Below are 288,358 nucleotides of genomic sequence, written 5' to 3'. Positions count from 1 at the left end.
CATAAAGGCTCAGTCTGCTCTGCCATCCAGAACAGAATCCAATAAAAATAAACAGTCCAGTGAAACCCACTCTACCATGATGTCCCTCTTCTACTGACAGCGTCTTCTTTCTCCTAGCACACCACCCGGAGTCTTATGTGGTGAAAAGATTGTCTGTCTGTAAATACCTGAAAAGACCTGATGGAAATGTCACTGAGCTTTGGTCTGGAGTGATATGAGACCCTAGAGTGGCCACATTTTACTAAATTGAGTGCTCAAACTGGTATTGCATGCACACAGACAATTTGTTCATGCATTTTGATTAATTCATTCCCACTCTTTGATTAATTCATGTGCAGGAGCTACGTTTTTTTAGAGACACATCAAAATTTCACAGATCATGTTTTCAGGGGAGCTCATGCCTTATTAAGAGGTGCCAAGCTTCCCTAGGCTCACCTTAAGTTTGCACCCAACATATTTTCAACTCAACTGCATAAGCAGCACTAGTGCTTTTCATGCATATGGGAGAAATGTAATATTGTGGCTCGTTTTTATTAATGTTCAAAATTATTAGGATTCAGGTCTCAAACATTTCATAAATGGCGTACATTTTTAACATTCAAACATGGTAGAACATGGCAAACATCAGAATACAGAGTCAACAGTTTTTGATGCTGTCCAATCTGAGTTCCTGTTGTTCCATTTTTTATTTATTCTCACATATTGTTTGTTGCATCCTGCAGGATGTCACTTTCCAAAAAAGGAGTGGCAAATGCAGTGCGTTATAATGCTGCTCAGATCATGCACCCAGCATGGATGTTGATGGGGGTATACAGGCACATGCTGAGATTTTGAATATGAATCTGTATGTGATGTCTTGGCTTTCTCAGTCTGACATAGTGTTTCCAATTTTACGAAATGTCTTCTTTTTATTCTCTCTCTGTAGGCACTATTCTGAAGTGAGGTACGAGGAAGGTCAATTGTTGCTGATCCTGTGTTTAGTATGTTTAGGATTGAAATAATAAACAATCAAGAATCCATTTCTTATTATTTATTATTCTTATATTTCTAAATAAATAGGTGTATAATAAACAGGATACTGTGCAGCAACCTGATTAATATTGTCCCTCATTTAGGGGCTCAGGTGCTTTAGATAGAAGGTATATTCATGCTAGGTGATGCTATTTGTGTACCCCTTCCTGCACTGCTCAGCACATCTTGTATGTTTCACTGAAGATGTCTGCAAGATTGGCAAATTAAGCAAGCCACTTCCAATCTATCAAGACATCTGTTTGATCAGACATCTTGTCACATAAAATGAAATCCCTCTTCCGTAGATAAAGTGAACATGTCAGAATTTAGATAAAGGGACAACGTCACCTCAGTGTGCAGGGTCACTGAGCAGTGGTCAGTAGAGAACTGACTGGAAACAGCACAGAGCTTGAGATTCCCATTTTGATAAAGTTGATGATGTTGACATTATTCTCATATTTGTGATCTTCAAAGAATGCAGTACATGAAAAACACCACTGTAACAGCATTTTAGATGTGAACACTACTACTACTGATGGTTTTACATTTACTTTGGTCAATATTCTATTGCATGCAGAGGGACTGATTTAATAGGCTAGTGGTCTAAAAATGTATCTACCATGCTTACCACCCAGTTGCATCAGTTTTAGCCGGTCCTGCATACCCTCCTGTGGGTGTTTTTTTTTTTTTAAAAAAAAAAAAAAAAAAAAGCTTACAGAGCATGAGTTGCTGAATTCACAGGATTCAGGTTAGCACAGGTCATGTTTCTGAAGATGCTTGTAGACTTTACTCTCACATAATAATGTGTACCCGTCCTCCCACTTAATTACTTCAGTGCTGTATGGTTGGTATTTATATTTGTGTTTCCAATAACTATTTTTCCATTTAATGTCAGTTACCACATACAGTAATCCTCAGGGTGCAGGTATTGATATGTATAATTGGTCCTCTGATAATGATCTGCTGTGGAGAGATTACATTTAATTCCGTTTTACCTGCATTAATGAGTCAATTCTCTGCTCTGATGCTTGGTGTCAGAATTTGTTTATTCTCACGTTGTTTCAGGATCTTCCCTTCCTTCCTTCCCTGTTTCCTGTTATGCCTGGATCAGTTACACCTCTTCCACAACAACCCCCCTTCCTCTGTGTATTCCACACTCTGTGTGCCAGTTAGTCACTCTTCCTAGAGATAAGCTATCTAGCTTTTCTCTCAGTCTTTCTAAAACTTGCCATAAAATTTGGTTACTTCTTTTATGTACTCAGTGTTCGAAGTACAACAAAGAAAATGTAAAAAAACAACAACAAAAAACCTAATTAAACAATAAGTTTAAAGTGACACACCCAGTTTTGAACTACTGGCAGTAAAGTAAACAAATCAGGTATATTAGATGGCTACTAGGAGCTGTCTGTTTTCACTCCCAGAGTGAGAAGTTATATAGGGTCAGTCTAAAGCAGCACTCTCCCACTGTTATGTATCAAAAGTTCAGTAATGGAAAGGAGAGTTAAGAGCTGCATGCATTGCCAGGAATCTAAAGTTCTTGTTTCAGACTTGTAGAGTGGCAACTTTAAAGAGTCCAAATGTAATATTAAGATTAAATTGTTTTGAGTGTGTATAATAATTATGATGTCACAATTTATTTGATTTTTTTTTGTATCTTGTTGGTCTAGGGGTATGATTCTTGCTTAGAGGTCCCAGGTTCGATTCCTGGATGAGCCCTGACGTATTCAAACATTTCACTATGCTGTGTGCTATGTACAACTGTGTACAAGATTGGTGGCTAGTCCATTTTTGCATTGCTATAATGGTGACATACTTTCTGTGGTTAAAAAATTTTTTTTTCTGTTTTATCAAAGACCAACATTTGTCAAATAAAAAAAGTAGATATGGGAGGTTAGAAAATTCCAGATTGGTTCTAGGCTTATGGGGACAGAGTAATCAATTCAGTTATACTGGTTGCTTGGTAACTGAGGTCATGCTTGGACATTTTCATAGGTTATGATGTCCCTGAGCAGTACACTAGTTAAGCTACTTCACCAGTTAAATCTGTCTATCCTCCTGCACACATCAACACAAAGCATTTCAGTATTACTATCTCCCTACAGAGAATCAGGAGCTGCAAGTGGAACAGGTACGTGAGCCGCATGGCAGGCTCGTATTTTACCTTCAGGCGCTGGCTGTCAACATCTCAACCACAGAATTACAAATGACTGAGCAGTTCCTAGAATCACAACCAACACATTCTGCTGGCACAAAGGCAGCAGTCATGACATTATATGATACTTTGAGTCATAAACTTGAATGTAATTTTTTTGATAATTATTTTGTCACTCAACTACCAAGCACATCCTTGGTCCTTTTAAAAAGGCTGAAAATCAGGGAAATGTCTGAGTACATTGCATCTGTTAACAAACTCCATAAGATAGAAAAACATACTAAACTTTATATGGATCCCAGTGATTCTTTGTGAATGAACTTCCTGAACTTGGAAATGGAGGAAATATTAGACTGGCTCACAGTCAGCACATCCATTGTTCGCTAGCTTAGCGCTATCCTCTGCAGAGTTGGTACACTGGCAAACGGGCAAAGAAACACTGTCTGTAATGCAAGTTTGACAAGGAAGAAATACTGACCTGTTAAAAAAGAAGCATCTCAGGTTCAGCCATGTCAAACTTTGTAATATGCAAGAGATGGGAGAATACGCTGTTTACTCTTCGAAAACTTTGCTTTGACAGCAGGCACCCTGTAGCATAAAGTGTACAGTATTTTAAATTTACTCACTGCGCATCCGTCTCAAAACGTTGTTTAATTAACAGTCTGCTTTCATAGATTTTGAAAAATCTTTCAGATCGAGTAGACAAAAAAAGATCATAGACCATATGTCAGAAAATTGTAGATATCCAGGGCTCATTCCCTTGACACCGACTGCGTGGCTTGACCTTGGGGAATGTGTTTCAATGGTTGTGTAATTATAAGTTGTGAGAATGGAAATAAAAAGAGAAAATGTTGAGTTGAAATTAATTTGAAAAAAAAAAGTGGGCAGGCGTAGGCAGCTGAAATGTGCCATTCTGCAGCAAAAGGTTGAGGAGAGAAAGCTGGTTTCACAACACAAGAAGGACATCTGCACACAGGGATGAAAGCTTGCAATTATACAGTCTATTTAGAAACTGGGTGCTACATGACATAACAAGAAGGTCGCACAGAGGTTTAATAAAAGCACGTACAGGTATATGTTGACAATACCCATAACCAATCACTACAAGGAATTCAAGGTTAGTGACATGTGTTTGAGTTTGATAGGCAGAAAGGGAACCCTTGCCCTTCTGGGATGTCATTGTCAGATAAGCTGTACTAATAAAGAGCTTGATTACAGGTTGATTGAAATGTTGGAGCTGTGGCTTGATCAAGGCTAGTGACATACGTACATATCCTGCTGCCATTTTTTTAGGGCTAAGTGTTTCTTACCAATTAAAACTTCGCCCTCCTGCTGCAAAATTTCTGAAAATGTATTTATTTGTCCCACTTTTATCTTATTCACCAGTTCAAAGTTGTTTTAAAAGTTCTGGCTCTAACATAGTAACAGCCAAACTCTTTAGCTTGTTAGCTCAGTTCAGCTACTAACAAGAAAGAAGAGTAATAAATATTGCAATGTGTATTAGACACCCAAAACAATATCTGACATACTGTGGCCCCTCTCCACAGGATTACGGGTGCTTAAGCTTGTAGTTCTCTTATATTGCTTAGTTTCATTATTATTTTCCAGTGTTGCAAAAGATAATTCCATTTGAAGAGGTTCTAATAATTAAATCAGGTTATTGTGGTGCTGTCGCATGTTTAAATTCAAATGCTTATTGTGTTTTGCAAACTTGACTTTACCACAAGATGGCATTGTGAGGACAGCTGAGAGACCTCACTGTGCCTTCTGTTACTGTACCTACTGAGTACAATAACATTGATGCAGCTTCAGACCACACCAACATGACATTTTGTGACCATATTGGTGATTTTTAAAATGTTGAACACCACGGGTAGCACTGAGTAAGCAAACCCACACACACACAAAAAAAATCGTGCTTTCAGGCAGCTGTCGTGGATGTTCAGAGACAGGAAAACATGAACTAACATTTACTGTAAGAATCATTTAAATAAAGCAAATGCATTTGAAACTCACATTAAATTTATGTATGTACTCATGTCTTGACTGCATGTGATGGCATTTGTATCACTCTGGTATCAGAGTTATTTGATGCTGATTTTAATTTTTTTGTAATGATTCCCAGCATCTCTGCTTTATCTGGTTTTCTCATAGAGCAAGCCATGAGCTAAAGGCAGAAGTATTATTATATCCTATTACTTGGAACCCACTTTACTAAATCAGTCTAAGCATCAGAAGCAGGAAGGCTTGCCAAGCAGTTATTCTCTATGCTCAAAATTATGAATTAATAGTCATAACTTCCCCCCAAGGAGCAAATCAACCTATAATCATGTGCAGCCAGTTATTGCAACACGAGCTGTACCCCCTGCTTTTACTGTTTTTTTTCCTTGTGATTGTTTCCTGTAATTGTTGTGTCATTGTCAAAGACGATCACAATGACGCTTCACAGCATGAATAGAAGCTCCTTGAAAGCAGCAGATGGATTGTGGATATGGATGCCTTGTGCAGCTGCAGAAACAATATTTTGCACATACAGTACATGTGCCAAAGCACAACACAAAAGCAAGTCTTGCTTCTTCGTAAAGCTATCCTCCACTCTCTATACTGCAGCGAGAGACTGTAAAAGGCATTTTACTATGAGTTCATTGATACAAATCTACTTCTCTCTCTAAATCTCTCATGCAACTCCCTGGTGCACCACCTACATTTTTTGTTCCTGCCACTTCCTTGCTTTGCTTTCTTCTTCACACATATTGTGACAAATGTCTGGTTCAATTTTCAAAGAAATCATTGCATAATTTCATCACAGGCATAAATGTGTGAATTTTGAATGTTGGACACAGAGACTGTAAATGTTTTCTCTGTCTTATATATACTGTATTTGACATAGAAATGCAGGACTAACTGTACTGTTTCATCCTCATATTCACCAGATTCACAGATACATCAGTGGAACACCTGTCAAAGTCTTTGTGCCCCAGAGCCCATGCATCCACCTTCTTCAATTCCTTCACCACAACAAGAGCCCTTCAAAGTCCTCCACAGTGCAGGTCAGCAGTGGGACTGTCTTCAGGAAGCTCAAATCAAGAATCAAGGTGGGTTCTTCTCAATCAGAGTGACTTTTACTTCACCTTTTTGCTGCAAGTTCCAGTAGCCTGCCGTGCTCTGTGAAACCAAGAGACATCAGTGTCTTAAAGAAATTAGTAGAAACCTAACAGATTGTCCTTATAAGTCATTATAACCAATATAAAAATGGAAAACTGAATGCACAAATCTCATGTGTAACCATGACAAACCCCATTTCTTCCTCTATTTTTTAACGCTAACAACCATAATCTCCTAATGCATTTTGTGGGATGATTTTATAAATATTAAAACGACTGTTACTGTATGGCAGATGGTGGTTACTTAGTGTTTATGTAATGAAAATACACAAAAATAAAGTGTCTTTAATAATATGTTCTGCATTCTGCTTCTGCTTCACCCCTGCACACAAAGTGGGTGTTTGGTTTCCAATGGTTACCAGTGGTACCTAAAGAAGGTATGTGTAGGATGCAGTATAAGGTAAACATGCGCTGAGTAGGTCTGTCTCCTGGTTAATAGGTTGATTCAGTAAACACTTTGACTGTTTTTTCTGCGGCCTGTGTGGAGACAGCTGATATGTTTCTCTGTGCTGCCTTTAAGTGATGTAGTGTCACATCAGATGTGTTAATGGTAATGAGGTTATAAAACTAATGTGGTACTGGTATTGTTGGTATTGTTTGTGACATGACAGAGATCCATGTGAGTGTGTAATGTCTGTGCTATTATCGCTTTTAAAAATCTGCACCTGTTTTCATATCTGTTTTTTATGTAATAGGGTGAATATGTTTGAACTTGATATTAAAGGCTGCTCTCGCAGTTGTCCTGCCGAACCATATCTTCCAGGCATATTATTAAAAATATTTACTGTAGGTGCTTGGCTCTGGTGCTTATTTGTTGAAGTAAATTCCAGAGTGCTCTAAACGCTGTCAACACGGCCGAGCTGTGCAGGTATTTCACAACGCAAACTATGTAAGCCATGATGCACCACCGATGTGGGAATGCTGTGTGTGTGTGTGCTATTATGTATCCATAAAACTGTGTGCTGGAGGGGAGTTGTTTTGCAGCAGGGCACAACATGGTCATATTGTGTTAATGGCACTGACTGTTACTGTGGGAGTCCTCAGTAGAATCTTAAAAATTACCAGAGCTGTTGAGGGTGCCAAAGGAGCCAGACGGCCACTTTTACAGCTTGTTTTCTCTAGAGATGCTACAGTTTTTTTTTTTCATCCCCAGGGATCATAAAGTAAGCTCACAGAGGTCTGGCTTCTTTCTCTCTGTAGTGTCTTTACCTCATATTAAACAAACTGCATTGTATTTTACACACAGAGGGTGTGGATTTCACACCTTGCCAGAGATTGTGACATGTCCCCTGCAGGGGCACACCTGCTCACATTTAACCCGATATTTATTTTTTGAAGAATTATTAAATAAATTATTAAAAACTCGCTGCCTTCCAGTGAGTGTGAGACCAAGCCTGCTTTCCTACCTGTCACTCTCACTGGTTATTGCTAAACCTCAAAGGACATTGCCAAGTTATACAAAATATTCCCTTGCAGGTGTGTAAAACTGCTGGGAAACCTCATCAAGTACAATAAGATGCATGTAAAAGCATCGTCCAGGGGTTAGAAGAGAGGACATGTCACATGTGTTTTGGGCTTTATACTGTATGTGGAGAAAAAAAACTGGAGGGAAATTATTAATTTATTTATTGTCTTTGAAATGTGAATGGGAAAGAAAATCATACAAAACACAGCATGACCTAACTAAATACAAGTGATTTTTAAATAAATATAAAAAATAGTATTACATCAGTTACTGTTTGGCCACACAACATTTTTCAGCTCAGTTATTTTGTGTTGGAATGATTTCCTTTCACAGCTCTAGAGAAGCACTTCAATTTCCCTATCAACAAAATAAAAAGGTTTGTACTATCAGCTATTGTCAGGCAATATCAGCAACGTGCACATATCACATGTTAATATTACCTTGCAGCTTCTCCAGGAAATGTCACGCTTATCACAGGTGAGTGCTTCTCACTATGAGATTTAATGCCATTATAATGGCTGTGGCTGTAAGGATCTAATTGGAGAGCACATTAGGCAAGGCACGAGAAATTCATAGTCGATAGTAAACAGACATTAACTTGAGTTTTTCCATATATATTCTTGCCATTAAAATGTCCACTGATGCCAGGTTAACACAGGGATAGAAACACCATGGGTGATGTAAGAATAATCATCGGTACTTTTCTCAAACTCTGCTCTTTGCCTCAACAAATAGTGTCATGTGGGAATAGTTCAGATTTCTCTGTCCTCTTCTGTCATATGTTCATAATGAGGCTGTTATTGGATGTTGTTTTCCATAACATTATGTGATGCTAATCGTTAAAGCTGCATGAACAAGAGGATATATGTAGTCTGCAAAGGGCACACTACCTCCCAGCATATGATTTGGGGACCACAGAGACAAGAGACTGTACAGTGAAAAAATATGTCTGTTTAGACCTAAAAGGCTTGTAAATATTGGATTTATTTTTATTTCTAAATAGCCAGAAAAAAGGCTGTGTTTACAGCTTCTTCCAGTGGTAGTCAAAAAATAACACAATTAATCCTGCTTTTAAATGATCATAAACTGCAGTTATGTGGTAGTAATATGTTTCTGCCACAGGGGGAGGGTGTGGTGTGGTGGCTTCTTGAGGTAAAACATTTCCTACATTTGTCTTTTATTTGGCAGGTTGCTTTATTTCCCATACTATGGTGTGTCTCCACTGCGCTGACCGTTTGTTCAGAATAACATTTTACTGCAGCAAGCTGTTTTTTTTTTCGTATTTTTAATGTGTTATGTGCAAAACCTTCCCAGTTGTTTATGAGAACATGAGATTTGCCATCTTATTAACAAAAGGGAGTGTGTGCAGTGTTTATCATGTAATGTTACATGACCTGCAGCTGTACTGACACACATCAAAATCAGATTTTATAAAAAAAAAAACATCCTATCATTTCAGCATTTCTCCTGAAGTTTAATCCACAAATTCATCAAATTATCTTGGATATTACCGGATAGTGGATAACCAGGGAGGTATCCAGTAGCAACCTAGATATATGCAGCCTGTCTGATCCCCTGTGCATCTTTTGACTTTGGATAACCCTGCTCTTCTTGTGCCTCAGGTCTTCTCCCCGAGTAAGGTTGTCTCTTGCCTAACAAACTTCTTATCAGGCAGTCAACCATCTTGCTATTTCCTTTATTATACTCATCCTTCCCTCTCTACTCAGTCCCTCTTGGCTGCCAGCCTCCTTCCTGTGTTTGCCAACACCTTCATCCTCTCTCAGCTCTCCTCCCCTTCTGAGAAATTACAGTAAATTTATATGCACATAAGAAAAGAAGTTAGCGCTGTGTATCCAGCATTGTTGTCTGGAGTTTGTCTCCGTAGATAGTTGTGACTGTTTTAGAGTCTTTTGACCAGGGAATTAATGCCACTTCAACCCTTTGCCACTGAACACAAAGGCTAGGATGTGATTGGATGTTGCGAGTTTCAGGCAGTGTGAAAGGGCCTTTGTATCCAGCCATGCTACCTTGATGTGGTACAGCAGTATCCCAGCACACCTCTGTATTCTTCCTCATCATCTCGTCTTTATTTATGCACTCATTATAATTTGATGCAGTGGCCCCAGCTGTTAATCCTGCATACCATTTAGTTCAATAAAAATCTCACACTTAAAGGGATTGATGTAGCATGAGCACCTGCCAAAAAATGAAGTGCCCTGTCAGCAGCAAGCACAACTGTTATTGTGACTTGTTATTGTTTTGCCTTTCCACTTTATCTGACTTTTATATCTTTTCACTGCTAGATGTGTTTTGCACATGTGCTGAGATGCTGAGGTTAGATAACTGCAAGTATTTTTGTTGTTTTTGGAAGTATAAAAACATTCTGAGTGAGCATCCAGCAGCAATTTATCCACCGTGAGCCACGTTTGATCTCTTTAGGATACATAACATGAATCTAACGGTGATCAAGCAACAGACTATATCTAGTTTTAATACAATCCACAATGTTTTTGTCCATTGACTGAGACTAAAAGGTTCCACAGGGCACCCCATTAGACTTCTCATACCATTGAAAAGAAAAGTGGAATCCCTGAACTCGTGTTAATGAGAACAAGTTCACATCTTGTTTTTTTTTTACCTTCTATCGGTCAGTTTGAACAATTACATTATTTCTTCTTGTTGGTTTCATTGGTTGTCTCAGCCATATGACACAGCCAGGCCATAGTTCAGATTAAAATGACATTGTGGTCTGGATTATCCTTTCTTTGTTTCCATTCTGCATCACTTATATAGACAGTACATTTCAGTGTTTCACTTCGGTCATGTTTTGTGAAAGGGAGATTGATTGCATGTTTTAATGACTGTGCCTTAGTGCCAGAATGAGCAAGGAAATGTAGATGAGGAAGCACATTTGTAATGATGTCACACTGTAAGATTAACCTGCTATCCAAAGTTGACGCTGCATTCGAACAGAAGACATTGCAATTCTTCTGTACAGATAAGACATCTCCTTTAAGTCTTTGATAATTAAAGTGTTTTATCTTTGTGACATTTATAATGACCGTCTATTTCTTGGTAAAGGGCAGGAGAACTGATTAGTTCCTTTTAAATGTATAGCTTGTAATGCTGTTGGAATCATTCAAGACAGACTAGATATGGGAGAATGAAGACTGCAGCGAAATGATATTATTAGTAAGAGAGTAAAAATGTACACTTTCTCCAGACAAAGTATGATTTTGTAAATTCACATATGAAAAAAAAGTATGAAATATGTAGTGTAGCTGCTGTCTTAACTGATAAAAAAGAGCCCATCTGGGTGCCATCCTTTTTAAAAATAGTTTTACAGGTGTGACAGCATTGCTTATAAATGCAGCAGTGTTAGACATGTGCCATTTTAGATTAGCAGGAGTCATAAACATGCAAAGCCACAGAGACAGAGAGACACAGAGTCTTTTTTTTCCTTTTTTCACTTTGAACAACTAAAATTAAGTGCAGGGGGAAAAAAGATCTGCATGACGTATTCTGATAGGAGCTCATGTTAACACTAACAAGCGCAGTATAAGCACCAAACGAAACAAATCCAGTCACTTGTAAGTCTCAGCTGCAGTCACATGAGTGCTGCCCTGGTTAGCCTACACTTGCTTGTAGACATTTGAACAATGGAGAGTCAGACTAAGGTCGACTTCCCAGTTACCATTTGTTTTCGTTTTTTTGGAAGAAATTCATAATTCATGCGGTACAGGTATCATATGCTGGATTAAGCCATTTTAAAAAGTGGGGTATTGGGAGAAAAGGACACCGTATACACAACTGAATGTTTGAGTGTGTTCGAACTTTTCACTCATTTCACAGGAGCAATATACAAAAATTTACATTTGTAATTCAATACTCTCTGTGTTCTTGTTCTAACTGCTGTGGTGCACATGTGTAATATGATGCTGCCTCCACGTGTTCCAGCATTTGGATCCAATGGTCTTCTGAAAGCAGCTCTAGGAGTAGCTGTTGTGGTTTCCCAGCATGTCTTCCAGTCCATTAATGATGGGATGGAACTATTTCTATTTTTTTCTTCGTTACAAGTTTGTATTGGTGGTCTACAAAAATCTTAGTTTTTGTCCTGATTGTCAATGTGACTTGTGGAGAATTCTTCAGAATACACATAGCTAAGTTCCCTGCTCAGTCCTCATAGGCAGATATTTAATCAAGGACCTCATTTGCAGTGTTTTTTATCTGCTGCAGAAATAGTGTTATCTTGGTGTGTAAGCTAGAATCTTCACTCATCTGCTGATTGGAATCACCCACAGTCTCGTAAAAATGTTTCACTGCCAACCAAGTATGTATATCCTCCATCCTACTCTGTGGTCACAACTACAGCTGAGCAGAGTCACTGGCCTTGTTGGATGAAACCCCAGATTTTCCAAAGAGCAGCCTGTGTGTACAATTGCTGCTTCTGTTGCCCAGCAACTGCCCTTGTCTCATTCTGTAGATGTGGTGATTTTAAGAAGTTGCTGTGCTTCCAGAAGAGACTATAAGTGGGGGGTTAACTTATTTTTCTTGCTTAGAAAGTTGAAGAAAGTTCATTAAATGAGAAAACATTTCACAATTACTTAAGTCTCTTCTCTTTGTGAAGCTAAACGATGTTTCACTACAAACTAAAAATCCAATTCCCAAATGTTCCACCTTGTAGTAATAATGGCTCACAGCTGTGGTTTAATATTGTGTGTCCTATTTCAGTATTTCACTCTTCTCTCGTTAAAAGGGTTTGTCACACAATCATCAACATATTTCTACTGTATGGTTTGTTAATGAGTATTTATTTATTGGCAATGAGGTCTTTTTTCCCTGATAATTGGTGAATGACTGGCTGATACACTTCCAGCAGTGATGAGATGATAAAAAAAAAAAAAAAAAAAAAACGACGAAGGTTTTTTTTGTGCAGCTGTGATCTGGGTTTTCTCATAAAAAATGCCAGGCATAATGAAGAGTAAAAGATTCAAGACTACATTGCAGTAGACATAGCAACTTGATTGCATTGTGTCAATATTTCACCAGCTTTCAAACCAGGTCTGCATGGTCACTAGAATTGCTTTTTAGGCTGCTTTTTTTTTGTTAATGTAGCCATCTGTATTATAGAGACTGCTGACTGTTCAAAATGTTTTATGGCTCCATGCAAATCTGTTTTGTGCATCGAATGCATTCTCAGACTGTGGGGTACACAGTACTTTTAGAAGAGGAAGAGAACTGGAAAACAAGAAGAGATGCAAAAACAATAGAGTCCACATTTCTGTGATAGAGAGTGGAAGACATGTTTGGTCCACTTTTGTCAGGATTAAGGGGTCTGAATTAAACATACTGGCATCCCAGCTGAGAAAAGCACCTGGTAAGCTTTGAGGCAAACATCTCATAAGCCTGTGTGCTGCTGGGATAAACAGGTACAAGCCATTCAGCGACACGCTCTAAACATGGCATCAGAGCCACATCAGAAATAGACCAGTCCAGCTGAACAGGAGAGGATTCTGCTGCTAAGCCAAGTACTCTGTGGAGAATGGAGAGGTGGGGGGTATGAATAGCTTGGAAACTTCCCTAATCTCTCCCTCAGAATTCCAAGCTGAGCCTGTGAGAAGGAAGCATACTGCTCATTCCTGGTTAGGCGGATGTGAGACTATGATCTTTCAGCCATTGTTTAGTGCCGTCATGGGTACCTTACAGACAACCGATCTAAAAATAAACCAAGCATCATGTTGAATTTTTCCAAATTCATTGTTGCATTATGAAATCATGTTTCAAGGATATTTCATTGTAAAGTTCCCATGAATCTGCTGGTGGAGGCCTGTTTGTTTTACATGAATTGTGGAGTACAGCCTTCCTACTAAAAAGCCCTGGTCTTGTCTGATTGGTGGGCTCCATCTGAAAGAGAGAGAGACAGAGAGACATGCAGGGGGCAGGAAGGGACGTTTCAAAGAAAATTTAACAAGAAAAGTGTCAAAAATTCAAAAACAAAACCCTTTTGACAGTTTTTATCTGCAAGTATTTTCGAAATTCCTCTGTAATATCAAGGTATTTTCAACTATTGAAATGGGGACGCATGGCCCTGAATATAATTCTGCTTGATTTTTGAACTGACGGGTGTATCTGATTGGCCCCTCAAAGAACACGCAAGATAGACTGATGATCTGAATCACATAATGATAACCGACCTGGAGCATGAGATGTGGACTTCTCAGATTCTGAGTTCACTACAGGTTAAGTCAGTGCTATGGTTATTATGAGTGCTGACATTCAACACTTGGCTTTACTGATAGGGTACCTTTTTAATGACAAAGGTCACTTCTACATATAAGTGTATGAATGAAAGACAGAATTCTGATTCATTGAGACATATAACTGTTGTTAATGTATGCAAAGAGAATTCGATTTAATAAAAGAACATTGTATTAAATCTCAGTCATCCCTTTTAATACAAATATTTCAGATTTCTTCCTCTAAAATGTAATTTGCTTCAAATGCAATTTTTGGCCAGTGCTATTTTCAAATCTTGCAATATAAAAAGGAGAGCTTAGGATCACAAATCAACTCCCCTCATTTCATACACAGCACCTCTTTATCATGTTGTAAACTTATTGTGTTTTGATTAATTTCAAATTGCTTGCTGTGCTTCAGTAGAGTGTGAAATGCACTTTCCCTTTTGTAGTTCTTCAGTTTCTATCATTGTAAGCAGGGGGATGGGGGGGGTGTTAGAGTATGGTGTAGGCAAAGAGAATGAACACATGGATGTCTGGTGTAATTAAGAAACTGAAGTATTAGAACAGGCAGTGCCTTCACCAGCTATAATTCATCAAACATGGTCTTAATTAAATTGTTTACACAGATGTCTGCAAGCTGGTTTCTGCAACAGTCATTCCATTATAACAACGCAATATTATTGCTGGACTCATAAGAAAAGTTTTGTGTTCCTGTTCACTACACCAGGACAGCACAAACTAGAAATGAATTCCTATTTGAGATTAGCTAATTCAAACAAGTGCTTATTGGAAGTTACTTTGAACAAGGCACCATTCTTTGGAGTGGCAGCTGATAGGAAAGGGTAGGGGGCATTAAATGCCTCACTGTCAACACATAATTGAATCCTGTTGGCTGTTGGCTAGGTGTTTATAGTTCTTTTCAACATATTGATTCCAGTAGCAACATAGGAGTAATGATATACAGCTGACTCTCCAAATGACAAATAAAATTGCCCAGGTACATATGTGCAAGGATTCACTCCAGATGGAAGAAAGAAATTGGTGCTGCTGCTTCCCTTTTTAGCCAGTTAACTAAACACAGATCTTTAAAGTCTGAGTCACACCCTCCCATCACCATAGGAAGAATGTAACTGCTGTCTCTATCACTCTCTTTTATTAGCCTGGTCCAGACCAGTGGTCTGCCTGCCCTCATTCCCGCTGTTATCTCGGGGATTAAGAGCTTGCTGTCTATGACCACCCTCTCCACTGGTCACACAGACATAAACAAACACTCTGAAGACCTCCACAAAAACACAAGCACACACTCGCCCACACATGCATGTGGAGGGAAGGAGTAACTCAGTGGAGTTAGAACAGAACGGCTGTCTGTCGGGATTTGATGGCTATGGTTGGATACTTTTCTGGGAATAGTTTGTGAGAGAAGGGAGACTGAGGGAAGGATCACATTGTCTTTTAACATGTATTCATTGTTTGATTTAGATTATTTAAATATATTAATCTTAATCTCCCTGGGTGCTGCACTAACACAGAGAAATAGGCTAATAGGGCTTGGTGCGTAGTAATAATGGTTGCAGGTTCACCCATTAGTACTACCTTTGATGTTACACATGATGGTTTGTTTGACTGTAAATATAGAAAACTATTGACCAAATAACGGATTCATGTAGGAAGAGCTATTACCGGTTGCATTCTATGCTTGAGATTACAATGGAAACACCCCAAATCCATATAGATTTCCCTAACATCAAGCTATCAATACTCAGTGGACTTGACATTTTTAGCAGATAGGATGTCATCTTTGAGTGAGTCGTGTTGAAGAGAGACAGCCCAGTGAATGAGCACTTTCATATTGGGCTTATGAGATATACCCTGGTTTTAATCATATGCCCCTCTACATGAAGGTTTCAGATCAATATCTACTTTCTGCTCAAAAATCCCATTAGTTTGTGTCCTTAATATGAACTGAAAGAGGGAAATGAGGGCTAAGTCAATAGATCTACATGCATTTTTGACAGTGTTATGCTGCAAACTTAGTGTACACAAGGTTAAAGTTTCCAAAAAGACAGGAGGCCCCGCCTCTTTCACTTACTACATGGAGTGTTGACCTGTGTGCAATTAAAGCCTGCATAAACATACAATTTAATAAATAGTAGAAGTTTTATTGTTTTTTTCTTACTCCATGTGTTTATAGTCATTTAGGATCAGCTGCAGATCTTTTCTTTAACCCTGTCAATAAGGTTCTGGATGTGATCCAAATCATAGAAAAAAAAAATCATAATTAGAATTCAAAGTTAGTATTTTGCAATGTGATATAGGTTAAGTTAAAGCCCCTTTATAGCCTGTGTCTTTGAAGATCTGAGATAAAAACAGCTCTGTTCAAAATGTACAGACAGACTCTTTAAAGATCATAGGGACCAATGAAATTACCAGTCTTTTGACTTCAGATGCTGAAAGCCGTAATCGACTGGTTCAATCATTGCAATAGCAATGTACTGATTGAAGCCTTGTTTGAAAGAGGTTTGATGGGAAAAGGACCAATATCAAGTCTGTCCCTCCAACCTAGAAGACATGATGAAGTGTCTGCTTCAGAGCTTTGGTCAAATGATGCAAAGGTAATTCGGTTCCTTTTTGTGACCAAGGTTTGATGTCATAGCAATCACGTAAAGTCAATCTAATTTATTTAAGATGCCAACCAACAGCAGTCCTAACCTTGAAGTAAGGTAATAGGATAAGAGCTCTTAGCACAAGGGCTTATCATTAAAGCATGATTAATATGTATGTATATGGACTCATATGAACATTTCTCTGGGCACAATGACAGAAATCCTTTTGCGTGTATGTAACACGTAAAGTGAAGGGGATTGTGAATCAGTTAAAACACTGAACCATTTGATAATTTATTTTCTTAAATAATGGCCAAAGGTGAAGTACCTGGAGTCTTGCATATATGGTGTTTCAGTACAGATTCTCCATTTAGCCTCTCTTGCAGGTCTTGCACTTTGTTCCTGTCAGGCGTACCCACGTGTACACACACACACACACACACACACACACACACACACATACACACACACACACACACACCAAAAGACGACAAATTAGCTGTCAGTTTTACTAGCCATGTGACCTCAAAAGCAAAGACAAGGGAGATAATGATCTTAGGCTAAGGACACAGCTACACACACACACACACACACACACACACACACACAGGGATATGCACACAAAAAACTACACTGTCCAAGGACTTCAGGCTCTATTGACGGATCAAGGGGGGACTGGCATGAAGACAGAGAAGGGTAAATGTGATTATCGCATGACAGGCTGTAGCCTTCTTAAACCGAGTTGATAAGCTGTGAGGCATGCATACATTAAAGTTGTTATGATTAAAATTGTGTCACATAAAATGTACATCTTATATACACTCTCTCCCATAAATGAAATGAATATTTTGTTAGTTAATTTATCATTCAGTGAAAGGGATTACGAAACAGTCATCTACATAAAGCCAGGTGACATATTACATATTTATACACTAGACACATAATGGAATTGCCTTGGCTGCATTCACATTGTAACCCTGTAAGGTGTAGTATAGAGTTATATACTCCTATTTCCTATTATTTTTTGCTACAACACACATATTGTAAATTTTATTATATAAAAGACCAGAATATTGTTACGTTTTTTTATATATATAATTAACAATAATAGGTTAGGTTACAAAAAAAAAAACGGACTATTGTTTTAAATACGCTGCTCCTTAAAACTAAATGTATGTTCTTTAGGGGTAATTGCTGAAACAACCTGCCGTCTTGCACAACTGCTAGTGTGGCTTGAAAGAAGATGCTTGCATAAGCAACCTATAGGGTCATTTTTTATGGAGGGAATTAGGCACCTGCAGAACACTACATATACCCTTACAGCAGTTACTGGCGCTGAATGCGTCTTAAACATTTATGGGCTTAACTGGTTGCCCTTTTCTGCTACATCAGCCATTAATAAAACATTAATTAAAAGCGTGTTTAGGATCTGTAAAGCTTGGCAGGTTCCTAAATACAGAGGAAAACTCCAAGCGACCGAGTGACAGGGTGAAAGGAATCATTTATCTTGAAAATGAGAACTTGCTACGTTCCTTGAACGTATCATTGAGTGCTGATATTATCACAGCACATCTCACTTTTTTAAAAAGGTTTGACAGACAATCTGTCTCTTAAAGGCAATACGGTGATATAGCATAAAGATGTATTTCCCTGCACTCTGAAGATCTCATTGGATCAAAAGAGAAACAAAAGAGGTTCATACTCTGTCCTAAAACCTCTGACATAAAGAATTAACCATTTTCGAGTTAGCTTGTTTGAAAGCATTGTTCCAGAAAGCAGTGCTTCCTAGACTTCCAGCATTTAGCAAGCAAGCTATTTTAGTCTGACTCCCTCATGGGCTGATCACTGGCTGTGCTCTGATCCCTTTGTCCATCAGAGAGACAGAACATTTTCGGGCTAATGCAACTGGACCCTCTCTAATGACAGCAAATAACCCTGTCGGCTAGATGACAGCAGCTGAGAACAATACTTAATGTTGACATCACTTGCTGTGTGGATCTATTTTGGGTTTCTTCCTTTTATAGTAAGCTGGTTGAAATTGCTATCTGGCTCCTGAGACAAAGCACATATAAAAGCTTTGGAAGAGGTGTCCCTGTGTGCTTGGGAATCACTTTCAGTCCCTTCAGACTCTTGTTTGTTTCTCGGCAAGTACCGGCTCACCTCTCAATCCTTTTACAACATGGCACCAAAGAAGGTTGAACCAAAGAAACCTGAGCCCAAAAAGCCAGAGCCCAAGAAAGATGCACCTCCAGCCTCTAAACCAGCGCCAACTCCAGAACCGCAGCCTGAGCCACCCAAGGAGCCAGAGTTTGACCCCAAAAGCATCACTCTTGAGTACTCTGCCGATCAGATTGACGAGTTCAAAGAGGCCTTCACCTTGTTTGATCGCACACCAACTGGAGAAATGAAGATCACTTATGCCCAGTGTGGGGATGTGATGCGAGCTCTGGGTCAGAACCCCACCAATGCGGATGTGCTGAAAGTGCTTGGGAAACCACGGCCGGAGGACATGAGCACTAAAATGGTGGACTTTGAGACCTTCCTGCCAATGCTGCAGCACATCTCCCGTGCAAAAGATCAGGGTAACTTTGAGGATTTTGTGGAGGGGCTGAGAGTTTTTGACAAGGAAGGTAATGGCACCATCATGGGAGCAGAGCTGCGTCACGTGCTGGCAACACTGGGAGAAAGGATGACGGAAGACGAGGTGGACAGACTGATGGCCGGGCAGGAGGATGCAAATGGATGTATCAATTATGCCTCCTTTGTAAAGCACATTCTCTCTGGGTAAACAGGACGTTCAACCATAAAGACTGAATTCTACACCTGTTTTCTGTCTGGATCCTTGCTTAACATTTGCCTAATTAGAGGTGAGGTTGTCATTGAGTCTGGGACGTCATTTTTATGCTGTCAAAAGCAGGGAAAAAATGGAGGACCTATAATTAGTTCTTTTTCATAAACACTCTGAAATATAAAAGAAACCCCAGTGAGATAATATGGACGTCTAAAAGAAATAAAGGAAATATGATTACACAACTGCCTCACAAATGTCATTTCAATGCACCCAGCATTAAATTGATGAAAAAAGATGATTCATTCAGGATTGCTAATGGAAGTGTTCATTTTCTATGTGTGCAACTTTTCACATCAGCTGTGTTAATGTGATTTGGCCAAAGTATTGTTGGGACTGAAAACAAATAGGATTTGGCTGCAGATTTAATTCTATTCTCCTTTACACAAAGAGCATTTGAATGAGCACGCTTGTCATTGTGATTGAGGGGCAGCTGCCGTGAATCAAGATATACTTCTTCTTGTGTGGACACACACACACCATTCCCCTTGAGAACTGCATGACAGGTGACAGGACAGACAGTCTCATTGCTTTTGCAAGCACAGACCAAACAATTTGTGGTGGTTTTTGGAAGCAAAATAAATGACACTAGATTCAACATATTCAGCAAAAAAAATTGTCAATATTTTATTTAAGCTTAATATGAATTAATGTAGTAGAAAATGCAGCACTTTGTATATTTGCAACTGCAAGTCCTACTACACACAGTGGGGGGGACTACAGAATAAATCACAGCAACCATTGAAACCCACAAACCCACAAAAAATATAAATCGGTGCATAAACAATAATGACCTGAAACGAGCTGCAACATTTGTGTTCCTTACAAATACACATGATTTGGATAGGGGTAACTGAATGATGAGTTCTTGTCCTTTTAGTAGATTTTTATTGTTTTGGACATACAGTACAGACCTGAATCATTCCACTACCACACATTTTTAGCTTTTTTTTTTGCCTTGTTAAAACTTCTTGCACTCTCTTTGAAACCAGAGATCTGAACTGAAGGAATTAAGGAGATCAATCAAAGAAAGACTGGAGCCAGAAGGGATCTCACTTTCTGCCTGAGAGTTAGGAGTTCAGAAGACACACCTCTGTTGGTTAAAAGTTGCTGAGGAGGACAGGAGGCGGTTATGCACCTAATTTGTCACCGCTTTAAAGGCACACAGGAAGACATTAAAATGAAAAATCATCTCAGCTTATGTTTTCTGAGATTTACAACTGTACATGAACTCACAAGTCACACCATCTGTCACACTGCTCGTTACTTATCTAATTACTGTTTTTTCATCTTAATTAGGCTGACTGGGCCTTACACACCACACAGATTTCACTGTTTTTAGCACTACAAGCACACTTCAAATGAGCAGACTTTTTGGCATGACATTTTAAAGTTACATTCATCTAAAGCTGCATAAGCCATAATGAAATGTAGTAACTGAATCATAGTATTTATTTCTTGCCTCCTGTCTAGTTAACATTTGCATGTGCACTTAATGCATCCTGTGAGGATAACACCATAGTAAACGGCTCACTGACCCATCTTCCTTCGAATTAACCATTGATTCTGAACGTGTGATACACTTTAGATATGTTTAGAACCTATTTTAGAAGGAGTAGAAAGATGCAGCTAAATGGGCAGAAGTGGCACTTACTCTATGCAGCTGTCAAGTACATGCAAAGGAGGTTCTAAGTGCACTGGGCACCCAGCTCCATAACCGGTTGAGAGCCAGCCAGTAATTTAGACCCATCGTGATTAATCAGCAGCTGTTAGCTTTAAAGTCCTTTGTCAAATATGTGGGGCTCTTGGCTGAGAGGCTTCACCAGCTTGTGTATTTATGTTAGCTGTTCAGAGCATTCTCCTGAAAAAGGTGGAAACAACATGGTAAATATTAGTGTCAAAGAGGTAGAGGTGACGCTTCTGCTGTAATTTTTATAGCCAGGTTTTTTTTTTGTTTGTTTGTTTTTTTGTTTTTTGTTTTTTTTTTTGCCACTGTTGGAGTTTTACAATACATTATATAAAAATGTCAGATATACAGTAAAAACTGCCTTCTGCGTGGCTCTAGCAGCCCAGGTGGTGGCATAAAACACCACAGTGCAGACACAAGCACTCAAACGGAAACATCAAGCGGCAATATTTTGTCTCATTTAAAGTGGTAATTTGCAAGATCCTCCTATTTTGCCAGGGGCATCAGGCAGTGTTAGATGCCAAGCAGTTATAGCTGTAGCCATCTTGCATTGCATCTTATTTTTGGCAGTCAAATCATGATCTGACTGGTCTTGTCTTGTTTTTCTTCTGCCAAAGATGCATCACATCCCATTATAGAAGCAGATTTTAACTGGGGAAGATACCAGCAGAGAGTAAACATTTGGTGAAATGTAGATTGTCACTCCCCCTATATTATTCTAAGAACAACTTCAAAAAAAAATGTCCAGTTTAACACAGATCTGTTCAGTAGCTACAAATTACCATGAGAGTAATGACAGAGATAAATGGCAACCTTGATTATAAAACAACCAGGAGTCAAAGAAGGTGTGCCAAGGTCAAGATCAGCTAGCATCGTTCGTTGGCAGCAAATCATTTTTCATGCGGTGCAACCATTTCACCACTCTCTATTAAGAATAGATGAACTCATTTCATTTACTATGGAGTCTGACTGGATTTTGAATTATGAGTGGAGGCCTCATTTATGGAAAATAAGGTCTGATTTTGCATAAACAGAAAACCTTTGTAGCCTGTGTGGTGGAAAGCAGCACAAGTTGAAATCCTTTAACATTATTGCATGTGTGTGGAAATAGTCAGCTCAGAAAGAAATTATTTTACTGAAGCAATAATGACAGCTTAATGCAACCCTGTTTTTCTATAATTGAGAGAAGATTTCTGACTTTCATATGCTGTTTGCTTTTATTTGTGTCTGAGTTTGTCATCGCTTTGCTTAGGTTTGGTAAAAGATTTGGTTTTGGCTTTTACAAACTTCTCAGGGTCACAAGCCCAACCCAACAGTATATCCTTATTGTGAAACTGAACTATGTTTGGCCAATGTAGCTATTACATAGTTCTTTTTTTTCTGAGAGGCTGTATTAACCTCACAGCAACTGAAAATGAGAGTAAAACATGCGTGTTGCTTTGGGTATCAATAGCAGTCAACCTATTCTCTTATTTATGTGTTGATGTTACATGTCACATTCACGATTGTTTTTTTTTTGCAGGATCTGAACTCTAATATCTGTCTTCACTTACAAATGAAAGCATTTAGAAATCAAAAGTGCAGTTTGCACGTGCAGCATCAAGCAATTCTCTTGAGGGTTTCCTTCAGATAGCCTTCACAAACATTATCCCTACATGCACTAAAGTCGTGTTGCAGATTTACAAACTACCGTGTACCTTTAAGCATCAGCGCCAGCAGCTCCTTAACTGCTGATGGTGTCATTGTGATGCACACTAGCACAAAGCTAGTTATCACTAATGGCATTACCTCGCCTATGTCCTGTTGACTGATGACAGTTAAGTAATCACACTTCAAAGAAATTACACCTTATGTGTAATGAAAATGCCGCTTCCTTTGGTTAAGACTGATTTTGGTCTATAAATTATTGTGGTATCCTTTCCTGAAGCTTTTGTGCTTTTAAAACAGAACAATTAGGCAGATTAATCAAACATCTGGTATTCTCTGAGGGCAAGTGCATGGAAAATCAGCGTGTTAACTACATCAATTAAACATTTTATAATTATTTGTTGCAATTTTCCATTTTTAAATCACACCATGACAGTTATAAATGGAGTGCCAGCAGCTGAGGGAGGGTGAAATCTGGGTGAAAAAATGTGGCAAATTTTCTACAAGTGCTACAAAATGAATAGCTTTCATGTGAGTCAAATACTCATGACAGTCGCATGAGGACCACTGTTGAGAAATATTATGGATAAGCTCAAATCTGTTTTTGTTATGTTTTTAGTGACACATATCAGTTGGGTGATTACACAATAAGTACGTTTTCATACAAACTATTCAGTCACTGCAGTCTGTGGAGATTTGAAAGGACTGTGGTAGAATGCTTCTTATAAAACACTGGAGACAAAACCTCCATCCTCAAAGCTACTTTCTTTACCTTTCATTTAACACATACCGTGTCCAGCAATCAATACTTCTTCACCTTGCACAGCATAGCAGCCAGATTAGATGCAGCTCCAAGGGCAATAATGAGGAGTGTCTGAAGTTGCTTTTCACCAACATGTAGCGCACTGTAGAACTGAATGAGATGAATGAATTTTTATTCTTGAGCAAACATTGCACCTGTCTGAGTCATAATGTGACGTTAATGTAGAAGTGATTTATGTCTGAATGACAGAATCTTTTTGGTGCAGTTAGAAATGTCTTTTCAGTCTAACATCCATTCTCAGTGTGCAGAAATAGAAGTCTGGAAGTATCTTGGTGCCTATATTGAATGTAAACATATGGCACATACAGTTATTAAATAACATTAGATCACAGTTTCTTAAGACTTAACATACACAGCTCTATATAACTTTGATGCTGCTTTCTTCTGCAGTGTTTTTATGGATTGCACTCTGTTTTGGAATTCTACCAGATTCCTCCTGATGGTTTCCTAAAATATGTTATAATTACAGTGTCTTGCTGCATTATAGAACATTGAGAGGCAACAGAGAACATAATTATCAACCTCATTTGTCTTAGTAAAAAGTTAACTCTTAAGTGTCAGGGAGAAAGTTGAAGATAAGTTAAGTCTGGAACCATTTCTGAGGCCTTTTTACGGCTTCTTTTTCGCCATTATATCTTGAAGAATATATTAGAGTGCCTAATGAACCTGTGCGCCATATTGCTGGCACCAGCTCACTGCCATTTATTTTAATTCTATATTACACGTCATGAAACTGAAAACACATTTAAATGGTTTAAACGGTAATGATGGAGAGACCCACCAGGGGAAATTTCTTCTAATTTGACACTACAAGCAATGTGTGTCTCAGTAATGACTCAAAGTTAATTCAAGCCCTCAAACAGAGTTACCGTTAAGCTGTGTTTCACCTTATAAAAAAAATCCTTCATTTGACATTTATTATTCTGGCTGGCCTATAAATAAAAATAAATTCTTGGTGAGGACAAAGTTTTTGTGCCTGCCCATAGGGAAGGTGAGCCCTTGCCTAAGCCTCCAGAGATGTCTCCTTTGCCATCCTCAGCAGCAAGAGGCTATTATTTTCCTGTAGTCTGTGCTTCTCGACAAGGAGTCAAGCCGACTGTCACACTGCAACTTAAAACGTCAGAAAACCCCTATCAGAAAAAAATATGATACAGAACTACACGTCTGACAGGCAATTATAAATCCCTGTATCAAAGTATTGATTCTGAAATTGTTTAATCATCTGATTATTTTTAATTCTGTTTGGTGTCAGTTTCATTACTGCATGCTGTAAAGAACTATGGCCTCCAAATTAGAGCAAGGGAGAATTTCTTTCCTCTTTCTATTAGTTCTTTTTTTTTTGCAAGAAACAGTTGGAAAATAATTGGGCTTATTTGGTGTAAAGTTTTAACTGTTATGTTTATATTTAACAACCCTACACTAACATACAGCAATGTGAGTTGTCTGGTGAACGGAGCAGGTGTTCCAGTAAGCCTTCTAAACCGAATCTTCATTTTCTCCCGTCTCAAGAGTTTAGACCCCTGTAGTATTGTGACCCTCTTCTAAGTAGTTCACCTGCAACACTCCCACCGCAGCCCAGGAAACAGAAGCCATCAGCTTACAGATGCTAAGAGTTTCCACTGTCTTTCATCTCTGGTCATACATGGTGGACTCAAGTCTCAACCCACTGAAGAATTCTCCTGGGATCTGCTGTAAAAGGAACATATTGTCCTTTGTCATGTTGGACCACATCTGTTTGTCAAGGCATGAGGTGACACCTTAATCATTATGAGGTTTCTTGCGGGTAACTGGACATGAACCATCTCTGAGGAAATATACTTTGGTTTGATTCATTCATCCGTCCAGACCCTGTATTTGATCCTGTCAATCATTTCCTGAATGAGGATTGTGAGTGGCCTTGTTGTAACCCAGTCATCCTCCGTGCTCTCTGTCTGCCATGTTTGAATTCTGGTGCCCTCCCCCAGACCCCCTTGGGTGATAAGCCCTTGAGACTAAGGTCACTGTATTGTGGGTGAACTTTGTCTCTTGAGAGATCAATATAATGTATGTTTTAAAGATCCAAAGGTGTCAGGACAGACTTTCTGTCTTGTTTGAAAGCCCAATGACAAACCAAATTCTGATTAAAAATGATGATTTATTCAATTGAAGAATGCCACCAAACCAAAATATCTATGTGTGTGTGTGGGTGTGCATAAATCAAGAAAGAACCGTTTTCAGACTGCCATGTTGTATAACCCTTTTCTAAAAAAATTCTGAATATCTGTGCTGTGTTGGGTTGCAAAACAACACAGTGGCCTGCCAAAATAACAATTCAGCTGTCTACAAAGTAGCAATCAGAAGCATGATTGCACAGAAAATGTGTACATCACACAAACTGAGAATATGTTGAAGCCACGCGTCTTTAACATCGTTGTCAATCACAGGGAATTAACTCATTTAGCTGTATGTCATATTGATGTGTTGCATTTCTAGAGGGGAGCACTCCATGTAAATCTATGGCCCAAGGTCTAATCCTAATTGAGTGTTCTAGACAGTGTTTTCCTTATTTTTGCTGTAACTGAGAAACTATTGTAGGGATTACAGACACAGCCTCCGGCCAAAACATCTGAGTAGCACTAAGAGGAAACGGTTTCTTACATTTCTCATTAAATATTGTAAATTTATTTAGCTTCCAGTGTGCCTTGGACTCCTTGGTAAAGCTAAGTACATATTCATTTTTTTCATTCACTTCTTTGCTCACTTTGCCTCACAGGTGCAGATTATCAGCTTACAATTGTACTTCTGACCCCCAACAATTACCTACCAAACCTGTGTCAGACGCTATAAGAAAATGTTTTTTAATGCAGAAGAGAAAAAAAAATAACAAAGTAATCCTTTCAGGGAAGAAAATTAATTAATCTGCTGAAGTACCGAGGCTTCATTACAGCAAAGAGGGTACAGATTCCCCTCATATTTTCCATGTGGAATTAATTTCTTTTGATCAGTAAGCTGTTTTAAAAATACATGAAACTCTTACCGTCAGTCATAGCCACAAGGATTTCATAAACTTTCAAATGTTAAGTTATTTCTCCCAAACAGTGACATTTGTGATGGAGAGATTTAGCTGGGAACTAGCCTGTAAACATACAGTATTTGTTGTGGATTGCCTTGGACATGGTGGATTAAATGAGGAGTGAATGACAGCAGCTGAGACACAGTGGACAGATGATAGGATGTAGCACAAGCTGCACTGCTCAAAGCTACAGTACACAAAATTACACACAACATTCAAATGCACAGCTGTTACATTCAAGTCCATGCCAAGTAAGTTAACAAAATGCTGTTTAGACTTAACAACACCAGATAAATCTGATACAGGAAATGCACTGTGTATAGGGATGGTATGTATTCCTGCTATGGTGCAGTTGTAATGATGTGAAGCAACAAACAGCCAAGTCTGACTAGAACTATGGTGGATTATTTTGGTGTGAAGTCATGGGAAGTTTCTTGAAATGGCACACATATTTATACAGACATTCAATGGACACACAGTCATACTCAACCATGCATGGTCAACTAATGTCACATGTGTGGATAGTGGAGTCACCTATCCATCCACTCGGTGTGTGAAGAGCTCTAATGCACAGACCACATAATGGCATCCTTGTCTTTAATGGTTTAGTTGTGTCAGTGTGTCATTTTCTGATTACTAGAGGTGTATGTGTCTGGCTGCCAGTAAAGTTCTAGGATGGGCTTTCAGCACTTCACTGTGAAAAAGTCCTATAATAACTGGTCCATTGTCTGCTATACTGTGTCAGTTCAGATAAAGCAAGACTTGGAGATGAGCTCCAGCTGATCAACAGCAGACGAAGTGGTTCTTTTTATTTTCAAAGACGTGTTTAAAAATGGCTTCTCTGAAATGGGCCGATCAAACTGTATGAGGTTACAGAAAAAGGTTAGAAAATAGCACTGCCAGCTAATCAGAGCAAAGGGTCACTATTGCTTTGTGGAATTGAGAACCGCGGACTATTGTTCTCTGAGTGAAGGCTAAAAGTCATCTAATTTGTCAAAGGCGGCAAACAATAGGTCCACCCCATTCTACACCTGTCGACCACAAGTGATGCGGTGTGCCTTACTTTCCTCCAAAGCAATTTATTTAGCATTCAACTCAATGAAAGAAAAGGCATGTTTTAAATAGCAGCCAGCTTAATTAATGTTGACACTGGAGTAGCTCATCATTCCATTTATGTTAATGCATTGAATTAGCAACGCTATATATTGAGTTAAAAATCTTAATCATAGATTAGTAATGTAAGAGTGTATTCTAATGTGGCACACAGTTTTTCCTTTTATGCAGATGGAATTTCAGAATTGGACTGGTATTGGCCGCTGTGTGATGTAATAAGGTCTTACATTTTAGTTGATTAAATCTGGTGGAATGTACACCTCCAGGCTGCTGCAATATCACCATACAGCAAAATTCTAAGCTTTTATGTACATTAAACTAGTTGGGTGGCGTCTACCCTGTTCCAAGATTATAAGAAACCATCAAGAGTGTGCACTGTCTGTGTCCATTGTTGCAATATTGGCTAGGAGCATTCATAAGCAAACGGCAAAGGAATTTGTCTTCTCTGCTAGCAAAGAGTAATAGGTTTGTGACCTAAAGTAGAAGATGAGGAACAATTATCTGAGTGACTGTGCAGAAAGTTTTGTGGTATTTATGCAGTCTCAAGGGCTAAACAGCCACAAATGTCCATGAGGATAGTGGTAACACGAGGTTAGCACTGTGAAGAAGTGGTCGAGGGGGCCTGGAAGACGACCCCTGTTCTGGAAGACCAGTCACTGTCACCACACAGAAAAACATTGACAAGATCAATGATGTGGTCTTGATAGATCGATGAATAAGACAACACTACAGTTCCACAGAGCTGGGTATCTCCAAGGAACGTCCCCGTGGAGTTATACACAACAGACTCCTAGTGACCAGTCCTGAAACTCCTCGAATCTGATGAGAAGTGGATTTGGCACAAAATGTTACAATGTTAATTGTCTGCAACATTTTGTAAATGTGGGTGAGATTTGGAGATAAAAGAACATTTGAAACAGAGAAAACACCCAGTTTCTCCGAGCTCCCTTTGTCTGCAGGTAAAGTCATGGCCTCCATTGTCTGGGATACAAATGGATTGCTGTGTGACTGCTAGTGGCCTGCTACACAGATCTCTTAAGACAGCTCTGGGATAAAATCAAAAAGGTTCAGCCTTGGAAGCTGACAGGAGGAGTGCAGATTTGAACTTTTGCCACACTCACACTCTTTACTTGATTTGGAGAGTTCTCCTAAATTGACTTGTTTTGCAGGGTGCCACAAACTTCACTTCAGTCATCCCACACAAACACAGAAGCATTTCTACAATCTCATCATTTCATTTCACTTAGAAGTCACTGATTTTTATTCTTTCAGCCAATGAATATTAAACAGTGCAGTTTATTGTATCACAATAATTAAAGTAATGCATTTTATAGATAATTTAAAAAGTTCATAATACACATAGATCTGTGACTGGTAGAAAAAGTATGATGATATATATTTCTTTCAATCCCACATATTAGTTTGCTGCTCCTCCAGCAGCCTCCAGCGAAGAGCAAAATCTGCCCATTTCATACTCCCAGTGCTGCCTCCCATCAATCCTAAAATTAGGCCTTGTATGTACAAAACCTCATACGGCAGCACCCTCTGATGAACTCATTATCATTATAATCACAAATACTGTGGAACATGGTAGACTGACAAGCAGCAGGTGATCCTCACTGAGCTCTCTCCATCTGTGTAGAATCACTGCATGCTACCAAAAATCTCCAGGAGTTTCCCGGCCTCCTGGAGTTCTGAGCGCTCCCCCTGGGCTTTTTTTTTTAAGTATCCATATAGCATAGTACTATATAATATGCTGATTTGATGTAATTTAGGGTGCTACCAAAAAATGAAAAAAACACCTTGCAGCCATGTAATGTAAAATGAAATAGCAAAATAAATAATACAATACATTCATGTCAAAGTAGATTATAATATATCAAGTCACAGTATGAAACAAAGTCACTGTATGTTGGATGTATAAATGTTTCAGAGAGGGGGGTTTAATAATTCATGACGACATGAAACAGTAATTCATCCTCCATTGATCAGTTTCTCTCTTGGCCTGGAGATACGGAGTTTGACAACTGCCCATCTCCTGGATTCCATTAGTACAATTAGAAGTAAAATGTGTATACATCCACTTGTGCATGGCAGAAAGGAATGGCAGTTAATTCAGTCTGACCTTAGTAGGATCCAAATTTAACCTTCATTTTTTGGCACTGCCTGTCCATTGCAGAACCCAAGTGTGTCCCAATTAGCTACACTCTGGTTGTCACTGTCCTTCACAAGATGGCGGCGAGAGAGAAGAGCCATAATACATGGGTCTTATTTTTCTAGCCCTAGCCATCATTCCTTCAGGCTATGTTGATATTTCACTAACCAACTTGACAGGTGAGATCAGCCACAAAGACACAAATGGTCAGGCAATCAATTTGTAAACAAAGCTAAACCTTTAAATAGACACAGAAACAGATACGCACTCGTCCACCTGTATACACTGATTTGACAGTTCTGACAACCACCCTGGCATCTATTAGGGAAGGAAAAATGCTGCAATGCAGGTTTGCGAATGCATAAAAGAGAGATTGGCTCTACATTCCCACTGGTTTTACCTTCCACATCTCAGATCAATATTGTCTATCTAGCAAGAGCTTTTGATAAATGGGGAGTCAATGGCGCTTCCTTCCCCCCACTAACTGTGTTTTTTGCTCTTTTATCAAATCAAATGGGAATGTTTATCACAACAAACCTTTTCAAAAGAACTTTAAATGGAAATTGCAATCAAAATGAAGTAAAGATTCAGAGAACTCAACATGACATGTCGAATTTGACAAGAAAAATGGTACCTGCACTACACCGGGCTCCATGCAGGCAATGTGCTTATAACCCACGAGTAGGCTTTCAATTTTTTGGCATAGTGTTGAGTGCACAAACTAACATTTAAAAGTTGTATTTAACTTTTAATTTCCAGACAATTTCAAGGACACATGCTCCTCCTGACTTGAAATCTTTTGCTGTCAAGTTAGAAGAGCTGAATGAATGTGCTTATTCTGAGCATTTCAAAGTAAAAACTCTCCGGAGAATTTTGTACTTGAAGAAAATATTCATGATTGGAAGCATTGTGTGTGTGTGTGTGTGTGTGTGTGTGTGGTAAATGCATGATACTTAAGTCATGGTTGTTTCTTCTCATAAATATGAACACCATATGAACTTTGAAAGTCACAGAGAATATGAAGATGTTTATTTTTAAACATAGTCTCCTGGTTCAGTGGTGATTAAGGATCCCTTTATTGTAAAGACAGCGCTAACTTATGTGTGTGTGTGTGTGTGTGTGTGTGTGTGTGCGTGTACAATTTCACCTTCTAGCTGATGCACTTTACAACCACGCTTATCCAGAGTTGTTAAGACTTTTGCAAATAAATTTGGAATTATTAAGGATTTCTAATGTCATTAAGGACTATTTTTCAGGTTATATTGACGTCACAGTGTAATTGACCTTTGACCTGTTAGTAAAGTGTTTTTTTGACCAGGATATTGTGCAAGGTCAAGTTGACCTTTGACCACCAATGCCCTCAAAGTGTTCCTTGACTGTTAAGGAGTGTCCAAATACTTGTTATTTACCTATTAGAGGCCATAAAAGGGGAAAGAAGATTGCAGTCAGCAACAAACAGTGTAAGTGGGTGGGCTGAAAAGAGATGATGCTACTTCACTTCTCAACCTCTATTATTTTCAAGCTCCAAGATGGCGTCTTTTCATGTCAGTGACCTTAATTAAGGCAATATAGACTTGTTTTTTTTGTTGAATCAGCCTGAAGCTGTTCTAATTGAATGAGAGCTACATAAGAGTTTATGTGTTTGTGTTTGTGGATGATTATTGATTAAAGAGTCTCTCGACTTCTAGAGCAATAAAATATATAATATTGGGTGATGCTGGAGAGGCTTCACTAAGTATTGCACGATTTTCCGAATCAAGGGATTTATTCACACTGCTGACTGTAAAATGCAGGCATACCAATGTAACAAATATAAAAGACTTACAACAAATATTTGTAAATGACGTCACTTTGTTCTCGGAGCGCTGGCTCGCGTATGAGCATGTACTTGTCCCCCCTCTCTGAACATTATCGGCTTGTTATCGTCCCTCATTCAGGTAAATTCGGGAAAAAGAGCAAAATCGTGAAATCCCAAATTGTAGCCGCAAATCTTTCTCCTCCTCTGCTTCAAACATGTTCTAAACTGCTGTTTCCGGCCATTGTTCAGCAGCAAAACAGCTTCAAAACTTGTGCGTGTGTGCGCTGCAGTGGGAGGCCCGTATGAGGCGTTCTGCACACATGTTTCTTGTGAAGTATGATAAAATAAAATGAAAAATGAAAAGTCCCAGCCAAAATGAACTTTGTTTTTGTTCTTGCCACCTCGAGAAGACGGGAAAAAAAATTATCTGTTCTGGTGGAGTATGTAACAAGCTTAAACTGTGAAGAGGAACTTTGGGCTTGACACCTCTGCATACAGCACAGGTGTGGAGGTGGAGATCAGCTCTGAAAAACAGGAGCTAGACTTGGATGCTGCAAGGAATTTGATTCAACACCTTAACAGGCAGGAAAGGGGAAGCTGGCTGTAATGGTGTGTGTTTGTTACACACAGCAACAGAGTCATCGGTCGCTTTTCTTTCAAAATAAGGAATTGATTATAGAACGTTACAAAAAGGGATTTATTAGAGGATAGGATCTTCTTTGGTGTGGTTGTGAGCGCGTTCTTGATTGTTTGCTGGTATCAGCTGGGGATGCACTGCTTCAGGCTGTTCACTCACCTGCATCTTCTAACATGCATTAAAATTGTATAACATTTATCAACAATCCGTCAGGAACCATACTGAACAGAAGCCTGTGGAGACGTTGATGTTTTGTGTATCATACACCACAAACAGAATTCTCCTTTTTCTGGAAAACAATTTAAATGATTTTTAATCAGCTACAAGGACAGAAACAAACAAAACCATGTCTAGAACATAACTCACACAATGCAATGGGAACAATAGAAGTCTGTCTGAAATGTTTATTTACATTGCAAAGCAGCCGACAGGATGTCTCTTGTCATTGTTAGCACGTTGTCACAACAGAGAGAACACAATTGTTTTTGCTGCCATTTGTATGTGCAACTACACAACCAGACAGTGTCAGAAGAAACTCTAACACAGGTATCCATCCACACAAGGTTACTGCAGCACTCTGACAGTGTGTGGGTGTCAGTCACAGAGTACTGCTGTTGGCTGCTGACCGAGGACAAGTGCTTTTTGAACAAACTGTGGCTTTTGAGCCTGATGAAAAGTTCAGGCTTTACACTTATTGAAAGTAGTGAGTAAGTAGTGATTGAACACCTTTCAAATTTCATACACTGTAAAGTCATACAGGTGATAACATTTAAACAAAATACTTTTAAGTTTTAATAGAAAAACTGAACTAAACAAAAATAGAGAAATTCATTACAGTGATCCTTATTCGATCTATGTATGTTTATATATATATACAGTATTTGGACACACATATGGTTAATTAACCCTTTAAAGGACCAGAGTGAAGGATTTATGCCATCTGCTGGTGACCTTGTAGATTCAGAGGACTTCTATCACATTTTCCTAATATGGAAGTTTTGTGGTGATTATGCAGAAAGTTTTAAATTAATACTTTCCGTGGTATAAAATTTGCAAGGCAGCACTGTCTGAGAAAACATACATTAGCACGGTCATCAGCTACCTGGTTCCACAGGAACATGGTGGCAGCACTGTGGGAGAGTGTTCCTTCTTACAGCATGGTTAAGATTAACATTTGTAAAGCTTACATCAGTCTCATTTACATGTGAAAGCTGCCAGATGATCTGGGAACCAAGCAGGTCATCTGCCAAGCTGTGCTAAGCTACAAAAAAAAGAAAAGAAAAGAAAAAAAAGAAACCTGCCAGGAATCAATTTCTGGGTCATTTTTGTGCTGCTTACAAATTCCTGTGTGAAATTCTACGGCCATATAAAGTGCTACTCATTGCCCAAAATCCTACTTTTAATGCAATGCCAAAAGTGTGTATACCCTCCCTCTTCACCTATACACACCCTATAGACACCTTGTATGGAGCAACAATCACAACCCACTCCCTGGAATCTCAGCAAATAATTGTTGAATATAATATTGCTGCCATTGCTGCTGTTATTTAATTGGCCCTAATTGCTTATCTTTTCTTAGATTGCATTTTTACAGTCTGGTTTGGAGTTTTACACAGTTAACACCTTTTTACTTACGCATGTACTTACTTGCACATTTAATGGTGTTTCAGTGTGAGCTTTGGTTTGTAGTTTTATGACTGTTATCCCTTCAACTGAGTATCTAATGTCATTACAACATGCCCTGGAATTGCAATAAAAACATCTTATCTTACGCAGGACCCATTTTAAGCAAATGAAAACACAACTATTTGCAGTTTATTTGCAGTTACAGAAGATTATGCACTAATGAAAGCATAATTATGAATAACATATTCCGGGTCTGCTATTAAATCCTGTTTTATAGTCTTACGCGCTGGTCCTTTAATCCACTGTCTTGTGCTGTGAGCGTGGGTCTCTTTGCATGTGCACCTTATCTGTCTTTGGGAGACGTATCTAACTACCTCCCTATTACTCTCCCATTATAGGCTGCCACTCTGTGGCATTTTCACAAAACCTTTGCTGCAGTGAGAAAACACGATGGCCCCCAATTGAAAGCATGTTAAAAAGGTCACACATCCAAATAAATGCCAACAATGCCAAAGCACCCCCCTCCCCTCCCTCCCTTATATAAACACTCAAGCAAAACAGAGGCTTGCTGCACACACACAGAGAGACCCCCAGTTTAGTTGAAAGGACTTGATGTAATGTGAGCTTGGCCTTTAATTAAATATTGCAGGATTGATTTTTTTTGGCCACAGCTGAATGGAGCTGTAGAAAAAACTGAGCTTCATTATGATATGGCAAAGTGTTCAATATGATTAGATGGCTTTTAGAGGGTGATTAAAAGTACTTTTATAACCTCAAATTGCAAAGGTTTTGTTTAAAAAAAAAAAAAAAAAAGAAACTAGGAAAAAAAATTATTGTTTCCCTTCTAAGATTGTGCCAGATTCCAACACCAGAGTTTAATCCTGATTATTGTCAGTGAGGAGTACAGACTTGCATGAGAGATAAACAGCCGTTTTGCTTTTAGGAGTAAAAGGGTGCACAGTTTACTTCAACCTCTAGCTGACAGGGAAACTTACTGGGGATGTATTCAGTGTGACTTTTGCCAAGGTTATAGAGACATTTATCAGTGCTGAATTCTTGCTAAACACAATGGAAATGGAAGAAGAATGAGAGTACTTTTCTAGAGCACAGGCCACTGGCGGAGCTTTACATCTCATAAGTGAAAGAAGTGCTGTGTTCAAGGAAAGATAGTGGTATCACATGAAGAATTTCTTTTTCTTTTTTATCGGTTTCCCAAGTTCATTCAGCACAGTGCATCCTAAAGGTCTGCATTGACATATGCTGTATTTCCAGCTGACTTGTATTAAAGTTTATTTCATTTTATTCATTTTTTCCCACAATCTATCATGCATTTCTTCTGGGAAATTGTTGGAATCCCTGAAAATAAACCAAAGTAAATACTGTCAGTGCTGTGACTTGAACTTCACCGCCTCTCACTGGAAAGAAGAATGAGAATATCTTCAGGCACATAAAGTATCCAAATATGTGCTTCAGCTGACTCTTCAGTGCAATCACACTCCCGGTATGAGACACAGGCCAAGTCAATGATGCATGTTATGCAACATCTTCATAGTCAAAACTACAGTGCTGGTTAAAGCCAAGAATTAATTTGGATAAAGTCCTGTTGATGTTTCTTTGAAAATTTGAACATCCATAATGGTGGCATTTTGTCAACATAATGAAGAAGTAAATGGTGTGGGGTAATAAATGAATTTGTTAAATGAAATGGAAAATGAAAGGTTGGTGTATGAGTCCGTTTTTTTTTTTTTTTTTGCATTTTCATTGTATTCCATGCCACCATGCTTCAGCCACAAAGGCAAACACTCCCATCCTCAAAACGGGTGGCGTGGAACACAAATGTGTGGTTCTTCTTCCCCCTTAGCAGGTAATTCACCTTTCACTCACGTCCTTTCCTTTGTTTATTTGTCAGTACAGGTATAGCAACAAATATGTGCTCAGATTTTTTTCAATCGTCATTCTTTTCATTGTTCCCTATGCGCTGATAACCTGTCTGCCAATATGTACTACTAAAACAGAGAGAGGGGAAGGAGAGATTTATTTTGTGTGTGTATTCATTTAGTATTGCTTATATAACACAATGTGTCTGATACCCTGCTGATACACCTGTGTGCAAATCACAAGAGTCTGTTCAGCTTCCCGAGCTTCCACTTGTGATATCATGAGGCAAAAAGCTCTCTGGAGTCTCTGTTGAAAAACTACCCTCAAGCTCCAGTGGTACAATAAAATACAGAGATCTTCATCCCACACGCTATGCTGCAGCTTGACTTGACTGATGAATTGCTTTGCTGATCTCATTGGTCTCCTTGATATTAGAAGAAAGTAATAAATGCTTATGCCTCAAGGCCTTTTGAGAGCCATACAAGGCGAGACAGGACAAAATTGCTCACAAGGAAGAGAAACTTCCTCATACTGCAAAGATCAGTTTGCCTATTTACAATAGTGAGGGTACCAGTTCCCCTCAGAGGTGTGCCAGTATTGGTTATTTATTGTATAAGCACAGTTTGAGCTTGATAAATGACTAAAGTCTCTTGTTGATCCCTGATAGGATGATCCCAGCTCCATCCCGCTCATTCCAAAGAACGTAGATGGTTAGACACTGCAGGGAACACCTACAGTACATCAGTGTGCAATGTGTCTTAATGTAATACTGTATGGCACCAGTTGTGTCACATGTATTTATAGTAGAGAACAGTTGGTATGTATGTTTAAAGGGTCTGTAAAATGGCCCTCATCTTGTCATCTCTCCGTCCACTCTGTGAATCCTTGTTCCTTTTATTTTCTCTCCAGCAACTCCATTGCAAGTCTGTTCTCCCTCTCTGCTCTCCAACCCCTCTACCCCCTCTAATGCCTTCCTCTCATGCTCTTCTCGCTCCAGCGGTCTCCTTTCCCTCTACTCGTCTCTCCTCTTCATTTCCCGAAGCTACACCAGCCAGTCTGGCTCTGTGTGCTTCTAACTGGTGTGTCCTCCTCTTCACAAAACCACCCGTCTTTTTGCCCTGTGTTCGTGGCGGAGGAGAAACCGCTGCTGCGTCCTTGGGGGGGAGTCGCACTGGGCCGGAGGATTAATGTGATGTTTAGGTCTAAGCGTATCGTCCATCATCCTGTACCACTTCCAGGATGCAGCAGCAGTTTCTCTTCCCTCTGCTGCCCATCTCTGTAGGTGGGTCTTTTAGTCACTAGAATAAAATAAAAAAAAATAATAAAAAGCAGTTTATCCTACTCAGGCTGCCACTGGGCTGCAGCCTTTTATTCAACATACAGAGAGACACACTCTGGACCGGACACCAGTGCTGACATGTGTACACAGACAACACTTGTAGCAAAATTAGTCACAGAATGATTTAACTTGCTTGTCCTTGGACTGAGGAAGCATCCAAAGGAAAGCCAATGTTCGACAGAAAGGCCAGATATATTCAGATATATGATGTTTTTAGTGAACAAGCACAGAAGCAATTATAATTAATAAGATCTGAGATATTTGCATTTTCTAGCATATAGAAGCCAGTTATGCAAGCTAGATAAAAGTAAACAGATTGAAATAGATGTCTGTCTTTAGACACATCTTTCAAACCTTAATGGGGATTTTGTTCTTAGGTCTCCCAGGTGAAAATAAAAATCGAGTACAGTATGTACCCACACACTTATTTTTATGTTTGTTTGTGTATGTTAAACACACACACTTACAGAGGCAGATTAACTCAAAAAAGAAAAACTGTCTAATGTAAAATCAACCATGAACACCTCATCTGTCAGATACTCGCAGGTAATGAATACCAAGCAAATGAGGTTGACATAACACATAAAGAGAGCTATATTTACAGTGCTCTAACAAGTGCTATTTTTTGATTGTGGCAACCTAATAAACTGAAGCAGTCTTCCCATCTCTGTAAATTGCACGCTAATGCACTGTTATTTTTTTTAGTTTTTTTAGTTTTTTAGTGGTACTGATTTATTAGAATGACCCCACTATGACCCCTATAAGAGAAATAATTATGTATACAACAGACCATGCATAAAAATAGTTCTGATGCAAACCTACCACTTCGATACTGTCTAACATGCTATTTTTGTTGCAGCCTATTCAAGGTGAGTAGACAGGTTTTTAAAAATGCATGTTAGTCCATCTGTCTAGACCCAGCATACACCCCCACACACATTTGTATGGCTGTCTTTGTGGGGAGTGTGTGTGCAACCTAATTCACCACCCTAACACTAATTGTCTCAAAAAAAAGTTTGTAGGGAAAAGGTGAAGCAATACAGCCTCACTCAGAGCTGTGTGAAACTCTGACTGGTCCTCATAAAGATAGTTGCACATGTACTCAGACTCTCTCACACAACTTTATCCCACCCAGCTTTTGCATGAACACCTAGCTGTTCTTGCAGAAGCCCATCTGGCAGCTTAGAAACTGAGTGACCCTCCCAATATGGAACAGGTCAGTGCTTCGCTGATTACTGTCATTAGTTCTTGCATCACAAATTCAAAGACATTTTATCATCTGAAGCAAAAAATAAAGATCGAGAGGGACGGAAGCAAGACGAGTTTGAAAGATAATAAAATCAAAAATAGTACAGAAAGGTTAGGTAAGGAAGGGCTGTGAATAGAAACATAAATTAAAAGTTAGTGACACAAAGCTTGAAAACAGCTGCTTAAGTGATTAGGTGTGGTGTGTGACGTGCAGAAACATGCTCTGTGTGAATGTGCCGAGTGACAGAGCTAACTATAGCCATCGGGATGTTCTTGTGTTTAAAAGAAGACAAAGCCAACTTAAGGGAGAAAATATTCAGCAGGTGGAAACAGCTGTGTAACATCCCCGGAGGACAGCAGCACATTCGTTAGCATTAGTGACTACTTGTTATAGCAGAATGTTCGGTGTGTCCTTGTCACTCGTGAGGTTCACCACCTTTCATGGTTTTTTACCTTTCTCTCAAACTGCAACTGCAGATACACTCCTCACCTCGACCCCCACCCCCACCACATATGTTGTTATATGATGTCAGCTGTTCTTTTTGTGGCTGACACTACTTAAACACTACCAATGGGAACACGACAGCAATGAAAGATGATCAATCTGCCAGAGATAAAAAATGGCACTTTCCTCACTTTGTTCTCTTTTTTTAATATTTTGACATCTCCAGCTACTGCATCGGTAAAAAAGTTGGTAAACTTGGTAAAATGTTGGAAGGATTTGTTCAAAAGAGCTTAGTAAGATAAGTAGATATTTCATCTTGCTGTCTGAATTGTATTCAGCATTTCCTTTAAGGCCGGCAAAAACGTGGAAAGGCCTGTGTCGTGATTCCACAAGGAAAGAAAAAGAGAGAATAGGAATCTGAGTGACAGATTAAATTGTTTCTTCAATTGTTTATGTCAAAATGCAAACTCAGCTTGTTTCACCAGATCCATGAGTGGAACCCAGCAATAGTTTTCAGAACAAAACTGCAGACTTTGCTGCATTTCTGCCCCAACAGTCTTTTTATTGAGCAAGTATCAGTGTAAGTGCAAATTTAGATTTCGTTTTACCAAATGTCTTACTGGTAGTGGCTGAAAACGTTGACAAAAGGAAGATGAATGGAAGTAAGTAGCTGAAAAATGGCTTCATTTTCAAATGTATACAAATGAAATATGTTAAAAAGCTTCAGTGTATTCAACAGCTTGATAAACTTGAAATAACTAATGTCCTAAGTAGGGATGTCCAAACCATTTACGTTATCAGAAATTGGGCCCGATTACGTGGTTTCAGACTCGAAATCGGAATCGGATGTTACCTCCTGATCAGGACTCGGATATATATGTATTAGGGTTATCAATGACTCTGTGGTGTGTAGTCTAGGGGTATGATTGTTGCTTTGTGTGTGAGAGGTCTGGGGTCTTCCAGTCTTCCAGTTTGGGGATGGATGAATGCAATGTGTTTCGGGCAGTTTGAAGTCTCGTGGCCGTGGAAATGGGCAGGTGGTGCTGCGGCGAGCGTTCCTCTCAACACACACACAGTGCTTGTGCAAAACGCAAGCTGTAAAAGGCAATGGGTTTGAAGAGGGAAAAAAACTATGTGGTCATTGCCTGCCTTACTCTGGTTCTTAATTTTGATCATTTCTTCTGCAAGTTTTCTGTAAAAAATTTAGACATATTACCATGTCATTTGGTGCCTATAGGAAGATGTGCTAGACTATTCCTTGGTAGGACTGTGTGCCAGTTAATTACACTGTGAGGGGGGAAAAAAAAATTCCCCGCTTTAGGTCTCCACCCCCTATCAATTGATTTTTCTTTCGTCTCATTGCAGAGAGCAGAAATGCCCACTCTGTCTCAATTGTCAAAGGCAGCAGGATCCACTTATAGGTTCTTCTCAGGTAATTGCAATGCAAATGAGGTTCTCCAAAGACAAATTAGCCACCCTGAAAGAGAGGCCATGTCCTCAGTTGGCCGACCGTCTTTTGGCTTATCCAATAGAAGGTAAGGTAAGCCTTGCTGTGATTAATAAAACATGTCTGTGAAATCCTGGCGGTACATTCTAAATGATGTGTAGAAAAAGTTCTGTTGCAGAACAGCTTGTGGCATAATGCCATTCACTTATGTGTTTTGGATTTGATCATCAAGTCTGTTCCTTTGATTGATGGTGACACAGAAATCACATTTGATCTCTTCACATTTAGTTTAATATTTATTTTGTTATGCTAAACGTTTTATGCGTTTGTGTTGCATAATTAAATCGGGATATTCTTGTTTTTGGTTAAGTGTTGATTTAAAAAAAAAAAAAACTCAAACAACATTCAGTTTGTTTTTTTTCTGAGAGCAGAACTGGTTACATTGCACATCCACTCCACTCAGCCCCTGGAAACAAGTAGTCTTATTTAGTCTGTTAGCATTAGAGTCATGTAGAGACTCTGACTGGGATAACAGAGAGTGAAATCATTCATGTTAATTTGTGCATACACAAGGTGCAACGGTGTGAGTAGCCATGCATTTTAATAAGGCCGACACTAAACTCTTGGGTGGCTGTGTGTTCAAGTGAGGAAAATATGTTGGTTGGAACGTCTCTGGCACCAGAACCTCACTTGGCCCTGTGAAGAGGACACAAATTGTAGAGCATGCCTATAGAGAATTAATGTGTGCACTGTCTCATTGCAACTCAATTTAATACAGCCGTGATTAATGAAGTCCTAATTAGCCATAACCTGCCTCTATCTTTTGGATTTATGCTGGGCGTATATTCTATAAACAGACTGAAATTGATACTAATTATTCATTTTTCAGACATATGCTGGAATATTGTAATCCTGCAGACTTGGTAAAACAACATATGATACCGCCAGATTGCATATAGTTCCCTTTTATAATTATCAAAATAAAATGTAATCGGGCAGCATTGTTCAACAGATGTTCATTAACACAAGACTTAATGAACAACTTCTTAGAAGGGCGAGCAACAGAGCAGCCAGGGGAGTTTGAAACCTTTGACCTCGTATTTTATGAAAAGCTGATGTTGCTTTCTCAGATGTCTCGCACAGCGCAGCACAACACAGCAGTCCACAGGGTTGTTGTGCATTTCTGTAGCTCATTAACAAGAAACAGATGAAGTATAAGGTCATGCCTGTCGATTGCAAGAACTTCCCGTATAGTATGAGTGGCACCATGCCAAAAGCTTCAGAAAAGCTATGTGACAGAATCCCCCAGGATTTAATGATGACAACAGAGATTACATACAGTTAAGAAAACAAATGACGGTGGGGGTGTAACTGCAAAAGGCAGAGGAAGCCTGGAGTACAAGAAAAGAAATATGGTCCTTATATAAGCTGAGGATATTGTACAGTTTTTATTGTGAGAGGTGCAACATACAGAAGAGAAAAAATACACCATTCAATTCAGTGTGCAGAGAATAATACATTGAATTATGTGACTAATTCACATGATGGGATGGAATTAAGATTAATTAAGAAAACCTTTATTTGTCCCACAATGGGGAAATTGCTTTATTGCAACAGCACAGATACAAAGAGCAAAAAATAAGATAAGATAAAAAAATATATACATTATAATATGTGTTAATAACAAGAGCACAACATTAACATTTTAGGTGCAGGCGATTTTTTTTTTCTCAGGAAAAGCTTCCTAAAGCTTCCTTACTTTCTCTGAGTGCTTATATAATTTGAGCTGGAGTTCCAGGGCAGGACCACACTTAAAACTCTCCTCTTCCTGTCATACGTCTATAAATGCCTGCATGGCCCCGCACACCTGTTTGCTCTAATTTTCCATCAGCCACCCTCTCTCTCTCATTTCTCTCTTCTCTCACCCTCTACTCTATCCTCTGTCATCTCCTTTAGCATCCCCCCGGGGATCTGGAAGCCAGGATAGATCCATTCCACTGCCTTCCCCCCACACTGCAACTATCATTCTGCTTCACCCTTGCCATCTGCCAAATGCTACTGATACATTTCATTTTCAATAAGCTTTTTTTTATTATTTATTAGCATCTCATTTGACTGTGTGGTGCTCACCCATGAAACAACAACACGAGAAGTTTGCTGTCTGATGTCATATCATGCAATAAGATTTTTTGTCATCATTTAAAATTGATTGTCAGAGTTTTCCCCTCATCCTTTTTTATATGTAAATTAGGGTCATACTGGGAGGACGGAATTTGAAGTAAACAAGACAACAGACAAGTGGACGAAAGCTTATCAAGTTTAAAAGAAGAGAACTGTGATGTAAGCCATCAACATGATCTGCATTTCAAGATTCAAGAGATTCAAGGAGTTTATTGTCACATGCACAGCAAAGGTTACACTGAGTAATGAAACCAGATTTCTTCACATGGCTACAGTACACAACTACATTAATCTAAGATAAAAGAAATAAACTTCAAGCGTAGAAAGAAGAAATAAAATAAGTGTTATCACTGTTTAAGGTGCATTTATTATGCATTACTGTCAAAGAGGTAGGACATTCAGAATGTGCAAATATGTTTGTACAAACATGCAAAAACAACGATGTGGCAATGATGATATATAATAAATGTTCAGTCAGTGGTTTAGCAGCCTGAAGCACTGATGAGAAGACTCCAGTATATTCTTAGATAACTATCTATGGCTTGTTGACAGAGGTTCTGAGATGCTTTGCGAACAGGATCATTAATCAAGGTGGGCACTTCTTGCGTATTTTGCTTGCAGTGCTCTCTATGATGCCAGCTTGCTTTACCTCTGTGCTGGTCAGGAGGTCTTTGACTTTGACCTGTGATAATGGCCGACCACTTGGCCAGATAGTGTTGAGAAATGCTGAAGCATGTTAATTAGCTGCAACATGCCTCCAAGTTTTATCTACAAACAATAGACTGTGGAGCCAATCTATTCTCTTGCGCCCTAAATCGTTGAAGAGGACAATTATATTGCTGTGTTGTTGCTTTTTTACAGCTTATTTGAATGCACTAAAAAGTAGTGCTGCGGTAACATTTATGAAAACATGTTCAGCACCATTAATTATTTGCCTTTTAAGGCCCACCATGGAATAAATTTTACTGTGACATAATTGGATTATGCCACAAAAAAGGAATTCTGAAGTAATTTGAGGTTTCCGTATGAAACCACTTTTTTAAGAGAGCTTAGACAAACTTGCTTACATTTAATTATTTTAATTTCCAATACATGAGTGAATAGATAATTAATTTGAGTTTACTCTAAACTATTCCTTTGAGGCACAAGTATAACATTTCCATTCCCATCACTTCACTTCCTAAGTCATATTAAACATTAACCGGAGTTCCTTGCTCATAATAACAGTATCATCCTCTGTCCTTTAATTCACCCTGCAGGACTGTGTGTACTGCATGCAACAGCGACACGGCGCTTGTAACTAAAAAACATTTTCAATTTAAAAGACTTTTGCATTTCAGAGGAAAAGTTATACGCCTGCAAACACCGAATGATTCATTCAGTTCACAAGGTTCATTGTGGAGTACTTGCAGATGGCCGTAGAAAATAAATGAGATTTTCAAAGTATGTGTAGGTGGAATATTTTTTTGCGTAGATGCGCTCTGCCATAAACACAATTATATGTGTAACCCCTGACAGCAGGTTGAGAGACAGAGAAAGCAATAGTGTGTGTGCATATTTCATCTTCTACTCTGACTTCAAATATAGGTGTGTGTGTGTGTGTGTGTGTGTGTGTGTGTGTGTGTGTGTGAGACGTTAAACAAGCATGTATTTGGTTACACTAGTTCAAACCTGTGAACTGTTTAATATTTTTCATATGTGGACAAATGCATAGTTTGACACATATGATACTGTGGGAGACAGTTGTGGTTACACACAGAGTTTGTTTTGGCATTGATTGCTCCCCATTAAGCTCCAGGATGCACCAGCTCTGTTGAGGAACTAATTATGGTGGATAGTATCCAAGAAGGCAGAGTGGACTGAAACACTAGTGTTTGTGCAGTGATGTCTCTTGATAAAAGAAAATCTACAATCAAAGTACAGACCAACCACATTAAATGACATTTTTATTCTCTTGTTTTGACATTGCTGTCACAGGATTCATTACAGAAGTGGAATATTAATATCTAAAGTGTGTGCTCATTAATTAGTACTAGTGTTACTGATAGTATCATATTTGTGAAATGCAGAAGGCAGCATTTACCCTCGCTATACAGGCTTTAGCTTTAATTAGTCAAGGTGAATATCTTCCAAAAACTTTCCCTCTGAAGATGGCCTCAGAGACATTAGTTGAAAAGGTTCTAGATATTTAAAGTGAGCAACTTTCCCCCTTTTTAATTCTTTAAAAGGTGGCAAGTATCAGATTTGTACAATTCAGCAATAGCTCCCACAGGTAATGACTTTCATGCCTCATTGTCAGAGAACCTGGGGAAAATATGACCACTACACTTGACCGTCTGAGCTGATTAACCACCTGTGAGGGTGTGACTTTACAGAGAGAGGAAAACAGCCAGTCATGGACAGGTGGCTCTTGCTGTAGGCGGTTGTAGGAAGCCAGAAATAAGTGATTTTATCAGATGGACCACTGGGATGAGACCTTTTGTGCGGTACGGATTTGGGGAGGTTTTTTTCTAACAAGGCTACTCCAGCAGCTGAACATATAACATCCGCATGTTACAGTTATCACTTCAAATGTAAATTAATGTAGAAATGTTCGCTAAAACCACTTGCTCACACTTTTGGGCAGTTGTGTTTTGTTGATTGTTTTTGATCATGGTCGATACACATGCAAAGGTAAGGGGTAGGGTGAAGATAATCTTAGAACACACAAATCCATAACATTAAACACATTTTACATCAGCTACAACACAACTTCGACAGTCCTGAACTGGTTCTCATCATACCTCAGTGACAGAACTTTTGCAGTCTTTATCAGTAACGTCATGTCTGATGTGTCACCTTTCTTCTGTGGTGTTCCTCATGGCTCTGTCCTTGGTCCACTTTTATTTTTAATGACCATCAGCCCTCTTGGTCGAATCATAAGTACTTTTACATGTGTTTTATCACTTTTATGTTGACGATATCCAGCTGTATTGTTTTTTCAAAGATACAGAGCTCGACCGGTTACAAGAGCTGATAAATTGTATTTCTTGTACTAAAAACTGGCTAGCTGAAAACTGTCCACTACTTAACGCTGATAAAGCAGAAACTCTTGTGTTGGCTCCAGATGAGAAAATTCCCCCTCATCACTCACAACCGTGGTTCAGTCAAATCTCAGGAATCTGGAGTTGTGTTTGACAAATCTTTGTACCTTAATGGCCATTCTAAAGTTTACTTCACTATCACTGGCTGCCTCTACACTGCGCCTACTGTTCATATCCGTATCGCATCTTCCAGACACATAGTATTAATTATTGAGGACACACAACACTGATGCAGGGCTGGGCGATGCAGTGCAGTGTATGACTTCTACCACTATTAATGTGCATTGTATAACTCATTGATAGCAATAACTCAGCATTGTACGTTTGACATTTTAACTTTTAATTCTTTTGATTGTGTATTACAGTGGATGGTAGCATAACCATCTCACCCAAGTTTTTCAATTTACATCCCAAATGAAAGGTCGGAATTATTTAGAATTTATTCATTATGTTGGTTTGACCATGGCATATATGTGTGTGTGTATATGTGTGCTTGGTGCATAAGGTTAATGAGAAAACTAACCTGCAAAGATAGTTGTCTCTGATTCTCATTTGAATTTATTTAATTGCCTCTCTGGTTATTAAAAATGTGTTTTCAGACTGCATGATTTATAGTCAGATGGTGGGGCAGGAAATGGTAAATTCATTGCCGTGTGTTACACCAGCTAAGGCACCACCTGCTCAACAGCATGTCCAAGGGGAATCACTGTAATCTATTACAAGCTCTCTCTAGAGCACAGCTTGTTTTGTCGTTCCATGCCCAGTGGGTAATTTGGAAGCTAGCCCACTGTTTTCTAAAACATCCAGTATACTTACACAACGAAATATTTCAAATGCAGTTTTTCATTTTAATCCACTAATATGTTTTGCTTCACATAAAAAAAATGTATGGGGATTGGGGAGACGCAGCTAAGGTAAGGGCACCTAAGATAAGAGCAATCAGGGTGAGAGATCTGCTGAAAAGCACTAAAGGCAGTAAGAAAATACCTAAATACTACTGAAGAGTGCACTGTTTGTCAGGCAAGAAAAAGGGAGCAAACTTGTTTTAGCCGTGTCAGCAATATTCACACAGTAGCTCTACTTTTTCGAAAATGTGTCCATGGTAGCGTCTACGTTTAATACATGCATGTGATCAAGGCCTACAGGTCCAATCCTCTTCCACTGGCAGGATTATTAAATAGAGTTGCCTAAAATATATGTGTTACATTTTATGCCGAATACTGAATTTAATGCATAACTTAATTTTATCAACATTACAGTCATCAAATACACAATTAATTTTGAACTTAAAGGCAAGGTTGGAGCCACAGAACTTATCCACAATAACCATGCCCTTACTTGAAGTTGGCGGTGCCACCATTCAGTAAATAAGCACATTGCTGAAAGTGCTTGTGTAAACAAAATGCCAAAAAAAGGGAGCGAGCATTAATACAGAACTGGAAGCTCAGTATTAAAAAAGTGGCGCCTGAGATGAAAGTGGTGTTATTTGGAAAGTTTGTTGCTGTAGTGGTTATTTATTTTACTTATTTGCTAATTCATCTTTTACTATTATCTAATGGAATCAGAGGCAATCATTTTCAGCGCCCTTGGATGCTATTTTTCAACTGAAAACTGTAATTATTCTTCGTTTTTTTTACCCTTCCACCTCCTACATTTATGCAGATATAACAAGTTCAGTGGAAACAAGTTGCTAAGCAATCCACTTTATTGTTTAAAGGGAGAAAAAATGAGCTTTTATTTGCTGAGTGGAATAATGTAGTGAACAAAGCAGACCAGCAGGTGTTGATGTTACTTCATAAATGTCAGCTAGGAACATCCAGGTGTGCACAGAGAGCATCACTTCTCTCTCCCCCCTCTCTGTCCATCTGCATGCTGTGCCCACGTACAGGATGCACACGCCCGGTATGATGGATATGAACGTATATCTTTATGTTTGCTGTTATTTATCACTCCCCATGGTGCTTATCCTCATTATCTGGTGATTGGAGTGACCTTTGATTTATGATTTTGTGTTTGCGGATGACATCTATTATTCAGTTGCATTAGGCGGAGGGGTGTACTGGTCATTTGTGAGAGCAGCACCATAGACAGAGGTGATAAGGTGACTGTGATTAAGTATCTATGGGGAAGTCATACAACCACAATGTTTCCAGTCAGGACAGAGGCCAGGTGCTTTTGGGACACCTGCAAGAAAGTGCATCTAAGCCCGCAGAGGCACTGTTCTGCCAGTCACACCTGACTTTGTGTGGTGCATTATGCAGCAGCCAGCTCAGGAACCCCTGTGAGGGCTTGTGTGAATTTTTTTTCAAGACAATTACTTATCTCACTGGAGGACAAAACTTTCATTGGGCAATAGGTTGGTGCTGGGGGGTGGAGCTTTGATATGCTGACCCAGTGACAGCCACTAACAGCTCTGACTGACTTCTTTCATCTCAAAAAAGCTGCGTGGTGTTCGTCGGTCAGCAAAAGTGTCCACAATAATCCCTAGTCTAAAATTAGTGTTCAGCACCTTCATTCATCACATCATGGTTTGCACTGGTCTGTACTGATTCAACGACAGGAGGAGCTGAAGGTATTTGTCTGAGTATTCGCCTCACACTGCTTTCCACAGCCAAAGCAGCAACAACATCCAAATTCACATTTCAAAAAATTAAATAAATAAACTCTTTACTGTTATTGCATATCTAAATGTATTGCTGCTTTGTAGCATCAAGAGAAGGAAACCTCTGTGGTCATGGAAACGCAGTGACTGCAGAAGAAGCATCGGTTTAATGAGTATAAAAATAATGTGAATCAATCAGTCGTGACCTTTGCAGCCACCACTTTTCAGCCAAATTGAACAACGATAGAAGGATTTTATTAGGCAGCACAATGTCATCATCAAAACACTAAATAAGAGAAAGAAGTTTGGCAGTGGCGATGTTCGGATGAGCCACATTGATCTTGAATGAGGTGCTCGTATTTACCTCTATCACAGGATGAATTGTCATTTTTTTATGTATCGGGTATCAACTTTATCTGATAATTATGAACATAATGCTGCATATAAGTCACTTTGTACCAGTGTATAACCTTGGAGCTTATTAATGTTAATTGTAACTGGCAAGAAATGTTAAATCAAAGCTTTATTATAAAGTCTAGCAGTTTCTTCTTTCTTAAAGGAGATTCCTTGCTGCTTTAACACTGCTGAACCTTATAATAAAGCCTCCTGCTTTCCATGTCTCAACTCCTACACCACTTACCATGCACATAATTATATCATATTAATCATTTCATTAGTGTAAGTGCCATTTGTTTGAGCATTATTCACATGTAAGGACTCTTAGCCGTTGGCATGTCTACAGTGGTAAAGTTTCACACTCTACGTTGCATACATTTATTGAACTGAGCTGAATTTAAAACACCAGAAACTCTGGTCTCACACCAATAACTTGGTAGCATCCCTTACCATCATGTTGCATGCCCATGATACAAGATATTCCTCCCACCACTGCATGTAATGCTTAATTAACTTGCCTCCATTTCCTATTACCTTTTAACTACTATACCAACATATCTCCCCCCCTAGAAAGATTAGCTTATGAAGAAAGAGTGAAGCTATAAATGTCCCCAAGCTTGTCTTCAAAGAATGTGAGTTGTCATCCGGCACATGACTTCTTTTTTTTGGTATCAAGGTAGCTTACTTCCTTCATTCTTTTGATGTGTGTCATACTAGCTGTAATTGATTCCACTCACTTCTGTCATGCTTTTGCCTGCAATTTGCACTGCAATATGCCACCTTGAACTTTTTGAACCCATAGCATAATGGAAAAGCTGTGGGGCCTGTGAAGCGTGAATTATCACCTGGTCTTGCACATAATGCTGCTGGCACAAGAACACACAGACGTTGGGTGTGAAGGAGAATTACACACTGACGAGGTTCAGCACAGAAGCTATTGTTGCTTGACTATGTAAGCTGTAGATGCTTCAGGAAGCAACTCATTAGATGATTTCTGGTGTAGTCAGAAGGGGTTTTCTCCACTTCTCTGTTTTTACACCATGTAGATTTTAGGATGGAGTGTAATCAACGCTAATAAGTGGAGTTCTGCTTAACTTAAAGGTACAATTTGTAAAAAGAAGGGAGGAGGTATGACCAGAAGGCGCCACTGTTATATTTGTCTGAACCCTTTCCGGTGCTTCTTTTGCTTTTTAGCCTGACTTTCTGCCATTTTTATTGAGACATGGACATTGGAGTATTCATGTGTGTAGTAGCAGTTACTACGGTAACTTCAGCATTTGCTTTTCTTACTGATTCTTTCTTTTAATGTATGATCATATATATCAAAGAAAATACATCTACATTGACTAACCATACCATCTTCTGGTACAACGTGGCATTAAATGATGCTAGCATGTTAATAGTAGTATACACTTTGCAATACACAAAGTTTTTTTTACTCTAGCCCCAAGTATGGAACATAGCGTGCTTCCAATATGGCATTGGATCTTACCTTATTACTTCTGCAGACGTCTTAGACGTTCTCACATCTAAGACTGATTAATAGGTTTCCTTCTCTGCCTGTAAACTGTGGATTGCGAGTTAAGATGGAAGCAATAAGGTGTGCTTTCTTTCTACTAATTATGCCTGGTGCCATTTATCACCCATTAAAGCTTCAAGCGTTTTGTTTGTTTGTGCTGATGCTGCTTTTCACTGAGCCAAAACTTCTAGATGGGGAGAAAAAAAGCAGTTTGCTGCCATAGAAAGTCTTTGAAATAGAGCGGCTCTTATATAAATAAATTTCCTTGTGTTTATTCTGTCAGTCTCCTGATTACTTGAATTCAGTGATATTTTCAAGATGAAACAAGTCACAAATTTGGCTTGACAAGCAGAGAGGCATTATGTATGAGAAGAAAATGTGTTCACATTATGTTTTCTTTTCCTCTTTACATAAGTGAGGGTTCCCTCCCTGACAAGTATTTTGGAGGGAGGTGGGAGTTAGCAGGAGTGGTGTTTTTTTGCACACAATCCCCTACAGGGGATAAAAAAAACAGCCTTTCCTGTATGTGTCAGATATGACAGTGGATCTTTGAACTTTTATTACAAGTAACAAATTAGTAAGCTGCAGTGTTTTATGCAAAAATAGAGTATCTCATTCATGCAGACAAATGAAGCAAGTGCTAAGGTAGAGTGTGATCACAGGTTGCTAGGTCGATCCCTGTCTCCTCTACATGCTCTATGTCCTTGGGACAAGACAAGTAACCTCAAATATTAAGTTAATTTGGCATTCAAATTTAAGTCTTCTAAAAACAAAAAAAAAAAGTGCACATGACCTTAAAAAATATTTACCCTCCAAAATAATGCATGAACACAAGGAGTATGTGCACACACACACACACACACACACAGCTTAAACAACCTATGCAAATGGTAACCCAGAAACAAGTACAGCCTAGAGGAGGGAAGAGACGAAAGATAAAACAAAGTGACTGTGTTCTTTGCACTAACAGTATACACTGTAACCCAAAATGTTTTTCAAAGTCGGCTTTGGGCTATAAAGTCATTTGTTTAATGGTTTCTGCCCAGCAGGAAGCCAGCGGTCTATTTTTAAAAAAGTGATACTGATAGGAAGACCACACCTTTCAGAACACCCAGTACATTACACCATAGTGTATCCCCAAATGGCCTCTGCAAAAGTGCAGTTCAATGCACGCCTCTTCGATAAGGGCATTAAAATGGGATGACTTTCTAAAACACCGCATGGTGACTAGGTGGGGACAATGAAAGAGGCCAAGCTAGAGAAGTGTGAAAGAGAATGAAGTAGAGAGGGTAAAGACTAAAGAAAGTGGCTGAAAGCACCTTGGTCCACACTGTATACCTGCACGAATCAAAGGCCGCTGCACCCTTTTTCACTCCTTTCATCCCTTTGTCTATGTACTACTATTGCTGCTCTTTGTGGTCACAGAGCCTTTTCACAGTGACTACAGCATGGTGGAGTATAGAGCTCCCATCAGTGGAGATGGATCTGAGTAGACCTCTGCTACCACCTAGAGGTTTCAGCGATACTGGTGCCACATCACACAGAGAGACCAATCAAGTAATTGTATAGACTTAGTATCTTCAAGGGGTTGCAGGTCACCACCGCTGCACAAAGATGACTCTTTGAAATGTGCTTTTTTCATTACATTTGACTGCTTATCTCAGCATCTTCACTGTTTTGCACATTTGGAAAACATGTTTGTTGTGAGATATGTGTGCGCACATTTCTGCCCTGCTCATCAAAGCCACCTGGGTGAGACAGAAAATGTGGAGGCTCTAGACAGATAAGGTTTCAGTTTCAAAGCAGCCAGCCAAGTGAGAATTTCACACGCACACACACACAATCACACACACACACACACACACACACATTTAAGCCTCCAATACTTGGAAAAAAAACCACAGACTCTATTGCCCCCCTTTAAATTTGCATAACAGTCCCAGATAGGCAGGTATATGATATAACTACTTCACAGGGCTTATTTCTACCTGGGGAGACCAGGGTAGGGGGGTGGTGAGAATCAATTTCTTTGATTTTGCCTGTGCTTTAAAACCATCATGCTTCTCCTGCTCGAGGAGAAGCACATAGCACCGCAGGGTTCTGACTACTTTGAAAGGCTTCAGTTTGTCTGATAGCAAAGGAACGTTTTCAGCATGGTGCCGCGTAACATTGGGACAAGCCAGTAGGTCTGCGCTGCCACCGTGCATACCTCATCTCTGGGTCAGTACATTTCCACCTATCTTGTATTGACTCTTTCATTGTACAATACATCACTTGTGGTGAAGGTCTGAGGGAGAGCACAGAGGATTGTAAACTGAGTAAAAAAAAAAGTTGGTGTGCTGTGAGGCTAAAGTGTAGACACCCCAAAGGCAAGAAGCAAAGGGCAGAGGAGGGAACAAACTCAATTCCATCTTGGATATCAGCTCTCTCTCCCCCTCTGTAATAAGCTGATGCTGCTTTGAGCAACGTGAGCCTCACCTCGCCTCCTCGAAAGGTGCAAAATGGAGTGTTTTACTTACTCTTTTTGTGCTGACAGCCATCAGAGTGTACAGCACTTCCTACTAAAATTGTCCCAGCCTCAGCAATTTAGGATGCTGGCAAAGCAGGACACCTGGATTGTCGTGACTGAACTCCCAGAAACAAAAAGCAACCTTATAGGTCATTTGTAAAACTTATCACATCCCACAGCTGTGTTTCATTGTGATAGTGACTGTGCTATTTATGATAGGAGGAAGAGGAGCGACACTGGATACACCGTAGTACCCATTTGACCACAGTGTTTTTTTTGTGTGTGTGAAACCATGACAAGGGCTGCTTTCTTCCTGTTTCAGATTGAAAGTCAATAGGTGTTTCTCAATTCGGGTATCAAAGGACACGGATGCACCAAGTGGTTTTAAATGAGAGATATACTGCCTATAAAGGATTTTGTATTCACATCACCAGCTGTCAGGACCCATTGTTCTCCTTGCCTTATAATGATGACAGCTACATGTAAAAAGCCAGTTAGTTATAGTCGGGATTAATAAAGTATTTCAGATCAGAAATACTTAATTCTTCCACTGAGTGAGGTCTAGAAATGCAGCTTTTTTCCCCTAATCAGGAAGCATTCAACAGGTGGATCCATCTCAACATGCCTCATCTTTTAGATTCGTTTTATGCCAACTGCGTACCAGCCAGTTGTATCAAACTAGTATGAAGCTGTGGTGTCAGAAGTGCACTTTATGAGAGCTACTGATGCTAGATTTTCTATAATGCTAACCATCTTATTTATGGACAGAATTAAGATACTGCTATAGTGGTACTTATACAGTAAAATTAATTTATTCACCTCACCTCGAAGCCTTCAAAATGTTTAAAAGTGGAACAAAACATGAATGTACACAATGAGTTTCAGACTGTTTAATGAGGTCAAACACTCATTCATCTTGACGCTTAGGAGACAAATGTGTTTATGCTGTAAAGAAACTTCCTCTGAAATGTGTTGCTGTTTTCTCCTTGGAAAACTCCAGGGCTTGTGTTTAATTGAAGATGTCAACACAAATAAGGCTAGATAAACCTTTAAAATAATTACACAGGGCTTCAGAGCGTTTAAGCCTTTTAGATTCAGAGACAGGAAATCCGGACTGACCACTGGGATCAGGGATTTAGAGACCCTCAGTTCACAGGGCTGGCAATAAATGTAGCACAGAACAAAGCTTTGAACACATATAGAAATCTGTATGTAGGGCCATGCATCTGATTTATTTAAATGCACGGTCACACATGGTCCTACTCACGTTGCAGAACTGTACGTGTATGTGTGAGTGGGGGTGTGTGCAACTGTTGTAGGCAGATTTACCAGAGCAAACACACAAACACACACACACACACATTTTTTCCTGGCAGCTGGGAGACGTGGCTCCCATGGCTCAAATAATGTCACAGAATAGCGTATAATCTTTGGAACAGCTGTGGCTGGAGATAAAACCTTAATCAGGTGAAGGGAGCTCGGTAATATAATAACCTGAAGCTAGAGAGTCACCATAGACACAAAAGAACACTACTTGATAATCTCAGTTCAGGAGCTTACTTACCTGCACCACTATCATTGCCCACTCAGACCTGGATAGACATGATTGGAGGACTTGGATGAAAAAAACAAAACAACGGAAAAAAAAAACATCAGGTTTTGCCAAGTGCTAAAAGATAGTGGAGAAAGACAGGGCAGCGGTTAACCATGTTGCATGAATGAGGCACGATTTTAAATCATGAGCAATTGTGTTGGAAAGGATGTAAAATTAGTGCACAGCAGGGGGTGACGAAGCTGACATGTTTGCCAGCAGTCAGATCTACTGTTACGTTGAATTTTGCAGCAATAGGAATCATTGAAGCCATAATAACATGGTATACACATGTTAAAAACAGGCGTTTACAGTTACATAACATTATGATATAGTTCTTTTGTGTGCCCAGGCAGATGTGCATCAATTCCTGTGGGAGACATGATACATATTCACATCGAGTGCATGGATACACTCTCTAACACATGACAGAGGCATGTCAACAAAAAGCCAAATAAAGAATAGGCAGAAGTTTTATCTTACAAAATAACACCATGTTTGTTAGACCTCACATATTGCACTTTGAAGACTTTTTCTAAAACAGGAGCATTATTTGTGCACAAAGATCACTGCAGAACACCTTCCACCTTTATACACTGCAGTCTTCTTTTTCCTACAGTAGATTGTAGCCGTGTTGTCATCTTCGCTTAGGTCTGTGTTGGTGCATTGCCACATTTTTGATCACTTTGCCCCCAGAATGACTTCCATTTGATTTTTCCAGGGAGCTCAAACACACACACACACACACGCTGGAGGGATTATATATCCTACACGGGTACTTTATATTGACAGTAACTTCACCGACAAGTAACTTCACTTAAAATGGCCTAATCAGACTGAAAAATAAAAGAGGCTAATCCATCTTTTTGAGTCTTAATATTGTAAAGAGAGTGCTTGAGATATAATTGCTTTTCAAATCCCTCTGTGCTAACTGCAGGTTTTTAGATATATGCATTTTAGATTCACTTTGGATGCTGCAGTCCTCCAGTCAAGCAAGATGAATGAGCAGTTAAGGGTTCATTTTATCACTCAACTTAGTTCAGCTTCACACTTCAAAAAGACACATGCCCGTTGATGAAAAGATTCACTGATTGAACCTGACATGTCTTTATCACAAGATAGTCTCTCTGCATTTGGCCACTTTGACATACTGTATACAGTTTTTCTGTGTGTGTGTGTGATTTTTATGGCTAAAAAACAAAAAATACTGCCCCATGGTCCAAACCTGGCTATAAATAAATATCATTGTCCACCCTGAAGCAGAATTTACTTGTATTTTCCGTCATTGGAATGATAAAACATAATTCATTCAGTCTCTTCATTGCCATTAGAGATGCTTGTAATGCTTGTTGGGCGGCTGTGACTCAGATGGTGGAGTGGGTTGCCCACTAATCACAAGGCTGGTAGTTCAATCTGAGTCCCCTATATATATCAGAGGCAATGAAAATCCAAATCCATTTGTCTAATTATGATGCTATGAATGCTTTCTTGCTTTTATTGCAGTGTCCAATTTTAAGACCTTGTATAGCAATGGAGGAATGCATGATCTTTTGCCATTAATATCATTCGCATCTGTGTGTTTCTTGCCTTATAATCCATGTAATAACCATCATACCCAGCAGCCATGGGCATAGCTAGGAGCAAAATGTCCCTCATGGGCAACCATAGACAGTTTGTAGTGTTGCAGAGCCTCTCATTAACTTGTTTTGGACATTCATATGCTCCTTGAACGGTCTCATTTCCCAAGATGGCAAATCATTTTTGAAGCTGCGAAAGCTGTGAATAGTTTATTTATGATTATTATTTATTCATTTTGTTTTTTTTGTTTTCTTTTCTCTTGCATTTCAACATGTGTGCTCCATTGTCCTCAAAGGTTGTCTGGAATTAAGGAGCCTGCAGCCAACTGCCACACAGCTCACCCTTTAGCTCGGCATTTCTAGGCCTCTTGTTCCGCTCACCACCTGCTAACACTCAGAGAAGTGTTGGTTTTGGATTATTTGTTCTTGTGTTGTTGCCAGGATGAATTCAATAGTACAGATTGTTAGCTTTTTTTATTGGTTTTTGTTTGTTGTTTCTCCTTTTTTCCTATATCTAATGAACACTTTTTCTCTTTTAAATGAATCACATAAATAATGTAGAGGCATAAAAAAAACTACTGTACACAGAAGGTGTACTGTGAGAATAAGTCAGCAGCTCTAGTGTTCCCTCTGTGCCTATATGAGGCATTCGGGGATATATTACTGAGCTGTAGGTTATCCACATTATCCCTCTCTGAAGCTAAGAGCATATATAGCAGGGAAAGTACCTTAAAGATAAATATTCAGCAGAACTGAAAGCAATACTGTTCATATCCTGGCTCTTCTGTTTGATATCCTTCAAGCAAAAACCACCAGATAGGCATCTGGTGAAGCTAAAGACACAAACAGACACAAAGAATTATGCAGAAGAATATGTGTTGGAACAGATGTTGTTCCCCCATCCTGTGCTGGCCCTTTTTTTTGGATGAGCGTCAACATAACATGTTTTCAGCTTCACACTCATCTAAATCCTGATCATCCGAATAATGATTTGTCTTAAATCTTCATTTTAATATGACATTTTTGGTTTTTACATTTTTGTTATATCAGCAAATAACAAAAAACTACATATGCCTAACAATTGGATTATCGATCACACCAACCCCCTATTTCATAGTTTTTGTAATCTATATGATACTTTTTCCATTTAAACAAACAACATAGATCTATCTGTCCAAGCAGCCGTTACTTTCCACATGATTTGTTACTGTCTGAGCTGAACTGCATTAGAACTACTGAAGAATGTCCACACTGCAGCCCACTCTATACTGACAACACTCTTGCCTCATGTTTTGATGAGGGGGCATCCAGCAGATACAGTTCAGAGCAACAAAGCACAAAAGGAGTGCAGACATGCTGTAACAGATCAAGAAGAAGAAAAAAATAATACTCCTTTCTTTCTTCGGAGAAGGTTATTCCTGTCTTTGGTTCCTACACCATCTCTGACAGCTGGAAAGAGAAGCCAGACTGTTGACTTCTTCAACAAGTACCAGAGCACTGAACATACAGAACATGAGCTCTCTCCTTTGCACTCATGTTCACCTCGTCCTTTATGACAGCGTTCGCCTCTGTTTTGCAGCTTTCAGTTTTGTTGATGTGAATACCAACAGTGACTCCAAGATACTTATCCTTAAACTCAAATGAATGTATTCTGAATCACAATGAGAACATGAAAAGATGAATTCTTTCGAAAGCTAAAGTTTATTCACTGAACTCGGTTCAAGGTAAATAAAGCTAGACAAATATTTGTACCCAGAGTTCATTTGAATACCATCACAGCGCTGCGTGTGATGTTTATTTTTATCCCTTTCCGTCCGTGGAGAGGGATGCATATGTAAGATCTTTGAAAATGATACTCTTCAAAGTCTGTGACTGCAGACTGGTTGAAATAGGTGCTTTCGTTTATTTGCCAGTGACGACCATAATCATCAGTCTCTATAAGCTGAGACAGAGGTGGAATCCTTCGGGGTTCTGGCAACATGCTCTGAAGATATTAAGCCCAGCCTTTGCCAAGGATCAAACAGTGACCCACCAGTTCATCAAATACTCTGAGCTGGACATTCATAAAACATGCTTTCCCCAGCTAGCCCTTGGCATAAGCTCAGATGTAATAAATCACATACTGTATATTTTATAACCTAACTGGTCCAGGGTTGCATCAAGACAGTTGCATTAGATACTGAACATAGAATTTGCTACATGTTTAATTATGGATTCAATTCTACATTACTGGCTAGCATCATGCCACTCATATAATTTTAATTTTATATTTTACACAGGCTTTAAACCGAAATCAAATAATATGTAATTTCAAGCAATCTTGACTTGATTTTTTGCACATTTTCTAATCATTTTCTTATTAATTTAAATAATTACTTAAGTTCCACACCTGTGACCCTTTGTCTTTCAAATAGCTCAGGGTTTAACACACACACATACACACACGATTTGACTAAATGAGCAATTTTCCTTTTACAGCCTTCTTGTTATCGCCAGTAAACTGCCCACCTGTTATTGCCTCCATGTATTTCCAATTATTTTATATGTGAAAGAGGGCAAAGGGACAAATGGAGTGGAGACAAGAGAAAGAAAGAGTGTAGCAAGCCAAGACACTTTGTAATGCCATGGGCAGGTTATAAGGAAGATAAATAGCGTGACACCTTAATGGAGCAATATAGTTATCCTTTATGAATAAAGTGAGATTGCTTCATAAAAGGTGCAGTCCATGATTAATGATGGAACTGGACCGCATGCATCGATCCTGGATATAAAAGGGCTCTCGAGTATTTACAGCTGTTAATGTTATAACAAATGGCATTATAAAAGTTGGATGTATTGTAAGTAAGTCCAATAAAAAGCTACAGACTTGGGAATTGGACAGAGCCTCTGGTGGCCATTGCTATTACTTCTTTTAGTCTTAAGGTTTGGAGATGATGGTGGGAGTAGAGAAACACAAAGTGGAGGCAGACAGGGGAAATATTACTGGCGATGATGCTATCTGTGACATCAGTAGTTGATGGTATTGGTAATGTAATGCTGAGTATTACACTTTGCATCATGTAATAAAAGTGAATTCTTAAATTGCTCATAGGGTTTAAGTTGAGCTTAAGCTTAACTTCTTTCTGTTTGGAACTCAGAAGAAAAGATTTGAACTCAGTTTATTCTAAGGTTAGCCTCCCTGTATGTGTGCATTGTGATAATAAATGACTTAAGGAGATGCAATCATCCCCCTGCTTACAAACCTCCCTGGGAAGCCAGTAGCAATTTCCATGGTTTGAAGGCTGGATATAAAACCCTCAAAATCATGCCAGTTTGGATGCTCTGGCAGTAAGAACTGTGCAAAGAAATTACGTGGTTTTAAGGTAGTATAAAAACCTGTGAGGATAAAGCTCTGACTTAATTAAACAATGAGGGACAGCAATAAAAGTCCTCCACACCTGCTGTTAGAAATCAATAAGAGCAACGATTGATATACAGAGTAAACAGAGTACAACGTTTCTGAAGAAAGACAGGGCTTTTAGAAAGTCTGAGTTGTTTGTATCATCTGCGGCTGTTGTGAGAGTAGTAATGATCACATGACATTGCTGCAGCTCTGCGAAAGCTAATCCAGCTGTTGATGAGGATGAGGCAATGACGTCTTGAAGCAAGGCCTAAAGCAATGAGCCTGATGGGAAATCAAGAGGCTTCCTCTCACCTATTTCCAGTTTAAAGAAATTCCACATATGTACACTTCACCTAGATAGATTTTAGAGTTAAGCTATATTGATGTTTGTAACTTGCACACAGAACTCTGTTCACTGGCTCTCTGGCTGAGGATGCATTCATGTATTGGTATTGATTGGGTTCTCTTTTTCCACTGTCAGGTATGAAAATTAGCTAATCTTTTGGGTCATATTTATGCAGAAATATAGAAAGTTCTAAAGGGTTTACAAAATTTCAAGCAACACTATTATGCTTTCTTTTGGGCTTTCCAAAATGATGAGCCTACATCTGTTTCTCTGTGTTGCCATCCAGCAGCCCTTTGCTATAATCACAAAAAGATAACATGGAATGTGTGATAATGTTTGAGCCTGGATGTAATTTGCATAAAATCTGGGACAATATACAGTGTTTTCTTCATTTAGAATTTTTCACAGCGACCGTGTAATTTGAATGGACGACTTGTTACTAACCACATTACCAGTGGCGCTACTTTGTGTACGGTATCATCTGTGAAATCATGTTATAAAGCATGGATTCTACATTTATTTTTGCCTTGTTGTCATTGGCAGTCGCTGTTAATATATTGCAAAAAATTAAGTCAAAAAGTCGAGATAGTCTCTGCCATGGCAACCATCGGTCTGTGAACTTACAAGCCTTGAAAATAGTATGTTTATTTAAAAAGATGATGTGACTATGAAGTCAGCAAAGAAGACAAATTTCCTGTCAGAAGTAAAAGAAAGCTGCTCAAGCAGATCTTTTCTGAAGCAATACCAGCATATTACAACTCGCATTGTTCCGCTTTATGTCTGTGTAGATGTGGATTTTGGAAAAAGCCCAAAACAAGGAAATCTCACTTTAAATCACAGCATTAATCTCACAGTTTTTGCAAAATAAGTGAAAATAAGTGAATAAAAAACATCTTATAGATTAAATATGATACTAAACATCAGAGTGAGTCACTGGCTCTTGTGATGATGACCAATGAAAGGAGATGTGGCTGAGATCAATGGTCCTTTGGATGGCCTGTTGAACCTGGATCAATAGCCACTGGCTGAGTGAGGACTTGTTCTCTGATTTGGTGTTTCTCACTGTCAGACACTTGCTCATAAGCTGCAGTCACTCTCTCAGCTATCAGCCCACGCACACACACACACACACACACTTCCCTATCTATTTCTTGGTCTTTCTCAAGGCTAAATAGGCTGACAGTCCCTAGTGCAGTACAGTTAAGTCATCATATCTTTTGACAGAGATGCAAAGGGTTATTATCTGACGCTGCTCAGGATTCATGCTCTGTGAGACAAAGGTGCACCTGAATCAATACACATACGTGTTGTAGCTGAAACACTTAGCCTAGTCCTGTACGTACTGTACATCAAATTATATAGTATGGATCTGACTCGATATCAGCAGGTCGAAGATGCACACACAGCTTATGTGATCATTATATTATCTGGATTGGCCTTTAAAATGTACCTGAATCATTTTTAAGTTGTAAATTGAAAATAAGCAAATTGAATGTGATGTGTTGAGATTTTACCCTATTCCCTGAGCAAAACTCAGCCACAACACACTCTTACTGAAACAATGAAATTATCTATAATTGAAATGAAACGCTGACATTTTGTCCCTCACTTGCAAACAGCTCCAATAAAAAAAAAAGAGAGACTGCAAATTTAATTGACTAATAGAGTTGCCAGGGACAGACGAGGAAGTAAAGCAATAATTGCATTTGTATTGCAGATTCTTACTCCTAAATCCTAAGCTTCTGAGGCGAAGGAAGGAACAGACATCAGCATTCCACCCTGTAAACAGCAAGGACAGCAAGATGGCCGACTGCTGACAATAAACAGCTGACACTATAGGTTGCCATTCACTGATGTACCCCCGCTGCTATGTCTTGTGAGGTAAATCTCTTGCAGACATTCCTGCTTCTCTTAAAAAAAAAAGTCATGCATAATCCTCGCTTCCAAAAAAAAGTAATGGAGGTCAGACTTAACGACATCAGGCCTGTGGTGTCTGACTACCCGAGAGGACCTTTTAGATAGCTTGGGATTTGCATTTCAGCTGTAAAGATGACACTGTTTCTCTGCATGAGGTATGGGAACACCTGGAGAGAACTCTTTTTTATCGCTGTGCTTTTCACACAGTGTAACCTCATAAATCTGAATGTCAACACTCAATAAAATGGATTCTGACTGAAGTATCTAACCTAGCTAGTGTGTTACTTGTAGGGAACATGACTTTAGATCTCTGCAAACCTGCTCATCACAGTGCTGTGTTGTCAGCCTTCTTACACTTTTTATCTTGAGGTGTAAAACAAACCAGGAAATGAGATAGTGAACCTGCCACTGAAATGGCACTTGTCAGTTGTATTTTAGGCTGCGATGAAAGAAATCTAATTGTTCCGTTGAAATACTGCTGGTGCTTGCCTTCTCAGAAAGTTTGTACAAAATAGAACATTATAAGACTGCAAGACTGTTTGCACACGGATACTTTGATTAAACACTGATAATTGGCTTGTTGCAAAATTGCAGTCTGAGCTGTGCAACTGTGTGCAAAAACACGAGCCAGTTTGGCAGATATAGATCGGCTTTTCAGTGGTAGCTGCCATGTGAGATACTACCTCCATCTGTACATTGTGACAGTGAGTTTTCTATTGAGGATTTTTTATAAAGGTTTGTCAGTCTCATGTTGTTCTTCAATAATACATTCACCTGATACGACACATGCTAGCATGAAAAATGATTGTATTGCCCAATGATACATGGATCCATGTTAGGAGGTATGTTGTGGTTGGTGAGGGTGGAGGCAGCACAGTGAACGTTTATTCAGGATACATTGAATTACTCCCCATAGCGCACAGCATCCAGTCTAATCTCTCAGTTCAGGTTTATTGACATGGGCAAATCTTCAGAGTTGTGTAAAGATCTTGTATTAACGTTAAGAGCTCTCACTCCTTCGATCATTCACGCTATACACAAACGCAATGACGCACACTATCAGGAGAGAGTGAGACATCCCTCATACACTCCCTGTCCGTTCCATTTGGGAAACCCAGAGGTGAGCTGTCCCCTGCACCCCCCATTCTCTTCTCACACGCCTGCAGCTGCAGGGGGCGCCAATTTGCCAATTCTCCACACAGTGATATGATTGATAATATAATATTAAATAAAACCGCTTAGCTGCGCAGAGGATTTTTTTCGTGCCGCCCCCTCTGTGATGCTGCCCCGGGGCGACTAAAAACCGCCACTGGTCAGGATTCTGTGGTTTGTGTCCCCTCACACTATGAGTTGTTTTGTTTTCGCTCATTTAAGTGAGGGGTTAGGTAAAGATTAGGGTTTGTCTTGAAACAGAAATAAAAACATTAAACACATTTCAAAAGGAAAACTCCGCCCTTCTCTGGCCGCCATTTACCAGAGGAGGCTGGAGAAATGCTCAGAAAATATCAACTGAAATATCAACTTTTCATTTTCCTGAGGAGGGCAGGCTGCAGTAGGCTCACCAAAAACATGATATGATCCACATATAAATACAACACTGGTGCTGTTGTTTGTGTCTTGCACCTCTTTTTGCAGTAATTAAATGTGTGTGTGAGGAAAAGGCATCTTATGGATGTGCACTTATAGCCAAGCTTCAGTGAACTGTATATTTATACCAGATTAGTTCATGTTTGGTTACCGTTAGTTATGTGTTACACAATTAAGAAATGAATTCCTGAACAATTTTGTTAAATTTAATACTGAATACATGAAATTATATGTATTAATGTAATGTTATAATGTAATTATAGTGTATTGATTTTAAACTACATGTATAACTTCTTTTCTTTGTATAAGATGACCTGACCCAACGTAATGAAAAAAATCTCATTCATTGTCCTCATTTCAGACTCTTTACTCTTTTCTGCACATCACCAATTCCATCCACAATATCCACTTCACCGTGACCCATTGTGAACGTCTGTTTGGAGCTCATGCTGTTGCTTCTACCTGGCCTCAACCCCATGAACACACACTCTGAAACCTGAACCTCATATTCAGCCTTTTTGTATTCCGAGGACAACACTGTATGGACACAATCTCCAACTGAGAGTGCTATTGATTTGAACCGTACCATATCGATCTTTCACTTCTTTTGGCATGAAAAACTACTTTTCTATCCTTTGGTTCTCTCGTTCCATTCACAGAATTCCATTCCTATTGAGACCTTGTGTTTCACCCTGCCTCTGTCCTGTGTTAATTCATCTGTGAGTTTAATATGAGATGTCTGTTACCTGCTGAATTTTTCCCCCCAAGACAGTGAAAAGCTCCGCCAATGCTCTGCCACCCCTTGTGAATTGTGTATGGAAAACATAAACCACCATCATATCAATCACTTTTGTGACCCTGTCAGTCCCACTGATGCAGAAGATCCAGAGTTGGAGATATTCTGCAGATATTGTGACTCAAATGGTTGAAAAAAGGCCCAAACGTGTATATGTATAAATGTGTATTTACAGTACAATTTTCAGCTTAGGTAGAATACAGCTAGCTATTTTTCAAAGCTATTTTTCCAGATATGACACATGGCTACAGTTATGCTAACACAATATGACATTATGTTATGCTAATGGAACATATGATCAAATTGGCCATTGTCATCCAATCAGGGAACCGATAAAGCTGCAAAAGTCTATTTAAGGAGGCAGGTTGTGGATGGTGGGGGTACGTCAGATGTAGCAGAGGACCTCCTGTGATATTTTCCTGGTGAGGACAGGTTGGCCATTACACTTCTCTAAGATGCATGAACATAATTCTCTGAGAGGTTGCTTTTGAATACATTATCATTGTCATTAGACAATCTTCATGGGGCATGCAAGCTAGCAAGCCCCTTTTTCTGGCTGTGTAAAATCAGTAAAGGTAGCTGCTATTCTGCTGTCTTAAAAGATTAATTAAGGCAACAAAGAGAGAAGAAAATGTTTTTTTACATGGTGCCATTTTCATCTTCTTTACTTGTTTTTATTTATGATGCTGCAGAAAATCAAAGGTCAAAAAGACACAAATCCATGTTCATCATTAAAACTACAACCAACGTCTATATAACTGACGCTAACGCAGCATCAGTCACAGGCAATTAGGAATAAAAAGATGTTTTAATCATGCTGCTTAGAAGGCATTGATGTGCAAATTGCTGCTTATAGAGCCTTATATACGCAGAAGAAGTCCATTTTCCATTAAGTAAATAGATAAATACAAAACTGAGACCTTCCACAGCGGGGTTGGGACAAACATGCCATGGTCCAATATTCCCTTATTCTTTTCAAAAGAAATTCAGAACTGGCCAGGGAGATGCAACTTCAAAAGACAGTCACTCCCCACTGAACCCATCTCTTGACTCTTTTGATTGTTAGCTATTCTAGCCATGTATGAGGTATTGTAGAGGCTATAAAAAAATTATGACCTCATGTTTTATTCATAGCTTTTCCACTTTCATAAGATAAGGGGTGTCATTGTTGCACCAGCACAAAGTTAGCAGAGCTTTTGTGTCAATGTTTCACCTTCAGCATTTGTAAGCTGTAAACTCATTGTTCTAATCACAGTCAAATGTTGATCTTGGTGGAACAATATGTGGTAAGAGGAGGCTGCAAATGCAAACAAGATAAAGAGCCTCACAGGGATCCCTGATCAGACAGAACATCACCTTAAGTGTGTGCACTGCCTCTAATATGTTTATATATCCTATATGTTAAGCAAATTTAAGGATTTTAATTCATTCTCTGTTATCTCAAATATGCTTTTGTATAGCTGCAGCAACATATGCATGGCACACAGACACGTACATATTGTAGATAAGTATGCCTACATACTGCATGCATAGCAAAGAGAAACATGCTGCCTCCCTCTAGCAAACAGATTTGCAGTAGATGGATTTTTTTTTTACACTGTGTAGTGGAGTCACAGGAAAACACAGGAAGATGTTAGCAGTGCTGTACCTGTGCCTGATAGCTTGTGCTGATATATTTGGTCTGACATTTACGATGGCCTCACTGTATTCCCTAATTATTGAACAATTTTAGCATAAAATCCGATTTAGTGACTCAAATGAAGGTGCCTGAAGTCATTTGGCTCCGGCCTAGGCTTATCTCCTCTGGTGGGTTTATTCATTTGTTTTGCTATATTTTCTTCTTTTGTCAACCTTCCCACTGTACTCCTTAGATTTTTCAGCTTTGGAGTCTCTGAAGAACTAATCACTTCAGTGACAGAGCAACATTGCCCCCTGTTGGTCGCGTATGAGACAACCCTCCATTTACAATGATGCAGCCATGAAATGCATGCTGAAACCACACTACTGCACTACTGTATGCAGTATGTGTATATATATATATATATATATATATATATATATATATATATATATAGATAGATAGATAGATAGATAGATAGATAGATAGATAGATAGATAGATATAATATATAGTGACTGATCTTGTCTTCACACCTACACCCTTACACCTAAGGGAATTATACATCAGGAACACAGGTGGCACAGTGACTCTGGGGTTATGTATGTTAGGGTTATGTATTATGCACAATGCGCCTCAAATAGAGATTGCAATTTCCTGTACATGGATGCACAATGACTCCTAGAAGCTGACTTCCTCCTGTTGACTGCTCTCATTGAGTGCAACAGAAATAAATGGTTAAAATAGGCTACCTGAGCTGTATCCATAAGGCTCACTTTAACACATGATGAACAAATATAATTTTTTTTTGATGTGGAAGAAGTAAAATTTTATTATTATCAATAATTATGGTTTTCATTTTATCCGAATTATTTTCCTTTTTATTTTGACACTGTATACTGATCTGGGTAGAGTACACACAACCTGTTATTTCCACACATCACATCACATCTACTCACCAGCTGCTGTTTGCACGAACTATGTGTAAAGGTCCACAGTTTCCTACCCCTGTCTGCACCTCCTCGTCCAATTGAGTTGCTAAAAGCAATGTGCATGTGTGAGAGGAGAGAAAAGAAGACGTCCATATTCAAATGCAGATGTATATTTCACTATCTGTGCATTTGGATTGTTTAATACATGTGAGGATAATTCTTTAAATTATTATTTTTTTCTGTTGTTTTGGCCATCATTACACTCCAAGTAGCAGCAATCTGCTAAACACTTTATTGGAAAGTAAAGAAGGGGTTAAAGTAAAGATGCTTTTGCTTTACCTTTACTGTTTTCCTGCCCTCGTTGATGACATTTGGCATTTCCACAGAATATAAAATGGAAGGTAAAATTAAATTTGCAAATGCGCAGTGCTCAGAATAAATGTTGACTGCCTGTGCCAAGGATTTTTCCCACTGCCTACTTCCATTAACCAATATCGAAATAAACAGTGGCACATATACAGTGAGCCAGAATGTCTTTAGAGTAAGCATATTAAAACAGTTCTGTATATCTTTAAACCCTGTACCTACTGTCAGGTTGTTTGCCAGTTTGATTCCACTGCCAGTGTGGATACACAACATCCTGCCATGGTGTGCAGAGAAATTGGTAAAAGTTGTTGTGTATTTTGTTCACCACTAAAATACATTTTCCTTATCAGAGTACTGCTTGGAAATATTCCTATTTTTGTTGTCTCTCTTGTTAAACGTTGTGTACAGGCTCAGGTGATAATTGGAGCTGCACCACACGGTGGCCGGCAGCAAATCAAGTGTTTGATTTATAATCCATATGCTTCAGCTGCTGTTATATTGAGGAGATAATCCACGTAAGACATGTCCAAATAGGTGGTCGGTCTTTTTCTTGTTTGCAGATCCACGTGTCTCCCTAGTTACTGCACCTGCTGTACCCACTGCTTGCACAACACTGATTCATTATCCCGGTGTTGACTGTCCATGCACTACTGTCATCTTATCAATTAATTTAGCACCTGCTATTTACAGCCAGCTGATCCTAGTTTCATCTGGTTTTATCAAGGTTTTATAAAATGTACAAGATAAAATGTATGAATTTAAAGTTTACCTAATCTGACCTGGATAATACTTTTTCCTCTGCTGTGCTGTAATTATAGCATATTGTTGTTGGCAGAACTCCACCAACATTGGAAGTGATATATTGGGGTTTTTATGCTAATTGGAGAAAATAAAAACTGAAGCTGAGGAAAACATTGTGTTGCTACTACCGCTACTGCTACTACAATTCAGTATGACGCGCTTTAGCTAATGTTAATGACAGTTGCTTTGCTTATAATAAACACCAGCGAGAAAGTGTGGCTTGTATTGACATTTGATAAAGGCTTCACCGTCCTGTTTAGTAGTGATTTTTATTCAGTCTGTTTCTCTACTCTTTACTAATCAGGTCTAATGTGGATGAAGCATGTTATTGATTTTTAAAAAAGGCTTTTAACAACCTTGTATGTTTTGCATCATCAAGTACCATTCTCTCTATGACCGCTCCCTGCATTTGTAATGCAGATATTGCCTTGTTCTTTCTGTCTGTCAAACTCCTGAGAAGAAGAAGAGCCTCTGGCTAAACCTTGGGTTATTACTCCATTAGTCACAAAATCCAAAATAAGTAAAATTTAATAATTATGCATAATTTAATCTGTCAGTAAGATTATCTAAAAAAACAAACTAAATATGGTAGATTAGTGTGGAGTGAGAAAGCCTCTTGACATTTTAAGTAAACTTGCAAACACTTGAATGTTGGGCAACGTGTAGTTTGAACAATATTACAATATTTTTTAAAATAGGAACTTTGTTTCTGCCCAAGTAGCACTTTATTATATCTGATGATGCTACTGAAGCAGTGATCCAAAAATAAACCCTTCCTTCCACCATATTTAGTCACAGCATTAATTATCAGTTGTTTAATTGTGTTCTGTCCGTCTAATTAGTTGGGAGGCATGGATTTCACAGCCGTCACTGTGTGGGAGGGTCATGTCAGGATCTGCAAATTAGGTCCGGGGTCTTGCTTGATGAGCCGTGGGCCTTGGAGTATAGATACCAGAGTGCACCATGACCAGATGAGGAAGATACTGTAGTTTTCTAATAATCTTTGCACCACGTTTATATCAGTGCATCTGCTCTGTATCAGGTGAGGAGTAACTGTTACATAAGGTGGTCAGAGCAGAGACGTTACAATGATGTGAAAGGTACTGTTAATTGCTGAGGTCGAGTTGTTGTAATGCACCTGAAAAATAATTCTGTTGAGTTGGTGGTCAATCATTCAACAACATGTCATTGATCTTGTCAGAGGGGATCTCACTGTTGTGGCGGTCCCTGGCTTTCTATTTTAAGGGTCATCTTCCACACTCTCTCTACAACATGTGAATGCCACCCCTTCGCTGCTGTTACCACCATGGACCTGCTCGGGTGATAAGCCCTTGGGGACTGAGATAGCGGATGACTGCACAAAGGCTGATGTTGTCCATGTTGAATTTCAGGTACCTGAAACTAAAATACCACAAGTTTTCTTTTTTGTTTTATTTTACCTTGCTTATAATTATAAGAAACATAAAGATCAATGGTCAATAAAGAGTCAACAAGTAAAAACACATACAGTATGGAAGTACTGCACACATATACACTTAGATTTAATCAGTGATTTTAATCTAGTACTTAGGTATCTCCAAGTTGCAGTGTCCTGATAGCATCTGTTTTGGCCTTTAGATAACACCGAAGGTCTGATAGTGTAACTCTGTTACAGGACTCTAAATTAAGATTATGTGTACATGAGGGTACACAGCCTTGAGATTCAGTCAGAAATTCACTGCACGTCAGTGCTGCTGGCTCACCTTTGGTCCAGAAAGTCAACCATGCATAATTATTTTCAGAGGGCTCTCCAGTGCAGTGGCTTCATTTTATAAAAATAATGTGCTGTGACGTAAAGGTTGCAGTACATCCAATGATTTTTATCACATGCGCAGTAAATCGTATCTTTACAATAATGGATGTAAAAGTTCTGATTAGAGGAAGTGGAAGCACTCAGAGACAGAGGAAGCTAAGAGTAGTCAATAACATTACAGAAGTTTGTTTTGGCAAAATGTTATTATGGTGATTTTAACGGTGACATCAAACTGTCAGTATTTATATATAACTTTAAACATTTATAACAGCAACCATGCTGTCGTTTATACTAAGAGAGGACAGAACACAGATTTAAGTTCTGTCTCAGCACAACTTTCTTCTGCAGGTAGTCCAAGTCCACCAGCTTAAATGCTGTAATAAAACATGCCTGAGGGGTGGGGAATATATTGCTCTGCTTTTAACGCTGGTGACAGATGGATTGGAGGGGACCAGAGGATGGAAAGCTGAGAGTAATGGCAGGGAGCAAGGCTAGAGCAATGAGAGTAAGGCCATACTTCTGACCTTGCCCCACTGTCCCACCTACCACGTCCATCACCAACGGGACTAACGGATGGGTGAGCCAGTGGACCAGTATGAGGATGGTAAACAGGGTTGGCAGCTGACCTGGCAGCTCTCAGTGGGGATGATGAAGGAGGATATGACCAGCGTGTGGGGTCATCCAGAGGTAGATTTTCTAACACTTGGAGTTTCTCAGACAGCCACAGGAGTGTCAATAAGGTTGGACGTGCACAGTCCTGAATGACAGCAGTCGGCTCCAATGTAGTAGAGACATGAATCAGCCCATAACAACAGGCATAAAATAGCAGTGAGTGCAGCATAGGACTAGTCGCTTGCAGTCTTTACAGAAAGCAGGGATCAAGCAGAAAGCAATGTCATCTACAACTTAAAATAACTCATATAACAGAAGTATCTATGTAACTGCTGAGGTCTGTAGAGACATTGGATGTGCATTGGATTCATGGCATTCATGGCTTATTAAAATAAAACAACAAAACACCTCAAAAAAGTTCTCTACACAGACAGCAGCAAGACTTTTCCACAAGAATTTTATTCTATGATTTAAACCATAGAGTGCACCAAAAAGGTCTAAAAATTTGTCTTCAATTTTAAGAAAATTAGCATTTGAACCTCACAACAGTTCTTACAAAAGAGATTTTTGGGTCCCATTCTTCTCATAATCAGATGTTTTGTATCTCTTATTTTCCTTTTTTTTTCTCAGTTGGAGCGCTGTCTCATTTTATTGTGAAATAAATAATAAATGTGTATGCCCTCCATGGAGGACAGGAAAATAAAAAAAAAGAACTCTGAGGGGAACAAATTGCTGATGCTGCCACAAAAGCCTACCTCACTATCCCTGCGTGGTTCATTCTACAAAAAAAAAGGAATTTGCACATTAACCTGAAACACTCCTAATTACATCCTAACACACTCATCTTTCTTGATTTCATATAAAGTAGCAGTGCTGATGGAAGACACCCACACACATTACATCACTCCACAAATTTGAAGTTTCTGTACTTTGAACCAAAAGGAGTTATCAGCAGTCCGTCGTACACATTTGCTGGAATGTGTACTCAGCACCCACTAAACCAATTTGTAGGATGGTATTTTTTATGTGCTTATATGCATGTTTTGCTGGTGTGTGTGTTTGTCCTCCAGGTGTAACCCAGTTTCTAATTGAGGAGCTCTTTGTTTACACCTGCAGAATTGGGGCAGTCTCCAGATAACTTAAACTAATCAATTAGCAAAGATAGCGCAGGAAAACTCTGCCAGCACAGCTCTGAGGACTCTTTCCACTCAAATCACCTCATAAGGAACAAGCTGGTTTAACCCACAGCTTCAAGAATGACACAGCCATGTCTTGTCTTTTTGTCAACAGATATTATAGGTTGCCATCTGGAGGATGAATTCTCCTGTTTTTGGTGATCCCTGTATTATTCTCTAATGCCACCGTGCAGATATTAGATTTCATCCATGGTGCACAGATGGGGAAGTCTAATGATTTAGGTGATCCTCCCTTGACATTTCCTCAGCATGAGGTTGACATTTGTGCCTTTGTGTGAAACAACTACAGGGGTAACATATTTAATCTGGCTTCACAAATGGCTGACTTTTATTAAAGCTGCATCACAACATGAGAAAAAAAATGAGTCATATAATTACCTCTTATTTTTATAAATGAAAATTTGGTTCACAAAGATCATGTTGTCTGCCCAGTCCTCACCATTAAGAGAAACCTAACATCACAACATTCATGCTATTCCTGCTGCACCCATGGGAACTCAGTCCCATTTCAGCCTTTTAACTGTGTGTGTTTGAAAAAAAAAAAAAAGTACAGATCATTAAACTGCTTCACTCCCACTCATCTTTGCACATTTACACAGACTGATCTCCAGATCCACAGTCTTCTACCGCTGGCCTGCATGTCTGCTTGAAGAAGCTTACTGAATTATAGTTTTAAAATAAAGGATGAATGAAGGATCAGAAGACAATGATCACTTTATTTCTCGTTCCAAATTCACTCCTCTTATCTGAGGATTTAGAACATCGTGCTTAAGGATAGAGCCTAGCCTGTTACACAGCCATACCCGCACGTTTAGTATTAACACCAAGACCAAAGGGAGGAAGACTGGATTTTCAATTTGCTGAAATCAAACAGTCTTGCTGACGGAAGTGGGGACAGTAAAGGTCGGGTCCTTGGCTCATTATGCCACAGAAATCTGTTTAACCATGCCTGTCTAGGTGCAGTGGACATTAGGTTGTTGTCTATCAAATTCAATTTCGAGTGAGTAAGATGCTGCCACGGCATTCAGGTCGAAGCAATTTCCTGAGCAATAAATCTCATATAACCAACCACAGACTGTTTAAAAGCTCTCCATCAGCTAATAACAACAGAGTTTTCCTTTCCGTAGCCTTGTTTAAGCTGCTACTTGCCGTTCTCCACCACCTCACAGAACACACCGACATCAATCAATCCCATCTGATGCCTTGTTACTCTTTGCCCATTAAAGACAGACAGTGTTCAATGAAATCTATCAACAAAAGAGGTCATGTCTGCAAAACTACGGCATATGCTCCATGAGCCGACACTACATCTCTCCACAGCATCAGCAGTTTCACCGTCGCAGGACAGCAAAGATTGTCAGATTTGCCCTTTAGGCTTATTTTTGAAGCCAACTATTCTATTAGAAAATCATTATGGCTGACAGACTAAAATGTCAAATTAACACAGAAAGGAAAGGAAGAAATTGCTCAAATGCAAATTACTGTAAAAGTGGTGCACGTGGCAGTAACTTAGAGGGGCTCACTTTGATGTCAGCTCTTCAAAGTATGGATTAAATGTGGTGCCACAATATGTAAACTATGATTTAAGGATATATCTTCTAACGTCTTACTCTACTTTGGTGTATTAGTAAGATAAACAGATTTTTTGAAAGTGAAGATTTTACATACTAATTGAGAAAAATAACTGCGGTAACAACTGTTAGCTTTCAGCTGGCCAGTTTAAAGAGTAGAAAGTGGGGCTGAGATGGCTGCCAGCTTGTTTACTGCTTGGTGCCTTGATCCTGCATTTAATTTAAAGCAGGCAGCAGACAGAGTCTTCAGTACTTGATTGGGAAAACATCTCCAAAAAAGCATGTTACATAAATCCTCCTATTTCATCACTGTCATCACAATTTTTTGGGAATATATTAATGTTAATGTACAAAAAAATATGCATGTCTTTATGGTAATAAAGTTAAGGTTCAGTGTTGTTCATTGAACCTTATGATGTTGACTCAATGTGTAGTGGCTCGGGAAAATGACATCTTAGAGTGTACTAGAAGGTGAGGTGAAATGAGGTGACCACCAGAAAAACAAAAGAACAAATACAATAAACCAATAAAGGAACAAAAATCCATACTCCATATAATTACATTTGCGAAGGGGTTATATTGAAGAATAAATATGCCATTTTCTAAAACTGACCCCTATTATAGGCCAAGGACTTATTAATCCCTGTTATACTTTCAAAGTAGGTTGAACAGTTTCAGCACCATGGACAGAGCACCCTCTGAGGTCAAATGAATTAATGAGAGGAAAACATAAAGCAGACAATGTAACACAGCTTATTAAAAATAATTTTGGTTTGGAAATGATGAGTGTGTGGGTGAAGATATGACGAAGAAAAAACTAACTTTTAGTCTGCAATCATGTTGATATGCATCCTTTGAATATGAGTTGATTTAAACAAGAAACAGACTGAATAGCATCTGGGGCAGCCAGTACACACACATGGGGTTCATCACACTATTGTGTCTTTATGTATCCTACTTTTCAGCTTACATCTTTTCTTTGTGTATTAGTTATTATGTGTATTGTGTATTAGTCTGAAGAGATGACAGGAAGAACGTATGAAGTTTGCTCCTGCCTCTCAGGCGTCATACGCTGTCATAAGTTGGTCACTTACTGTATGACAGCTGCATAGCTGGGTCAGCTGTCATAGGATAGAAGACAGTTCTCTGTGCCATCTTTTGCTGACTTAAGAGTTTTATGATGCCTGCAGATTATGAGATCCACTGTCCAAATAATAGGGTGCAATGTCACTATTGCACAGTTATTTTTAGATTTGCTTCCACAACTAAACAGCAAATGAGAAAGTCTGTTGATAACAGGAATTCTGTAGTGCACTGGCAATCATAAGTTAACAATTAAAAGTTTTATATGTACTTTTTGAGTTGTTAGGGCTTAGTGTCACAGGGGAGTTGATGCATTTAGAAAAGTATTATCTGTCACTGTTAAGTTAAAGTCATGTAAAATGACCTTACTAAAAAACAAATAATGTATTTTTCTGCATTTATGTAAACATATATTTACAGTTATTCACAGTGTAGGCTGGAAAAAGGTATGCAAACCCTTAGGCTAATGAAATCAACACATTTAAGCTAGGAGATAGCAAGACCTGGAGACCAGATCAATAAAACAAGACTGGAGGTGTGGGCTGCTTTGAGCATTGTATGATTAAACTGTAACACAGAAGGAGATGCCTGGAGAAGGCATGGTAACAACACAGGATGGCCATCAAGGAGAGATATTTATAAGATTATTCAGGTATTATAAGGCTTAAAAATAGGAAAAAGAGTTATTAGGAACGTGCTAATTGTTGATTTACACAGAGGTCAAAATGGTTACAAAGTTTGTTAATTTCATATTAATGAGGCTTTTTTAACCAACTAATGTGTCTAAAAAAAACGTATTAAAAATATTCAGTGAGCTGAAGGAAAGCCAGTGACAGTTACTGCCTTTAAGGAGTCAGCTTGGTGTAATCATTGCTGAGATTTCTGCATTGACCATAGTGTCCATGGGCTTGCAGTTACCGGAATATGAACTGATGCTGAATTGTTTGGGTAGAAAATGCTGCATTATGTATGGAGTGAAAAAAAAAAAAAAAACACTGCACGCCATCTTTCCACAGCTAATGCACTTTGCTTTTCTGCCTTTGGGCCTGGACAGCTTGCCAGTATCAAGGTGAAAACAATAATAATAATTCACAAGCTCATCAAGATGTCTTAGAGGATAATGTTAGGGTGACGGGCCCTCCAGCTGATGATAAGTAGAAGTTGTTGTGGACAATGAGCTTAAAACACTGAAATAAATAATCCACTGTTTGAAGCATCCAGACATTAAAAGAATAGTAATGTTCTGGAATGGCCTGGAGAGAGCCATTTTCACCAGATATGGCTAATTATTGTGCAGGTCTGATCTTATTTCTGTTGGCAAAGGAGGGTTGAGTAGTTGTTAAAGGTTCTACTCATTTGATCCTGTTGAATGGATGTTTTCTATAAAGACATTCCTTCTTTTCCTTTGCTGTGTACATATAGGAGAGGACTGATTCAATATGTCAAGGAACACAATGACCTCAACATATTTGTGTTTGCAACCCTTAGAAAACCCACTTATAGGTTTTTTAATGGTGCAGGAGGATGCCATGGCGTATTATATACTATACTTTAAAGTCAACAGCACCTTACAGACTGGTTGACTGTGACCTCAGTGCACAGCTGAAATGAGCATGAGTCTGACATTTTAAAGTTATGCAGTGGAAGCATCCTTGAGTTGTGGGCTTAACATCAGGTTTCAGACAGTTTCACTGAAAGGATCTGTTAATATGTGACCATTTCTACCCACAGTGGCTGGAGCTAAGCTGCCTTCAGTGAGTAGAGGAGAGGAAACAGTACCAGACTGTCATTATTAATGTCATAACATGAAAACCACATGGACTACTTGGCCTCTGTGTCTCACCAACGGGCTGCACTCGTGATCCAGTAAATGTAGTCTTGCTTAGTCTATTTATCACAGCTAGTATGTGAATATGCACCTGAATACTCATGGGTGCATACACTTAACGTGTGTGGGTACTGGGAAGGACCCTGTGACTGAATCTGTCATCACTGTGGAAAAAACACACGCGTAAAGAGAGTGTGTTTGAATATTTTAGTTCCATGCAGAGAGATGGAGGAAAATGTGGCACCGTGTCCCTTCTACATATTAATTCTACACAGGTGTAAACAGTATCTTAAAACCGGAGAAGACACAAATAATAAATATTCATAAAGAAGGCAGTACGCATTGGAAATGTGCACGATTATTTTAGCATGTTGATGGAAAATCCTGCCTCAAAATTCAATACTCAAAACACAGGATAAAATAAGTTTATCATTCTGACAGCTTCAGAGGGAAACAAATGAGATATTAAATAAAGAAAAATGTGTTTTAGAACAATGCTGAAAGACTTTCAGTTTAGAATGGGGTCCATATTACTGAGCTCTGAAGAGTGCACTAAATTTATTGACTAATGCTGTGTTTTTTTTTAAACCAACCAACAAAAAGGAGACCTTCAGATTTCATATGCTTTTCAAATATTAAAGATATACTCGGGGAGCAATTTTAAAGCTGAGAAAGCCAGAGTGAACAAAAAATGTAAACAAAAAGAGCTCCAAATGGCAAACTCCATCTGACCAAGATTGATATGATCAAAAGCTGCACACTGATTTTTTGTTTTTTTGTTTTCCCCCTGTGGCCTGCAGGACATGTATCTGTGGACTGTAGATTGAGAACAGAACTTTCAGCTGTAGAGAATTCTCTATATAATGGATATGTATATACAGCACAGCAAGACTGTGGTGCTCACAATGCCATCAAAAATACAATGGAAAAACTCAATAGCCTAGTCTTTTTTTTTTCAGAAATCATGACCCGGTCACTTCAGAAAATCCACAGACTTTGTGGGCAATTTTTATACAAAAAAAAAAAAAAACTTTAATGCTTCGTCCTTTGATTAATTATTTGAATCCATTGACAACATGATCCAAATAAATTCATCACCTACATCATTTTAAATTAAACATAAACATGCATTTAATATATATTTCTGATCATTAGGAACAAGCGAATTAATGTCTGCGTTTATGAAATGATATAAAATAATGATTTTCTATTTGTTTATATAAAACTTCTAACTGAAACACCAGCAACACACTTTGTTTTTTCTCTTGTTTAAAGGGTTAAAGGGTTAAAGGGCTGCTTAATGACTAACTCCTCCTCATATCTGTCTTTAAAAGGACACGTGGCCTTCCAACTTTAAGTGATTTGTTGTCCCGCGCAGAGAGCACAAATGCATGTGCGCGGAGCCGAAAGATGTCATTCTCACTACACCTGTGCTGCCGCCTCCTGGACGGACGCGACTCCTTTGCAGCGACTGTACTATAAGTGAACGGACAGCTTATGAGCCCCATTCAAAGCGAGAGAACCACACACAAGGAGCGGGATGGCGAGGATATTAGCGCTGCACCTCCGCGTCCTACTCGTGGCTCTCTTATTAACCGGGTCCGTGACAGTCCGGGGGAACCGAGGGGCGACATCACCGGACGAAGAGAGGGACAAAGAGAGCGACGCGGAGACGCCATGTGAGGTGAAAACCGTCACCGTCTCTACCCTGCCTGTACTCCGGGAGAACGAGTTCAGCTTCACCGGCGGAGCCTCGGGGAACGTGGTCGGAGGAGGAGGAGGAGGAGGAGTGGGTGCTGCTGCCGCCGGAGCAGGTGGTGTTGGTGGAGGAGGAACTGGAGGAGGAGGAGCAGGAGGAGGGGGGGAATCCCGACTCCTGTTATTCGTTAGAACAGACCTACCTGGGCGAATTTCCGTAATGGATGATCTTGACAACACAGCTCTTCCCTACTTCACACTCGGTAAGAACTGCTGTGGTTCTGTGTTTGCCCTCCATGATGATAACCAGTCAGTGTGGCCGCACATTGATGCGCATAGAGCTCCAACCCCAGATCACCTGCTCTGTGTCCTCCACCTTGTTGGATTTCCATGTAGTCCAAAGTGCTCTAAAGCTCTACTTCTCACCTTTCTAAGCAAATAAACTGTAGCACTCATGCTTAAGTGACTTCCTCATCACCTACTTTGTCCCCTCTTTCTGTCTGTCTTTCCTATTTTGTGGTTAAATATGATTATGATTTTAAATTTCATGCATACCCTAAGTATGGTGCCCCAATCAAGGAATGCAATTTGGCCCTGCAAATATGCATGAAATTGGTATTTTATTCTCACTTGAGCACATAATTCACAGCACATTGCTAGCTGGTATTAAGTTGAACTGCATAAAAAACACTTGGTTGGACTTCGCACCAACATTTAGTCATTGCATGTATTTTGGGTTTTTTGTTCATGTTGTGTTTATTCACGCATCTGAGGAGAAGTGTGAATCAACACAGCCACACCAGTGCTGGTCTCTGACAGGTCATCTGGAGCTCTCGCTCTGTCTCTGTGACTTCAAAATGGTCCCGGGGAAAAAGCATCACTGATTGGATAATCACAGAGGACATAATAGCAGGGGAAGTATCTCTGCCTAACACCAACCAGAAGATATTTGCTTGTGAAGTGAAGCAGGCTACATGTGAAAGGAAGTTGCTTACTTTGCTCAGTCCAGGCCAGCCTTGTTGGCACAGCACGATAGAAAATCGAGTTTAAAAAGCTTAACAAACAGCAAGAAGCAGGAGTTGGTGGAGGTCAGTCATGCCGCCGCTGAGAATCCATGAGAATGTCTCATTACCTCCGTTTTCGGACAGAAGCTTGCCATCTTCCCTTTTTTCCCCTCCCCCCTCCCTCTCTCCCTCTTTTTTTTTCCTGGTCTCAATTTCATTCTTTGTATGAAGAGTGTCGACTGAACAGGCTGCAGGAAGCAAAGGCGGGCGGGCGGGCAGGCAGGCTGAGGGCTGGAGCATTAAGCTAGTAAATCACTTTCTATTCTCATTAAGGACAGCCGTTGACTGGTGAGAAAGGCCTCTCTGTCCTCCCAGTCAGCCAGCTAGCAAATTTGCTGCTTCACCCTTTCAGTGCATGGCTGCATGCTGTGGAGGGAGGAAAAGGAGCTTTAATAGTTCTGTGTGTGAGACAGATTGAAGGCATAGCATGTGTGCTTTGAGGAGACATTTATTTTAAAAAATTAAAGCATGCAAGTTTTTTTTTTCTTCTAAAGAAAACAAACCGCTGCTTCATTAAGTCTTTAAAAAGTGACTTCGGTGGCATTGGAGGCAGAATGTTAGAAATGTGCTTTGATATGCTGTAAACTGTGTATTTAAAGAGGGATTTCTAAGCGTGTTTACCTTGGTGTTGACCACTTAGGTGTCTTTGTGGCCGTCTCCTCGTGTATTTACAACACAACTGCAGTATTACCAATTGCTCTAACAATAAAATACTTAAATGGTCCTGGTAACCTGATGTACCAGAGGATTTTATTATACACGGCCATAAGGTCGCCCACTATGAAAATAGTTTGGAGAGGACAGGTGCTTTCAGAAAAAGTATTTGAACCATTTCAAGGCAACTAAAACCTATTAAATCAGTGAATTGTAGTAGAGGACACACAAACCCACACACACCTGACCCTTACAAGCATGTACATAATGGACACTTACCAAAAACGAGCAGTTCTGACTAATCGTCGACCATTTTCACACCTTACAGCACACATAGCTTGAGTTCTGTGGCAAGACGGATTTCTGCGAATGTGAAGTCGCACATAAATGACATATTTAATGCGTCTTTATTGTCAGATTTGCATTTGTTTGTATAGGTATTGTCGTCATTTTCCCTCATTTTGATGCTCCAGGATGCTACAAAAGCTTATACCTTTCAAATACACAGGTAGACATGCACATTATGGGCTTAGGCATGGCCATTATCGTTTTTATTTATGTAATGTATTCCCCTTTTTTGCCATTTTATTTTTAATTCCTACTAAAGTGCGTATTGGATTGAGGCAGGCCACCCACTGACACACCATTGACTCTGCTCTTTTAATGTTGCTCTGAAGCTCTTAGAAACATGGAAACATAATTTTTGGTGAGAAAATAAGACAACTTGAACAACACAAATAAATACAACAAAATATCGACTCACTACAAAAGGTGTTAAATAACTGAAAATATGATGTTTACTGAGTCGAACATCAACATGTTAAACACGTAGCATCTCAAGACGCCGGCTTGCTTAGGCTTTGCATGCTTAAAAGTATGAGGTGGTCGGCCGGTGATCCTCCTATAGATAAACAACCCTGTAGATTGTTAGTGCTTCCTGTCATTTACAGCCTACAGTTGCATGTTAACCTTACAGTGCCCTCTAGTGGACAGGGTGGGGAAAAAACCCTGGGGTCTATTGACGATTAGCTGATGTTCATCAGCATAATCATGACAGTGAAATATAGTAACCACATTACAAGTTTTCTTAAATATGAAAGGGATTTCAGCTCATGTATTTTTTAAACCATGTCTCTGCCATGACATTAACCTTATGATTCACAGTATGTACGGCTGTGCTAGCCACTCTAAGCTACACCTTACACTTCCTCTCTATTGACTATCAACCCCCTGTTTTTTTGCAATAGTGAAAATGGCACCAGAGATAAAGTATGCGAGGGCATGCCCTATTAGCCAAATGCCATCCAAACCATAATGAGCAAAGTCTTGTCTGTCTCCTCGATACTGTCAGATTTCCAATTGTTTTGTCGAACCCAGAGGTTATAGGGAAGGAGGAGGGGGGGGGAAAGGACAGCAAGTCTCCTTCCCACTGTGGCCTGTCTGCTCAGCTTTGATTTATTACCACAAGTGTCACGGAGAATGGATGAGTAGAAAGGGCAGTGTGGAAGGAACATACAGAGCTGCTCCCCCTTCCCCCTTTGCTGATTTGTTGCCTCAGATCCTTAGTTAAATATAAGTAATAAGCCCATCCAGACTGTATTTAGGGCCCGAGCACCGAGTGGTGCGAAGGCCCTATTGTAATTGCTGGTATTATTATTATCATTATTATTATTATTATTATTATTATTATTATAATACCATTATCTTTGGTAAAATGCTATGCATTGGACTTCCTTTGCCTAAGCTGCAACCATTGTGCCTAAGAGTTGGACAGTCCTTTCACTTTAAATATAGGCTTTTAATGTTTTAGAATACAGAGTGCAAAGTGTCTTGGCAATTCAAGTTCCTGCCATTATACCTACGAATTCGAAGAGATAATTCTATGCTGCTACGCTTTGTCACACAAGATAATTTGCTTTGCTCATGTTAAGTGATGTTGTGAGACTGTGTGAAAATCAATACCTTTTCCAACATGGCTGACTCTGTAAACAGCTCATTAGTAGTTCACCTTTTTTAAAACCTTCAGGCACTTAATGCGAGACCAAAAACATTCAAATGTGTCCTTTTTTTATCAGCTCTGTCCATTGCAGTGGAGTATTACACTCTCATCTTTTGGTTTGATTTTGTGCATCTTATCAAACTGATGTCAAGCAGCATTTTTCTCTCTCTGCTTCACAGTATCTCTCTGAGCAGGAGTTACAACAAAACCCTGCTTGCTTAGCGATGGGAGATTAAAAGCTACAGTACTACAGTGGAGGGGGGGGGGTGTGGAATAATGCAGGTAGTGGAGGACTCCCTGTTCCCTGTGGCACAGAACATGTACACACTGCACTACATCTCAATCTTGTGTCAGGGGTTCAGCTTAGCACTGCAGGACAAGCAATGAAGAGGGGGCAGAGGTCGGCGGCAGATGAAATGGAAGTTATTACAGTGTGTGGAGCTGTAAAATGGAAATGTGTTTTTTTTTTCCTTTTAAAATTTAGTACAACACTTAATTTAGCTCTGATTTTTTTTAATGTAGCTTATTAACACAAAGAAGCTCTGCTGATATACTGAGAGTGTTATGAGACCGTACAACCATAATTCACGGTGGAGGTGGTGCAGGTGAGCAAATGATCTATTCATCACTGTTTGGCCTGCTATAATAGACCTATAGGAGGCTGTCTTTTTAAGATGAATGCTCTACTTTTGGCAGTCTTGTTTTTTAGTACAGCTTCTACTGGTAACCACACACGTGTAGTGCCTGACCACAGTGTTTAGTAGGCCTACCATCAGATTAACAATAGAACATGGGGTGTAAAGACAGGAGTTCGAGGACTTTAGTTTAGTTTGAATGATACATTTCAGTCCTGGTTCCATCCCTTAACTAGCTGAGTCATCATAAAGTAGTTTATTTTTTTAATTTTGGTGGCAGAGTTGTTGGAAGGTTGACAAGCAGTGTATAGTATATAGTTGGGTATAAAAAGAATCCCAGCAGGTGGCAACCAGCATCAAGGTTAAATGTATAATAGTGTCTGCTAGATACGTATGTTCCCACTGGATTGTTCACAGTGTACACTGTCAAGAATGTATGTATTTAAATATCACTTTATTTGATATGACATCTGTACAACAAAGCAGAAGGTGCTCATTCACAGCTTGATTGGACAGCTGGAGAAAAGACACCTGACTTATGTTATAATGCACACTTATTGTTGTATTGATGCATCCCGTACAGGGATTTGATATGCAATAATGTTATCATAATTTCTGTTTCACAAAGCTCCAGAACAGTATTTGATAAGATACTTCTTTGGGTGTGGATGTAGTTAAACAGTGATGATTAATGCACCATGGCTGTTGGTTGTGCTCACTTGCATGTGTGAAGGATTGATTCTGAGTGTTTAACATACATACAGTAGCTATGGCCTTGGGTTGTAAGAACTGCAGCTCTGATGCTATGTAATATCTAACAACCTACAGAAAGTATCGGTAAGGTGTTGCGTTATTTAAGGAGCCACAGGATCAGTATCAGTATGCAAATTGATGTGTCGTGCAGTGGAGCGCACTTCTATCTTTTGTCAGAACCTCCTGTTTAGAACATGACAGACACACAACGAGGGACTCATCTGACCTGCAGAGAGTGAAGAATCACCCTCATTTAGTTTAATGGTGACAGACAGAAGTGATGGCATGGAAATGATGAATGTACTGTGGTCAGTGACCCATGCTTGTTGCTGTCCTTTGCAGTAAATGTATTTTGTAATGCTTTGTTTTACCAGCAGAGTCTGCCTCATGGCACTGGTGGACAGCTTTGATCTCAAGATAATCATTTGATCATTATCATTGCTGAGAGGCGCATTGTAGTTTATCTTTGAAGGAATGAACAAAGAACTTTATGTAAATACCCCTAATGAATGCACAAGCTCCTTTCCCCCCTCTTTTTATTCCTCTGATTTATGCAAAGCTGCATCATGCACAATAGTTTTCCTATTTTATTAATTAGAACAAATGTTTGGCACCAGGCTTTAACACACAAATGTACGTTAGTCAGCTACAACTTTTGTTTAAAGATAATTCAATGTGATATGATAAATAAAAGCGTAGATTCCGACAGTGTTTACCCTTTCTTATATATATATATATATATATATATATATATACACAGTCCGTCCAATTCATTGTTTACAACAAAACAACATGTCTGCTAATTGCTTAAGCTCTGTTAAAGATAATGAGCTGTCTAAGCTGAGCCTGCTCGTTGTAGAATAATATGTGTACAGCATGTGGTGTTTACATCTACTGGAGAATGTCAATCCAGCTAGAGTAGGGTTGAATCTAGATTTAAGCTGGATACGTTCAGACCTATTTTCAAGTCTAGCTATTACACACGTGTCCGCGCTCAATCTGGCGTAATCCGACTTGTTTGTTGTCCTCCAAACCATTAGGTGGCGCCTCGTAATATACAGAATCCGTTCAGGCTGTGGTAGGACCGCATGTGCGCAAAGCTGTTGTAGTTCGACGGTTGTTTACATACGGCTCTGAGAGGTGGATGGAGATATATCCAGATACGGCCTGAATCCCGCTCTAGCCGGATTGATTTCCCCAGTGTGAACGGGGTCTAAGGGTCTTTTTTTTCAGGCACACTTAATGCTGCCGGCTGCATTTGGAGCCAACCTAAACTCTTTTTATTATTATACTGTCTTTTTGATGGATTTTCTCTGGTATAATTTGCCCTACCTTTCCTTTTTTTACGTTCATTTGAACTTGTGTGATATTTTGTGGCTGTTTTACTGTAATTCCTTGGCAGCTTATCTTGATATGTAAAGCTGGGACTAGTGTCAAAGCTTCGCCTGGACAGTGCAGCTAACAAGAGAGCATGCCGCAAGCTGATTCCCAAAAGATTCATAAACTTTCTACTTGTGTACTGTAGAGAGGCCTTTTAGTCTGTGCACTGAATGCATAATGTGACACTGATTTATAAAAGCAATTCCATTTAGTTGCTCTTTTGGCTCCTTGGGCTCCTCTGCTGTGTCCCCAGCACATAATAGAAGGCCCCATGTGACAAAAACTGTGTAATGTATTTGCTCTCTTAGTAAAATACTTTTTTTAAATGCAAGTCCGACATTGGGGGCACAGGGGGCTCCGGGTAAAATCCATCTTCTTACACAGAATGTCTTTAAAACCTAGCATGATATGTAGATGTTTTGAATATTGTACTGTATTTAAAGGAATCGCCCACAGATCACTGAGGTCATTACTCGTTGAGAATGTAATCCTGTTTCTTAGCTGAATAACAAATGAGGTGCAGTCTGTGCTTCTCTAACAACCAATCAGCTGTACAGATTTCTACTAAATGAAACCCAGTTTCAGCCATTTACTGACGTGGTTAGTTTTCTCAACTTTATGGTGAGTCCATCAGCATATAACTGTCAGTGTTATCAGAATTCTTTTGTCTCAAAATGTTGGATTGTAAGCAGTGAGCACATGGGTGGGTGTGGTGTCTTGACCTGGATATCAATTATGTATTGTCTGGACTTCTGCTGGCTTACACCAAAAGCCTCAAACACTGGCCGTTGTGCTCAGAGGCCAGGTCATCAGATGATGGCTGATAGGTTCCCATATTTTAGCAAATCAAATTTTCTGACTGCATTTATAAAAAAAAAAAAAAAAAAAGGCAGTTCTGGCCCAGGATAACCTGAAGACATGAATAAAGACAACAGTGAAGTATTAGGTCCAGGCCTGCAGACTTAACTAAATGAAACATGAGCAGAGAAAAAAACAATTCTTGGAGAGCAGACAGTGTAATTATGTATATGGAATGGACGTTGTTTGCTCCTTCAGGCGGCGTCTGTTCACATTTGGATTCCTGCTTGCTTGGAAGCTGCAATATTGCTTAGAAATGAAGTTTGTCCTCATGTGAGCACTATCGCAGTGCTCAAGAGCAGGTGGGATTTCTTCCGCCTGGGCCTGTGCTCCAGCTTCTCTGCAAGTTCTAACTTATCTCACAGGGGCTGAAATGGAAGTGCTGCACAACCACCTGCTGATACTCTGCCGGTTGCTCGCAGTGTGTCAGTTCTCTGTGTGACATGACTAAAGCAGCTTTTGGCCAGTGATAGTGCAGCTTACATCTTATAGAACCCCACAGCTGTAAATGTATAGATTACATTTTATTTAGTTTTTGCTCCATTTCCAAGTGTTAATAATTTTCAGTCAGTCATTAATGTAAAGAATTTATTTGAAGTCTTTCAAATAAATTAATTCATTTAATCAATTGCCAATTTATTTGGTGATTGATTTTTGAATGTCACAAGTTTCCTGAAATGATTCAAATGTTTGTTCTGATAAGTCATTGCATTTATAGGACAAAAGCTTAAAAACAGAACAGCAGTGGCAGCTCTAACAACCTATGTGTGGATAAAGTTCAGGTAAACAGCTGGTTTAAGCACCATGGTAAAAATATCAAATGGGAATGGATTGCTTTGTTTGAATTGTTCACTCCTAGCTTGCATGCCTTTTTATATGTTGCAATTTAAATCCATTCTTGTGAGCTTGATGTAAGCTTGAGTACATAAAATTGCAATCTATAAGAACGTTTTGTAGCACTAGTCTATAATTATGACCAGTAGGGACTAAGATGTGAGTGAGAGCCTGCATCATGCTGTCAGTAAAATGCCTAGTTTACCCAGTACCTGTCACACTGAAATGTACTTACAGTAGTCTGTAAATGCCGCCCTCCTGGTTTAAAACTCCCTTAATTCCCTCCCTTAATTTTTTTTTTTTCAATACATAATGGCTTGTGGTTATCGTACCAATTATATTCCGTTTGTTTGTATTGTTTAGCATTGTATTGTTCTATATTATTTTTTTTGTCTCACAGTTGAATAGTCTTGACTAACCTAGTTAATGGAATTATTGAAATCACATAAAGGTTTTATTTTGCAAACATGACAAGCAGTGTGTGTGTGTTTCAAAGAAGAAAAGGAGAGTCATTGTACATATAAGCTGGTCACAATGATGTTTAAGACCCATAAAATTTGATTCCCACCAGAATTTGCTCTGCACCTTGGAAACATGCCAACTCTGCACAGCTCACCACCGTCACATCCCCATGGTTCCTACAAACGATTTTAAACCCTTTATCTATGCTGGTGTGTTTGTACCTATTTGCATTTCCCCTAAGCTGTACAATCTTTAAGATTTCCCTTCAGATAAAGAATGTGCACCATAAATCTTCCTTCAGCTGATGGGTTCCCTCCCACATTTTTTTTGTATTTTTTTATGCTCCATCATGCACATCTGTCCGAGCTCCTGGTGGAGTTGGCTTTATCGACAAAAAGACACATGTTTCTCTTTTAGTATGGATAATATTGGCCCATTGATTTAAAACAAAACTGAGACATGTTCCCATACGGAGTGAAAACACTGCAGCTATGACCTCAGGCTGTGTAGCTGACATCATGCGGAACCATTGTTGATAATAAAACATTATATAGGTTTTAGAAAAGAGGAAATGGAAAGACAATGTTGTCTTGTATTGAAACATTGCACATAAAGTGTATGGTATTCTAGTAGCATACCGTATGTTACGACATTAGCATTATGCTAACATAAAGCTACATGAAGCATAAAAACAAACTCAATAGTTGTCCTTTATGTAACGTATTAACAGTTATTCGGATAACTATAGCATAAAGAACATGACAAAACGAGTTTATCGAACTCTCGATCTCACTCCAAATCACTAAATCCATTGAATTCTTCCTCTGTGTCGTTTTAAACAACACCGCCAACTCCAGGGATAGACAAGCCTAGAGTGCCCTCTGGCTGTCAGTGTGAAAACAACAAACGTGAAATTATATATTTTTTTCATATATAAGTCGCACCTGAGTATAAGTCGCATACCCAGCCGAAGGATGAAAAAAAAAGTGTGATTTAGTCCGAAAAATACGGTGTATATATATTTAGTTTTCATATTAGCACCTATTAATAAATATGCTGATACAGATGTATCTGGTACACCCATAATCTTTGTTTTTGTTGTCAATATTTTCAAAACTAAATTGTTGTCTTTCATTTTTCTTATCTCACATTTTGTGTGATTACACACAATGAAGAAAGAAAGAAAAACATGCTGCGGGATGTAAAGGTGTTTAAACTGATAAAGTACTTGTGTCATTATTATCCAATTCCACACGTTCTATTTGCCGTTTTCAAACATGTCTGTCAGATTTCATCTATGCTTTTATGTAGCACCAGTTACATTGAATGGAGGTGTCTTCAGCGCATCTATGCACTTGTATGCACTGATAAACCTTGGGGGGTGGGGGGAAAAACAGGCTTTTGGCCTCACACATTGTATGCTTATCCAGATGAAGCTCATTGGTATGTCAGGACTGTATCCCTCTCGGCTCCATTCACAGGCCCAGCGCACTGTGTGCATTTTTTTTCTCAGGTATTTTGTCTGGCTCAGGATTAGCTCTGATCTAACAGCAATTACCCTTAGATGTGTAACAGAGTTGAGCATGCTCTCCCAGGGTCACTGGTAGGTGACATGTCTTCAGATTGGTTAAGAGCATTGTCAAGGCGTGCAACATTGATTTGCAGCTTTTGTTTTGCGACGTTAGCTGGCTGTTTATGTATGAGGTGTCTGTGTTTAAGGTTTTTAGGAATAAAGCTGGAGACGCATTCCATTCACGAACAGACCCAGAGGTGATGAGAAAAGTGGCAACACACACATAATAATGTAACATATTCTCCTCCCATCTGTTTCACAGTGTTGCACATTAAGATGTACGGTGACACCGCATGTCTGGTTTTAATGTTAATGTCATCTCTCGAAATAAATAAATCCCACATCAAAAAAAGCTGTTACTTTTGTAGAGCATCATGGTAACCACAATCCTCTTTTTTCGCTTTTGTTTGTGTTCTGACAAGATGTGGGGTCCAACCTCTGCAGGAGTTTCTGCTTTTTTTGTGGTCATGAATGGATGTGTGGGCGGCTGATGGTAAAGCCTTTGCTAGAGTTCCAAGCTGAGAGAACAGTTCACTATGTATATAAGACATTGGCAGATTTGTGGATTTGTTTCTTTCCTGTTTCCAACCCAACCCATGATCAATGACAGCACTATGCATGCATTAAAACCTGTAATATTGCTTTAGAGTAAAACCAAACACATAAAAAAAGCAGATTAATTGATGTTCACAAGCTGCAGTTTTAGTCCCTTGCATAACATAAAGATACCAAAAACACCCATACCTGTTTCATTGGAAAAGTGTTGAAGGATGAGACTGTTAGAATGCTGCCTCTAAAATGTTTTCACATCTCTGTGTGTACAAGATCCCCAAAGGCAGAAACATAACTGTGTGTGATGGCCAGGACTCTTGATTTGCTTCTGATACTCACTGCCAGAGGGTAAAGAAGCTGCTACTTTTGTCACTGCTGTATGCTCAGACTGCATCCTTGAAACCACAACTTTACAACCTCATGCTTCTATAAAAACTACAGGCTGTGTGTGTATGTACAGTTTCCAGTGAGCACTATTCGAACACACTACATTTTGCATTCAAAACGCAGCAGAAATATTTCTAGGGGGGGACTAGCGAGTCCCACAGCTGGGACACACACTCTTGTTGCTATTGTAGCTCACAGGAAGAGTAGGACATTGTATTACAATGCATTTTGACAGATTCAGCAAATATCTCCTCACTGTCTGCTGGCTATCTGTTCCGTGTGTTGGTTTTGCAGCAGCAAACAGTATCAACAGTTTACTAAACCCCTGCCAAATATACTCTAACACTGAAAGTTTATGCTAATAGTATGAAATGGTATATACTTCCTTTCTCTTAAATGGGTATTTTTTCCTGAATTATTTGGAAAAATACAGTTTTAATGCTGGGATGATTGAGAAGGCCCACCACTACAGCAGTGTCTACTAATGTTAGTGTGCCCAAAACCTTATTATATAGTTATATATACTGTATTTATCCATTTTGTTGTGCTGTCCAAACCTGTAGTGAGAATCAGCCCCATTATACTGCACTCAATGGTTTACACAATGCATCATAAAAAGCGAGGGTCACTACATTAGCCATACGGCACATATTAATTGTAGGTTAATGGCACAGAGATCTGGTTAGAGTTGGAAAATGTTTATTTATTCTCCAAAGAGCTCATGAGATAATCCTGGTTACCTGTGAGTAAGGTGATTTCGGACACAGCTTTACCTCCGATTCCCACTGGAGTTTGGTGCTCTGTCAATCTGCATGAATCTGACCGAGCAGGAGGGAAAATTTAGTCAATTTTCATGACAAAATTCCATGATTGGACTCCTGCTTATAAAAGATATTCAAGGCAATTCACCAAACTGTCTGTTATTAACTCCTGTGTGATGTGTCATCTTAATCGTGCTGCTTAAAAGTTGATGGGAACCGCTGAAGTCAAGCTGCATTTTAGTCACTTTCTTTAATAGCGGCTTGCTCCTTTATCTAACAACAGAAACATAACTATATATAAATGAGAAAAGCTTAACTGGGGATTTGGCTGCATTACAATACAGTGTCATAGGAGGAAGGAAAGCAATTCAAATGGGTGGCAGAGCAACCCTCCTCTTCCTCCCCTGCTTCCTGCAGGTTCTTGATAGCATATTTCAAACTTATGTAGCAGCTGGATTCCAGTACATACATTGTATATAAATGCTTTTTTTTATAATTTCAATAAAATCTATGATCCGGTTGGAAGCGCTCCACATCATGTGAAACGCTCCCAGTTAGACCTGAAGTCGCGCTGAGGACCAAACAAAAATGCTGTGCAGCCGGAACACAGTGCAAACAGACTTGGTGGGATCCTGGCCTTACTGTGTCATTGTTTGCGCTGTCTTGTTAGTCTACAAGTCTTGACCTTGAATTTAGACTGATTTTTTTTTTTTTGTAGAAGCACTGAGAGGAGGGTTATGCTTGTTGGGTTATTCTAACGCCAAAAAGACGTTGACAATGAAGTTGACTGTCAGACAGACTATCGTTCCAGATAATCAGAGCCTTTGTCCCGTCTATATGCAACTCTGCCTTCCAAACTGATTCACACATTTGGGGCTTATTAGAAACCAGACAAGCCACCGTGCAGGCTATAGCTTCGTGTGTGCCTTCTATCTATTAGTCTAACAGGGTAATCGCTGTTCTGTAACATGACCGCAATCAGGACAAATGCACTATTAAGTCTGTAATGAGACAGCTCAACAAACAGAAATAATGGGACCATTCAAAATGGCACTCTCCTGCCATCAACACTTTAGTTAGCCTGGTAACTGTGGGTGTCACAGTTGGTGAGAATACTCTGCCTTACCAGAAGTGAAGTACATCCTGCTCTTGAAACTGGCAAAACTAAGACCTGTGACTCATGGTAGTCAATCATTTTGTAGTTATAGTGTAATTGGTGGATTTGGCTGCATTGATTTTAAGGATATTTGAACAAATTTCAGTTCTTTAATGTGCAGTTTCACAGATTTGCAGATTTTTATTTAGTTATTATTTTGTAACCTGAGCCCTTGTTCTAAACCACTGCATTAAGTGTATCAGGACTTCAAAGTGCAGCTAGACACCATACTAAAGCAATGTGTCATTAGTTTTATGGTAGGTATTGTTATCTCACCTTGGTGATGTGCTATACTGTAATTCTTAGCATTGTAGCTCTACTTGTGGTCTTGCTAAGAGCTTAACTCTTAGAAACTTTTCCACAGTGGAATCCAGTTTTACAGAATATTTATCCCACGTGTTCCTTTTTGTATTTGGTATTTGTATTCACAGTTTTGACTTGTTTTCTTTTGAGCTGGATGATTCAACATTAATAACTCTCTGACAACCCAATGATGGATTTATTTCTTAGCACTTTCACTATTACATCCACTAATCTAATGGGATTTGCCAGACTGACTATTATGATGAAGTAGGCAAATGATTGTCAGGATGTTGCCTCTCATCAGTCATATTAATTGCATTTATATGTCATTATTACAGTCTCCTAATGGATGATAGCTGCTTGCAGGCAGGCTCTCTACTCCTTAACCTAATTGAGTTCGAGCCAATGTTTTTCTCTCTCCCAATGCAAATTGCAACTAGAGTGCTGTGTTTTCTGGTGTCTTCATAAAAACCATTGCATCCTCTGACTACTTAATGCTGTTTGTCAGTGGATTTGAGCAGACTTCTTAGTTTCCAACCTATTGATCCAGTCACTGTTAAAGGTTATATGGCTTAAAAAAAAAGTCAACATCTAATATACAGGGATCAAAACAAACATATTTTTAGGCTATTGATTTTTTTTCTCTTTTTTTTTCCTACTGCTGTGATGCCAGCTGTCGGAAGCAGAACAAGGAAGCAGAGTGCTTTCTTTTCAAGTTGTTTTTTGTGTTTATCTAACAAAGAGGTGCTGCATGTTTAATCATTCAAGTGTAGTGATAAATAGTTTAGAAAGTCACAGGGTAGAATTTGAATTCATCAATTCAAATTCAAATTCAACAGTGTTGTATTGATACTGATTAGATCCAAGACACTAAATGCTGTTTGCGTCTTCATAGCTGAAGTTTTATTTGTCATTTGTGGGTTTGTCTGATGTTGTCCAGCAGTGTAGAAAACCTGTATTTGCTGTACAGTGGACCCTCGTTTATCGTGGTGGTTGCATTCCCCCCCCCCAAAAATAGGTGAAATCTGCGAAGTAGTCAGCTTTATTTTATTTATTTTTTTTTTTATTATTATTATAGATGTTCTAAGGCTGTAAAACCTCACTACATACATTATACACCTTTCTCAGACAGGCATTAACATTCTCACACTTTTTCTAAAATAAAAAAATAAAGCAAAATTGCACACAAAAAAAATCTGAGGCCGCTAAAGGTGAACGGTGTTATAGTGAGGGAGTACTGTATTTCATTTACCTGCATTCACTGTATAACTTTGTACTCAGTCTGCTCAGTTTATTCACTCAGTGTATGCTACTTAAAATGGCTGCTTCACCGTTATGCTGCAGGCATGTTGCTCAGTGTGTCTGGAAGAAGCCGTTTGATTAGACCGCATTAAGTTCACATAGATATCCTAATTATGTGTTGTGGTTTTATAGACTCCTCTTATGGCTATTGGAAACTATAATAAGCTGTCAGTGAGACAGAAGCCATTAGCAGCCTCCATACTGTAAACACTCATATTTTCTACACACATGGAGGTGAGAGTGCCTCCGTCATGTCAGTACGGTGATATTTCACAGCAGCTTCAATATAAAGTGCTTGGGACAGAAAACGTCTATCCACACTCAGAGTTTATCAACTTGAAGAAAAACACAAATTCACATTTTGTTTACCTCTGACAGTTTCATATTTTTGATATGAATATTAAGGATTTTGCAAAGCTCTGTCATAAGACATTGCAGTCATAAAACCCCCTTTCAAAGTGTGACAGGGCTGAGAATGCCAGAGGGGCTTCCATTCATTGTCTTGGACTTCTGAGGTCTGACAGGTTGACAACACATCAACTTTCTCCAACCTTTTTTTAAACCTCACGTCTGTTTATCTCCATGCATTTGATTTGTTTAGCTAATTTGTGTAGACTTGTTTAAAAATAAACAATCAATTTAGTTGGCAGGCCATGTGCTGGAGTCTGTTTAATGATTTTTTTTTTTTAGTTGTTTGGAAACCTGCTTTCTGTTTTCTCTTAGTAGATGAAAAGCTAAGTGACAGGTTGGGTAGTAATTTAGATTGGAAAGGCACAATATGTATTAAATAAACAGAACACTTTTGAAAAGTCCTGTCATTCCCATGGCGTGCATGGCATTGATTCAGCCCATCATTACCAGGAAAACACAACACGCGGTGGATATTTTAGTCTTTGAAAATAGAACACGGGTTTGTATTTCTCTAGGTGTTTTACAGTGGCGGGGACTCGATGTGATGGCAGACAAAGAGTGGCAATGATTTTGTGTGTTTCAAAATCATGTTTACTTGACCCCTTACCCTGTTTTTGAAGCCTAACCATAAGCAGCAGTTTTTTTATGCCCAATCTAACTGTAATTGAAACGGAAAATTAACAACAAGCAAAAACAAAACGGCTTGTGGTGTCTAGGGATTTGAACCTCGGAGTCCTTAGTTACAGTCTGTGGCATTTCATATATCCTTACTCTCACCATCCATCCATCCATCCATCATCTAGTAAACCGCTTCATCCAGCAGTGCAGGGTCACAGGCTGCTGGAACCTATCCCAGCTAACTATGGGTGAGAGGCATGGTACACCCTGGACAGGTCACCAGTCCATCACAGGGCAACATACAGACAGACAACCTTTCAAACTCACACCTACGGGCAATTTAGAGTCACCAATTAACTCAGCATGTCTTTATATTGTGTGATGAAGCCAGAGTACCTGGAGAAAACCCACGCAGGCACAGGGAGAATGGCTCACCAACCAATCACAGACTTTTGCAGCTGTATTGAGCCTGCGTTTAGATGATGTCAGGCAATATGATCATATGTTCCATTAGCATGGCGGTTTGTGTGTAATCTCTCAAAAGTTGAGGAAAAGTGTTGTGTTGTAGGACTGAAACTGAGGACTGCAGAGTGTTTTTACATGCTTGTTCTCCATTTGAAACTTTTTAATGGGCATCTGTGAGTGTTGTGAGTGTTGGAGGTGAACATTCACATGTTTAATTTGTGGTTTTTAAATAGGCATGTCTTTATTTTGAAGGATGACTTTTCGACACCCTCTGCCCACACAGTCTAGATCTGTCTGGATATGAAGAAATAAATAGTGGGAGATGTGGAGTCAGGGGCTTTTGCTCCTAACCTATTGTTTACTCTGTGCTGGAGTACCATCCAATCACATGTGCCATTTGCTGTGTTCGGTAGGATTGACTGAATGCTCTAGCATCATAATGCATGATTCTTTGTGCTGTCTAGCTGTCCCAAAACGGTGCCTGTGGCAGGGCTGAAAGTCTGATGAATGTGTCAGAGGATCAGTGTGAAAACAGTGCTGTGGTTGAAGAAGAAGATTTATGGCGTCAAACTAAACGTTGAATGCACCTACACACAGGTTAGGTGTGCGATATGACATTGCGTTAAATAGCCTGTAATCAAGTGGCAACTTCAGCTGATTATTACAGTCATTGTCATCTGCACTGCTTTGTCAGCAAGCTATTTCTGATGCAACACACTCAACAGCTTGGCACTGTATTTGTCACTTTCTCTATTTTGGCACGTATGTTGTGGTCGCTTGTTGTACAGCAACAAACAGTGAAACTGGTATGCCACAGGGGATGCTATAATAGAGCCTAATTGTGGAACAGCCTGGTAGAGTTGTTTTGTCCTGTGCTGTATACCTGTAACCTTCATATAATCTATTTTAAACTACCGCTGTGCCAAATAAATATGGAGCAAAACGTATAAAATAAGCTGTGAAACTAAAGGGACAATGTACAGTCCCATAATGAAATGCATGAAAACGAGAAAGGCCAAATTTAACAGTGGTGTGGAAGTGCACTAAGCCCCTGGTGACTCAGACGATGATGTTTCATCAAGTGTTTAGTACTCGATAGAGAGAGTAATGCAGACAGTTGATGTAAAGCCTGCCATTCGATACAGAGGTTGACACACATTAATGGTGCTGCATGTGTTCACCAGGAAAACATAACACAAGCTGAACATTCAGACCTTGAACATGGAACATGTATAGTTTTCATGTGTGCATGGGGGTGAGGAAGCCACGTGTTTCGTGTGTTACGAAAATTAAACTAAACAGCAGGCGAAAGTGACAGCGTGCGGCATCTCTTGAGTGAAAGTCTGCTGCCCGCTATCCCCAACCTACCTTCTAGCTTGGACTTTTGTGGTTGTATTGTTCCCATGATCAAATGTCCCGTTAGCATAAACATATCCATGTGTCGTATCTGGAGGATGTATTATAGACCAAATATGGCTTCTTTTTTCCATAAGGACGTGTTGACCTGTGTTTGTTATGATAAAAATGTCTATGGCCCATAGGCAAGCTTAACATCTGGGAACTAAATATTAAAATATTTTATCCTTTTCTTAATAGGTAAATTGTGTTAATTTAATTGTGGCTCATATCTCATCTCCACTAAAACATAACACTGTCAAAGCTCTTAGTGTAGGTAATATATTGATGATATTACATGATCATTATAAGTGTCCAGGTGAGACTGCTGATTTTTTTTTTTTTTTTTTTTAAGTTTTAGATACTGTATTAATCCCAGAGGGAAATTCTTTACGGCTGCTGCCAAGCAGTGTCATACAATGACTACCAAGGCGCGCCACAGGCTAGGGTGAAGTGTCTTGCCCAAGAACACACAGGTTAGGGAGGAGTTGGGATTGAACCACCAACCTTCCGGTTACTGGACAACCCTGCTATACCACTGCACCACTGCTGTCCCCCTTTTAATGCCTTTGCCTTTTAATCCAGTGTTAAAGGATTCAGGTGCTGCTGGCTAATATTCCCTCCTTTGGTATTCCTGGGCTCTCGTGTGTAAAAAAAAAACAAAACAAAACACTGTTTGTATTGTTGGACTCTCTCCTGCCTAGACGTGAGCCTGCTCCTGGCTTTGACTGTAACTACCAGGGACTGCCAAACTCCTACATCTACATTTGTAAAGCCAGGTTTTGTGGTATATAACAGCTTTTCTTTCACACTGCATAGCTCAGGGGTTGCTGCATAATTTAGTGGTCTGGAGTAGTGACCTCATCCAAGTTGTGACAAGGAGCATTTATTATACCCTAAGATTTTTTTTTCATATTTGTGTAGCCTGTGGGAGTGTAAGACTTTGTTCCTTTGCGATCCACATTTTCAAAACGATGATTGATGGTATCCAACAAAGGCTCCGAAAAAATACATGTGAGCGTATGTTTCTTTGTTTTGTTCCCCCTTTAGGTATAAAAGCTTTCCCGGTGGAGCAATTTCTGTCTGTAAAGTGTTAATTTAACTCAGGGACTGTTATTTTTTTGGCAGTGGACAGAGTTCTGCCAGCTCTGCTAAGCCTTACTATCTCCTACCATTTAAACATAGGGCTTCTCCAGCAGGATTTTCAGCACTGCGGAGCTACCTCAGTGTAGAGACATGGGAAACACTGTGAAAAGCTAGTCTTAATTCACTTTGCATTGCACCAACACAACGATTATGAAGAGAACCAGTACAAAATAAGGGGGAACAATGAGTGAAAATGGGATTTTCCTTTACATTATACAAGACTGCTGTTGTATCCGATGTCTGTTTCTTTAATGCATTTTTAAACAGTAATTTTACAGATGAGAAAATAGGCGTTTATCCTGCGCAACAGTAAACAACACTGTCACACCGTGGTAACACTGCGTCCACCAAAGCTCTAATTGTGTCTGCAATCAGTTGTTCCTGAACCATTCATAACAACTTCCCTTGCCTATTCATCCATCCATCCATCCAGAAAAAAGTACATTCAGGACAGCCCTATAATCTAATTTTAATCACATGTTGAGTTTAAAAACACTCAGCAACAATTAACTTTAATGCATATTTAACCACTGTCTTTGACCTGCTTCATGCAAATGTAGTAGGGAAACCTATGATTGGTCAGTTTTGGGAATTTAGTACAGATTTGTTGAATGTTGAAGCTCCAATCGATACCCTGTGCTGTATCGGAGCTCATTAGAATGCTGATGGCGCTACATTGAAAACCTACTTTACTTTAGTAAAGCAGTCCTGGAAGAGAGGGACTGCCAGATGAATCTGGATGATAATCCAGGTGATCGAGATGTACTTCAATGCACTGCTTGGCATCCACCAAAACGTTTGACCACAGTGTGTTTTCATGCGTTTTAAAATCTGCACTGCAGCTTCACTGAATCTGCATATGTTTTTAATTTTTCTAAAAGTTATTAACTCTGTCCAAAGTTAATTTTCATGGCTGCGAGAAATATTTTCAGACACACATTTATCTTACCTTGAGCCATATTTCGGAAGGCGCGCCTTAGAGGCATTTATCATTGAGATGGAGAAATGAATCTGTGTCATGGGCTACGTTAAATGCTGTGTGCGCTTTTATGTTTTCTACTTTGGGCTTGTCACACAAAGGAGATAAAAGGGAAAAACTTTAAAATCAGGACTGAAGTAGAGGCAAGTGTTTCAGGTTCCGGTGATCTTGCTGTGGGAGACAGGCCTCCAGTTGTTGGCATGATAACAGCTGCTTCTTGTGGCTCATGGTGTCTGTAATTCTTCCCGTGCTGTGTGTGCGTCTTACTGCTGTCTCCTGTCTAAAGGAAACAGAGTTGGTGGCTAATGACATCTGACAGAGGCCGTCTGTTATAGTCATGTGATACAGTCTCAGAGAAGAGGAGACCTGCTTATTAGATGCATCCTGACTATCCATAATCCATGCAAGAAAGCATAAGCAAATGAATTAATTCATCATATTGCACAAGAGGGGCAGGCAGTGTGCCTCCAAAGATAATCTAAATTTCATCAGAGATTTTGCCATGATGTTTATATATAATTACAGTTTTTATTTTGTCATTCTATTGGACCAGTGTGGACAATATTGTCCTACACATGTCACAGTTTCACTCTACCTCACAAAGTCTATGACAGGCAATCGCGTCTCATCACAAGGACCCATTAGTCTTTGTTGAGTGTCCACAAAGGCATGCATACAAACACACACAAACACACAGGTACAGTACAGTGCTTTCACTCACTCATCCGTCACGTACGTCTGCTGCTCCACATCTGAAGCTCCTTTGGCTCTGATATGAATCAACGTACCAGTCAAGTGAATCCAGGTGAGATAGAAATCCACTTACAGACCTCTGATCACAATCACAGGTGGAGAAACCGCATGGAGGCAGGTTTACCTTAGCTTCAAAAACACAGGGCTGTGACACAATGGGGGGACAACTATGGAGGGGAAAGCAGAGGGGAGATTACATCTCAGGCTCTGCGCGCCGCTCTGCAGGAGGTGCTGGTGGTGCACAGGAAAGAACACATGGGGTCGAATTCAGAGAGCTAACGCAGACTGACAGAGGCTAGTATGTGGTCCGGCTTACATGAGTGGTACTCGTGATTTTCTATAAGTGCCCTGTTGTCTGACTGATGCATGCGGTGCATCAGATAGGGCTGCGTAGGTGTAAGAAAACCAGATTTTGAAATTCTCACTCAATCTTATACCCTTCACTGGCAGACTTATTCGGACATCTTCTATGGATGCTGTTAGATAAAACATTCTGTCTTTCACCTTCAAATGTGATTTGCTCAAGATGGAAGGCAGTAGGAGTTCACACCAGGATAATGTTTTTTTGTGACTACTGTATGAATAACACTGTGTTAAATCATAGCACATGAAGGATTACTACTGCCTGCTTTTAACATCTTTTGGCTCTGTTTAAATTTACTCTTACACATTAAAGCACACTATTATCTGCTATAAGGCAGTGTACAACAGCATTACAGTAGTTTTAAAACATGCCTTTGGGAGTATACCTTACAACAACGTGGAAACCATATGCTATAATGCAAACAAAGCAAAATCACATTTGCATTATTCTCTATTGAGAAACTCTGTTCATGCAATACATCATGCTTAGACATGTTTTCATTGGCCTGTCTAGTCTGCAGAATATACCTTGTCGTTCTAAGGGGACCTCAGTACAGTGCCTCTGTACTGCTCTGTGCCAGACCACTTAGCTGTCTTGGCCAGTCGGACCTGCTGTCTGCTATAATCATAGAGAGACCTCTCCAGGAGGCTGTCGTCCATAGAAAATAATTGATATCATGCAGGAATAGCAGGTCGAAGTCAGATGATAGAGACAACTGAAGGCCAGGCAAAGAATTGACACCTTTATTGTGGCTAAATGACTCAGACTTGTTAGACAGTTGGTGTCTAACAACAGTGCTGCTCTTTTTCCCCTTACATTACCCTCTTCGAAACAAACACATAGGGGCATGACTGAAGCAATGATGCAATGGTGTCTGGCAGTAGCCCTTTCATGCTGCCCTGTTTATGCAGACTCACAGGTCACTAACATGCTGACTTTACTATGTTTATTTATGAAATGGTACCAGACACATTTGGCCATGATGATTATCTAAGGGACCTGCTCTGGTGCTCTGATGCTCTGCTCTGCACAGAACCACCGTAGAAACTTCACATACTGAAACTGAAAAAAAAAAACAAATTTGCACTACTGCATAATAACGAATATATTTTTCAATGCTGCTGTGCTGAGTAACATGTTTTTTCCTTTTATTTTTTCCTTTTATTTTTTTGTAAAAAAAAAAATAGGTGAATTTTAGTGAAGCAGTGCTATTATTATTCAAAGTGTCAAGTGCTTCAACCTCTCTCATGTCGAGAAATGCTTTCTACTGTATGGGACGAGTGCAAGAGGGAAGTGTGGCCCTGTAATTTGTCATTAGTATTGTTCCTTTCTTTGATTTTTATGTATAACTGGTACTCTGAGTAGGCCTGTCGCGATAAACAATAAATCAATTAATTGCAGTATTTCGCAATAAATTACATTTGCATGCTCGTTTGTTTTCCCCTCTCTCTCTCTCTCTCTCTCTCCCCCTCTCCCTCCCAAAGAGACTGGATGACAAAAGGCTTCACTTCGTGCGTCGTAGCGTATAAAGTGTGCAAAGTCCGGCCGGCGGACTTTATATGGCCCGCGGCTTCTGTCTTAAAATGTGTCAAGTCAACAGGTAGTTCTTATTTTTCTCATTGTGCAACGTTTACGGGATGTTCTGAGCAGACCACGGTCAGCTCGCTGTCTGCGTCGCCACGGTGCGTCACAGTGCTGCAGGGCCCACTCCCACCAGCAGGTAGAGAGTGCGTGTTGTTTGGCTCTCTGTTGCTCATGACATGCTGGGTGGATTGACTTAACTCCATTGACTATGCTCAGATAAGCTATGGTCTGTGCCTTCAATAACCCTCCACACTGAGACCACTGTCAGCTCTCACATTTTCAGGTGTAAGTGTCTTTGTAAGTCAGCACGTTTAATATGAAATGTCTGTTCAACTCTGTCTGCGGGCAGCCCGTCTGTTTGCGTCAGCAAGACTTTTTAAGTGCTTAATTGTCATACAGACGTGCACTTTCTTTCCGTTCTATGCTGTCATCGCCTGTCCACATGAAAGCCGTGGTGGAGTGATTGGCTAGAAACACGAGTTGGCTCAAATTGTTAACCTTAAAGTATACTGCTTTCACTTTTAAGGAAGCAATATTAAGTATATGAGTCAATATGTGTCAAAATGTGACATAAAAAATGACAGCACTGTCAAAGGGTGGAAATAGCCACATAACAATAAAAATAAGGTGAAACTTTGATAACTTTGTCTCCAACTAACTGAACAGAACAGAATAGATAGAATAATCTGTCCAGAACAACATAAATGAGTGATATTTTCACTCTTTTCCCCCGAAGAACAGATGTCACTGTGGACATTTGTTGTTGGATGGCCTGCCAGTGGCCCTTCCTCTGCTGTACTTGTTGAATGAACTTTTCATGATGTTTCTGTCTCTTTCTATCAACCATGGCACTGAAGTCTCAGTGGTCCTCTACAGCTTTTCCTAATCTTCTTTCACTTTTCATTTTCATTGTCAGTGTTGTCAGTATCCCAAGCTGGAAGCTTATACAGGACTGAGTAATATTGGAACTGGGTTCATATGCTGACGATAAGCCTCTTACACTAATAAACTATACCATGCCAAGTTGACGGTGATTCTCTGCTTATTTATTTATCTGGAAAGGAAGGAAAGACAAAAGAGGAATTGGAGTGGATTAGTTCTGTTTTATTCACAAGGAGGTAGACTGCGTGTTGAGGACATTAGGGATGTTGGTAACCATATATTTTTGGGTCTTAATTAGCCCAGTTAAGTCATCACTTGCTTGATATTTTAAGGAAAAACAGTTTTAAAAGCAAAAAGTTGCCACCCTGGCTTTTTCCCTGGCTTTTTCTCCATTTCGGCTTTTGTTTAATGGTGTTTGTAGCATTACTGTGAATCATTGCTTCCACCAGAACACTCATGGCAATGCACATTCCTTTCCTGTCGATTTTTTTCAAAGGCATCTTTGGCATTGGGTTGTTAGGGATCTTTTGTTACTGCTGTAAGTAGTCCAGGTCTCTGCATGTTATAAAAGGACAAGAAACACACTTTTTGGAGTAGTAAGTCAAGTCGACCTTTGCGGGCAGGTCAAAGTTTCTCAAAACTCTTTTTACGGAACTTTGCAAAAGCACATTATGTTGATGGTTGCCATTGATGACAAGTTACTTCCAAGGTTGGGTGACTGATCCACAATTTCAAGCCTCAAATTGAACAAAAACATTTTTTTTATGTTCATTGCCAAACAAAGGTATGCATTAATCTGAAGATTTCCATCTCAGACACCATATCTTTAAAACAGAAATAACATTGTGTGTAACATATAGACAATGTTTGAGCTTTTCTTGCAGACTGAAGTTCAACATGGCAAAAGAACCACTGAAAAACTACATTGAAAAGGAGGGGGAAAGGTGTTTTTTTTTTTTTTTCTGCTATTCATATATCCTGGAAATCTCTCTGCATTGTGACTCCAAGCCTCTATGCCTTCATGGCCATGCATAGCTCATTGAAAATGTGACCATGGAGTACTCTTTTTCAGAATGTTGTTCATAAACCTGATCATTTCTTTGACTTCTTTATCAAAGTAGGTTGTGTGCCTTCAATGTATGATGTGAGTCCACTGTCAACATCCAGCTGTCTTCCTAATATCCTCTCGGCTTTTATTTTACAACTTTTACCATGCCTAGTTGGGTCTACTTTAACTGCATTCAAGCTTACACAATTTTCTGGTTTGTTTTTACTCCTTAAGTTGGTAGGATTTCAAATAATACTGTTAGTCATACCAGATTGAACAAAAATGGTCTCTGTCACATGTTGCTGTTGAACTCATTGACACATCTACCTGTGTTGTAATTAAAAATGCAGCGCTCCAGCTGTTATTTTGGCCAGACCTGTTAACGTAAGATGGAGTGTGCAGCCGTTGTCCCTGGTTACCCTGTGTTTTTTGGATAGAGACATCTGGGGAGGAGCGGCAGGGGTTATTAGAAGAGTGAGAAGTTTTAATTGATCTATGAATTTTCATGGGACTGTGTAAACTGTTTCCAAGATGGCAGTATCCAAGACAGTAGTAGAAAATGTTATCACAATAAATTGTCTTATAAATTTGCATTAACATAGTTTTCTCGTTATTTTTTTAGAGCCTGGTGCCTCTTCCTGTTAAACACTACAGATGGGGAAGATAACCTGCTGTCTTCAGACAGCTGTAAAGAGATTCAAAAGGGTAATTCAAAGGTATTTAGCATAGACTGTGTACTAAGTGCTGTGCTTTACAGAGCCTGTAAGTATCTCAACAACGTATAAAATGTATGAAAAATAAAGAAAATGGACTTGAACAAGTTTCTGCTGCTGAATAGAGTGACAAAAGACAAAGCAGACAAAACAGACCTCATCTTGGAACAGCCGGACCGATATTACCACACCCTGAATGGTGCCTGTCCTGCTGCGCTGCACAGTGAGTCACTGAGGTGCCATGCAGTCAGGGAAATAACCTCAATGCACTGCAGGAGGCATTTTGCACAATAGTAGAATGTCAAAAGCTGTTGTCTAAGCTGCTCTTTAAACTTTTAAACTAGGACGACGTGCAGAAGTCCCATGGAACACTAGTTCATGTTGATTGGCACATGACAATACGGTAACTGATGGTACAGCCGTAGATACTTGACTGTCTATGTTCACCTAAAGACTGCCGTGCTGCACCAATAACGGCTCATACACACCGAACAGACATGGACTAGTATGAGCCAGGTGTGGCCCGATTTTATATTTTCTTTCTTTGTACCAGGCCCTTTACTTAGTGATTAGAGGTCTGGAAATCTAGAACACTAGCATCACATGCCTGCAAGGACTTGGATATTTTGCATTAACCATTAGCAGACTGTTAACGTAACTTCTCTTTCCTAATCAAATCGTTTGTAAGCTTACTTTGTTTGGTGAAACTATTGTGACTATAACATGCAGCTGTATTAACAGAGATGCATGCAAAAGAAGTCCAGTCTTCCCTGTGCACCACCAGCAAGTGACAGAGTGACAGTTTAGAAACTTTTTAAATGGTTTATTAGCGTTGTATGCTTAGCAAATCTTAATGCACATACCATGTCTTAATCTCTGTTGATGGTATTTCACTTAATGTTCACAGATTGACGTAAAAAAATTGGGGAAAACTTGAATGAACTGAAGTGTTGGGGAACCACCACCTGTCTGTTTCACTCTGTCTTATGAGTAACTTATGACCATGTACATCCACAGTGACCCCCTAATTGTGTTGTAGGTCAGGAAGCCAGTTGAAGTGAACATGTTGGACACAGCTGGGGCATGACACTTTTCAGTGCTCCACTGATTCATCTCTAGTGACAGGGAACCCAAGTCAGCATGCCAATGTCTCGCCATCATTAATCAGGCGAGACACGGCCATGCCCATGGGAAATTAATTAAGTCCGACTAAAAAAAAATCTGACTCATTACTTAATTGTGGCTTATTTATAGTAGATTTTTGCATATTTTGTCATACATAAACTCACAGTTAAAAAGCAATAGTTGAAGAAGAATTAAAAAAAAAGTTGACGGTTGTCACTGGACTGATATCAGAGTAGGAATTTTCCTCTTTGAATAGCTGCCATTGCTCCAGATTTAGCAGCCTAGGCGACCTTTAGAAATACATGTCAATGACACTAGTTTTTTTTTTTTTTAATAAATACAGAGCTCTATATGCCAGCCTTCAAACATAACTCACCAATAGCAGGCAGAATGCTGTCTATCAGAGGTGCCAAATGATATTTGTAAATATTATTTTGCCCAGATATTCTCTTTTGGATAAAACTGCTGCTATTTCAAGCACTGGGACAGGGTAATGTTCTAGAATGGCATGCTACAGTCAGTGCCAGTATTGGACATATTGTGTGCCCAGCTAAATCCAGTGGTTAAATCTCTCTAGAGCCTCTATTGGCCTAGCATGGAATGTTGTTAGAGATGTCCCATTGTCAGGTTCCTGTTGAGAATGGGCTGTGTTGTAGTGAGTTTATGCAATCATGTTTTTATATGCATGAAGAAATTTATGTTGACAGGTGTTGGTCATTTGAAGGTTTGGAGATGTATGTCTCCAGTTGTTCACTCTATTATGTTGAATGTGATGTCTTAACATCATCTCTAAGAAATTTCACATTCACATAGACTAAAGGATACATTTATCAGATTTTCAAAAATCAGTGCTCAGCAAGGCTGTAATTCAGTTATGTCTTTGTGCACAAATCAATCAACCAGTCAATCAACATGTGTTTGTAGAGTCTTTTACAACACAAAAGGGACCAAAGAGTTTTCCAATAGAATCAAAATAAAACAATAAAGCAGTTTACAGACAATAACATACAATACAATAAGTGTGAATAAATACGTTGTGAGCCTAAATGTATAAAGATCCAGGTCCGTGATGGTGTGCATGTCGCAATCACGATTGTCTGATACAATGACGATGTGATGACATTTTATAACAGCTCTCTGTGACATCATAATGTTCTGCTAAAACACTTCATTCAGATGTAAAGTGCACGACATGACTGATTGAATGCTGGTAATTATAGTCTGGGCTCACTACGTAGTGCTAACAGACACAGGGCACAGTTGACATAAGAAAAGAAGAAATGCCTGGAGAGATAAGAAAGGGCAGCTGGGATAGAGGTTTGTCAGCCAAAAAATGCATCTCCTTAGAAAAGGAAAGTCACACTGAGCTGCACGCAGACAACAAACGTACCTCCCGGGAGGGCCGAGGGAGATAAGAGGGATGAGCACACTGGTCACAAAGATTCAACAATCCAAGGATAACATGGAAATGGACAAATAAGAGTTAGATGCTGCAAAATTCAGCCATTGAGAAGAAAATACACAAACGGCTCATCCCTGTAGGTGTTGTAACAGGAGAGATCTGGAAGTAATTCAAAAAGAAATGAATCAAATGGCTGCAAGATAACTGATGGCAGTAAAGGTTTTGCCCTGGAACCAGCAACCAGGGGAGGCCAGATGGGATGCTGCCAGCAAGGGCTGCTACTTGTCGGGAAAGTTGTGGCAGAGATTTATGAAACACTCCCTTGAAAAATGGAACATTAATGGGGAAGCAGCAAATAATTCTCAGATTTTTCATCGTCCTCTGCAGGAGAGAAGAATAATTTCTTTGGGTCAAGTAAACATTTTTTCAAGTTGCTGAATAGCATCCGCCTTGGAAATTTTAAAGAGAAAGTGCTGAAACTGCTTTGACAATTGGGTGTTGGAAACAAAATGATGAAGCTCTAAAGGAATCGGTCTCCCAAAGCATTGAATTCAGAGCAATAGTAGTTGTCAATATCTGTTTCTACACAATAGCATTCCTCTAATTATCCAGATTAGACATCCTATACTGCTTAAAAGTGTATTCTGACTGATTAAATCGTATGTTTTTGAATCTTTCTGCCCAGATAGACAGGAAAATGTTTTTTTTTTTTTTTTATAAGAACCTTGCACAGGCTTTTACAAGTCTCAAAGACATAAAGAGATTTCTTTCCTCTCTTGTGAGCTGAAAAAATGTTTCTTTAGCACAAAAAGCACAGCAGTAAACCAATAACAATGCCAAACATTTCTTTCAGGGTCATCCTTTTCAAACATTTAGCCATGATGGAGGGCAGATTTTAGTTTATTATGCACCCTAGATCTTTAATAACATTTCCATATCCAGCAAACTAATGTTTTGCTTCGGGCTTGACATAAGGCATCATTAAATGATGCACTTTTATACTGTAGTGGTCATGCATGCAAGGTCTGTAGAGCCAGAGAGCAATGCCTAATAAACCACTTCCTGTTTTAACACTTTCATACAAGTCACCACTGTGAGTCTGTGCCAGAGAGAAGATTGATCCTGCAAGCTGGTGCTGAGGTGTTAAGCTCATCATGTCGAGCCAGACCGATTCTTGTTAGGAGGAAAATAGCTACAGACTGATTTCTTTTTACCTTTGCAAAGTAGTCTGTGCCAGTACTGTGACAGAATTCATTATACAGAGGAAAAAACAGCCTGAGGGACACAGCAGCAATCCAGGGATCATACCAAGATCTGGATGTCCTGCTGAGACCTGTCAACACGTGCAGACTTTGCTGAAAGTTTAAGTTACGACTTTCCCAGCATGGAATTGCCTACATAACATCTTCTATGAAATACATAGGATAGCAAAGTGCAGTGGATGCAAGACTTGCTTTCTAATCCCAACAGAATAGGAAAGCAGCAAAGTATTTTCCCCACCTACGCAAATACATACTGTGATAACGTCCCAGGTGAATTCCCATTTTAAACTCTTCCTTGACTATGCATTAAACTCATGACAGTTCATGGTCTGAGGGGAATGCAGGCAAAGACCGTCTTGGCTGGCCTTGGAACCAGCACCCAAGCTCTTGTAAGAAACCATTAGTATGACCAAGTCATGAGCAGAGTGCCAGCTCCATTCAAACCTTATGACGATCAGCATTAGTCAGTCCAAGCACCATAAAGTCGTTTCTCGGACAAACTCTGGCACAGCTTGTCGCTGGGATATTTTTTGTTGGCATCATAAGCACTCCCTTTGGATAGCTCAGGTCCAGTTGTCCAGCGGGTTTGAAGCAATCTGTCATACTTTTGAAGCTTTATTTTTGTATATAAAGTCAGATCTGTCATTTACTTGCAAAATGTTGAGAGTGAACATCCAGGGTCACTGGGGCTGGAGCCTATCCCAGCTGTCCTAGAGCAGTAAGTGGGATACACCCTGGACAGGTTACCAGTCGAAAGACAAACAATTCACACTCACACCTACAGCCAGTTTCAGAGCAATAGAAGTAACATGCACATCTATAGTGATTACTGAGTGATTTAGCTCATGACATTGAGTCATTTTTGGGTCACCTATTGCCATCTATCCTATTTTATTACATAAGCCTTGTGTGCTAGTAGCCATATCTACCTGTATTCAGATATCATCTTCCCTTGGCACAGTGTTGACATGAGTGTTGTAAGTGCATAACTTATTTGACTGAGGTCGCAATCCAAGAGGCCAAAACAAAGGATTAGTAAATCTTGATGTTAGTATTATTACACCCATACCGCCCACATTGGCGCTGTCAGACAGCTCCCATCAGAGGACAAGCTTTACATTATAGTGAGAGTGAATGAGGGAGATGTGAAATCAGAATAGGTCTTGTTAATGGGATTGCAGTGTTTTAGAAGAAGCCTATGCACTCAGCAGATAAGAGGACTGTTTATCCCGTTAATGTGTCACTTTAAATACATTAGGAGTAGGAGGGCTCCTGCTTTTTTTTGGCACTTTGCCTTCCTAATCCTGAAGAGCACAAGGGACAAAGTGTTTATAGATTTACACAGTACACTGTAAGTACTTTTTGTAGGTTAATGATGCAAATTTTCTGGAAAATAACTTAAAAATGATATCTCAGTTTATTGCACAATTAAAGTGTTACTTATTTAATAATTTTAATGAAGCACTCATATGACCTTGAGTAACAATGGAGCACACACATGCATGCACAAGTACACATGCAAATGCACAAACAGACACATGAGCAATTACACACACAACAGAATGTATTCAATGCTAATGAGAGATAATCCAGGCCCCACTGTGCCACAGTGGGGCCAATGGCAAGCAGCTATTTGTCTATTCTATTTACACTGTCACAACAGGTTCCCAGAGGCCTGTTAGTCCCACTGTAAAACAAATGCTGTTCTATATTTCACACGTTGCTTTTTCATTTGTCTTTAGCCAAAAAGTGTTAAGTATATCTAGGATGGCTTTATTGTAAAATACAAACAGGGTGCATTATGTAGCTGTGGTTTTCACTAAGCTTCTAAGATGTTCACTGAAAGAAAAAGAGAGTGAAAGATGTGCTTACCTTAAGACACGCACTAACTTCCTAATGTTGTTACTGCTACACCTTGGATGTGTGTTCTCAAGTCATAAGTCACCTTCTTTTTCATGCTGGGAGGCTCACAGGTGTCGTCTCTGAAATTATGATTGGTTTTCTGTAGGAGGTGGTTAGTGCAGAGTCTAACAGCTGCCGCTGTGATAAAACGCAGTGGGGAACTAGCAGTGGTTCGAACATCAGCTGTAAGGCCTGAGTGGTGCTGCCAGGGCCTCTGGTTAGCAGGGGATACTTCAGAGAACCCAACTTAGAACTTCCAGGGATGAAGTTGTTTCTCTCGCTGTCTTAAGTACACAGATTTGTGCTGCTCCCTGACATTAACAGAAATCCTGTGACTATATCAGAGATTGATTTATATAACAATGACATCAAGGCACTTGATAAAGAACAATGCTCATCCCTCAGCAGTAATGTAGTAGCTAATGAAATTATTGATGCTGCCTGGAGTACTTCGTGTACGTTTCATCTTGAGAAACGCCAGGTACAGTAAAGTGTCAAGAGTATAAAGTGGCCTCTGCGGCTGAAAGTGTGTGAGAAAGTGAGGTGAAAAACAGGTCATCCAGAGAAACAGGTGTTGAGTCAACAGAATTGGATCCCACAGTGCTGATTGAGAGGGGAAGCATAGCAGAAGCAATTTACTGTACTGAATAACTGGAAATTATTCACAGCTTTTCCTCTATGTGCTCTTCTACTTGGTTTATGGTCATTTTTTAAATCGCAAACTGAAAATTATATTCACTTAAAGCAAGATGTGTGGTTACTAGTACATTGTTGAATATTTATGACCAATAATCATCATGTTACTAGGTTGCTAACTGTGTATAAAAGCAGGTAAAAGCAATTTAATTTTACCTAATTCCACTAATTTGGCTGAAAATGTGTGGCTTGTGAATCCAACAAATGAAGTAAGGCTCACTGCAGTTTATAAAACAACATGCACTGTGGTTATGGGGAATTTTCAGAGCAGCTCCCTTCTTATACCCTCTGTTATCTAACAAACACAGCTTCTCAGAATACACACATCTTAGAATAGGCACAAGCATAATCATATATGACAGTAACATATCATGTATGAGATCATAGGTGTAACATCACATATATTTCCATAGTAAGACATATGGATAGACTGTCTCCACAAAGTCCAGCAGACCATGCTGCTGACACAGATTAGGTTATTTCTAGAACAACATCTTTTTAACATTTATTTCTATCTTTCTGTGCAGCAGACCTGTGTAAACAACACTCTGACATTTCCTGGAAAAAAAATCTTGATGCATTTTTAATTGTGTTTATTTTCATACGTCTTTATGTGAATGCCAGCTATTTCATTAGTGTTTGTAATGAGACATTAGGGTGGCATTTAGTTGCTTGGGTGTTAAATTGGAATAAAGGGAAACCCTGCTTTGCCTAAATATTCCATAGCTCTCTTTAGATAATTATAAATGGTAATGGTACAATTAGCATTTTAGGAGGATACAGCATCAAGTGCATTTAATAGCTAATCAGGGAAGCATTTATATTAACGCTTTTGTTTTGCTGCTGATGAAAATTTCTTATTGACATTTGGCAGTCGAAGCGAAAGCCTGCAGAATATGCCATTGTTACAGCTGAAAGAGATGTTTTGAGGTGCGGTTGCTAAAATTTGTGAACACTCTTGATGAGTGTCAGACTAATAAATCCCCCCCCCCCCCCCCCCCCTTTTTGTTCGTCTTTGTCTTAAACATACTCACCTGTCCTTTTTGTGTCCTTGCTTTGATATTGGACTGAGACATTTGAAGCTAATGAATCCATCCATTATTCTCTCATATAAATTATTGAATGTTCATCTATCTACTGTGTCGTCAGCCATACCATAGGCAGCCTGAGAAACGAGACACAGGCTGCAGTCTGCAGAAGACTGACGCCTTAACGCTACCTATGTAATGACAGGCAGCAAAGTGCCTTTAGGGTGCCAGCTTTCATCATTGTAAATGTTGATGACACAGACTTGTTGTGGAGCTGACAAACTGTCAAGGAGCTGTCAGGCTTGCACAATCACCGGGTCTGTACTGCTATGATCACCTTTATAGTGATGAATGGCAACCTTTTGGGAACATGTGGTGCTGTGCAGCCAGGCAGAAGAATGCAATTTATGGGAATGCATATGGTTGCTATATAGGAACTTAATTCTGTCAGACTGTAGAAGGTGGGGGGTCTTTATGAACACAGCTTCCAGTATTCATACTACAGCTGCAGCAGTATAAATGCTATAGCTGTAGCATATGAATGTAAAGGATACTCCACACTACTTTACATTTCAGACAGTCAGTATCTTCCAAAATACACTACTATCGCTCTAGTTGGAAATAAGAGCATTGAGGATTGAATTGGATATGTATTCAGGTAATTCTTTTTGGAGATGGTCATTTGAAACTGAATTAGATTTTGACTCTGTGGAATATCTGAGGTATTCAGTTTAAATGAGCTTCAGCTGCAAATCGGAAAGAGAAAAAAAAAAATCACCAAACCATCACAGAGTTGAATGAATTTTTTTTGAGTTGTTCATGTTTAGTGGAAAAGCTCCTAGGTTTGTCTCTGGATGACTTCATTACAGCCTCCTTACCCTGCTGTTCCCTGCTAATTCAAATCTTTAAATGTTGATAGAGAAATGTACTTGTAATGAGCTTTACATTATAAATTAGATTTCTATCTAGTCCAGTCATTTTTACTATATAATTCACATCAACATGGCATTTATGTCTGATTAAGCAGGCTTGTTACTGCCATCTGTGGTTAATGGGGGTAATGGTTTCTTCTGCTGCCTTGGGTCTGTTTGTGTATATTATAAATCTGCATGATGTTATGTTACCCACTTGCTACACCCCAAAACTGGCAGAACAGTTTAGTTTCATATCTTCAATAGAGTATTATGTTCATTTAGGGTGTGGCTAACTTCTGATTGACAAGTCACTACTCTACAGATGTATATGGATTATTGCTCCTCTCCATCTCCACCCTGTGTTTTTCAAATATTACATCTTCTGGCTCACAAGAGGTATCAAGTAGGAGATGGTGAAAATAAAAAATATGACATACAAAATGGCATAATTGTATATAGCTGTCTCTGCTGTGTAGTGGCTCCAGAGTTCTTGTGTTTTTACTGTGGCGGTGGAAAATCTCATTTTCTACCCAGCTCTGAAAGACTGTGCTAAGTGGAAATCACTCCCTCAAGGCAGAAAATTTAAAGAATATGAAAGTAAACCTAAAACTGAACTCTGTGCTTGCAGTCGATCCGTGCAAATGATGAAGAAAAAGATGAAAGATCCTCAAAGAACAGCAGATAACAGGGACAGAGGAAGACATAGGGAGGACTTGGAGCAATCACTTATATGATCACCAGGTCTTGTAATAAGACTTCTGCTGATATTGAGCATCTAACAGATTTTACTTGTATATTAAGTACCTGCAGCGAGAATTTAACAAAGAGTAATGGCGGCCTGTACTGTTAGTCAAGTGTATTTTTACAGATGTTGCTGCATTTTTGTGCACAAAGCAATGCTTTATAACAGGATGAAAAACTATGAATTTCAAAATGGCCTCACTACAAAGCTCAAAAAACACGAAACAGAAAAAAATAGTGTCACAAGAAACAATAATGAGGAGAACCTTTGAAATGAGCACAGTAGCATCGCTGGGTCATAACACTGGGAAGACCTTTGAAATGATCATTATAAATACCATGCCACAGTTACATAACTTTAACAAAAAATGTGCATACATTTGCTGACGAACACTCTTATTTGCAGGCCTGAAATACAAATAAGGCTCCACTTTGATGTAAGATGATGAAAGACCTGTGTCACCCTGTCAGGGATAATTATGTTATAATGACCAACTCCTCACACATTAGGCTTTAGACACCATTTAGCACATGCTCTTCCTCACTCATGTTTATCACTTGAAGTTACATTTGATGCATGACTTATTCATATAAAACTTTTATTGAGTGCAATGTAGAATATTATTTAATTTAATTTAAAACCTGTATATTGGAAGATTACTTCTAGCATATGCTTTGTAAAGTGTTTAGGAGTAATGTGAAGATCCTAACAATGCAAATATACTGGTGTGTCCCCTATAGATGCATATAAATAAACAATTTAAATCCATGCATTGGACTTTTAGCTTAGAATAATCACTATATGTCTAACTCTGTCTGTACTCTGTCTCATCCCCAAACCATTAAGAAAAAAAGAGTAGTTTTACCCGATAAGGATCCAAGCCTTTGTGCTCCATGGAGGTAAGGGTTCAGGTTCTTTATGGCATCTCTTTGACTTGTCCTTGGACCTGAGTCCTTGCTAGGAGCATGCTGGCTTCACCGACACTTGTACAGTACACACATGTGCACACAGTCATGCACGTATACACATTAATAATGTTCCTCCTAATGAATTACAAGTAGACCTTGAGGCCATACACCTATATCCCACTACTGTCTGGCTTTGTGCCCAATGACAAGCCTCATAGCACAAAAGACAAGGACACACACACACACTTCAGTCTTTTGTCCTAAAATAGCAGGCTTGCCAAGCTTCCTCATCTACATAACAATCCTTCAAAGGTACACAACAATGCTACAAACTGTATTACTGTCCGTCCATCCTGCATGTGATTGCTTTTATTACTGCACAGTTTGTTTTTTATTCACAGGAAAATCACTTCTAATTTGGATCAAACTAAGTGTCATTGCTGCGCATAATCAGAGTTATTTAAAACCATTTGAAATACACAAAGCACGTAGGCATAGTTCCAAGGTAAATTTGACAGGAGCTTGATGAGCTCTGTGCACAACAGTAACAGATGGCAGAAGGCTCGTCACTGCTGGCCCAGCAGACGAAGCTTTATCTCCTGTCAAGGTGAAAGGTCGAGCACTGTGTCTTCAGCCCTCGGATTAAACATAAAGAGTTGAATAGCCAGCAGTTATGGCATTTAAGAATTTCACACTTTACAAAATTTTATCATACGCTGTAGTCAGCAGAATCCTAGAACACTTCACAGGTGTGTTATAGGAGGGGGGGATATTTCCGGTATACTTTCAGGGAGCAGAAGGAGATAATGTGAATGGACTCAAAGCTGAAATCTGTTAGTGGAAACTTGTTTGACCACTTTTCAGTTAATTAATGAATCAGGAAAACATCAACATTTTCTGCATTGGTAGGGTCATGCATAGGGTCTTTTGAGGTGATCTTCTGGGGTGATTTTATATTTGTTTTTGCTTCCCAAGATCCATCACATTCTATTACTTTCCACCCTTTTGGACTTTTCGACAGAATGTGTCAGGCCTGGCAGCACATTGTGAAGGTCAAAGGTCATAACTCAGGATGTAGACAAATGCAACTGTGTTAATGAATGGAATTAATATAATATAATCAAATAAATCACATTTAAAAACAAAAAATAAGGCAGCAAAAAGGTAAATGTCTTAAATTGTATTTGTTCTCCTATAGTGACTGTTTTAACGTTAAGGGTTAATGTAGTTTTATGAGCTGAATTCTGCCATTTTCTTCACAGTTCTTCCTCCCTGAACTTGAGGCCTGTGGCACTGTGTAACACCGTGCACAGTACAGCTCATGTAACCCTCCCCTGTCGCCCCATGTCCTCTGACCCAGAGTCAGTAGGTTAATAACCAGCTGTACAGAAAGCCATTTGTCATTTGCTACCTGCCGCTGATAGGAGATGTCAGCAGATGTCTGTGCCCTTGTCACCCGGCCACATGACAAATACTGTATCAAGCTTTGCAATCTGAGGCTCCCTGAGGCTTCTCAGTACTCTTCTACTGAACTACCACTCCCACTTGATAGCATTAGATTCTTGTGCCATGATCCATATCAAGATAAACCGGTGATACCCTGCTCTTTTTCATCTCCCTTTCTTCCCCATGCCTCATAAATTGCCATTGAGTGTGTTATTCTTTTCTTCAGTTTCCCCCTCCCTTTCGCTTCTGTTTTCCTTTGATGTTAGCTGCTTAATGCCAGCACCGGCCTACAGCTGGTGGTTTTATAATGGTGTGATGTAGGGAGATTTATGCAGATAAAGAGGACACTGGATGGTGAGACAGCATTTCTACAACTGCTCTCTTGATATATATGGGTAACAGAGCTTAATAGGAGTTTTTGTGTCACTCCTTGACAAAAAAAGAATGTAAACAAATGGATATTAACAAGAATATGCTTTCTCATTTGGTGCCTCCTCTTGTCGGTAATTGGAGTGCTTGATTGTAACAGCTGATGCTCCACACTTTTCTTTTTGAACTGATTTCTAACTACTGTCACAGGTGAGCGAGTTGTCGTCGTAAAGATCAGAAAGAGTAGCTAAGAAATGCAAGTCAGCTGCACAAAATGATGACAACATAAGAAGTCTGTCCAGCTATTCAAGTTCAAAGTTTTAACTTGCAGTAGACTGTTGCTGTGAGAACAGACTGAGCACTGCACTGGAATACTGATACATAACCTCATATAAAGCATTACAATCATATCTGAATTCTGTATTCTTTCCTTAGTTCTTTTCTTCAGGGACTATTTAAAAAAAAAAGTTTCAGGATGACATGTATTCCAAATGTCAGCTTTGATCTCACAAACTGACTGAGACTTCTTTCTCCTTGTTCTCCTCAGAGATGTCGGGGACAGGAGAAGATATTTCTCAGGTCCACTGGAAGCAGCAGTGGTTGGAAAATGGGACGCTGTACTTCCACGTGTCCATGACTGAGACGGAGCTTCTGGAACAGACGACCCAACCCACAGCTCGGGAACCTGCTCATGCTCTACATGAACACATGCATCTGCTACACATCTCAGTTATGGTAAGTTAATACTGAAAAACAATGTGTATATATAGTATATATATATATATATATGTGGCTATAAATACAATGACGTCTGCATATATCTGTCGCATGGCAACACACCTCTGTGGTGGTTCAGGGTGTCCTGAAACTACTCCTGATAACATTGAGACATGTCATAACTAGAAAACTGACTTGTTAAAGTTAACCAGGTTAACAATGTAATGTTTATTGTTGCACAATCAGACATGTATACAGATGTAATTGTAAGGTTTGTCCTCCTAAGTTGGTGTGAAGACTTTTCAAATTTAACTTAATGGTGCCGATACTGTGGATTGTTGTGTGGAAGAAGTGTGTCGGGATCTTCAGATGTCACAGCAGCTATAGCTGAGAGCTCCAGGAGGTTGGCGGTACAGTGGTTCCTCCTTGCTGATGGGATGCTGACAGGGTACTGGGTGGGGGAGCTTGTCAGTGTTTTGAAGGATGCAATTACCAGCTGTTAGAGGGTAGTGACTGAGCTTCTGCTTAGATGTGGTGAAACTTGTATTTTTGTATGCATGTCAGCAGTGATTCAAATGCCATATGTTTATATATATATATATATATATATATATATATATATATATATATATATATATATATATATATATATATATATATATATATATATATATATATATATATAAGATTAGCATTACAGTGAGTTTAATGAGGCCAGTTTCCTTTTTGCACATACAGTATACAATACAGGTTTATTGTTGTGCAGCACCAAAGTCTTTCCCATCTAAATTTTATAGTAAAGACCAGCTTCACCATGACCAAGCCTCATGTTTCACACGTTCTCTCCAGCTCACTTTTTTTTGTCTGCCTCACCTATCCCTGCACACCCCACCATATTCTCTATTTCTGTCTCTCTCCTCTGTGCACCATCCCCTCACTAAATCCAGCTCTGTGTTCCTCCGCTCAAATCCTCTCACTTCCCTCGCTCGCAGCCCCACCTCCTTCCCTCTCTTCCCCCTCACAACACTCTTGGTGACACTTCAGTTAAAGTGGTGTGCACAGGGTTGGGAAAACATTGTCATGACAATACCACAGATGACTGATATATACATGAATTAAACATTATGAACTTAACTACTGTTAAGTGTCATTTTGTTGATGTCGCAGTACAAAACTGACACTACAGCCAGAAATCCCTGTCTTGACAAATTGACATGAATGGGTACACATTTCTGGCTAGTTACAGTTTGGCTATCAGCAAATTACATACAGCCTGTCATAATACAGTCTAAGACTTCTCCTTAAGCTATTCACTTTATTTGGCAATTATACTTTTGTTGTTGTTCTTTTTCACAGTAGACACTATATTTAACCCTTTCCACCCCAAGCCTATTTTTAAAAGGCCTCAGCTTAAAAATGGCATACCCAAAATTAATAGAGTATATCTCAGCAACCACACGGTGTATTTGAATCACTTTGGTGTCCTAATAAAGGGGATGGGGACTGTGGGTTGGAAAGGGTTAAAAAACCAAATAAATAGGATAAAAATTTGATTCGGATTTCCTAGTAGGCTCTGGTAGTGTGATAAGCCACCAGTATGCACAATAACAGAAGGCTGAATTTAACTACTGTAATACTGCTTTTATATTTTGCTATTTTTGTGCGTTTTGTTTCATTCTTGACAGTTGCTTTATTTCGTCTACATAGCATGTGCATATTTTTCATTGTCACAACTTCACAACTTCACAATTTCAAACCTCACACCTATGTCTCCTCCATTGAGTACATCGCTTTCACTCCAACTGATAATAATGCTGCGAAAGAGATCTGATTACAACATCATGGAATCACTGTGGTTCACATAAGATAAGACTCACAAGACAAGCCACATATAAACAATTTCTGTAAAGAACAATGCATATAGTAATATAGGGAAATTGAAACAAGTCATAGCACTAGCTTTGGAAATCATTTGCCTCCATAGTGCTTTAAATGTGACTTCTATCTTCCCATATTTTGTACTGTATTAGCTTGACACCACTGAACGTGAAGCCTCCCTCAATGCCCTGGATCCACAAGGAACCTTTACAGCACAACATAACCATTTATTATCCCGTGTCAGTATTGTAGGCAGCCCGACCATTTTGGAAGCAGTGTAAAGAGGTTGTAAATACAATACTGACATATTGTTGCCTTTTAGGGTGATGGAAAAAACCTCTGGGTAATACAGAGCACCATCAGCATCCACTGCAGTCTTTTTCTTATGAGTCGAGTCTCTATAAAAACTAGCCATGATGCAAAAAAAAAAACGTAAAGAGGGAAGGGGGCGGAGAGTGGTAGCATATCGAGGCAGTCAGAATGGGACTGAAGGTATGCTGGTTTGGCCTCGTGGCCCTAAGGTGTCTTCCAGCTCTTTGAGTGAACATCATTATGTCTGATGCTGTCAGTTCTGGGCCAGACTGAAGTGTGAGCACTCTATTCTTCTGGCATTGAGCTGTCAGTTTCTCACTCACTCAGGCAATCGGTTTTCCAACTCTTATCTGCTTTTCTCTGCCCTAACCCTGCACTGTCTCTCACACTCACATGACAGCAGGCAGGTATTTGTTCTAACATGGGCTGAAATGACCGGTGGCTGGTGTAGTGGATGATTTCTTTATTTTATTTTTTTGACTCCCTACTATGTTTTTTTTACCCCCCATTTTTCCACATGAATGTTCAGTGATTTGATGAAAGAAATGAGAAATGTTACCTCTCAAAGCTTCCATCAACAAAGGTAATTCCCAGAAATACTGCATTTGTATTGTAAGCCTTCAATGCATGCACTGTAGAATTCATTGATTTTGAAAAAAATGACACTTTTATCCCAGTGGAATTCTTTAACATCCTTGCAGCTTTCTTCTCATAAATGTGAAGCAAGATCCTTAGCATAAAGAAAACAAAAAAAAAAAATGTTTTTTTTGTTTGCTTTGCCTGAATGTCCACTGGGTCTGGCACTCATGGGTCATCAAGCCAGAGATAAAGATGACCTCAAACATATTCTTGGGCATAACTCAAGGATTCATAAACATCATGACAGAATCACACACAAATATCCAAAAAAATGTGTAAATTATGTCAGTTTTCTTTCTTTTCCAGCCAGTCACTTAGATCTAGTCAATTGCGATGTCCATTAAGAGGATACAATGCAAGTCCTCATGGCTTTGCTTTGCTTTTCAGTGTGGGGAAAACAAACAAACATAGTTACATTACAGCTTAAGTGCAGTTCACAAGTGCAGGTCCTCCATCAATGGAAACAAATAATGTACATAAACAGCATAAAGTGCAAACAGATGTAGAGTCAGTCAGACATGACTGCCACGTTCTAGTTGCATTTGAAAATATGGGGAGATGGGAGGTGTGTGGTAAACAGTTCCCTGGATCAGCAGTGGATGGGTGATGAATAGCAATGCTCCATGTACTATAATAGGCGTTATTAAAACTATAGCTTGTTTGTCTAACAGCTTGTGGAACGGTGCTGTCCCTGAAGTGGGTGGTGGAGGTGGAGATGCTGCTGTAACGCATGCCTAAGGCTAGTCTGTGAGCTGGATGAGTGGCATCCATGGTAATGCATATTGCTCATTTTAGACAGTGGGTGGAGTAAACTCCCTGGAGTTGTGGTAGTTCTGATTCAGTGACTCTGGATGCAGACTGTAATTTGAATGTCCCTCATTGATATGCATCAAGCTTATCATAAGTCTGCATGTTGGCATGTCAGGATTTACACCTCATGTGCAAATGCAATGTATGCAATGTATGTACATATATTAAAGATCCATATATAATATTATAGACTTAACAAAACATATGCCCATTAATTAACAAACTATGGAAACCTTGGAAATACACACACATATATACACACCTGCTCTTATGGGTCCTCCTTGAACATGTAGAGGCTTCTTATTTTCTACTTAACTTACACATATTGTTGCAACATATAATACATAAACAGCATGTAATACAAATTTAGCATCAATGTTTCCACAAAGCCACATGCAAGGGTTGCACAACTTTTAGTATGTCCCTTTGAGTAGTTGTCGCTTTCATTATGGCAAAACAGTATTATACTGATGTGTTCACTGCAATACACCAATTCTCACTTTTAAGTGTGAATTAAATTCTTACAGGGTCACTCAGCACTTTACAACATAATTAGTGTTACACAGTATAATTGTATAACAGTGATTTGTACAATTATACAGTTCGTATCGACCCTGGTAGGTTTAAATTGCAAATTAAAGTAATCAAGGCTTTTTACATGGTAAAAATGTGGTATATGTATGACATACACATAGGTAACATGGAAATATCACTCAGAATGTAGGGAGATATATGTCATGTATTAGATTTCTGTCAGGGCCTGATCAGTTATCAATAACAATATCACTTTTTATTGTTTGTCAAACTTGCTCAGATCCTCACTTATTACCCCTTTTTTTCCCTGCTCCCAGTTGCTCACTTGCTACCTATTCACTTCTACTTTCTGTGGATTTAATATAGTGGATGGATGGTGTATCCTGAAACATTTGTGCAGTACATGTTCTGCTCCCAGGTACAGCCTGGCATTTATTTGAACACCTTTGATTTGCATGCGTCATCTAAAGAGCCACAAGGAGCATCTAACATATTGCAAAGGTTTTATTTGTTGTGCTTGGCTTTTTGTCAAACTGCTTTTATTATTTGCTCTTTTTTCATTTGTACCTTTGAGTAGTATTTGAGAAGAAGCCAAATATCTTTGAAATTGTTATATATCCGTGTGATTGTGCTCATTCACTCAATGCACCTTTGCAGGTCTGTCACTGCCTCCCTGTATTCTCAGTTTCTGGGCAATCTATTAGCTGTGTGTGCCTGCTTTCATTTCATGACAACATAGACACAGTAATAAATCTGTTAGCAGCTTTGGAGGCAAAGATGATTGATTGAATTGAAATCATTTTGGAAATACCCTATAAATAGAAAAGGGTAGTAACAATAATGTGATTCATAGAATTATTAACATCTAACAGCAGACAGTTTGTCTGAGAGAAGTCACTTCCTCTGTTTGATCAGACTTCTGAAATGTACCGTAGCAGCCCTTAAACAAAGCTCTGCCATCCTTACAGCTGAGACAGATCACAGAGGGAAAAAAAGAAAAAAAGCAATTTTCTTCACTCGATGCAACCTCTGCACCGGAAACCATCTGTGATGCACAATGCACGATGCAGCATAGAATTTTTTTTTCCTCCGAAAGGGAGAGAGAAAAAAAAAGAATTATAGGTGAGCCATAATTGCATTTCTTACTCCTCAGTACTGGATATGATATAATGCATCAGAAATTTAAATATGGACTTCAGAGGAAACTGCAGTCCGTCATATTGTGTGTAGCACTGCAAAAGAATTTTTCAAAGAAATGGCATTTTTGAGTTCACGGGGAGGACAGGTAGTATTTTACCAAAATGAGATGCAATAAAGGCTGGCAGTGCAGAGCCTTCCATATGTCACGTTATAGAACATAATCGGCCATTCCATGGGGTCTTGGGCAGCATGTTAAACACAACAGTACAAAATAAGGGTCTTAAATGAATAAGAAAAAATCTTAATTAATCCAACTCATTTCCTATAGTTCAGTCTGAGGTCCATTAATATTCTTAAGCTCACACAATATGTCAATATGAAGGAAGGACTACATTTCTTATCTCCGTCTGATAGATGTGTATGAAGATACAGTGCGTTCTACAAGGCTGAAATGGCTTTCTCATAATTAAGCAGTCACTGGTAATATATGACCGTCAGTGTGGAGGGTCATGGAGGCATTTGAGGAAAGTGTAGCTGCTCTGGAGAAGGGTCTGCAGAAATTAATTTTCACTGTGCCCTGACACAGGCAGGTATAATGCTGCTGTGGGCTGAGGACACTTTCAATTACCACATTAAAGTCCGAGCCAGTTACATTTTAATTGCTCCGAGGTTTAATTGTTGTAGTCACCTTTTGGTTTTTATAATTTTACATGTGTGTGTTACAGCGGCACGGAAATCTCTAGTAATTAAAGTTAGTGGTAGCCAGCAGCTTAGGAAACTGAGAAAAGGCATTAAGAAGAGTAATATTAATAGATAAGAAAAAAAGAAATACATAGAGGGATTTGCTTAAGGGGCTAATTGTTCTTCTGTGTGTATCATCACAACTTACTATGTATCACATCACATAAAAAAAAGTGTTGGTCACAGTTTGCTCATTTGCTTTGTTTTTTAGCATATGGACCGCAGAAACTCCAGCGCTACAGCTCTGATGAATATTTAGAAGAACATTTGCATGTTCCTTCTTCCTTCCTGGTTTTAAAGACTAGTTTTTAGACATCAAAGGGTTATTAATTAATGTTAAGTTGCACGTATCAGGCCCAGCATCCCAATCAGGATAGCCTTGTACACCACTGTGATGATGCTTGGGAGGGATTATTATGCACATTTTGTGTGATTCTTGTGGTTTATTCCTGTTGATTAATATTAGTAATGGTTATATTGTTTTTTTCACTTGCTTTTCTAACACTGCAGGCAGCACTACCTTCACAGCTTATCTTTCTTAAAGTAAGTTCCCAAAGACTTCAAGGTTTTTGTGTATACTTATTATTATCTTACCGTATTTATTTTTCTTTTGTTACATAAAAAGAAGCGTTACTTTTCAAACGTTAAAGGTGGAAGGAGTATAAATTCCACCAGAGACTGTATTGGAATTTCAAATTATATCATTTATTAAGTAGAGTATTTCATTGCAGTGCATATTAGAGCCATACAACTGATCTTTGGTCAGAAAGAACCCTTTGCTTTACCGACTCAGACAAATCCTGCTGATGCAGAGCAGCATGTCACATGACATTTGATGCCCCGGGCACCCACCAGTCACATGACATGTTTACAAATGAAAATGGATTGCTGCCTCTGAGTTCACTAATACACAGTGTGTTTTGTCCCTTTATTCCTTACCTGGAGGTAACTGGATGACGGTGTTTTTCTGTAGCATCAATGGAGTTGGCACATGAAAATACAACAGGACTGTGTGTCAGATCTTGATGCAAGTATTGCCATAAGCAAAAAAATAATCAGACCATCTGTTACTATGTTCCCCATATCACAGTGGTGCCATGTGGACTCGCTGTGTCGTGCACAGTAAAAGTCTAGAATACTCTCAGACTAATGACTGACCATCAAAAGCTGTTAGTGCCGCATGATTTGTCAAATTAGTTGGGAAAAAAATTCATCTTTTCCACTAAATTCTGTTAACTGAAAGTGTTACCTCTGCTATCATAAACATACAAACTTGTTTCCCTTGAATGAAAACAGCCATCTCCTCCATGGCTGCCAACAAAAGGCTAACACGTCTCTCTTAGATAAAGACGAGCCATGTGGCACTTTGCCTTGCTCATAATGTCAGACAATCACCAAGCCTTAACCTCCCTGAGCAATGAAAGATTGCTAATAATGTAAAGTACAGGGGCGGCACGATCTGGCATTAAACCGATGTGAGTTTGTAGCCTGACTGACATGTTATAACTGTCAGACTCTTCAGTGGCTTCTTTGCAGCTTCGGTCTGCCAAGACAATCGCAGACTACTGTTCCCAAGTTCACACTACACACACACATCCCAGTGAACGCTGGCATGGGAAGTGGCCCTGAACTCCCTCCAATGCAGAATGTGCTACCCCTAGGTCCAGATGGCTTATTTATTACTTTTACGGGCTCCACGGAGTCCCCTATGCTCTTTCTGATAATTGAGGTCTTCTGAAAGTCAACCTACATGAACTCATTTGACACACCAGCTTTCCCATTTAGAGGAGAAAAGATTCAACTGCATGGTTTTGGTAAGAAGCAACCCATGACTACTACAACACACCACGTGCTCTTTACTGTAAGTAGCTCACATGAAAACAGCAGTCAGTGTTCTCCCCATCCTGCAACATGCAGTCACATCGGGGTCACCCTCTCATCCACTGGGACACTCTAAAATGTGCATAGTTGCAGGAGTGGGCCTTGGTGTCCCTATTCCGGGCACAGTTCTTTGGTGTTTTGCTGGAAGTCATAGGGGTCTTTTTGAAAGACTGTTTGTCCTCTCACCTGAAACTGTTTTACCTTGGTTGTCCCTTTAAGGGCTAAAACAAAAACTAAAATGTCACAGGAACCTAGATCACGTATTTCCACGTATGATTAATTTGTTGTTTCTTCAATATAACAGTTTATTTTTAGATGGAAATGGTATGATTCAGCTTTACCTCACCTTCTGGATTCAAAAACAAAAACAGTAGATACTATAGCCTACATCTCACCTTCATGTCCTTCAAATCACTGTAGGACCTGCTTCACTGCTTTGCTAATTGTTCTTAAACAGAGCAATTAGTGTTAGATTTACTGTTGGGAATGATGTTGATGTAATTAAGGAACATGGTGTTTTAATGCTTTTGTCCTTGTAACTTTTATGTTTGCAGCATACTTCAGGTTCTTGCATCCTTGTCTTGACATCATTGCAAATTCCTGCAAATGAACTTAGAATATATACAGGTCACATTCCTAGAGTCTTTCCTCCTATACAGAGTTTCTCCCCTTACTCTTGAGCATGGATACGAGGACAGTTGTACACTTGGGGCAAGTGTAAAAGAGTCTAATTTCCTTTAATTAGTCCGTAAGGAGGACAGGAGCCTTGTTACAGACCACTATTCACTATAATCCTCTACAGAAAGTGACACCATATGCGTAAAGGTCAAGGTGTTCTTTATGTGTTCTGCCTGGCCTTGGCTCTGTCTCTTGCTTGTATCCATAGGGGAGGAAATGGTACAAGCAGCTCTTCATGCATGCTTCCTGGCATGTCTCCCACATGTTCTCATTCATAGCTGCTCCGTTCCCGGATTTTAGCAGGGTACTAAACACATGGTCAGGTGCTCTGGTGCCGCTTCAAGGACTGTGCCACTGTCAGGATGGCTCAGATCCAGGCTTTTGCTGCAACACAAGGGATAAATTGTTTTTTTTTTCATACAATTTGAATAATTCTATAGACTCATTACAATATACGTGTTGCTATATGCTACACATTTATTCATTTTAGTTGTAAAAAAAAAAATGGGAGTTTGCACTCTGGAAGCTGTTATTTGCATAAGCTTTGGCAATAGCCCAGCACACACTGATTCAGAGCCATCTGCATTTTAGATGCTGAGCACATTATACTGAATTTCTTACTCACACAAACAGACTCCATATGGGTAGCTGTTCAGTTATTATCAGACCAGTCATTCTGTGGTTGTTTCAGCATGCACCACCTATAGCAAAACAGGCATGTTGATGTGACCAGGAGAGAAATAGCCTCAAACACCTACAGAAAATGTATGTGTTACAGATGTAGTTTGTTTGGTCATTGTCATTGTTTCAAATTAAATTTGTACTAACACCTTTTTTTCCCCACACACAAACTTGCAGTGCATTATCTCACCTTCAATTTTTGCCATCTTGGCTTCTTAAATGGCTTCTGTTGTTGCTGAAGCAGGAGCTTCATGGTCAGAACCTTCAGGCATCTGGCATCTGGATATAGCATGAACTGGTTTTAGCAGTTTGGTACAAGTGACATTGTGTCCTTGATAGTGCACACGTAGTGTAGCATTTGGAAAATCCCCTGAAAGTGGTGCAGTTGTTTGTGCCAGCTCTGAGTACTCTCACGTTGTGTGCAAATGCTTTGCATGGAGTATAGGCTTTTTAAATTGTGTAGACTATTACGTACTGTGCAGGTATGTCCCTTTTTTGCATGATGAGTCAAGATCATTCACCTCTTTTAGAATTCTAACAGTTGTGCTACATCCACCATTTCATCCATTTTCTGAGCCACTCTTTTTGCACAAGGCTGCAAGAGGCTGGAGCCAATCACAGCAACCTCTGGGTTAAAAAAAAACAAATAAAAAAAAATGTGTGTATAGCCTTGACAGATCACCGTTTTTTGACATACATTCAACAAAAAAAACTGGGACTGTATTTGAAGTAAAGCTTAGATTACACTAAAGCATTATAAATTATAGGATCTAATTAATAACAAGGTGTTCGTGTGTGTGTGTGTGTGTGTGTGAGGGTGCGCATACATGCTATATTGTACATGGACTGTGTATCTATTTAGTTTAGACACAACATTCCCAGACACTGTGCACAGACATACTGATGTCTGCCACTAGATTTTCTTGCCTTCCCTCTTTCTAACACACACACACAGTAGTGCACACTTTAAAGAAACAAGTAATGGAGCACTTGTTTGCCTGGGCAAGTGTCTTGACCAAAGCAAATTAATTCTCTTCACATTTCTGGTAGTAGTGCAGGTAAAAGAGGGAGGATGATATTTATAGTTTACCTTTTGGAGAGACAAAACTCAAGTGGCTGCATCCCCCCACCCATCTTGTGTTTTCCCCTTTTCTTCTGCCCATTCACTCACCTTCTCTCTCTCTCTCACTCTCTCTATCTTGTTCTGTCTGTTCTGTTGCCCGGGTAACAGTTACTGATGGAGACTAGGAGTTTGGGGAACAAAAGGAAAGTCTGGTGCTGGAGGAAGAGGATTATTGAATAACCTTTTTCATGTTTGTGCTCCAGACTGCTAGTGTAGATGCATTTGTGGTAAGATTGCATCAAGGCAATGTGGAGATATGTAATTGGTTGTGTATGTATACATGTAGAGATTGTGATGGCACTTAAAATATTTACATTTGACATTTGTTTTATTTGGAACATCATGCCTCTGTGAGGACAACCCAAACCATATGTTTAAATCTCTGAAAGAATTGATGCATTCATGGATCCTAGGCAATAAATAAAGACAGACAAACCTCTCACAATGTCACCCGTAGGTGTCCTGAAGAGCAGTTTCGAAGTTTAGAAGGATTTAGAAACTCATTGCTGAAAACTATGCTCTTTCATTGTACGATTCTTTCCACATTAATAGAGCGTCTCGGAGATATTTACTGTTGGAAATCAAACCATCCTCACTGCATATCTCATTAACCTCTGAGGACTCTAAAGATAACAGCACCATGCCTCCTACCTTAGGCTTAAGCTGCTCATCTCTTCATCTGCTTCTGTATCTCACTATTGATTTCCTCCAATTCTCGCTCCTCTTTTAATGGCCCCCGTGAAGCACAGTGATTAAAGTCTCATGGAAATTTCTCATTAATATATATTTGAACTACTTGTTTTCCCTGTCTTTAGTGCTAATGATAGCAGATGTGTTTTGCTAGCAGCCATTAATGACTCAAGCACCAATTGGGAACATCTGTGCTATTTGAATTGGGCTTGGAAGTGTTATTCAGACCTTTTGATATCTATTAGCAGTTTCAAGGCAATCACAATTCATTTCATGTTTTCAATAGTGGATGGCATCTCTACTTCTATCGCCTCCCCCACAACTAAATTGAAAGACGACCACGTTCCCTACAGAGTCCCATGTGTTAACGCCAGGCCTAAGTTAAAACAAGTGTCAAAATGAACACTTTATATAATGTGAAATATCTTTTGTGGCGCTGCCATTGAACTGAGAAGACATGAGCTGTGAAATATGGAGCAAGGGGGAGAAATCAGGGATAAGGGGTGTGAGTGAAAAGCAGAAGGAAGGAGGAAAGTGAGTTTTGATTGCATCTGGCACGAACGGACAAAGCCTACCTTCCCCTTCAGCTGCTGGCGCTCGCTGACAGGTCTACTCTTACAAGCTGTTGTGGTAACACTTGGCCAACAGCTGCAGATACAAATAAAGGCCTCACTTCAAGCTAAATGACAGAGAATATAACAAGGGCTGAGGCCCCAGCTGCCTTTGATAGAAGAACATGGGCAAAAGCACACCAACGCAAAAAAAACACCTAGCAACACATAGCTCCATCGCACCCGCCAGCTTTAAAGGCACAAATATTTCTTTCTCTAGCAGAGAGCAAAGTCATTCATTTGACAGATTTACTTTTGTGCTTATTCTGTATTCGGTTAAATACTACACAACTGTGCCTGACAGCAACATGAAATGAACAAACTTGAGTGTATGCCTTGAAATATATATATATATATATATATATATATATATATATATCTGTCCCTCCAAGTAAAATGTGGAAACAAAAATGAGTATGATCACTGCTATTTTCCTACATGCTGCTCTTTACAAGTATGTGCCATTGTGTGCACTCTGAAAGCAAAATCTATTCTCAGCCTTTGCTTTTTTTCCCCTCAATCAAAGTCACCCCAAGGGCCTCATTGTCCAGGCCCTCTTACTGTCTTGTTATCAACAACTGTAGTAACCCAGTATTGGCCCCTTGTGACACCACTGCAAATATTGGCATTACCTTTCTAATCACATTTCCTTCTCTGAAATGTCACAGAGGGAGGGCATGTGTGCTCGCGGTAGGTTTGCGCTGACTAAATGTGAAGATATCATTTATCTCTTATAAAAGTAAATGAAAGAGCCATAATGTGGTGTGGTTGGGTGGGGTAGTGCTCGGGCATGGGGGGCATCGCAGTCTCTTCTTTTCCAGCAGTATTAATTTGCCACAGTAATGAGCAAGCAGTGGTGCATGGTCATCAGGCAATTATATTTGGTTACCATGCAAACAGTGAGCATCACAGGATGTCATTATACTGAGAAGTATACCCCGGCTCCATTACAGTGGTGGTGAAATGCTAGCTATTATCTAAATGCAAAGCTTTTTTTTTTGTAAAATGCAAAATTATTTTCCTCGGGGGATAAAATATGTCATCAATTTTTACCCCCACTAGGTCCATATTTCTTTCATTATTTCATTTTTACCAGTTGTTTTGATGTGTAATTATATTGAATATAAATTAGATTAGTTCACTCGCAGGTAAAGGTCCGGAATATATGCACTTAGGAGAGTCAGTATTTTGTGGGACGTTGTTGTTGGACTGCGCAGGTTGGGTGACAACCTTTCCAGTGATGCAAACCCATTCCTCACCTTATCTTATCGTCATGAACTTGCAAACAACTGCAAAGACCTCTCTCAGTAGGATGGCCAGGCTTAGTCAGCGAGAGCGGGTGAGAAGTTCAGAAATCTGAAAGAGGCTCAAAGTATACCTGCTGCCTTCTCGCATTTAGGAGGATGCCACCTGGGTGCTTCCCTTCATTGGTCTACCCAGGCGCAGCCACCTGGGCAGAGGCCCCAGGGCCACCACAGGACTCACTGGAGGGATTATATCAAACTGGCCTGAGAACTCCTGCAGGTGGCCATTCGGGAGGAACTGGAGAAAAGTGCTTGAGGCAGGGAGGCCTGGATCTCTGTTATATCTTACTAAACAGTTTGTATAATGAACATTTACATAATTGTGGAATTCTTTATGCTTATGTCAATTGTAGTTTATTTTAAAAGGCTAATTTATGCATCTACAAGTCTCACATTTTATAATTTTGAATTTAAGTTGCAATACTGCGCATACTGTTGGTATTCAGTCTTTTATATTGAGCAATACTTGCCACCATAAAATGCTTTAGTCTATGTTAGGCAGGTCTCAATGTGGAAGATAATGTATTTTCTGCAACCGCAAAAATATCTTTGCTCTGCAAACATATAAATAACTTTCACTGCAGAACTGAGATGTAATTTTCTTTGTAATCTACTGTAATGTATGGATGCAGTCTTCATCCCTTAGTATAGGTCCTGGGTTTAGAGACCCTGAAACTGACTTATTGTTCATTTGGCTGAGAGAGGAAAGTGGTGGGTGTAGGCCACTGGCTAAAGCAGGAAAAAAGCCTGGGAGAGTGCTATTGGGTGGGCGGGAGCAGTACAGTGGCAAATCAGCCCTAATTCTGTGTTATAATTCACAAAGCTATGGCTCAAGGCAGCATTATCTGCCCTGAAATCTTTTCCCTCTGTGTAATGGTGCATTGTGGCTTGTAGAAGGGGAGGTGGAGTAATGAAAGGATTGGACTTAAGACGATGTAAAAGTGGATGGGGAGAGAATGACGGAAACATGTATTAGATTCCACGGCGAGAGGGATGGAATGGAAAGGTCGACCCGGTGCTTTCCAGTTAAGCAGCAGGATATTTTAATTCAGTTTTCAATCACAGTGTAATCAGATTTTATGATTAGGTAGGGGTTTTTGGTCAGTGTAATTTCTCTAGTGATTTACATAGCTTGGGTTGTGAAAATGATTTTCAGTTACTTCAGAATCACTTTCATCAGGAGCAACTTTACCTTACCAATAAAGTGGGCCTATTCAAATTATAACAACAGAGCAAACCTGAGAGACCACACACACACACACACACACACTACACAATGCATACATATGCAGTGAGGACGGAGAAATGACCCAAGTGTAGTTTGTAGTTATTGCCTACATTAGACTCGCCGCCTGTCTGAGTGGGTGAGTTAGTCGTTGAATTAATGAATGAGGAAATGACACAGCTGTTTCCTGCTTTAATATTCCATTAATGGACATTTGCACAACATCATTTCCCATCCTACTAAGTTAAAAACAAGTTCAAGAACAGCTAATAGTAGTCTGGCTAAGCTGTATCTGATTAAGCATCCAAGACCAGACTTTTTTCTCCAGGCACTCAGGTATGGACCGGCACACTTTCTCCAAGGTGAATTGGTAGAGTGGAAATATTAACCAGGGAGCCAAGTCCTGTCATTCATGCTGTGACTTGTAGTTGGACAGAGAGAATGGAGAGCAGATGCTCGGGCACATGCCATTTTAACTTCCTGCTGCGACGGAGGGATATGAGAAACAGATACACCGCTTAGAAGGGAGGGAATGTAAGAGAGTGTAGGAGGTAGACCAGTAAAAAATAGTGACAGAATGTTGACAGAATTAGAGGGAGAGGATGTTGTTTTGCCTTGAAGGTCAGTATATGGCCTGTGTTTATGTGCATTTGGCTTTGCTAGCTGTCATGAGTTCCAATTCGTTTTTGCACATCATGTCCTCTGAGCTAATGCATACATGTCAGCTGTTTTTTTATGTGATTGACTGACTGTCTCTTCAGCGTGTGAGCACTGATGTTCTCTTTAAAGAATACATTAAAAATTGCTGCAGTCCACTCTTCCTTCGGAGCAGGAGGTGGATGGCTTCTGGGGTTCAGTAAGCCACTGCCTCCACTGTGCACAGATGGTGGCTAAACCACAGAGCATGTGTTGGATGTGTTGGATCCGAGTCATGTTGTCTCACTGCATAAAGAAGCTTATTAGGATCATAAGGGAGTTACTGTTGTCAAATGCATAGAAAAGTCTAAATTTTACTCATCCTGAGGCTCTTGGAGTTATTGAACCAAGGGCAAAGAGTGGATCAATGAAGCTGATCATTAAACTTTCGAGCTGTTAAAGAGTTTGATGTGGTTTCAGGAGTGTCTTCATCAATAATGTGCAATTTCTGTGTTTGCTACTTTCCAAACACGTAACACAATCTGCTGGTCATATCAACCAAATATATCAGGTAAGCAATATATTGTTCAGGCTCTAACTTTAATGCAAAATGTCTGGGCGAAGAGGAATGACTCATTGTGAGAATCAGAGCTGTATGAATTTTACACAGTTTAGATAAGACAGCAAATAAATAAGACAGAAACATCTACACAACTATATCTAGCCTGATGTAAATATATGTACTGTAGTACAATGTGTCAGGTAACCTAATAGGAATTTCTCATATAATAATACACAATAAAAGTAAATTTCATGTTGTTCTATTTATATATATATATATATATAAGCGTAAGCTAAGCCTGAACAGGAAATGACACTGGCACTGAAATAGCTTATGCAAATAACCTTTAGCAACAATCCACCACCGCTTTTTTATCGCTCTAATAAAAGACAGCTGAAATTAAACATGCCTGGATTGTATGTCTTATAAAGCTTCACACAACCTCGACTGTATATATCGTCGGGTCTTTCATTAGCATACTTTGAGGACTGTACAGTTAGTTTGAGTTAAATATTTTTAATTTGTATTCGCCTCAATCAAGCCTTATGATCAAGGTTAATTAGGTTTTGGATTGGGGCTTCTAACCCTGTGACTCGTTGCAGTTTGAAGTAGTCATATTGTTTACAACTAAATACTAAAGTGTTATTATGGCAACTTTCAAACGAGCTCAATTTGACAGCTGTGTCTGTCCTCTTCATTATGCAGGTTATTAACTCTAATGGTGAAACCTGTGTAATGTTTAAATCTGAGTAATTCTCTGGTATTAAGTTTAGAAAAAAGTAGGCTCACAAAATGTTTAATTATTCATTTCTGGTGTTTGTACCCATATCTCATTCAATCTGAAAATGAATAAGGATGAGAGGTAAGTGAGAAGGGATGAGACGCTGGTAAAGCGTCCGGCTTGGCAGCACGACCTGAGAGGAAGCAGGCAATATGATCTAGTAGCCAGAAGAGAGGAAAGGGAAACGAGGAATGGGAGGTGGTAAAGCAGCAGAGACTACAGCAAAAGGACTAATGGCATGCTAATGGCAGAGGACACAGAGAGAAAAATACAAGTCAAAAGAGGAAAAAAAACACACAAAGAGTAATTTAGATGGCAACTGAGACCATTATGGGGAAAAAGGAATGCAAAGTCAGGGAAATAATCATGGACTGCAGTAAACCTATACTACGAAAAAGAGTGGAATTATGGGGCTTCCAGCCGCTCTCCTCCACATGAAGTCACTTAGGACTGAAGCAGCAGGGATTTGTAGGGTCTGCAGATGAACAGAAAACCCATTTTCCCTCATGGCTACATCTGCCACTGTGAATTTATATGGCTGTTGTACTGAAGAGTGGAAGAAAGATGTGATCAAACATGAAGGGGAATGGAGACTGAGAGACACACGGTAATCATGGGGGAGACGGAACAAAAAGTGAGAACGCTGGGCAGAGGAGAATGCTGAGAGATGATATGGGGATGGAAATTTGAGTAATGAGAAAAATGAGTAATAGGAAAGTAGAAAAGGTACATGAAACATGCCCTTTAAAAGGCACTGATGTAACAGAAATATATAAAGGTAAAAGCTGACATGTGGTACATATTTAGATTTTTAGCAGAATAATTTCAAAGCTGTTAGACTCCTGTAATTTTACTCCCATACTAAAGCTGCATCATTAAGATTTTAAATGTCAATGAGTAAATGTAAAAGGTGCAGTTAGTTTTTATGTCTTGACAAATGGACACTTGCTACTTTCCAGTCAAGAATCAAGAGGCAACCTCCAGGGTCAGAAATGAAGCCCATGCGGAAGTGTTGAAAACTGCACTTCACCCTGCAGCCTCTAGGGGCTGGCTCCAAAATCAAGTCAATCCCTAAAGACTTCCATGTTAAAATGGCCCACTTACAGCAAAATTAACCATAAACATGTTTACAGATCCTGATCTCAATGGGTTTTATTTGGTTAAATAAAGGTTACAGCCCGGTACAAAAATCTGGTTTTGGTTATGTTAAATTTAATGCGTCGTTATGGGTGTGGCTGCTTTGAGTGACAGGTGAGTCCTGGCTGACGGCACGAGCTGCCTGCTTCTGTGACTGCCTGCTTCACTTCTTTACCTGCTTTTGGAGTTTAGGCAGACTGTGACGTGGCCAATAGGGCGACACAATAGGGCATAATAATAAAGCCTACAGCTTTGCATTACACCTCATTGCAGGGCATTGTTCCACTATTGTTATGTATTATTATTGTTGTTGTTGTTGTTGAACACTACCATTTTTCAAGTGGCTTACAATTATGCAATGTCAGTCCATTAATGCTCTGTTCCAAAAAATAAAAGTAGAAGTGCAGGCTGAGGTGAGTTTGTGAGGCTGCATTTCTGCACAGCTGCCATCCTGTTGGAGATTAATGTACAAGTTAGTCCGTAGCACTAGTCCTCTCTGGGCCGCCTTACCTCTCAGCATTGATTTATGGACACCCAGCAGTACATGAGTTATAATTTGAAAGGGGTTTGTTTTTCTTCATGAAGATGGAATTTTAAATGTTGTGATGAATGAACCCTTGTGGTTTTTATTTATTATTCTGTCCTGATATACTTTGTGCTCGTGTCTCCTTAGTGAGTGTGTGTGTGTGTGCATCAGCATGTGCATATGTGTGCCCCCTTCCTCTGTGACAGGTTGTGCATGCATCTGTGCGTGCATGCATATAATTTTGCATATATAGCCACACCATTATATATGCACTTGCATAAAAGTGCTGACAGCAAGTTTTCTCTCTATGACATTATAATATATATATATATATATATATCGCCCCTTAGGTAGCCATGTCTCGCTGAATCCAATACTACATCTCACCTATTGGATTGCCATTGTGAAAAATAAAAAAAAATACACCGAACCCTCCCGCCCCCTTCTTTCCACCGTCCCAGCAGTGCATATAGATTTACTTTAGCATCTAACCACAACATGTATGGAAGAGTGTTTGATGTTTCTGTGATGGTCAGATATTGAGTGAACCACAGAGAAATGTGATGCTCCTTGGTGGATTTACAGGGTGCCATAGTAAGGGCTTAGGGAAGAAAGAGAGAGCCAAACAGGCTAACAACCCCTGTGCATTGGTGTGTGTGACACACTCAGAAGACAGGAGTCCAGATTCAGTACTGCTGCTGAGAAATTATTTCTGCCTGACTGCTGTCTGTCTGCGTTGGTGAGACTTTCACATTAGAAATGGAGACAATAGCAGGGGTAGCTACACGGTGTAATAAACTAAATTCATCTTTTGCAAACCTTATGAGGGTTTAGTTTATGATGCTGTTGCCATATCTCAAATTCAATATTGTTTATATGCAGACAATAATAATTGAAATAATCTCTAGACACTCCGTGTCCATTTGTGTATGTGGGTGTGTATTCTGCTTTATGAATGCCTGCAGAAAATTGTATTAAAGTGCTGATTTTAAACACTAAAATCAACAGTGTACTGTACAGTAATTGGCTGTGCTCTCATATGTGTCTCTGTGTCCTTCCTATCTTCTAATTACTTGCTAATGTCATCAGTGCTACGGGGCTCTGCTGCTTTCATTCTTCTTTTTCTCTTTTCCTGAAAAAGTCCACAAACACTTTTGATCTTCATCAGCTTCCTTTGTCCCATAAAGGCTAATGATATGATGATAACAAACAGTTATATAACAGCACAATGTAACTGTTACTCCTCACCCAGCATGTTGCACATTTGTGAACTAGTGCCATTTCTCTATGATGATGATCTTAAGTCATTACGTTTCCCTTCTTTATATAATTCATATAATTGAGTTTTCTTAACCAGTGCACTTGGACTGTAGTTTGGGCACTAATGTGCTGCTCCCTGTCAAAACACAGTTAGCAGCCATGCATTGCTTATGAAACTCTTACATGAAGGTGCTGATTACCAGGCCTCTTTTAATAGCTGACAAATGCTGCTAATTGGCATTCAAATATTATAAAAATGGCAGTGAATCGAGTTTGTGCTTGGTAATTGTTAGTAGTCCTATTATTTTACAGTGTGTACAGAGACCGTCCATGTGTACTTGTACTCACATTCTGTTTATTTTTTTTTACCCAGGGAGGCCTCATTGCACTGCTCCTCCTCATCCTCCTATTCACCCTCGTCCTGTATACCCGCCACCGATGGTGCAAGCGTCGCCGCATACCCCAGAAGAGCGCCAGCACCGAGGCCACCCATGAGATCCACTACATCCCCTCTGTTTTGCTGGGTCCGCAGGGCCGTGACAGCTACCGGGGTCCGCGCGGCACCCACCAACACGGCAGCTCGGTCATAGGAATGCCCATTCGTGAGACCCCGATTCTTGATGACTATGACTGCGATGAGGAAGACGCAGGTGGGCACTCGCTTAACTCCACTCCCAACCAGCTCCACAACAAGCTGAATGATGGGAAGGTCCTGGATGACTATGGGGTTGGAATCGGAGGACATGCGGACATGATGTGCAAGGAGGATGACGTGAAGCATAATTTTGAAAAACGAGGTGAGCTGTTTTTCTATAAAAAAAAAACTTTCCTTAGAAATAAATTAGAATTATGGAAATATGAGCACTGTGTGTGTAAAATTGAGATTAATTATATGATAGCTGTGAGATTAACTGCATGATGCTCGTTCTGTTATGAGCAGCATACCAAAAAAAAAATGTGACGTGAAATCTGTTGTGCTAAGCTGTGCTGCTTGTTTATACAGCCATGGTGGCTCTCAGTATCAATGTCCTCAGATGGCCCAGTCTGGACAGTTTATTTTGGCTCAGGCCAGCCCACCCGTGTGCTTGATAGCACGGCAAGTACTGCTTATGTTTGAGTTTTTGTAAAAATGACATAATTATTTCACATTAGAAAAATAAGTGTTCAGTGGAGTGAAACCACATCATGGCATATACACCGCTCCCTCTTTAGTTGGCATAGCCATCGACTCTTTAAGTGAAGCACTAATGCAATGCAGTAATTTAATGTACTGCGGCACATAAGGTCAAGTGACAGGGAGCACTGGTGTGGGCAATTAGATGTTCAGGTATGTCGGTGGGCAGCCTGTTGACCTGTGCTAAACATAGTCAAGAGTTTCCACTTTAAAACACCTTTCCATTAGAAACAAAAGATTGTCTTCCTCTAAATCTTTTATTCTCGGGCTATGTTGAAGCATTTGTTGACATCACATTCTGTCTGAGTGGTGCGGTGCCCCTCTGCCAAGTGTGACTTTAATAATTGAAAGGTGCAGTCTGAGTTGGAGGGTGTCTTGGTTATTCATGTCATGCTGAATTATGCATAAAGTTTGTGGAAATGCCCCCTTGATCCTGTAGTATTTATCACTTTACACAACTGTATTTACACCAGTATTGTAAGGCTGGATCTGCATGCTTAAAGAGAATAATTCTTTGTCTATGACCTATTGATTCAGTGTGTATAAAGGTCCTGGCATTTTCAGTAGCGAAGCTTCTGCTCCTCAAATCATCTGCATACTGTGAATGATCTCTAATGATGATGTGGGTGACTTCCCTTTAGGATCACATTCTTTTCTGTTTCACTTTACAACGTCCTTGGATTTAACATATTCACCACAGGGACAAGTAGCATGGCTAATCAGCACAATTCATGCACCTGCCCTGCCCACGCTGACCTTAATTAACCAGCTGACAAAGAAGAAATGTGTTGTGGTCTCTTCCCTTATAATTAGGACATTTCTTTTTATTTCTTCCATTGTCCACCTCTCACCCACCTACATGTTAACCCTCTCAGTCTTTATTATTATTTTACTGTACAAACGGTCCTGTGTCAATGAAATCTGCTCTCTTAATTATGATATCCCCACATATTCACAACTGGAAACACAAAACGCTGGGATTAGACGCAAGGGATCAGAAATTAGAGCAAAGGGTAGAAAGGTCAAACCTCCTACACCCCCTCGTGTGTGTGTGTGTGTGTGTGTGTGTATGCTACTAAGAAGCAATAATCTAACTATGTTGCAGCATGTGTAACATGAAATTACGGGATAAAATATAAAATGTAACCCTCATGTGGGGACTGCCCCGTTGTAATGAATATTTATGTAGCAAATAATGAAATAATTACATTATGTCATTTAAAGTGTGCGTTAACCTGTGACAGGGAGGTAGAAGTGCAGGTCAGTCACAATTGGATCCTGACTAATTATGACTCCATGTCAGGGATAATTAATAATTCTGAGTAAGTGATGAACTTAATGTGCACAACAGCTCTATCAATTAAGATGTTCATATCAGCCCTGCTGTTACATGAGACTGCAGCCCAGATAAATCAGAGGGAGGAACAGCTGGAAGCAACAAACAAAATGTCAGCGGTGCAAAACCGAGGTATTCAATATTAAAGACACATGATAAATGCTTTTTAACATTTTTGGCTCTTTTTAGTGTATTCAAATGAAAATAATAACTGTAATTAAAAGAATGAAATGAGTCATATGAAAGTTAACAAAAGTCATCTTGAAGAGAGAATTAAATCTGCACTCGACTAAGAAGGTACTGGCATTATAAAAGTGAGGTGAAAGTGTTGGTATATAGTATAATAAATATTTTGCCAATTTTATGCATTGTAGGCCATATGAAGTCCAATAAAGGTATTACACCACATTGATAAAATGTTCAAATGTTCCGAAAGCTAGCACACAAATCCCAATTTATTGTAATTCCTCTGCCCTCCCATCTGTGCTCAGCATAAAGCAGCAACATTTGAATACAGGGGTGATAAAATCCTGTTCCTCCTATTCTCTGCTGCCTGGCATCCCAAAAGTCTCCAAACAGCAGTCATCCTGTTATCTGTCCTTGCTGACAGGTAACCCCATTCAGCTGAACTCAATAGTATTTTCCTCAGGGATTATGATTGTGGCTCACAGGGTTGTGCATGGCATTAGCTTTTGTTACACAGACAACCAAACAAATGAGGGCTGTCACTTTCATTATTCAGCGGGACTCCCACAGCTTCGGGGGAAGGCACTGGGCAGCATGGACAGTCTAAATCATCTAAGAAAATCAGCATGCTGAACATCATATTCTGAGACCCGTGCTGAGGGACCAGTTACCAGTATCAAACCACCTACTGTAACCTGAACATATCACACGACTCCACCCCAGTTTAAACTGTGCAGAGGGATGACTCTGTACCTATAATCATAACCAGTCTTCATCTGGCAGTTCAAATGCTGGAGTTATAATCCAGTTGAATTGTGCTCATAAACTATTGATTATCTATACATATGTAATAATGAGACTGTCTGAGACCCTAATATGGGAGGCTTTTGGTATACTGTTTTGCCTTTTATGTTGTGGAGCCACAGTGGCAGGAACCAGAGTTAATGGCGGAGGAGATAGACCGGTAATGCTGCTAATGCATCGTTCTGGATGGTCAACAGCATCCTTCCCCTAGGATGAAATGGCCGTAGGCCACAGGCTTGATGTGTCTGTCTGGAGGACAAAAAAACAATAAGATTAACTGTGCTTCATTATTGTTCACCATAAAAAGCATGATTTCTTCTTATTTGTGTCCTTTTGTGACCAACATCCTGTTGATACACGTCACTACAGTGAGCAGTACAATGCGTTCAGCCTCCGGACTTCATCCATGACAATTCTACTCTCTTTCCCTCTTCTGATAGTTGTTTGGTTTCCATTTATTTATAGGAAGTGATGGAGACAGCAGAATTCAGGGTGACATTATCCTCTGACTGGATGTGCTAACTGAAGGAAGACAATCAACTTAAAACTGTATACAATAACTTCAGCATAATATGGACAGAAGGTCACTGCTGTTAGTCATACTTTCAATGAAGTCATTAAAAAAACGGTAGAATATGTAATGAAGTAGTTCTCTCACTTAGGTGGGACATAATCATAATCGCAGGCTGGATTACATTCAGAGGAAATGTAATATTTGGAATGAATGAAGCATCACATTTATAAAGCGCATTACCATTGCCAGGAGGCGGTTAGGGGTGGATTATAGCCATACAAATGACACAATTCTTATTCCAGAGACTGCTTACAGAGGTCAACACAAGCACTTAGTTAAGGGATTTTGCTTTCAATTAAACATGTGCCTTAATTTACTTTTTCCTTACTTTACCCAAGTGCTGCAGGTGCTTACAGGTACAATGTGTAGTTGTTCTTACCCACATATCGACCCATTGTCTTCCACTAGCTTTATTTTATTAGATTCAATGTACCTTACACAGAGAGTAGAACAACACAGAAACTATCCTGCAGTGATTTGTTGGATAAAATAGAAATGTCTGTCTAAAATGTCTTTACTTATGTCATTATAATAAAAACATTTACTTGTATTTATAGCATATTACATATATAAAGTGGCTAATTTTCTAATTATGGTGATAGAAAACAATCAAGCTGCATTTAATATTCTTTTTTTAAGGTGCTTTTTATTAACAGCAAGTCATTTATTGGCATAACTACAACATGTGGTGATGAATAAAACCTCCCAGCTAGATTATATCTAATATGAAGCAACTAATAATAGTAAAGGTCTGTATTATTATTATTTTTTCCATGCAGCTCCCACGTTAATAAATAATGACTGCTGTTGAAAGCACAAGGGTTAAACAAATAAATTAACTTCCTCGTGCAACTAATTCCTCTCAGTGAAATTATGTTGTTTGTAAAAACTGTTGGATGCAATTACTTGGTATTTATTTTATACTGTAAACACGGATAAGCCTTTGGCAACACGTAACCCACTGAGAATCTGCTGAAAGATACTTTGATAGAACAACTTTGAGGAAAGTGAACGTGTAACTTTCTATTGCTTAAAAATAGACAAAGGAAGAAACATACAGTTTGACAAAGATCCCTAGCTGCTACAGTGAAGTTTTAAATTCTGCCTCCCCCCTACCTTCCTCCCTTCCTCCCTCTCTCCCTCCCTCCCATGGAGCCAGTTTACACAAGCTTAAAAGCACATTCCCTCCTGACTCCATGAAGAGAGAATCTGCATGTTGTTTGTTTTCTTTTTCCCATTTTTTTTATTTGACAAAATCACAGCGGAGGGAACAATTTAACAAATCATAAAAAACTTTAAAACAGCTGTATTCATCGGATAAAACAACCTAACGGAGTAATTACTATTTATCGGCCATTTTTTTTTTTCCACGTCTCCCTCAGTGCCCTGAAGAAAGTGAAGGTCATTGCAGGGATGATTCATCCAGTGTCCCTGCAGACATAACTGTGCAGAGACAGTCTGCATCATTGTAGATTTACAACAGCAATTATATCCTGTTTATTCTTAAAATCCTTCACAATAGTAGGTTTATTCGCTTGATAGAAATTGAGAGGCATCCAAGAAAAATAAAAAGTATTGTCATCCACAAGACTAGTGTCATTACCAAGCTTATTAAGTGTTTACTGTGCCTTAATTGAACTCCAGCCTGGAGAGTAATAATCCAGTGTCAAGCTTCAGATCGCTAATGTGACATCATTGATGAGAAATGGCTGCCAGCTTGGCACACTCAAGCTAGCTCAGGGTAATGTTTTGATTAATACTGAATCGGGCTTGTCATCCATGATAAATAGATGGGAGTTAATTACAAAGACTTCAACATTCAGCCTTTTGCCCCCGTACACACAGAAAGCAGGAAAAGCTAAGATTGATGTGATGATTCAAACACACACATGTGAGGCATATGTGGCGTGTGTAGGCAAACATCATTGCACAATTAAGATGAAGCACTAGATGCTAAGACTTTGTTTTTTTTTGTGCAGTACAACATACAATTGTCATCATTCTTGGCCACTGCGGTGTGTAAAAAGTCCATCAATCACACCCATCCTACAGTTTCTAGTGCGTTGTGCTTGTCAGAATAAGCTGTGATGAGCAGACCCTCTACAGCACAGCAGCCGGGTAGTTGATGAGATCATTTAGAGAGCAAAATAAATAAATAAAAGCAGAACTAGCAGTTGGTAAGTCCAGGCATAGTAACGCATTGAGAAATAAAGGTTTAGTAATTTGGTTCAATGTGAGGCTTTTGTCACAGAGACACAGGAAAAAAAAACAAGCTGTAGAAATGGGTTCATAAGCACCAAGGCCAGGCCAGATCAATACATCTGGGTCGATGGCGTGCCAACTCATGAGCCATCTTTATGAGGTTCTTTTGAAATGCGGTTTGGCTGGTCACCCGCACGCAATGCTCGATATATCCCTCAACGTTTCTGTACTCCCAGTGTTTTCAGAGACTCTCAGTTCATTAACGTTATTATGCTACTTATTCAGACTGTTCTCTTAGACAGTGCCTTTGAAGGTTTAATTGCGATTGGTATTTAGAGAAGAAAACCAAAGGAGAAAAAGGCAGTAAAATGCCTCGTAAAAAAAATAAGCACCAGGACGCTGCGCTTCAACTCTTAAATAATTTAGCGTGTCTCCTTAATCATAACTCAAACAGAGGAAATGAACAGCAATCACTGCCCTCACAAGTGAAAATTAAATTCTGATTTTTACTCAAAGATCTAAAAAACGATAAACTAACCCTCAGATGACTTCACAGGGGCTAAGTTATGCCAGTGTGAAATCCCAAAAAGTTTTTTCAGTACAATAAATCCTGTTTAAAATATGAACTTTTCTTTGAACCAACAGACAAAAGAATCTGTTTTGAGCGTATTCAGGAGGGAATCCAGACCTGCAGCTGTTCTCCTCAGTCGGCCCTTTGGTCAATAAGCAATTGTAAAAAAAAAAATATATATATATATATATATATATATATATATATATATATATATATATATATATATTGTTGCTTGCGGCGTATTAAATTAACTGGATTGTTTCTGGGTGTGATGAATTGTCTTGGGGTGTGATAAATTGGCACCCTATCATAATTATATTTGCATAATGTCTTTTCTGCTTCATTTCCGTTCCTACATGTGCCGGAAATTTCTCAGTAACACTCTAGTTGAGCTCTGGTAATAAACCTTAATATTTTATAGTGTTGTCTTTATAGCGTGTCAATAGTTCAAGGAGCAATTTTTTAACTTGATATGATTTTTGTGTCTTTTATGTCATGCTACTTCACAGTTTGGAATACTGGGTACATGTTGTAGCACAGCAGAGCAGCACGCTCCTCGGCAAGGCTCTGCTACAAAATATGTGTAATTAGAATGATGATTTTTGGGTGAGGTCTGACTCTGTCACTGCACTAGACTCCTGAGTGGCATCAAAGTACATGTTGAAATGATAATAATCGCAGTGTCACCAGCACACCCTGTGCTTTTCAACAGTAGGCTGCACCTTAGCCCCACACACACACACACACACACACACAAACACACACACACACACACACACACACTGATCGCTGCAATCTCAGTAATTATGCACCCATGCAGGTGACAGCCGTGGCCAAGCTGTGCATCTGTCCTTTTCTCAAAAAGCACTTTTTTTTACCCCCAAATTTGGCTGAAATTCAAGTTCACTTGATGAACATTCATGGTGACACTAGTCTTGGGTGCCCACTAACAAAGTGTCATAATAATACTGTATTGATTTTCTGTGTTGAAGTTTCAAAATTTGTAGCTCAAGTCGAATCAAATTTATTAATAAATTGCTAGATTGTAAATCAAAAAATCGACTCGAGGGGCTTGTTAACTTCCTTCACCGCACACATACTGTATATGAGTCTTGCCTGTGTGAATATAAACTGGTTGGAGGAGAGAATTCAGCCTTGAGGCTGTTAAAAGAGTAGTGAGGTCACTGTGGCTTGTTGTTAGATTTCTTAGATGAAACATAAAATGTGGTCAATGGTGCCTTCTGTAGAGTGGAGGAAGTAGAAAATTAGTGAGAAACTGAAACAATTTGACATTTTGAACCATGTTCTACTGTGTTTTTTTAATAAGAAATCTTGTTTTTCACCATTAATTTATCATCCCAGCCTCCTGCTCCACTTCAGCAGAACATTGCTTACAGGCGGTACAGTAGGTGTTTCCAGGTGTTCCTTGCCTGGAATAGGCTGCACGCCACTGTGGCATTGCTACCTAAATAATACATTACGCTAAAGTCTTTAAATCAGTTTCATAAACACATAAATGTAAAGGTTTTTTTTCCCCCGTCTTATGATCTGGGCTTCTTTTGTGATTATCAGTTTGTAGCTTTGGCCCGTCTGGAGCAGTTGGAGGTCAGAGCTTGGTCTGCAATGTTCAGCTGGCGCAGCATGGGGAGACACATCCATATTTTATTCTGGCCGATGGCAAGTGCCGTGCTATAGATAGAACTTTATTCCTGCACCTCTGCAAACGGTTGAGGCCTTAAAATATGCAAGTAGAGGCCAAGGCTGGCAGAAAGGAAGAAGTGTCTGGGTAAAGAAGGGACATTACATGCTCTGTGGCTACCAATGACAAGCCATGAGACAATAAACTGTTCAAATCCTGCAGACAAAGAGTGAAAGGGGGAGGCGGAGTGGAGGGAGTTTCTGTCTGTTCCTGTCGTTTTATAGTCCTCCAGAGTTTTCAGTTGTCAACATATTTTCATTCTGTGCTGTCTTGGCTATTGCCATGAAAGTGCAATGTCACCCTTTGTGATTTTCTTTCCCATTTCTCTATCATATGCTGGACAACAAAAAAAAAGAAAAAGCCACTAAGATTGTTATTGGTTCCAACCATGTAAACACGTCATCCAATTTCTAGCACCTTTCCAGGGTGCCTCTGTCTGTAACTTCCACTAATGCTGTTACACATGCAGCAGTAAATGTTGTATCTTGGCTTTGACCTGTTTTTATGCTGCATTAATGTGCCTTTTTCTCATTTGCTCACAGACTCCCTTTTACTTTATCGTCTCATCCTCACATGCCCCCCTTCTTTCTTTTTCTTTCCATGATCATTTTTTCTCTCCACTGTCAAGCTTATTTTTACCCTCTGCTCTTCCTCCTGGCTCTTTTTATCTGCATCTCATTCCAGTCATCACCTCTTTTCTCTTTCCTTTAACACCATTGACATCCGTTGTCTTCTCCTTTCTTTTTTTGCGTGTCTCATTCTCTATCTTGCTCCGCTTTAGCCATTCTTCATTCATGTCTGGGTCTCTTGTCCTCTCTGACCGCAGATCCCCCTGTCCTCTCTGACACCTCTGTCTTTTGCTTTGTTTCTGTCTAACCTCTTACTCTCCTCTCATGTACCTGTCACACTTCCAGAAGCAGCGGTGTGAAGGCTTTCCCAGAGAGCTCCACTGGACAGCTCCTCCTATTGAAACAATGGCAAATTTAATAAATCACAGAGGGAATCAGAGCTTGGGTGAACCCTCCTCTTCCTCCTCATTGATCGCCTCTACACTCATTTGCTCCCCAAGCCGTGAAGGAGAGTAGAAGAAACAAGGGAATAGAGATGCAGCCCAAATGTGTGCGAGTGTGTGAATGTGTGTGTGCACGCTTGTGTGGTTAGACATGGGAAAGTGAGTAATAAAATGAAATGTAACAAAAAAAAAAAATAGAAAATCTGCTGGAATTAAATTTTTTGTGCTCAGTTTCTTTTCATCCTGCAGATATTCTCCAAATTAAAACAGCAGGGATGTGTAGGGTACAAAGATCTACAGAAATGCTCCCACTATTTCTCTGGTGGCTACATCTGCCTCTGTGAATATGAATGCTGTTTGGCAGCCAGGCAGGATGTCTAAGAATAGGAAAAAGCCATAGCTGACTCCGAGTTGTTAAAACATGTATGGGAAAGAGGTGGCACGGAATTGGAAATGGATACAACCCCTTTTCAAAGAAAAAGAAAAAAAAGAGTAAACAGCAACAGAATGCAAATCATTTAAACTCTACAATGTTTCTTTGTTATCTGTTAAAACTCAAAACTGATGCACATTTTGAATTTGATGCCACTTTAAAGCTGAACCATGTTTACCACTTTGTTGCATCACCTCTTTTTCCAAACAATATTCTATATGTGTTTTTGAAGTGAAGTGTTTGCACATTACTGCCTGATGTGGGATTTGAGGTCTCCTTTGTTGTGTTTTTCATTTCATAATGCCCCAAATTCAAACGATGACAGCTCTGAACTGCAGGCACCTGGACTCTTTCACTATAAAATCATGTTTTTGTAATATAATAACACAAAGTGCACATACAGGGTATGTTTCCATGTTTCTTGAAGCACATGTTAATACAAAAACTGCATATTGTGCTGCAATCGTGGAGCTAATATCATGGATGGTGGATAGTGCGTTTTTTTTCTGGGACGGTCCCTCTCCTCTTTAGCTGCTAGCATACAAGACCATAATTTCCATGTAGGCTTGTGCAAAATCGTATCGTGTGCAATTAATCGTCAGAAAAACTGTCACCGATTAATATTTGCCACTTATCGATTACGGCGATCAGTGCTTCGTCATGATGACGCCTTTTTGTGTGCGACACACTTTCACCGTCACCCGCGCACATGTGAGCCCACAATAACAATAATGTCGGAAGGCAGTGGTGTTCAGTTAAATGATGCGGAGCAGCACAACTACAACGTCTGTCACCGCAAGCTGGAGCACGAAGAAAGCCGAAGAAAGTGCGGCGAGGCCACAACGCCGGCTACAGCTGTAGTATAGTACCGCAACATGCATTAGGTGAAGCGTGGAGCATTGGTTGTTGCCATATTAACTAGATTTTTGCTCGTATCAAAAGAATAAACTCTGATCTTTATTTACGGACTCCACAGCAAGATAGGAAAAATCATTACAACAGCGAAGTCTCTTCCAGCAGATATTGGAAAGAATTCCACTCAGCCGAGAATCCACGATACGTATAGTCATTGTGCTGCTTACGACCAAACTAAGCGCTGGAAGAACGTAACGCAGGTGGATTTGCACAGACATACATTTAAATGTGAAATTGTCCGGTTTGTTTGTTTGTTTTTTCTGTTGCTGTTCTACGTGGGACATATTCCAGTCACAGGTTAATTTGCACAGACACATTTTTTACTTAAATAATCACTGATGTGACTTTTCTGAACTTATTGGTCCTGTTTAATTTTAATGTTGATATGCACCCCTCTGTGACCTTAAGATAAGAACATTTGAAGGACAAAGTTACTTTAAATTTTTGCTTCATTATTATTTTGAAGCAGTTTGTGCATTGTGCATCTGTTATCAATACATATTTCAAACATGGCTGGTTGGTGTCTAATCACTATTTACCAGCTTAACCTGTTAGAATCAAGTAGTTAACTTGACTGATGATTTGTTGGTATCATGCTAGAACACTGTGCCAATTTAGAGTCAAAAATATGTAAGTGCAATTGTCATCGATTAATCGTCAAATTAATCGTTATCAGCTAAATGCCACATTTAATCGTGATTATTTCTTTTGCCAATATCGCCCAACCCTATTTCCATGTCTCTTAAGGTCATATCAGGGCAGCATCTGTAGGCTCCTCAATAGTTTGGCAGGTTAGCCTGAATGGATTTCACAGGAACTACTGCGACAGCACCATACCTGTACTGTACCAGTGAAGATTCAGAGCACTGTAATCCATCTTCCAAGCTGTACTACCACCTGCCGCAGGGCATGGGGGCATGGATGAAGAGCCTGACAATGCTGCCTTGTGTTTCACTGACTTTAAGTTGAGTAGAAATATCTTCTTGAGCCTAAGAGAAATGAGGGTCAAGCACTGTTTATAGGCAGAGAGTCATGGTCAAATGTTTCACATTCTGACAGACAGTAATTCCCATAGGCTGGATCAGCGCTTTAGTGGAAGCTGGCCTAGTCTTGTTCTTTTTGCCTTTTTTGGAGTAGCTAGACCTTCAGTGTGTGTGTTTTTTTTTGCTGACAGGACTTCTGTTGCCCTTCCCAGTGCTGGGTATCATTTTCTGTTAAGGTACAGGCATCAGATAAAGGTATCATTGTAACAGATTTTGTCATGATTCCGAGCAATGCATTTTTAGAAACTGATTCTGCACATTAGTGTTTTATCAGTGAATCCTGCTGCAGAAACACAGTATGTATATGTATATATGTTGTAGTCTTCTACTAGTAGGTAATCTACTGTGAAAATAATTGTAATGTTATGGTAAAACGGGCACCTTAATTCACAATGACACCTAATTTTTTCCTTCTTTTTTTTATATTTCCACAAAACCAAACTACAAAACAAAACGTTTGCATCTTTGGCCATATTAGAGAGATATCGTAATTTTAGGTAGTGCTAATTATTATTTTATTTTTTTTTTGCAAGTATCATAAACCCTGCAGATATTTACCAAATAATTATGCTTTTGTACCTTTAAATGCAACATTTATAGTATTTATATTATTATTATAAGTTCTGGTTCTTAATCAAGTCCTTAAAATCCCTCTTGATGGCTTTTTTTTTAATTGGTACTTTGTGTATGTATACTATAATAATATACTCCCAGGTGAAAAGCATTATTCTGGCAGTGAATAGCTTGTTAATGCTCACCTTATTTTGCCTGACTAGTGAGGCCTCCCTGTCACCTTAGTGGACCCTTAATAAGAGCACTGAGTACATGTCCATCAAAAAGCAAATGGAAACATATTTTACCTCTCTGGATCCACATGACTGCATTGCTCACCAATGAGATCCCAGGGGAAACTGGAAAATGAGTGTTGCAGAAAACAGAGGCGAGAGGAAAGAGAGGCGGGAAGATTGCATTTAGCAGAGTCCTTTTTAAATTTTCACTGTTCCATGGTCTTACCATTAAGGTGTGGACATTTGAATAGTATGTACAGTAATTGTGTCATTTGAGATTGAGATTTAAGTTTAATGGATTGAAATTGTATGAAGATGTAATGGTCAAGTTGCTTTTTAAACATCTGTGAAAAGGATTACCAAACGCCAAATATTCCATAAGCAGGAAGTAACAAGTGGATTATGACCTGTTCAAACGTCCTTCCATCTATTCTGTGAAACCCACTTTATTCAGCACAGGGCTGGGGGGACGTGCTGCAGCCTCTCCCAGCTGTCGGTGGGTGAGAGGCGAGTTACACCCTGAACAAGTCCCTCGCCACACAGAGACCCAATCATTCACAGTAGGACTCACAACTATGACCCCAATTAACCCCACATCTTTGGAATGTTACCCGGGCACCCACAGAAAACCCATGCAGGAGCAGGGAGAACCTTCAACTACTGCACTGTAGTGCTGGCCCTCTGTGTTTACATACGCATAAGATTCACATTGATCATAAGGCTGATATTAGCAGCTGACGGTATGAGTGAACAGTCCTGTCCCTTCCAAGTCAAGTAGCTGGGAGTTTTTTGCCCCTTTAAATCCATTATTACTGCTTTTCTCATATATATAATTTCACTGCTTAAACATATACACAAGCACAATAGTGCCACTGGAAAAAAAACAGAAAATTGACCAGAGTTATCTTCTTGTAGTGGGCACCATGAGACCACCAGGAATAAGTTGACTGAGGCAGCCTGCTGTTGACATCCCCTGCTTATGAGACACTGTTAACACACACTCAGCACTGATAAGGGAGTAACTGCAGATAAGGGAGATGAAAAGAAGAAAATAAAGGCACCAGAGCTTTAGCTGACATTGAACTCAAAATGAGAAGCCCGTGGACTCGGGGTCTGGGGAAAAACAAATGTCAGAATATAATATCTTGGTAGCTGCAGCAGACAGAAGTGAGAAATGGGGAGTAACAGCAGTCAGAAACCATACTACAGGAATCTACACATTGTCTTAGAGTCTTACTCTGACCAGTGAAAGCACCTATATTTTAGTGTTTCTTTGCATTTTGGTGCTTTCTTATTGAGTTAGTTAAAATGTAAGATGGGTTTATTGAGGTAAAAAAAAAGTTATGAAACCTTTAGAGACAATTTATTGGTTTCAAGGAAACTCTTCTGTTTGGCCGAGCACCTGCTGTTTCCTGAAAATGGGACAAAGAAAGGCAGATAAAGAATTCTTAGTGGCCATGAAATATGTATGCAAGCAGTTAACCTCAAACGCACTGTCACAGAGTCTCCTCAGTCTCAGCAGTTCAAAGCTTAAGTGCCAGCTGCCCTGCTTTTCTTGTTTGTTTGCACCTGAATTAGTCTAGTGCTAGCATGAACGCCCACAGGGACTGGAACTCACTTAAACATTCTGGTAGGCAGGGTGTGACCTTTTTCCCCACATTGAAATACTGGTTATCTGTTTTCTAGGTCATGCGGTTAGGTGTACAGTTTATGAGTAAGTTACAGTGTACTGTTTGTAAGTTATTATATATATACTAGCACACAACAGTCCCTAGCCGTCAGATTTTAAAAGAATGTTAAAGCAGGCATGTTTACGTAGCTATGCGCCCTCCTGTGGCCATGTGGAGAAATACACACAACATCTAACCTAAATAATTATCTCTAAATAATGCTGTTTTTATGTGCATTTTAAAGTATCACATCAAAAAAACGAGATACACACACAAGCAACTCGCATAGAAGCTAGCTTGATAGTTACGCAGACTGACCTCACCTGACTGTTGTTTCTGTGGACAGCGTCGCAGTTTTAAGTTTAAGTTTTACATTATTTTTTTCTGCCTTTATTACCACCATGTTCCCAAAAAAGAGTTGTTTAAAGACTGACCTCACATTTGGATAAAAACTAGGCTGCTCATTTACATTTTATGTCTCTTTAAAGATGTTTTCCGTCCTCAAGTGGAAAGCCCTTGTCCTTGGGTCACTGACGCAGACATCTAGTTGACAAACTCCTACTGGTGCCAGCGTGAGACCTCAGAGAGGGCGACCTTTGTGCTTTTATCCCAAAGAAGAAAGGGTGACAGTAACATCCACCTCTCATGTTTGTCAATCTTGTGAACAAAACAGCCATGTATGTTGTTTTGTAAAATCATTGCCAAGTGACCTATCCTGTCATTGATATATTGTTTACTTTCAATCAGTGCTTTACTAACCCGGTGTGCTGACAGTACAGGTGAACATGCACATAAAAGGGGAAACCTGAATAGATTCACTTACACAGTGAAGAAAAACTAAAGCAACTTTGAGCACATTCTGTTGCTCTATAATAGCCTTCAAAATGTTTTCCAATGATATTCATGATGAATTGATTTGCAGGTAAAAAAGGTTCTTTTTCTGCAGTATAAACTTTTCCTGACCTCAAATGTAAGAATACTTTTTTATATTCATCACAATGTTGTGATGAATCCTGCACAACACAGTATTTTGTAGGAACTCGTGTTGGTTCCTACTGTGGATTAATTTTGGTTTTAAGAAGTCAGATTAGAAAATCCTTTGCTGACCAGTGCCAGAAGATGCATTTTTCTTTTTTTTTTATCTTTTTTAGTCGTGTTTACAACAGCTTCTCTAGGAGGAGAAAATAAAAAACACACTATCACAGCACAGCCAGCTCGCACTGAGGGGTATGAGTGCAGCACATGGACTTCAGTTTACATCAGAATTGCTGGAAGCAACAGTTATAGTACATTACCTGCTTCAACATCAAAGCCAGTTTGGAGCCTGAAAAAAGTGTCATTTCAGACAAAAAAATTTTTGTTATCCTGTTTTGTACTGGTAATGGGAAATACATTTTAGCATGTTGGCGCTGTTCAAAAGAATGCACTGCATTGGTGCTCATTGCGGTGGAGGCATAGTGGCAGAACAAATTCAGTTTTTTTTGGTGTTTGTGTTGATCATAGCTTTAGCAGCAGGAGGCAGGAGGCAAGAAGCAACAATATCTTAAATTGAACCACATATGAATGAAGGATGACGACGGTGAGTGGTTAATACCTCACAGCTATTGATGTGAGCAGCAGCAATTATGCACCCACAAGTAATTTAACATGTATAGTAATTTGAATTATTGAAGGGAGAGATCTAGAGGTTATTATTCCTGTTTAAAAAAAAAGACATTGACCCTAGAATTGTGTTGCTAGGAAACAGTTTAGGCCGCAGCTTGATTTCCAGTGGTATTAGCACGAGTTGTAACAGGAAATTTAATTGGACACATGATAGTCATTATGTTATCCATAAACTAGGTTGGTTGATTGGGTTATGGCGCTGTGTGAATGGAGAAATCTAGCTATTACCCTAACCATACAGATAAGAGGGTGTGTTGTGTGCCTATATGTCTCGTCTCTGCTGGTGTTTACTTGCAATCTGGTTGTGCTCTCAACACTTACTCTTAAGTTGCAGTAATTAGTTTGTCAGTTTCGCTTTAGCGAAGAATGTTAATCATCTGTGGAAGCTATAAAACGCTAAACATCAGCCAATCCTGCGAGGCACCCGTGCGCGTAGAGTTGGCTGGTTGGCTGCTCTCTTCGCACATCAGAGAGGTACGTGCATGATGGCCGAAGTCACAGACTGGTTGGGAGGCGTGGCTTCGGGGTGAACTCGAGAGAAAGGGGTGTGTGTTTACTTTAAAAATCTGGCTGACTCACTGAGTTCAAAATCTCATACCCTACCTGTAATTATTGCTGCAAAAGCTGCACTTAAAAGTGACATAACAGAGGGCTCATCCATATATCCAGTGCATGGTAATTAATGAAGTAATGGTCTGCAGTCTGTTTGATGCCTCAAAGCCAGATGGTTTTGTCTGGTTTCTAGAAACACAATCAAGATTTGTCCCTTTTGAACCAGGTACATGCAAGATCCACATAAAGCTCTCTTTGTGGAGCGCGTAAGTCAACATATGTCCCAGAGATGAGCTCATCTCTGCCCACTGACAGCATGTCCCTGTGACACGGCAGATTGAGCCGAATTTAAAAAAAAAAGAAATGAGTGTAAGCAAATATGTAAAAATGATAATATATCTGTTCTGAAAAATGCAACTGTTAGAGTCTCCATTTATAATATCAAAAAACAACATGAATGATTCTGCCACTTTTACTCTCTTCATCTCCCTCTTCTCTCTGCTCTTGCATGCTCATTGGCATGCATGATCAGCATCCACTGGGAGCAACACATCACCATTATTCATGGGTAGAATACACCTCAGAGCCAGACTGACAGATCAAAAGATGATGATGATAGGTGGGGGTACTGGTGTTTGGGGTGATGAATGGGCCCGGTCATTTGGGGAATGTCTATACTGCTCTAAGTTTAGGGACAGCTCTAGTTTTCTATGTGAGCCATAGCTGTCCAACCCGGTGCTTTCACTGCTGCCACTGCATACACAACAAAGCCTTCACACATAGATTGCATATCTAAAGCATATCAAACGGGGTAATGTGTATTCACACAAACTAGGGACATCTTTTTTTCATATATCTGCATTTCAACCTCTTTGTGAGAGTCAGATACAATAATGATAGTGCATTCTTCCCTGATAATTAGTCTTTTTTTTCCTTGCATAAATGAACCAGGACATATCTAGACAGGTCATAGAAAATTCCCCATCCTTTTTTTTCCCTTTTTTTGTAACATTCTGTCTGCATCGAAAAGGGAAGCAAAGCCCCTATCTCTCTCTGCTCTCCCTTCTTTCCCCACAGCCAGTTGTTTTGGAGTCATTCATCAGGAAGAGTGAGACTGAGCCATCAGGGGAAGCGTTGGCAGGATCCCTGTAGAGATGAGGCAATATTGAATTGATGGAATCGTTTAAAGGGCAGAAAAAAAATAGAATAGAAGAAATAAGACTTTTTTTGGTACAGTGTCTAAATGGGACAGCCTAGTGGCTCATGATGCATAACATATTTTAATCTCTTATCCTCCCTGAAAACAAATATTAAAACAAGCTATTTTTAACATGTCTATTTGTATGTGTGTGTATGTATTTTTTATAATATCTCTGATGTCTGTCAGTCTGAGGCTTTGTGACATGCCTGCCATTTTGACTTTGTGTTTCTTTTTTTCTTAGCCATTGACCCAAATGCAGAGTCAGTAGAGGATTTGATGCAGAGGTTCCAGGACAGTTTCCGCGTCCCCAACACTCCAACAGACATGTCTCACTACCAACATGTCATGCACAGTTCATCGACGGGCCGCCGGAGGGTCCCGAGTCACACCAGAGGTAGGACAAAAAAAAAAAAAGGTTCACAAACACTGCTGTTACCCTGAGGTAATAAAAAAAAAGGTTGGCAGACTGTTAGACTTTGTAAGCAAAATTTTTTATATTAGCCCGCATATGCTTTTCAATTGTATTATGCATGCTGCATGGGCAAAGTGTGCTGACATCTTGGATTATGATGTATCACATATTTTAAGAGAAACAATGCACAGTACATTTGTTTTACAGATAATATCTCATCTGTAACCCAGTAGGATGTGTAGCTACATTTGTCCACAGGGGCCAAAGTACATTTACAGTTACAGTTTGCATAAATGAAACTGTAGGAGGTTTCCAAACTTGGGGAGCGTGCCCCCCCTTAGAGGGTGTAGAGCATTGGCGGGGGCGGAGGGGCAATTGGGACAGGGTAATTGAATAACACGTCAGTTCCGAGCATTCCAAGTTCTAAGTGAACGGCACTGGGCCATCTGCTGTTGATCGTTACAGCTCTGTCAATATGTGAAGTTCCAGCAGATGCACCACGGCCCATTTCAGAAGCATCAGCACCGGCCCTCTGCTCTGCTCCGCTAAAAATATATACGCCAAGTTCGGCACTCTGTCGCACCCAGATCTTGGCAGGAAGTCAAGCACCAGAACAGGAGAGGCCCTGCGAAATACCAAATTTACATATACTTTACAGTAATGCCTAATTTAACTCAAAGAATAATGTTCCCATGGCTTTTACTACATTCATTACAGTGTGGCACATATTGTAATATTAAATCACATCTGTGGGTGATTTTCATGTTCACTCCTCTTAACCTATATATATATATATATATATATATATATATATATATATATATATACACACACTTTAAAGACAATATTTCACACAGTTCATTCTACAGTTAGTATTTACAACGTAGTTTCCTTCATCTATTCATGACTTGCTATATTATGTCACACATGCCATTTGTTATCTGTAAAATGTATTAATATGTATAGTTTCTGTTTCATATCATAAACTTGGTGTAGACACCAGATGTGGTGGCAGTTGAAGCAAATGAAGGAATGGTGCAGAAAGAGAAAGCTGTCATAGTCAGACTGATGATTTGTGAACGAGCATGAGTCCATTTACATATTCATTGCTCAGGCTTGCATATTTTATGTACAGTGCATGGCCCCTTTCTCTAACCTACAGCACAGGGTTGCAATTAAAATAACTTTAAAACTTTAAGAATCACTTGAATTTAAAATCTACGCCTGGCGTGTTTGAGTCGGCACCCTCAGGATACAGTCCTGTCACCTTTGCAATTTAGTGTTGATGTTTGTTTTCATAATTACTTTCTCTGTTTGGCATCCTGTTTTATTAAGTATCATATGGGAATAGAGTGTGCAAATTATGCTCGGTGCAATTTTTGAGATGTGACACTGGCGACAGCAGCAATAAATACAGCTCATTACTAGGAACACTCCTAGTAGTTTTAATCAGACATGTTGTAAAAAAGAAGCTTGTGTCACCGGTCATACTGTTATGACCAGAGAGATATTAAAAAGTCACATTATCCCTGATGAGTTTAACCACCTTTGTTAGAATATCTTGACGTTAAGATGTTTTGCATGTCGCAGACAGTATTATTCTTTACACTTATGTTTATGCTTCTTGTATTTTGTGCTGTTGAGGATCTGAGTGTGTAACAACCAAAGGTAACAAAGGATGCCACATGTCCTCTCTGAGGTCATAGTAGTCAAAAAGTCTTCTTTGTGGGCCTAGTTTCCGAAAAATGGGCCCTGAGTGTAAAAGTGTTGAAAAAATGATAATAGGAGAATGTGAAGAATAAACTGTGTTACCTGGAGAGAGATTAGAGAGCCAAAGTTAATTGGTCAGACCCCAGAGGTTAGTGCTGCATAAAGGAAAATAATGCAGTGTGAGGAGAGGAGACTGTGCCAAAGAAAACATTTCAAATGATCTTAATTAATATGCACAAGGCACACATGTTCTTACCTTTCGCTCTTCACTCTTACATTTTTGATAAAATGTTGGTACAGAAAGTTCACACTTGTTTTTGAGGGAAGTCTGGGTGTCTCTGCTTAGACTGCTGCCTCATGCAACCCGGCTCCGGATAAGCGGTTTGAAGACGGATGGATGGATGGATTCTTATATCTGTCATCTGCTCTGTGAGATTTAGTTCTGCTGCCTCTCCTTTAGATCGAGTCACACAGAATGCAGTGCACGGGACATCATCTGTGTTGTTTATGTGATCTGACAAGAAGTGGTTGTCACACACAAACGGGATGCGACGCTTCCAAATTTGATTGTTATCCAGCATGAAATATAGGTGATGCTTTGCCTATTTTCCAAAACAAATTAGAAAAAGTAAAACTAAGAGTGAAAATAAGTCCTACCTGGAGAGGGTTAAGAGGTGAGTCTTTAAAAAACAGAATACTTCTCATGCAGTTAAAATGAAACATGCACTGTTTTCCTGTTTTTTTTCTTTTAAATCTGCTGGACCAGGATTATTCTATCCTCAAGATACCTTTGGAGGCCCGAGCGCTATGTCTTTTGTGCCTCTCTTAACAACTAGCATGCTCAATATAGTGAGTTTTGTGTATCAAGCTGATGATGTGTGACACAAGGATCAAGAAGTTAACACACCAATACTAGAAACACAGGTAGCTGACTAGAATAGAGGAAATCCATTGTCTTCTATGTCTGAGTGGGAGGAAAAACAGCACAGGAAAATAAAAATATGAGGTGTGAGGTATCCGTATTCAGCATAACAATGTTATGATTATGTACTTTTTTTTTCCTTTGAAGCTGAAGAAATGGAGGAGAACTCATACCACTGATGACTAATCACAACCCTTCCCCAAAATCTGCACAGGACTGGCAGCAGTAAATAGAAACATACCACATTTGTGATCATAGTTTACTCATCAGTGTGTTTGATGTAATACACAGTTTATAATACAATAACTGTAACTGAATATGTACTCAACTGGAAAAATGCAGCAGCAGTTGTGTGTGCTCAGCTAAACCCTGCAGCTGTTCATCTGCTCTTCTCCTTGTGTCCACAAACCTGCATATTGAAATTCTGCTTTGTGGCTGCAATCCATACTTCCCTGTCAGCATATATTGCCCTACTTTCTTTTTGTGCCATCTTATACCTGGACTCAGAAAACGTTGGTTCAAGCATACTCTAGTTTTTTCTGGTTATACAGTCACTACTATCTGCTTGGCTCTGCTCGCTCTGTAAATTACAGATAAGGAAAAATAGAGTAAAATGCTGCACATTCCAGTGTGCCTGTAGACAATATGATAGATGGTATGATAATCAGTTAAGAGCAAATGGGTGAGACAGGGACAGATTTAAGTCTGTCTATCTAAACTGGATAGCAGTTTTGTCAGATAATATGGCTGCTTCAGCCTATCGAACTGCCCAATCAACGATCTGTTTCCTTCCTGAGAGAAGTTGTGTGCGTTTTGCTGTCAAATGTTATGTGTCATCAACTCTCACTATGCCATAGACAGTTAAGGGAAAGGCTGCTTTTCATGTTTCGTTTTATGTGGCGTTCACCACTGCAATGAGATGCCGACACAAGCCCTTTCTTTTGTACTTCTACAACCCCCATGGATATGCCTTATGAACACTAGATCTAATGATGTGGAATGGAGGTGCTGTGAGCTGCTGTTGGGTGACTCCAAAGGAGGTCTGGTGGGTATTGAATGGCTTTTTTTGTGTGTCATTCTTCTTCACGCCAGATAAACCTGGAGTTTGTATGAAAAATTTCAATACTTAAGATGCAAACGTCGATGATGGTCTGTCTGCATTACTTTTAGCCCTTCAGGGTAATAGCAGTGTTTGCAAAATTACCCATGCCATATGTAACCCTCATTGTTCTGCTGTGGACATTTTGAAGTTGCAATATATTGTGGTGTAGTCAAATATTAAGGTTTGTCCTTACCATCTCATTTGCATGCACTGTTGTGCTTCCTATTCCCTGGTGTGGTGTTAATGCATTTCCATGTGCTGGCTAGAAGCGGCAGTTGTGTTTTGATGTGTCACAACGAATACTTAGGCTCATTACGAAGAGGATAACCTTATGGTTATTATCTAGGTTTTCTCCTGTTTAATTGATGCTTTGAAGTAGCACATGAAAGTAGCTCTGCGCTGTCTTTGTGCGTGTGTAGGAATGCGTGTGTGTGTATTAGTGTGTGTGTATGTGAGAGAATTTGTGTTCCATGGTTCTTGAGTTCATTCTGTGCTCAGCTCCACTTCCAGCAGTCTTCAATCTTCGCTGCAGACAAAACACAGTGATTACAGCTGTGGGTCTGCAGCCCTAGGGCTCCTCTACAACAGGCCATACAGCTGATCTACTGCCAAGTCTGGACAGTGTGTGTGTTCTGTGTGTGTGTGAGAGACAAAATACAGACAGAGAGACAGAGATATTACACAATTATCTGTCACATTACCTCCAATTATTCCCCCATTCAAGCTATGGCTGCTCATTTAGTTATTGTCTGTTTAGGTAGATTATTTAAAAATGGTTGTCCACTAAGCATAAGGTTGGTGGTTCAATTCCCCGCCATGGCTGCATGCCAAAGTGTCCCTAGGCACTTAACCCTGAGTTGCTTACAAGTGCTTTGAGGACCTTTTAATTTTTTTAGCAGCAGAGTGACTTTGTATAGGCTCCTACCCTAATTTAAAGTTATGGAAATGTTACCTTTGGTAATTTAATAGTCTATACATATAATCAGTTTATAGCATTTATAGCACATTTCCTACCTTCTAAAAGGTCTCAGATTAACCCTTTTGTGCACATACCTATGGTGCACCAGATGCAGAGGGGGCAACATGGGGCTGTGTGTAAGTATTAAGTGTAAGGGGGCAATTGAAACTGCCAACCTCATGGTAAGTGGAGAAGTGTTCTACCACCTGAGCTACAGCCATCCCACACTGACTGATCATAAAGATTAATACCTCACATGGCCTCCCAGCCCTCCAACCAAAACCACTGTGCACTACCTACATGCTTCATGTGATATACATGTGATTTTTCACATTTTTATACAGTTCACCAAACCAAGGCTTCTTTAACAATTTATTAAACCCTGCTAATTTATGTGCACAGGGCCTTCATCTCCCTTTATCATGTGCCTGCTCACCAAAACTTTGCCGTAATGTTCATAGCAGGAACACAGCTACCAGAGATGATGCTCTGCCAATCTAGTGTGTGTTGTAGTTTTTGCTGGACCAGATTATGAGGCATTAAAATTCATTTGCAAATATAAATATTTGTAATTGTTGACTTAAAATTCTATTTATCTTTCTGTTGGTAATTAGAAAGACGAAGGAAAGGAGGGAGGAAGACTGTCTCATTTGAAGTCATTTAAATGATCACAGTGCTACAGTTTTGCTGTTGTGCAGTTGATGCCTGTGTAAAGTCAGACTGTGTACCTAAGCTGATCTCTATAAACAGGCACTGGTGAAGTTCTGATTTCTGTTGGTTGAGCTGAGACACTTCCAGTGCGAAAATATAAAATTAAAGCTGATGCAGAACTGCCAAAAACAAAACTGGTGGTACCCTTGAGCAGGTGGTGAGACCAGGTCACTGTGATCAAGTTGGATTGAGTGCTTCTAAACTGAAGTTATATTGTGTATTTTTGGTAGCAACACTCCAGACTTTAATTGACTGCTTGTTATTCTGTTAAGGTCTGTCTGCAGTTAAAGGCAGTTGAGGTTTAAGTAGCCACATTTGCTACCAGGAATCTCAATTATTATTATAAGAATTTTTCTTGTAGCTTGTCATTACCAGGAAAAAGTATGAGCTTGAAGTTTGGGACTTGTCACCATAGTAGCCATAAAATTATCAACCAACTGTTTTTAGGATGCATTGAATTCTTCATAGTCCACCTCTGACTGTGTTGTGTTGGTACTTTCTCTCAGGCCTGACTGCATTCATTGATGGTTCGACTCCAACAGTCTGGGGGTACTCTTTGATGTTGCCTACAGCAGTAGCATCAATATTCAGGATGCAGGTGGTTTTGGGATGTGATCGTTTTCCTTATTCAGCCCATTGATACTGTATTGTTGTGAGATTTTTTTTGTTTTTGTTACTTTTATTGTTGCAAAATGGACATGGGAAAAATTCATAGGCAGAGAATAAACCTTGCGTGAATATAAAAAAGACCAATAAATACCATAGGTTTATACTCCAGTCTGATATGCAGCCTTTCTGTACTAGTTGCCTTTTGTGTGTGTGTATGAGTGTTGCTATTAATATTGCGTTTCATCAGGCCTCATCATAGCTTACTTATTTCCAGAGCTACATGCTATGCTGACCTTTTAACAACCTGTGAGGCAGAAATTGCGAGACTGACCTAAATTGAGTTTCTTTATCTTTTCCACTTTTTAAAATAGAGGGAAAAGTAATGGAGGAGTCTGAGGATGAGGGCCATTTTTTTCAATTTGCATCGACTTTTCTAAGAGCATTTCTAAGATTTCAAACACTCACTGTGCTCAGACTGAGGATTTTCTGTATGGTTTACTTCAGCTAGTAAAGGTCAAAAGAGCAGACATGTAATGGCATATTTACCATGTCAAGTCTGCTTTTGCATTCATGCAGTAAAAGTATGGCAAATGTGTCTTCAGGATGTGGGTTGGATGATGTTTATATGCGCCTCATGGTCTTTAGACCCAAACATAGATTCCAGCAGACGGGAAATCAGTCCTAGCTCTTCTTTTGATGGTCACAGTATCTGACTCTCATGGCTAATAACAGGCACAGCATACAAATGCCAGCAACTGAAACAGCCTTTCACACCTTTTCAGCAATCACATATCTACAGTCCCAGAGGAGTGTCCTTACGCATCACTGTTGGCTTATTAGCTCCAAATTGTATACTCTTAATGCAGGTGAGATACCATAAAAAAGAAAAAAAGTGCACAAACACTAAAGCCACTTGAGAACAGGAGCAAGTGGTGCCTTGTTAAGCCTCCCATCTCTTCAAGTCCTTCCTCTTCCTTTTAACAGGTAGCAACTCATAAATTTAGGTCGTAAAATGTGTCAGCGGCACTTATACGGTGATGCCCTCTGTAATAACTTTTCAGCATGCTCTGCTTGTTTGTGTGTAGGCCGGTGTGTGTGCAGAGCTCTTAAAAATATAATCCTGCAGCAGAGTAAAACAGTATTGATTGGGAATATTTTGGACAAGTAAACAGAGACAGACAATATGAGCCAGACCACCAGAGCAGATCTGTGGGCATTCTGCACCAGCATGCAATGTCTGCTTAAAAAAAATAGTCTGGTACTGACACAAAGCAGGAAATAAATCACAGATGCTACGTCCCAGGTTCCTTCCTATCTCTCTGATTTCCTGATTTACAGTGCTGAAGCTTTGCGTGGTGCAGCGTGGCTGGGTGGAATGCCTCAAGCCTTCCTTCCTGATCCTGACCCCTGCAGAGTGTGGTTGTGTTCCTGCTTGCTTCCACTTTCACTAGAACAAAGCCCCTACTTCTTAAGGATCTATATAATAGTGCACAATATGCATAATCCATGGTAGTATTTAAATGAATGTAGTACACACTTGTGTTTAAATCCACTCCCATACATTTTTTCCCTTGCAAATGTACTCCTGCACCCTCTTGGATGCTGTCTTGTGCATTATAAATGGCACATTTGCATACTTGCACATTTGTTTGAATGTAGATGCCAGTTCATATTGAGTATGAGTTGAAAATATTTCGCTTGGTGGTGTCAGAACGCCTGACTGCTGAATACAGCTGTGCCTTAATGTGATTACCAGTTGCTGAGCCATGTGGGGACTGGTGTTGCTGTCAGCTTAATATATATATATATATATATATGGTATGACACTAATGTGGAAGCCACCTGTCAATGTACAATTGGAAATTCACTGCAGCGCTGACTGCTTTTTACTATTTTCCTCTTGTTTCTTTCTGGGCTTTTTTTTTTTTTTTTCACACACGAATGCTGACAAGTGCACCCTGACCTATAAAAGGTCATTCCTCTCACAACTGGCACACCTTCACAGACCCTTATTGATTCACACGTCTGTATAATTATGTGGGTGATTCCCTCAGAAACCTACACTTAACCTTTTTGTGTGTAAAAAGGATAAATATAGTTTGAAAATTAACTCTGTCCAGAGAGCAGAATTCATAATGGCACATTAAAATACAACACACACACACACATGCAGCACATTCTCACAGAAATATATAATAATAATATATTATATATTTTTACAACAAAGGCTTGGAAAACATAAGATGCTTTTGTAAGGGCGAGACTCTTGACCTTTGCAACCTTAGGAAAGCGAACAACAAGTAAAAAGAAAACAAACAAAATAAATAAAAAATGAGGGTTCCAGATGCGGTACGGAGACAAAAAAAAAAGAGCTCTTACACATTGTGATGTGAGATTGTGTTGGTGCAATGTTACTACAGTGAATTAATGAATACATGAATGAGACATGAGACAATATCTTAGACATCAGACAAACACATCCAAACATGAACCTCCCACAAATACAAACACGAGACAGAATACACAAGTCTAAAGAAAACAAACACTACATTTGCACCCAATACTGCCAATGTTAAATGTTTTATTCTTACACCAATTTATTTAACAATGTAAAATCTATATAAAATACAGTTTGAAAGCTTTTTCTTCTTTTTATTTGTCATGCTTTAGAAAGATCTGAACCTGCTATATCATCAGACCGTGAATACATTTTGAACTTTATTTGTCATGAATCATAATATAAAAGAACGTTCAGTTAGCTGACAGTATTCACATATTCTTTCATATTCTTTGACACCTCTGTATCTTGCCATTTCAGTGTGGAGTAGTAAAATGCTGTCTCAACAAGTTATCTCTGAAATATACCTCCTCTAACACAGTTGACTGTTTTATATATATATATAATCCTTTGCATGCTATAAAATCTAATTATTTAGATGCCCATTATAATGTGACAGACAAAGCCTATAGCATATTTCACCAAGGCACTCTATGGGGATTGGTGCCTATTTACCATGCTGCCCTTCCTACATCATACTATAATAAAATATATTACGTTACGGCTTGCTGTGCAATTCATGCACTATTAATTTTATCTTTCTGTGCACAGTCATGGAACTCTTCCGGAGTTTCCGACCGGTCCGTAATTTACCTAATGTGCATATGATATGCCTGTTTGTTTTACTTCTCTGCATATGAGCTCATCCTGAATATAATTAAAGGACAATTTCCAGGCTGATGCACATTGTATAAAGCTTGCTTTAGAGAAAAAGGAGTTATATGCGTGCATACGCTCAAGCAATAAATCATGTAAATCAAATGTTAAAAAAGCACCGTGTGTTGTCGTTTTGCCTGCTCACAGTATAGAGTATATTTCAGTTTATTCAGTTCAGTATAATGTTGATATTAACATTCATTTTTAATTAACAATCAAACTAATAACGCTTTAATAAAAGCTATACTGTGTAAGTGCCAAGTACGTTAACACTGTAGGTGTCAGGAAGTGCGAGACAGGAGCGGTTCAGAAACAAAGAATCTTTCCAAAGTTAGATGTAATCACAAAAACACAAAAATCTCCAAGGCATTTCATGGCAAAACAAAGGCAAGACAAGGTTACCAGATGTGGAGCTTTAAGCTGAAGCGAAGCCTGGCAAGGCGTAGGCACGAGACACAAGACCACATGAATCCAAAACACACTGACACCAAGTGAGGGGGAGATGCACAAGATACACAGAGGAGCAGGGGAGACAACAAAGTACAGGTGAGACACATTAGGGGGATCCCCGGGAGGAGCAGGGAGCACATGAGGAAGGAGAAGACAAGACACCTGAAACAAGAAGAGGTTCGGTGATTTCAAAATAAAACAGGAAGCAAGAACTCAGGCAAAACCACAAAATACAAAATAAAAGCCCTGGCTCATCCTAGAATCCTGACATTAAGGTGGTAACATTGTTGGTTTCCAGGTGACTCTGTGACTTTCTGTTTTGGTCTAAGCCCCATTTGTCACACAAATAGACTCTCCTGATGCAGTAGAACTCAGTGGGTGCTCCTAATATTTGAAGCAACACAGTACATGGTAATTGGAAGAATACTAGAGTTTAATGCATGTTTTATGTTCTCTCAATCTTTCTCCATAATTTTCAGATTCAGAAGAAGTTGTGTATTGTTTTTGCTGGTGGGTGGTGGTGTTATTATTTTTTGTGTTGATGTATATTATATGATGGTGGGATGCTCCCTTCCTCCTGTGCAGGAGATGATTAGCTTTCACTGTTGAGCTTGAACTTATCACCTGAACTCTCTGCTTTCTCATAGCTCTTCATCTCACTAATCATTCTCACTACGGGAAAGATTGCAAAGCAGTACCTCTCCTGCGGACCCTTCTGTTATCTCTACTCATGTAATGTGTGTGTTCTTTGCTGCTCCCATTGTTTGCCTTTTTGTCTCATTTCTGTGTGTTCATTCTGACTTCTGTCTACGTTCTTTAAAAATAGTTCCTTGAGGTTTAAATAAGCACATGTTCAGCATGTATATACTTCTTCTTAAAGTTCCTACTGTTAAGATGAAATTTCATTTTATTTTTTTGGTGTCGCAGCACAGTGAGGTCAGATGTGATGTGTTTGAAGACCTTATGTATTTTTACACAGAACAACATGCTTGTGTTATCGGTGACAGCACGTGCCTTATGAAAATGAAGACATTTGACCGAGTGTAATGAAAAATCTGTTATTTTTAGTAAGCACTTTTTCAAAGTGTTGCGACATAATTAGAATATATGTGACAGACAGACAGATGTATCTTTTGAGGGGGAGAATGGTGTGTTGTTTGTATGCACAAAGCAGATGGAGGCAGAGCAGATGATAACAAATGAGCAGGTGACAAAGAGAACAGTCTGGATAATCTAATGGACTTCAGGGCTGTGAAATGGATGCTAAAAGTAAGATTGGTAGGCCCTGGTAATTGAATTTTGGCTGTACAGCCATGGAGGAGTTTAGCCTTAGTGTTCTGGGTGTTGATGCTTTTTATGGCATTACCGCAGAGAGAGAGAAAGGAAAGATGGAAATAGAAGAAAATGGACTGACAAGAGAAGAAATGTGGCGTAAAAGGCAGAGAAGCAGTGAAATAGAAAAGACTCAGGGCCAGATTTACAAAGAGTTGTGCACCTTGTTTTAGATGTATCCTTGTGTGTGTTATTTATCAAACTTGTGCCTTATAGCCTGGAAGCACAGTTCACCTGTCATCTGGATTACACACACACACACACACACACACACACTTTCTCTTTTTTTCTGTTGACACAACGTTAGTGCGATCAGTCAAATGTTACTGTGGGCTTTGCATGGTGCATGTAAAGGGAGGACGATGCAGGAAATCCATGTAGTATGAAGTGTGGACTGAAAGAGAATATGACTTTTAAAAAGACAAAACACACAAGGGAGCTAAATTAAACAGCAAAAATAAAGGGACATGACAAGGATAGAAAAAATTACCTGTCATTTATTATTACAGTGTTATACATGGCCTACCTGCTTGCTTCTCTCTTCAGCAGCTTTCTTGTCTGCTTCAGCTTGTTCGGCCTGGTCCAGAGCATTCTCCTTGTCCAGCTTAAGCATAAGCATTTTCTTTTTGATAGCTTCCATTTTGGCTAAAGTTTAGGGGATTTTACAGTAAAAAGAGGAAAAACAAATGGGTGCAGAAAAAGCTGACCTGAGAGCGTGGAAAACTAGGAGAGACACCAAACCCTGACAAAGACAGAGGCAATCCATTTATATGGCAGAGAAGTGGACACTCCCACCTTTAAGGCCCTTGGCTTCTATACACAGCCCCACTGCCATCTTGCCTGCACAGTTCAAAAATAATGTAATAATAACAGCAATGGTTCACACAGAATATCCGATCAGCCTTTATCTTGCTTCAAAAGGAAAGATGAAAATTTAACTTGATGTAAGCTGATAGCTAATGTCTGCTGCAGATCAAATTGCCCTCAGGATAATAATAAAGTTGAGTTCAAAATTCAGCCTCACATGTGCAGATCAGCAAGACATACTTCTGTTACAACACATTAGTCACCTTGAAGCAAATGTACATTGTAAGGAAGAAAGAAATGCCCAGGTGGGATCACAAATACTGTTATTTCAATATTTAAATATACAAACAATAACTGTAGTTGCCCCTCTACACGGATGGCTGGGGTTGGATATTGTCGAGGTAGGTCTTTAGTTCCTCCAGGGTTGCACGCTTCTTTGGATTTTAGCCAGGCACATGCGTAACAAATGTTTGCAGCCTGTAAAATAAGAGACAAAGAGGAGACCCGATGTTTAAGGAATCAGCTACCTAAAAAATGAACAGATTTGCTACCTTTCCGGAAAAAAAATCATTGAAATGGAAAACTGTTTCATACTTGTTGACAGTTTAGGATCAATCCTGATCTTGTCAAGGGTGAAGTCCAGGGTACTAAAGTTCTGATGTTCTTTGAACAAGGAGTAAAAAATGGCTCCTATCTGCCAGACAGTGGTGGGACGGGCCTCATACTTTCCCTCTTCAAACCATTCTGGAGGTGCGTATCGTGATGTTCCTGGTACACGCAGTAGTAGCAGAGAAAAGAGAGACAAATGATGGAGATAAAAGACAGAACAAAAATCAGGTGGAGGTTTGTTTACATGTGAAGACCCTTATCTTTAGAGTTCACAAATGCAGGCGGGTAACAAACCACAGAAGGTCTTTAAGGTGTTTTCATTTGAGAACGCTGCACAGCCGAAATCGATGATGAGCACTCTATTATGCTCAATGTCCATGAGCAGGTTTGCAGGCTTGAGGTCCCGGTGAAAGATCCCTTTTGAATGCATGTCGATGGATGCGTCCACCAGCTGCTTCAGGACCGACTGAGACACAGATAAACACAGACAAAGACACCATCTGATTAGGTGTCACAGGAGCATGTGTTTTATATATATCCTACATTGACTCAGTATGTCTTGTGTTGAAAAAATGAATCTGGACTCATTAAGACAAAAAAAAATCAAACCAGCATTTTAAACAACAGGAAACATGAGCATTGTTTCCACATTAGAGCTATGTGGCACAGCTAGTGTGGCCTACATAGGTGGTTACATGTCCAGATGAGAGTTAAAGGTAATTCCATACTTGTGTTCCAGAGTAAGATTCACCACTCTTCAGTTTTGTTTACCACTATTTTGGGCATTTAGCCAAATGGCTTAAAAAATATCAACACAGAATCATACACAGTATGTTTCATACCATTGCTTGGTGTTCCTGCAGGTATCCAGCTCCTCAGCATTTGGAATTATAAAGCAGGAAAGTGAACTAAGTCTGCTGCTGATAACAATGACCTCTTGTGCAGCTATGACAGGTCGTTCAGGGCTTCTGCTTCTTATTCTTTTTGCCGGTCTCTCCTCTTTGTGGCTTTCAGCCTTCCTTTTTTCAGAGTGCTGACAGTTGTTGGGGTCTGATTCCGGGCTGCGTCCCCGACTGTGTTTGGTGGTCTTGTTGGGGTCGCAACTTTTTCTCCTTTTGGGTTCAGAATCTGCAAAATCACCCTCTGCCTTTCTTTTTTTATTAGACATGTTTTTTCCTGCAATGAGGAAAACAATGTGTACTTCTCTTCTATTTTTTGTAATGCATAACTACAGCTTTGATACCTTATCATTACGTTTCTGGCCCACACATGGTCTCACAACGGGAGATGTGAAGGAAAGATGGATGCAGGCCATGTAACATGAACTACAAACATACACCTGTGACTGTCTCATCAATGAAATCAGTTTTAAGTGCAGATTAAATCAAGTATTTACAATGTCGGTTTACATCATATCACCATATCATTTACAACAGGTGCACAATAAAGCTCTTGAAGCCAGAAATTTCATTAGATTCAAAGCAGTAGACTATGAAGATATTCAGTTCCTAAAGTCACAGCATAAATATAATATTTAAACACAAAAAATGCTAGAAATTACAGACATTGCAGATCAGTTGAAGAAAGTGTGTAAAAACATGCTTCTTTAACTGAAAGTCATTACTTACCTGCATGCAATCCAAAGGACGCTCCCATAAACTCTTCGAAAATGTAGAATTAGGCTCTTGTCTCACACGTGACACGAAAATGTAAACTCTGCAAGCTCTGAGTGTAAAGTGCTGCTCTGACCGTGAAGACTGAAGAGTTTATAATGCAATGACAAGATCAAAGCAACGTTATACACAACATTCCATACATGTCCATATATGGACAAATGCAAAATATGTTAGGCCCGTTACTATAGTAACGGACCTAACAAAGCCAGTGGCTTTCATCGAGCGAGCGTAAAACACCGCAAAGAGAACTGTCAGTGCTGGTCAAGCTGCACATAGCCACCAGCTCGTATTCTTATCAGCAAGAATAAAATATAACTTGACCAAGCTGTCAAATATATACTAGTGGTGAGATTGCAGACTGTAAACCAACCTGGTCAAATGCATAAAGAATTACTTGCATTTCCTGAAGAAAATGCAAGTTTGTTTTTACCAAAAAACAAACTCTGCTGTCACCATGGTAACAGCAGAAATGGTTTCTCTATCTTGTAATTTGTAGGAGGAGTAGCATTTTGCAGAAGACATGGAAAATGTTTAATATCTTTAATATTATAATATTTGCAATTATTATTGACGGTTTCCCCAAATGTCCTGAATGAGCTGAATCTTTTGATGTTTGAATGGTTTGAATCGGCCCATGCATTCTGAAGATATGCTGAGCCAACCGAAGACATGGAAAATGTTTAATTTAATATTATAATGTTTGCAGTTATTATTGACGGTTTCCACACATGTCCTGAATGAGCTGAATCTTTTGATCTTTGAATGGTTTGAATCGGCCCATGCATTCTGAAGATATGCTGAGCCAAAAAAGTACAGAAAAATAATAATAATAATAACGAGAAATTTAACATGGATACCAGGCGAATCCACACTGAGCCAAAGATCCCCAGAGACCAGTGTTAGCGATTCAGGAAAAGTGAGAAACGTGCCGTCCTCCTTTTATATGCTGCCGTTTTTATTTATTTATTTATTTTTAACACACAAACACTGATCTGGTAGTTTGGAACAAAAAACAATCATAATTTGAACAAGTGGTATCCACCTTCTGATTCTACTTTTGTGTTTAGGCGTAAGCTAGCAACATTAATTGTTGACATATGTTTCTAAGCAACACTCCTAGCTACGGATACTGAGAAGGCTCAAACGCCATAAGATTGACAAAAATAAAAAGCAAACTGGTTGCTGGGCAACCAAACTAATAACACCTAACCAAAGAGGTTCAGAGAGTTGTAACTGTGTAGTTATTAAAGTTGAAATTGATTTTGTTGTTCACTGAACTGCTAATGCGCTGTGAAAATTGTTCTCTCTTGACAATTAATTTACATTTTGGTGGCAGCTTCTCTTCTTTTTCTATATATATTCTTGGTTTATCTTTCATTATTTGTTCATGTATTTATCCCACCCTCACTGTACAAGCCTTTCAAATAATAATGGAAATTCAGTCTTAGTAAAGGTTGTGGAATATTTGCACCTCATCAATGAGTATTGCTACATCAGCATATCTATAGTGCAATCACTTGTAGGAAAGCAGCCTGGAGGCAGTCCGAATATTTAACTCCACCAATATTAACACAGAATGTAAGTTTTAATGGAAGGCTAATTGCACTGTGCCTTCACATGTGTAGATCTGTGCAACACTGTAAATGGTAATGCTGTTCTAACACCCCCCCCCCCAAGTGACATCATGACTCACACTTTTAGTATTAAATAAAGTGCAATCTGTTCCTGTTAGATTAGTCAGGTATTGATCTACAGAAAGAGTCCAATAGTCTGCTATAATTACTTGCACTACTTACAAGCTAACTTTTCACTGGAGGCTACAGCGCCTCGCTCTCATCTGACACCTTTCTCAGAAATTAAGTGAGGTACAAATGGAATAAATTTACTTTAAAATATCCCAAATACCTTAGAAACTGAACATACTTGTGTGTAAATACCGTCCTCCTTAAAGTCGCTTCAGGTCGGAATCAAATGCAAACACAGCATTGCACATTAAATCTCTGAAAGAGACTCTCTCACCCTGTTTGTCATTTGTTGAGTGATGCACTCTGTGGTGCCAAAGCATCAGAAAAAATATGAATTTCAATAAGTCTAAAGTGGCACAACTACTATTTTTTTTAATGTTCAGTTTTGCTTTAGCAGGATTTCTGATATAAACTGATTTCCAGACACTTCTCCAGAGACACTTTACAGACGTTGTTCTTCAATGAATGAAACCTGTTTTTAACAGATTTAAAAAGTAAAATCTACTTTCAACAACTAACAGGCTGACTTGTGAGGTTCTCTCTGCTTCTCTCTGTTTTTTTTTCTACCACCTCTCTGGGCATGTTCTAACACGATGCATAAATTTTCAACCAATTTTACAGCGCATTGCTCTGGCTTCACTCTCCAAACAGCGCCAGACTCTCCAACTCAGCTCCAGCCCTGTTTAAGTGCACCGGACCAAACGAACGACTACAGCTTTCTGCACGCACTTTTTACACCGACTTAATAGAACTTTTAATCATGTCTGAAATCTTTATGGTGCAGGCAAAATTTTCATGAGCTATGACATAATGTTTATGAAGTGAGTAAAAGAGGTATATTTCACCGGGCGTTTCTCAGCATTCGTCCAGGACTTATGAGCGTCCTGTGAACGAGGAAGAGGGGAATATGTTGCTCTATCATTTACAATAAACTCCTTTTTAATACAGGTGGTTTGACTTTTATAAGAACAGAACAGATTTTAAGGTGATAAAAACCGCTGACAGAGCATCCCTCACACCACCTAGAGGTCCGTATACAGCTCATGTTTAAAGAGAGTCCTCAGCTACTTGCTTTTGTTTATCCATTTGTCTGGATATGAGTGTACCAGCAAAGAAACAGTTGTGTTTTCTATTCACATCTGACCTTGAAAATATGTACCCTTGACATCATATTCCATTTTATACAATAGTATAACTCTGTAGAGTCCTGCTTTAGAAAAATAACACAACAGCTTGGCCTGAGCCAAACCAAAGCTGTGGTGTTTTTCATATTTGTCTTAGTTTTGTAGAAATATTCTTGATTCTACATTAACATTAAACACAGACTATGATCTTTCCCCTTTGCCTCGCTGTGCTGGTGTCCTGCAGAGTGCAGTTTTCCAAGTTCGTCCCTTTGTTTTAAGAGCTATATGTGATCTACAGCGCACGGTGACAGGGGAATGGCTTTAACAACCTGCTTTTTCCTGCACAACCACAAAGACCTAACTGATGAATTGGACATGAACAAATTGGTAAACAGCGTTTTTTTTGGGTGCACTCAATACTTACCCTGCTGTGTTTTGCCCATTTTAAGTCCCATGTCAGAACATTATGTTGTTGAAGTGCTGCACATCTGTAGTTTTTTGTTGAGACAGAGCTTGCACGTGTTTGGATCCACCCTTCACTGTCACGGGAGGCCATCATTACCTTTTTAATGGTTTAAATGACTGTTGTTTGGCTTCTTTTAGATGGAGTCTTTATACCATGTGCATCTTTTTCTTGTGTTAATTTGGAGTCAACAGATGAAGCTTTTTTTTTCAGATGCTCCTCATGAGAAAAGCAATTGATTTTCTCTCTCTGTCCTTTATTCCCCTCCCTCTTCGGGAGATTAGAAAGTGTAATCACCATGATCCTGTGGGCTATACAAGAAAAACATATGTATAAACATGAGGAAATTTAACACATCTCATTGTCATTTTTGTGACAGCGCTCTCTCTCTGTGATGTTTTTGTGTCAGGTTTAGAATCTGAAGACACGTACACACATTTTAGGTTATTTTAGATTACCTGTTTTATTCTTTGGTGGTTTAACACTTTGTAAATCCTTGACAATTATCACTTTTTTGGCAGCTCTTGTACGCTTAGCAGGGGTGTGTGTTTTGATGTTGTTGTCCCACAGCCACTACAAACAAAGGCTGTCTCTGGCTGCCTCTCTGACAAGAACATAGACATGCACACACTCCAGGGATGTGACCCAATATTATTAGGAAATTGAGCCTTGCTGTCTTCAGACAAATTACCAACAGATCAAACTAGGAAGGACAGGAAACTCTGGAGACAAGTGGAAAATCGTATTTACTAAGAATCAATCTATGTTGTTTGTTTGTTTTTTTCTGTTCACCCCGTTACCTGCACTGAATATCCACAATACCTATCTTCTGGATGCATTAGTTTGTAAAGTTGAGATCACGTGCACCTCAGCCACCTGTAATGATTACCTGCCTCTTTTTTTGTGTTAATTTCTCATTTCCAGCAACTGGAGGCATGTTCGGTCCTCAAGGAGAATCAGGGTCTGAGCCAGAGGAAGACAACCAAATGAAATTCTACACAGAGCAGCACAGAGGACGAAGGCGCAGCAAAGGTGAGGAGCAACGCAGGTGCATTTCCTGCTAACAAATGTGTAACATTTTAAAGACATTAACTTGCACAGGAGGGGACCCTCTTTATCCACTCCGCCCTGCTGAGAATGCAATAAAGTGAAAAAAAGAAAGAATAAAATACGCTACAGCATCTTTGAAAACAAATGGATTCCAGGTTTTTTTTTGCTGGTTGAATATGAGGGAGGAATAATGGTAGTCTGGCTTATGACTTAAGTGAAATGAGGCTAGACTTTTCTGGAATTGTCAGCATAGCTGGAAGTAGGAAGGAGTCCTGCACGGCCCCCGTGGGGTTTGAAGTGCTGTTCCATAGCACAGCTCAATGACACTCAGAGCAGATATATGAGCTGATGTAAATGGAAGCTGTGTGATGAGCTAAGCTGAGTCAAATAACGTGGAGGGGAAGCATGAGTTCAACTTCCTTTCCCACAGAGCGATATGTGATAGTGAAGGTGTGTGTGTGTGTGTGTGTGTGTGTGTTTGTGCGTGAGTGACCATGAGAAAATTAAACACGTAGTCCGTGTCCATATAATGACTGAAAAATCAATCTCTTTAAGAAAAGACCATTCAAAGATACATTTAACTTTTGAATGGTATGGACTCTATTATGAAGATTTCTATGTGAGTTTGATATTAATCTAACTTTTTCTAATTCAATAATAAAAAATCTAAAGAAGTAAAATATCCTTAGCATGAGTTTTTCTTTTAAATTGATTTCCAATCATTATTCAGCCCTCTCCTAGTAGCTCCTGCCTGGCAGAAACATATTTTTAAGGAAGTAGAGGTTGCAGCCCAAGCACTTATAACAGCATGACATGTTTGATATTCATGTTTTTTTACCAGTTCAATTGGAACCTTTTGAAAAATAAAGGATAAGGACTATAAGCCGGGGTTTAAGAACACAACCTTGTAATTGGCTGTGTAGGCTTCAGTCAGTATCATATGCCTGCTCTTCATGTTTGTGGTTAAAACATCATTTTTTTCTTTAATTTAAAAATTAATTTTGGTAGAATTGCCTAAACATGCAATTATTCATTTAAATTCAGGTACTCAAATAAGCTGCAAGACTCCAAAAGCAACTACTAACTATCACTGCTTGTTTCTTTTGGAAACACTGTGTGGGAATAACAGACTATAAAACCTGTATGTTGTGTTAAAGTAAAAAGGTTGTGTTTTCTTTAGGAGGCGGGCAAAGACACGCTGTTTAAATTTGTATTGTTCTACACCCCTGTGTGTTTTTTTTGTGTGTGAGTGCATGGGCAGGGTGTTTGGTTTGTGCCCATAATGTAAGTGTTTGTCGCCGTGATCGCACATGCCTTTGCCTACTCAGTAAGCTTTTACAGTAATTGAGGGACCCCTTCACAAGCCCTGTGACACACCTGCACCCCCGCATAGATTAGCTGCTCTGACACTTTTGCTGCTGTTTCTGTCCTTTCCCAATAACCATCACACTAGGAGGCGTGTGACTCCGTATGGATTCATTACCTTAACTTCCTCGCTGTGGTTTTGACCTTGAGCTGCACTTTATTGTCCCCAAAACTTCTGTCAACATTTCACATTGTCTCTGGTTAAACACTGCAGTGTTTTCTTATGTTTTCTATTTTGGGTTTGTGAAGTGAGGGGCTTGCAGCCTTAGTGACCACCATGGCAGATTAAACTAGGAAGCATCTAAACTATGTTTCTGACCGGACTGGTGTTTACCTCATCCACATGTATCCTCCTCTCAGATGAGGCAGGAAAAGCAGCCTCTGCATGGTAGCATTGATTAATGAGCACCACAATTTGAGAGAACAGGGAAAGGAGAAAAAATGTATTAACAACCCTGCACAGTGCAAGGTGGACAACTCTTCCTAGAACCTATTCACACATTTCTGAGGCTGGCAGAGTTTGAGATATTGTGTGTTATTTCAGGGTCTGGTTGGGGCGAAAGAAAAAAAAAAACGGCTTAGGAGTACATTTTTAAAAGGTTCAGCTAAGTAAGACCAATACATATTTAACTGGTAAAATCTAGTTAGAGCAGTGTTCCCACACCACCCCTACCACCACCTTACCCTTCTGACTTCCCAGTAAGACTCCCTTTAACATGCCAAGTTCTCCCCCAATGATAAATATCAGCTGACAGAGGTTAAGCGGCTAATTTCATTCCTTATATCCTGGCTTGGAAATAGGAGTCCTAACAGAGCCAAAGGGCAACCAAAACAACCAATCTATAACCCTGTCAGTGGCAATAAGATCATATATCACACCGCCAAATGATTCTGGCTGTTGTGTAGAAGCTCTGCTATTCTAAGTCATATTTTACTCATGCAGGCCAAACTTTGATAGAGGCTAAATTCATAAATCAGGAGTTCAATTACCTGCTTTTTCAAGGGTTTGACGGAGGCTGTACAGAGAAGTAGATGGTTTTATTTAAGCGTTTTTGTTGTGTATATGATGTTTTTGTCAGCAGCCTCAAATAAAAAATGCCTTTGATTAACTGTTTACCTATTCCTCCTTCTCTACCTTTAGGCCACCCGCACAGTCCTCTAAATAAGGTCACCCTGACGCTGATTACCATCAGCACGTGTGTCATCGCCATCGTCTATGCTACACAGGATTCATGCCCCCTAACTGTCAAGGTTACCCTCCATGTGCCTGAGCATTTTGTCGCTGATGGTAAGTGCAACACGTTATTAGACCACAGCAACATTTCTGACTACTAGACTATCCAAAGCATGCTCACTTTTACTTACTAGGGTCCAATTACATCGTCTTTATGTATGTTTATACATATAATACTTATGTATCGCAAATCCTTTCATCTGATTTTTATCCAAACAGCAACCATACAAGAAATTTTTTTCTTGTATGGTTGCTGTTGACAGGAAGCACAGTAAACAATAAATCTTTGGGAAATCATTCAATAGTTTAAACCATCCTATTGTATTGAAGCCAAGCAGCAGGTTGTGACATACAATTAAATGAGCAAGTAGCAGTAGCTAAACCAATTCTGCATGCTAAGAAGCACCCGCGATTTTTTTCTAAATGGACATTTATGAACCTAAAGCAGTGTTTACATGTGAACCAGGACCCAAAACGAGCACAGAAAAAAAGGTTTAAAATGACCATTCACACAATGAGATAAAGGAGATTAATGCTACACTGGTTTTTGTTGTTTCCAACTGTTATAAGATACAACTGCCTCTCAGCAGCATGCATGTGCTTCAGAGAAATATTGTGACATTTGCAGAGTTTTTGTTGTTAGGTGGAACAGCTAATGGTCCAGGAACAACTCAACGTGCGTTCCCCGTTTCAGTTTTCCAATGGCTTCCCTTAAAATCTTCGCTGCCCTCAGCTGTGATTTGTGGTTTTCAATTCCAGCACTTTTCAGTTTCAGTGCCCCCCCTCTCTCTCTGCACAACTGACAAAGTACAAAAGATGCACATCCATCCGACAAAAGAACTGATTCATGTGCTAGAACCAAAAAAATGAGCAAAAATCAGAACGATAAAGCCCACGGTCTGAAAGCTCTGGATGGAGGAAAAAAAAGAATTATTATTACGACTCAGTGACATTTGGAGCCATTAAACTGATGAAAAGCAGTGTGTGCTCAAAATCTGATGTTTTTTTATTTCTTTTTCTTTTGGTTCCAAAACTTTCAGTGTACAGACTGTAGTCAGGAAAACTATTATTTGCACATTTTTTAGTTATTGAACATGATGAAATAATATTGTGGAATATTAAAAATGTCTCCCACTGATTCTGAAATCCCTCATGGAGTATGAGATTATTATAAACCTGATCTTTGTATTGACAAATGTAACCCTTACTTGGAGGAGAGGCCATAATACATGTGGAAAGAGCAGAGTGAAGAGCCAAAGCACTTTAACTAATGATCGCCATATCTCTGAAAGCCGTACAATTCATATATCAGTTAATCAGGTGTGCTCATTTCTAGTCTACCCACGCGCTCTCTGTTTGTGTGCTGATGGACACACGATAGATTAAGGAACAGTGCATACAACTTATTGTAAATTCAGTAAATATTTGATAAGAGAGTAAGTATGTGTCTGTTCAACATGATTTAAACCACAAATTGTACGCTTGACTTCAGTATTTCTGATTATTGGATCAGCTTTGTCAATCATATTAAGATTACTTGGAGTGTCCATAATGTTGGGTTGCTCTGCCTGCCGTGCACTGCTCTGCTGTGTGCTGTGAAATTTAATATGGATACGTGTATTCTCTGCAGAATGATTATTGACTAATTTTGGTAACCTTCTAACCTTTGCTCTAGCACTACCACACTCCAGCACACTACGCACAAGAGTTATCTAAAAAAAAGTTTGTATGCTGCTCAAGTTCTCCTTTGACCTGATGATCAGTTCTCAACTTTTTTACCTAAGATATCAAAAATTAATGTCTGGAATTTGATTAAATATTCCGAATTCATCATCTGAGGAATTAATTATTTTAATTTTGATGCCTTCTTGGCCCTTGTACAAGACCTGTAGTGCCATCCTCAGGGCTGTCTCCGTATTTTAGCCCCACTACAGGTGGGAACAAAAAAAAAAGATCTGTTTTTTTTTTGTTTTTTTTTTCTGTAGGGAAAAGAGGAACATCCTGGAGGAGTTCCAATCAGGGCTTTAGACTTCCAGCACTGTAACTTGTGTGTACTGGAACCCAGACGCAGAAAAGTGAACACCTGAGGCAGAGCAGATGTGATAAAAGGCGGCTTAACCCAGTAGCCTGGCAGGCATACAGTCAGCGGCAGGCAGGCAGGCAGAGCAAACAAACAAATCCAACAGATAAACGTACAAAACAAATCCAACCAGCGAGCCACACATACATAGAACTTAGATCCGAATAGGTACAGGCGGGCTGGAAAAAAGAAGAATCACTATGGTTACAAGGAAGTACATAATCTAAACACACAGGATCTGTAAACTGCTCTCTACAGTGGTGAACCAGTGCTAGAAGGAGGCTGAGAAGACAAGTGATAACTAGTAGAGGGGAAATACACATAAGACACAAGCAGTTTTGTTAATGTATCTTTTTTTTGTATTGCCACTCAAAAGTGTGAGTTCAATCACAGACATCACATCTAATGAGTCTCCTGGGAGTAGCTGCTAATTGACATTCATTTCAGCAAATAATATTCTTTCAGTTAATTATACACTGACACCTGTCAATGTGTTAGACAGAAAGTAAACACTCAAAGTTTTTCAAAGTTGATTTGTTGAAAGCAGAAAAGGAAAGATTCACAGAGAATATATTAAAAAAAAGTTTCACCGCCACTCTAATGTTTTGGGAGTTGCAGGAAATCAATCTTTTGAGTGTGATGATGTGTTGAAATGATACCATAGTGTGCATTAACAAAGCTAAATATATTGTTGGGATGGATTTTATGGCTCTGCTTGGATAGAAAAAAAAACACAAGTGTTTCCTTTGTCACTGCAGCCTTGAAACAGATGTACAATGTTTCCTGAAACAGTTGGAAAGGGATTTGTCTGACAAAACTTTTTTTTGTTTTCCTGCCGTCTTTTACACTGAATTTACAATGTGCAAAGCAGAATAAGCAACGCTCCTGCTGCTTAAGTGGGATTTCTTAACAGGTCTCAGAGAAAGCAGCCCATAATCTAACAATTGCCTCCTCCCAGCATGAGCTGAAGCCATTACATCCATCTCTCTCCCTCAGCAAATGAGAGCCAATGCTCACTCAAATGCACTGCTCAGGGTAACAGGCCTTGTCACCCTCAACTTTGGTCATCTTGACCTAAGAGATGCTTTTATGGAAAGCTAAGTGTTTTTTTTTTGCCTTTTTGACATTTTATACAGCACAGCAGCATCAATCTGTGTTTCTAAGAGGGATTAGGTCAATGATTATTTATTATTTACTCATTTTGTCTGCCTAGAAGAGAGGCTCTTAGTCAAATCTAAAGTCAGAAAATACAACTTTGAGTGTATTTTTGTAAAGCTTGTGAGTCAGGCTGTCCCAGTGCGCTTATTTCCTGTCAAATGAAAAGAAGAAGCAGCTGGTGACTTCATGTGTGTAGGAGGAGACAAATGGTAGGATTTTAGAACAACCGAAATATTAAGAGGAGGCACAGGCTGAGAGGAATAGATAATAGATGAGGCTTTATATGTTAGTCAGGGCAAAGGCACTCTGTGTTTCTCATCCATGTTGTGCATTTTACTGCAGGGCATTGGACTGTAACTTTTGTGAGATGGAGGAAAAAATGTTATTCCCTTAACCCCTAATTCTAATTTTAGATTGCCTTTAACAAAGAATCTCACACTTAATGTGAATGCTTCTGTAAATTTACGGCTCATATACACACACAGTATAGCTGCATAAGAATGTTTGTGTTAACCCAAGAGCTGAACCACAATCTCCTCCTAGCTCCCTTTGGAGCTAAAACTCATTGGCATCAATTAGGGTTAATCTTGTTCAGTGATCAGAGTTTAACGATTGGTCTGAGAGCAGTAAGAAAGAAAGGTAAGTCAGCCTCAATGAGCATAGCGTTTACTGATTGACTCGTGAACCCCTTTTAGCCCCCCTACTGCAATTACCAAGGAAATCCCATCAGTACACACATTATAGGTCTTAATTTTCTCATTTAAATTCAGACCGGTTAGGATGGGAAATAAAATTACAGTGAAAACAAAGGAATTAGCTATTTTGAGGTAGAACCAAGAGAAGCCTTTAAAATACAAAGCAATCCGCCTTCATTGTTTTTTTTTTTACTTTATCTTGTGTTGTCTGTTTTCTTTTTTCAGGGAGTAGCTTTGTGGTGAGCATGGGCAGCTTCCTGGATGTCTCTAATTGGCTGAATCCAGCTAAGCTGACGCTGTACTATCAGACCAATTCATCCACACAGTGGGTCCGAGACCACTGCGGCCAGAGGACCACCGAGCCCTGTGAACAGCTCTGTGACCAGGACACAGGTCAGTACACACGAGGTCTCTCTGGCTGATTTATTTATTATGGAGTGGGGAACCTTGTTTTTGCTCTTATAAATGGAAGTGTTAGGAATTCAAGAACATCTTCTCAACCAACATAATGCATTATTCTATATGATATTGAATGACTTCGATATAACATAAATGTCAAATCAGGACACTGAGTCGACTTGAAATTCTTTACACTCTGTCCAATATAATTCAAAGCCATAATTCACACCATGTTGAATGGGTTAAGATTAAAGGAAATACAGGCATTTGAACCTCTTTCATGTTTTGATAATTACAAGGACGAAAGGACGCCTCTTTTTGCCAGGGGGAGGCCTTCACAAATGCATTTCAGTGTTTCTGATATGGAGGAGAAGTCCTTATAGGAGATGGATAGGACAGCTTCTCTCCTCACACACACACACACACACACACACACTATAAGATCAAGTAAAATGTATGCAGTTTTGAATCATATTCAGATGGTGTTACTCAAACTGTCATTGCTTTATTAAAAACAAAACAATAAATAATTCAATTTGTATGGTTATCACTCAGCATCAGACTATAACAAAAATCCAATATACTTATTTCCGTGTGGCCTGCATTGATATTTATCCATTTCAGTGGGAAATATTGGCTGTAACTAATAACTACATATATTAATTATTCATTCTCATTTTCTGCCTTTGCAAGCGAAAACAAACAAAGAGTTATTATGTGTATTTTTTGGTCTAGATGTAAAAGTTTTCATCAGAGCTCAGTGCATTAGCCAGACAATAACATCTCTTCTGTAAAAGCAGAAGCTCTTCACCTCATCCAAGTAAATAATCACCAGCCAACACTGCAGTATGTACACAATCAGCTTGTACAGTTTGCTGCTGACATTAAACGTCCACCAACAAAAGCCAAGCACGCATCAGGATGATATTTATCTTACTTTGAGTGGCATAGCTCCCCTGTGTTTTCCATGCCCAACTAGATAAAGTCTAAGCTCATTATAATGGATTACATCTGTAATGTATGTGAAATTTATGTAACCCTGGTCAAGGACATGTTGAGGACTGATGCATAATGCATAAGGGCTCCAGACATTCAACTCAAGGAAGTACATATGAGGATTCCAAAGATGGAGTTGGCACATGTGAATTTTTGGAGTCGGACACGTGTGCATATGCTTCTGTCCACGTCCCTGCACAGTGTCTGTCACTGGGATCATTAATGGTTCTGACTCAATTCTCAAAGTCATTTGCTCATCGAGACCCAAGCACATCCTGCATTGTCAGATTATTAGCACTGCAGTGTAGCTCGTTCTTCTTGTCTATGTCCATGTATTTCTCTCTTCATCTGTCCTGTTCAGCAGCAGGATTATTTAGTCAGTAATTGCCCTCAAGTATGTATGTATCTCCTCGGGGCACATCCATCCAGCAGCAAAATGAAAGGTGTTGTTCAAAACTGCCCTGTTTCCATAACTGCCCTCTGTTATGTTTTGTAGCACAGACTCACACACTCACACTTTTATTGCAGTGGGGCACAAGTGTAACACAAACTGCTTAAAAAACACACATTAAGATGTGTTTAGAACAAAGGCTAAAAGAGGATGTTATATTACTCTCAAGAGAGTAAAGTAAGAAAAAAACGAGTGTAGGTTGGGATAACCCTCCATTTTGGAAAACGAATCATAAGGCTTGTGAAGTTGGCCGCTGAGTAAGTCATTGTCTTGGTTACCACTAAGGAAGCATCAGCCCTTTTAGTTAAAAAATGACCTCTCTCGTTGCCTTTCTGGTGATTCAGACATGCCAGCATTGTATTAGGCAACAAATCCAGCTGGACCATAATCCATATTTAGGCAACTGAATCATCTTTTTTTTGTTTTTTTTGCTCTGACATGCACACCAACACTCCTGCTCACTCACTTTCTCTGTCCTCTATAATCAGGCTATTTTCAGCAAGTTCCCCTCACACCATCTCTATCTTGTGCCTCCAGCCTGTTTCAATGTCACGCTGGTTGACTGTCAGCGTTGACTACCAGTCTTTGTATCATTGTGCCTGGATAATCAATCCTCTCTGCCTTCACCTTCACTCTATGACTCAACTGCTATAGCATGGAGGTCAGGAGATGAATGGCATGATGCAACTTTCTTGTTGTCTCATGCCGCGGCCGCTTGGCTTCTATTGGACTTGGAATGAAGACCAATCACAATCCCTTTAAATGGGGTGAAAATATAATGCAGACATAATAGATTTATATTTTTATTACAGCGAGGCTTACTCAGGCTTAGTTATTATTTGTTAATGCATTATAAGTCGGTCTATCCTACAAATACTGCCTACACATTTATGTCTACCATAATAACTAACCTCTTCAGCTGCTTTTGTTTTCCTCATTTAAAATTATTCCTCCAGCCTCACTTAATAGAAACTGCTCGGGTGTAGAACTTGTATACACCCCTGCATTCACTTTCCATTGAATATATACTGCACTTGCATGTCTGTGTACACACACACACACATTTCTCTTTGAAGAAAGCACTTTACATTGAATCTACCCAAGGTCTTTGTACATAATGGCTTCTCCACCAGGAATATTAGAAAAGGTGCAAATACTGTAAGCACAACAGCAAAAATAACTCTTTTCTGTACCCATATCGCAGACCTTCAAGTGTAAAAAATCACCCATGCAGCCAGAGTAAGACACTAGAAATCATTATAAGGGCATAATAATGATTTATTACATGATGTAATACAGGAGGAAAAGAAATGGTTTGTGCTGTCAAGTGATTGCCAGCATCTCTGGTTCCTAATTTAGAACAAAAGAATGGTTAAGGGTGATAGAGAGTAGACGAGAATACAATACTGACAAATTTTAATGGCTGTCTAACAATGGTGTTTACACAGGACGTCTCTATCCTCATGGTGCAGTATCAGGTTGTGGTTTGTTCCGACACCTGGCTTGAATGTAGCAGGGAAGGGACTTGGGTAATTGTTGTCATCAAATGGCCATTTGCAATCACAGGTGATTAGCTCTAAATTAGAACTACAGTATGTGCTAATCAGTCAGCCATAACGTTTGGCATCAGTGAGTGGACCCACTTTTTCTAAGCCCTCAGAGCCACACATACACAATTTGTACTTTTGCAAACCGCCTCATTTTATTAAAGAAGAGGATATGTTGCAACAAAAACCTATTTGGACATTTTGACACATTTATTGATTAAATTTGTGTGTATGAAATACAGTGTAGGTACAGCACAGCAGACCAGCCTCCCTGTACCTGCTTGGTAAAGTTGGAAAAATGTATACACTCCATGGACATTGATCTCTATATAAAGCTTTGGAAGTTTAATTCAAGTACAATAAATCTATTTCTTCACAGTACGGTGTTGCTAATATCCCACATGGTGTGCCATTCTCAAGTGTACCACTCAGTGAAAATGTGGCCTTTTGAATATTGTAATAATGTTTTATTGGGAAAAAATATGCACAAGCACCCTTTTCCCAGACTCCAACAGAAGTTCCCTCTTCAACTGGAGAGCACTGATGAGCACAGATTCTGTATTAACACAGAAAAAATCTTTCTAGAGTCTAAGCCACAACTTAGTGCCTACAGTAACATTTTATCCTTTTAAAAACATGTTTTTTGGTGCACAAACACCAGCGTGTCCTGTGCTTGTCTGTCTTCCTGAATATCCCTGAACTTTGTAGAAGGGTTCTTTAAAAGCACAGAAACTGACAGAGTGGAATGCTTGCAGGTTTTGTAAAGGTTAGTTAATGCGGTGGAATGTGTAATCAACCAGATATATCTCTTCCTGTTAATTGCTTGATCCCCCCCTTTAAATGCATCTGCAGAAAGGAAAGAGCCACGCTTCACTGATTTCTTGTAAGGTGTGTCTCAGATTGCAGGACGAATGAGCTTCCAGGCTGCTGCGCCTCATCTGAAACATTTACTAACTGCATCCTTATGACGAACACATACAGTCACGTAGGACATATACCTCTTCTGGTTGTGGTGAGCTATATATTCAAATCAATTGCCTTTCCATTTTAACCAAAAATGTAAATTTTCAGTTCACTTCTAATTGAAGAAAATCTAGCTGCACGGAGCCCCTTATCTAATATCTCATTCAGGTCATAAAGGCAATCTGTCACAGAGGCTGTATTTTACAAAGTTGCCTTGAATTATTAATATTGGGATATAGAAATGTACTTTTTCTGCGTTGACCTCTTGATACTTCTTCAACATCAAAGAATCCGAGAAAAGAATCACCACAACAGCTAAGATGAAACCGGGGAGCTGAAAAACAAATCTTCCTGTTCACTGGCTTCCCACCTGTTCCTTTCTAAAATAAGTACCCACAAAGAGTTAGTGTTGTCTTCTGGGGTTATTATCAGGACACAATATCTGTCTAACCTCATCAACCAAATGCATAAAAAAGAAAAACATAACATTCATATTATTATTATTAGTTTTCATGCACAATTAAGCATTAAACACATTTAAGCATTAAACACATTTAATGCTTAATTGATTCGAGTTTCGTCATCAATTATATTCAAATTGAATCATTTGCATTCTAGATTACTGAGGAATAAATCAGATATAATTACTAACAATAATAAGTAATGCTAAACTTATATATGTAGGCGAAAACAGAAAATCTGTTTAGCTTGATAGGTTATAAACAAATATATCCTTAAGGTAAGAAAATTTTCACCATTAACTAAGGCAAGTGTTACTTTTTGACATGTTGTTTAATTGATCCAAATGTGTTTACGTAGTTATAAGTTATATGTAGACATTTACTTTTATTACCATGTGTTTTTTTTCCTCCCACATACCTGCATATAATTGCTGTGAGTTCTTGCCATGTTCTTTGAGTATGAGATGCAGTGATATCAATAAAGTTGCCTACAATAGTACAATCAATAGTATGTCTAAATAGTTATTTAAGGCACGAAGTGAATGTAGTGCCTGTCTAAGTGCATGTGTAGCTCAGTCACTGCTGCTTGATACCGGGCTTGCTTTGCCACCACTTCATTCAGCAGAGAAACTCAGGTAATTTAGGTATCGATTAACTTTCTGTTTTGTGTGTATGTTACCATTGGGAGAAAAAAAAAGAATGGTGGCTATTAAATGTTTCTTCTTGCAGCAAGCTCCACTTGACTGTAACATTTGTCAGCATCCAGCACACTCTCATCATTGGTGCCATTGCCCAGCTCTCTGCTTCAGTTAATCACAGATGCGGTCAGGCATTTTGACTGGAACCAAAGTTTATGGAAATAATACCATAAATACCTATGTGAGGAAAAATAAAAATAGTGTTTGCAGACAGAAAACTGAAAATCTTCTTTTTTTTCCTCATGTGTCTTCTGGCTTGTGATGTGACTGCATATATGCAAGATTGATTTTACTAAGCACTGCCTCTGGCAGTCAAGTGGAATTAAATATAACTATGTTAAATGTGTATGTAAAGAGGAGCAGAGGGAATTGGTAGTGTGTGTTTGCTGTATTAACAGGACACACATTCGTATGCCTCAGGAAAAAAAAAAAAAAAAAAAAACAGAAAGAAAATGTTCCAAAATGACATCTGTTGTTGTTCAGCCAGGAAAAGGTGGCTATAGAGAGAGAGAGAAAGAGGGCAGGGTGAATGGATGGTTGGACGTTTTCCTTTTCTTACTCTTTGTTCCCTGAAGTAACTATCCGGCCATCATTGTAACCATGACAACATCCCCTAACATAAAACATCTTGTTTACTGCTGTTTGTGTCCCCATATTTTGTGTTTGCTGAGGGGGAAAAAAACACAGGGAGCTAGAAAAGGTGTGCCTCCCTGTGTCAGTGCAGTGCACCGGGTAAAGACACACATGGGGAGGGACATAAAAATAAAGAAATTATTTTTAAAGTAACTTGATTTCTATTTCATAACACCTAGAACACAGGCTGCTGCAGCCACTGAGACATAAAAGTTCTCGGATCAAATGATTAAAAATACACTTTTTTGTCATGTTATTCTGCATTCTCTACACTCCTTCATTCATCTTTTATAAGAAATGTTCTGATGCTGATATTTACTGGCATCCACATTTTAAAGTGAAGACCTTTCAAGTGCTCTTCATTTAGTAAGGCCACGAGGAATAGTCACAAATAAAAACCTGTTTGTTGCTGCTTTTGGACTAAAACCTGATGGTGCATCACTCATTGGGTGAGTCTTAAGCCTATAAACTCAGCCTATAAATGATTAAAGACTAAGTGATAAAATGTGAATGGTGTTTCCAGGGTGGCCATTACACATTCTTCCAGTGTTATGCCTCCATATAGGTCAACAGAAAGCAGTCAGTTGCATTTACTCTAAAAATAATTGTAACAGAAATGTTTGGTGACTTTTACAAATGTGTTTATATGTGCAGACATTAAAAGGATCTCATCAGATACTATCTAATCGTTCTTATTAATATGACACATTTGTTCATTAATACATCTAGCAGAACACAACACATGCTTATGTTTATGCCAACAGAACATATGGATGTATTGCCAAACATACAACATTATGTAGTGCGAGTATGGAGCCAGATTGTGGATGCTGGGGGGCACATGCAACAGCTGGACTTTCACTCTGGATTCCAGTTTGCATTGAGGTTCGAGAACGGGCTGTACTAACCACCACTGTTATTACTGTGATACCACCTGATAGATTTCAAGACTTAATGCAGACAAAAAGGGTAGTTTTAGATTTAATTACTGCTGGAGACCAGTTCCAGGAAGAAGAAAACTGACTGAAGCTGCACAGTTGGCAGCCTTGTGTACTGGCTGCTGTGTTGTTGTTGAGTGCCTCTGCTGGTTCTGCAGTACGAGCTGTCCGGCCAACACCAGAGATCTTGTACTGAGACAGTAAACTCTTGAGTGTGTGGATAATGAAAGGATTGTGGTGATACTGGCAGCAGAAAGAAACCCACCAAAATAAATAAGTGCCTCATTTTTTGGCATAAATAACAAATAAATCACCTTATGAATAAATGTGCTTTTCCCATGACACAACTTGGAGTTATGTATTTGGAGTATTGATTTTGGCACTTTCTGACCTCCATACACTCGTACAAGTGTCACTATAAAAGCATTCAAACTTTGTTCACTGGAGAGTTTTAGCTGTAAATTATGTAGCATGGCAACTGCTTTAAGTGGTCGAGTTGAGTAGTAATTTATTCCGCTGCTGAGGATACATAAATAAGTGCCTGACTTTTCTTCTCCTTCTGTGTCACAGGAGAATGCAGCTGTCACGAGGGTTATTCTCCTGATCCTGACCACAAACACCTCTGTGTCCGCAGCGACTGGGGTCGCAACGAAGGGTAGGTCCACTCACATTCAAGAACTCGCTTCAGCGACCTTACAGATTATCTCGCTGGCCTTGTCTTCAACTCCATGAGTGTACTATATTAACTTTGCATTAAATAAAGGTGAATTGTGATGGATTGTCTGTGTTGAGTGACTTTTAAGTCTCTGCAGGCTAAATTCCTGAAATATTAAAATGAATGGAAGTGAAAGTTAATGTAACACCTTACTGTAGGCTTTCAAATATGGCCACCAGGAATGTAAAATGTAAGCAATTTGAAGTTAATGGGCTAAATCATGCAAATGTACAGGTGGCTGTACGGTCCTTTAACTTGACTAGGTAGACTCTGCGGAGGAACTCAATTGAAGAAAGAGAAGGAGGTAGGAGGGAAGTTATAGAGTGTAATGGATTGACGCAGCGGGGGAGGAAAGTTCCTGGACTATGATAAGGAGAGGAATGAACCGTATTTCTGACCTTGTTTGACAATTAGCTGGCTGGCCCAGTCATTGGTTTTTTCAGCTGCACCTGTCATCTGCTGGATTTACTCCAGTCACTGATCACGTCTCCATCCTTTGTTTTGTCGAAGCAGCAACAGCAGACAGATGATAAACTCAGAATGACTTGACTTTGTGTTTCAGTTTTGTTCGGTGCATGATTAACTCTTCTAACTGCATAGATGAAAGATCTGTATGCATGATAAAACACTGAAATTATGTTTAGATTAGATTTACAACCAAATGAATGTCTGTCTTTGATTATGTGCTCCCTCTTCTCTGTCAAGGCCTTGGCCATATGCTAACTTGGAGAAAGGCTATGACCTAGTTACAGGAGAGCAGGCCCCAGAGAGGATCTTCAGGTGAGTCCATCACTTGTGGTGCCTCTCTTGAGTGAACTTGTGCAAGCCATCTGTGACTCCGTGGACACACAGTGGTGGTGTTTTTTTGGCACAAGGCTGGTGTGTGTGTGTGTGAGGGTGTGACAGAGCATACAGATAAGCAGCTGGCAGATAGACACAGTTGGATGGACACACATAAACCTCATGCTGGGGCGAAGTCTCACCGATGGGCTCTTGTGTGTGGAGAGTAGCCCAAGGAGCAGTCCTGTGTGGACTTCTTTCAAATGCTTTTACTGCCATTTTTGTTACACATCTCATTCTTGATGGGGTCATTGTGTCTGACATTTTTCAAGAAGTGCAAAGCTCAAAGGACGGTTTCACCCAGCTGTTCTTTTAAAAGCTTCCACACACACACAGAGAGAGAGAGAGAGAGAGAGAGAGGGAGAGAGAGAGAGAGAGAGAGAGTACCCCCAACACTGAAGCAACTAAACACAAAACTACGTTATCTTTTCTTAGCAGTAGAAATAAAGCGTGTTAAAGGATCAGCTTTGGTTTTATGAAATCTTTTTTTGGATTTCATGCTCTCTGCACCTTCAACATGTGGAGAGGAAGTGTCCTTTGTCACAACAATCTCGCTCCTCTTCACACTGACCTTGCAAAGGTACAGTAGCTACTAAAAGAAATGACATACAACATTTGTTCTGCACACGGATTTAATCTTTCAGCAAGCTGCAAGTTAAAAGCGGTGGAGATTGGAGCCGGATGGCGTCCTCACACACAGCATGGCAGCGGCTAAACTTGCGTGGATGAAGCGCTGTGTGAGCCCCGAGTTTTTTGAGAGAAGACAGATGAAAGGACAAACACACACAGCTGCACAAATACATTCTTCCGTGAACATGCTGATACAGATCTCCGACAAAGTGAGCAAAGTTGCAGCAAACCGCGTATTAACCTGAAATCGCCTCTGTAAAGAGGAGGAGGAGGAGGAGGAGAAAAATTGCAATACTCTTCAGCTGGACAGAATCAAACCTGTGACAGTGAAAAGTAGAGCTTAATCGTAATAGAGATGGGTTTAACAGATGCAAAGCTTTATAGGAACCCAGGGCTGCCTCTCACTGAGAGAAAATAAGCATCTTGTCATTTGAAGGTATGAAGGCTACATACATAAAGAAAGGGATTTATGTCGCTTTTGGTTTGAACTGTCAGTGAGTGGAGGTCAGACTGAGTGCATTCAGATGCTTTGATTCCACTCAATACACTGGCAGCAGTGTTTTGTACAAGCTGAAGGTTTTCATGTTAAGGTTTGTCATTGAAATAAAAGCAGAGAGATATCAAAGTAATCAGGTCTTACACCTGGCAGTATGGAAAACAGCAAGATTTAAGAGTGGATGAACTGTGATTGTACAAAATGTTCAAATGTATTTGATATAAATCACAGTATGTGGAAGTCAAATGTTTAACAACTAACATTTAAGGGAATTTGTTGTCTGAACGTTCAAATACATCATCTATGCTGTCTGTGAGGTCTCACCTGATAATACGTCTAAGCCACCACCACCACCACCACCACTACCACCACGCCTGCTGAGGGAAAACCATCTCTGGCACCTTTGACACCATCTTGGAACAACGGCCATCGGCACACACATCACATATGCTACATAAAATAAAAATAAAAAATAAATGTCTTCTGCAGTGAGCCGTGGAACACATAACGTTTAAATAGGAGGGAAGTACTTTCCAATTCTGTATCCAGCTGTGCCATGAATGCACCACATATGAATAATTGCCACACACCATTAATATCACAAGCTGTCTTCATAGATAAGAAGGTAAAACAGATGACTGGTTCTCTCACATTTTTTTCTATGAATGTGATTTTTAAGGCATCAAAAACTAAATAAATGACAAAATATAGAGCTTGGAGAGGGAGTAATATTTCCGACTAATTCATTATTTATTAATTATTCATTCCAGTCTCTCATCTACATATAGTGTCCTCAAAATCTGACCTGCACTGTGTATCCAATATGAGGAAGAGTATACTACCCATATGTGTATATATATGTGTGTGTGTATATATACCACATATTTCCCTCCACGTTTCAGACCTTGTCTTTTATAAGTGTTCGTGCCTGTTATGCTTGTGTTTAACAACTACAAAATGTGAAAGTGGGGCAGCTGACATTTATGTCTTGTGCTCATGCCAACACAGATCATTCTACAGTCTGGGCCAAGGTCTGTGGCTGCCAGTCAGCAAAAGCTTTGTCGTGCCACCGGTGGAACTGTCAATCAACCCGATTGCCAGCTGTAAGACGGACGTGTTGGTTACGGAGGATCCAGGGGAGGTCAGGTCAGTCTGACTTAACTCACTTCTGTTGTAAGAAGTTCAGTTTCTTTCAATGGAAGGTGTACACAAGTACAGTAATATGAGTGTTCATGTGTTTGGTACTACAGCAGCGCACTTCTCTTATTTGGTGTATTCAATTTTCTTGTTTTGTCATGAAACTTAATTTTCACCGGGTATCACACGAACCAGAAGAATTCACCCACCGTGAAAAGAATATTAAAACCGAGTAAGACACCTCAAATTAAACACTTCCATTAAGCATTCAACCAGCCTGTTAAATCCTCAAAAGGTTTTAGATTTAGAGGCCAAAAGTGACTGTTAAAGCTGCAATAAAACACCCTGGGCTGTGTCCACGCAGTAGGAATGGCGGCTAAGAACAAATCCCAACGAGGCCGTTGTGTCAACAGGAGAATGGATTTGGCAGCCCTATAGCGCAATAACAAATATTGGCAACACAAAAGTTGTGTTTTTCTCAACCAGCCAACAGGCGCTGGCACGCAATCTGCAGCTGAACATCACAAAACATGTCAGAGCATCAGTTACACATTTAAGCAACCAACCATGTATGGAATCCAATTGAAAGGGGAACCTGGAGAGTGGTGTTGGGTTTGACTATGTCGTTGCCTTTGCCGCATAAAGTTGCAGCAGTTGTCACAATATGTATATGGCCAGCTGAAGAAGAACTGTAAGTTAGGCCTCAGACCTTATTTCTTAGCCACAGAGGTGGTGGCTTACGTTATATTGCTATGACACTACTTCCTTTTCCTCTTTTGTTGAACTGAGTGGACGCTAAACTCATTAAGACACACTGGGAGTGCACACAGGAAATCAATCCAGCTAGAGCGGGATTCGGGCCGTATCCAGATATATCCAGATTGTTTTTTTCTGAGTCTGAACAGCGCAAATCCGGACATATCCGGATAGATCTCAATCCACCTCCCGGAGTTGGATCTAGCCTGATTGGCTCGAATGTGGCTCAGGTCTGCGGCTAGCGAATCCTGCTAGCGACATGATACTTCCGGTTCATGGGTACAGTGTCCGGGTCATGTACAAAAGCCGTATGTAAACAACCGTCTAACTATGACAGCTTTATAATAAACTGCTGTTTGAATCGAAAAAAATCAAAGAAGGAGCGACACAGGACAAAAAAAACGCACAACACATGCGCACATGCGGTCCTACCACGGCCTGAACGGACTCTGTATATTATGAGGTGCCACCTAGCGGTTTGGAGGACAACAAACAAGCCGAGCGTGGACACCCGTGTGCGATAGCCAGATTTGAAAATAGGTCTGAACGTATCCAGCTTAAAAGCTATTCGGATACAATCCTACTCTAGCTGGATTGACTTCCTCCAGTGTGAACGGGGCCTAAGTGGTATAGAGTGGCACAAGCAGGTGAGCTTTGCACCACCACTGATAGATGCAAACCAAACAAAATGTTTCTAATGTTCAAAATGTTTTCTCACTGTGTTCAGTAGTAAATGGGAGCTAACGTGATAGACGCCATGTTAATTCTGCTTGACAAGAAACATTATCCTCGCAGTGCTACATCTTTTTCTCTGGTTAACTGTTATTGATTTTGGTCGACTCTCTCAGTGTCTGTTTTGTCAGCAGCAGCTAACATATCCCTCTTATAATGTTTCTTTTTCTTCTTCTTCTTTAAATATCTTGGTATACAAAAAGCAGGGCTGACTTATTGAATTATTGCTGTATTTATTTTTCATTATACCATATAATATTTTACCAGCTTCAGTATGAGCATTCAGATTGTGGAGAACGAAGGATTTTTTTTTTTTCAGTCTGTCCCTCTTTAAATTTTCTCTTTTCTCAATCAATTTTTCTCCTCTTTACACATGGAAGAATAGGCGAGTGTGCACCCACAGTCACATACTGTACGCTCAGACAGTAATGAGATTTTGAGCACAATCAACCATACCAACAAAACAAGAAAATAGATCCTTACATAACTGTCTGGTGCAGATTTATTATAGTTTAATCCCCAAATTGAGGTATGGAAACCTGATTATAGGTAAAATATCTTTACAGTTTAATTGAATGCATTTAAGTACACCCAAGAACTCATTACAGCTGTACTGATTAAGGGCCTTTTTCATACCTTGACAAAGTCAGCCCCATGACACTGTACTGTACCTCCATATGACATATAACATTGTTGATAATCTTTTAATAACGTACAAATTGTCTCATCTTTCCAGCAAGTCACAAGCTGCTGTACAGTCTGATGGAAGTAGGACAGACAGCCCTGCCCTGCACTGAGAATTCATTCAACAGATGTTCAGAAAATGCTGAAAGTGACTAATTGTTTTATTTTATTTTATTCTTTCAACAATCTTTCCTTTGCTCAAAACTCTTGGGTGTTTTGGATTTGACGTATTCAGTAAATGAATCTGTATCTAATAAATTGCTTTTGCAACGCTAAGGCATTACTGCATTCACCTAAACTTTTCACAGACTTATTTTTTTTTTCTTTTGCAATTGCCTCAGGAGCACAGAACTCCCCCAGGCATTCGAACACATGCTTATTCTGACATAAATGGGATTATAGCACACCTCTCGATTAATTAGCCAAGCTGTGTCAGTGAAGTAGTGTTGTAATCAGTGAAAGTGAGCTACAAAGTGAGGCCGTATTTTAGAGCAACACGGCTTTATAGATGCAAGATTCTGAATGAAATCCTGACAGATTGCACTCTCTGCGTAATTTAGTTACAAAATAAATCAATTATTTTAAGGCACTTGTCTCTTTTGTGCATTTTCTTTTTTGTGACTGTCACTCAAGTGCCACTGTTACCTCCGAATGAGGGTTGCATCACAATTTCAAGTGCACATTCAGCAAGAGCTTAGCTTTTGTTTACTTAGCACTACAGGAGCTTCTTTTGGATCATCAAAACTATTCATCAGTGGAAGGACTTGCTGGCATGAAAGTGCTATTGTCACTTCCAGTATCTTCTTTGTGATGTTTCTCCTTGCCGTGTGAGTTCCTTTTAGAGATGGTCTTTTAGAATGCTTTATTTTCTATTGTTCACCTCGAGAGGTGCATTCTCTCCAACACTGGGAACATGATGAATGGGTCAAGGACCCCACTGTCTCATACAGAGAGTGAGAGCGGTTGTTCTGGGTGCTTGACAGCTTGGCCAACATCCTCCTCTCACCCACAGAGTCCACTGAGTCCAGGGGGGCAGCCCAGGACAGGGCTAGTCCGGCCCTCTTGACCAGTTTATCCAGATCCCTCTTGTCCTTGTGTGTTATCCCGCCACTCCAGCAGACCACTGTATAGAGAGTTACTGATGCAACCATGATGTCATAAAAGGTGCTCAGTAGGTTACATGTTAACCATTGTAGATTGAATCAATAGATTAGTAGCCATTAAAAGGCTCCGTGATATACATGAGATGTAAAGAGGAAATACAGTGTGACTGATTAAAAGCCTACTTCAGCTGGAATAGTAAGTTAATGTTCTGTATTTAGTTGATGATTAGTCCCGGTACGTGTTCAGAGAATCTGTCAGATTGTCATGAATAATGCATACAGCTCATTATCTGAAGCTTTTTTTTGTGGGACAAAGTCCCATGGGAGCATACGGAGTCTTTGGCTGATGCACTTTCCCCAAAGTGGTTATGCGGGCATTGATGTAGTCAGTTAGCTAAAAGGTGGCAGGGCTACAAAATGAAATGCATTCTCTGAGATATTTTGTCTCTTTATATCAACGTCAGCCGACCTTGCATTGATCACACATCTTTAAATGAGCTGATTTTAAAATTACGTGTTTTGACACATTGTTAATATACAGTAATACCTTCTTAGAAAGTAAACAGTATTTCTCAATTTTCTTTTCTATAAAAGTGGTTTAATGGAATTTTATGTGCTTGGGCTGCTGAAAGCACAAAAAAACAACTTTTGGTATTTCTTGGGATGAAATCACTGGATTTTTTTTTGCAGCTATGACTCATAAATTCATTCTTATTTGCTTTATACAGTTAAGGAAATTAGGGCAGTTTTTAAAGCTTGAAGTATTTTGTTTATTGAAAGAAAATGACTCGAGGTTTTAAACCCAACATCTGGATTGCAGCCTATCATTAGACACAGCCTGAATGAATAGGAAGAGCCAACCTGCATAAAGGGATTAACAAATACCTTATTCAGCCTTGCATCAGTTATTATGTGTGTGTGTTATGTGTTAAATCAGAAAGCCATTAGAAGAGTCTCCACACGATACTGTGCTGTGTACAGATTAAACAAAAGGCTTCGTGTCCCACGTCCAGTTTACTATAGTTTGTTTAAAAGGAGCTGTTTAAGGATTAAGCCATTTAGTATTGTACGTGTTACTTTAGCTTCATTACATTATTTTGAATGGAGGAATCAGATCCAGGATACTCTAATGGTGCCTTTTGTTCAAAGCCTGTATAGAAACTACATGATGAGGCACGTTATACAAGTTTGCTGTGCTGAGTGGGATCTGTAGTTAGATCATTATCATTTTCTATTATCCTTCCATTACTACTGCATTATTGTTGCAGCCAGGGAACATGTCGTGAACATCACGGTTTAAAATGATGCCAGCACTCTAAACTGTGCTCAGAGACCTGCCTGTTTTGTCAATAAGGCACTGTTAAATAACCCCGAGTAGCCGCTGACACCTCGCGCTAGTGATTAATGACCTCACTCCCCGTGATCAAGTGAACCATCAAAATGTGCCATTGCCAATAATTCCGTGCAACTGCAAGAAGTTGGGTCCAGGGAAGAAAAAATGAAGTACATAAATCCACCTACCCTCACTCCACATCTCCATCAAACATGTTCCACAACCACTGTAGGACCACTGATACATCCGTCTTTATTTTATCATTGGAAATAACATTTTTTCGTCTGCATAACGAAAACATAACGAAAATGCACTCTATTTAATGATGAAAGTGCTTGATGAGAGTCAGCATATTTATAGGGAGCTGGAACAAGAGCATTAATCAAGTGCAGGGGCAGACCAATAACGGGCTCTGTAATCATGCTGGAGCTGCGCTCTAACTTTGGGCAGCGTCGCCTGGTCATTCATCATCTGGGAAAGCAAGAGGCAGAGAAGGAGATTAATAACAAGTACATTAGTCAGTGTTTAGATGCAACCAATGTGCTTCTGGGTCAAGCAACGGAGTCATAGAGCATAAAGAGATGACCTTGATTAGCTAATGATTTGCAAAAGAAATGCAGCTGGGATGCTGTGGATTTAGGTAACAGCTTAGTAGAACGATGTATGGTATGGATTGCGTCACACTTACTGTATGTTGATATACACAGCACGAAAGAAAGCGGAATGCTACCCATATATATATAATCTTGATTTAATATGTTACACAACAATCTAAAAAACTTTTTAGCAGTAAGGGTTTTCTTCTTTTCCTCCCTCTGGTCCGCCTTGCATCAGGCATCCGAGCAATTGATTGTTTTCTTTTTCATTTTTGACTCACTATACCCTCAGTCCAGAAGGGGAGCCAGTTAGCATGCACCTCACAGCTGAGGCAAGCCATTATTTTTGTCTGCCTCACCCTCCCCACCCTCTGTTTTCCTCTGAATTAAGGAGTCATTTGTCAATTCTTTGAGTGCCTGGCAGAAAGAAGTGATGCACAGACTGCTATGTTTCCTGTCTAATATAGAAAAATTGAGTTGCCAAATAAGTAAAAAGAAGAAGACAAAGTGGAAGACCGAGATAGAGAATAAACTTTTTTCTTGTTGTGTTGCAGTAAAATAGATGTACAGCACTTCCTTTTGACCCAATTAAAAAAGGTTTGACTCAGAGGATTGTTAGTAAAACTATAGCAAGAAACTCTTGGGCCGCAGACCAAAAGAAGGAAAGAAAGAAACATCAATGGGCAATTAAGCAGACTGTTTCTTAATTCAGCCCTTCCCCATCATTTCATCTATTTTTGTAAAAGGGATCCACATTAAAAAGCAAGCAGTCTAACGCCTCTAGTCAAAGACACAGGTGTGGATAATGGAGCTGCTATGTATTAAATTTGGTTCAATTTTGCTACATCATGCATATTATTTCAGACTAAGAGAAAAAAAGTTTGACTGACAGGTTGGTATTCAGTGCCATGTAGTTTCACAAAAAGCAGGATATTTTGGAGCTTTTGCTAGAGAGGAGTTGTGACTACGTCCAGCTCAAATTCAGGATTTTAGTCTTTAACACTGTGAGGAGACACTGTTTAACCCACCCCCTGATCACTTCATAACCCTAACCAAGTGTTTGTCTTTAAATAAATGTGGTTTTGTGCAGGTTGACACTTGGTTGGGTTAAAAATGACCTGTCTGCAGTGTTGGTAAACTTCTCAGCTGTTGTTGCTTATGCTATCAGAAAATAAGAGCATATGTGGAAAAACAACAGGATTTCCTCTCTGCATGATGGTGACCCTTACCTCAAAGACCATCTGTGCAGCAGCCAGCTGGTCATTTGATAGTAGGCCCCACAACAGCCTGGCACATCTCAACATGGAGATTTCCTGAGTAGGAGTCCATCCAACACCTATGTGCCCAGCTGCATTTTGTTGGTACCTCTCAGCTTCCTACACTAACTCATGCTCCCCAAAGAGTAATTTTGTTCTAAAGTTTTTTTATGCCATTGACTAAAATCTACTCAAACTTTGCCTATTAGGGTCTTGCAATAATCTCTACCTTTTTATTGGCTTGGAATTAGTGGATGTGCTGTTTGCAGCATGCAGGTAATTGCTGCCATTTGTGTTCTTTGAGTGCTGAGATATTTTTGCTTTGGAAAAAAGGTATGTTGCTTTAGTTGTCTTACGGGATATGCTTTGTAGCATCATGTGAATCACTCAGGTTAGACACACAGGACGACGCATCTCTGTTTTTTTGCCAGTAATTGAAGCACGTTGAATGTGCTTATCAGGCTGGGACAAGAGTGCACATTGTTTCCACTAGTGTTTTTGATTTCTATCCAGGCTCAGATTGAGCCTGTTTTTGGATGATATTGTTTTTTTTCTGGCTCCATTTGGTCTGTTTATCTCTGATGTGCATCAGAAGGTTTGCAGCCGAGTGTGACATACTGTGACAAATCAGTAGCACTAAGCCTAAGGCCAAATGGCTGTAGCCCTGCACCATCTAGGAGGAAGGAGGAGGAGCAGTCTTAAGGAAGAACTTATGGAAAAATGAGACTTTTTACAAGTATTCCATCTATGTCCTTGCCACATGACAATAGGTATATGGACAGCTGAATTATTTCTGCTCTTCATCTCCACAGAGAGACAGTGTACACGGGTCAAACGCAAAGCTTAGTGAGAGGAGTGACCCCGTGGTCTCCTGGATATGATAAATCTAACACAGAAGCGTGAATCATTCAAAGCAAAATGTAACGCTGATCACAAATGAAAAACATACTAAAATGGAACGCCTTTTAAAAATTGTACTTATATGCTCCCATTGCCCTTAACTTCGATTAATAAGATGTGTTTCAAAGACATTTTGTCCATTCTCTACACGGAGCATTCTTCCTGTTCTGAGTAAGAATCTTTAAACCTTGCTTTTCATCTTTTTCTTAAGACAGTTACAAGGTTATCGCACACAATTCTGCCCACAGAAATGTTTCACTTTGCACACTGAAGAAACTTTTCAAGACAAATGACCTTGTGATGATTTATTTCTGCTTTAAGAAAAGGTTACAAAGGGGCATTTTAATCAAGTTAGCAGCATCAATATGTACATTATTCCTTCTGTCTGTGTTACTAAAGCGCCTTAAAAAAGGAGACACACAAAACATTACAGTGACAGCACTGTAAACTCATTCTTGCGCAGCGAGTCATCTGTCTTCCCATCATTCAAGATCTTGTTGCTGTTTGTAAAGTCAAGTCACCCTCACAGCACAGTTCGGTCCCTGTGGTCCCATTGCAAGAGACAGCGCTTTTGTTTCTTTGCAAAGAAAAACACAGGGGCTGCTTACCCCTTCGTTCACTCTGACAGCAGACATACAGAAGAGAGCGTGGACATGGCAGAGCATGCAGAAAGGAACACAGCAGTGAGAATTCAGTGCCGCACAGGCTGACATTTCTCCAAAAAACTTTGCAAAGTCCAGTGTTTGAAAAATAATACTGGAGCTTTTTTTCCCCATTGTTTTATCAATGTCACTCTGCCAATTATGGTGCTACAACTCAATCTGTGCCGAGGCAGATCTGTGGACATCATTTTATTTTATTATAAGCCAATCTTAGCAAACAAACACACCAATTTCAGATGACAAAGAAATGAAAAATGCTGAACAATGTAGAGTTGTTATTGTCATTCTAGCCATGTTAGCGTGCAGTGTAGCTTCACACTGGACAAGTTCATGGGTGTGCAGCCAGCCATGTGGCACTCTGAGCTCTGCAAATAAACACCTAATTATAAGGCTGTAAAAAAAAAAAAAAAAGTTTTTACTACACTACAAATGCATTTAACTTGCATTGCCTCTGTGTATTTTGAGTGGAAAGGCTTTGCCTATTCATTTGCTTTTAAATGTTGGTCTAGCTTTGAAATAGTGCAGAGAGTAAGATGTAGCCTGTATGTTATTGTAAACAAAGAAAACTTACATTTAAATTCAGACTTCTTGTCACTGTAAGCAGCTTTGCTATTAACGTCTGATTTTAAATGTAGTTACATTCACCAACTGTGCATTTGATTTCTTGTGTTGGAGGATACACATTTCAGTGTGCTAACCCTGTAATATAATAGGGTCTAATGTTGGTCCAATGTCTGCAATCAGGAACAGAAATTGATTGCACACTTGTGGGATGGTGCAGCCTGTCATCTGTCATAACCATCTAGCTGCTCAGACATCAGGCTTCCAGGACAAAAAGGCTGCAGAGCTAACATCCAAAACATCTTTTTGGATGTTATAAGCTTTTAGTTTTACCGCTGGTGTCACATCAGAGTTTCACATGCACATGGGATGTGACGACCTGCTTCATAGCACTTTCTGAGGTCAAAAACTTCACATGTTATTGGCAGGGGATGGTAAATGTTGTGGTTCCCTCGGCTCCTCATCAAGGGATCTATGACAAACATGTCCTGCGGCTGCCGTTGCTCTGAGTAATCCCAAACATGACCTACAATAAGTGAGTGTGAACCACTAAGCAAACATCCAGCACTCCAGTGGAACAGTTGCTTTAGCAGTAGCTTGCTATAGCATGCCCTTGGGTACATCAGTTTTGAAGGTTTGCTAATGGTTGCCCTTTGCACACACACAGACTCATGTCTGACATGTCTAGCTGTGGTATTTCGCATTTTATTACTATCGGAGGCATTAAGCTAAGTTTCATGAAAAAAAACGTGAGTTGCAAACATTAAAGTGGGCATTAATTGCAGGTGTAAGGCTAAAAAGCCACTGAACCCCACAATTTCATCACATTATGTTCAAGCATGAATGACTTCTTAATTGCACTAGAAGCAGTGAGGTTGTACAAGGCTGCTTTCCAGGTGGTGAGAGATTATATTCACCTGCTCGAGCATTCATTCTCACTTGACTTTATTTTTTTACACTGTGGAAACATATGCAGAGGCATCTATAGTGTCTTGTTTTAACCTTTTTTTTAATTCATTACAGGGAAGAGGCCATGATGTCCACATACTTTGAGACAGTTGAGGACCTGCTGGCCTCTTTTGGGCCTGTTCGTGACTGCTCCAAGGATAATGGTGGCTGCAAGAAGAATTTCAAGTGTGTGTCTGATCGACAGCTAGACTCATCCGGCTGCATGGTAAGTAGACACCATGTGCTGATTTATTTTTCAAATTTTTTTTCTTGATGACAGCTTAACATGAACAAGTTGCTGCAGATGTGTTAAGTGTAGCCTGCAGTGATCTTTAGGGTACAGCTAGCATTCATCCAAGATTAAATCAAACTGATATGCTAATTTTAAATCCAGCAGGGTTTATTTTTTTTTATCATTTTTTGTTTTGTTCAGAGGTATAATGTCTGTATTTTGAAGTCTATACATTCGTTCAGTGTGTGTGTTTCTGTGATTGCACAGTTTGTGTGTCAGAGATGGTGTTAGACATACTGATAAAAGGGCTAGTAGTTTCAACTTATCATCCAGACATGCTGTCAGCCAGATTGGCTTTGAGCTGCAGCTAACTAGCAGGCAGAGAGCGTTGACAACTGACTCTTGTGGGAGCAGCAGGCTTGTGCTACACTATAGTGATGCTGATTTCCGGGCATTTAGCTTGGCTAGGCACACAGATATGCTCTGGACAGGTCACTAAAATACAACAGCCACTCTCAGCAACAAAAAATACAGCTGCAAACATCACAGCATACGAAGTATAGTACGAAGTTGTTTAAAATAATGACCATTGCTGCTGCTGCTGCTGCTGTAGTAGCTAAAAGACTGATTAAATATTCAACAGATACATGGTATGTGTTTTAAATGTTTATTTACATCATCAACTCATTACCACCCAACTCATCAAATTAACATGACATCTGCTAACTCTGGATTTGTTATATTTCCAAGTAATCTATAATATTTAATACTGCTTAAGTACTAAAGTACTGCTTACAGTCATAATTAGTGTACTCTGGTGGTTTGCTCTTCACTGTATGTATAGGCACCATGGGGTCTGTGGTTAAAAGCATTAGTTATGAATCACTGCTATAAGCCGTGCCTTTGTATTTAATGTACGCCGCATTAAACTTTTATGATGTGGTCTGCCTCAGTGTATGTACAGCTGAAGTGCTCTCTCATATAAAATCACAGTTTTTTTGGTGTGATACTTTTCACCGCTCATGTTTCTGTTCCAAATGTTGCCTCCACAAACCCTCCATTTTTGAAAATTTAAATAAAAGGCCAAATATAAGTGGAAGTTGCTTTAAAAGTGAGGAAATGTGAGTCGGTGTACAGAACTGTAGATGCCTCTTTACTGGGAACAATAGAAACAGACAATGAGGACACACCACGCATCCGTGGTGTCCACAGCTGTCTGTGTGTGTGTGTCTGCAGGGGGAGTTTAAACCTTAGTGTCAGTGGTGTGGCTGTTATTTGTACTGTTACATGGATGGAGAGCTTTACCTGTCTTTTAGCTCTTTTGGGATATATTGTCATGTGCATAATGTAATATGAACCCACATTTGAAGCATTTATCAGTGGACCTGTTGTCCTTTGTCCTTCTTTGCACCATAAACCTTAGTTTGACTTTAGATGCAACACTGTAAAAAAAGACTCTTCCTTCTGGCATATTTACAAGCACAGGATGACAGGAAACTTCCGACGCCAGGCTTTTGACAGCATGGGGCGGGCCTGGGTTGTAAAGTAATTAAATTGATGAGCCATCTCAATTGCTGGAGGATGGTTCAGTGAGTCATTAAGAGCCGGGACGGGGCTATAAATCGACAGGTCTTTTTGTTGTTTGTGTCGACCAAAGACAAACAGTGATGGAGCAGTTTTCTTGTCTTTTCTTTCTTCTCTTGAGAAAGCTGCTGTTGTACCCCAACAACCACCCTGCTCGCAATATTTATGAAATATTTTTTTTCCTGTGTGATGTTATATTTGTGTCACTGTCTTTAAAAGCCATAACTGTCTGGCTTATTGAGTCACTTTGCAGAATAAACACACAATCATTTCAGCAGGACACTTTTAAATCATCTTTTTTCTACACAAATTATGTCATCTTTCCAACCCCTTCTGCAACTCATTCCCTTTAATTTACCTCCCACTGTGTTACCATGACAATCAAATCCATATAATAAACTGCAATCATATTCCCCATCAGTAATGAGAGTCAAGATGTGTGGTGATGATTGGCCTGATATCTTTAAATATGTGACAACAGAATGTTCATCATTGTTACAGACAATATGATAGTACTGCACTGTTTGGTGAACCTCTGAGCTAACCAAGCACCCAGAGAATGGATAATTTATTAAAAAATGTGCATGAACACCAGTGCGCTGTCAGTAAGTGATATTTTAAGGGCTGCAACATTTTTGGGAATTCCTTCCTCATGGTTTGTAAGCATGTAAATGTCTCATAAACACAGTATTGTTTATGGATTTATCATTCTAACACATAGCATATGTGCTGTCATCTAACACTCTTGTATAGTAAAGTTTGTAAATATGTGTGTAATGGACATATTATAAAACAGTGAAAAGTGTCATGCACAGCAGTGTTTCCTGCAGTGTTTTATGGTGGTAGTAGCATTTGCATCCTCAGAGCCGGGGACTAAAATTGAGCAGACAGTTTCTCATACTAATCCCATGCCACTAATATTAATCCTTATTAGACTCAGTGGTGGAAAGTAGCTGAGAGAGTGTGCATAAAATATGAATGAGTAAGTACCAATAAGCCATGGATTGTTTGTCAAACTCTGACACAAGTCAAACTCTTGCCAACATTTTTACACATTTTCATACCACTGTATTGTTTTATTTTACCTCTGCAGCTGAACATTAACAAGACAAAGGCTTACCACTTTTACCAAAAACAAAAAGGAAATAAGAGATAGTGGGCACATTTCTTCTGCCTTATCAAGCATCCTCCTCTTTTGGGACCTCACTTTAATGGGTAGCCGGCTAAGATTCATCAAAAAATAAAATACTCTAAAATAATTTTAAAAAAGTGTCACGCCTCTGTGTGTGTCGCTGATTAATACACAGACAAAAAAGACTGACAAAGCCTTCTAGTCTTCAAAGATTAACTCAGAGGATCACAGACACAGTGGTATTAGTTTCTTTTCTTCCTCTTTTCTGCCTGGCTTTATTTTAACCACCCTTGTCAGAGTGGGTGCTAACACAGAGCTGCGCCATGCCACACTGAGGGCTTAAAATCCATTATCAGAGTCCCTCAAGGCTGTCTGCTGCTCTTAAGACAGTTGAAATGCATTTGCAATGAATTAAATTCTAGTCAGAGCCTGTAGTGAAGTTTTGGAGACGTTGTTTGTTCCATTTCTGTCCCTGTGCCTTCTTATGCTCCTTCTGAGCCAGAAGGAATGTCAGGTGGTTTATCTGTGTGCCCGCTAACCTCAGTTTATGACAACAACAGTGTTGTGAGTGCAGGTTTGTGTGGTTTCAGACAGGTAGTAATTTTGCATTAGTGGCTGCCTTTGTCATCACTTGGCTCATCTAGCACCACTTGGCAACATTATACAGTACAGTAGTTATGTGTCAAAACTGTATATAGTGTTATGCTGTTTACATTATACAGCCTATGCTGCTGTGGAGATTATCACAGTCAGTTTACTCAAAGAGATTGTTGTTTAACGGGCATGTGTCTTTACCGCTGTCTGTGATTAAACAGCTTAAAGGAAGAGGAGAGGAAACAAAACAACATAATTAGTCACATAATAATAATCCGTTTTTAAATAAGGAAACATGCACAAGACAAAGCAGATGTATACAATGAATACGCAACACTTATGTGTTACATATGCTACATCTCTTACATTATCATGTGAACAAAGGGGTCAGGTTCTAGTCAAGCCTGTGGTCAGTGTGTGTTTTGTGTGTTTTCGTGCACCCTGTGAACTTGTAACTTATTTTCTAGCAGTTTGCCATCTTTTAAAGTTTGACAATTAATTAATTAATTAATTAATGTGCACAGTGCTTTATGTGCTTTTAGAAAATGTTACAATGTTTTTATTTATGGCACATTGTCATATCCCGCTACAGTATCTATCCTCCTAATGGAAATACTCCCAGGATGAGCAGATGGTAGGATATTAGTGGCAAATCTTTCATGACTTGATATCCCTTTTGGGACGTCTCTGGAAAAGTTGTTTGAATGCATTGGTTGGCAAAGATGTATTTTCTTAACTTCAAGCACCCCCCCAAAAACCTTCCTAAATTTTGGCCCATTCAACAAGAGTTATTTAGAGAAGTCTGTTGTCTCTGATCTCATTCTAAGCCGCCTGTTTACTCTCCCAGAATGTTTATTAAAACGTGTGGCACACTTGAAAAGTCAAGAATTAAATGATGAGTTGTCAGCGTAGAGCCCCATTTCTGCTTGGTTGCCTCTGGTTTGCATAAAGAGTCAACAGGGAGGAGAGGGAAAAAAATGCATTTCCATCCAAACAAAACATTAGTGCAAACCCCTCATCGCCTAATCCCTTTACCCAGCATCCCCTATATGTCTCCACAGTTCCTGACAACCAAGCATCATGACTCCCCCTGTTCTGCTGCACAGTACAGCTCCGCTTACCTCATTACCATTGAGTTTCAATGCTTTATGGTTTAAAGCGAATGCATTGTGATCCTTTTTTTTTCATCCTTTGACTCCGACACTGTTGTTGGTTAAATGCCGAATCAAGTGTGCCATTTAAAGTACCGCAGAGAGTCACACAGCACTTTTGCAGCTAAGGGTGGGAACTAAGATTTGTGTACAGTGGCATTCAGCTCAGGGAGGCCTCAAGAGTGAAATAATAGCAACTACTTAATGCATACCCGAAAACCTAAAACATGAATAATGTTTTGAAAATATCACCTTATTAATATATAATAATTGTAACAATTTTCAGGGGTTTTGGATGGATACTAATATGAGAGTTCAATTGAAGTTTCTCAGTTAGAGGTCCAATATATTTATATTTTATCTGGCTTTGAAGTGGATTCCCTTTCAAGTAGTCCAACTAGAATGACGTCCAACATTGTCTTATTATAGATAAAATGGGAGATATAGTACACCTATAGATATGAATAATATATTACACAATATTTATGTTGTACATTGTGCTGTATGTGTTGTATGAGTAATGTTGTCAGGAGCCAGGGTGGGTGAGAAAACAGAGACAGCCTGGCCTACAAGTGTTGTTGAGATGTGAAGGTAAATACCCCAGACTGAATCATTCTGTGAGAGTGAAACAAGAAATTCATACGAAAACATGTTTGAACAGTAGAAAAGCTGTTTGACAGGATAAAATTCACATGAATATGAGAAACAGATTACTTTAGACTTCCTGTCTTTTGCTGAGTGTGTTTACATGAACATGAGTCGACTCATTATCTGGGCCCATTTTTTGGTGTTTGCTCATGTAAACGTTTCTAAACCTAAATTATCAGGGCCATGAGAGACCCAAATAACAAGTCCTAACACATACACAACATAATGACCTATCCCCATCTGAAGGCAGGTTACAAGATGTCAGATTCCCAAATGCCAGATTTTACCAGTGATTTAAACACTGGTGGGGGGGGCTGTACAAATAGATTGTGGCAATAATGTTGCAAGCATAGGATATCTGTAAAGCTCACATCCAAAACGTGATCCAAACCGGAACAGGCCTCCTAAACCAGGAGTCACTGATGTTTTGTTTTGTTTTTTCTCCCTCAGAGCAATAAAACTGCTGTGCCTAATTTAACACATTTGAGCAGCAGTGGAGCTGCAGGGCATGCATCACTGCCACCTCTAAACCAGATTAGGCTGTCAAATATGCTTTTAGAGTATTTGATTTTTTTTTCTCCCCCACCCCTGTCATTGTGATTTAGAGCTGCATTGTTTCAAAAACTTTTCTTTGTTTTGTGAAAGGCTCAGCAAACATCTTCTTATTCTAAAAAATCCCTTATTATCCTCATATTTTTACTATTTACAGCGCTCCCCCCCTCCGTCGTGTCGTTATTGTAAAACTATCGACGGTTCTCCGTTTCCATACTGCCTCCACTGTCTCTGAAATGTGTGATAGCCACTAAGTACGAACATCCAGCATCTTAATTTTGACAAGATCATTATGAAATAGAGTCCACAATAGATTATGCTCGCTTCCTGATTAAAGCTGGGGGCACTAATGGGTGATTAGGAAAATGAATTGCATTCATTCAGAATGTGTGAATGTTAATTTGGAGGGGTGATCTATGTGTAGGATGGAATGTGTAGGGAGATATATATGCGCTGTTATACTTCATGCATACTTAGTTTCTTCATTTTTCCTCACATTTCTTCAGACCTGCTTACTTTGTACTTTTTCATTCCAAACTATACTGTGAGTTGTGAAACACCATCACTCTGGTTGTTAATGGTGTCATGAAATTCTCATCTGTAATTGCCCCCCAGAGGAAACATACCCTTTTTATGTTCCCATGATGTGCCAAGGACAAGTCAGATATGCACAGTGTGTAAAGGGGAGGAAAAAAGATAATCCGCAAATCCATCAAATTTAATCTGCTTTTGAAGCTATTAATTAATGGATAATTTGTAAACACAAAACATAAAGAATACACACACACACCAGCTGCCAAAATGGTAATTATAGTAATCAAAGTCAAGAAAGTCGTATTTATGTAGCTGCGTAGCAGCCTGTTCTCCCTGTGCTGCCATCACAGAATCACTGCAGAAGGACCTGACGGAGATTCATTTGTCTGAAATACAAAGTGCCCCTCGCTCCCTCCTGCCTCCCTCTCGTGCCTTTGGAGAGCTGCCCGAGCAGAAAGAGCAAGCAGCTCATGGGCTGTGCTAATGGCTAACCTTAAGAACTTTCATTCAGCCACAGAGTGCTGCATGACGATTCTGAATTACAGACAGCTAGTCCCACAGCTACGCCTCAGCGTGATGAATGGCTCCAATCTTGTTCTCCTGAGGAAGTTAGCATGACATACAGTAAATGGATGTGAAATTGGAAAGCTTTCACATGAAATGCTTTGTCTAGAACATGCAGTACATGTGGCCGGTGCTTAATGCACATTTTATTGTTTTGTTTTGTGTTTAAGCAAAGTCGTTTTCTCTTAAACTGCAGATGCAGTGCAGCGCAGCCTGATGAGCACTTTAATCGATGTGCTTTTATGGTTATTCTATCTTCAGACAGAAATCTTAACCTTTTATTTGAATGCTCATTATGTATTGTGTTATCATTTCTTGTAATTATAAGAAAAATATCACCCTTGATGGGCAGCATGCGGGTGCAGCAGTACGCACTGCAGCAACAAGGTTCTTGGTCTGAACCTGCTGGTCGGCTGAGACGAGTTTGCACGTACTCTGGGGGGTCCGGCTTCCTGCCACCGTTCAAAGACATACATGTTAATGTTACAGGTCAACTGGGGACTTAAAATTGGATTTGAGTGTGACTGGTTATTGTGTGGTCTCGTGTGATTGACTGGTGACTTGCCCATTGACAACTGTGGTACAGGACATAGAGACTGAGGGATTGAGAAAATTGATAATAAGTAGCAAGTGTAATAGAAAAGCTCTAATCATAACATAATCAAGGGTCTTAGATTAAACATTCATGCACATAAGTGAACGTGGTGGTTAGCTTGGTTTAGCATCCTGGGCTGCTGCCCTGCAGGACATTCAAACTGAAGATTTGCACTTAACAGTGCTGCAACTTTCAAACGGTTTTATTGCTCATTTGCAGCAAGAGAACACACAAGAGCTGTGCTACATATGTCATTGAGATATGTTATCGCCCAGAGCTTTTAGAAAAGCTTTGTCACAGTGTTGCATTATATTTAATAATTAAATGACGAGCCACATTTTTTTTTTAGCCCTTAGCAGACATCAGCAGCAAAGACCTGCTACACGGACTTAGCACAGTAGATATCCTTCACGTGCTAATCAATGAGCCTCTATTGAATATTGTGTATATGTGTTCCTATAGATTTAATTCAGAGCCATAAGACTTTTTAATGCATCACTGAGGAGGGGTGGGACAACAGCTGAGGGCTGAAGTGATTAGAGTAATTTATTTGACTATTATTTATTGGTCACTCTAATTTATATTTGTAGATGTATTGTGTAGCTGTGTTTGCGGTTATACTTTTGTCACATTATCCCTCATGTAGTGTTATATTGTTACCCAGCATGTTTTCTATCCTGTTAGGTGAGGATAGCCACATATGAGAAGAGGTGGTGGCAGCCAGCTCACAACAGACCGCCCTTTTTTTTTTAAATTCCCAAGTGGAGCCTTTATCCTTCAGATTTCCTTCTAGATCTTTTAGTTTCATGTGCGCCCTCTGTTTCCTTTTGTTTCATCTCTTTGTTTCTCACTGCTTTCAGTTGCTTCTTGGTTATATTTTTCAGAACACATCTCCAACCTCTCCCATTCAGTGTTTCCTTCCATTTTCTCAATAGACAGTGATGAGTTGTGTCCTGCCAATCTCTTCTATTCAACTCAACATTCTTTCACTCTTTTTAATACAGTTTTTACCTTGGCAGGTCTTCAGGAATGCAGATATTGAACAAATTCGTATAAAGCCAGCAGCTCATAGAATGCTTCACATTTATCGTTAGGTGATAAACAGCTGTGTTGTCCTGGGGGCAGCATTAAGATACTTGTATAACAATACATATCTACACTGTTGTTTTCCCTGTTATCTGATTCCATGAAGGCCTCATAGGTTTCTCTCTGTCAATGTCAGTCAATCAGATTTTCATAAAGACACGAGCTTCCGGGGCTATTGACAGCAGTGGGAGCTCTTTAAACACAAACAGCACCTCTCTGTTTTTCTGTAATTCAGGTTTCTTCTCATTGAAATAACTGATAAACTGTCTGAACTTTGATAAACAATTGGCATGTTTTTTTGTGTGTGTGGGTGGTGGTGTTTGGTTTGTTTAAGCACAAAAACACTAAAACTAACAGACAATATTTTGCTGAGAGTCATTACACGCCCACAACTAATCCTACGCAGGCATGCAGAACTTGAAGAATCACAGATGAGTGAGAGTGGCAGTGAAAGTTGTGATCGCTGTGCAAATAGTTTAATCAGAGGACCTTGCAGGTCTTCATTGAAACCAGCAGAATCCTTATATAAATACTCACAAATAGCCCTGGTGTGATGATTGCATAAAATAAGAAGAGTGATTGTTGACATCCAGTGCAAAGACATGCAAAGATGTGAACTGTTTGCATCCATATGCACCACTGAGGGGTGAGGTGAGAGTTTGGTTTTTTCAGGCATCAGTTGTCATACTGATCTGGATGCAGACGTAAACACAGTAAAATGTCTGCTTCTGGTTTCTTTGCACACAAAGCTCTGTTCATTTTTGAGTACTCTTTAGTTACTCAGGAGGAGCAGGACTGTCTGGTCAGTGCAGGACATTGTCTCTACTTGGGTATGGCATTAGTTCAGATGTAGTTTCGTTGTGGATATTTAACATTAACACTCTGCAAGGTTCAAAAGTACTGATGCATGTGTTGGAAAACTACGAAATAAATCCAGCAAAACCAGGAGGACACGGCATATTAGGCACATGTATTACCAAAATGATGAAGCAGTGAGTGGATGAGTCTATTATCTCTGTATAGCAGACTATGGATATGGACGAAGGTCAAAAGGCTCAACACATTTTATTGCTTCAATTTAAAGGGGTAAATAATAGTAAACCACATTAGTGTACAGACAAATGAAGAGGATACTTTTATTTATGGTTAATGGCTGAGCAGTCGCACCATTTACTTTATAACTAAGATCCGCTTGCTAGTTCATTATCTTTTACACTCACCGACTGTATTTCTTTTTTTTTAATATGACAATATTTGTCAATAGTGTTTCATATCAGCATTCTGCTGGGCTCTCACTGAGCCAGCAGAAAAATGTAACCCCTTTGTTTTGTTACTGTAATAATCTTTTGTTTACATCCAAGATGGACGATGCAATCCAAATAATGTCAGTAGGCTATTAAGTCTACAAGTTATTAATTCTAAAAGTAAAATTAAAGTTTTAATGGAGTCCTGCTTTGTCATAGAATGCCTCTGCTGTTGTTGCTTTCGGCCTTAATTAGTATTTCTTGTGCTGGAGGAAATATAATTCATTAAAAATCCACTTCATAAATTAAATGCTGTGCTGTTAAATTGGCCAATATAAAGCTAGGGTATAGGACCTATTGTTTTCCTTCACTTATTTTTATATTTGTTATTTATTTATTTTTGTCTATGCCCTGTTTACACTGCTTTGTGTGATGTATTCTGTGTCCTGAAGTTGAACTAAAACAACAGAAAGTCTCTCTAGAACTCTAAGAAGTCAGTTTGATTTGTTCCGAGTATGAAATCTGTATTTCTGCTCCTTAAAGTCCAGTTACACTCTAACACTGTAGTATTGTGTTACTGCCATTAGTTAATTAAAGTCATTGTTTCCTCTTTCTCTCTATCTCTCTCTTTAAAATCGACATTTTTTTGCCATGAAAAGACCTCCGTGCTTTAATTCTATCAAATAAAATAATTGCCTGTAATGTTTCTTTCTTCGGATCCCTACCTTCATTCTCTTCCTCATCTGTCCCATCTTACTGCCTTCGATCCTCATTAAAATACACATTCTGACCTCTGTGCCTCAAGGCCGTTCCTTTTATTCGCTCCCTCCTGCCACCTCTTCCTTCTTAACTCCGAATTCTTTCTCTTACAGTGTCCGGAGGGTCTGAGGCCGATGAAGGATGGCTCAGGTTGCTATGACTACTCCAGGGGCATTGACTGCACGGATGGCTTCAACGGAGGCTGTGAACAGCTGTGTCTCCAGCAGCTTGTGCCCCTTGAAGATGACCCCAGCTCCAGCAATGTGCTCATGTTTTGCGGGTGAGATTAACTAGCAGTAAGAAAAAAAAGGTGTTTAAAGAAACACATTATCAGACAAGTAAATTCAAGAAATGACAAAAATTCACAAAACTTCATATTGATATGTAGGTTTTACACTTCAAATACTTATATTATCTGCATCCATATGTGCTTGGTTCCATTTCTATTTGTCTGCAGAGTGTTTGGTTTGTATTCAGAAGGTGAATCAAGGATTAAACCTGAATCTTGAACCACGCTGACTGCACTTCCTGCACATTATTCAGCGATACTTTCGCTCTGTGAATGCCCTCTTCTTCATCCCACACATTCCACTGAGCTGAGATGCTGTATGTGACCTTAGGAAGGATTTCAGCACCTTGCCTGAAACCAGATTGGGTTACAATTCACAGTAATCTGTTGGAGGTATTCATTTTAAAAAAGGTTATATTGTGGGAAAAGAAAGGTCCCACCGCTGATAACCAGTTTCATGTGTTTTTACCAAGAGTCATAATGTGTAGCTGAAACATTTCCAACATCATTATAACTCAGTGTAGAATATATAAACCATGTAGAATGGATGAGTGATTTCAGAGGCATTCCATAACATATGATAGATAAAACGTTAGGTCCCCTTTAGGGTGGATCACCTTGCAGTCTTATTTCAGAAACATATATATATAGCATATATATGCTAAAGGGCACCGCTCTTATTCTGTAATTGGTAAAAGATAGTTGGTTCACAGGAAAGAGAGCTCCATGCACAGGCTGACACTGCTCCACCAGATCTGAGTGTTGCCAACACTGTCAGAGTCCTGCTTCCCACTGAGATCTGATCAATTGTATGAGCCCAAACTTTGGCCCCAGCCAACAGCAGCGAATATTCAGCCTTGTCACAAAGGCAGGATTGTGCAAAACGGAGGAGATATGATAATTATGACTAACTGCAGAGTGTTCCGTATTCTGCACGATTGGAATCTGTTTTAGAACTGTTTCCAGCGGAGTGCTTCTGTCCACAATGTCGACAGTGATTATGGCAAGTGCACTACTTCAAAAATGTAAAAGGCATTTTGGCCAAAGCTTTCAGAATAACAGCCAGACTAAATAAAACAAGGATAAAGTGACAAACCGGAAAAACACACACACACCCACACATATACATTCACAAATAGGATTACAAATGTTGCATTATGATACGCTGCATTCACAGCATTATTCTGCTCTTCAGGTGCGTGCAGGAGTACAAACTGGCAGGGGACGGGCGCTCCTGCCTCCTGCAGTCAGACAACTGTGAAGGACCAAAATGCCCAAGGCAGGGTGTCCACTTCAATGACACCCTGTTTGGTGAGATGCTGCATGGATACAACAACAAAACCCAGCAAGTCAACTTGGGACAGATATTCCAAATGACCTTCCGGTAAGTAGTGTACAAATACACCCTTACACCAACACTTCCTTCTGTTGTGAGTTCAACACTCTTTCCATGTATCTGATTTTGTATGTATTCTTTCTTGTCTTTTTATATATCTTTAGAGGCATTTTTCTCATAGCTTTATTCACACGTGTAGATGCTCCTATTAAGGCCATTTGTCTTACTTTTTCCCCTCTTTAGCCCAGATTCACAGAAAATATGTAGGCAAGCACAAAAATGTAGTAAGTTCACACTAAAAGCTTACCTGCACTCAGTACCTATCTGAGCAGCCAGTGAAAGCACGGGAAAATAACAGCACAAAATGAGTTAAAACAAAACATATCTTTATAATAGCTCCAAATGGGATCTGGTCTTGAGTCTCCTGGGCAGGAGTGCTATGTGTGGATCCATCTTCCAAATGCAGGTGTGCAGGGAAACAGAAAAGAACAGGGAACAAAATGTTGGCCTTTTACAATCATAGAACATTTATTGTAAAAGCTATTACACATATTGATGTGAGGCTGGGCTGTCTCGGATGCACATTACTCCAGACATCATCTGGAGTTACGGCCGTCTTTTATCAATTTTTATTCTGTTCTGGGAGAGATAGAAAGGTTTGAAACTTCAGTGAAGCGGCTCTGAAAAAAATCAGCAGCCAGGGCTTTGCTGTTGGGTTGCTTGCTGCATCTGTGTTTGCACAGTTGTGTGTGCATGTGTGTACAGTATGTGTGATAGAAAGAGAGAGAGAGAGAGACTGAGAGACTGAGAAGGGTATGAGAGTGTGATGGCTGAGTGAGGATTGAGATTTATCCCATGGCAGTTCTCCTTAAACTGTCAGCCCTCTGAAAACCTGGCTCTCTCTGATAAGTCACATGCTGTCTGCGATGAAATGCTCAACACCGAAATGATGAGGGTGTAACTATGCATACATACAGTACACACAGAAAAACATGCTCAGCTTATATCGCACATATTCTCTGTCTGACTTTTTAGATGCTTCCTTCGGCACAGTTTTGAATAGTATAACCACAAAATCGTTTCATCTGTTCTGCCCCGAGGTGCCACAATAGTTTCACTTGGCGAGAAACAGCACATGATCTGTCTGCTCTGGGTCCTCAGGGTCAGGTCTTTGTAACATATAATGTTATGAAACAGGATTTCTGCAGCATGAAAACAAGAGAACAAACAATTTCTCCTACTGTAAATCATCACAAATTCATTCAGGATCCACTTTAGAGAAAGGCTACTGGTAAATGTTTTCTAGTCTGCAACAAAAATATAATGCAAATATTGCTGGGAAATGTTCTATTAAACCAGGGAATCGGCATTTTAGTAATCCACAGAAAAAGGGACAATTCTGCCTTAATATCCTTATATTCTTAATGTAAACAGCTTTCGGATGAAGCAGCTCTCAATGACATTAAGTTGCATTTATCTAGGATTTAACACACAACACAATTGTGTCTACATCTGTCCTTGAAGAATGTTCTGGGGATGCAGGGGATTGTAATCTACCAAAAAGGGAAACAACAGGCTATTTTTAAAAGATGCTCAATAAATGGATAGCCCAGATGTTTCTCATGAAATCAAATGTTATTACTGGAAGATGACAATGCTGAGCTTAACTGTGCATTAAGAGATTTGGCAGAACATACAGCAAAGGTTGATGAAACGCTCTCTGCATCTGTGTGCACTGGTGTGTGTGTGTGTGTGACTCTCGACACAAATATCACCTCAAAAAGCTGCGAGCAAAAAAGATTTTTTAATTTTCAGCTTTTCCAAAATGCGTTGGAATGATTGACATGTGCAGCCTATAGTGAAAGAATCACAGCTTCAAGAAGTGAACTGGGAACTGCCTCACTAAACAGGGTTTCAGGTTGGCAGATAAGACAAAGGCACATGTTGGGGATGTTAAACTGGGGGAACGAGACTTGGTCTTGATCCCTTTTGCCCTCGAGCTGTAGGGAGCACAGTGGGTCCTCTGGCTCCAGCTCTACAAAGTGGGTTAGATCAAACTATGGGAAGTACAGAGGTTTACACTCAAGCCAGGGCTCTCGTGAGGTTATACAAATGACAATATTGTCCAGCCCTTGAAGCTCCGAGGCTACAAGAGACATAGACAAGCAAAGAAACGTGCACTGTATATATCTATACAAACATGAAAAAAGTGGTATTATTGATTTTGGTTGGACCTTTAATTGCAGAAATGACTATTAATAATGTGAGTAAATGAATCCTGAGTCTATTTGCCTAAGTCTAACATAGTAATCATTGAAAGGGATAAAAAAGACAAAGACACTTTGACATGGAAACAAGCAGGGAGACAATAAAGTGAACTAAACATTTATATATCTGCTAAAAGAACAGAAGGTAGAAAAATACAAAACATAACTCAGCTGTTGGTGTTTTATAAAAGTGTGAAAGGCTTAATAATATTTATAGAAACATTTGTAAATGATGGAGTTTCTCTTCGCTTTCAAGGTTACTGCAGTCAAATACACTAAGTACCTTATCAAAAGGGCATTTTCAGCCACTGAACATCAAGTTAAATGACCACTCAGCCACAGCTCTTTCTGACGTTAAAAATCGGTTGGATATTGTGATTATTTATCTTACCATGAAGAAAAGGTGCACTTTGTCTGCTCAGAGATTTCTACAAAAATACTCCGAATTAAATTTTCTCTTTCCCACCTTCACTTTATTACACCTGTGCAATTTGCACCTGCTCCTGGAAGCTAGAAAAATTTCCATGCTAATTGCAAGAAGCATACTCAGCCGCACTTATCTGGTTCCCTGCAGTTAAAGGCACACTTGGCTGATTACATGCAGATGACAGCCAAAGTGCACCTCCAGGCTGCTGTGCCTGTTTCGATAAATAACGCACATGTCCTTAGGTGTAGAGTACGACTGAAATGAAGCACAAAAAGCATTTATACAGACCGGCCTACTCGACACAGTTCAACCGTTTTTGGAGAGGACGATCGGGGGGGAAAAAGAAGAAGCAAAAAGTTATTCTCTGAGTCCTTCAACATTAAAGTGAGGGTTGGAAAAACTTGTTTGTTTATATGCACTTGGTATTTCCATAGTAGTATTGTAAAGTCCTATTTTTCTGTTCCTTATTCTGAGTCTAAGCAGACAAGCTAAGCACACAGGAGTATAATACATGACTCCCAGTGCCTCTAATTAAACATGTGTATTAGGGCATGTCATCTCACTAAAGTACTTATTCTGCTTATCAAATCCACTGTGTCGTTTGTCAAAAGAATGATAGCCTTGTCTTCTGAATGACTTACTCCCTTGAGATTCTACTTCACACTCTATATATTTATAGAGAACATGTTACAGTTCTTATTCTCATCATTGTCTCCACTCTCTGCCACACCATCTTTGATATGCAGATGCAGTCTCATTCCACATTCCTCCACCCTTCTTTATTTTTCTCACCTCCACCGTCTACTGATTTCCTCTCTCTGTCTCTCTATCTCCTTCTCTCCCTCGCACACACACATAACGCCCTGTCCTCCTGCATCAGCAGCTCAAAATGAAATATTAGCTGATGGAGATGAATTATATAAGTTGAAACACAGCTTCACAGGTAGTGTTTTAATATGAAATACTGCATCGTGATTTATCGTTGTTTTGCATGCATTTGTTTTAAATTGATCTCACTTTGCACACCCTGTTAAGTTAAGCCAGAGGAAGGAATTTTTGCGCATACCAGTTATGAAATTAAAGAATAATACAATGTCATGGAAGTGTGCGCTTGTTTGATAAAGTTACATGAATCAACGTGGATGTTATGGCTGGGAAAATACTCATTACAAATGGATCGCACTGCAGTGTTGTTATGTATGAAAGATATGGATCCATCCAACTGAGAATTCGTATGTATTGTAATTAAAACCAACTTCCAGTAAACTGACAGTGGAAGGATTTTAATTAGGTTAATAATAAGGGTTAAGTCCATTAGCCCATCCATAACAGGAAAAGAACTACTGATGTTTTACAAATTCAAAGGCCACATGAGGGCAAACAGCTACATTTTTTTTAGCCACTTGAAAATTCCCTCCTGTCATTTTCCTGACCTTTTTGTGTATGAGGACCTATTTATACATCCCATAAACAGGTATATAGCCATGCACACATGGAGCAAGTCTTCTCTCTGTCTTCAAGGATACATTTTTGATGTGCACTGTATGGTAATGTGGCAGATTTACTAGACCAGGCACAACTGGAAGACAGGTAGTATTCACTTCATCAGTTTGAGGCATGCATTGGAGGAACAAACGGGATAGGCTGGTCAATGCAGGTTTAGGTGAATTTATACCTTTTAACTGATCAAGAAAATCTCCCTGAACCTGATATGCATAAGTACAGACAGTGGTCTGCATTACATGCCCCATGCAGAGCCTGCTAGACAGAAAAAACAAACAGCAACACCACGTACGGCTGGGGACACAATACATGACTTTCAAAGTCTTAACAGATTTTGAAAAGACTAGGAGGACATGATGGGGGTCAGACACTTAACAACTGCTCCTGATGAGGCATCACAGACTACATGATTTGTCAAACCAACTAAAGATGGCTGCTTCTGTTGTCTGAGCAGCTATCTGCTTGGGAAAAAAAACATCAGGAAGAGAAACCGAGTTTGGGTCAAGTAGTGGAGGAGTCGATCGTTGTTTTGATAATCCCACTACTTCCAGTCATCTTCTGATGCTGTTTCCTGTATCTCACCCTCTCTTTTCATTGACTGTTGGCAATACATGTTTGCAGTTGGGTTGGAGATCAGTTCACACTACCCCACTGCGTCCAGAAATTCAAACCTCTCTGACTGCCACTGAGGTCAGGTTGAGCCTGTTCCCCCTCACACACTAACAGATGTTAGTGCCGACTACACATGACGACTGTCTCCCTAACTAGTGCAGACTGGTGCAGACTTTGCCCAACAGGGAATCGTGGGTAAAACCAGGCAAAAAACTGTGTAGTGTGTCCTCAGCTTAACGAGCAGCTGTGGTGAGAAGCAGCAGCAGCAGCACACGTCATCTTTGCCTGCATTTCAGATTTCACACTCCCGATCACACCTAGAAAACACCTTTTTTTCCAACAATCACCACATGATCAGAGCTGATAGCAAGACTGCACATGGCTTTTCAAAGTATTAACACAGAGGCCTAAATCCAGCTGCAATAAAAGAGAACCTTAGTAACCCTGGTCCTGTCTCGATTATCCGCATACACATGTCAATCACATCTGGGTTATGTAAAGTTGAAAGCTGTCAAGTAAGATATCGTAAGTCACTCAGGATAAATATTTTATCACACACAACACTCTCAAAAAATTAGTCTAAGTTCAAGCTCATACGTTCATCTTTTGATAGATCTTTCCCATCCTTTTAAGCACAGCATGAATGCACTGCACTGATGGCTGTTAGAAGTTCGGCTTGTGACGAATCCGAAGCAGCGTTAAAAGGCAGTAGAAAAAAGAAATTTTCACCTTCTTTGTGAAGGTGATGCTGCCACCCTTGTCACTCTGATGCTTTTTACAGAAAGGAGAAAAAAAAATACAGCGAGGATAAGAAAAGAGACAAAAACCCCTTTTGATAGGCACTAACTTCTCATTGCCACATACCTCTCGAACTGAGACGACGCCACAACATGAATAATTTGTGAATCTGAGAGCCCACAAGGCTCGCAGGCATAAACACGGCTGCATTTCCACATTCCTCTGTAATTTTCAGTAATTATCTCCTTGGTGCACACAAGGTAGCTTCTACTGGGGAGTTGAGTCAACAAACATTATAAGGCAATTTCTTCCCACATAATGAGTAGCCATGAGACAGTGAGGCAGACTGTTGGGGTTAAGGGTTAAGCTGCAGGTTGATGAGAAGCTTCTTAATTCTCTTCCTAAATCATGTAGTCTGCTCTTTTGGCTCCCAATATTGAATTTACCTTTTTTCTTTTTTTTCTTCCTCTGCATGTGAACGTGTGGGATAGAAGAGGACGGGCAAGATGGAGACTAACCCTATTGTTTAAATCAGTGTAATTTTTTTGGCTTTTTTTAATGCTGCCACAGTTTGTTACACATCAGGCGCATCACGTCACTCTAGTGGGTGAAGTTTAAAGTGCCCCTCTGCTATTTTTATACATGGAGGTCAGATTATTGTTACCACTTAACCTGTGAAAACACTTGTAGCCTGTAACAATCTCTGTGGCTCCGTGGAGAGTTTTTTTAGAGATAACCCTCCTGCTGCCATCAGTGTTATCTAATCTTTAGCTGGGGCTTGGAGTCTAGGAAGGGGCTGCTGAGTTTCATTATAGAAGGCCTAAAAAGTGTCTGCCCACAAAACACCTTCTTGAAAGTTTTTGGTCATCCCTCATGGCTGCTCTCTGTTTTGCCTTCTTGAATGCTGCTCTGCCTTACTGATCAATTTAGCTCCACCCCGATGGACACCTGCAATCCAAACACAACAGCACCGTAGCAACCAGTTAGACCCTGTGGGCGTCACAGTCGGTTTAATAGTGCAAAGTAGGTTTAATGCCAGAGGAACTTTGACATCATGGATTTAAATTACATGCTAAACCCTGACAGAAACAACCGAACTTTACCAACCACAACTATTCTGTCCTACAGCTGATTTCCTGTTATTCATACATTGGTGCCCTAGAGGAGGAATAAGTGCATGTTTGAGGAGAATGCTAAAATCCTCAGTGGTTCCTGTGTCTTTGTGGCTGAGTAAACATAAGGTGAGCATGTTTGAGATTGCACAGGCTTTGCGTAACATTTGCGCAAACATTTGTGTGGGTTTGTGTTTACCATTGTGTGGGTACGTGTTTGCCTGCGTGAGTCAGTGCTCATGCACATGTGAGCATGATCATTACCCAAGGCTCACACTCTGTCCTCAATAACTCAGATGGAAAGGCAGGACCTTATAGACCCCAGCCTAATATCAGCTAATGTCAGAAAGGCTTAGCTGACTACCTGCTGTCTGGAAAAAAGTGGGAGAGAGAGAGGTGGATTGGTAGAGGCAGCGATAAGAGTTGAGACAGGCATTGGATAGGAAAATAAATGTAAAGAATAAAATGTAAATCAAAAGTGCAAAGCTGAGCAAAAGTTTAAGGGCATGTATGCAAAAACTAAGCTTCTTATAAGCATGCTGAACTGTGAGGAAGAAGACGTCTCCAACTTTACAGCTTGTTGTATTGGTTTATGTAATGAAAAGTTTTTCAGAGCATTGTTTCCCAGAAAGAGTTCTATTATAGTGTCCTACTAATGAGAGTCTAAAACTTGACTTTGACTGTTCTGTGACTGCTGGATGTATGCCAGGACACATTAAACATATTGCAGATGCCGGCTTTGTTTTCAGTCATTGTCACTTACAGTAATTCAGCTGTTCAGCAGTTGCAGTGAAACAAGCAGTGATAAGAATAGGAAGGAGATTTTTTTCTCTTTTTCTTTATCTTTTTTTGGCATTGCAGACAGCTCTGAACTTATCTAAGCCATAATTTTGTGTGCTGCAGGATATTTCTGGGTGTGCTGCTTTCCTCCCACTGACCAATGACATGCAGGTCAGGTTAATTAGGTTAGACAACCCTAAATTTAGCCATAGGTGTGAATATGAGCGTACGTACCGGCTGCCTTTTTGCCATACGGTACTGATGTGGCCCTAAATCACACAGAGTTCAGATATGGACAGAAATTCACCACTCAGAGGTGGAGGTCATGTTCAGCTGAGCAGCTAATTTATCATGAAAATTAAAGTTTATTTTTCATTGATTAGGTAGCATCTTCATTTGACAGCATACTCAATTTCTTTTGTGAATTTACTCTCCAGCTTTTAAGAAGCTTAACCTTGAGAAAGTTATGCATTTTACATAAATAAAGCTGTAGGAGCCACCAGAAACATGTGTGTGTGTGTGTGTGAGAGAGAGAGAGAGAGAGTGTAATTAGCTTAGCTGGTGATGCATTTGCGCATGGGTGCTAGAATGATAAAATGACTTGCACGCGCAGCAGCCAGCGAATCAATAGTAAACTAGAAGGTGAAAAGAATTAAAACATACAGCATCAAATTCGAGTTACCTCCTCACAATGCCTCCAAAACAGTTCAGCTGCGCCACATTTGGAGTAATTTGTGGAGCAGGGCTGGAATTAGATGTTTTAAGTATTGATTAATGAACTAGCGCCTTAGCAGTGATGTGCGGGGTGGCAACACTTTGTGTAATTTTGTATCCCCTCTGGACGACCATCTGTCTTAACTTGCCCCCCCGTCCTCATCCCTCTCTCAGCCCATCATCACTCCGCCCTGCTTTCCCAGGATTGTTGCCTTACTTGTCATAAATTATTCATAAATATCAATACATAAATAGATGCCAGTTTCATGCCATTTTTCAGTTTTATTTAACTATATGAGATTTGCTACGTTGAGTAATCGCCCACACTTATTTTTGCAAGGCCACACTGTAGAGAAGTTAATTACCAGCCCTGTGATGTGATTTTCAGAGCCCGTCTTTCAAGATGGTTACTACGAAAAAACACAGCTCTGCTTCAGTTATATATCACACTCAGACAGAATACCAGATAATATAATAATACTTAATCACATCTTCATGTCACTCATATTACCTTGTAATTATACATTAAAATGCAAAGACTGCATGGCTGTGTTGGCCAATTACTGCTCATCAAATACAAGATGATAGGACTGAGAGAAAATTGCGATGGAACTCTTAAAAGTCCTTTGTGTTGCTTTTTATGTATCAGTATATCGCAAAAATATAGCAGGCCTTCATAAAAGTGGTCTATCTTTCAATAGATGAAGGCTCTCGGCTAAAGTAATGGATGCTTGTATGGAACGACACACACACACACAGAAACAAACATGTGCATCAAAGTCTTTTATCTGAGGTAGTTTCAGCCTCTATGCTTGTTTAACTGAGCACTGACTCCCTGTTGTGAACGTCTCAGGCTGCAGTCACCATTCTGGCAGCGTAAAATTTGACGTGCTAGTCTGGTCTTTATCAAAAGGACAGAAAATGGAGAATTTTGTTGTGTCTTTGCCTGTTAAATTGTCTTTTTTGTCAAAAAAAAAGAAAAAGAAAAAAATGCCCAAACTGCTCTGCTGCTTCATTGTAGTGCCAAGTAAGAAAAGATAACCTTCTGTTGTATTTTGTAATCAAATGCTCGGAAGTACGGCTCTGTCTTTTCTTTCAGGGTGATGCCATGAGAATCTGTCAGGAACAGAATTTTTAACTGCTGCTTAGGCTGTCGTGTAAAACTGTGGTGTCTGTGTTTGAGTGAATAAGAGAGAGAGAGTAAAAAGGCTAGAAGGGGAGATGGAGAGAGACGGATGGGTGGACACAAATGGAGGAGGTTTGTAGCAACTGAGAAAGTGCAAGTGGAATAATAAAAAAAAAGAAGTAGAAAAAGCTATGGCTCTAATCAGTTCCACAGCTAGCTGGCCTGCATGGCCCCTCACTCTGCATTACCAAGCTTCATCTCTATGGTAATGCTCTTGGCCACCAGAGTTCATTTCCACAATTTCCTTAGGCAGGCCAACAGAGATATCAAGGTACAAAAAAAGTCTATGCACACTCACATTGTGTTTCCATTGTATATTGGACCCTGTGGAATGAAAGTGAGGGTGAGTGGTTATGTGTGTGTGTTTCTGTGTATGAGTGTGCGACTAAAGAGGATGGAGAGTGAGAGACTGACAAAAACAATGAGTAATGTATCATTACAACAACACTATCGTCTTATTCAGCATCTCTCCATCATACTGTATGTATTAGCTACCCTGAAGCTTACATGTGCACAAAGTCACTCGTGCACACCTGACACCTACACAACACACTCTCCATTAGAAGCTGTTCCATTCACAGCATCACCTCCCAAGTCTAATCAATATTGGCCATGACAAGTCACCAGATCTCCTCCTCTCAATGGAATCATTTATCAACTGAGCTGTGGCTGCAGTTGTTGTAATAAGAGATTGTAACACAACTCTCAAGGTAAAGATCTCTGGTTATTTTATTACATAACAAATTATCTTTTTTTTGGGATGCTGCCCCTTAGTAATTCCTCACCCAGGGTTTGTGCCCTGGGTGCTTTATCGCTGTTACAACTCATCTCACACCAGGCGTTTATTCAAATAACAGATATTACAGCATATTACACGCAGTTGGATTGGCTACACACCCAGCACTCATAAATCTTTGATTGTGTAGTTCAACAAATTGGTGGGTGGCTCTCAAGGGCAAATGTGGCAACATTTTTTGAAGTATGTGATAGAAAAACGACAGGAAAGGAGCCAGTTGGATTGATTGATACTGCAAGAGGACACATTAAATCTTTAATTCAGAGGTTATATGATGTATAATTCAGCTGTGTTCATTTAGAAATGAATGCATATGTCTTCATTTGAAACCTCCTCACTCTTTCTTAACTGTCAGCGAACACCCATCGTCAGCAGATTAGTGTAGAGTATGTAGAGTATTGTGATGGAAACTAAAGGAGAACTGAGAGAGTTTGAAACTTCTTCTTTTTTTACAGTGTGTCTTTAAAAGAATATAAAGATAGGCAAAGTACGGGGAATTTTGGATTGGACTATGACACCTCCACCATGTCTGCAACCCTTTTTCTTCAGAAGGAAGAAAGTGTTTTGGTGTTTAATTTCTTCTACTGTTTGACTGACAATTGTCAAACACAGTAGTCAGATAGGTGTTAGCATATAACGTTTGCAGTTGCCAATAGTGGAAGATAAAAAAAAAAGTCAAAATGATTCTGCAGTGGTCTTTTTTGCATAATTTCCTGTTGGTTTATATATTTTGTGAAAGACACAACCGTTTTGAAAAAGAACTTGTTTTTTTCTGCTCTGCCTTTTGTTGCACAGTTCTCTTTCAAACACAGGGTAATTATCCCATTTAAGGATGAATCCAAACAGCATGGCAGCCATAGAAATTACAAACACGCTGTGTCGTACTGGATGTCACATTTTCTGCCATTTCCTTTTTGTGTATGCAGCAGATTGGGAGGAGACCTCTGATGAATGCATACTGCATGACTATGCCTAATTTTATCCAGTTGCAGCTCCATCATGATATATTTTAAAACCAAACCCTTTGGAGAGTGTTTTTTTTGTCATCGTAGAATATGTATTGTAGGTGCTCCATGTGGTTTATCTTTTTTTATTTTCAATTTGGGTAAATCAAGGAAAGATCTTTTACCATCAGCATGCTTCTCTGACAAAAGCTGTGTAAGTGTTTTTGGTAGACTGTCTTGTCAAAATGTCAAACTCAGAGAGCCGGTGAGGTGCATCCTGGAAGGCCTCCTTTTCACTGTAAAAGATTACTTTAAAAAGTATTTCTTTTGTCAGGCTTAAAAGACATTCTCTTCCTTGATATGTCAAACAAAAGTGTTTTCTCCTCTCTCCTGGTATTCTTGACACTCTTTCAGCTCCCCCATTATGTTGCAGCCCCACATGACTCTGACATCAAACCCCATCCTGGCACCTATCTGTACTACACTGGCACCCAAAGGGTTTCCAAGTCCACCTTCTCTGTCTCTCCTTTCTCTGTAGTAAACTGGCCATCACTCTGCCATGTCCTGACTCTTCAACCTCCTCCTCTCAGGGTGCACCGTCCGCAAAGGAGAAGTAATCTTTTCCACCTCAGTCAGAACCGCAGTCACTTCCTATCGACACATTCTGACGTCCCTCTCCTCTGAACTCCAGCTCTGTGCCCGGCTGACCCGTAACATCCAGCATTCCTGTCAAACAAACACATAACACATGAGATCCCTGCGCTTTTCTACACTGTTGCCACACTATAATTATACTGGGTGCAACTGTTCGCTGTCTTGGGGGAGCTTGCTTTATGTTTTTCTCCCACACTTCAAAGTAAAAATCTCCAGCCTTGAACACATACAATGCACACATGGTATATACACATGGACTTAAACTGTTAGCCTTTTCTTTGACACAGAGACAGAGCAGCCTCTAGTGGTAAAGTTTATGATTGTGTGTTGTCCACATCTTCCTGCCATACAGGTAGTTATGGATTGTAATAGTTGACACAAAGTGTGTTTTCCAGAGTTACAAGTTGAGTTGTCAATAAAGTGTGACAGGATAATTTCAGTCTAGTAATATGCTACAATTTGGAATGGAAATACTGTATTTAGCTTTAACCTGCCATTAAGTGCTAATATTTTCCTTACACTCTTCTCTTTAAGATTACTTTCAACACAGTTCAACATGCATGTGATACACAGATCCAGTGTATTGCTGACTCTTACACTGTTTATTTAGAAGGGCAAACAAACTATGGCCTTTGAAATTACCATCTGAACAGTGTGCTGTGAATGCCTGTGCATTTTTAAAGAGTTACTTCCATGTTCAGCTTTGACCTTAAAATGTTACACATGCTCAATTAGCAGCTGAGCCAGGACAGAGACTCTGATAATCACCTTTGTAAGCTTTGTACCATGGATTTGCATGTATATTCAATACTCATTTTCCCCTGGAATTAGTGAGTCTTTGTTAGTGCTTGCATCAGTCTACCACAGCAGTTTCTAAATGAGTGGAAAGGTGCGTCAGTTTGCTAGAGGAGCTGTTTGGAGTCAGGTTCGATCAGCCTTGGAACACGCTGTTTTGCCCTTATAGCTGTTTATGAGGCTGTGGTAAAAATGTTGGAGTGGTGTTGTTTGGTCACGCTGTTTTCTTGCTGTTTGCAAACACTGTTTTCCAGCGATGCTTTAAAAGTGGCACACTAGAGACACATGCTGACAATGGAAAAGGAGTCGATCACATACAAAAAAAACATGTATCCCTCTATTTGGTAGATGGGCCATAATTGTTGGACAGCATGAATGGAAAAGAACGGTGCCTGCTGATGGATGTGACTTCATCCAAATGAAGCCACTATTGAAAAGCACCATTAGCACATATTGTTGTTAAGATGAGTCTTCAGCCCGAGATAATGAATTGTTGTGGGACGACAGTGCGGTAAAGATGTAGTGAATGGGGTTTAATGTGTCTGATCAGTGCTGCGATGTGGGGGATGAGGTTTCTACACGGGTGTTCACTCTAAATGGCACAAGAGCCAATTACCTCCAACAACACTCAGATAAGTACCACTCAATATCAGTTACGCAGTCACAAACTCTGATAAATACTCAAACGTATGCCTGAACACACAGACGTAGACAGAGGCCTCTGAAATTAAGTGTAGAAAGCTCTCATGCCTACCATAAATTTAGATGGATGCACAATCAAACACACATACATACACAGAGGCAAAAAAAACATACATCAGTTATACCCGCTTATCCTTTGGAGGGTCATGGAGAGGAGCAACAACATTTTTCTAAATTGACTTGTATATAGCTCTTAACTTTGCCTATCAACTGTGAATGCCTGTGTTTTGGCAGAGAGAGAGAGCAGGGAGAGTGAATAAGAGATGGAAAGAATACAGGATGCAAAAGGCAAACCAGAAAGGCTTACCTTGGGACTAGGCTGAGCAAACAGCAAACAATTGTTACATAGCATCTAGGGGGAAATACTGACATTGACACAGCCTGTGTAATACAAAAAAGACTATTTGAATGTGAGATCTGAGCCTGTTTGTGCTTTAATAATCAGATGTATCTTTAAGATGCTTGGATTGAACACAGAAAATGGAGAGAGAGAGGGAGAGCTTTAATATATATGCATGAACCTGCCTTAAATATTTGTATTCATCCCAGCAGATGTAATTTTATTACACACTAGATGGGAGAGTTTGTGTTTCGGAGATTCTCATTCAAATGGGAAGAGTTTTCCACTCCAGAACCCGAGTAGGATGGGAGGCCTGTTTGGCCAGGAGGGAGCCCAGTGTCCACTGCCCTTAATGAACACACATGGGTACTGAATGATACATGAGTAAATACACAAAGTCTGCCCGTATTTCGACCCAGACAGTACAGACTCACATGTGGTCGGGTGTATGGGAGGTTGTTAAGACTGGTAAGGCCTGCACATGTTTGTGTTGTTTGGTTGGTAAAATAATGGCTTGATTCCTGGGCAGTAGTACAGATTGTAAAGTCTCAAATAAGAAATAAGATTTGTTGGAGATAAAATGAGACAAATAGCTCAGCCATGAATAATTTGGCATGTCATTGTAGATGATTTTACATACTATTAGTGGATCTCACTAGTAGTATGTAAGTTGTAATTAATACGAATAATTTATAAAGGCTTCATTCTTTAATTGTCAGCAGTCTTTGCTATTCTTAGACCTAAGAGTTAGCCATCATCAGTGCTCATTAAGTGCATAATTTATTCAGTGATTTTTGTTTATTATGGTTGTTTGCTCTGATCACTAGCTGCTGCATTTTGTGCTACATAGCCATGATGTTTTTTTGATGGTAGGAAATGTCCTATGACCGTTATGAGTACCAGCTGCTCCCAGTGCAGAGTTTGTTGCCGTGTTTTCATCATTGTAAATGCATTTATTTGTGTAAGAATGGCTGAAAACCATCTGATTTATCATTTATACCAAGCCTTCTGACTGCAACAGGTCGTTAATGAATTAGGACACTGCGTAGGTTAAGGGTCAATGCTACTACCACTTCCTGCGAGTAGATAATGAATTAAAGTACTTTAATGTAAATAACCCACCGAAGGCTGAAAAATTCAGGCTCTGCAGGCAAACTGTTTTAATGGAACAACAATGTACAGCAACTAAAAGCATTAATCATGGCTGCATCCCATACAGTTTAATTAATATCAGTGAGCCATCATTTACATTACTATGTCTACCTAAGAAGTCATTATTACGTAAAAGTAAAAGAAATTCAGCCAGATTTGCTGCTTGTTAAACTCAAGCTTGTTAAGCCAAATGAATCTTTCTTGTTTAGGTGTGATAAGTTAGCTGTGCTTCCATATGTGTGGAATGATCTGTCTTCAGAGACATGCAGCTTGGCTCATCTTGTTAACCAGATTAGCTTGTTTGGGTCATTACTGAAAATAGTGGTCTTCTTGTAATGAGCCATCAGCACAATAAATGTTCCATTTCTGCCACAAACACAATAAACTGTGGTCTCACCAAAGGTGAAATCTTGAAGTGTGACATTTGGACTTTTCTGAATTTGCTGTCTCACTATTTAAAACTCTGCAGGAAGTGGCATCTGCCATAATCCACTTTTAGAGACCTTAAAGGTTTCATGAAGCAGAAAATGGTGAAGGATATTTCACGATTTGACGCCAGGCACTAGCCTTTTCATGTTTGTTTGTTTGGTGGAACTCGTGAAACCTACCTCTCTTCTGCTGTATTATGTCCCTCAACCTCATAAAGTGAAAGGATGAAGTGAGCAAAGTGGCCAAAGAAAAGGAACTCCGTTCAGGGTGTCAAGGACAGTCCACATGTAGGCTTGGAAATCTATAAAGCTACATATCATCTTGGTCCACGCGCCTCTAAAGGTTCTCTGAGCCGTGGTGTGAAGCTGGGTGATTTACTTTAGCAATCAATATGTTTACTGTGAGCATAAGCCACGGTAATCTTTTTACAGCACTTCTTCTCTCTCGCTTTCCTCTCCACCTCTGCCCTTGACTCCATCCTTCCACCCCTCCATTGTAACACTTAGGCCGTGATTGCGTCTAACTGGCTTTGTGCTTAAAGAAAGCAGAGAGAGAGAGGGAGACAGAAAGGGAGAAAATGGATGAAAAATAGTCCCCACCTCACTCCACCCCCCGAGTATCCATGGCGTAAGGTCTATGCTGAGAGACTTGGTCCCATAAAAGTGGATTATGGGAAATAGGTTGCTGCTTCTTGCTATGCTCTCAGAATGCAGCAGGACTACCCATCTCTTTGACAGGAAATGAACTGCATCCCTGACAGTTCAACCAGAACTGTCTGTCTGCTGAACAAAACTGGAGCCCAAGAAGCAGCATCTGTCTGCTTGTAGGACTATTACTACTATTTATTTAACAAGATGCACATCCACTGATGTATATCAGGGATGTCCGAATGGGGAGGGGGGGTGTTTGTGAACATGTTTAGAGCTAATTCAAACCTATCTGCCTTGTGTGTGTTTATATGTGCACTTTGTATGGTTCTATAGTTCAGTACATAAAGTGGGACTTCATCTTCCACTGCACATAATTCACTGTTCTTTCTTGTTACCATCCTTTCATGTTCTTATCATCTCCAGCAGAAAGAAAGAGAAAAATTCTACGGGGTCTGTTCTTATCTATGCCTGCAGCTCTTTTTTCTGCCCTCAAGCTGGGGGACACAACTGTTTTCTTTATTAGGCTGCCAGAGCATCATACACAAACACACATTTATAAGTATACACGCACACGGTTTGACTTGTACCCATACTATTGCTGTTAAATTTCAATGATGCATGCCATTAATATTCATGCCAAGGTGTGTATTAATTGTTACTGCTGGGATGGAAGTGATTGTTTGAGTTAATGTTTCCAGACTCCATGTCCCAGTCTCTGCACCAGGATGCTAGAACATGCCAAGATAGCAGAAATGTATTGTGAACTGTGTTGGGTTGTTTTTATCAAGAGTTTGTAGCTGCTCCCTTGACTGTTTCGATTTCTTCAGATACCTGTTAAAGTAAAAGTACGATTCCCTGTTCTTGCTTTCTCTCTTAGGGACAACAACTTCATTAAGGACTTTCCTCAGCTCGCCGATGGTCTCATGGTCATCCCCTTACCGGTTGAGGAGCAGTGTCGAGGGGTCTTGTCAGAGCCCCTGCCCAACCTGCAGCTCCTCACGGGTGAGAATGTCGAGGGAGGTTTTCCTCTGCTGTGTGTATCCTCTTTGAGAGCCGTTTGATTCATTGCACGTTTTGCTGGAAGTGAAACAAAAAGCTTTCTGTGATCCTGTCCATGGCTTAAATTTTGAACTGAGAAAACAGAGCACCTGCATTCATCTTTATTACATTACATCTGTGAAAAGCCTGAAGCTTAAGCTCATTTTATCTTTTTTTTCCCCCATACAAACACCAAGATAACATGCTTTATATAGAAACATGCCAGACATCACTATGCTGTTGCTGGTATGTTGCTTCTATTTTGCAGATTCATTCAATATAATATAATTGGATATTGGCTGATCCTTGATTATTCTTTTATGCCACATACCGCATCTCAGAGTGCAGTGCACAGAACATTACACAAACTGTGCAGTAAGTCACACACACACACGTGAAATGTAACATTTAACCTTCCATTTTATCCTGTTATCCTATATTTTTTTTCCTCTTTCACTGCAGCCTTTTGGGGGACAAAGTCATTTAGACATCTGGCTCCAAACCTGCACCTCCACCTCTGCTTCCTAATCCCTCCATTAGCTAAATTGGCATTCGGTCCTCACTGACCCCTGAGATATTTTACTAAGGTTCTACTTTCACCAAAATTGGACTCAAACACACTCTCTCACACACACACACTCTCACACACACTAAACAGGCCTTTTTCACCGTGCATGAGGGTCTCAGGTGTAAAAAGGTTTTCCACAGGCACCGGATCAAGGTTTCCTGTAAGCAGTTGATTTATTTATTTATTTCCGTCCTTCTTGCTCTTCAGTTTTGCGACTTCACTTCTAAACTGGTGTGAAAGTTTGGTAATTGAATTGCAGAGAAAGGCCAGATTGCTCCCACTTCTAATGTCAGCAATCCAATTGGAGTTCAAGCTGCACTATATATCACCATTGATCCAGGAGCAGCTGGGATGTGGGCTGTGATGATAAATGATGTTAAGGCAATAAAGGGTAACAATGAATGTGCAATAAACTGTACAAATGAAATGATTGATTTTATTTATTTGTTCATTTACTTTGAAATTCAGCTTTTTCAAAGTTTGTAAATTTGCTTCAAATAGTCATTCTGGTGTCTTTTGTCTTCAGTTTGTCCTTAATGTTGTTTCCCTGTCTTTATAAGGTGATGCCCAGTTCAGTGAGGCGGTGGGCTACCCTATGGTTCAACAGTGGAGAGTACGCAGCAATCTGTATAAAGTCAAGCTCAGCTCGATCACCTTATCTACAGGTCAGTGTCTGAACAATACGACATCAACCACTAGATCAATGCAAAATGATTCAAGGAGTGATGCTTCTTCCAGCACCCTGTCTGACTCCGAGTGTAATACTCTGCGATTTTCTACTAGGAAACCTTCAGATATTTAGATGTGCACCACCTACCTAACCTGTGGAGATGGTTTTAATGTTGCAGTTAAATGGTGTTTATACCTAAAAGCACATTTTAACCTCACAATCACTTCACCCTCCTGGACACAAAATCTGTATTCACCTGTCTCCTTCTTGACTTGAAAGGTTTTTCCAAGGTGCTTAAGACACTATCAGCGGAGAGCACACGTGAAGAGCTGCTGGCGTTTCTCCAGCAATATGGCAGCCACTACGTGTCTGAGGCTCTGTACGGCTCCGAGCTCAGCTGCAGCATCTACTTCCCCAGCAAGAAGGCCCAGCAGCAGCTCTGGCTACAGTACCAGAAAGGTGAGTGGTCAGACAAGTGAGGAAAAAAAAATCTATTCCTGTCGGGGCATTAATGGAGATACCATCCTCAAATGCAACTTTTCACAATATTACATAATTTGTATAATGTATAATTCTATATTTTACAAGCATACAAGGAGGAAACCACAAAAACAACCTCCCACAAATACAAAGAAAAACTATTTCAGTAATAATAGTAATAAGTTATGATGAGATTTGGCAGGCAGAAACATTTTGTCAGGTTTAGTGCAATAGTCTCCACAACTGGAAAGAAATACAACTAAATATATATATATAAATATTTAGACAATTGTTTTACTACAGTTTGCCTGAAATATATGCAAAGTAGTTTAGAGAAGATTTAATGCATATTAACCATACTGGTTCATAAAGCTTTTAATACAAGCATAAATGTCTCCACATTGATTGGGGAAATTTGATGGTGATATACTTTAGTTTAAAATGATACCCTCCTCCTCCTCTCCTGCAGTGTCTTGCATTAACAGGAAGGGGAGGGGTCTGAATACAAACTGAACTGGGTTATATTTAACGACTCTGTCCCCCCCTTAATTCTCCCTCTAGTTAAATGGCAGCATAAGCTGCATGAATAGAATTAAATATCACTGTGACTTAACAGCATCCAGAAAACATCTTGCAGCACTGTTCCATTTAAGTTGCGTGTGTGTCTGTGTGCGTCCCAGTGTGTGTGTGTGTGTGTTTTTTTAATCCTGTTTATTTGTGGTCCAAAATAGTAATTTTCAGTCCAGCCTTTTCAGTGTGTGGATGATTGGCTCCCGGGTACATGCTTGCTCACCTTGTAGGACAAAAAAAAAGAAAATAGGATTTTTGGATCAAGGAGGTCCAAGATTGAACATCCACACCCTCTTAAGAGAAGTGATATAACAAATCTGTTTTCAAAGCAGGCAAGATGTATAGCAGGGACAGGATCTGTGTGCCAGAGAGGCATTTTGAAAACAAACTCTGGACTATGCAGCATACATTGAAACAAGCTGTTTATGAGTCTGTAAGTAAGTGTAATAATTGATCCAAAAAATATAATTACAAGAGTTAAGTAAAGGTCTTTATCTCCTTTCTACCCTTGCGGATACATATCAGTAAAATCACCTGATCACGTCAAATGACATGAATGAAAAAATGCATCATGGTGGAAGAAGCATGTCATACTCGGCATTCCAAGGCTTAAAGGAACCTAGTGTGTCTTGACCTGAGAAAAAATGCGCTGTTTGTCAGGAGTCTACCTCAGTTAGTGTCTGAAAGTGTGTTTATTTGTGCTGTAAAGCAGCATATTTAAAGTTAACCTTAAGTTTTTATTTTGTCATCTACCATAATCTTAATGATGTGAATGGCACAAATTTGGTCAGAATGCAGCCGTTTGGTTCGATTAATGTTTATTGCACTCAAGATTATCAACAATACAAACATGAATTTAATTTGCTACAGAGATATCTGTAATGTGTTCAACACATTGTAAAATTCACAGCCTCCAAAGGACACAGACATTTGGTTCATAATGAAATAAAACAAAACAGCAGTGTGAACAATTAACTCTATGTGAAAAAGAAAACATATTCAGAGGGTGTGAGACACTCTGAGGTTCACCACACTGACACAAGGACACTTGTTTTTTTTCTAGCGTTTTCTGCATTTTTCTGTCACTGTAAAAAATATATTTCCTAGTAACAACTACTTCTAGTGGTCACTTGATTTAAATGTAGCACTGAAAATCTGAATTTGATGGCATGCAGCTGACAGTCTTGAACCAAAACATAGTAGTGCTGTCCTAATAACAGTAAAATGCATCACTTAGTAAGTAAAAAGCACATGGACATGACTGTGACAAACGGCCTAATACTTTAATTTCATTCTATTGTTTCCTAATCTCTTCATAGAAATATTAAAAACACATATTGTTTACGATACAGTTTGATTTGCAGATATGTATATTGGTATGTTGCAGTTTAATAGTGCCATAGGTGCAGAGTTATTAAGGTCAGCTTTGTGAAATTATTTCTTTTCATTAAGGCTGAAACTGAGTCAGATTTGCTGTTATAAGCAAACCAGGACTGGAAGATGCACATTTACTTTTTTTATGAACAAGAATATGTTACATACAGAATTGATATAGGGAATTTCAATGATTAACTTGATACCCCATATTCAGGCCACTAAATATTTTTGATTAAAAGTGACTTTTATTGGTATTTTACTCCTTTAACGAACAAACTGATAGAGACCAGTTTTATGTCAACACACTAGAAACAAATACATGGCTGTTGTTACCATATGTACCAACACTTGAGAAGTCAGGTTTGCAAGTTGCTTAGTGTTGACTAACAATGAAAAAACCTGAGGAGGATACAGGAAGATGGAACCAGCCCAGTGAAGCTAAGTCAGTTTTTCACTCATTACCCTTGCATTACTATTCTGAACACCTGCCAGCTCTGATCCACAAAGTTTATACTAGAAGGCAGGTGTGAGGAAACAATGGCATGCCTGGAATAATTGTCAGGTTTGAACATAGTTAGTTAACATTATTTAAAGTATAGACATCTGGGTGCTGAAGCTGGTAAGGAATGGCAACAAGATAGATGCTTGTACAACCTAGTTTCCCAGAAAGCTAAGACACTTAGTACAATTTTTGAATTTGTGATTTTTGCTCACACTTTACACAGCACTTTGCTAACGTTGGAAACAAGGTTGTATGATTTGAGCTTCCAAACCAGAAAACAGGTCCTGTTTGTCTTTAGATATTTCTGCTCTGTCCTTAATGAACAGATGTTGATCTGAGAAGCAAGACGCAAATAACAGACCGGTTTAGCTTTGTTGATATGAAACGCTGAGGCTGTAGATTAAACAAACAAGATGAAGGCGTGTGACTGAGAATACTGTATGAATAAAAAAAGATAATAGTGATAGTGTTTTTAGATGTGTGGTTTGAATTACTTTATAATAATGCGTTCTACAAAACAAAAAAACTGTAACCCTACCTCTGACTGTACTGTACCCTTAACATAAATAGGCTAATTTAAATAATAATGTTTTTCACTATTATAGATATTTCCTCCACCTAATACACCAGTTGTGATCTCTAACTAAACATTATACATTTAATGCTCCCTGAAATGTTACTGAATGCTATTCAATGGATGCTGGTTACTGTTTTCTCATTTACTAACTGTGCAGTAAACTTTAAAGCTGCCAGCTGCATTCAGCAACATTATTGTTAGTCTGTGCTACGAAAACCAAACACTTGGAAACAGTGACGTGTCAATAATAAAGTGCTTCACAGGCCAAAAGCCTTAGTATGCTTTATTTTGTAAGTAATACATTACGTAATACATGTTTTTTTTCAGCTTTTTTTTCTCCAGATTATTTTTTTTTCCTTGTGCAAAGCTGAGCCAAATCAGTGAGAGCCATGCATCAGGCACAGTGAGGCTGAATGGAGGATTCAACAGCCAATACCAGAGGAAAGAAAATCATCTGTACTTTGTGCCTTAGTAGCCTTACATCAATGGCTTCTTTTGCTTATTGTTAAGTGACAAGTCACCAGTCCCTTTGATCTAAATATGTGGCAAGGTCTGCTTTGCTGCTGTCATCCACTGAAATAACCAGATTAAGTTTGAGGTATTAAATTAAAATCCAGTGAGCTTTAAACTGAACCTGAACTGACAAAAACATTTATTAAATAACCAAAATAAAGCAGGAGTGAGAATTGTCTGGACTGAGACTAAACTAAAGTGACAATATAGTAACGTGTTTCTTCCTTTTTCCAAACTTCATTACAGACCTGTTAACACGCACTTACTAAGCATCTCATGCTTGTGGCCAATTAGGCGGGACTGTTGTTCTAGGAAGTGGAGGAATGCCTCCTCTGAATATATGTGTAGACTTTGACACAGTGGTCCCAACAATCTAGGACAAGCAGTTGTCCTTTCTGGGTTGTGGCGACTCCCACGGGGCACGTCAGCCCCTCCTGGATTAGAATGTTGAATCCACCTTCTCTGGGAAACTGGAGGATTTCTTTCCTGCCGCTGTCTGTAACCAGTAAATCACCATTAGCATCCACACACATGCCAGTGATGCAGCGGAAGTCCTCTGTCTCTGAGAAGAAATGGCTGAGCTGTTTGCCAAGCTGACCATCGGTTCCCACAGAGCCGATAGAGAAGCCACCCTCCAGGTGAGGCTCATTGTGTCGTTTCTCAAAGTTCAAGGCCAGGCCCTGGGTGAAGTAGACTGTTCCAGCTGCATCACATGTCACAAACTTTGGCCGGACAGCAGAGCACAGTCGGTTGTAGCTGACCACACCTACGTTGCGGTCTACTGCTAGGCACCAAAGCTTGCCGCCTTCGACGTCTGACACCACAAATTGGCCTGATGGCATTGCAGCAATGCCCCAAGGTTTTATTAGTTGGTTCTTGTGGCAAGCCACACAGTGTCCATCCATAGTATAGACTTTAACAGAGTTATCATAGTTGTCAGTGATGCCAATCAGGCCTTGGTGAGTCACAGCAATAGACAAGGGGATGAGGTTTGGCAGGTCAGCCCCAAGGAAGCTTAGGACAAAGTTGTCAATGCTACTGGAATTGCGTCGGATTTCACGCTGGAATCCTTTGCGATTAAAAATCTGGACACGGTAGTTGCCTCGATCTGCCACCAGTACCTCTCCCTGTGGTGTCACGCAGATACTGACGGGTAAATTGAACGTGCCAGCTTGTGCTCCCTTGCAGCCCATTTTCTTTACAAACTGGCAGACTGGCGGCCCTGAACTTGCCCTTGCTGTTCCAGGTGATTCCCCTCCTGCATCCATGGACTTTGACTTAAAACTGCCTGGCGAACCACATACTGCCTCCTCTACAGCTGAAACCATGTCAATGTCTCGGTAAAGATCCAACGGCTCCCCCACTGCACCACCTGTAGCCCCTCCTGCCCCAGCTACACTTTCTATATCACTCTCGAGTGCAACCTCTAGCCCACTCTCCTCATCATCAGTGTTGACAGTATAAGTGTTAGTGGTCAATTGGCCTACTACTAAAGGTTTAGAGTGCTCTGTTCTAACCAGCTCTGGCTCTTGCAGCTGAAACATTTTGGGTAAACTGCCCCTCAAATCTAGCTCCTCGTCATCACTGCTTCCACCATCGTCCTTTAGCAGTGCAATGTCACTCTGCCTCACTCGCATTGTCAGATAATCACAACGTGACACCACTTTTACCTCTGCGATGTTAAGATGATACATCTGATCCTCCAGGACCTGTGAATTGATCTTTTCTACTTCTGCCATTGAGGCTGTGAATATCCTCCGAGATTTGCTTAGCTCTTCCTGAAGACGCAGCTCAGCTGTAGTATAGTCTTGCTGGACAGCCCGGTACTTAAGTCTTAAGGACTTGGAAATGTTTTCAATTGCTGTCTTTTTCTTTTGAATCTCTCCAATAACATCGCGTAGACCCACCAGCTTTCCACCCAGCTCTTTACGACGTTGTTCAGCAGCCACCCTTATAGGCTGGACTGTATGGCCTTGATGTAAGTGACCCTCCTCTTTACAGAGTTCACAGAGAACTGTTGCACAGTCATGGCAGTACTGTCGTGGTAGGCGGTTGCAGCAGGACTTACACATTAGGGCAGCAGCAGCCGCACTGCAGGACATGGTGCAATCCAGAATCTTGAGCACGGTGAGATTATCAGCCAGCTGGGAGATGCTACTCATACGGGAGACCTTGCTACAGAACGGGCAGCGGACACCATTAATGGTGTTAGCCAACAGCTTCTCCAGACACTGCCGGCACACTGTGTGACCACACTGCAGGAGTTTGGGCCTCATTTGGTCCTGGTTGTAGGTCTCCAGGCAGATAGGGCATTCAAGAACCTCCCTCATTAGGTCGGGGTCTAGAGGGGAAGATGCTTCCGCCATTATCGTTCTTTCCTAGAGTAAAGGGGGGAAAAAAAACAAATTACTATCCTTCTATTCAGATAACACAAGGCAGATGTTGTTTCTATGATTGTGTCACAATATATTCTAAGTAGAGTTTTTTGCAACTTAAACTAGACAATACATAAAGTGAAAACTGTCTAGCTGATCATACAAGTTCTTTTTTTTTTTGTTAAAGCAGCTAGGTCACCATCATGACAAACAGGAAAATGATAGGGCCCATTTTATTCCATTCCATTTGCCAGTATTTTATTTTGAAAGTCCAGTTGCAGCCATCATCTAACTCAACCTGCAAGCTAGCAATGTCACTGTTGCGGGTGTTACCCATGTCATTTAACAACTTTTACTGAGTCTCAATAGGAACTATACATTTTCTTAAACCTTAAATAAAGGAAATCAAGGAAATTAAGGGTGATTAAAAACAGCTGTCACAGCATCACTGATGATGTTACAGGTTTCTTCTGTTTTGTTGATGTCATTCGTTTAGTAAACCTTAGATCATGATGTTTCACTAAAAACCGTTATGCTTTTGGTCATTGCCCACCCCCTCTGTCGTTATATAGTTCACATAAAGTCACGTCTTATTTAATCTTAAACTGTGAAAAATACATACAGCTTCCACAACATAAGGTTATGCTGATAGGTAGGGAGCTAGGTAAGCTAATTCCTGGCTTGAGAGTGAGCTAACAGACCCGTGGTGCTGCCATGCAAAGCAAACGAGTAGCAGTATTGTATGTAAATATGTGGCCATCTCAAACCATTGTGATCTCTTATTGCTTGTTGACATTAAAAGTACCGGACTTGCAAACGATGAGTGCACCGCAGGCCTCTCCACAAGACAACAAATGTTAACGTCCGACACAACGCGACTGTGTTATTCAACAACGTGACAGGGCTCCGTTTGAAGGACGTGCATTCGTGATAAGACATGCGGCTCGTCTTAACGTTCCTATTTTCATATTTTCGTTTATTATCGTTACCTTTTCTTCACTGTTTGTTGGTTGAAAGTACAGAAGCTTTGCTGGGCGTGCTGTCTCTTGCTACTGCAGCTGCTAGTGAAAGACTGCAGTGTTGACGGCTTTACGTAGCCACAGTACGTGTTACGCAATACGTACAACGTACACTCAGCGCGGCGTTTGTTTTGATTGGCTGCTGTGCCAGTCCAGACCCAGAGCCATAGCTCTGTCCTGACCATGCCATGGTCCCGATGATACACCATCCTTAATCATTCAAGGTCCGCGTGCACTTCATTTATCACTTGTCACATGGCCACATTTTATCAAGATCTAAGTATTTTTACTGTGTTTTAATAAAGTGTTTATTACACATTTTCTTTGGATGCTTTGCATGTAAACATTTTCTCTCATAACTACTTCAGTTTGTTTATTATTGGCTAAATATAGACTTCTACCATAAACTCTTAAGTAGTGATATGGGGTACAAGTGTATCAAATGAGTCCCAGATGTGAAAATGTCGCTGTATTTAGACTTTAGGCAGTAATTATAGCGAGTGACCACTAGATGTCAGAGTAAGTCAACTAGAAGATTTTCAAGTAGCACCCTTAAAAAGTGGTATTGAGAAAGTGAGATACTCTCTGTTAAAAGTTGTGTGCAGTTGTTGCTTTTTTTAGTGTAAACATATTACAACCTGTGGAAACCATATCTTTACAACATCTGTATTAAATTTAAAAGACACCTGATACATTTGCTGCTACATGGGCAACATAACCCTGGCCAAAGGGGATGTGTCCCTGATGAGTAATCATGCTGCAAGCAGTCCGCAAAGGCATTTTAATTAACAAAGGCGGTGCAAGATCAATGGCTGCTAAGTTTACTTTCATTTATCTCTTCACTGTGTTCGACGACAGGCAAGTGTTGCATAAGCATCACATTCATCCCGCGCAGCGAAGAGCTGTCACCGTTTATAAAGAGGCAAGCTGATGGGCCTCTCCTTCAAAAGATAGACCACAAACACATGTGGTCTATTTTAATATCTCTGATCACTGGTACATATGTAGATGCTGACTTAGTAATGATTTATCAGATAAAGTGTAACAAAATCTTTGTAGATTAGTTTTACTTTCTTACTCTGATGCTAAATGGTGAATAAAGGGCTATTTTTCTGTGGTAACCTCTGACATGAAAGGAGTCCAGAGTGAAGGAAAGTAATGGCTATATCCACGGCCAAACCTGAGCTACAGGGATTTATTGTGAGTCCTTGGTGACAGCAGCTCTTTTCTGTGTCTGTGTTGCCTCAAGAAGTGAATGTAATTGGGCTCTTGGGCCATCCCTTGAGCATGTTTACATACTATTGTGCATGAAGTCACCACCCACCCTGTCAGCTCCTTGCCAGTGTCATACAGATGCATAGAGTGAGTAAAGTCACAAAGTCATACATAAATAGTTCTCTTTCACTGAGAACATTAGGGTCATGTCCTTAATGCTTTTTTTTTTCGGGAAATTTGAGGCACAGTTTAATAGCTGCATGTTCTCCATGGTGGGTACTGTTAGGGTTTTAAGAATCTCCTTGGGAAAAGAGTTGAGAGTGACTATTTTTCTTCTGTGTTTAAAAAAATGAATTCCCGACTTGTGTTTCAGGTGAACTTATTGTTGAAATTGCGCATGCACACATCCACAGTTGTTTCTTTTTGGCTCGTATGCTATTTTCTTTTTCGCACTCCCTGTTTGCTCTTGTGAATATTGATGGAATGCTAGATTTCACTGCCATTAAAACCACCACCAGGAAATAAGCCATTTAAAATATTAACCCATAATTGGTCTCCATTTTTATCTGCATTCACCAATAATGTCATTGCTCCATCTATATAACCGTGCTTATATTATGTTTTGTGGCTGATGGGGTCTTTCTTAACTATGTTTTAAACTGATTTTGCAGGTTAACATTCATGTAGTGTGGGTGCATCACACCTCAGTGCACTCATGTCTGTAAAAAGAACCTTTCTTCACTCTCTGGTTCTTGTAAAAGCACATCTGTGACATCAGCACAGATGGCAGAGTCACTGCACTGTATCATGTGGCCTGATGTGTCTTCCAATTCAAACAACCAAGTAGCAATTTCTACTGTTTCCTCTCTCCTACTTCTCCCCTGGTTGTGTAACTGGCTCTTCTGTCCACATGCTGTGTTATTTTCTCGCTTAAAGTGGAAATGATGTAAAAGAATCCCCCCACAACTCCAGTGAGAACATCAAACAGTAGTAATTGACACTCAGGAGAAGAAGCCAGTCACACACCCCTTTCTTCCTGTGTCTACAAAAGCTGTTAGTGGTAAGGGATTAGTTGTTGTTGTTGGTTTTTTTTTAGCTTCTCCCCCGGCAAGTAAATCCAGATGCTGACACTCTGGTCGACTGTGGACTTTATTGTCAATTCTGGATTAGAGAAAAAAGGGATTGTTCATTAGAGAACATAAAATAGTGAAAGCGGCTGGTGTTGTGACACGCCACACTACCACCTCTTTCTCTCCGAAAATGAAATCAAATATTTTTGTTATTAATGTTTATCTCCGTCTCCCCCCCCCCCCCCCCCCCCCCCCCCCCCCCCCCGTCCAGAGGCAACAGACCAGGGAGTTGGAAGCGGTGGACGGCGTGAGCTGAAGTCAGTTCCCTTCATCAGCTACCTGTCTGCCCTGCAGAAGAGCCAGCTGTTGTCTGATGACATGGTGAATGGCGTGGAGATCCGCTGCGAGGAGAAGGGCAGCTGTCCAGCTGGCTGCCACCTGTGCCATCACCAGGCCATGATGGGAGGAGTATCAGGGAGAGGCCGCAGTGGTAACAGCAGGAATGGAGAGCCGCCTTCCCCCATCCCTGTTTTGCTGGAAGTCAGCCGCGTCGTGCCCCTTTACAGCCTGGTCCAAGACAACGTCACCAAAGAGGTGAGGAAGCGGCACTGGGGAATAGGAAGGTGTGTGTGTGTCTGCTTGTGTACATAGGCATGTGGATGTGTGTGTTAACAGAGGGGACTGAGACTTTGACAGGAAAGCAGAATGTCAAAGAGAAGACAGATGTTGTGCTTTAATATAGAGAGGTGAAGTACCGCCCTTCATGGTGGACTGTGAATATACAGAGTTAGAAAGACTGGAGCTCTTATTTGTGGCCAGAATTTTAGTCCCTTAAATACTTTTGCACCCTCTCTCTAGATGTGCTACAGTAACATCCATCATGGTGATGTATATTGTGGGAGATAAAATATAGTTCACTGAGGAGTTTCATACACTCTACGTTACAACAAAGTGCAAATTTCATAAAAGATTATCATTTAAATTAACAAACACTGTGTATGTAATCTGTGGCATGAAAATTCAGATAGGGTAATAAAGTGATTTGTCTCCATACCTTACACACTTCTCTAAAACAAAGCCCTGTCTAACTAAGTGAATGTAATTTATCACATTTATTGTAGGTCTGAAGTAAGGTAAAACCCATTTTGTAGTGCCTTGTGATAAAATATGAATGTTTTGGTGGCATACATGGTTTATTCACTTATTTAAAACACAGTCTAATGCCATGTAATAATGGCGTAATCCTTTCAACTGTGCAGAATCATTCTCCTTAGAGGCATTAAACTGATGTAGTTGTAACAATCTCCCTCTAGGGGGCATAAGTTGGTTAACTTTGACCACTGGAAATGAGCACTGTAATACAGAGGGCATAAAAAAGATGACATCATGGTTTTCTCTTGTGGGGTAGTCGATGTGTGAGTTATATACAGATATATGTGTGTGTGTGCCTGTGGCTAAGTAGGCATACACAACTGAATGTGATATCAGCTTAATGGCCACATGCTGCATTTATATGAATCATCCTGGATGATAAGTCTTTGGATCTTTGTGCCGTGAAAGTTTATCACATCAGATTTCTTTTCCATAAGCGGATTTAGGAGAGGGTTCTGGCCTCACTTGACATTTAGCTGACCATGTTTTGCTCTGTTTGGGGCGTCATCTTGCTACCTAACATCTGGTGAATGTGTGTGTGTGTTGGTAAACGCAGAAGAGGTTGCAGGTGACTCACACATATGCGTACATGCAGTGTACGCCATAAGGGAGCAGACTACTTTATGCTCCCCCCTCTAATCAATCATCTAATTACCTTACCTTCTGAAATTACATGCATATGTATGCACTCATGATCGCACGCGCACAACATAGCATCCTGTACGTGCCTCCCATAACAAGCACCACAGCCCCAAAGAAAAGAAGGCACAATCAATAGCAGACAGCCCCTAGTGGGCCTCTTCAATACCTAAACGTGAGGAAGAGCAAATCCATCCTTCTATCTCCCTCTCTCTCCCTCTCTCTCTCTCGCTCTCTCTCTCTCTCTCTTTCTCTCTCTCTCTCTCTCTCTCTCTAGCCACCCGTGGTCTTCTGGGGGATGGAGAGAGTGAGATGTATGAGGAGGAGGAAAAGGGGTAGACTGCAGTGGATTGCTCTGGCAAGCCCTTCTGAGGTAGCTTGAGGCAGGATTATTAGCTTCTTATTGATGTCATCGACCTCTTGGGAGGGAGGGGAGTCCATCACTCTGCTCCTCTTTTCCTCGCTTTCTCCTCTTCTCTTGGCCACATCTGCTGCTTGTCAGAATGGCACATATGTATATTGAATTAGAGACGAGCGACAACCTGCCCCTACACACAACCATTCCCTCCCTCCTGCTCTCCCTCTCTCCCTCTTCCTTACAGCCTTTATGTGTATGTCTGTCTCACACACAGTTTTGCTTAAGACTATCTTTCGACTTGGCAGGGTCTATCAGGAAAGACAGCTGCCATGGTGCAAAAGCTTTCTCAGAGATGAACTCCCTTTTTTCCTTCACCTTAAACTCTTGCACTCAAACTAGAGGCTTAGTTGTCTGCTTTATGATTAGGTTATCTTGTCTTTTTGTGTGTATTTGTTCCAAGGCTTACGTCTGTGTATGCCTATTACCTGGTGTCCATGGATCTGTCCTATAACTCTATGTTTTGTCTGTATGTATGTCTATGTATGTCTGTTTTCTCAGCTACCTGAATCCTTAAGTGACCTCCCATGACTGCATGACTCTTTGACTAGCATAAATGAAGCCAGACTGGTATTTAATCACAATTTAAAATTAACCTTACATGGTAGAAAGAATATACTGGCATATCAACACTCTTTCTGTTAAAAGGGAAAAATGAACTATAAAGTATTTCTTTGTTCACGTGCCCAAAAATGACATTACTAAAGCAGATTTGGAGAAAATAATAGCTGGAAGCCTGATCCTATCAGTCAAAACTGGATAATTTTATGAGTAATACATAAAACATGTTGGTTTGGACTGCCCAAATAAAGAAAAAAACACTTAGTGCTCAACCAATCTAAATTTGGTTTAAATTGTCCAGATTTTTATGACATTTAGTTCTCATATTTTCCTCAACTTACAAGAGTAAATAACAATTAGCTGTGTTCACGCCTGGGTTGTGGCGATATCTATTAATAAAAACATTTAGAAATAAAAGACTAACTCCAAACTTTCTCTGCTGTGGGAAAGGTGCAGGATGATTGAGGTAAGGAAGGTTTACAGGTACTGTTGAGAAGAATTTACTGTTGACAGTAGTGTCTTTTTTTGATTGCAGGTAAAAATCATTCCAAATCCAACCAGAAATACAAATATGGCACAATTGTGTTTTTAAACAACAACATAGATCTTGTAGTTGTTGCATTTTTTTTAGTTTATTATCTAATTTTTTCAAATGTAGATGTCAGTGTAGACAATTGAGCTTATGCTGTCAACAGTTAAATGTGTATGTAGGTGAATTTATAGATCATGCAAATGTCTCTTTTGCATTTGGAAAAATAGGTTTACCTCTTTGTCCTGGTTGTAAGTCATTCTGATTTCTGGCTTGGCTTGATTTAAACCTGGTCTCGACTTGAATTCGATTGGAACTAGTCATGGAATTGGATTGGACTTGAGTAAGGCGGTCTAGCTTACAGGCCTGATGCATGCACGCAAATACACACACACACATAAACACACACACACAGACTCCCAGTGTCTGTTTCAGTGCCAGAGGAAAATACCTCAGTGGATAAATAAATATGCTTACGGCTGTGGTGCTTGCCAGTAGTCCTTTGCCCTGTGTTGCTGTGACTGAATTATGGCAAACCTTTTGAACAAATTGGTTGTGAGTCTAATGGGTCAGAATGCTCTATATCTTGCAGAATGGTTGCTGTCATGCTCTCACCATAACCCAGTACTGCAGGGGCGTGTCTCCAACATTTTCAGTGAGGTGGATGGGATGCACAAGAACAGTGTAAGGAGGGAATAAGTTACATATAGACCGAACAGTCCATGTTGGTCTTTTTGATACCTTAGCTTTAAAGTTTGCTCATATATGGGGAATTAGTCAGTTACCCCATAAAGTAAATGAAATAATATCATCCCTTGATGTGCAACCCATTCTCTAAGGTCTGCCCTTGATTATTGGCAAGGAAACACTTACTTGGGATTCCTTATATCCACGTACTTTTTTGTGTTTTCTTTCTCTTCTCTGTAGACTTGTAACACAATTTATCTTGCTGGGCTAATGAAATAATGTCCTCAATCAGATGTGGCACCTCAAAAACACCAAACCCTACCTGGAGTCTCAGGGCCCTTGAGTGACATGTCAACCCCCCCATCAACCTCTGGGTGAACCAACCCTCGAGCAGCCCCTAGTGTCCCATTTCCTGGAAGTGCTACTTCTGATAAGGTTCCTAGAAGCAGCCCATTGGATCCTTTGTTAACACCATTAGCCTTGAATGATTGGAATGACCACATAAATGCGTTGATGCGCATGCACATGCACGCACTAGAACACCATGAGTCTTTACCACCACTGGTGATTATCTTATAAATCAATACTGTGGGCCAGCTGGCCAATGTTTTTGTGTATTAGCCTCTGAATGTGGACAGTAATATGGTCAGCAAAGGCTAGACAAACAGATTAATACATTAAAGAGGTCACAATGGTCTCCTTTGGCTTCTTGTAAGTCACGACAGGCTTCTACAAAAGCAAAAGGTCCAAATTGTGTTGTGGTGCCAGTGAGTCTGCAGTGTCTAAATGACGTCAAGGCTTGGAATTTGTGGCTGCAGTTGTTGCTGATGTTCAGTGGCCTTGCTGTTCACTGGTCTTGCCTTCTGTCTAGAGCAGGGAGTGATTACATTTCAGCTCAATTCAGTATCGATAAGGTCAGTGGAGATGAATTGTGGCATATTTGTGAAACGGAAGAAGCATGTGTTATTGTAACAATGGGGGCATCACCAGTTCCTGAAAGCAAATCTGTCATGGCCGCACAGAAACTGTCTTACACTGTTACAGTCATCGCTTTCGATGGGACCTTCTTTGTCAAAACACTTGCTGTTCTAATGTGAAGCATAATGGATAAGGTTTGTTTCTTACCCCTATCTTGTCAGCACAAAATGTGTATGGATCTGTAGGGTTGTGGAAAATGTACGATCTGTGGTTATTCAGTAAAGTATAGAGTAGTCTCCTCTTGTCAACTGTGGCTTATCTATTAACTGCATTGAACATATAGGCACTGTGACCCGGGCCTTTCTAAGTGTTTTTCATCTTCAGCCTTTTTTTTCCACTCACACCCAGTTGGACGTATTACTGCCTTCACCACCACACACTTCATTTCTGTACATATATTAGCAAACTATCACTTTTTCTTGCTTCTCTGTAAATTTCTGTTTTACCTCCTATGCCCCCCACCTCATTCCCTAAACCACAATTAGATTCCCTGTTTACCCAGCGGAGACTGGCTTGCATTACTCTTCAAACATAAACATGGTGGTAATCGCTTTGTCTGTTTTTCACATGTGCAGCCATGCAATCAAGCGCTCAGACCCATATGGGGTTTTTCTAGGAATCTGATGGTGGTAAACGCATGGCGGTCCTGTGGTCTTCCTCTATTTTGCCCCCTAGTATCGGAGGTCATTTCTCATATTTGTCTAGTCTGTGTGCGTGCATAGACCTTGAATCCAGGTTTTTTTTTATGTTGCCTTTGTCTGTGGGCTGCTTCCCATTGACATGAGGTGGCAAGACTCCTGCTGCTGTTGTTTTCTGGCAGCAGTTAGCCGCATGGGTTCTGAAAAGGGGGGTGAAACATAATAACCTTTTTGGTTTTCCAGGGGGTTATTATATGGCCATGGATTACAGTGCTTCCCTACCCCCTATAATAACTGCTCATTCAGCAGGCTCATTTAGAGGGGCTTGTATTAGAGGATATAATGAGAAAGCCCTGACTGCTGAAGGATCTGTTCCCCTGTAAAGTGGGGGGAATGCTCCAAGAGTTTCAAGTCTCCTTTTTCACACCTTTGTGTCCGTGTTCATCTTGTTGATTTTTGTAGTGTCCTATTTTCTTTGGTCTCTCTAGCCTCACCATCTTTTTTTCCTCACTCTTTCCTCCGCTGCTCATTTAGGTCACTTGCACTCTCAAGGTACTTTGCCGTGAGTGAGCGCAACTTGTACTGGAAGAAGTCAGTTCCCATGAAAGTCTGTTGAGCCTCCTTTACAGCTAACAATGCAGTGTTGTGGAAACGCTAACATCAGCTTCTGAATGCATACTCTGACTCTTTTTTTGGCCATGCGCTCTGCCTTTCTGGTCAGGACTCGACCAAAGTCATCTCAAATGTCACGTTCACTAATCAACACGCTGCAGAAATCTTCTTTGGCATTTCTCCAATAACATGAAACAGCCAACTGTGGAAATCAGTCATTAATTGGAATTTCTGTGTGTGCACATCTGTGCGTGTACATGTATGCATGCTAAATATGTGTCTTAAAGATGTGTGTGGTCTCATCAGTTGCTTTGGGATAAGCGAATGTCATGGTGTATTGGAACAAAGGAGTGGCTCCTCTCTGCCTTTTCTTGGATGCCTGGTACCCAGTGATAATGTTTCCGCATATTTCCAGTGTCCTATTTTTGTGACCATGATCAAGCACATCTCCAGAGTAGTCTGAATGAGGCAGCACTGTCAACCAGTTAGAGCACATAAATAACTGAGTGCTCCATTGATCCGTAGTGTGACAGGGGGAGCCAGAGTGCTTGCGAACTCCCTTGAACTCACTCTCTATCATGCCTGTGGCTTTAGGGAAAGCCCTGACATTATACTTTATTGCTTTGACGGTTATATTGGCATTTTGCTGCCTTTTAGAAGATGACTGAGCTTCTGCCTTTGATTTTTTTTTCTCTTTCCCCCGTTAATGAAGTAGCACACGGAGATGTTAGGAGATGATGTCACCTCTTAATATCTCACTACCCGCCCCCCTCCATCCACTTCACAGTCAGACCGACAGCGACACCGACGGATCTCACACACAAACATACGCATAGAATGAGGAAGGTGGGGAGTGTCACAGCTTTCACATCTCCATCATGAAAGTCACAGTGCATCTACAATATCACAGCGTAAGTTTGTCGATGTTAGTGAGATGTTCCTGCCTTCTGGTAATTGGGAACGGTGGGTATGAAAAGGTCACTGTATGTGTGTGTGTGTGATGTTGGAGGTGGGGATTTGGGGAACAGGGAGTACCTTTACTTCTATCTTTTGCAAAGCACATAGATTTTGGCAAATCCTCCCTTCTTCAGAGAGGATATTAAGGTAAGGCTGTGGTGTATAGTGAGTGGAATGTCGTCATGTGGGTGGAGGTGGGACGTACGTCTGTGTGTGAGCTGGGATATGGAGGGCACTGGTGGAGACGGAGAAGGTGGGAGATGGGGGTGGGGTAAGCGTAGATGGACAGGGAGCACATGTTCCAAGAGATAATTGCATTTCTCTCACCTGTTACCCTTTACAGGCCTTCAGGAGCGCCACAATGAGCTCATACTGGTGTGCTGGAAAGGGCGATGTCATTGATAACTGGTGTCGCTGTGACCTGAGTGCCTTCAGCAAAGATGGCTTGCCTAACTGCAGTCCCCTCAGGCAGCCAATGTAAGTGTGAGGTGACACCATGACACCTAGGAATTCATGCACAAGAGAGGTTTCATGGATGCATGCACTGATGCGCTGCAGAGAACACTTCACAATGTGCACAAATACACACACATACCTGTCTCTGCTGACTCCTGGGGCATTAGAGAAAGTTGTAGACACAAGCACAGTCCCTAAAGTTCTAATAACTGTCAGTCGGACCTTACACTCCTCTGAAAAGAACATGCTCCTATTCAAGGTGTCCTAATAATACTCCAGAGGCTTTTGTGAGTCATCCACCCCAGTGATTGTTTCCTTGAGAACTTTTAAAAAGTAACAGTAAGTTAGAAGGGGTATGACTCAAGGAGCTAAGGCAACAGTGAGTTAGAGTGTGTAATTTAACAATGAAAATTAAAATATGCACACATATGTACATTTTTTATGATATGATATCCATAAGAATGTGTCATGTTAATGTCATATTACACACCTCCACTATGGAGCTGACTCACTTCCTGCTAGTTTGGCTTGCAAATCTTTTAGTTGATTCATGCCCCCCCCCCATACAAAGCCAGACAGATAAAGCTATTTCTATTTCCTTTTATAATGATTGTGTATGAAAAGAAAATCATTGTGAGCCAATGTGTGTCATTTGATCTTGCAATTCAAAACCTGCTCCTCTGGGCATAAATATATCGTGTTACATGCTGTTTCCAAGGTCAAGGAAAGAAACACCCAACCTCAGCTTTTAAACCAAGACAGAGAGCTGAAATTTAAATGCCTACAAAACCTGCAATTCCACAAAAATCTGCAAAACTAGCAAACACTTATTTAAAAAAGATAATGTAAAAGGATCAAAGTCTCCAGAAATGCTACTGCATGAACCTTGTGCTGTGTTGCTCTTTATTCTTTAACCGTTGGGATATATGCAAGCTGCTGCACAAGTATACCCCAAGTAGTCTGAGTCGCACATGCTTTATGCCTTCTCTCCTCTTGTTTTGTTTGTGGATTGTGGTTAAATTTGAGAGTAAAGGGTGTGGTGCCACAATCAGAGTTTTGGTTAAGCTTTTACTGGGTCCATGCCCTGGCACGAAAAGGCCAGTGAAGAGTCACTGCAGCAGCCAAATCTCCCAACTCTGGCCAGCATCAGGCATTAAAACCCACAGTACTTAACATTATTGTGGATGAGGATGAAACTGAGTGGCACTATTTTTTTTTTTTAAATGAAAGTGGGATAACCTGCCTCTCTCATGCCACTTTCACAGACACAGCTGGAGGGCAGGCAAAATGGAAATATTGTTCTTTTATCTCTTTTGAGGGATTAAAGAAGAAAAAAATGCACAGGGATCACTGCTGGAGAACATGTGGCATCGGAATGTTGTTTTGTTCAGAGTTACTATTTGCCATCTCTTAGTAAGACATAGGCAGAGGCATCCAGCTTCTAGTCCATCATAAAGATCACATAAGATTTTGGTCGATATTTAAAGCATAGAACACTGAAAAGAAACCGAAGTTTAGGGGATAGTAAAGTGTATTAAATTAACTGTAACATGTTTTTGCTTTGTAATATTAAAATCCAGACAGAACTAGAAATTCCTGAGTAAAAATATAAACATTTATTATATTTTATCATATAAATAATAATAATAAAGAGTTTGTTTTATTATGAATGTGATAATAGTATTGAACTGTTTTATATTGATTGCACATATACTGTACACCTAGAAATATGAGTAATCCTCAATCCGGAAGTATTAGTAACACGTTTGATTCCGCGCATGCGCATATATGCAAGAAAGCTGCCCGCGATTTCAGCGTTGGATCAGAGGAGGAGAACTGTTTGGTTGTTGTTGCAAAGGAGCGAGATGCTGGGATTAAACTGTGTGTAATGTAAGTATTTCTATTTTACAGTTGTTGCAGCGTGGCGCAGTATACGTTTTGCATTGTAATACTCTTGTTTATCGTTGATAAAAGTCAGCTAAGCAGCGAGGCAAAGTTCTCTTCATATACCTACATAAAAATAAACATGTTAGCTAGGTCTGTGTGTCCACCGTGAAAAAAACGAGTTCTCAGCATTTATTGTGCAGCAAGTAATGTATGGAAGCTAACTTGCACACACAGTCGGTAGCACACCTTCACCTGGTGCCAAGGTGTGCCCAGCCTTCTGTTAGCTGTTTCCTACTGAGCGGTCCGCCATGACACCTCTCACTTTCATACAGCCGGTCGTTACGGTGTTGCTCCTGAATGATTTAGGCGCGCATGGCGCCGTAAAGCAGCATCGTCGAGTGTCTGTAGCTCACACGCTGTTTTGATGCAACTATTATAAAAAGTATGGACAAAGTTTCCGTGACGTCACCCGTTTGTTTCTGAAGAGCACTTTTGAGGCTCCGGGACGCTCCTACCGCCGCCATGTTGGCAGCGTCACAGTCCGTCAAAACTCCAAATACAGATGAAGAGGGGGGGCGATCGCGAAAGCAGGATATTTAATGATTTTATGTCCAAATATAATTGGAATGAGTGAGTTATTAAAAAAAATCACCCCCTTTATAATTGACACTAGAAGGGAACTTATCATTTGAGACCAGAATGTTTTTTTGTACCTGGCTGTAAACATGTTTATTTCTGCTATGAAGTTAGCCATTTTAACATGGGAGTCTATGGGAAATTAATCGCTGTTGGAACCAGCGATTGTGGCGTGAACTACAAGGTTTGACACTTCTGCATGGGCTTGAAGTCTGAGCCCCGAAGGTTCCCGCTTGCTTGCAGCGCACTCATACTTGTAACTCCATGTCTACGTTATAGCAAGCAAATTACTTTGTGAAACAGAAAATATCCAGGAAAAGTTGCAGTTCGTCATGTTCGTGGGCTTTTGTTTGTAGGATTTCTGAGGCTGCTGTGCCTAATAAAATATTTGTATTTTGCAGCAAAAGAGGCTGCTAATGATACGCGTTGCTTGTGTGGTTATGAGTAAAGGGGACAAAATGTGACAATTATGAACGGAAAAAACTTTTAACAGCAGGAAACCATGAGTGCATTGCACCCCTAAAGGCAGTTCAGTCCAGCTGATAAAGAGTTAGATCAAGGAGGAATGACAAGGTACATGACATGGAATGAAAGACACAGAGGAAGATGTAATTTAGAGGCAATAATTAGGACTCGAGTAGTTTTGAGGCAGAACTAAGCCGCTGGGCTCACAGTGGGGGCCACAGTCCCTTTTTGGCAGATGATTTTTTTCTCTCTTTTTTTTTAAGAGGTCTTAATGGGTATAAAGGGGTTTGTTAAAATATAATTCCTTTTGTTATGATAACCAAGAATGAATTCAAGTCATTTGGAGACAAACCTACCCTCAGGAGCACACTTTATGGGCAGTAATCTTTATTTTTTGGCTGGATAACAATCAACACTTTACAGGGTGAACTGGCCCTTTAACAGCATTTCTATTGATAAAATGAAATATTATGATTAATAAATTACAGCATGTATTTAAATTGAGGAAAGTAAGACCAACCACAATACATTTTCTCCCCTTTTATTCTTAACCACATGAGCAACTTGTAAAATCTAAACATTTCATTAGACACAGCAGCCTCAGAAATCCTACAAACAAAAGGCTATGAGGATGACAAACTGCAACCTTTCCTGGACTCTGTTGTGACCATTTCCGTTTTTGTCTGCTATAACCGTAGACATGGAGTTACAAGTATGTATGCGCTGCAACAGTATGGATGAGACAAAACTGCTGTAGCATAAGCTACCGGCTTCCGTCACTTTTTAGCAGAAGATTACTTTTTGGCACAACACCGGCACTGTTAGTCTGCTGTCTGCAGCTGCTGTCACTACTCCACTATGTGCATTTAACATAGAGGAGCAGGCACCACAACTTGTAAAGAACAGGCTTTGCAAATGTGGGTAATCACATGGAGCTCTAATCTTCATTGTATACATGCTTTAGTCTTATTTATTGTTTTGCTGTGCATATTAATTGATGCTTAACACTTGACTATGTAAAAGCCTCTAATGTGAGTCAAGTCTTTCGAACAGTCTAAGTTCATCAGTATTGTTGATTAAAAACAGTATATGTTGATGTGTGTGGAAAATCTGTATAATCTAATAAGATCATTTTTTTAACTTAAATACCCACCCAAATTTTGTGATCTTTTGGTTCATCCGTCATTCTTTTGTGAAGTAGTACTGTAATTACAGGAAGTCTGTGATTTTACTCATCGTATTCCTCTTCAGTGTGTTGTGTAGCTGAGCGATATAGAGTAGTGTAATCTTTCCCTTGTTTGGTGTGCTGTCTTGTCTCTATTTGAAACATTTGTTTAACAATGAACATATGTGTTCAAGTCCTTATAAAGAAGTCACTTAAAATAATTCACGCAGCTCTATTTTTCTGTTTTATTGTATGTTTGTAATTCATCTTGCTTATTGTTTGCAGACGGACAGCTGCCCTGAGGAACCAGAACACATCCTCAAGTTCTCCTCCATGGTGCAGGAGAGGATCCACTTGTTTATCTATTGTTCTTGATGGCAACAGTGTTTTGCCAGGATGCAGTATGTGCTGCTGGAGTTTGCATGCTGCTCATGAGACTGATTTATCTGCCAAACCTTGAATTCCCTCTTTTGTCTCCTAACAATGGTATGGTTTTATTGAAGATACCCTTGTATAACTTAATAAGTCAAATTAAGGATAATATAAAATCGATGATCATGTACAAACCAAAATGGCCAAGATAATTGCAATATTGCATAAATGTATATTTTTTTCTAACAAAAAAAAAATCTACACTGTATATACTGTATTGTTGTCTCATGTTACCTACCATGTTTGTGGCCATACCCACCCCAACACGTCAAATGCAAAATCCATTTTTATTTAACAGAAAAAAAGCCATTGGGATTGTTAATCATGTACAATGAATCAGCTAAATCAATATTAAAATTTAAAACATTAAAATTCTATGATTTAATCAGTTATAATACTGCATTGTTTATGTATACAGTTAGGAAAAAGTTACCGGCAAAAAATATATTGTGCTTGTTTGAGGACAGGGATCAAAAATGTGTGTGTGTGTGTATACTCATACGTATATGTATTGCAACTTTTATTTAGTTACATGAATATTTTGTGACGTGACCAAAATAAACAAAAATAAAAAAAGTTCAATTGAATTTTTGTTGTCATTTATGGTAACAGTTATCAATAAAATATATCAGTAACATGTCTTTGTAGAACTAAGTAATTGAATGTCAAAATAGTATTACAAGCTACTAATTTTCCTTATAACCAAAATTGTAAGATCTATCTGATATTTGTAACAAATTAAGTAACTTTTACTTGGTATCTTTACAAATGTTTGGTTCATTATTTTGTTTGTTCTACTTAATGCTTTAAGATAAAATGTACTTGATATTCCAGCAGTAAAATCTACTCATATGACTGCAAATTTGTATGAGGAGTGTTTTTTAAGTCATGTTTTTTTCAATCAACACGTACACACACACACACACACACACAGTTAAATTCACAGATTCACAAATTCACAGTTAAATTCAAATAAGGCTACAGGTATTCATCTTATATTTATGTCCTGTCTTCTTTGCTGTTTTCTGAAATCACTCTGTTTTTTCCCATTAGTTTGCGCCTAGCCCCTTACCTGGAGCCCTCAAGCACAATGGTGGCCCTGGAGTGGATGGATGTGGAGCCTCTGATAGGCTGCAAGGTGTCTGACTACATCATCCAGCATAAACGAGTGGAGGATCCCTCAGAAGCGGAGGTCTACACAGGTAAGCAGAGTGTCAACCCAGTGTTGATTCCTATGAAACGATTTAGTTTTTGTGCGTTGTTACTTTTAGTCCAACCCAAACCTCCTGCTATAATTCTGCTTCCATGTATCCAAGTGTGTGCTGTCCTGGGAGCATCTGTTGACACATGTGACTGAAGGCCTGGTCCTCACAGCAAGCATTGTGTTTACATTAGCTTATTGTTGGTTGATAGATGTTTTGTTTTCTGCAGTTTCTGGTTGAGTTCCATATAGATAGATACTTTATTAACCCAGAGGGAAATTCAAGATTTGCCACAGGGATAAGAGAAAGAACCAAAAAATAAGCGGACCGAGTCCGGACAGAAACAACATTGACCCGTTCTAAGGTACCACTTTATATTGGGATGACTAAGATCAAATTGTGATTGCAGGAAACCAATTAGCCACATCAAGTGGCGTATTGCTGGGAAATGATGAGCCATGCTTTAGGTCATGATGGAGTCAAAGAGTTCTCATTCAAAATGGTAATGAGGAGATGAAGATAGATATAATAATGAGAGCAGAAAAAGAATTAATATGCCATCACTAGCTAAAAGAATAAAGATGGGTAATGAGTGGAGGAGAAGATTCAAAATGAGAAGAGTTAAAGTTACATTTGGAGAAAATTAGGTTAAAGTTTGGGTCTGGATACAGAACAGAAGTTGGGGCTGAGACTGAGAATGGGAGAAGATGACGTATGGCAATTTATCAGGCACCATAAATGATGCTGACCATTGTGCTGTAGGGCTAGGGAAATGGTAACGGTTGTGATGAGAGGCTGGGGTGAGTCAGAGAAAAGGGCAAGATTTAATAATATTGGAGAAATGAGGTGGTCTGGAAGAAGCTGGCTTTAGACACTGGGAAGTATGGACAGGCCATCCATCACCCCTGGGAGGAGTGCTGATGAAGCGTGGGCACCAGTGAGCAAAGAGACAGCTAGACACAGGCATGCTGGCAGAGGTGAGGAGGGAAGGGGCAGATGGTGTGGGTGACTCACTTTGCTATGTGCCAGTCACCACCATAAATCATGTTGTAACAGAGGGATACAGATTCAAAGTCATTGTTTTTTGTCTTTTGTCTTTTTTTCTTCCTTTTTTGGTGCTTTACTCTATGAACTTTCTTTGAGTAGAACTTTGGTAAGAAAAGTGCCAAATGCCAAGTGCATTGATAATGGTACTCCTGTTTGATGGTTGATTGATACGTTTTTTTTTGGGTATCCGGCACATTTGTTTTTCAATATTTTGTACTATTCTTACATTTGCATACTTAGTCCTGTCTTCTTGGACGACCACTGAGCTACTTCTTTATTTTAGGGAGTAGGCTGAGGATGCTGCATGCTCTGTGGTTATTGGCTATATATCAAGAGTCAAGAATTTTGTCAACAGTCTTCAATGGTGATGAAGTCATCTAACACACCGTTTGAATTTAATAGCCTACTTCTTGACCAGGCTGTAAGAAGGAGCAACCTTCACTGGTATCGCCATCTCCTTAAGTGACAGGCCCATGAGACCCAGGCAGCCAAGGATAGCTTGAAGTCGGATGTTGTTCATTAGCTTAGACTTTACAGACCCTGAGTTACTTTAAACACAAGCTCATCTCTTTCTTCCTTAAACCAGATACTTATCAATCACCAGTCATAATCAATGAAAACATCAATTTGTACTGAAAATATGTGCATATAGGGTCTGTCTGGCTCCCATTTTAACTGCAAAACCTAAAACACTGTAGTTACTCAATACCCATATTGTTCTCTAGCACGGGGGCTTGGAAGGGATTGCAGGGGTAGATTTATGAAATAATAGCTGCCTCTTAAAATGATGAGATCTTGTTCTCTTGGACTCAGCAAATAAAAAGGCAGGGTGTTTGAAAAGCATCATTTTCTCACTCTTAAAGAGTTTTTTTCCATTTAAATACCAACTGCTGGATTCTATTTTAAGCATAATTTCAAAAGCACTTTGTAAAAAATGTGTGTACGTGTGTATTAAAACTAAAGCTAAGGCTGCAGCTTGCTCACCTTCATTCTCCATAACAACATGCCCTCACGCTCTGCTGTCAGATACACAGATTCCCCTATGGAAGCTTCCAGTGAATCCAGCTCTCCACATAGTGGTTCTAAAGGAGCAGTTTTGGGATAAATGCTATGCTCAAGGGCATCTTGCTGGCTTTCTGGAAAGCAAGTGTACCTCCTACATTTTCCTTGTTCATATTTTCCAAGAGAGTGTGATGATTTGAACTAGTGAGCTTGTAGTCAAGCCTCCCTCTCCAGCATCTAAGGGTGGGTACACACTGAAGGATTACTCGGCTGAATTACAGTAAAACCATATTTGACAATCGTAGGGAAAAATCCTGATCCAAAGCTTAAGTCAGGGATGATAGTTGGCAGTGCAGGGCAATGTGAGGTGAGATTCAGTTTTCAAGTGTTAAAGAGGGAATATTATAGTAGACAGGACTGTTTGTAGTTGGATTTAAAACATAAAGATGCTTCACCATGTTTCGATGTGATCAAATTACATTGTTTCAGCAATCCATTCTGAATCCCCTCAGTGCCAGCAGTACAGTCTGTACAGTAGTACATTATAAGTAGAAGTACAAATATTGTTCACATATTGTTGGGAAGCATTTGACTGACCCACAATAGCACATCAATTATTGTTATTAACAACACAAAAGAATATTTATTGGACATTTAACCACTAAGGGCAACACCTCCCTCCAGGAGATGGGACTCATCCAGCATTGGCAATCCACGGAAACTGGGGCTGCATCCTCATCCATTGAAAGTTAAACCCCTGCTTCAGGCTGGTGTCTGAGAGAGAAGAAAGATAGACACACACACACACAGACACACAGACACTCGGCCATGCTGACTATGAGTCACAGACCCTGAGCACACACATTCAGCCATGTGCACACTCGTACAGATGGCAGACAGAGAGTGAGTGCAGAGATACAGACACTTGGATGCCGCTCTGACTGGGTTCCCAAAGCCATGCTTCTGTGGCAGTGCTGTCTAGACTAGACAAGGAGAGGAGACTGCATCCTTCTATTGTTAAGGTCAGTCGTATGAGAATAAATAGGTCCACAGATCTGGGTCTCTCTCTGACCGCAACAGTGGCTTGATTTTGATGCCCAGGGAAAACGCTGAGCTGCCCGGGGCCATTGTGAATTTTACCAAATGTAATCTTTCCTTAAATGGTAAATGCTGGCACATTAATGGTTGTGAATTGATGTGTACGTAATGAAAAAGTCCCTTGCAACATCAGCAGCGTCAGAATCATTCACAAACTGTGTGACTTGTAGGTATACCTCATTTTGCATTGAAAAACACCATACTCACTCTGTCATCACTCCAGTTGTCACTGAATACGAGGATTTGTTTCTGTTTCTGAAAAGCAGTTTTTCTACAAGCTGGCAACTGTTAAAAAGCTGATTCAAATGATGTCACGTGCCACCGTTTTGGCTCGAGTTTTTCATCTGTAACAACTTCCTGCATGAATGGATGCAATCATGGAGTCCTTGAGAATCTTTACAGTGAATGCTGTCTTTTTCTAAGCCAACATCCATGAATGTGACTCCCTCAGTGATATGCAAAGATATTACACCTCATGACTGGCTATCTGTTGGGGAAACGTCATGTCATAGTTTGACGTTTGGAAGTGTTGTTAGGCGGTGTGGGGATCAACCGCATCACTGATTGTTGTAATACCCGCCTCCCTGCAATTTGTCAGTTTTTGTTCTCTGGCTTACGTCTACATCTGAACACAAAGTCGTTCCTTCTTTATGTATTAAATAACAACCATGTTGTATTTTACTCATATCTTTAGCTGTTAGCACAGAAAGTGACAATATTAGGAGAATATGTGTGAATGCACTGTTTTTTGAAGTGTTACTGAGTTGACTACAGAATTGTGCCCGTTTTCAATACCTTACCTCTCATATACAGAGATTTGGCTGTTTCAATGATAATATGCATGTGGTAGAATCCCCAAATAATTTTCAATTTTACAACCTCACTACATTACATTGTTCACTTTTTTTGTATTTTCGTTGATATCTCCTCCTGTTCCCTCCCTCTTATCTCTTTTATGGATGGAGGATGCCTTCAGAGGGATCAGGTTGTTTTGTAGCATTACCCTTCCACTCACATCTGTACAAACCATCAGTAACAAGACCCTCATTTCCAATCCCCTTATCTCAACCTACTTATCAGCACTGTTTGAAAAAAAAGTCATCTTTTCTTTGAAGGCCTCTTCCCAGTCCCTCACAAATCTTCCTTCTAAGGTCAACAGTAACTTGGAGATATAGTTGCGGCTTTGATGTGCAACAAGGGCAGATGAGCCCTTAGTACATATATCTTGTTGTTTATATGGACATGATGCTCCACTAGCAGCCTTTAGTGCCCTCTTCACCACACACCTGTACTCATACATGCATGGTAATGCCTTATAAAACCTTGGTTTCCTCTTCCAGAAATATAGCACAGGACCTTCTGCACCTCCTGATAACAGCCTTAACTATTTCTTGAATAATATGCTGGACCCCATGCTGCTATTTAATCTGATCTATCGCCCTGATACAATACGAGCATATTAAATAACTTCAGAATATAACATGTAGCTGTCATTTGAAATATTTAGCTTTACTAGCTTCTTACTTGTTAATACACTTTCCATCTTTCTATTTTAAAAGTCTCTCATCTTCCATGATTTCAGTTACATCAGTGATGGATTCGACTTCACCGGGCCTCATACAGGCCTCTAGATGGCACACCAAGGCAGTGGCAGCATTCACAGAGAAGCCGCTAAAATAGGCAGTGCTGGTGTATTATTGTGGGGCTCAGCATTCCTCTATAGCAATAGGTCAAACCAGCTGTGAAATGCAAGAAGGCAATCACAGATGAAGTTTTGCCAAAAGGATTGTAATGCTAGGAAATCTCTGGAGTTGTGTCAGTGACCTGTGCTCTGAAGTAACAAACCTGACTATGTAATCATTACAACTATATTAATGATATATATTAATGATTTGGCATTTATATGTAGGCCAGAGATGAGGGACTGACCTGGTTTCATTTAAGTCAACACACTCAGCCAGATAACCTCAATATAAGACTACAGGTTGTTTTGCAAAAGGATGCAGGGCAACCTACAAAATAATGTCAGCCATCCACCAGTCCTGTCTCCTGTTTATCTCACTGGGAGTTCCCAGAAAAAAGTGCCGGAAATTAATAAAAGGCTAAAACAGTATCTCCTAATTGGCTTAAATCAGAATGCTTCTGGTGTTCCATCATCACACTTTTTACAATCCTTCTATTGTCTCCTCAGTTGCTAATTTGGGTTGCTTGTCCTTAAATCACAGTTATGCTGAGGTGACACTTTTTTTGTGAATGCATTCATCAGCGTAGCACTGTGCTTCCCAACACTCACACAAATGCACACGCTAATTAAAAAGCTGTGAGCCTCTGTGTTGCATCACTGCTGTACGACACCTGATTTTGTGACACGAAGAACCACCGAGGGCACGGCATAGGAGGAGGAATGAGGAGAATTACATAGACTGGCAGAAAGTGAGAAGAGATTGCTTGAAAAATGTGCAGAGGCGCTGCAAAGTGAGTATATTAGATACAAAAGCAGGCAGAAAAGATGAGACAAAGGAGGGAACGAGAGCGAGAGAATGGAGGAGAGGAAGAGGGAACCAGACAGCAGCAGTGCTGAGGGTTACACAGCAATGATGTCACCTCATGCTGGCACTGTTGGACTGAGAAACGGATTAGCCATTTGATCTTTGCCCCTATTTTAGTTCCAGTTTCCTCCTTCCAGCTCACGCAGCCAGCTTATTGGAATAGATGACATGTAGATCTTCCTCTGCTTTACTCACCTCTTCCATCACATACCTCTGCTGTTCCCTCATGTGCCCCTTTCTTCTGCGATCAGACATGGTGGTATCCCCCTCCCCTGTTTATGTAACAGCTCCATCATTGGTTGAGACCAAGAATGCACCCCAATACGTCGATAAGCCCTCATTCAAAGAGATTGAATTATATGGAGATAAACGGTGTCCTTGAGCATGGGTGCAGATAACAGATTGGAGTGACACAGCTGACTCTCTTTGTTTTGTTAATTAAAGATGACCTCATCGCTAAAAATGGACGCTGTGCACCTCCTCGTCACGAGCTTCGCCATCAGCAGATTGCAGATTGCAGGCAGGGGGCCAAGGGCTTTCTGCAGTCCCTTTCCCTTTTTGCTTCCTTTCTCATTCTGCCTCTTCACACACACATCATTTGTCTCTCTGTCTTTGCCACAGGTCTAGACGTTTCTGACTTCTTTTCTCCGTCTCTCAATGATCATAGCGATTCTTTAGTGTCCTCAAACTCTCATTAATGGATGTGTGCTGGAATTACGGAATTATTACGCAGAGACAAGATAAGGACACTGCCTCTCAGTGCTTTCCCTTTCATTCATCATTGTTTGTTGTGGGTTAGAATGAGATCTGTGTGCGTTTGATGCAGCTTATGGTTGTCTGGACTTGATCTTTGATTTAGTGCTGGCTGAAAATCAATTTAAAATGCATTTACGCATTAAATTGGGATTGATTAGCCCCCTTTTTAAGTTCAGGGCTTTGCAGACACTTAAAGTGGTAGAAATAAATACTTACTAACGATAGATTTCTTATATTAGAAAGAACTAACAGCCCTGCTTATATTTATGTGAAACCATTATAATCACTGACTGAATTCATTTTGCAGTTGATAAAGCATCTGTGCTCCCATTTACATAAAAAAGCATGTATTTACTCTCAATTGAACTGTTCTGGTTCGATTTTATTTTAAAGTTTAGAGGGTATTTTAGTTTACGTAAGTTTTCTGACTTTATAGCAAATAATATTCTTGCGGACTCAATTACTACCATAGAATCTGTTGTAGCCCCTGGTATAAGAAACTTTATCTGGCACTAGAGGTCTCAGTGTGAGGCCAGGATTATGCTCCCTGGCACACGGCGCACAGACAGCTGCAGTCGCCACAGATGTGCAGTTGTTCTTATTTACTTTCATGTCCGCCTGGAGTCCATGTTCCAATAATGCGCAGTACACTGGCATCATTTGTTGTATATTCTTTTCTCATACATAGTTTCTTCTTTTTACATCTTTTCTTAGTTTACCTGCATCATTTGTTGTCTTTATATTTTATTGAAGATTGTACATATGAGGTTTTGGTTTTCCAGTGCATGCACTTCACATAGAAACTCCTCATATTTCATATTTTAAATCACAAAATATCTATCACATGAATTCTTATGGACTGCTGTTTAATTGCACATGGAGGTTCTCATTTTTCTCTTGCTCTCTACCTAAACGCTTTACCTGCATGCAACCAAAGCACGTTTTAATATGAATAATCAATACTAGTTCGAGAACAATTATGTACCTTGCCTACAACTTCTACAACTTTTCTGTATTCATATTCAGATGTATGTCTCCAGTTTTACCACAGGGTGAAGTCATCAGATCCAACCAGTTGTCCTCTGCAGCAGGTGGAGGATGGCAGAGCACAGCACTGAATATGTTAGACACAAGCCAACAAACCGTCACTGCACACAGCTCTATTCTTAAAGCTAAATCCAGATCCAGAGGGAGGTGGTGCCACAGTAAAGGAAGCCAGTGGCAGTAAAAGTAGACCACACACAGGTCACATCCCCATAGTAGACATGGACCCAGGGGGCCATTAGTCCGTAACCAACCACCACACCTGACACAATTTCTTGCTGTGCAGAAAGAACAACACACGCAGATCATCAAAGACTGGTTCTCAGAGCCATATAGTTATGCAGAGGTTCTTTAAATGCCCAACCCAAAGAAACTAATGGTCATGCAGAGCGCCTGCCAAAGAGCAACCTACAACAACAAGAGCACATAAAACAGCTTTCAGTTTGTAGGCCAGTTGTGTGTTGTTGTTCAGCTGTAACCTCATTTGACCTCTTTGCTGTAATATCTGCAAATAAAAGAGTGCAGCACTTTGTCTGGCAGAATGACAACTAAATTAAACATCACGTTTATCCTAACGGATGATCAAATAATTAATTGATCAGTTTTTGCTGTTACATCTGCTTAACCTGTTTCATTTATGTGTTACTTTAGTTTAATATATCGCATCTTATCTTTGAATATTTCATGGCCTCCGTGCAAAACTCAATTATTATTAGCTGGAAGGGAGCTGATTAATTTCAGATAACTGGAAGGCTCTGGTGTTATATGATGTAATGTTTTACTGAACAAATGAATGTGTTATGAGATGGTCTGGTTTACTTTCTGCTCAGCAGAAAATATCATCTCATCAGTCATGTATCCAAAACATAGAAGGTAATCAAAAGTTTTGTTGAGTTGATAATACCCTTCCTATTAAACCATTGATAAAGTGTAGGGCCTAAACCATGCCCCCATTCTGCAGGTAGTTTCCCTTTGACCTCGTATAACTTTTGTTGTTCATCACAGACACATATTTTTAGGCCTAAGACAATTTGCACAATTCCATAATTCTTGTGAGACTCTTGTTTCTGATTGTTATAAGCCACCTATCTATCTGTAAAAAACTTCTTCTTCTGCCATTTTCTTGGATACCATAGAGAAATTTCCTGCACAGTCCATGACATGACCACAAGACTAGCTACGCGAACAACGGCCATCTCAGGAGTCTTAAAAAATCTGACGACTACTCTTGGTTCCTGATAATGACAGGCTAAGATATTACATGTGCCTCTTAGACACCACTATGCCTAAGTATAGCCTCCCAGAGGTATATAAAAAGGAAATGTGCAGAAGTTAGTTATCATCACGCAATACCATCTGAGGCGTCTGATTGGTCCCAAACTCGTTCTTCAGCACGACATCCTACGCAATCAAGGGACAGAACACAGGGACTGTCCATGTTCTGCTGATTTGCAATGGCAAAAGGACAGTTCAAAGATAGTTTATGTGAGCACAAGAACAATATAGAACACACTAATATATAAAAACTGCATCAAAGTAAGCCCATAATTCTATCAAAATCTATTTTAGCCTCCTCTCTCAAACCATGGGAAAAGTGTTTGCGTAAATAAATGATGAATCTTTGTGCCAGCACATTGCCTCAGCAGGGTTGTCCAAAGGGATGTCCCTCCACCTGATTTGAAAAACTTGGACAATTACGTGCAGCTCAACCTGCATGGAGTAATCTATTTCCCACAGTGCTTTGTTCCAACCTCTAAGTTTCCCCTTCCTCCCGGAACACATAAACACACTTAAATCTGTGTCTTTTGTTTCCCTTTTCCTGTTAAACCTCTGCTTTAGGAAGTTTTGTGTGACATATGGTTAGTTTAGGTGTGTATATGTCTGATGTGTATGTGCGAGAAAGAGAGAGGAAGGTGGTGTTGTGTAGGCACAGTTGAGTGGAGGGTTGAGTGCTGACAGTTTAACAGAGGAGGCCCCTAGCAGGTTTGGCAGCCCACAGGAAGCATAAAGCCTGTGATTTGTATGTTAATATAAAGCTTGTTTGTTTATTTGTGTGTGTATATTACACTTAAAATTGCATTGTTTTATATTTAACATATGTAACAGTTGTGTACATGCAAACATATAGGTACATTTATACAACATCTATTCTGAGCTGACCCCGTAGCATAAGGAGTGAACAGCGCCTCACTCCAGTTTTTTTTTCTTCTGCCACGTTCCCTCAAATTTCCTCTTTGAGCAAAAAAAAAGGAAAAAAAGTTGTGAACCCACTGACCTTGGGGATTTATGTGTACACTTTCACTCACACAGACACATGCAGCTAATGGCTTAAGCAATTACACACTGCCTGAATTCAGAAATGATATGTCAGGGGTAACAGTACAGCAAGTCTGGCCTCTGGCATCAAATCTAATGCCACCACCTATCCAGCTGCATGTGTGCATGTACACATAATACGTTTTTGGCTGTGTGTACAAGTGTTGATTTTTTGACCGTTAGGGCAATGCCCTCCTTATCCCCTCCCACAGGTTTTGTGATAGGGGTATTCCTTGTTTTTGTAAAGAATTTGGGCCAGTCTTGGTCAGGAACTGTTGTTTTTGTGGGCTAGCAAAGCACTTTGAGTCATTGTATATCACACTGACTCTGTACAAATAAACTTAACTTCACTTGTTTGCAACTACACCATAGTCACAAAGTCTGCATATGTTTGAATCGGAGCGACTCTGTCTGTACACTGTCCGTCAACCCAACTTGTCATGTTCCCATGATTTGCTGTTATTTGTTCCCCTCTCTGCTTACTAAAAAGGTCACCTGGCATTTACCATGAGGTTTTAATCGCCATGTAAGCTGGAGAACACGCAAAATGGCTTTTACCGTAATAGAATTTCAGGGCCTTAATTTTTGCCAGCTGTGAGCTGTTTTGGCTTTGGTATTGACAGAAATGTTGACGGACCACAGGCCTACCCACGAGGAACCCCTCAAGAAGGGTAGAACCATAAATGCTGCTTCTGGGTGGGTTTAAATATCGTATTCTACTGTTAATGGATTAGATTCTGATTATCATTACCTAATTTTAGTGTGTAAGCGCTTACAAGCTACCACCGTGGAGGCTGTCCCTCAGTGGAAATGAGCAAACCCCACAGACACAGCCGTTCACGTGTGCCAATATGTGTGCCAATGGCTTGTAAAAAACACTTCCAGTTTAGCAGTTGACTCATACCATCAGTTTGCATGTGCAAACACATTCAATTCATTACCCCAGTCTCCGCTTCCTCCGATGTTTACAGACACACACACAGCAGTACCCCATTCTCCTCACATCTCCTCCCCTGTGATACTGAATGGAAGCAGGTATGCTCATCCCCAGTGTGCTCACAGGAGACTGTAGTACATAAGGTGTTAATAACATAAACCAGGTTTGCCCTCAGATCTTAGGATCATGTGTTGAGGAAGTGTGTGAGTAAGTGTTGATGCACGTCATGTTATGATGCATTAGGGAACAGGCGATAGGTGGTGTGCTTTCGTACAGGCTCATGTAGGACCTTTTCAAGTCGTTGCCCTTATTAGGAGATTTACTGTGATTTGTAACACATCAAAGCTGTGTGTTATCATGGAAATGCATGTAAATAGAACTTTTCTTTGATTATTTCTTCATAAAATATTGTTACTGTTGTACAGTAATAAAATATTTAACTTATAAAAAATATATTTCCTCCTAAAACTGACACCTGAGTACAGAAACTGCCAACATTAGGCCCTTTCATGTGCAGTATACACTGCGTAACTCCCCCGAGCTTGCATATTGGCCTTTCTACTGTATTTATGTAATTGCATAACAATTTATAGCCTTCAGGTGGCTCTATTTAGAGAGGGTTTGACCCCATGGAATGTGTGGGTAGACTTTGCTAAGGAAGACTATATGATTGTTAAAAGAAGTAAAACACTCACTCGCTGTGTTCTCCTGCTGAGTCCTTAAATTGATAATTATACAGTGAGGTACTTGAGAGCCACCAGAGACCAGACCAAAGACATTTGTCTTTTGTTTAGTCTTCCAGATGGATCACTTAAGCACTTCCTTGTGCTGTCAGTGACAGACATACATTTTACACTGTATGTCCAATTATGACACGTTGCCCTGCTAAGCTTGCTGCTATATGAATGATATGAATTGGAAATATAACTTATGTGAGGTTTAAGTGTTGGTTTTGGGCCAAATTGTTACAAGTAAGCTTTAATTAACACTACTAGGGGATATTTAAGGGAAGCAAATAAAATAAAATACTGTTATGATTCTGTTTCTTTTGATTTGTTTTCTGTTTAGTTTTCATCCCTGCCCGACCTCTTTTAATTCTGTGTGTTAGTAATTGTGTCGTGTTTCCTGTTTTGTTTTGAAAGTCCATGTTCCCTCCTGTATTCTTGTGTTTTACTTCTTTGTGTTTCCGTGCTTTGTGATTGCTCGCCCAGCCCTAATGTGTCTCCAGTACCCAGCAAAATATATACTCAAGTGAAAGTAGAAGTGCTACATCAACAATCCTACTTAAGTAAAAGTCTGAAGGTACTTACTTTTAAAAGTACTTAAAATATTTAAAGTAAAAGTACTTTTGTACCAAATATATTGTTGATTTCCATTTTCTATGTTAACCCACTTTGCCATCACCATTACTGTCAGTATTCCTGCTTTAGTTTAATGTTATGATTAATGTTAATCAGACATTAATGGATGGACTTGTGTTAGCAGACACTAGCTAAATAGTCAGCTAACTGAGCCAGAGCACCGCCATCATGATTGAGGCTCATTATAGAAACACAGCACTGTATTCATAAAATGTAACAACTAACGAGTAGAAAGTACAGATAATAGCTGCAAAATGTAATGGAGTAAAAGTATAAAGTATGCACTATTATTTTTACTTAAGTAAAGTATAAATTCATAAAAATATTTTTATATATTTTTTATACATTCTCGTGGGAAAAAAACAATGATTTGCCATTGGTCAAAACTAGGGTTAGGGGAAGGGTTAGTTGTAACTCTGACCCTAATGCAGAGCTAGGGTTAGGTTCTCAGCCATCGTGAGGCTTAGAGCCTCAAGTGAGACATTTCCATAATGGTCTCAGTGAGCCGAATGCATTAATGGATAGTTGATTACTAGAGTGGGTTTTCTTGCTTTCCTTGAAAAAAAAAAGGCACTCGCTGCGTTTTATTAACCTTTAATACATGTTTGATGATCACTGGGGTGTTTTTTTGTGTTCTGTGTAGTTTATTGTAAAAGCCTAAAAAAAAAAACACATTTTAATTTGACCCTAAAATGGAAAAAAAAAACATGAGGGTCCCCTCTTACGTCTTTTTCAATTTTCACATATTAGAAGAAGAAAGTGATGTCAGCTAAGAAAATGAAACATCAATACATCACAATTAGTGCAGATAATGTACTCCTGAAAACAACTATTGCACATCCAAGTAATGTAAACAGGAATAGAGTAAACAACAAAATGCAACAATACATTCAATAGGCTGTAAGCGGGTGTAAGGGGTGGCTGGTTGGCTCGCTGGCAGCAGGCTTTCCTCGGTCTGATGTCCCATCCCATGATACTCCAGAAAGGAACAAAGTGACACCTAGAACAGTGAATGGCATGTCCCTTATTTTGTAGCTCGGCATCTGCTTTGCCTTCTCCTGCATAGACAACAGAGTCCTGAGTCCCAGTTCTCCCTTGGTAGATGGGCATGCAAATGTTAGTGAGGCTGGGGTGGGGAGCAGTGTGGGAAACAAAAGCTTTGGCATGCTCAACCATCTCCCTCATAAGAACCTCCCTGAATTGTTTGTGATGGCCTTCGGTCAGGGAAAGGAGATCCAGGACTTGAGGATGAGGATGTGGACGGTGACCGCACTGACCTATGCCATGAGGAAGTGCGTGGTATCCTCATCTTCACCTCCATCATGACCACTGTTATATGAAAAAAGAATATAGATGTTTAAAGAAACATATTCAAGCACATCACATCAATTTCTAACAGCAGAAAAGCATATGAACTTGCTGCTGCTCATTGAATGTCACTGAAACAAACTGAAACAAACATGACTATGCCTGTAATTTAGAAGCCCGATCGGGTTTAATAGGTCAACATTATTAGTATTCTATTTTTACTTATTACCCTAAATTGTATGAAAAACCGCTGGTACAGGTCTTGGTAGGTTGTGTAAATATGCATTGTTCTGCCAGTTATTTAAAAAAAAAAAAAAAAAAAAGTGTGGCTCAGTAGTGATCAATAGCACATACATCAAAGAGTTTGTAATTACACTCTAAGCTACAAGAGCGTGGGTCAGTAGGTTTGTCATTTGATTTTTGCAAGACAGAATTACAATAATAATCACATACATCAAGTCTCCATTATAAAAACACTCAGCGGTCGCTCCTGAAGTAGACCCTGGTCACGCATCAACTCTTGTGATTTATTCTGATTATCAAAACATCCACTGACATCATCGTTCTTCTCTGCAACTTGATCCAAAATCGTAAAACATCAAGAGCACTTTTTTCCCTTATTGTTTGACTTTTGCTCTTGACTTTTTTTTTTCCTCTATCCCTCTCCTTTTACTCACTGTTTGTCAAGGCTGCATTTGAAGCCAACCCTTTCTACTTTTAGGGATTGTGAAATAGCAGAGCAGTTATGCTATTTAATGGCATTGTTCCCATAGCTGTTGTGGTGCAATATTAGCAATAATTGGAATATATAAGATTTAAGAGAGCATTGTGAAGTAACAATTTAATTAATTAATTTGAATTTGGGGAATGTGAGCCTTATTAGCTGAAATGTAGAAAAAAAACATTAAGCTTTCTATTGGTTATAATCTGACATCTGGGCAAATGTGCTACTTGTTACTCCATGTGCAGAAACAGGTTCTTAGATATAACTTATGTTCTTATGTTAAATCTCTCCAGTAATTACTTTGAGACAAGGTTATCAACACATTTACAGTATAAACAGCGTATGCAGGTGGTCCTGAGTTTTGAGAGGGAGGTTTCTGATGTAAGTTGCTTATAGTAAAAAGTAACAAATGAACATTCCCGCTTGAAATGTAAATAATAAAGCACATGATACTGATTAAGATTGGCCCAAAATTTTTGAGCAAAAATGTTAAACTAATAACTAATATTGGTATTGACGACTACTTCTTCAGAGCTGTAAGCAGACGTTAACAACACTATAAGTCAATCCGATTTAAGAGATATGTTTAAAAATCTTCGAAAGAGCAACAGTGCAGGAATGTGTTTGGGGGCAACCTCTTATACACAGAGTTCTTTCTGTGAAAAGGTCAAATCATTCATTCGTGCAGTTCTTTTTCCTCTCTTCTGCAACCTTTTCTTACCATCCCCCTGTGCCCTACCAGCCAGACTTACTCCCTGTGTTTATAAGTTGGCCCATGTATCATAAGCTAAAACTAAGCTGCCCTTTACCTCATGTAGAAATAGTTGGAAATCCAACCATTTGAGAGCTTTTAAACTATTTTGACAGGTCCTTCTTTTTTTTTTCCATTACCCCCATGAGCACTGGAAACTAGTGTTGTGTATGTCTGAGTCTAAATGAACGACTGTACGTCGCTCGCCTTTCCCGTAAGCTGACATGAAAGATATTTCACAGCTTGGGAAGTACTGGTTTGTGATGTTGTTACAGTAATAGTACCATGTGTCCATTAAGGAAAGAAATCCTGTTTTCCTTACAGTTCTTTAACGTAGCCGATATGGGTTGCTGCCAGTAAAACGTCACATTTAATTTAGACGCGGGCTCAGTTTGGTGAAATGGTTCCCACCAGACTAGGCAAGGGTGAAACACAACACAACACCAGAGCACAATCATTGTAGATAACATAAATCTACATAAATGTAGACATAAATGTGTTAACGACTAAGCCTGTGTTGTGCAGATTTGCTTCTCTGGTGTAAAACAATGTAGCGTTGTTTTACTAAAAGATGTATGTGGAAAATATGTCAAAAGATGCTGCTGGTTTTCCTCTTTACTCCTATAGCAAGAGTGATTAATGGTAAAAACACCTGAAATAGTATTTACTCTTTGTATCCTCTGACTTGTCTGTCCTTTAAATTTCAGGAGAGGTACTGAGCTTAATGGATGATCTCTTCTCTGGGTTGGGGTCATCCTGTGTTGTGGCTGGGAGAAGGATCGGAGACCATCCCCACTCTGTGCTATATTCAGTGGTCTTCAAGTGCCTGGAACCTGACAGCCTCTACAAGTAAGTCCAGCAATGCCCTTTGAATTTGTCTTTGTCACCTTGTTCCAGTGCACTGAACAATAAGGGCTCTCATTCCTGCCACTTTGAGGTAACCCTAGGGGCAGAAATGAGTCATTTTCTTAAAACAAACTTTGATATGCAAGACAAACAGGAGTTTATTTAAGAAATATTTTAGAAATCTAATCTTTTTTTTCAGATTCTCTGGTTGATTTGCCAAAGATGTTAGGGTAATTCCTGTATACTTTAAACCAATGCTTTACTTCTCTGCTTTTTTTGGATCTGTGTTTAACATGGAGAAAAAATGTTTCTATGACTATGATGTAATTCCACCAAGACTGACTTGGATAATTCAGAGGAAGTCTTATCTAACACTAAAGGGTCTGGATATGTTTTGAATTGACATGCCTCATAAATGTCATGCAAGGGAAGGTTTCAATTTCTTGATGAACAAACACCAGAGGGTGTGCTCTATTTATCATTACTATACCAGCCAAGCAGCAAATGACTAATTTGATGTTTGATGCTAAACTGATGCAGATTTAACTTCGTCTTTTTCAGTTAGGTTAACAATTATGAAGCTATGCATTAAGCATTCTGTTGTGGCCATGTTCGCAGCTTGCCCAAACAATAATAGATGAAAATTAGCCATACCACACCCTTCAGTGGCTGTCACCTTCCACTGCGAATGTTATTTTGTTTTCAGGGTTTGAATTCTGTTACCTTCTCCTCAGCAACAGCTGGGTTGAGTTAACCAGGGAAGCACATTAGTCTCAATGTGGCAGATGCTTCCGTTCTTTTATGTTCTCTTTGGTCAAAAGGTTTTAGTGAATACAGAAGGATCGCTTATAAAAAATGGTGTCTCTTAAACTCAAAAGGCAAGTTTACCGCTCTTTGCTGTTCCTGGTCATGTTTTTATCTCACATGTTTGCCGTACAAGAAACATTAGTTCAACATGCATGGTTAGTTTTTTATCTTTCTATAGAAGATAGAATATCTAGTGCAAAGGTTAACACAGGAAGATTTATGTGGCCTAATCATTATGTGATATGATTTGGTGAGAGCTTTAATGTAACTGAGATAAATTTCCTGTTTTCTTAACTGACAAGCACTCAGCCAAAATTAAAAGTAGCTCCACCAATTACTCAGATCTATACAATGGCACAGCAGCTACGTGGACTTCTGTTTTTCTATTTAAAGGATTTTTTTCTCATTGGATATTGCTGTGATGTGCATTTCTTCTGAGCGCCCTTCTATGTCTTGAAATAAAGTTGCAGAACCAACAATAATGGTTAAAGCAGACAGGACCCAGATGTTGTTGTGGCTGTCATTGGACACATGAAACACACTCGGCTTTCTCTGCTTTTTCTGTCTTCTCAGGTTTGTTGTTGCTATATGGTGGCCTTGGTTTGTTTTGGGAACTTCACTATTGCCTCTCTAAAAGAAACAGACTGGATTTAAAGCTCTGGGAAACCTGATAGAGTCATTTTTCTCTAATCTATATACAAATGCACGTGCTGCACCAGACAAACTTAGAATAACTTCTTTAATCTTACTTGAAATGTCACCATAGAAGGGCCCTTCCACAGCATGCAAATGCAATCAAGTGATAAAGTAAACAAGCCGAGCGCTCTGTATGCGCCATGCTATAACAAACCAGCATGTATATGTGTATCTACATTTATACCAGTGGGAGGACATTGGTGATGGATTAGCAATGCTAACAAGCTATTTAACTTAAATGCCCCCCGATGACACAGTGCCATGTGTTTTTAGAGTTAATCTAACATTAAATTGTGTCATTAGCTAATGAATATATCACTTTCAAAGGAGGACCCAGACAAAAGCCCACTGTAAAATAAATCTATTAAAAGAGCCAGAAATGTTGATTAAAATCTACAATTCTGAGTTCCCTTTTTTGACAGGAGCTGAACAGCAGCAGGGGACCAACAATAATGTTAATCTGTAGAAAACAGCAACAAGGGGCCTAATTTCCATCTTTGTAGAAGTGTTATCTTTGTTTAGGCATTCTCCACAGTGTTGTTTTTCTCTGATAAGATCGCAACTTACGTCGGAATTACGTCTGAGGACACATCTGTGTGCAACCAGCTCCGCTTGTCTTAATCAAAACCCTGATAAGACTACTGGTACTGGCATTGATCATTACATAGGCTGCTCTGGCCCCGGCGTTTCCCTGCAAACTAAAATGCTCTATGCAATGCTGCAACCTGATTTCAAAAGCTGACCTTTATAAAATTAACCAGTAATCTCACTCAAAACACTCAAACATTCTGTTGTATAAACCTTCAAAAAGTCAAATATTAGAAGCAGTTTAGGTCTGCTCTGCCAGGCTTTCTTTCTTTGGAGAACAGCTATGAGACCTCAGTACCCTTTTAACAAACTTTTTTCCTAGGTTTGAACAGGTGGGGTTCAGTTATTCATTAAAATAGGGTAAATATTCAATGTATTTAAAGTAGCAGCTCTACATTTAAGGGTTGAATTTGGCTAACAGGAAGCACACATGAAGGATGAATACAATGAAAAGTATGAAAATCCAATGACAAACACAGTTCTGATCATCATCAAAACTATATACAGGAAGCAGCTGGAAGAAGTCAGACTGTAGGCGACCACCCTGTCACATAAGTTGCTTATGTGACATAAGTTGCTTATGTGACAGGCAGGATGTATTCAGATTCAGAATACATTGAATCTGAATCTGAATACATTCTGCCAGTGGTGCAGTAAAATTTGTAAATGACACACATATTAACACACAAACTGATTGAAAACATGGCTTTAGACATATCTTCTGGTCCATCTTGTTTTTAACTAATTTATAATTTGTTAGTTTTACTCACGTCACTGCTGTCTTAGTCATTTGACTGATCCTGAATCTTCTCTGAACTGCCTGAGTCCTGCATCTTCCGGCTTACTCCTCAGCTGCCTCTAATTGCTCCAGACTATTTAAGGCAGAGTCTCCAGACACCTACTCAGTCAGTCTGAATTCCTTTGCCATCCCATCTATGTTTTTGCCAGCCTGGATTCCTGAACCAACTACTTTATTTCAATTTTTTTTTCCTCTTTGTTGCTGTGCCAGCAGCACCTGCTCAGAGTAAACCATCTTCAACTACTAAAGTAAAAAAATTTAAAACATAAAAGCATCTGTTGTCAGAAAGAAGTCTACTTATCTGTTGTCTTCACTCTGGCCACCACAAATAACTGTTAGGAGTGCAAATCTGATTTTCTGGAATTTATTTCAATCAATAGTATAGCATCACTTGTGTCCAACCATAAACTGTTCTGTTCACAACTTAGTATTGGTTTCATTTCATTAAAGGTAACACCTGAATTAGGGGTGTGCGATTTGACGATAAATGATCGTGAAGGATTTGAACGTATCGGCGATCTACCAGAACGGACAGATCGTTTTATCGTCCATAGAGCATCTTCTATTAATTGCAGTTCTATGTTCGCATGAGTTTTTTCACTCGTCCAACTCTCAGTGCGCTTAATGTGAACACCACCAACCAATGACAGCCTCCCTGTTAGGAAGCTACGGCTGAAAACGAAAAGAAAACGGAGGAATTGGTCCCTAAAACGAATTGTGTTCGAATTTTATGTTCGGTACTGTTTCTGCTGGCAGCAGCGGCGCGTCTTCTAAGCCTGTGTGTGTGTGTGTGACTTGTGTCGCAGTGGAAGGGCCGCGTGTATACAAATGTATTATAATGCTACGAGCACGTACGCGCCCACCTCTCTGAACATTACCAGCTTGTTATATTCAGGTTCGCTGCTGTTTCTGTCCTCAGCAGCTCTTCTACACCTGTGTGTGTGTGTGTGTGTGTGCGCGCGCAGTGGGAGGGCCGCGTGTGTACATCAGATGCAGACAGAGCAGCTAATGAAAAATAAAACAGCTGATGACGTCACCAAAACAATAACGCAGGCATTTGATAAAGAGGCTCCATATGAGGACTCTAGTATACGGTGGACAGAGGTGACAGCAGCAGCTCTGTTTTTCCTTAGATGTGATTCCCATTAAAGTTTGATCATTTGTTCTAAATCACATTGAACTTTAAGAGTTACTTAAGTCTCAATACTGTATTTATTGTTTAACCTTAGGAGGCACACTTCAGTCTGTTTAAATGACTGTTGAATAATACTTTACAGAATTACATTAGTCTTCTTTTTAACCTATTTGAAATAAAACTTTATTTTGTTCTGTAATTGTTATTTAAATTTTCATGTTTATTGAAAACTAATACTGAGTGCACATTATGAGTTGTTGTTTGCCTTTAAAATCTACTGACAGTTTTTGAGAAGTGACAGAGTAGGCTACCTGAAGTCATTTACACGGAAACATGCGAGATTGTGATTTTATCATTAAAGACTCGTGACAAAATTTTTGCCATATCGCCCACACTTTAACCTGAATGCAGACAGAAACATCAGGAATGGGGGTATTATTTTCTCCATCAGACTTTACCTGGTATCATTCCAACTTGTGTTTTCATTTCCTCTCTTCTTTTTTTGTCTCTGGCATCTGCCCTCTTGACGTTCTGCAACCAATCAATAGGAAATTGGTGACCATGTGACCGTGACAAGCTGTAGAGTGATACATAAATTCTGTAAGTTCAGAGAGCTTCCGAACAGCCTGCGGCTACAAAAAATAGAAAACAACAGCAAACAGGGCTAACTAATCATAAAATGATTTCTGTTTCAGTTTTTTTGGTTTCTTGCATGGAAAAACTTGTAGTATCTTAGTGTGTGCTTATAGAGGCACTGATGAATAGCAGTGTTGAATTGTCACCGTAGTTTTTACATGCTATTTCAAACCAGCCCAGTCTGTCCACCACTGTGCATCCCTAAACATATTAACTCCCAAATCACTAACATTATTTGTGCAGGGAACTAAAGAAAAGTCATATTTAATTTGCTGCTTGCTTTCCTTGTATTTAACCAGATAACTTGCTACAATTATAAACAGTAGAAAAACTGCTGATCCTTCCTTTACGGGGTAGTTCTATAGACAGTTGTTTTGCTAACAACCTAATATGAACTCTTTGTACAGTCTTTGTTGATCTGTTTCACCCTCACACTTTTCTGTTTTAGGCAGTGTACTGTTATGGCATCATTACTGCTAATTCAATGTCTAAAAATGTAATTCCAAGTACTGCTGAAATGATGGTGCTGTCGATTTTCCAAATCCTCCAGTTTCCAGAAATAACTGGTTTTTAAAAGTGAATGACTTTTAATGGGGTGTTGTCATTATCACTTTGGACTATGCCGTCTTTCTGATCTGCAAGTGAGCTCATTCGGAGCTGAGCTTACTGCTCTAATTCACAATGAAAAGAGAGGCAAGTTTATTTAGGGCTGTTACACCAGAGCATTGCCACTTAGATCTGAGGATTTCAAAGTCATGAGATGCGGTAAGCCGGCAAAGATTCTTCAGGCAATGAGAAACAATTCTTTGGCTTTGATTGATTTGTGGACAGGCTCAACTGATGTGTGTCCAAATGCTGATGTAATGGAAAAGGCATCCCCTACTGTCCTGGCTTCTCTGGGCATGCCAAAAATACTGCCCTAATTGATCCTCTCTCACTCTCACTTTCCCTCATTCCTTCTCTCTCAGCTTTCTGTCTTGTCATCTGTTGTTCAGCCATCTCTCCACTGTCTCATTAAATTAGAGGACAATGGTTACTTTAATGGCACCATTGTTAATTTACACAAACATTAATCTGCCATTTGTCCACTTCATTGTTGTGCTGAGCTTTCAAAACTATGGCACATGGACAAAACCAAGCATCTTTCACAAGAGCCACGTGCAGCTAGACATGCTTGGAATAGATGTGAGACACTGAATTAGATACAAAGGACAGACATAGCTGAGCTATAGGCAAGCTATACTGATAGGAAAATAAAGAGACAAAGGAAAATGTATATCTGTGTGGGTGGGTGGCCGTGGTGGTTGTGTAAATCTTACCAATTCTGTTACTCGATGATTTGACATTCTCATGGCAGCCCAGACTGTGGTCGGTTCCTTTGTTCCCACAGACGATCTTTATCACTGAGTGCCTGTAGTGAGCTTAGACACCATGCTCAGTCCATTCAGCTCATTTTACTGCTTCTATTATAGGGCATAAATGAGATCCATAACAATGAGAAGGGCCTCAGACCATGGTTCCCCCTACAAGACTCTCTGTCAAGAGTTGTACCTCGGTTTGGTGTTTGGAATTCAATATAATATATGGATTATGCAATGTATTGTTCAACACATTGAAATGCATTTGTGTACAGAGAGACTGAAGTGTGTAAGGTCAAGTTCTGACACAACATACTTGAGTTAAAATGAGTTTTGAATACCTCGAGATATATATATATATATATATATATATATATAGTTAGCATAAGAATCAGTGTTTTTCCTATTGTCATTTAGCCTGTGCCGAGCAGATACATACTAAACTAAAGTCCCCTGTGCTATGGATCACTGTAGCTTTTCCACATTTTGATGTAAATTTTGACTATAAAGAAGTCTTTAATCTCCTGGTATACATGTTTCTTCTATTGTACATAGCAATCCTGTAACTGGTGGTGGTGGTGGCACCGTACCCATCAGTTATTTCTGCCAAAGCAATCAAGCATAACAATAAGATGCTAGTAAAGCTCAGATTTAGGGTTCAACAATTACCATGATCAAACTCCAGCCTTGTCATCCTCCTGCTCCCATCGCCTCACCCACCTCTTTGTATCCATCTGCACGTTATGTGGCCACATAATTTAAACAGTGTGACTGTTATATGCTGGCATTGTTTTGCTTGGGCAGAGGAGCCAGCGAGGCCCGTGCATCTTTTGTGAGGTTCTTGGGGAATACCACATCCACCCTGCTGAACAACAAGAACAGAAAAAGTATGTGAGCAATGTCCAAACAGGTCATGTTACAAACAAAACAGTCATTTGACAGCATTGGAGCAGATCTAAAAAGACATTACATAAAAACAAATGCAAATGGTTTAGCATTTTTTTAGCATTGGAATTCCATTGTAGTTGTTCATTTTGTCTCACTTTGTTTTGTGGTTTCCTTTTTGTCATTCTGTTGTTTTTACAGTGGTAACTCTGTGGAAATACTGCTGAAAGCTTACAGTTTTTCATAACCAGTTATAAATATTTCTCAATTTTTAATTCACTTTTTCAAAACTCCCCCTGCTGTAAGAAAAACAGTGGATACAGACCAAAAGAAGATTCTTTAAGGCCCCCTTTTTTCAGAAAATGTTCACTCATACAACAGTCTTGCCACAATCTGGCATTGTTTATGGCAAATATTGTATAATATAATGGGACCTTCTTTTATAGATATATTGGATATCTTAAAACGCTTTGCGAACATGTCAGAAATAATTAGCCAATGAGGAGAAAAGGCTTACTTCCTCTCTTGCAAAGAGTTGGATGCTATGAAATATGAAGATAGCACAATCTTAAGCACTAAGACTAGAAATGTGGTGAAAGAACTGACGTGCAGTTTGTCACACGAACTATTTCAAGAGGACACACTTTAAAAGCTGTAGCCTCATCAATACAGATGCTGCACATCAACCATGCACATTCATGAGTGGCAGTCACCCTTTTCTCCTCCTGCTGCTGCAAGGATATATTGATCTGTGCCAACCTTGATCCTTTTTTTAGATTCAGTATGACCAGTTCTTCCTTGTACTTTTTCATAATCACAAGTGCACAGATTGGCATTTTCAAAAGGACATGTAAAGGTCATTTGGTTTCTATTCTGAGCTGTGTGGTCCTACATTACTTGAGATGCATTAGTTTTTCTCCGTGTGTCTAATCTCCTCTTGAAATGTCTTGAACTGTTTGTTGTGATATGTTATTGGGTACTGAGCGGTCCTGAAATCTGTCAGGAAACCCAAAACATTCAGATGTTTGACATTTTGCGAGAGAGTAACTTTGTCCTTATGGAGTTCCTGGAGTCAAGCCAGATGCCACTTTGCTCCTTTCTCCTCTGTCATTGTGGCGCTGGCTGTATTCATTTTAAGATATAATTAAATCCAACAATCCCTGGCTCCATGTTCATGATGTCAGTTTGTAGCCATATGTGATCAAATATAGTCCTTGTCCAGAAACATTACCATCTCATCAGTCTTATCTTTAAAAGTGAAATTCACCCGAAGCTAAAACACAAAAAAAGGATCTTAAATTAAGGTGATTTTTCTTTCTTTACTTCAGTGCGGTGGATCAACTTTTAACAGAACTCATTTCAGACATTTCAGGCTTGAATTGGGATTAAATTTACATTTGAGTCAAAACTAGTAAAATTATTGCTGGTTTTGTCATTTTCAGGTTTACTCTCTATGCAGTGGATAGCCGAGGCAGTCACTCCGAGTCCAGCTTTGTCTCCGTCCGTACGTCTTGTCCGGTAGTGGATGACAGCCGTGCTGAAGGTACTCTCACCTGACACCTTTTGTACTTTTCTCTATTGTCATCTTTTTATCTCTCACATCCTGTACAATCTTTCACATGAACAAAGTTCCCTGAATTCATTATTTCTGCTATAAAAGAAGAATCTAAACTTGTTATTATTTATTAATTCTCAATTTTCAACCTGTTATTGGATCAAGAGCACTACGCTAATTTCTCATGTTAAATCCAGAGCACTAACAAAGAAGTTTAACAGATACACACAGTCTAACAAAAAGTGTTTAAAAAAAATTTCATCTTTATAGACATGTCTTATTACTGGCAGCTATTCAAAGGGTCATTTCAGGTTAACAAAACCACTTGAAGCACATAATACACATAAACATCAGACCTAAAAAAAATGTATGTATGGATATTGCCATAAACATAAGATAAAATATTGTCTTACGGCACCATCTTAAATAAAAAAAAACATTTTCATATCTCTTGATGTTTTCCAATCTCTAGCTCAAGTTTTCCTTCTGTCTCCCTCTGCTACTCTTTGGTCTGTCTCCTACCTCTTGACAGAAGTTGCAGACAAGGTGTACAACCTGTATAATGGCTACACCAGCGGCAAGGAGCAACAGATGGCCTACAACATGCTGATGGAGATTCCTCCTCCACTGCTATACCGAGTCCAGCACCACTACAACTCCCACTACGAGAAGTTTGGAGACTTTGTCTGGCGCAGTGAGGATGAGCTGGGCCCCAGGTGAGAAGGCTTGGAAAAAGGCACTGATTTTCTCAGACAGGCTTAGAAGATGCTTCAAATATTGTTCATTTTTACAGCTGTCTACAGATTTTTTTTGTGTGTTATGAGTAGATGTTTTTTTGTCCCCCAGTCTGGCACTATTTATCCTTGTTCTCTTGTCATCATGTTTGGTGACGTGTTGTTTAGTATCAATTACAGTCTTTCTGAGGTTTCTTACATAACAATAAGCTGTCTGAACTAGTGTTTCCAGATTCAAATCATTCAGTCAATTTCCATGGCATTGTCTGGCCCCTCTCCACCACGCTCCTGCCCACCAAGCAGGAGCACCATTTCACAACACACACAGACTTCTGAAAGTGTTTCTACCAGCAGGCAAGTGGGTAAGGTCACCGGTAAAAACTGTAGGGTTACAGTCTCTTCTCAAATCACCATGGAAATGCCAAAACACTGTTTGACAGCCAAGCCAAACACTAAATGTGATACTCAGCTAACACTAACTCAACTTCCAACTCTATTTCCTTTTCTTTCTTGTTAAAAAAAATCCTGTGTGTCCACAGTTTACCACTTTGACATCCCATCACCCGTGACTCTCTTTACAGGGACACCCCCACTGATAGTTTGAACAGACAGTGAGACGTTACAACACAATGAGAACAAAGAGATGCATACAGACCAAGAAAACATTGGGGCGGGGGGCATAAACAATACAAAGTATACAAGAAAAACATTCATGCAAGTCTGAAGTTGGTCCAGCTCTGAAGATAGCAACACAAGATCCTAAATTACAGCCAGTGTTTTGGTTTGTCCACCCCCACAGCCTGGAAGCACTCCTTTTAAGCCGTAAATAATATAATAATTGAGGAATAACTCCAGTCTGTAGGAAGATTATACTTCTCTCTGATTGGTGAAGGGGGGTGGGAGGCACAGGTTGGCCAATGGGTCTAAGAATGGTGATTGGGAGTCTTGTTGGATGGTGTGTTTGTGTGTGGGCAGCTGCATGGGGGTAGGTGGTGGTGGAGCTTTTGGATGAGCGAGTGTGGATTATTTACTGCCTGAAGTTGGCAGGGTTGAGCCTCGTTGCGGTAATTTACAAGCAGGCCCTATTGGTGGTGCCTTTTAAAAGGTAACAGAATGGCCAAGTGAAACGTAAGCACAGTCAGCGCTCCTCCAGGAGCCCCCAAGTGTCCACCATTGTTAGAAGCGAACACTAGCTCCTGTCATAATTGCATTGTTCTTTGGACTTGCTGGCCCCTGTTTTTTTTTGCACCTTACTGTGAACACATCTTATCTTGTACTGCATTGTAGGGTCTCTGAATTGTTTTTAGCGCTGGTCTGAATACCCTTGAAGCTGTGCTTCTGTTCTGTTGTTACTAATTGCAAAGTTAAAGGTAAAAGTAATTTTACCTTTTAGTATGTCTTTTGTCATCAAGAATGACAACAATAATTTGTCCCTAGCTCACGTGATTTCAAGCCTCACTTGATAATGTGTTTGGAATTTTGTTGTGTCAGACATAAGAATTTAAGGGAAATGAGAAAATGCCCCCCCCCCTTTTTTTCAGCAAATAAGTGAAAAGGATGTCTGTACTCCTTGCTTAACTAAAGACAGATGCTGATGCTCAGCAGACACTGCCTTACAAAACAAATGGAATTTTGCTTTTCTCTGTGTTTTGTTTTCCTTATATTAGCATCTGTGTACTTGTTTGAATACTATAGGTGTGTTATTATAAATTGACATATGGCTCCACCATTTCATAAACCCAGCTACAGACTCTGGACTTAAAATTCTTTGTTTCAGTCACTCTGGACAGCTGCCTCTGGTGTTGTGTTAGATGGAACCACTACATAAGAATTCAAAATGCCATCATGGTCTGGCAGTCCCATCAGAATGACGGGTTACACGCAGTTGCAATTCTTTGAATTCTGGTAGCATTTACAATGTTATGCTCGTGCAGACACAAAGCCTGTGGAGGTGCAGATTAAGGCTTGATGCCATTTTTATTAATTGAATTAAGCCCTTCTGCTTTTGCAGTTTTTATAGCTTTTCTTTTACTGCCTAAAATTCTAGATCAGGTGGACAAGGCTCCAGCCCCCCTATGACCCTACACTAAAGGACAAACATGTCTATTTGGTTTGGTTTTGGAAAAATATGTTAACCTAATCTGAGAAAAAAAATTAACAAAATTCTATTTTTGTTTTTTCCCTAATAGAAAAGCCAATTTGATACTACGCAGAGTGGAGAAGATCAGCCTCTACTGCCGGTCGCTCCTGCGCAGCTCCCACATCCAGAGCCGCACCGACACTATGGCATACGTCTACTGCCGGAACGAAGAGGGGCGACCTTCCAGCAACACATGGCATGGATCTTTACATGACAGCCGCACCTCATGCATGGAGAAGCTCATTTCTGTACAGCGCAACACATACAGCAACACCAAACTCCGATGAGACAGGAGTGTGGAGAGGAGCAGTTCGTCTTTGTTTTTTTCCTGCAAAATGGCATCCTTGATTGATGTACCTCTTCAGTACACGCTGCAGCAGGTGTCTCTCATGTGACTGGTGCATTTTTGAAAACCAGGAGAGAACAAAAAAAGATAAAACCTCAGAATTCACTGGACATTGATTCAAAGCTACCGAAAAAAAAAACATATTTTTGTGTGGCCTACTTTTATTATATGACAGAAGATTATACAAAAAAAAATCCTTGGAGAAACGTTGGACATATTTCTCAACTGCAAAATGCCAGTGATTGCACATATCAATGAGAACCTGCAGTGTGGAACATGTAAAATATTATTCAGCCAAAAGAAAAGTGGTTGGCTTAAATACTTTGAATGTAATATTGTAGTTCCTTTTTGGTGCTTTGATGCTTACCTGGAACACTAAAAATGAGAGAAAAAAAAAAGAAAAACTAATAGTATAACTTATTTGCCTTTACTACTTTCTTTTGAAAGGAAAAACACAAACATGTTAAAGCCATTTGAGAATCACATACTTGTTTTACAGTTCACATTAATTAAACAAAATAAGCTTCAGGAATTTAAAATCAGTAAGTGATGTAGTTAGTCTTACATGACATAGTTTCAGTTTAAAAAAACAAGGCTTTTTGTGTGATAGCCAGACTGATAAATAGGCTAAAACAGCCTGGGGAAATTATGCAAAGACAACTAAGTTGCTTTCAAACATTATGTGAAATCATAAACTTCTTATTTAGCTTTAATTTTAGCTTTGAAATTCAGTAATTATTTTGTTATCTGGCTTTTTAGTACTACAGTACCCAAAAATCATTTTTAAGACCAGAAATGGACGTCAACACAGATTCTTTATCTACCCAGGCCAAAAAGAAAACACTACCAAAATGAATTTTGGTAATACTAAAAAAGTAATTAGATTTTATTGCTAGAAATGAATTATTCCTGTAAGTCAATGTGCTTGTAATAATAAATAAGTTCTAGAACTGCATTAAGAGAAGCAATATACTGTATTTTCTGGACTATAAGTCGCACTTTTTTTTCCTTTGGCTGGGTATGCGACTTATACTCAGGTGTGAGTTATATATTAAAATATACAATTAGTTAGCCTTGGGTCCTGACGTCCCATTACAAATATAATGGTAGCTGTTCTGTCCCTCTCCTGATGGTTCTCTTCCACCTCCAGCTTGTCCACACTTTGCATTCCGAGCATAGGTGATGCGCATGTTCATCAAAAACGTGTGGTTGCAGCTGAGCCTCAGACCTCACCTGGCAACAAGGAATTTTTCTGATTGGTCGATAGGTCGCTAATTCCAGACAGCTATAGGGCACAGTATGCCTTTTAGTTATTTATAGGAGTTTCTATGCGATGAAGCTGATTATTTCTCCGTGTGAGGACTTGTTGAAATGCGTGTGTCTCACTCTCAATGTCCTGCAGCCATACCACTTAAGTTAAGAGGAATTCAAGAGGCAACGTTATGCTAAAAACGCAGTGATTTACACTGGCCCACTGGTTCAACTAATAGTCCGGTGCGACTTATGTTTTTCCTTCTTCATTACGCATTTTTTGGCTGGTGCGACTTATAGTCTGGAAAATACGGTACCAAAAATGGAATTCGACACAATTAAAAAAATCAAAAATGAAAATGCTGCCTGGCTTTAAAAAAGTTCTTCGCTCACAGCAGAATATGACATTTGCTTGTCATTGACGATATGACAAGCAGGATAAGGCCAATAATTCTGAGCAGCCAGGCAGTCAAACAACAATGAACACGATGTACTGTACACTGAGTTGTGCGGAATCGGTGATTGTAGGATCGTCCGTGGTCCTTTTAATCCTTTTTTTTTTCAGTCCAATTACATATCTTCAAAGCCATGGATATTGTTTTAATGAAGACAAACAATGCCTTTTTCCAATATGTTCATCCATGTTACATAAATTGTGATAATAAATTATTATATTGTAAATTTTAAATTGTAAAAAAATATCTGTATTATTATTATGTGGCTTTGATTGTCTTTTTCTGAAGAATGTGAAATATTAAAAATGTATATAAAATCTTTACTCTTTCCCTCACTTTGTGTGCAAAGTGGCAAAGATTGTTTCTGAAACTGTTTGCCACATCTGCAGATAAAATGTTTTCCTTGTGTATTACATGATTATTACTTATCCACCTGGTAGTTATTTCCCCAGTGTACTGATTTAATTAAAATTACCTTACTTTAGAAGCACATACCTTTCACTTTACATCAATTTCTTCCTGCTAAGGCAGTCCAACAGAGCCAAAAAGAACCACAGTCTACAGCTGAATGTGACTCAAATATGTCTTTTCAACACAATAACACTCACTGCCTTTGTGCATCTTAATTTCCACAGCATGCGAGTTAACAGCCCATAGGATACTTTGGTATTCGATACTCCCACACTTCCTCATTTCACCAGACTGCTCATCTTGTGGTGTGTTTACGTCATATCAGAAGAAACCAAAGAACGGGATGTTGTTGCTCAAACTTGAAAGTGTTAACACATGTGAGAACACCCACATCCAAAACCAATAGTATTCAAGATGTGAAAATCAATGAACTACAGAACTATCCACTTTTAAGTGAAATAGAATAAAAAAAACTAGAATATGTTATTCTGTAAATTTAAGCTTTTGCGTTTTTGGGTTGACCATTTTGTATTAAATGTAGCAAAACTAGCTGACACCTTTGATCTCCAGAGCAGAACAACGTTCACTATGGCCCAACATGAGGAGTACCTGCTAGAAAAACTGGAACATGCTTGCATCCATCAGTCCAAACAGGATCCACCTGAGGCGGCAGATTCGTGTTCAACAAGGAGGATCCCAGTGTAAGCTTGGTGAAATGAGTCATCATCATCATCAGCCTATTAAAAAAAAACACATTGTTATTAAATAACTATTGATAATGTTAGAACATACAAGATGGAATTTTGTCAAATCATCAGTTAGACACAAGATACTTTATCAAAAAGAGAAATGACTGAATAATGGCAAAAATGTAAAGACACTGAGAGGATGCTTACGATGTTTGTAGAAATCTGCAGGGTTGTCACCAAACAGATGAGGAGATGAAGTCCACCACATGCAGGTGTCAACTGGCTTATTTGTTTTGAAGGAAGTATCTCCTTAAGATGAGCACATGAGCACTGTTGATTGATTCCTTCATAGAACTCCTTCTTGCCCCCAATCCTGCCGAATTCCATGTACACCTGCAAAGTACAAGTAAGAACGGGATCAAGAAATTTATTAAAGACTGATTGATCAGCAAAAATACATCAGCTTTGTATCCTTACTGAACATACGTGGCCTTCTGTGCTCTACCATCTGGTTTAAGGCAGATTTGGACTCCACCACCTCTTCTTCTCTGAAGTAAATGTCAGGTCCATCTTTTGTTTCTGCAAACAACTAAACAAAATAAATAAATCACATAACTGACAACGAAAGGCAGTTTTGCCCCATGAAGTTTAGAAAAGCAGACCTAAAGTGGAACTAAATGTGCACAAATGATCTTTGGGGCATGGTTCTCCCATAACTCCCATGACAACCTGGAGCTGAATGCCCAGAAGACAGTGGAGATGACTGTAGACTTTCGGAAAGTGCCAGCTCCTCACCCTGACAGACACCCCCATCTCCACAGTGGACTCTTTCCGCTTCCTGGGTACCACCATCACCCAGGACCTCAAGTGGGAGCTCACCATCAGCTCCCTCATCAAAAAGGCCCAGCAGAGGATGTACTTCCTGCGGCAGCTGAGGAAACTCGAGGTGCCAGCCAGAATGATGGTTCAGTTCTACACGGCCATCATTGAGTCCATCCTCACCTCCTCCATCACGGCCAGGGACAAGCACAGACTGCTGAGAAGGTGATAGGCTGCAGCCTGCCATCTTTCCAAGACCTGTACGTCTCCAGGACTCTGAGGCATGCAGGTCGGATCACAGCTGACCCTTCTCACCCTGGAAATGGACTCTTTGAGCCACTCCCTTCAGGCAGGAGGTTACGGTCCATTCGGACCAGAACCTCACGCCACAAGAACAGCTTCTTCCCCTCTGCTGTTGGACTGTTAAACTGTAATTAATGCACTGCTCTGCACTGTCACTTCACAAGGTCACTTTAGTATAGTCACTGCATATTGATGACTATTTGCACTGTTTACTCCATCTTGCACTACTTGTACACTAGTACCACCTCACCGACCCATGTGGTACCCGTTTTGTGGTAACCAATTATTATACTGTTCCATTCGTTCATATGAGTTGTGAAAATGCGACATTAAAAGTAACAATAGCAAAGATTCAGTGTTTGTGCTAGCCTTTATGACCACATTTGCACATCTACTGTGTTCCAATGTGCCTGCGATATTTCAAACTGTCCGGTGATGAGCTGTGAAGATGCGACATTAAAAGTAACAATAGCAAAGATATACAGACATTTTTAATGAGCCTATTATGCCTGGGTATGTAGGAGTATATAGAATGGTAACAGTCACCATATGGTATGTGTGAATGGCTGTCTGGAGTTGGTGACAAATCACCCTGACTTGCCTTTCTTTCTTTCTTTTATTGCTCATCATGCAAAACCGGTATGGTCTTATCTAAATCTGTTGAATCAGTGCTGTTTATACACCTACCTATATACCTGGAGAGGCTCTTGCGCTTCTCCACTTTCATCACGCCCACAATAAATTCCGACCAATCACAGCATGGTTGCCGCACAGCCTTGAAAGACAAAGTTCGGCCCGGACCCTGTGCACAAGAGTGCGGATCAGCGGGAGCGGTCAGAGACAAAAAATGACGTCATTTTGTGGGCGTAACGTCTGCACAGGGGAAAAAGTTCTTTGTCTCGCGGAGTATGGATCCAGCTTCAGCCTTACTTTAGTTTATTTACCTTAATTTTATCTTAGTTTTATTATTTCATGTTAATTATTATATGTTCTTTGTATGCACCAATCACTAAGGCAAATTCCTAGTAATGTGAATCCCCTTCACTTACATGGCAATAAACACGATTCTGATTCTGATGTTTTAATCTGTAATGTTTTAACCATTGACAGTAAAAAATATCGACAAAACTTCCGTGACGTCACCCGTTAGTGTCTGGAGAGCTGTTTGAGGCTCGGTGGGAGGCTCTGGGACATTCCAACCACTACTATATTGGCAGTGGAGCGCAAGTGGAGCTGAGCCAGGCAGGCAATCGCGGAAGCACTTGCAATGTGGTACAGCAACCGCCTGTCACTCAAAGCGGTAACACCCATAATTATGCCTAATCTTAAGTCAGAATATAATTCAAAAGAGCGAGTTTTACCAAAATCACCCCAGCACAGTTGCAACTAAAACGGAACTTATCACTTGAGACCAGAACAGTTTTTTGAGCCCGGCTGTACACATGTTTATTTCATCAGTCTGTAGGGATTGACTCGCTTTTGCAGCCAGCCCCCAGCGGCTGCTACTAGAACTGCAACTTTTCACACGTCCGCATTGGCTTTAAGTCTGAGGCCTCGGAGGTCACTGCTTGGTTTTAACCACTGACGGCAGGAACTATAGACAAAAATCACCAGTTTGTTTCTAAAGACCTGATTTGAGCCTCTGTGGGAGGCTCCAGGAAGCTCTGACATCGCCATATTGGCAGCGTCACAGTCCACCAAATCTCCAAGAGCAGGAAGTGGAGCTGAGGAGGGCGGGCAGTCGCAGAAGCAGGAAGCTCGCGTTGTGATACAGCAACTACCTGTCACTTAAAGCAGCCACGCCCATAATTATGCCTCATTTTTATGTCCTGAATAAAATTAAACGAGTGAGTTATAAAAAAAAAAAATCACCCCCTACAGTTGACACTAAAAGGGAATTCTTATCAACTAAGACCAGGATATTAACATGTTTATTTGTGCTGTGAAGTTGGCCATTTTAACATACTAGCAGTCTATGGGGATTGATTCGCTTTTACAGCCAGCCCCCCAGCGGCTGCAGCGTGAACAGCCACACAGGTTGCCACTTGGTTTTAACAAGTACAAAGTACAAAAATAATGCCTTAGGTACTATGTAACTAATACCAACAACCACACAAACAACACCATATGCACAGCCACATATTCACGTTATCAAATGTGACCTAACAGAAGCACCAACTTAAAGACTCACGTTCAATGCCATCTTTTGTTTTTAACTTCAAACGTAACTCCTCAAAAAATGAACCCAAACGCCCGAGACTGGCTTGACAGAAAGTTATCCTGAATGCTAACATTGTAGCTCAAAAGAGGCTTGAACTTGAATGCGACACCGAAGAAAAAAGCTAACGCTAAACTTTTAGCATGAACGCTACATGCTAACATGTTAATGCTGAGCTAATTCACTCGTTTAGGTAATGCGTTCTCACCCGACTGGACTTTTGAATAAATATCTTGTCGTAGAAGAAAGCTCTGGGAGTGCACACTCACCTGTCAATTGGTATTTACGTTCCAACAGATCCTCAGTCGCAAAGAAATCCTCAGTCCTAGCATACTTTCCCAGTAGCTTCAGCGCCACTACGACATGCGACAAACCAAACACTGACCCGGAAGAGAGGGGGGAGGGGTTACGTGGTGCGTAAGCAGACAAACTGATGTGGACGTCTTTGCAACGTGACGTGATTCCTTAACAGAAAAAAACAGGGTAACTGATGCAGGGAACTTTTAAATCTGTGAATTGAGATTGTTCAAGCAAAATTGTTACTTGAAGCTAAACAAAAATCTGAGATTATTCTCAGATTATTACCCCCCCCTTTCCGGGTCAGTTTTTTTCAGACAATGGTGCTAATACGCCGGCGTACAGTAGGCTACAGTGGATCACCACCACCCAAAATATTTGTACCTTGAATAAAGCTGTATTCAATGTATTGTTTTAAAAGGTTAAAATTAATCTGACATGTTTTGCTCAGCTGATGTGACTCATGTGCTCAGTCTAAATTGACATGGACCTCACTAGAAGCCCCCAGGGTGCAAGCCATCAAAGTGGTTGCACAATATCAGAGCAATAATTGGATCACAATTAATTAGCGTGATGGCAAAAGGAGGCACGGATGAAAATGGCTGTAAGCAACTGTAGCATGCAGAGTGCGATGCTGTTATTCCTCAGGCTTTACCCAATTTAGAACATGATGTAGCAAAGGCTAGAAAAGGAGAGAAATCAGTCACTGAGCTAACAGACAGCTATCCCCCATGAATTACTCTAATTTATATCATTAACTGAAGGTGGCTATGCCCCTCTGCATGCTGCTGGGAAGCATTTTCTTTTTCCACCTCCTACAACAAACTATTCCTTTAAGCTCAGATCTAGTTTCTTTCCAGTCATGCAACATTAACTGCACTTTAAAAATCAGTAGCTTGATGTTCATTCTCACAAATTAGGCCATTATAGGTCATTGATGTGCCAGGAACAGCACTCACATTTCCACACCAATGTGTCAATGAAGCCTTAAAGAATGAGTTCCTCTTTTAAACCCACCTCAGCACTATTTTTGAAAGGCCTCTCTATGAATCTCAGTGACTTCCAGACAAAAAATACCCATGGCCCTCCTTAAAAAACAGTCCAGGAGCTCATATGTGGTGGTTTTAACAATCCCCACCTTGTTTTGTCCAAGCTTATTTTAAAGAGATAACTTTAACTGTGTCCTAAAACACTGACTTTTAAAGGTAGGGTAGGAGATTTCATTCTGATGCACTTTTTGTTAAATTAGTGTAACTTCTCTTTACAATCCGATAGCGACCAATTAGTTCGGCAGTTTCTCATTAAAACGAAGAATATTAATCATCTGTGGAAGCTATAAAACGCTAAAAACATCAGACAATCCTACGGGTGGACCCTGCGCAGAGTATTGGCTGGTTGTCACTCTCTTCCTGCTCTGCGCACACCAGAGAGGTACGTGCATGATGGCCGAAGTCACAGACCGCTCGTCTTCAGGTAATGTGCGTCCATGTGATTGCGAGGCGTGGCTTCGGGGTGAGCTCCGAGAGAAAGGGGCGTGTGTTTACTTTCGAAATCTGGCTCACTACCTCCTCTCCTACCCTACCTTTAAAGCCACCCTCAAGTGGCCATTCGAGGTACTGCATGTCAGAATTATCTTATTAATTTTTTCACTAATTTCTCAAGGTTCTATAAAAACTCCATTGACCGTGACACTTAAAAAAACAGTCATACTCTAAAAGAAGTGACCACACATCTCCTGCTTATGCTCACTTTAACCAGTGTTTTATTTCTACACAATAAATGACAGCAAAATGAACATGATACTCTTCTTTATGACTCTTCCTTTATGAAAATATAGTACACATCAGACATGTTTTGCCATGTACCAGAGCACCAAAAAATATATATATATATATAATTGCAACTGTGAGAACAGAGAGGAACCTCGACTGAAACATAAAAAGTCCAATCTGTTGTATATGTGCCTGAAAAAGTGCATACTGTGTAAGAACCAAAGAGAGAGAGAGAGAGAGAGAGAGCGAGGAGGCCATCAGAGGGAAGGAGGGACTACTGAGTTCGATGGCTACCTTTACAGTGTTGGTGAAATTCTCTGCAAATGCAAAGGCATATGGATAAGACTCAACAACATACAGAATGAAGTGAAGAGAACTGAAAGCTGCTGGTTGGTGCCAGACGGGTTTGAAACAAACTCTTTGATTAGTATGACTCCTAGGACCCTTAAATGACCCATTATGATTTTTATTTATGTTGACAACAAATAAATAATTTATGACTCAATGGATAAATTCATGGTTTAGACAACTGACGACAGTGCTTGCACTAAGCCATTATGAACAAATAAATGCTGACAGCAAGTGGTGTGGTAAAGCATCACAGATTCTTTTTTTTTGGATTTTTATCTGACTTGCAGGTGATACTTTGACACAATGCACAACATTTCACGGTTCATTTTCTTTGTATAATAGTTATGATAAAAATCAATCCAAGAGATACTTCCAAACAGTTAGTACATGGTTTGCAAATACAATCATCATATAATATTATTTACATCTTAAAATATATTTGTTGAGCAATTGGGTACGAAACATCGCAGTAATACCACTAGATATCCACATAATATGCAAATACACTTTTTTTAATGTACTTCCCACTTAGAAAAAAGGATGATTCACCTTTTTTTTATTTATTGAAGGATTAGGAAACAGACATAAGAGGACCATTCTATAACCAGAGGCCTGTAAGAGGTACTTCATGTGTTACGACACACAAAGAAAATGTCTTACAACGAGATGGCACATCAGTATTTTTCTCCACAACGATCTGAGCGAAAACATTAGGGCTCCTTTCTCTACACTCCCTGTTACTTCTTAACGACTTAGACACAAGGTTTTTGCCATTAACCAAGTGTGAAATTCAAAACAAAGGAGTGACTGTTGGTGGAAAACATGGAGAGGTATCAAAGCCAAAAAAAAGACTGCTCTACACATGATATTATGTGATAAGCATAGGCTGCAGGGTGAGGAGAACTGTGTTCCTTTAGCCTAACTTCAAAAGGCTCCGTAAGCTGGGCAAACATCCTCTCTCATATTCACAGGGCCAGCTTGACCCCGGCCGCCCCGTGCAGGCATACCTGACAGTGACAGATGAGGCAGTGTGTCGAGACGTGGGGAGGTGGAGGTAGTAGAGGGAAGAGGGAGGAGTGGTGGGAGTCCCAAAAAAAAAAAAAAGGATGGCTGCCACCCCCAGGAGAAACTCTGACTCATTGGCCTCGG

General features: G+C 39.7%; 3 protein-coding genes across 3 annotated transcripts; 2 read left to right on the top strand and 1 right to left on the bottom strand.

Moving 5' to 3' along the window:
• Positions 1 to 18,706: 18,706 nt before the first annotated feature.
• Positions 18,707 to 19,664, top strand: LOC114443979 (myosin light chain 4). The gene has a single exon (XM_075353421.1). It carries the CDS (start codon positions 18,814 to 18,816, stop codon positions 19,420 to 19,422), a length of 609 nt encoding a protein of 202 aa, XP_075209536.1. The 5' UTR covers positions 18,707 to 18,813; the 3' UTR covers positions 19,423 to 19,664.
• A 57,537-nt stretch (positions 19,665 to 77,201) lies between these two features.
• On the top strand, positions 77,202 to 278,746 carry astn2 (astrotactin 2). Its single transcript, XM_028418196.1, has 23 exons — positions 77,202 to 77,622; positions 114,732 to 114,919; positions 134,424 to 134,847; positions 152,120 to 152,272; positions 170,647 to 170,754; positions 173,279 to 173,425; positions 177,530 to 177,697; positions 184,961 to 185,045; positions 185,811 to 185,885; positions 188,080 to 188,217; positions 197,815 to 197,965; positions 208,528 to 208,694; positions 209,899 to 210,087; positions 226,718 to 226,842; positions 228,007 to 228,111; positions 228,396 to 228,575; positions 238,086 to 238,408; positions 245,326 to 245,459; positions 251,077 to 251,225; positions 266,826 to 266,967; positions 275,311 to 275,411; positions 275,956 to 276,139; positions 278,347 to 278,746. Exons 1-23 carry the CDS (start codon positions 77,202 to 77,204, stop codon positions 278,582 to 278,584), a joined length of 4,095 nt encoding a protein of 1,364 aa, XP_028273997.1. The 3' UTR covers positions 278,585 to 278,746.
• On the bottom strand, positions 229,978 to 235,605 carry trim32 (tripartite motif containing 32). Its single transcript, XM_028418197.1, has 2 exons — positions 235,500 to 235,605; positions 229,978 to 234,513 (listed from the first exon to the last, which is right to left on the bottom strand). Exon 2 carries the CDS (start codon positions 234,499 to 234,501, stop codon positions 232,444 to 232,446), a length of 2,058 nt encoding a protein of 685 aa, XP_028273998.1. The 5' UTR covers positions 234,502 to 234,513; positions 235,500 to 235,605; the 3' UTR covers positions 229,978 to 232,443.
• Positions 278,747 to 288,358: the final 9,612 nt, after the last annotated feature.

The sequence above is a fragment of the Parambassis ranga genome, chromosome 12, assembly GCF_900634625.1.
Source record: "Parambassis ranga chromosome 12, fParRan2.1, whole genome shotgun sequence".
NCBI lineage: Eukaryota > Metazoa > Chordata > Actinopteri > Ambassidae > Parambassis > Parambassis ranga.
This window is presented reverse-complemented; position numbering and strand designations above follow the sequence as displayed.

Bases quoted from the DNA above. Each gene is read 5' to 3' on its own strand.
- LOC114443979 (XM_075353421.1), top strand. From the start codon at position 18,814: ATGGCACCAAAGAAGGTTGAACCAAAGAAACCTGAGCCCAAAAAGCCA.
- astn2 (XM_028418196.1), top strand. From the start codon at position 77,202: ATGGCGAGGATATTAGCGCTGCACCTCCGCGTCCTACTCGTGGCTCTC. The intron at 185,046-185,810 runs GTAGGTCCACTC...TTCTCTGTCAAG, and splicing joins GACTGGGGTCGCAACGAAGG to GCCTTGGCCATATGCTAACT. The intron at 245,460-251,076 runs GTAAGTGTGAGG...TTTTCCCATTAG, and splicing joins AGTCCCCTCAGGCAGCCAAT to TTTGCGCCTAGCCCCTTACC.
- trim32 (XM_028418197.1), bottom strand. From the start codon at position 234,501: ATGGCGGAAGCATCTTCCCCTCTAGACCCCGACCTAATGAGGGAGGTT.